We start from the raw sequence: 288,358 nt of genomic DNA on the forward strand, positions 1-288,358 counted from the left end.
CATCCATCTTCCATCAACTCTCACCAGCTTCCCTGTCCCTGCTGAAGAAATGCATCCCCACAAAATCATACTGCTCAGGGTGATGTGCAGTGTTAGTTTTCTGCCACACATAGCGTTTTGTTTCAGTCCAAAAAATTACAACTTCTTCCACATGTTTGCTGTGTCCCCCACATGGCTTCTCGCAATCTGCAGATGGGACTTCTTATTGCTTTCTTTCAACAATGGCTTTCAGAAGAAAGCCACTCTTCCATAAAGGCCAGATTTGTGGAGTGCATGACTAATAGTTGTCCTGTGGACAGATTCTGGCGCTTGATTAGTCGATCTCTGCAGATCCTCCAGAGTTACCATGGGTCTTTTGGCTACTTCTCTGATTAATACCCTCCTTAACAGGCGGTTAGTCATTTAGGTAGACGGCCATGTCCTGGTAGGTTTGCAGTTGTGCCATACTCTTTCCATTTTCCCATGATTGATTGAACAATTCTCTGTGAGATGTTCAAACCTTGGGATTTTTTTTAAAACCTAACCCAGCTTTAAACTTCTCCAACAACTTTATCCCTGACCTGCCTGGTGTGTTCCTTGGCCTTTTTTTATGATGCTGTTTGTTCATTAGGGTTCTCTGACAAACCTCTGAGGTCTTCAAAGAAAAGCTGTGTTTATACTGAGATTAAATTAAACACAGGTAGACTCTATTTACTAATTAGGTGACTTCTGAAAGTAATTGGTTCCATTAGAGTTTAGTTAGAGGTATCAGAGTAAAGGGGGCTGAATACAAGTGCACGCCACACTTTTCACATATTTATTTGTAAAAAAAATGGAAAACCATTTATCATTTTCCTTCCACTTACATAAAATCCCAATAAAATACATTTACGGTTGTAACATGACAAAATGTGGAGAATATGAAGCGATCTGAATACTTTTTCAAGGCACTGTGTGTGTGTGTGTGTGTGTGTATATATATATATATATATATATATATATATATATATATATATATATTATACATACGCACTTTTTTTCTTTTTCATTTTAATTATTTCTCATTTAAAGCATTTTCTGGTATGGTTTATTAAAAGAAAAAAAAATTCTGTGAATTTTTAGTGAATGAAGCCTTTTGTGTTCTTCACAAAGGCCTGTGTAGTAAATATAGGGTAATATTAACACAACAAATAAAATGAATATACAAATACGGACAAGTAATTTGTGTACCATGAATAGCTTTTTATTAATTGTACCCTTTTCAAATAACATTCAGTAGTCCATTGTTTTCTAGCTGTCATGTTTAGCTTAGCAGTCCTTGGCAGAGGCTGGAAGGACAAGTTGGCACATGTACATCCCCGCTGGCTGCTGTTGTAGTGACTTCTTATGATTACCTCTTTGTGTTTCGGCAGACATTTCTAAAGTTCTCATTTTACATGTGCTGTTTAAACTCATTAACAATCGTATTTGTATATTTTACACTCAACGGGTTTAGGAAAAATGATTTTTCCTTAGTTACACATTGAACATACCATTATGATTATTATTCTAATAATGGTATACATATTTTATATATATATATAATTTTTTAGGAAGAGTAATGAAGATGAAATGAAAGCGGTTGTAGAGTAAACATTCTTTTTCTCCTAAGATACTTGTTATACTTCTCTGCTCCGTGCAATGGTTTTTCACAGAGCTCCCCTAAACCTCCTCTTCTCGGGTCCCCCACTCCACGCCACCTTGTCTCCATGGGGAGCACCTTTCTATGGTGGCATATATGCGGGCTTGCTCCGAGCAGGGCTGTATGTGTACACCTCTGCCTCACCCCCCGCTCCCTCCTCACTATATCTAACTGATGGGCAGGAGCCAGCTGCTGAAAGATTTTTTACATGAATGCATGGAGTGCATTAAGGTAAAAAGTGTTATGACTTTAGAACCACTTTAAAGTGTTTGCTACTAAACTCAGTAATCTGAAAATAGTTCACCATCATACAACCTGTCCCATGGCTTACCAACCCACAATGATGTATGTATAGAGTAGTGCTTAAAAGCATTTTGTTATAGTTGCAAATTTAAGCTATCTTGTATACTGAAATAGCAGCGCATATCAAATCATATCACTTGCAATGGTTTGGGCATATTACTACAGGCAATACATGGGTCAAAAAGAAAAAAAGGGCCAGAAAAAAAAGAAGTGGGGAATTGCAGCCATAGTTCAATTCTGGGAGTCCTATAGCTTTGACTATACAACACTTTGTTGGTAGGGTGATGTCTTGGCTTTTTATAATGTTGTCTAGGTTTGCCATTGCTTTCCTCCCAAGAAGCAAGCCTCTCTCTTAATTTCATGGCTACAGGAAGAGTCTGCCGTGATCTTGGAGCCTAGGAAGAGTAAATCTGCCACTGTTTCCATTTCTTCTCCTTCTATTTGGAGTGATGGGACCGGTTGCCATAATCTTAGTTTTCTTAATGTTCAATTTCAGGCCAGCTTTTGCGCTCTCCCTTTTTCACCTTCATTAACCACTTGCTTACTGGGCAATTAACCACTTAAGGACCGCCGCATGGCAATGTACGGACCCCCTCCCGCTGGATGCGGCGGTCCGTTTCGCTGCAGGAGCGATCCGGGATGAGGGGATGGCCGTTGGTTTCTGACCATCCCCTCCCAATCGCTCCTGGCGAATGAGAAGCTTCCCCCGCCTGTGTATAGTAAACACAGGCAGGGAGGAAGTGATGTCATTCTCCTCGGGGCGGTCTTTTTGACCGGACTACGAGGAGAACACTAAAAGTAAGTGTGCACCAACACTACACTGACATGTAGGCACACAAACCCCCCCCCCTCCGATCGCCCCCCGATCCCCCCCCGCTCCCCCTCCCAGTGTCACTGATTGCAGTGATCATTTATTTTCTGATCACTGCATTTAGTGTCAGTTGTGACAGTAAAAACTGTCAGGGCAGTTAGTGTTAGGTCCAGGGTAGCCCCCTACCCCCCCAATAAAGGTTTAACCCCCTGATTGCCCCTAGAGTTAACCCTTTCACCCCCTTTTGCCAGTGTCCCTAAGCGATCGTTTTTCTGATCGCTGCATTAGTGTCACTGGTGCCGCTAAGTAGCTAGTTATTTTTTTAGGTTCACCGCCAGGTTTTTATAGCGCTAGGTACCCCGATATACTACCCAATAACGGTTTTAACCCCCTGATTGCCCCTAGTTAACCCTTTCACCCCCTTTTGCCAGTGTCACTAAGCGATCATTTTTCTGATCGCTGCATTAGTGTCACTGGTGTCGCTAGGTAGCTAGTTCTTTTTTTTAGGTTCACCGCCAGGTTTTTATAGCGCTAGGTACCCCGATATACTACCCAATAACGGTTTTAACCCCCTGATTGCCCCTAGTTAACCCTTTCACCCCCTTTTGCCAGTGTCACTAAGCGATCATTTTTCTGATCGCTGCATTAGTGTCACTGGTGTCGCTAGGTAGCTAGTTCTTTTTTTTAGGTTCACCGCCAGGATTTTATAGCGCTAGGTACCCCCATATACTACCCAATAATGGTTTTAACCCCCTGATTGCCCCTAGTTAACCCTTTCACCAGTGATCACCGTATAAGTGTTACGGGTGACTCTGGTTAGTTAGTTTGCTTTTTATAGCACCAGGGCACCCACCATTTATTACCCAATAAAGGTTTAACCCCCTGATCACCCGGCGGTGATATCAATTAGGTTTTAGGGTCAGGGTCTGCGTCGCCCCAGGCAGCGCTAGGTTAGTACCAGTACTGCTAACACCCACGCGCAAAGCATAAACCTCCCGTAATGGTATAGAAGCGTCCCCAGCAGTTTAGGGTTCCAAAAAACGCATGGTTAGCGGGATCAGCCCAGATACCTGCTAGGACCTGCATTTTGCCCCTCCGCCCAGCCCACCCAAGTGCAGTATCGATCGATCACTATCACTTACAAAACACTAAACACATAACTGCAGCGTTCGCAGAGTCGGGCCTGATGGACTCAACATGCCTCTCAGTAAATAGCTTGGGGTGTCTACTTTCCAAAATGGGGTCATTTGGGGGGGGTTTGTGCTATTTTGGCATTTTATGGCCTTCGAAACTGTGATGGGTAGTGAGGAGTGAAATCAAAAATTTGCACCCTTAGAAATCCTGAAGGCAGTGATTGGTTTTCGGGGTGCCGTACGTGGCTAGACTCCCAAAATGTCCCACATATGTGGTATCCTCATACTCAGGAGAAGCAGCAAAATATATTTTGGGGTGCAATTCCACATATAACTATGGCATGTGTGAGCAATATATCATTTAGTGACAACTTTTTGTAAACTTTTTTTTTTTTGTGTGTCATTATTCAATCACTTGGGACAAAAAAAATAAAAATTCAATGGGCTCAACATGCCCCTCAGCAATTACCTTGGGGTGTCTACTTTCCAAAATGGGGTCATTGGGGGGGGGGGGGGGTTGTTATTTTGGCATTTTATGGCCTTTGAAACTGTGATAGGTAGTGAGGAGTGAAATCAAAAATTTACACCCTTAGAAATCCTGAAGGCAGTGATTGGTTTTTGGGGTGCCGTACGCGGCTAGACTCCCAAAAAGTCCCACATATTTGGTATCCCCGTACTCAGGAGAAGCAGCAGAATATATCTTGGGGTGCAATTCCACATATAACTATGGCATGTGTGAGCAATATATCATTTAGTGACCACCTTTTGTAAACTTTTTTTTTTTTTTGTGTGTCATTATTCAATCACTTGGGACAAAAAAAAAATATTCAATGGGCTCAACATGCCCCTCAGCAATTTCCTTGGGGTGTCTATTTTCCAAAATGGGGTCATTTGGGGGGGGGGGGGGGGTTGTACTGCCCTGCCATTTTAGCACCTCAAGAAATGAGATAGGCAGTCGTAAATTAAAAGCTGTGTAAATTCCAGAAAATGTACTCTAGTTTGTAGACGCTATAACTTTTGCGTAAACCAAAAAATATACGCTTATTGACATTTTTTTTTTACTAAAGACATGTGGCTGAATACATTTTGCCCCAAATGTATGACTAAAATTGAGTTTATTCGATTTTTCTTGTAACAAAAAGTAGAAAATATATATTTTTCTCTAAATTTTCGGTCTTTTTCCATTTATATCGCAAAAAATAAAAATTGCAGAGGCAATCAAATACCATCAAAAGAAAGCTCTATTTGTGGGAAGAAAATGACGCAAATTTCGTTTGGGTACAACATTGCATGGCCGCGCAATTACCAGTTAAAGCAGTGCAGTGCGAAATTGTAAAAAGACCTCTGGTCCTTAGGCTGACAATTGGTCCGGGGCTGAAGTGGTTAAACCCCCTCCTGCCCAGACAAATTTTCAGTGCTGACACACTTCGAATGACAATTGCGCAGTCCTACAATACTGTACACAAATGAAAATTTTCTTTTGGTAGTATTTAATCACAGCTGGGGTTTTTATTTTTTGCTAAACAAACAAAAAAAAATTTGAGGAAAAAAACAGGTTTCATAGTTTGTTATAAACTTTTGCAAACAGGTCATTTTTCTCCTTGCTATGCGCTTATGAGGCAGCACTGGTGGGCATTGATAGGCTGCACTGATGGGCACTGATAGGAACAGATAAGGCGGCACTGATGGCCACTGATAGGTGGCACTGATGGGCACTGGCAGGTGACACTGATGGGCAACGCTGTTGATGAGGCGCTGATAGGTGGCACATTTTGATCTCTAGTTCCTCTGCCTCTTCGAAATCCAGGTTGTACTTGTGGTAGCTCTCGGTTCACATGCTGCTAAAGCCTAGCTTGTAGAATTTTCCGCATAACCTTGCTACCATGTGAGATTAGTGCTATCATACGGTAGTTTGAACATTCTTTGGCGCTGCCTTTCTTTGGTGTCAGAATGTAAACGGACCACTTCCATTCCTGTTGCTATTGTTGAGTTTTCCAAGGGGTCAGCAACCCGGCCCGCCACCGCTAGATGTGAGTGCCGTCAGTACCCATGATTAATTCACGGGCACTCAGCCTATGGAAATTTTTCAGTCAGTATCACAGGGCTGGATGGGGGCGGAAACCGCTGGAGTTAACTTTTTAAATTACACAGCAGGTGATTGGTTGCTGGGCGATCCTAGCAACCAATCACCTGCCTGGTAATGGTAAAAGTTAACCAGCAGTTCCTGTCCCCATCCAGCCTTGTGATATTGATCTCTGCTCTGCTCGCTGTACACATGTGTCAGGTAGGAGAGTTCTACCTACACAGTCTGTGTGTGGGTTTGACGGGGCAGAGAACACTGTGGTGGGGTACAGAGGACACTATGGAAGTGATATGAAGGGGACAGAGGACACTGCTATGAGGTACAGAAAACACTGAAATTGGGGGGAACCCTATTAGGGACCACACCACCCCTGGGGACAAGGACCCCACCACCCCTGGGCACAGGCACTCTTTCTCACCCCTGGGCACAGGCACTCTTTCTCACCCCTGGGCACAGGCACTCTTTCTCACCCCTGGGGACATGAACCCCTTCTCCCCTGGGGACAGGGACCTCATCTCCCCTGGGGACAGGGACCTAATCACCCCTAGGGACAGGAACCCCATCTCCAGACCATGCTGGCTGGCGTCAGCCAACCTTGGGTGCCAGAGGGCAGTAAAATTTAAATCCCCAGCCACATGCTCCCTTCACTTTAAAGTGAAGTAAACCGGTACTGTTATTACTATGTTATGATTATTATTATCTTCATTTGTTAGCAGCTGAATGCGGCCCCCCATGCATTCACATACATTGAATAGATCCTTGTAGTCTCCCCAGCCTGGCCATCGAGCGTGAGCAGGTCCTAGCTATGCGCTGGGTCAGCCACGACATGCCCCGTCTGATCCAGGGGCGGCTGGTGAGCTATATGCTCCGGGGCATACATATGACTGGACTACTGCTGTCTGTGTCACAGTGTTCTGTGGCTGGCATCCACCCCGTACTGCTCAGGTGATGGGTCTGTCTGGAATGTGTCCAGCAGTCCCTGCGGGAGGGGTAAGTATGGTTCCATCTGTCTCGGCAAGATGGAGTAGCTGGGCATTCCCTGGGAGGTCGACTAGGGGGTCTCTTGCTCTCCCTTTCTTCTATCCCTGTCCCTTCCCTTCTCCCCATGCTATGTGCCACTGTGTGACTGTGCAGGTGCAGTGGGGGTGCAGTGCACGTACCTGGCTGGGGGTCCTCCGGGGGGGCTCTGGGTCCTGCCGGGGGGCTGCGCTGGGTGTTGGGGGTCTGCTTGTCCTCTTCCCTGTTTCTGGGCCACGGTGAGATGTGTGTGCTTTATTTGACATGTGGGGAGGCCGCCACGCGCTCCACGGTCATTTTCCTGGGGCCGCGGCCATTTTCTGTAGCCACAACCAGTTTTTTGCCTTTCAGCCATTTTTGGTAGCTCGACAGCCATTTTCTGGTAGTTCAGCAGCCATTTTCTCAGCTCCCTCAGACATTTTTGCTGAGGCGGCCATTTTCTAGTAGCCTCAGGTAGTTTTGCCTCTAGTGCTGAGTGCTCGTTTCCTTCTAGAACAGCACACTTTTCACACAGACACCTCGTGGATGACACAGGGGAGAGTGGACAGCAGCAGCACAGCGCAGTAACTGGGTCAGGGTGGTGAGTCCTGTGGGGGGCCCCTCAGTCTGTGGCAGCTAGGAGGGTGGACATTTTGTGTGACTTGCCTTAGGTCCCTAAGTGGTGACAGGCGAGTGTGGGTCAGCGTGGTGTTGGAACCTGGCACTTCTTACCCAGGAAAGCTCTGATTCAGACTCGGGCTCCGCTGTGACAGTCGGCCCTTGTTCTGACGTATCAGAGGATGCGGACCAGGACCGTTTGGACAGTGAGGATGAATTTGTGTCCGGGTCCGCACAGGAAAAGGCGCTGGTAGGAGCACTTATTACAGTGGTGCGGGATACCCTAAAAATGGTGGATACGGCAAGGGCATCTACAGAGGTGTCGGTCCCTTTCGGATCCCACAAGCCGGCCTGCACGGCTAAGGTGTTTCCTTACCCAACTTATTTTGATACGTTTATTTACAAGGAATGGGGAAAACTGCAGCGGCCTTTTCAGTCCCAAAACTCATGGCGGTGCGTTCCCCCGTTGAGAGTTTCCTGAAGAAATGGACATCTCTGATTGTTGAACCCCTGGTATCCAGGTTAAATAAGGTAACCACGATTCTATGCATAGTTGTATGCAAAAGTTTAGGAACCCCTGACAATTTCCATGATTGTTATTTATAAATATTTGGGTGTTTGGATCAGCAATTTCACTTTGATCTGTCAAATAACTGAAACTAATATTTCAGTAGTGAAATTAGGTTTATTGGATTAAGCGAAAATGCACAATATGCATCAAAACAAAATTAGACAGGTGCATAAATTTGAGCACCCCAACAGAAAAATTGCATAAATATTTAGTAGAGCCTCCTTTAGCAGAAATAACAGTCTCTCTAGATGCTCCCTATAGCCTGTAATGAGTGGATTCTGGATGAATGTATTTTGGACCATTCCTCCTTACAAAACATCTCCAGTTCAGTTAGGTTTGATGGTTGCCGAGCATGGACAGCCCGCTTGAAATCACCCCACAGATGTTCAATGATATTCAAGTCTGACTGGGATGGCTATTCCAAAACATTGTACTTGTTCCTCTGCATAAATGCCCAAGTAGATTTTGAGCAGTGTTTTGGGTCGTTGTTGAAATATTCATCCCCGGCGTAACTTCAACTTTGTGACTGATCCTCAACATTATTCTCAAGAATCTGCTGATATTGAGTAGAATCCATGCGAAACTCAACTTTAACCAGGTTCCCAGTACCGGCACTGGCCACACAGTCCCACAGCATTATGAAACCTCCACCAAATTATACTGTGGGCAGCAAGTGTTTTTCTTGGAATGCTGTGTTCTTTTGCAGCCATGCATAACGCCCCTTGTTATGACCAAATAACTCAATCTTTGTTTCATCAGTCCACAACACCTTATTCCAAAATTAAGCTGGCCTGTCCAAATGTGCGTTTGCATACCTCAAGCAACTCCGTTTGTGTCGTGTGTGCAGAAAGGGCTTCTTTCGCATCACTCTCCCATACAGCTCCTCCCTGTGCAAAGTACTCTGAATTGTCTGCAGTCTCTGACCCTCTCCTGTACTATGTCTGCAGTCTCTGACCCTCTCCTGTACTATGTCTGCAGTCTCTGACCCTCTCCTGTACTATGTCTGCAGTCTCTGACCCTCTCCTGTACTATGTCTGCAGTCTCTGACCCTCTCCTGTACTATGTCTGCAGTCTCTGACCCTCTCCTGTACTATGTCTGCAGTCTCTGACCCTCTCCTGTACTATGTCTGCAGTCTCTGACCCTCTCCTGTACTATGTCTGTAGTCTCTGGCCATCTCCTGTGGTATGTCTGCAGTCTCTGGCCATATCTTGTATCATGTCTTCAGTCTCTGGCCATATCTTGTATCATGTCTGCAGTCTCTGGCCATATCTTGTATCATGTCTGCAGTCTCTGACCATATCTTGTATCATGTCTGCAGTCTCTGACCATATCTTGTATCATGTCTGCAGTCTCTGACCCTCTCCTGTAGTATGTCTGCAACCTCTGGCCATCTCCTGTAGTATGTCTGCCGTCTCTGGCCATCACCTTCTAGTATTTCTGCAGTCTCTGACCATCTCTTGTATAATGTCTGCAGTCTCTGACTCTCTCCTGTAGAATGTCTGCAGTCTCTGGCCATCTCTTCCAGTATGTGTGCAGTCTCTGGCCATCTCTTCCAGTATGTGTGCAGTCTCTGGCCATCTCTTCCAGTATGTGTGCAGTCTCTGGCCATCTCTTCCAGTATGTGTGCAGTCTCTGGCCATCTCTTCCAGTATGTGTGCAGTCTCTGGCCATCTCTTCCAGTATGTGTGCAGTCTCTGGCCATCTCTTCCAGTATGTGTGCAGTCTCTGGCCATCTCTTCCAGTATGTGTGCAGTCTCTGGCCATCTCTTCCAGTATGTGTGCAGTCTCTGGCCATCTCTTCCAGTATGTGTGCAGTCTCTGGCCATCTCTTCCAGTATGTGTGCAGTCTCTGGCCATCTCTTCCAGTATGTGTGCAGTCTCTGGCCATCTCTTCCAGTATGTGTGCAGTCTCTGGCCATCTCTTCCAGTATGTGTGCAGTCTCTGGCCATCTCTTCCAGTATGTGTGCAGTCTCTGGCCATCTCTTCCAGTATGTGTGCAGTCTCTGGCCATCTCTTCCAGTATGTGTGCAGTCTCTGGCCATCTCTTCCAGTATGTGTGCAGTCTCTGGCCATCTCTTCCAGTATGTGTGCAGTCTCTGGCCATCTCTTCCAGTATGTGTGCAGTCTCTGGCCATCTCTTCCAGTATGTGTGCAGTCTCTGGCTGTCATCTGTATCATGACTGCACTCTCTGACCACCTCTTGTATCATGACTGCACTCTCTGACCTTCTCTTGTATCATATCTGCACTTTGACCATCTCTTGTATCATGTCTGCAGTCTCTGACCATCTCTTGTATCATGTCTGCACTCTCTCTGACCCTCTCTTTTATAATGTCTGCAGTCTCTGACCATCTCCTGTAGTAGGTCTGTAGTCTCTGGCCATCTTTTGTATCATGTCTGCAGTCTCTGACCCTCTCCCCTAGTATGTTGGGGGGAGCCTGGAGCTCTTCTAAGTTATCTGCTGTACATGCAGGTAGTGTTGTCTTTTTTTAAAAACCCATAAAATAAAAAAATTAAGTTCTGACTGCTTGAATTTTTTTGATGAAAAGCATGGGCAGTAATAGTAATGCATCACAGCATCAAATTGAATCATTGACACGATAATAGTAATCGAATCGAAAGGCCTGCGAAGATGCGCAGTCTATACAGTATATATAGTTTCACCCTTTTACTGTCACTTTATTCAAGCTCACTTCTGACAGGATATACACTGGAGATCAAAAATGGAGAACAACCTACAATTTTCTAAATTTCAAGGTCACAGTTTTGTCCTATTTGAAATGATCTAAACAGGAGAAAAAGAGCAGTTTTGTTAGGCATATTTAATGAGTTACATATACAGTATTTTGAAACACAGAATAAAAAACGATAATGAGATTTGAAAAAGAACATTGATCAAAATTAGAGAAGACGTTCCGATACCCCCCAGTGATTGGTGTCATAATCTGATACATTGTGCTAATTTCTTTATCTGACAAACCCCATTTAACTGGCAGCCAAACTTTCATGTTTTCACTGACTTTGCAAGATGGTGAGCCGTTCTAAAGTGACTGAAACCCTCCGGCAGCAGGCTGTCCAGATGAAGCCAAAGAGATGACCCTTTCAGCCATAGCAAGAGAAGTTTGCCAAATCTGTGATTTCTAGAATATTGTATCTTTGCAACGTCACAAACTCATTCAAGTCCCCCAAGAAGGCAGGTCGGTAATCCACGAAAGACAAATGCAAGAGAGGACAGGATAACATGGAGAATCTCAATGGGTAATCAGTTCAACAATGCAGCTGCAATTGCTCGCCAGTTCACTGCTGAATTGTTCTCTAATTTTGATCTCCAATGTAGTATACGGACTAAACACGTACTACTGTACCTTGAATGTATGTCTGCAAACTTATCTTTTTACTGTACCTGTTGCATATCCTTTAAAAATAAAATAAAATCTTGTGACCCAGATCAAACCCTGAGCTACCTATACTTTTTTATTTTCATTTTGTGGTTATTTTTTTAGATGCTATTATAGTAATTACGTCATTAGTATGAGATCCAGAGTGCTATCAGCACAAACACAGGTACGCATATATGTGGTCTCACAGAAGAAGACCCACCTCAGTGAGACCACATATATGTGTACAAGCGGCGACAAGGGGTTAAACAGGATGTCTGTGTGTAGAAATAAATAAAATATGTCAAGAGCCTGGCTAAATTCATTTAGTCTAACTTGGAAGTGATAACTTGTTGCATTTTAAGTGTTGGATAATGTTGCCACCTGCAGGTGTCACCTAGTATTGAATTCAGTTTTTTTTTTTTTCTAGAAACCAAAACATCCCACCACTGGAATTATTGCCATATCATTGGCATTCCATATATGCAATGAAGTCCATATAGCAGGATTTAAATACAACTTGACATCTTTAAATAGTTCACTTCACTATTATGGAAATGAAACAATGTCTGTAATGGCTCAGGTAAGAACTGCAGTCTATAAGTCATTAGTTCTGTAAGCTGTTCAGTGCTGTTTTGTTTCTTAATTAATAATTCTTCTGTGGCATTTACATTTCTTTTGACACTCAGAAAATTGTAGGATAGGTACTTGAAGGAACAGCTTTTGTCTATTTAAAAATGTTTAATATTCAGATAACTTTCACTTTAGTGTCTATCATCTTCCTCCTTGACAAGTTATATACACTCCTATGATAGAGCTGTTTATCTCTAAATATAACATAGCTTAGATCTTCTTTGGCACTCAGGATCCTCATTCTGCGGTATTGGGCAGCAACTGATGAGGTGACCCCTGCGCATGCTTTGTTGGAGTTGTTTTATCCTTGTACCCTGCTCTAAAGTGTGCACTATGTGTACGCCACAGGCAGTATGTATAGAAAACAATTTGCTAGTTGAAAGAGAGAAAGAGGAAGATGTACACAAAGTGGCGTGGCTGCCTAAATACAATAGCTGGCAGTGGAGATAGCTCTAACAATAACATTTTAGGTCTGAGGTGTTTTGTCTTCCTCAGACAAATTAATTGCAGATATAACCAGATTAAAGTGAAGTTCCACTCAAAATTGGTTCTTGCACTTACAGTGGTGTGAAAAAGTGTTTGCCCCCTTCCTCATTTCCTGTTCCTTTGCATGTTTGTCACACTTAAGTGTTTCGGGAACATCAAACCAATTTAAACAATAGTCAAGGACAACACAAGTAAACACAAAATGCAATTTGTAAATGAAGGTGTTTATTATTAAAGGTGAAAAAAAATCCAAACCATCATGGCCCTGTGTGAAAAAGTGATTGCCCCCTAAACCTAATAACTGGTTGGGCCACCCTTAGCAGCAACAACTGCAACCAAGCGTTTGCGATAACGTGCAATGAGGCTTTTACAGCGTCCTGGAGGAATTTTGGCCCACTCATCTTTGCAGAATTGTCCTAATTCAGTTACATTAGAGGGTTTTCGAGCATGAACGGCCTTTTTAAGGTCATACCACAACATCTCAATAGGATTCAGGTCAGGACTTTGGCTAGGCCACTCCAAAGTCTTCATTTTGTTTTTCTTCAGCCATTCGGTGGTGGACTTGCTGGTGTGTTTAGGATCATTGTCCTGCTGCAGAACCCAAGTTCGTTTCAGCTTGAGTACACGAACAGATGGTCGGACATTCTCCTTCAGGATCTCTTGGTAGACAGCAGAATTCATAGTTCCTTTTATCACGGCAAGTCTTCCAGGTCCTGAAGCAGCAAAACAGCCCCAGACCATCACACTACCACCACCATATTTTACTGTTGGTATAATGTTCTTTTTATGAAATGCAGTGTTCCTTCTATACCAGATATACTTGGACACACAACTTCCAAAGAGTTCCACTTTTGTCTCATCGGTCCACAGAATGTTGTCCCAAAAGTCTTGGGGATCATCAAGATGTGTTGTGGAGAAATTGAGACGAGCTTTGATGTTCTTTTTGCTCAGCAGTGGTTTTCTCCTTGGAACTCTGCCATGCAGGCCATTTTTGCCCAGTCTTTTCCTGATGGTGGAGGCATGAACGCTGACCTTAACTGAGGCAAGTGAGGCCTGCAGTTCCTTGGACATTGTTGTGGGGTCTTTTGTGACCTCTTGGATGAGTCGTCGCTGCGCTCTTGGGGTAATTTTGGGCGGCCGGCCACTCCTGGGAAGGTTCACCACTGTTCCATGTCTTCGCCATTTGTGGATAATGGCTCTCACTGTGGTTTGCTGGATTCCCAAAGCTTTGGAAATGGCTTTATAACCCTTTCCAGACTGATAGATCTCAATTACTTTCTTTCTCAATTGTTCCTGAATTTCTTTGGGTCTCGGCATGATGTGTAGCTTTTAAGGATCTTCTGGTGGACCTTACTGTGTCAAGCAGCTCCTATTTAAGTGATGCCTTGATTGTGAACAGGTTTGGCAATAATCAGGCCCGGGTGTGGCTAGAGAAATTGAACTCAGGTGTGGACAACCACAGTTATAGTATGTTTTAACAAGGGGGGCAATCACTTTTTCACACAGGGCCATGATGGTTTGGATTTTTTTTCACCTTGAATAATAAACACCTTCATTTACAAATTGCATTTTGTGTTTACTTGTGTTGTCCTTGACTATTTTTTAAATTGGTTTGATGTTCCGAAACACTTAAGTGTGACAAACATGCAAAGGAACAGGAAATGAGGAAGGGGGCAAACACTTTTTCACACCACTGTATCTGATTCCCCCCCCACCTAGTGCCATTTGGCTGGGCTACACTGCCGGGTTCCCTTACCCGCAATGGCAGCGGTAGCACCCAACTGGCTGAGTTCCCGGCATCGCTGGACTTCAGGACAGGTAAGTGTCCTTATGTTAAAAGTCAGCAACTATAGTATGTGTAGCTGCTGACTTTTAATTTTTAAAGGTGTTGGTGGAACTCCGCTTTAAAGCAGTTTCTTGAACAACTCTAAAGCAATTCTTGATTCTTCTTGAGTTTTTCAAAGAACTAGCCCTGTACTGAGTTTAGTGACACAATGATGTGCATTTTAATGCATCCTTGTGCGTTGTGTAAACATGTAGACATTCTGCATTTTTATTCCATGAATAGTAATGCACTTGTGAAGAGGACACATAGAGAACCTTTGTTTTTCCAGTATCTTTCCACTGAGTCTGCATTTAACAACGCAGTTCAATGCACCTGATGTGACTAAGCCCTAAAATGTTTACTTCAAGCTCCATTTAGATTTTGTGACTAGCAAGAGAAATTAGAATTTTGACATGTTTTGCGCGCGCGCGCACACACACACACACACACACACACACACACACACACACAAAAATATGTTAACTTTCTGCCATTTAGAAAACCGAATCGTTGCAGACTAAAACATAACTGAGTAGACATGATACAAAACAAAGCATATAAGAAGAAATTTGTAGGCAGATGTACCTTGAACCTGGGTTCACACTGCTGCAATGTCAAACATCGCATATGATTCGCACCGCACTGCTGTGCAAATCACATGTGATGTCTGTGCGATGCAAATTCAGCCATACAGATTGTATGGCTGAATTTGCATTCGGATCAAAGTCGTGCAGGACCCTTTTTTTGGTCTGTATTAGAATGGGATCTCATAAGTGTTCACACCCAATGCGATACTATTCCTGTCCGAATTGACAGTTCACACTGAAATATGCGAACCGATCTGGGGGTGTCATTAACTATGTATTGACACCCGCAGTGGTTCGTATAGAACAGTGTGAATTGCCTGCGAGTTGTATGAGATGCAGGAACCCACACTGGATTCGCACAGGTTTTCGCATCGCAGCAGTGTGAACCGAGCCTTTGTGAAAACATGGCAAAATAATGAGCAGGTGCAGAACTGCAGTTAGCTGAAGCCTTCACCTATAAAGGATCTGTTGTTTATTTTGTGGTGTAGCCTTCACCTAAAGTAACTTCTGTTTTTTCTCCATTTAAAGGCTTACTTCACCTTTACTGAAAACTAGCTATGCAGATAAAAGACAATTGTAGATGCAAACAGGCTGTACAGTTTTGACCAAAATTGAATAATGTCCTCGCTATAGGTGTAGGTAATTTACGTACCTCAGGAAGCCTGACTTGAAAACTCCCAGGATGTTGCTAAGAGAGTTCCAGTTATTACTGTTTACATTCACAATCACAGGAGTGAGTTCTTTCTCTGATTTAAACCTCCTCAGTCTACTTTCTCTCCCCTGATGCAGTAGCTCTGAACTCAGAGTTTAAGAGCTCATTCCTTAGAACAGTGGTTCTCAACTCCTGTCCTCAGGACCCACTAACAGGCCAGGTTTGTAAGATAACTGAAAATTTGCGCTCAGTGATTGCAGTATTCTAGTCTGCATCTCCCCAAGGTAATATTTAAAATCTGGCCTGTTAGTAAGTCCTGAGGACATGAGTTGAGAACCGCTGCCTTAGATGGTGAAGATGAACAACAATAGCTGGACCTCCCTTAGCAATGTCCAGGGAGTTTTCAGGTCAGGCTTTATGTGGTACATAAATGGCCTACACCTATAGCAAGGGCAATAGTCAACATTAGTCAAAGCTGCAGTTTTATTTATTTATTTCTAATTCAATAAAAGGCTTTATCGTAGCATTGGAAAAATACAAGTGTCTCTGTTTTAATTAGTATTTAACATTTGCTGTCTTTTTTCTTCTCTTGACAGAATGAATATCACAACATCTCAGCAGAACAGATGTTTCTTAGGGACCTTATTGAAAAGAAAACTGTTACAAACTTGACGTAAACCAAGGAGAATTCTGGGAGTTTACAGCTGCCAAAAATAAATTCCTTGTGTACAGTATTCATATATATATATATATATATATATATATATATATATATATATATATATACATGGATTTCTTTTTTAAAACCATGGAAGTATTTTGCCTTTATTGGAAAGTATTGTGTTGACCCTGGAGAACCTCTACCCACTGGATTATTGGCCATCACTTCAAAAGTCCAAAGATTACATGTGTGCCTCTGTTGTAAAGAGAAACCTTGGACTACGTTGGGTGAACCTTAAGTGGATGTGGAGTTCTGTCAATCGGTGTGACAGTTTTTGGGGCCGCTCTGCAAGATGTTTTGGTTGGACTGATAGACTATAAAGCACAAAGAGATGCAGTGTGTTACCATGTATATGTATAAAGTGTCCTTTTTTTGTGCAATGTGATGATTGTTAATTGTTCTGTTTTGATCTAATTGTTTGGAGGCAGTTTTGCTTTATAAAGGTCAGTCTAATATTGACCCTTTGTATTAAATAGGTAAGTTTTCAAGCTCTTATAAGTCATGGAACAAGCCAGGTGGCCAACAGATCTTCAGCCATAGCTACTTAGAGCTCAGCTGTAAGAATTGATAAATTACATGTGAAGAATTGTAGGTTTTCGTGCACTTGTGTGCATAGTTTTTGTTGCCTTTGTTTTATTGCACTTTTTCCCCCTTGTGTTTATACATTTAGTTTAGGTTGAATACCTTAAGTATAACTAAAAGACATTTTTTTTTTGTAGCAGTAGTAGTGAGGGGTTAGAACTATTGCCAGATTTTTTGTGTGTTAGGGGATCTTCACTCTCTCCAACTGTCCTGATCGCTAGTCTCACTGAGAAGATGCAAATCCAACATTTTGAATTGCCTCCAGACCAGTAGAGGGGGAATCTTTCAGTGGAGTTTTCTCCCACATTGGAAAGCTATCCTCTTATTTCCTGTTGAGTTTACAGGATCTTACCCTACTCCAATCCAAATTAACTAAAATGTTTTGCTTTTAGGTATACTTTAAACTACAGTCTAGAGTCCTTTTCACCAGAGTACCTGTCCCAGAACCATTGGATGGCTGTGGATGCATAGTTACAGGGGAATTCCAGGTTCTGTAGGGGAAACTTCCATGTAATAACACTGAGGTGGGTCCCTTCTGCTTTAAGTCCTGGGAGTTTGCACCGCAGTGTCACCTGCTGGATCAGTATGCTTTTGCAGTGCAAACTTGCAAGTGGACCTTGAATCAGAATTTTTTAATGTTTAAGTGTATACAAGTAATATGTTAAATGGGTATTTATTACATTTCAATCTCATAACCAAATCCAAATAAGTAGTGAATATGTGCTATGAAGAAAATTTCTGAGTGGAAAAACGATGAAGCAACTATACATCCTCTAAATCTTTAAAGACCACTTTGTTCCTTAAGCTGAAAGACCCAATACACTTGAGGCTGTTGGTGAAAGCATGTGGTCATTTCTGGTAGCACTGACTGCAGCCTTTGTTCACTTTCCCTGGGCTGCTCCCTGCACAGGAGAACATCGATACCAGAAACCAGAAAATTGCTTGATTCCCACATCAATGCAGTCAGTGTTAATGGGGGAATCCCTCCCGCAGAGCTATTGTGTTCTACTGGCAGAGAGCGTTCCCCACCGGCAGAATACAATGATCACTGCAAGTGGCTATAGCTGCTGCCAGTAATCAGACAAAAAAAAATAACCCAGGCAGATTGGTTGTATTGAATTCAGTCGATGGATCAACTTCAGTATATCTAGCCTGCTCATAGATGTATTGAAATTTGGCCAAATTTCGATCTATCTATAGCTGGCTTTCAGAGGAACATAAATGTATCCTTTTGGTTTTTTTGATTAACTGGACGGATGATTACAAAAATCCGAACAGATCCCCCCCCACACATTCAAGGGGGATAAAGAAATCCTCCTTTCTGCGCTATTGTATTCTGACAGCAAGGCCTTCCCTGCTACCAGAGTACACTGATCAGCACAGATCAAAGCAACATTTTCCAACAAGCCTCATTAACTACTTGCCAACCAGCCGCCGTTGTTGTACAGCAGCAGGTTGGCTCCCCTGAGCGATTCGCCATAGCTGTACGGTGGCGGCTTTAAGGGATATAAGGGACAAGCGCTTGCTGCGTGACGTCGGAGCTGATGCGTGTGGCCGGCAGCCACGATGTCCACCCGCGATTGTTTCTGAGAGAGACAGAATTACAGATCCCCAATGTAAACAGACAGATCTTCGTTCTTTCAGAAAAGTAGAGAGAGATCTGCTGTTCCTAGTAATCAAAAACAGCAATCTCTCTCTATTTGCTGTCAGTACACTCCCCCCACAGTTAGAAACACCTCCCTAGGTAAAACATTTAACCCCTTGATCACCCTCTAGTGTTAACCCCTTCCCTGCCAGTGATATTTATACAGTAATCAGTGGCTATTTTTAGCTCTTATCACTGTATAAATGTCAATGGTGTCAAAAGTGTCCGATCTGTCCGCGGCAATGTCGTAGTCCCACTAAAAATCGCAGATCACCACCATTACTAGTAAAAAAAAAAAAAAATTCTAATAAAAATGCCATAAATCTATTCCCTATTTTGTAGACGCTATAGCTTTTGTGCAAACCATTCAATATACACTTATTGCGATTTTTAGCAAAAATATGTAGAAGAATACATATTGGCCTAAATCAATGAAGAAACTTTTTTTGGGATATTTATTATAGCAAAAAATTTTTTTTCAAAATTGTCAGTCTTTTTTTGTTTATAGCTCTACAAATAAAAACTGCAGAGGTGACCAAATAACCCCAAAAGAAAGCTCTATTTGTAAGAAAGAAAAGGACATCAATTTTGAGTACAACATTACATGACCGTGCAATTGTCAGTTAAATCGACGCAGTGCAGTATCGCAAAAAATGCCCTGATAATTAAGGGGTCAAATCTTCTGGTCCTTAAGTGGTTAAGAGCAGTTGGTCCTTAAAACAGCGTTCCACCCAAAAGTGGAACCACTGCTTCTATACTTCCCCATCCCCCCCCATGCCACATTGGGCACCTTTCAGGGGGGAGGGGGTTGACACAGGTACCCCTCCCCACTTCCAGGAGCCGTGGACCGGCACTGTCCCTCTGAAGTTCCCTTCCTCCTTCCTGTGCCGCCAGGCCAGTTAAAAAGCGAATCGCACATGCGCAGTAGGAAGCCGACTATGAAGCCAAAAGGCTTCACTGCTGGTTTCCCTTACTATGAATGGCAGCGGCAGTACCTGGGAGCCGATCCGAGAATCCTCTTCGTGTGTGAACATCACGGGTACCCTGGACAGATAAGTGTCCTAATATTAAAAGTCATCAGCTACAGTATTTGCAATTGCTGACTTTTAATTTTTTTATTGGTGGGGGGGACGGAACGCCTCTTTAAATCAACTGCTCTCGAAAGGGAATGGCCATAGATGGATAGATATTTGACCGGTTTCTGGCAGAATTTCTATCCATCTTTAGTGTTAATTTCTTTGCAATTACTTGCGTGATTTGGACTTTTACAGTTCAACCGCTTTCTTTCCTCCTGTAGTTGGATGCCTGCAGTTTTTTTTTTTTTGTTTTTTTTTATGGGACCTGCAGCAATAATTTAGATTGGTGACACACAGTCAGAGAATTACACTCTAGAGTGCAGTTTTTCTTTACCAATTGAATTGATTATTATTATTATTCAGGATTTATATAGCGCCAGAAATTTACGCAGAGCTTTACAATATAAAAGGAGACAATACAGTTACAATACAATAAAATACAAGAGGATTAAGAGGGCCCTGCTCAGAAGAGCTTACAATCTAATAGATTAAATATGAAAGGTCAGAAATGGTCGGAAAAATAAATATACATGTTTCCATGAAATGTAATGTTGGTTACATTGCGTGTTTGATCATCTTTGATGAAGTGGAACAGAAGATTATTTAATTGTTTTATGATTATGCAGTCTAGTGTTGTCAAATGTACTTTGATGGAAAAGTACCATGGTAAATAACCCGAGTATGATGAAAAGGTGTTAAGACCAGTTTTTACCATAGGAAAGGCTAGTGTATGCAGGTATTTGAAATGCATTTACCATCTATTAAGTACATGTTTACTTTGCTTTATTATGCATCTGAAATGACATTAATTAAAGAGCAAAGCCAGAGCTAAAACTGACCTTAAGGGATTTCAAATGCCTGTGTAAACTAGAATAAATGCATTAATGAATGCAAATGTCAGACTGAAGCTTTTTGCCTATTTTATTGTATATTAAAATATATATATTATAGGTTTGCAAATCCACTGCATAAAAATGAGTTGGCTGTTTTCTGCTTTATGTGGTGGGACCTCAAAGTTAACTCTGAAGTCCACATCCCAGAGGGAAGTAGTAGCTGGCTGGTGTAAGATCTAGACCACGTTGCATGTCTCTATTTCCACAACGTAAACTACATTTAAAAAAAAAAAAAAAATGTTGTAAATGTTATTGTCTTTGTTTTAGAATATGGTCAGTTATTTCACGGAAAGAAATATTAATGTCCATTAATATATTGCTGAAGTTCTTTCCCATTATGTGATATAAAAAAAAAACATTATCTGCCCCATAAAATTTTTATTATTTATCGATATAAATAAATGAGAATGGTGACTGCCAGTGTGTAAGAAAAGTGGGTTTAGCTTTGTCTGGTGCAATGCTGGCTGTTGAGAGGCCCGTGGGGTGATGAAGATTGTGGGTGTCCTAATGCTGGAGACTCACTGAGTAAGAAGAAACAATGACAGCTACTTCCAATGAGGGAATTCTTATTGGGGAAGAACTGTACTCTGGCCAGATCATCTCTCTGGAGGGCTACCTCCTCCTTGAGATCAAATGCACACTCCCTTCTATAGCACAGGGCGGCCTGGACTGGGCCATGAAAGCTGGCCTGCGAGCTTATCCAGTCAGCTGGTATCCTCTTCAAGCTTATCACAGATATGGACAGTCTGTGTCGGTGGCCTGGGAGGGAAAGGGAAGCCCAGGTGGGGTTTGGGAAAGGATTTGAACCAGACCGAGCTAAGGCCTACACATGGTGAGAGCCTGGCCTGGAGTAACCTTAAAGCAGGGGATTGAAGTTCTTCTCTGTAAGATTAATAGATTATTGCATCATCTTACTGGAGTACATACATTCACATTTTCAATACTTACCTTCACCTACAAACCAAATCCGAGGTAATGGGAGCAGAACGTAACACTGAACTCAACTGGATTGGGTTGAACAGTGTATAGAGATGCTTGTGAACTAGATGCAGTCATTGTCTGCCCATAGTTCTGTTCATAGGCCTATTGTTCTTTATAATAGAATATAATAACATTGAAGTGCTCAGTGCCAGAACATCAAGTTGCCAGGTATAGTCCCTGCCAACTTTGGAGAATGACTAGCGTTATGCAAATACCAGATACAGAATGTGGGCACTTCCACTAAGCTTTTGGGGGCCATAGATTCAGAGCTGAGGAGGGCAGGCTAACTAGTGAAAAAGTGTGGCAATGGAGGGTGCCCCATATTCAGCTAGAAGTTTGTGTTGCATTTCATATTCACTTGAAAGGTGTGCTTAAAGATAAAATTATTTCCTACGGAAAATATTCTGTTTCTTTGGTCAGACTCCAGTCAACATATGCTAGATAACAGTAGGACAGGGGTGCCAAAGGCAAAACAACATATCTTCCAGTCTAGGCTGGTCACATTGGGGGTTATTTACGAAAAAGCAAATCCACTTTGCACTGCAAGTGCACTTGGAAGTGCAGTCGCTGTAAATCTAAGGGGTAGATCTGAAATGAGGGGAATCTCTGCTGATTTTATCATCCAATAATGTGCAAGCTAAAATGCTGTTTTTTATTTTCTTCGCATGTCCCCCTGGGATCGACAGTGACTTTACTTCCAAGTGCACTTGCAGTGCAAAGTGGATTTTCCTTTAGTAAATAACCTCCATTGTGCCGGTTTTGTTTTGTTTTTGAAAGATGCTCTAGGGACAGTTTAGCTCATCAAAATCTGATGGTTCCATGACACAACACAAAATCCATCACCAGTATGGTGCTCAGTATGCACCATCGGTGGGTTTTTCTTAGAAGGTCCTAGTTCTGTGTGTGACAGTTGCTCATAAGTACTGACACTTGCCCAGTGCAGAGTATGAAATCCAATTTACTGCATATATTGCTTAATCTGTCTTCTGTAATTGCTTAAGCTGGCATGGAACTCCCTTCCTATTGTAAAGCCCTGTATTAGCTTAATGGAATAATTATTTTGCTCTTGTTCAGTTTCCTGATTGGTCCTGGCTATTGAATCCAGTTTTAGTGAATATGTTTTATCAGCTGAGCTAGAGGCTTATTTAATTTATTGTTAATAGACAAGTTCACTTTTTTAATTATTATTAATAAATGCACATCTTTTTGCACATAAAAAAAAAATGTACATTTACAATTTTTTTTTCATTTGAGCCTGTAAAGCATCTGTTGATCACTGGTGCCATGCGGGATTTCTCCAGACTTGTCTGTGTATCTGTCAGCTCGTACCTCGTACAGGCAGATTCTCGCTGACAGAAAGAGACCATGAACTACTCAACAGCGCTGTGGTAGTTCATTGAGAACTACAAGCCAACAGCTGCAAAGACTGTGGCCACTTGTAGTTTCCCATTCACAGAGCACTGTGAATGAATGACGTGGCCGGACGGGCTGAGCCCCAAACAGCATCAGTGGGCTCCTAGAGAAAATACCAGCTGGCTGTCACTGGGGAGAGGCTGCAGCTGCTGGAACATGTTCCATATTCCACCCTAAATATGGGTGGAACATGTTTCAAAAGGTGAACATATCCTTACATTTAGAGCCCATTCACACCAAATGCATTGCTGAGCACAGGCCCAATACACTAACAAGCCAAAAGCCATTATTCCCAGTATGTGTTCTGCACCTGGAGGAAATGGGACATGCTGCAATAAATCACAGCACATCATGTTACAATGCAGTGCACTGCAGCTAATGCCAAGGAAAAAGAGATAATGATTTTTGGCTATTGCTTTGAACAACAAAAAAACTCTCATTCAACTCAAGTGCAATGCAACAAAAGCCATGTCACTCTAGTTGCATATTAACATTGAGGAAGAAATGAAATCACAAATGTTTGAGTAGTATGTACTACAGTAACACAAAAGATGTTACATATACTGAAAATAACAGCAGACCCGGAATCGCCATAGGAAAGCACCTTGACATTTCCATTTCCCCATATTTAGAGTGCACCCCTCTTTTACAAACACAATGCAAAGGATTGCAGCAACCTCTATGAGTTCTGCAGAAGCCATATCACATAAGATTGTCCAAAGTGCCTTAAACATTGTATTAGGTCTGGTATCTTCAAATATGTGACTGACTACATGTTAAACATTACTTCATATACTATTGGTGTGATAAATTAATTTTCTGTTAAGTCAAATAATCATGGGACCAATAAAAAAAAATATATAGCATCATTTGTTTGCAAGTAATTGTGAGAGTTGAATTATATGCCTTTTTTGTGCTAATTTTAAAGTAAATCCTGTTACCAAGTTGAAAAATTCATACTGAGAATATGATGGAAAACCACATAAGTAGAGGTTACCTTCAGTGACGAGCCCTTGTAAAACAACCTGAAGATCCAGAGGTATAGGCAGATAAAGTTGGATGTACATCTTAGCTTATGTAAAGCTAGCCATAGAATTTAGAACAAAAAGTCTTGAGAAAATTTGTACAATAATTCTCGAAACAAAAGATTTTGTTTGTTTTTAACATTTGATTTTGGAATTAAAGGACTTTACACTGTTAGAAATTTGTGTATTTGAGAAAACGTTTCCATTCTGCTCCTTAAAATTTTCTTGTCCCTGTTGTCAAAAATGAATTTTGATTTAACCCCGCAAATGATTAGGAAATGAACAAGCACTCTTTTCCTAAGAATTTTCATTCAAAATTCTATCCTACTAGGGCCAGCTTTAAAGTCACATTTGACCACGCCCCCTCCTGCCTACTGAATCTCACTATTGGTCAGTGAGGCCAGCCTTCCTCACTAGGGTGAAGGATAGAACCACACTCAACATTTGCCTACAGCTTCAAGTGCATGTAAACTCCGGCAATGAACTTCTCTTAATTGCCCCTTTGTTCCTATTAATATTCCATTGGAAATGTTTTGCTGTATCTTTTTGATGACTGGACAAAAAAAAGTGTTGATCGTGTATGAAATTCAGAGCGTTGGCATTCTCTGTTATATGAAAGAACATATCTAGTTCTTATTTTGGACTACATAATGATTAGCCGTTATCTTGAAGAGGTCTGAGAGTGGGAATGGTTGAGTAGTATAGCAAAATATAACAGGCAGTCTGACTGGCATAGTCCACAAAACTGCTGTGTTTTGTCAGCCCATTTTAGGCAGATCAGCAGGCATTTTCTATATCTACAAGATCCTTAAAAGGATACAACATTGGGAAGTGTGCATGTACTGCAGAGATATACTGCATATTTTTTTATTCTCACTTTGCCCTGACATGCACTTTAACCACTTAAGCCCCGGACCATTTTGCTGGCCAAAGGCCAGAGCGTTTTTTTTGCGATTCGCAACTGCGTGGCTTTAACTGACAATTGCGCGGTCGTGCGACATGGCTCCCAAACAAAATTGACGTCCTTTTTTTTCCCCCACAAATAGTTTTCTTTTGGTGGTATTTTATCACCTCTGTGGTTTTTATTTTTTGCGCTATAAACAAAAAAATATCGCCAATTTTGAAAAAAAAAATATTTTTTACCTTTTGCTATAATAAATATCCCCAAAAAATATATAAAAAAAAAAATTTTTTCCCCTCAGTTTAGGCCGATATGTATTCTTCTACATATTTTTGGTAAAAAAAACCCGCAATAAATGTTTGATTGCTTTGCGCAAAAGTTATAGCGTCTACAAAATAGGGGATAGTTTTATGGCATTTTTATTAATAACTTTTTTTTTTTAATAGGAATGGCGGCAATCAGCGATTTTTATTGTGACTTCGACATTATGGCAGGCAGATTGGACACTTTATTAAATTATACTATTTTGGGACCATTCACATTTATACAGCAATCAGTGCGATTAAAAATGCATTAATTACTGTGTAAATGTGACCGACAGTGAAGGGGTTAACCACTAGGTGGCGCTGTAGGGGTTAAATGTGTCCTAGGGAGTGATTCTAACTGTGGAGGGGAGGGGCTGTGTGTGACACGACACTGATCACCGCTCCCGATCACAGGGAGCTGTGATCAGTGACAGTGTCACTAGGCAGAATGGGGAGATGCTTGTTTTCATTAGCATTTCCCTGTTCTTCCTCTCTGTGAAACGATCGCGGGTATCCCCGCGGACATCGAGTCCGCGGGACCCACAATCACACTCATGGAGCTTGCGCAGCCAATGGTGCGCACGCAATGACATGGCGGCAGATTTAAAGGGACGTACCTGTACGCCCATTTGCCTGTCCATAGCATTGTGTCCACGTATATATGCGACGGTTGACAAGTGGTTAAAGCTGAACTCTGGGTTAAATAAATATTGCCTTAATACAAGAATCATGTGTATTCTTACTTGAATCTTGGTGTGCTTTGTGTATTTCTTACAGATCTGTTTAGAGTAATTCAGCATTGTGCAGTCACTGCTGCTTTCTCTCACTCTCTGACTGTACAGGGTGACTGGTCTGGTCTCCGCCCCCTCTTCTAGTTTTCTGCAGGCAGACTGTAGTGGGCGGGGCCTGCTGGGTCCCTCCTACAGCTTTGCTCTCTGTACAGCACAGTGATGATGTCACTTTTACTAGATCATAACTGAGTTTGCAAAGGCATTTAGTGCACATTAAGTGCATTTATATCCTTTGTAGCTAATAAGGATTATATTAAAATAAAAGTCTGTATGCGTGTTCTGCTTTGTTTTCTTATCTCTGGATCTACCGATTATTTTGACATTTCATATTCTCAAATTTATATTGTTTTACATATTTGAATTGTGCAGATTTTTGAGATGTTTACTTTAAGTAATGGCTTAACTGAAAGATTGTTTCCACAGAATATGTCTACAAATTGTTTCATGTAAAGTCTAAATAAATCTTGTAAAATAGATTAAAAAAACACTGAAGCACATTGTTTTCTGTATATATGTAAACATGAAAATACCAATAAAGGTACATCTAAAACCTTACCTTCATTTTGTGAATTATTTACAGAGCATTCTGTGAGAGAATGACATTTAGGGCTTTCTTAATCAATCTCAACACCTAGCAGGAAGCCATTTTGTCCATAAAGCCGACAGAAAATGTGCTGGGAAAAAGCCAGGAGCAACCAGTTTATTTTTTCTTGTGTTTTTGATATATGTTGACCCAAACATGTCTCCCAGAAGCCTCCTTTGTTGTATATATAAAGATCAGGGAATTTCTGTTTGTGTTTTGCCACTTGTGATCATCCACCATCTTCTATGAAAAATGTATTTTTGTGAAAGTATTTTTTTTAAAGCGGAAATAAACCCAAAACCAAAAATTTTATATATTGCAGCTTAACAATCAGATGTGGTGGCTGCATTCATTTTCTTTTTTAGACTATTTTCTCCGTTTTCACCTGGTGATCTGACCAATAACACGCCACCTGTATTAGGGCTCTCCCACTCTGGATGGAGGAACACAGGGAGCACCTTTTGGACAGCAGCATGGTCAGTCTGGGGGGAGGGAAGTGTTGGATAGTAGATTTAGATAAACCTAGAAAATGGAAACAGAACTCCAGCTCAAAATGCAGTTACAGCCAGGAGCCTATCTACTGCAAGGCAAACAAGGCATTTGCCTTGGGCGACATTTTGCAGGAGAATGGTGCTGCCCGTAGGCTGAAGGGACCAGTGGTATCGCTACAGGGGGCAATTGCCCCCCCACCGGGGGCAGGCAGTATCAGGTGGGGGGCGGTCTTGTCTGGGCTCGGGCAGAGGGGGCGGGCTGCAGTGATTTAATGGTAACTGGCAAATGTTGTATTATTAGAAAAGACATCATTGGCGAGCAAGAAAAAGAAACCCTTTCATGGTGTAGAACAGGAAAATATGTCTATTGATAAACTGCCAACAAGTCAAGGCTGCTGCATACATGGCTTACCTGATACTACCTGCTCTATTTGTTTCCTGTCTTGTCAGGTAGTCATAGGTGTAGAGGCTCACACATGGCACCATGTGAATTGCGACTGACTCCGGACACCCTGTTGGGTATTTCCACCAAGAAGCTGCTTCCCAAGTCCTGGAACCCGAGACCGATGGATCTGGCTATAGTAACACCAAGAACCAGGCAACGCCAGTTTTGGAGTACACCAGACATAGAACTGTTTATTAGAACAAGAATACAGGCTTCTATACACTCGAGAAAGACCCCCCCCCCCCTTTCTGATCATATTACCCTAACAATACAACTGTAACCAGAAACATAAATGAACATGAGCTAATTAACTAGTTATTTAACCAGCCAGGTTTGGCTTGTCTCCTAGCTCAGAAGACACAATCCACATCAGAAGTATAAACACAGACCACAAGCTAGTAGACAATAGCTGAGTTAATTAGCACAATAACCAATGGGTGGAAGACCCTTATTAGGTTCACTAGACATACTTCTACACGAAATAAACACATTATAGCAGACAACCCCAGACAGGTGCTCGCTGATGACATCAGCATCTGCTATGAATCCCAACAGTATGAAAAAGTCACTATTTTTAATATGACAATTATCCCAGAGTCCATGTGTCTTGGTGAGACATTGACTTGACTCCAAAGTAACATTACTTCAAGGGTCCCCAGGCATACACCTCACAAACGGTATTGTAATCCAGGACCCATAATCAGTAGAGGCATTCAGTCCCCTTCAAAAGCCTCTGTCCCGGGTGAGTCTATCACATATAATATAACTCTCCTTCAATAATGCTATGCTGCATCTCCTTTCTGATTTCCTAGTACATACAGTGTTACGAAATTGACGGTAAGATTGCAATACTGACACTACTTGACTTATGGTAGTAAAAGAGGTTACAGAGGATGCTGTAACTTATCTTAGTTGGTATCAGTTTTTGACCTTAAGCTGTTACCCACTATGATTACAGTGAATGAATGGCTGGAGAATTTTCTATACCCTATGATAACCATTAATGATCATCACTGTGGAGTCCTGTCCACAATCTCTAACCATCTCCTTTATCCTGTCCCCAGTCTCTGACCAATTCCTGTATTGTGTCTGCAGTCTCTGACCATCTGCTGTATCATGTCCGCAGTCTCTGACCATCTGCTGTATCATGTCCGCAGTCTCTGACCATCTGCTGTATCATGTCCGCAGTCTCTGACCATAGTTACATAGTTAGTCAGTTAGAAAAAAGTCCATCCAGTTCAGCCACAAAAAAAAAAAATATATATATATATATATATATATCATACCAGCCCATATACCCAATTCTATACCCACAGTTGATCCAGAGGAAGGCAAATAACCCCAGCAGTGCATGATCCAATTTGCTAAAGCAGGGGAAAAAATTGTTTCCTGATCCCCCGAGAGGCAATCCGATTTTCCCCGGATCAACTTTACCTATAAATGTTAGTACCCAGTTATATTATATACACTTAGGAAATAATCCAGGCCTTCCTTAAAGCAATCCACTGAGCTGGCCATAACCACCTCTGCAGGGAGTCTATTCCACATTTTCACAGCTCTTACTATGAAGAAACCTTTCCGTATTTGGAGATGAAATCTCTCTTCCTCTAGACGTAAAGAGTGCCCCCTTGTCCTCTTTGTTGACTGTAAAGTGAATAACTCGACACCAAGTTCACTATATGGACCCCTTTTTATATTTGTACATGTTGATCATATCCCCCTTAATCTCCTCTTATCAAGAGAGAATAAATTCAGTTCCTCTAATCTTTCCTCATAGCTGAGCTCCTCCATGCCTCTTATCAGTTTGGTTGCCCTTCTCTGCACTTTCTCCAGTTCCCCGATATCCTTTTTGAGAACTGGTGCCCAAAACTGAACTGCATATTCCAGATGAGGTCTTAAAAATGATTTGAACAGGGGCAAAATGGTATCTCTCTCTGGAGTACATACTTCTCTTAATACAGGAAAGGACTTTGATCGCTTTGGAAACCGCAGCTTGGCATTGCATGCTGTTATTGAGCTTATGATCTACCAAAACCCCCAGATCCTTTTCCACTATGGATTCCCCCAGTTGTACTCCCCCTAGCATGTATGATGCATGCATATTCTTAGCCCCCAAGTGCACAACTTTACATTTCTCAACATTAAACCTCATCTGCCACATAGTCGCCCAATTAGACAGAGCATTGAGGTCGGCTTGTAAATTGGAGACATCCTGTAAGGACGTTATTCCACTGCATAGCTTGGTGTCATCTGCAAAGACGGAAATGTTACTTTTGATCCCAGACCCAATATCATTTATAAAGATATTAAAAAGCAAGGGTCCCAACACTGAACCTTGGGGTACACCACTGATAACCTTAGACCATTCAGAGTAAGAATCATTAACCACTACTCTCTGAATTCTGTCCATTTACAAACTGATATTTCCAAACCTGTAGACTTTGCTTTACACATGAGCCGTGTGTGCGGAACTGTATCGAACGCTTTCGCAAAATCCAAGTACAGTGGTGTGAAAAAGTGTTTGCCCCTTCCTCATTTCCTGTTCCTTTGCATGTTTGTCACACTTAAGTGTTTCGGAACATCAAACCAATTTAAACAATAGTCAAGGACAACACAAGTAAACACAAAATGCAATTTGTAAATGAAGGTGTTTATTATTAAAGGTGAAAAAAAAATCCAAACCATCATGGCCCTGTGTGAAAAAGTGATTGCCCCCCTTGTTAAAACATACTATAACTGTGGTTGTCCACACCTGAGTTCAATTTCTCTAGCCACACCCAGGCCTGATTTTTGCCACACCTGTTCACAATCAAGGCATCACTTAAATAGGAGCTGCTTGACACAGTAAGGTCCACCAGAAGATCCTTAAAAGCTACACATCATGCCGAGACCCAAAGAAATTCAGGAACAATTGAGAAAGAAAGTAATTGAGATCTATCAGTCTGGAAAGGGTTATAAAGCCATTTCCAAAGCTTTGGGAATCCAGCGAACCACAGTGAGAGCCATTATCCACAAATGGCAAGGACATGGAACAGTGGTGAACCTTCCCAGGAGTGGCCGGCCGCCCAAAATTACCCCAAGAGCGCAGCGACGACTCATCCAAGAGGTCACAAAAGACCCCACAACAATGTCCAAGGAACTGCAGGCCTCACTTGCCTCAGTTAAGGTCAGCGTTCATGCCTCCACCATCAGGAAAAGACTGGGCAAAAATGGCCTGCATGGCAGAGTTCCAAGGAGAAAACCACTGCTGAGCAAAAAGAACATCAAAGCTCGTCTCAATTTCTCCACAACACATCTTGATGATCCCCAAGACTTTTGGGACAACATTCTGTGGACCGATGAGACAAAAGTGGAACTCTTTGGAAGGTGTGTGTCCAAGTATATCTGGCATAGAAGGAACACTGCATTTCATAAAAAGAACATTATACCAACAGTAAAATATGGTGGTGGTAGTGTGATGGTCTGGGGCTGTTTTGCTGCTTCAGGACCTGGAAGACTTGCCGTGATAAAAGGAACTATGAATTCTGCTGTCTACCAAGAGATCCTGAAGGAGAATGTCCGACCATCTGTTCGTGTACTCAAGCTGAAACGAACTTGGGTTCTGCAGCAGGACAATGATCCTAAACACACCAGCAAGTCCACCACCGAATGGCTGAAGAAAAACAAAATGAAGACTTTGGAGTGGCCTAGCCAAAGTCCTGACCTGAATCCTATTGAGATGTTGTGGTATGACCTTAAAAAGGCCGTTCATGCTCGAAAACCCTCTAATGTAACTGAATTAGGACAATTCTGCAAAGATGAGTGGGCCAAAATTCCTCCAGGACGCTGTAAAAGCCTCATTGCACGTTATCGCAAACGCTTGGTTGCAGTTGTTGCTGCTAAGGGTGGCCCAACCAGTTATTAGGTTTAGGGGGCAATCACTTTTTCACACAGGGCCATGATGGTTTGGATTTTTTTTCACCTTTAATAATAAACACCTTCATTTACAAATTGCATTTTGTGTTTACTTGTGTTGTCCTTGACTATTGTTTAAATTGGTTTGATGTTCCGAAACACTTAAGTGTGACAAACATGCAAAGGAACAGGAAATGAGGAAGGGGGCAAACACTTTTTCACACCACTGTATATCACATCCACCACCACCCCTCTGTCCAAGGTTTTACTTACCACCTCATAAAAAGAAATCAGGTTTGTCTGGCAACTTCTGTCTTTCATGAATCCATGCTGTCTGTTGCTTAAAATATTTTTTTTCCTGCAAGAACTCGTCTATGTGGTTTTTTATTAATCCCTCCAGTATCTTCCCAACTATAGAAGTTAAACTAACAGGTCTATAGTTACTATATCGCACTGCGAACTGACAGTTCGGACATGAATGCGATCCGATTCTGGTCTGAACAGAAAAAAGGGTCCTGTGCGTGTTTGGACTGAATGCGGTGCGATATCAGCCATACTATCTGTATGGCTGACATTGCACCCGCACAGACATCGCATGTAATGTGAACAGCAGTGCGCTGCAAATTACATGCGATGTCTGGCATTGCGCTAGTGTGAACCAGCACTTATTTCTAAACTGTATCTATAGCACAACCACGGTTTTCACACAGGCTGAGCATGGTGGATTGATGGGACTTGTAGTTTACACAAGAAAGAGAAGGGTGTTCTGTGTTTTCATCTTGCAGGACATGACATGGACACTGCATTTCTGGCAGGATTAACATTTATTTTCTATGCTGAAAAGGTTTTTAGTCTGAAAAGTAACATTAATTCTGCCACCACATTTAACCGCTTGCCGACTGCATCACGCCGATATACATCTGCAGAAAGGCTCGTACAGGCAAAATAACGTACCGGCGGTGCGCGTGCACGTGGCAAGCTCTGTGAGTCGGGTCACGGGGATACCCGCAATCGTCTCACGGGGAGGAAGAACGGGGAGATGCTAATGTAAACAAGCATCTCCCCATTCTGCCCAGTGACAGTGTCACTGATCTCTGCTCCGTGTGATCGGGAGCAGAGATCAGTGACGTGTCACACGTAGCCACATCCCCGCCACAGTTAGAATCACTCCCCAAGACCTACTTAACCCCTACACTGCCCCCTAGTGGTTAACCCTTTCACTGCCAGTGTCATTTACACAGGAATCAGTGCAAACTTGTTGGAGGGAGATTTCTGCAGCATATTTGGCAAGTACAGAATCACGGTATATATAAAATAATATGCAAAGTGGTTGGAGGGAAACTTCAAAATGGCAAAGATGTTTTTATTACAAATTGTGTGAGCAGGCTGCAGTTCCTCTTTAAGGACAGGTAAGCTGCAATGTATTAAACTTTTGTTTTTAGATTTAAAGTGTATTTGCACTTTTGCAACCAAATTGGGCCAACACCTGCTTTTTTTTTTCACGTTTCCATTCACATAGCATTGCATAAATACAGTATATTTAAAACCTTCCAATTACCTTTTTATTTGCTCTCATCTAAAAACACAACCTGAAAAATTAGAACTTTGTTTTCCCTATGTAATGTTAAGGGTTTTGAAAATGGTACCATAATTAATCTGTCTGTAATGTGCTGGCAGCTCTTCAATATCAGTTGAAAACTAGATGTGCACACTACCTGTCCTAACAAAGGCTAAAATACAGGCTTGGGTTTTTCATTGCATATTTAGACTCTTTTAAACAAATCTGTCCATAAAGTGTCCCTAAATAAGAACGTTGCAGGCAGTGGTGGCTGGTGCTCAATGTTTTGGGGGGGGGAGGCACGACAAATAAACCCCCCCCACTCGCACTGCTGCCACCACCACCCCCTCACCCCCGCAGGAGGTGGATGAGAGTCCCCCCGCACGCAGGAGACGGACAGAAGGCCACGATACAACAGCTTGACAAGGGATGAGCCGGGGCTTCTCCTCCCCGGCCGAACAGGAAGTGGGTCCTGAGACTCCCTGGCCAATCAGGTCTCAGGACCAGCTTCCTGGTTGGCTAGGAGGAGAATCAGGAAGGCGATAGCAAATATTAATTTGCTATTGTCACACAACTGGGTGGGCTCAGGGCGCAGTGCTCTGTGCCCCGAGCCCACCCTTTTTTGAAGCCATTTAGAGCCTCAGGCTCTAATGAGGTGCTTAAAAAAACCCCATTGAAATCCATGCATCCAGTGGCCTGCATGTAGATCGGGGGCCGGTTTTGTCTGGAAACAGGTGGAAACATACTTTAGCTCCACTTTTGTTGAGATATGGGTAATCAATGCATTGCAGGGATCTTAACACATTTTGTTGGCAAGTCCTACCTTTTTCTGCTATGAAAAAATTGCCGTTTCTACTGTGTGAATCTGAATGGGAGTGACTTTTTCATTATTAGCTGATGCACTTGCAGCGTAATGGTGAGGAAAATTGCAGGGTCTGCAACCTGTTTAGGAGGATCTCACCAAAAATGATTTTTTATTGCAGAGGATGCCTAAAATATGGCTTGAATCTTAGTGCAGACTTCTGGGAAAATCACACAAGCAGAAAATGACAACGCCTCTGGTCACCACGCTGCTAATTGACTTATGTGAACCTTCAAAGTCCTGACTTTGGCAATTGTAAAACTACTAATCGATCTGCGATCTATGACATTTTGACAGAATGTTTACATTTCTATGTACCTTTGGTCTCACGGTATTAAAACCTTGATAATGACTAGCACATTCTAGAAACTTAAAATATATCACTAAATCGCATTAGCATGCATTTTTGTGATATACACCGATCAGCCTTAACATTATGACCACCCACCTAATATTGAGTATGGCCCCCTTTTGCTAAAACAGCCCTGACCCATTAAGGCATGGATACCAAAGCAACATCCACATGAATGGCAGGACCCAAGGTTTCCCAGCAGAACATCGCCCAAAGCATCACACTGCGTCTGCCGACTTGCTTTCTTATACCGCATTTTGGTGCCATTTCTTCCCTAGGTAAGTGACGCACACGAGCCCGGCCATCCACGCAATGTAAAAGAAAACGTGATTCATCAGACCAGGTCACCTTTTTTCATTGCTCCGTAGTCCAGTTATGATTTCCATGTGACCATTGTAGAAACATTTGGCTGTAGACACAGGTCACCATAGGATACACAATAAACTGAGATGGCCATTTTTTTTCTGCTTTCACCACATCAACTTCATGGACAACATGTTCACTTGCTGCCTAATATATCCCACCAATTTTCAAGTGCCATTGTTACAAGATATTCCTTTTACTTGTCAGTGGTCATAATGTTATAACTGATTGGTGTATATCTTTGTTATTTATATTCAAACTCTGGGCTAATACTGACCTTTTGGATCAGATAGAGGTCCATGGCATAGTTTTGTGCTCCTGGAGTTTCATGTTATTGAACCTTGGGACTGATCAATACACTGAATAATAAATGAGTATATATTTTAACCCCTACTGTTTTGTAGCCTTGTGATATCTAGTCTTACCATTTCTAGCTGTACCGTAAGTTGACCTTGATAGAAATCCATAATTAAGACTATTATGTTATTTATATTTTGTAGATTCCTAATATTCAAAGTTTTAGAATTAACCAATATACAGTGGGGCAAAAAAGTATTTAGTCAGTCACCAATGGTGCAAGTTCTCCCACTTAAAAAGATGAGAGAGGCCCGTAATTGTCATCATAGGTATACCTCAACTATGCGAGACAAAATGTGGAAACAAATCCAGACAATCACATTGTCTGATTTTTGAAAGAATTTATTTGCGAATTATGGTGGAAAAAGTATTTTGTCTATATCAAAAGTTCATCTCAATACTTTGTTATATATCCTTTGTTGGCAATGACAGAGGTCAAACGTTTTCTGTAAGTCTTCACAAGGTTGTCACACACTGTTGCTGGTATGTTGGCCCATTCCTCCATGCAGATCTCCTCTTTAATGCTACAAATTTTATCTTTGGAAGTCAATAAACTACCACCAGTGTTCAAGGGGAAAATCTTTATTGCTCACCAACATTCTGTAGAAACAATTTTGTTTTTGCATCTTCTACATTGAAAACATTCTCTCCTTTGCAGGCTAACTCCACACTGAAATAAACAGCAGTATCCATTTGACATTATGCTCACATATATATCAGTGTAGATTTGTATTGCCTCTGATCCCACAAGGAAACATTTCAAGGAAAAAAAAATGATTTTATCTTTACATTAAGTTAAACATAATTCACTTTATAAGTTTAGCACCATTTTCAACGTACAGTATTAAACAGTCTTCTGTGCATTTCTTTAGGAAGTCTGTTGAGGCAAATGTGACTTGATTTTTTTTTCCATTTTTTTTAAAACAAAAATAATTTACTGTAATATTTGCTCAGATATGGTCATACTAGGAAATCAACTGCGGTTATGTAAATATATATTTTGAAAACAATCTAGCCTATTAGATGTAAAATTAGAGCCCCGTATCAATAACTTGAAAACGCATCTGTATTTTTATATATTAAAGTATAAGTAAAAATATCTGCTTTTTTTTTAGGTTTGTATTTCCTTTTACTCTTTTTTTTTTTTTTTTAAGGTTTTGTAATTTAATGTGTTCCAAATAAAGAACAGTTTGATTATTCTATAGATAAGGTGAGTATTAAACAAAGGTTCTCTCTTTCTGTATGTCTATTGCATAGTATATGATGATGGGTGGGGTAGCATAGTGATCGTGTTGAATGCTCATTGTCTATAAGAGGTTAGTGATGTCTTGCTAGCAGCATTTCTATAGCATTTCTCTAAAATCTTACCATGTGAAAAAATATATATTTGCAGCATACACAGTACATACAAAGTAGTACAGAAAATGATCACACACTCCTTACCTTGGCAAATCTCCTGAGCAGTGCACTTTACTTCTAACTTATAATCCTATTAAATATGCTAAAAATGTGAATTTATTCTTTACGTAAAACCAGTACTGTGTTTTATGGACCGGATAACTTTGGCATTGTCTGTGTCTTGTGTCCACGACAAGGCCATACCCAAAAGGACATGACAATCCAGCAACCTGACAAGGCTCAAGGATCATGGTAACCCTTAAAGCAACCCTGGCAAAACACAGGACAGCTTGGCTGTCTTGCTTCACTAACTGAAGTTCAAAAAAGTATGCAGATAAGGACCTTTGACTTCTCTGATTTGCATACTTGCTGCAGCTACCGGCGACTAAAATAGTCTTTTGGGAATATTTTACAATAACAAGAAGGCAACAAGCATCTTAAAGCCTACTACACATGGACCGTATGTCAGGCCAGCATGTACTGGAGTTGGTCCAACAGAAGACGGCCATGCTTCGGTCGAAGGGGCATGACCAAAAATGATCTGCCGATCAACTCCCAATCAGCACTCTCAGACAATGGCTAAGAATACTGACTGGAGCTTTGGAGCTTTCTGGCAGGGGGGACGCCCCCTGTTAAAATACAATGGAAATCGCTGTACTAACATCAAATTGCTAAGATAACTGAAGTATCAATTATTAATATTTATAAATGATTAGACTATTGCAGTTCCATCTCTTAATAATTATATTATAAAATGCAAATATAAAAGAGGAAATTGAGTTAAAATGCCTTAAGCTCACGTCCATGAATGATATTCTTTTAAACACTTAAAGAATTCTACAACTTCTGTTTAATATTTTCTTGCTTGATTAGCAGTTTCCAAGCTCCACTGAGCAGCTGTCAAAAAAAAGTACATCAGGATCTGCCCAATGCTCCCAGTTGCATCTCAAAGGTGTCCATGACAGTCACCAATTCTGATGTTTTGTGTCTGCTCACTTCCTCTGCTTTTCCATTCACAAAGCACAGGCTATGGTGTCTCTGCGGTTATGCTTTAAAAATGGCAAACGGGGAGGGGGCAGAAAAAAACACCGGAACTGGTGTTTGCCACCGACACCTTTGTGGTGAGGCTGGGAGCCAGACATACACGTCCTGATTATTATTATTATAAAGGATTTATATAGCGCTAACAGTTTGCACAGCACTTTGTACATTTGAACAGCTGCTCAGCTTAGGGACAGATGATCAAATAAGAAAACACCAATTAAACAGAAGTTATAAAGATGTTAAAAAGCTTTAAGATTTTAAAAATCAGTGATCCTGGAGTTGGGATTTAGGCTCAGAGTAAAAAAATCAGAAACCAATATATGTATCTATGTGATTGATATATAGTTTTCAAAGGCTGATAGGCAAGTTATTTTTTTCCACATTTGGGTATGTTTGATGGTCCATAAAACACAGTAACATGGGTTTAATAAAAAAAGGCTTCTACTTAACGTACATATACATTCTATATAAACATACATTGTGGATGCCCATGTCACATTAACACTTAGGAAGTGTAAAAAATGGAGCATGAAAAAAACATAGCAATGTGGTCTATAGCAACCAGTAAGATGCCCGCTTTCATTTCCATTCTATCCAAAAAAAAGAAATCTGTGGAATCTGGTTGTTATAGCCCACGCCTCAAAGTTTTCCTAATAATAAGCCACAATAACACAAGTTCACATCTAATACCATGACAGAGTACAGACTTTCTTCCTGCTTATATCATTTTATTTTTGACATGTGCACCTTTCAAGAAACAGAAAGCAAGTAGAAGGAATATCTTTTTTATTTATTTTTTTAATTTTATGTCTAAAAATATATTTAAAAGGAAATCTATTTTTCGCATTCCATTGATCGTATAGGATGTGAGCATTTCACGAGCTATGTGCATTACTAAAGAATTGCAAAGCACAATTTACAGTACTACATTATGACAATATAATGCCAATGACTAGAAGATTATTGGATTGTGATCAGGTCTCCTTTTTTAAATTTAATAATTGGGAAAATTTTGAATATAACAAAAGCTTCTGTTCTTTATAAAAATATCAGTGCATGTTGTATTCACTTTCATGAGTTTGATATGTCATTTGAAGATAAGCGAGTAATGAATTGTTCATTAAGAGAAATACCTTCCTCTAAGTCCCCATTTATAGATATAATAGAGCTGTTCAGCTCATTCTGCTCAAAGCAGACCAATACTCATCAAGATGGAACAATTAAGAGTAACAGAATGGCTGCAATACCCTTCCCGGAGAAGGTGCTGCTCCAGACTTTCTCGGTTGGTCAAATAACCAAAAGCCTAGACATGTGGCCAATCCTGGAGGGGTCTACTTATCAAGATTTACACAACTTTCACACATTCTAATCAGATCTAATGTGAAACTTGGGTGAAAAAATTGATAAATAGATCTGGAAAATCAGCAGCACTAAACTCTGATCTTACCCTTTACCTCAACTTGAATGCTTAGACTTTTCATTATGAGCACAGCACTAGATGAAGCCTGAAGCAGAAACTATTCAAGGAAAGCTAAATAATCGGGATCTGGAGTAATATAATTAATAATTTTTTTACTATATATTTACCATTCCTACATAAGTTTAATTTTGCATTTGAGAATAGGCCTGCTTTAAAACCAGGAAAGTCACTGATGCGGACAAGTACTCAACTCAGGAGTCCCTACTGGCTGCGTGTGTGTTCTAGTTTAGTGACTCTACCAATAGCAAAGTTGTACATTGCACTTACTTGGAAGATATATCTGAACACTAGGGGTCAGAAGCCTGATGGAATTTCTTTAAAAAGTAACTCCAGTCAAAAGACAAAACTTTAATATTAATACCTGGTGGCCTGCGGTTTTTGCATCTATTAGCGGGAAAAAATATATTAACATACCCCATCTAATGTCATTGTCACCAGCTTTTGCCTGTTTGAATTCTAAACGTAGCTTTTAAAAACAGTGTTTAATTCAACAGTTGACATACCCACAATGAAATACTACATAATCTGCTTAGCTGTAGCACTGATATTACTACTGGGACTGTTGAAACTCATATTTTAAATATGGCAAATACATTTAACAAAAATGTGAATACTTTGATGGTATTTGTTCTGATTGGAGTTCTGCTTTAACGACAATGTCTTGGTGTATTTTTGAGCCTAGGAATTGTATCAAAGAAGTCCTGGTTTCACAGTTGCTATTTTTCCCTGTATTCTATGTAGAGTAATTTGAACTGTAGTATTGATGGGATAGCGCTGATGTCAGCTAGGATCCTGATGTGCAATATGTGCCAAGACGCTTTTCTATGAAAGAAGGCAGCACCAGTCCACAATGTCAAAAAATTCTTCACTCTGTATATAATGTGCATAGTAGGATAGAAGACGAAGCCTGTGTAAAGAATGGTACATCTGCCAGTCTGTGTTAGTTATCGCCTCAGAGGCCTGGAACATATTTAGCAACATTTTTGCCACTGGTAGCAGAGAGTTTAAGGCAGTTATTACTGATATAAAAAAGTAAAAAGCCAAATTAATTTAAGAGTTTTTATCATTATTGCCATTCACATTGGATATAATAAATATCCGGAGAATGATGAGTGGACATACTGCCCAGCATAGAGTCCAGATGCTTGATCGGAGGGCATTTGAATGTATACTTTATCTCCAAGCATTAGTGGGACCACTGCACTGCCTGAAGCTTGGTCTAGGTAGCCCTTCTTGTATTCATCATATGTGTACATTAATGGTTCATTGTTCTTATAGAGTGCCACCCAAACGTTGGCTCCTTTGCAATGGACATGGTAGGAGAAGTAGTAGATACCAGGAATTTCACAAGTAAATATGCCAGTGTGTGGATTGTAGCCTTGTCTACCATTATAAAGCAGTCTTTCAAATTTGATAGGTTCTCCTACTGGGGGGAAGGCAGTTGTCAGTTCAGCTGTAAATGCTGGCATTTCATGATTGGGCACCGTGCCTCCCTTCTTTCCTGTGTAACCTTGATAGGATTTTACTCCATCAATTGCAGGCCCCATGTTTGGTAAATACTGTCCCATGCCTGGTGGTGTGGGTGGGATTTCTGCAGGAAGTCCAGGTGCACCTGGTGGCCCAGGAGGACCTGGCAATCCACGCTGTCCTGTAGGCCCTACTGGCCCTGGTTGTCCTGCAGGACCTTGGGGTCCTGGTATACCATTCTTGCCCACGCCAGGTAGACCAGGTGCCCCAGCTGTTCCTGGTTCTCCTTTTGGCCCTGGAAGTCCTGGAGGTCCAATTGGGCCACTTGGTCCTGCAAGACCAGGAATCCCAGTTGGTCCTTGCAGACCTTGCTCACCGGGCATTCCGCCTTCTCCTTTGGGTCCAGGCAATCCAGGTTGGCCAGGCGATCCAGTTAAACCTTTGTGTCCAGGTTCTCCTTTTGGACCTATTGGTCCTGGTAACCCTCTAAGACCTTGAGGCCCAACCTCACCTGGAAATCCTTGTTTACCTGGAAGCCCCTGAATTCCTGGTTCACCCTTTTGTCCTGTTGGTCCATCAGGGCCCCCATTGCCACGATCTCCTTTGGGACCAGGAAAACCAGCAACACCTGGTGGTCCCATAGGCCCAGGTAGACCTGCAGGCCCTGGCTCACCTGGTTGGCCTCCTATACCTGGTTCACCTATATAACCTTTTTCACCTTTTGGTCCCATGGGTCCAGGTGGCCCACCAAATCCACGGTCTCCTTTTATTCCAGGAAAACCTGGTTTACCAATTCCTGGAAGACCAGGAGCTCCAGGTAAACCTGGAAGTCCTTGGTCACCTTTAACACCTGGTAATCCAATTTCACCTGGAAGACCATCTTGGCCTGGTTTCCCAACACCTGGAATTCCTGGTGGACCCTGAAGCCCAGGTGGACCAACTGGTCCTTCCTGCCCTGGTGGACCTTGTAACCCAGGGTTTCCTTGATGTCCCTTTGGTCCGTGGAAGCCATTCATTCCTGGCTTGCCAATGCCAGGAAGGCCAGATTGGCCTGGGGGTCCTTGAAGTCCAGGGGGGCCTTTGAGTCCAGGTAATCCAGGTACCCCAACTCCCTTATCTCCTTTTGGGCCTGCAATTCCGGGAAATCCTGGCGGTCCTTTAAATCCTGGCTCACCTTTTGGTCCTGGAAGCCCTGGTAAACCTGGTTCGCCTGGTTTACCAATGCCTGATAAACCTGAAGGCCCAGGAGCTCCATGTGGTCCTGGCTGTCCTGTTTGTCCACACTCTCCTTTAGGTCCTTGATCTCCCTTTGGACCTGGTATTCCAATGCCCCCTGGTTTTCCTGGCATGCCTGGCATTCCTGGCTTTCCCATACCAGGAAATCCAGGTGGGCCAGGTGGACCTGGGTTTCCTTTTGATCCTGGCATTCCTTGTCCTGGTGGTCCAGAAGGTCCTGGTGGTCCTCTTGGTCCAGGTTCACCAGGTGCACCTGGTTCTCCTCTCCTCCCAGATAATGGAAGTTCTGTTAAAATAAATAAACATTTTACAATCATTAGTGTTTGTAAAAAAAAAAGCAATAGCATGGCCAAAACATTTATAACATATTTGCATCTATGCCTTAACAAAATATACCACCTTTAGTCTTAAGGTAAACCTACTTTGAACAAGTGCCAAAGATGTAGACAGTATTAAAAACGAAAGTGTTCTTTCAATGAATAATAGTAATGAAAACTCAAAAGGAAAACAAATGTATAATTTATTTGTACAGTGTTTTGTTATCTACTGTTCTGTTTATACCCTATCTAACTGTTTTACACTTTAAAATAATTCTGGCACTTTTGGAAAAATCAGGAATTTCTGATTGCAGCAGCACCATCTGCTGGTGAAATCCTGGCTGCTTTATTCGGATATAATGACATTTATTGTAAACCCTTACATATACTGAGTGAAGTGACTGGCCTCAGGTGATACATACAGATGAAAGAAATCCTCCTACAGAAGTGGTTCCTGTTTTATCTGCAGCTCTCTCTATATCTGTTCAAAATGCAGAATTCATAATGCTTGTCTCAGCGTTCAGAAAAAAAGAGGCTGGAGAGCTGAAGTTACATTCTGAAGAACTCAGTGAGGAGAGCACTGAGAGCTGATTGGAGGGGAGCAACACCCCCCCCCCCTTTTACGCAGTACACAGGAACAGAGCTGAGGCTGTCAATCAGCTGGAGATCCCTCCCCCAACGAGGCAGCAGACAGAAATGACACTAAGGCCTCATGCACATTGGATGTTATAAAAACTGCAGGAGCTTCAGTTGTAGAATGCCACATTAAAAACACAAATTTTGCCACCTTTGCAGCGTTTTTGCATTAGCATTTTCAGGTTTTCAGTAAAACTATACTCCTATAGAAGCGTATGGCTCAAAAACGCTCATAAAATGCAGAATAGCCGTGTTTTTCAGAGTTAGAACATTTTTGTGTTTTTATGCGTTATCTTCAAGACTGGAAATGTAAAAAAAAATTTATATATTAATTAATTTTTAATATGCTAATAAGACACACTTCTCCCCCCTCTACTTCCAAGCCAGAAAAGTTTCAATCTAAGGCAGTCAGAAAGTGGGAAGTTGCAGCAGGTCTTTCTAATTGGAAAGCCCAATAAATGTCACATCCAGTCAGGGAAGGAACAAGTGAATTTATGAATACAATTTATTGAACCACTCCCACGTCATTTTTAAAGTGGTCATTCTATTAAATTAAAATGCTAAACATAATATACTATAATCCCATTACAAAATTATAGTCTGAGCTCCAACTATGCAGAATAGCAGTCAAACAGCCACATTTATGGGGCATGGACCACTGATCAGCCACATTTAACAAATACTGACCACTCACATTTAAAGCTCAACCGGACTTTCAGTTTGAAGCGGAAGTCCTGCAAAAAATTTTTTCTTAAAGTCAACAGCTACAAATATTGCAGCTGCTGACTTTTAAAATAAGGCCCATGTGTGTCCCAGCAGACAGCGCGGGAGGACGGGAAGAGGCGTGGGTGCAAATACCTTAAGTGGGTGCAAATACCTGTCTTAGACAGGTATCTGCACCCCCCCCCCCCCCCGAAAGGTGCCAAATGTCACACCGGAGGGGGTTCGGAAAAGCAGAGGTTAAATTTTTGTGTGAACCTCCGCTTTAACTCAGCTGAATATATTTCAAGTGCATCAAAACAAAGAGGTAATCAAAGTATTAACCGTTCATTTTCTTTAACCACTTAAGGACTGCCTCACGCCGATATAGGTTGGCAGAATGGCACAGCTGGGCACAATCACAGACCAGTACGTGATTCTTTAAGTGCCCAGCCGTGGGTCGGGAGTGCGCCGCATCGCTGCTGGTGTCCCGCGATCGCGTCACAGAGCTGAAGAACGAGGAGAGGTCTGTGTAAACAAACCTCTCCCCGTGCTTCCCTGTGTGGCTGTCACCGACCGTCTGTTCCCTTTTATAGGGAAGGACAATCAGTGATGTCACAAGCCAGGCCACGCCCCCTACAATAAAAAAAACACATCACGTCATATATAACACCTACACTGCTCCCTAGTGGTTAACTCCTTCACTGCCAGTGTCATTTACACAGGAATCCGTGCATTTAAATAGCACTGATTGCTGTATAAATGACAATGGTCCCAAAAATGTGTCCGCCATAATGTTGCAGTCAAATATCGCTGCCATTACTAGTAAAAAAATAAATATTAATAAAAATGCTATAAAACTATCCCACATTTTGTAAACGCTATAACTTTTGTGCAAACCAGTCAATAATCTCTAATTGCGATTTTTTTTACCAAAAATATGTAGAAGAATATGCATCGGCCTAAACTGATAAAAAAAAGTTTTTTTATATATTTTTTGGGGATATTTATTATAGCAAAAAGTAAAAAATATAGAATTTTTTCAAAATTGTCGCTCTATTTTTGTTTATAGCGCAAAAAATAAAAACCACAGAGGTGATCAAATACCACCAAAAGAAAGCTCTATTTGTGTGAAAAAAGGCGCCAATTTTGTTTGGAAGCCACGTCGCACGACCGCGCAATTGTCAGTTAAAGCAACGCAGTGCTGAATCGCAAAAATGGGCCTGGTCCTTTGGCTGCAAATTGGTCCGGGGCTTAAGTGGTTAAAAAGCACATATAGCCTTAAAAAAACCTATGTTGCAATGAAGTACCTTGCTCTGTGTGGAAGCAGCGGTCTATCTTTGGAAATCCAGCACCTTGTCTCAACAGTTGCTGGTTTCTGAGTAGTTCCCACCTATTTTGATGAAGTTTTTCTTTAAGTAGAATCACAAAAAGCATTGTAGTTTTTGTGCCATGAGGTGCACTGTATTAACCACCTAGGTACTGCGCCGTAACCAAAAGACGGCCACAGCGTGGCTCTCTTGTTCTGGGAGGGCATCAATGGATGTCCTCTCAGAACACTCTTCCTGCGTGCACCCTGGGATGTGCATTGGGTACGCTTTGTGACCTCTGTGCCCTTTGGACACAGCTGATCACAGATCGAGGTAAAGGACCAATCACAGTGTCTGATCACATGTAAACAGACTTGCCGGTTGTCGGCATTTAATGCCTCACATGTTGTCACTGTGTGAGGTAATGAGAGCCGATAACAGGCAAAGTTGAAAAGCCACATTTACACTGATATTTAGGGCACTGATCATTAGTGCCCTCATTGTCAGTACATCCCCATCAATGTCAAACAGTGCAGGTTATCAGTGCTCATCAGTACCACCTATCACTCAATCAGTTCTGCCTCATCAGTGTCCATCAGCGCCGTCTCATCAGTGCCCATCAGTGAAGAATACAAATTACTTATTTGCAAAATTTTGTAACTGAAACTAGGAAACTTTTTTTTTTTGTTTTTTTGGTCGTTTTTTTTGTTTGTTTAGCAAAAAAAATAAAATAAACCCCAGTGGTAATTAAATACCACCAAATGAAAGCTCTATATGTCTCAATGCATGACCGCTCAAATGTCATTCAAAGTGCAGTGCAACAGCACTGAAAGCTGAAAATTGGTCTAGTAAGAAGGAGGTGAAAGTGCCCAGTATTGAAGAGGTTAAGGTCCCTTTCACACTGGGGCGGTGCGAGCATCGGTGGTAAAGCGGCGCTATTTTTACCGCCCAAGTAAATTGGCAGCTACTGAATGTGTACATTGACACCACAACACAATGCACATGGGGGGTTATTTAGGAAAGGAAAATCCACTTTGCACTGAAAGTGCACTTGGAAGTAAAGTCACTGTAGACAGGGCCGTCTTTAATATTGATTGGACCCTGGGCAAAACTTTTCTTGGGGGCCCCCTCCCCGTGCAGTTTCGCTCTCCACCTGCTCTGAGACATACAAGAAATAGCAGCTAGACTCAAAATCAGTTTACTGAATCAGATCAGGTAGCTATTGCGATTGGTTGTCAGAGGTTTCAGTGTATCATTACCGCTTACTGACTGGTTGCTAGAGGTTACAGAACACATTACAGCTCACTGGTTAGTTGCTAGAGGTTACAGCACATGATTTCTGCTTGTTGATTGGTTGTTAGAGATTACTGTGGATATGATTTCAGGGGGGCATGATATACATATCAATGCTGCCGGCCACCTCTATTTACATATGAATGCCAGTAATTTACATGTAAAGACAGGGTCTCCAGGTGAGTCATCTGGGCACAGCACAGGACTAAAACCTCAAGGGGCAAGGGAATTTAAACCAGCATAGTTGGCAAGTATGAAGCAGCTGCTTTGGGCCCCACAACAATGACAGGGCCCATGGCAGCTGCCCTTTTTGCCCTGCCTTAAAAATGGCCCTGGCTGTAGATCCGAGGGGGACATGCAAGGAAAATAAAAAACAGCATTTTAGTTTGCACATGATTGGATGATAAAATCAGCAGAGCTTCCCCTCATTTCAGATGTACTTCTTAGATTTTGAGCAACTGCACTTTCAAGTGCACTTGCAGTGCAAAGTGGATTTACCTTTCGTAAATAATGTGTTGTGGTGTAGCATGTATTATGGTATCACACAAGTATGAAACCAGCCTAAACAGACAAGTTCAAGTTGGCATAAAACTTCCCATAACTCTAGATCCATTTGACATGAAAATGTCACTGAAATAAAATTAAACAAATTGATGTAGATGATGCAAATAAATACAATCTCTCAACTATAGGCATTCAACAGAAGACCTGGGACCTTTGTGCCAGGGTCTATCAATGGAGAACAGGTTGCTTTTGAAAAGGAGCTGCCACTTTGCTTCTTTTTTTTTTGCGCAATTTTGTGGTGCATTTTTGGAGCCGCACATTCATTTTTAATGGGCCTCCCTCTACTCCAAAAACGACCAAAGAAGCTCATGTATCAAATTAAGGCACTGAGCCAGGTGCGCTTGGCATTGCAATATTTGCAGTGATTTCCGTGCGTTTTGTTGCACAACAATTACGGTAAAAATGCACTTCATTTAGGTTGGCATTAAGAAATAATGGCACAGCATACACGTCCCACGTTTTGCTGCGATTCCAGTATGCTCATGTGTGAACGAGGCCTCATGCCGCGTACACACGATCGGAAGCCAAAAATTGATAGCATGTTGTCAATTTTCCAGACGGAAAAGCTTTCTATCGGTAATTCCGATCGTGTGTATGCAATTCCGACACGCCAAAAATCACGCATGCTCAGATTTAACTACGAGACAGAAGCTACTGGCTATTGAATTTCCTTTTTCTAGTCCTGTCATACGTGTTGTACGTCACCGCGTTATAAACGATCAGAATTAGTTGTGACCGCGACGGCGTGTAGGCAAGACAGCTTGAGCCGAATTACCTCGGAATTCCGTCGAGAAAACCATCAGAGCTTTTTCCGACGAGAATTCAGATCGTGTGTACGCGCCATCACAGTACATGCAGCTACAGAAGTCAGTGAGGGCTTGTTTTAAAGCTAATGTACTGTTTGTAAAGAATATGTAAATAGGTGAATGCCCATATCTAGGTCACAGTTCTACCATAAAGATAACCTGTGCTGAAGCTGCCATTTTTGCTTTTCTTCTGGAAAATGTCAGTAGCCTGTTTGTCATACTGATTCAATAGTTTTGGTACTTTCTAAATCTCAAAGCAGGAACAAGTATACAGATTAGGATCTCTGACGTAACTATGTTTATATGCTGCATGCTTTCTCTGGATCAGTGATTTGGAAAGTACTAAAGCTACTTGAATGCTGAGCCACAGTGAAAGGGCAAAGCAAAGGCACATTCTGCTACTGTTGAAGGTTGCTTGTGCCTTTTCTCCTTCCACCCATGGAAAGTGAGGCAGCCAATCATAGTAATGGGCCAATTGGTAAGTATGTAGGGTGAGCAAGCTTGGACACCATTAGAACATGTAAATATTTTCCTGTTCAGGACTGCCCAGCATTGGGGCACAGCAGGGGACTAAAACCTGCTGCAGGTATGTGCAAGACTCCTTTAGGCTCGATTCACATCTATGCATGTTGCTTTTGAGCGTTTTTGCAGTGATTTTTGAGGTGCTTGCCGCGTTTTTGGACACACGTTTTTCTCACGATTTTGCCGCGCTGTGCGTTTTTTAATTTTTTTTTAAAAACACTGTGGTTGCTTACCAACCAGATATATACAGTGAAAAAAACGCAAATCGCAGTAAAAACGTGGTACTTGCGTTTTTGATGCAGGTCCATTGACTTCTATTACATGCAAAACGCTGCATTTTGCATGAAAAAAGGTCCCCGACCCTTTCCAAAAACGCAGAGGCACAAAAATGCATTGATGTGAACATGTTCCATAGGAACCCATGTTAAAAAATGTCCTTGCATTTCTGCAAAATGCAAAATGCATCAAAACGAGCCTTAATGCGCCTGCACTTTAGTGACAGCAGAACAAGACCAATTGGTCCACCAAGTCTGACATATTTTTTAAAATGTTTTAATCTTATTATTTAACTTAAAAAAGTCATTAACATTTTTATAGATCTATGTATTACCCAGGCATGTTTGAATGCACTTACTGTTGACTGACTTCCTACCTCTGCTGGAAGCCTATTCCAAGTGTCAACTACTCTTTAGGGAAAACAATATTTTAACCACTTCCATACCGCCCACCGCACATATACTGCAGCAGGACAGCCCGGCTGCGCAAACCAATATACAGTACCTGTACGTTGGTCTGAACACAGCTAACCCCTTGATTGCCCCCCTAGTGTTAACCCCTTCTTTGCCAGTGTCATTTATACATTGATCAGTGCATTTTTTTTAGCACGGATCACTGTAATAAAGTTACTGGTCCCCCAAAAGTTTCACTTGGGGTCAGATTTGTCCGCTGCAATGTCACAGTCCTGCTAAAAATCGCAGATCGCCACCATTACAAGTAAAAACAATAAAATAAAAAGTCCATAAATCTATCCCATAGTTTGTGGACATGATAACTTTTGCGCAAACCAATCAATGTACAATTGTTGCGATATTTTTTTTTTTTACCAAAAGTATGTAGCAGAATACATATTGGGCTATAGTGATGAATAAATCATTTTTTTAATATATTTTTTTGGATATGTACTTTTTTTTTTTTTTTTTTATTGTCTTTTTTTGTTTATAGCGCAAAAAAATAAAAACCGCAGAGGTGATTAAATACCACCAAAAGAAAGCTCTATTTGTGGGGAAAAAAAGAACATCAATTTTGTTTTGGTGTAATGTCGCACGACTGTGCAATTGTCAGCTTAGTGCGACGCAGTGCCCTATTGCAAAAAATGGCCTGGTCATTAAGGGGTAATCCTTCTGGGGCTGAAGTGGTTAAGATTAGTTTTGTACTTTACTCTTACTAGTTTCAGGTTATGTCCCCTTGTTGATCTTCTTGATCTTAGCCTCATATTGAAAATTCTTCTCTCTTGAACCTTATTCACACTCTTAGGCTGGGTTCACACCGCTGCGGGGGGAGAACCGGATGTGATTCGCACAGCAAATCACATCCGATCTCCGTAGCGCTGCGAGTTCAGCCATACAGATAGCAGCAAACTCGCACAGGACCCTTTTTTGGGTCTGCAACGGAATCGGATCGCATGGGGGTTCACACCATGCGATCCGATTCCTGTGCGAATCGGCAGATCGCACTGCGATATGCCGACGGATCTGGGGGTGTCATTAACATAACATTGACACCCCCAGCCGTCCGCATAGGGCAGTGTGAACTGCCGGCGGGAGGTATGCGATGCGGGAAAACGCCGCGGATTCGCGGCGTTCCCGCATCGCAGCAATGTGAACCTAGCCTTAATGTAATAAATAATTCAATCATGTCCCCACCCCCTTCCCTTTTCTCAAAACTGTACAATTCTGGAAGTATCTCCGCATGTAATTTATTATTATTAATATTACACAGGATTTATATAGCGCCAACAGTTTACACAGCACTTTACAATATAAAAGGGAGACAGTACATTTACAATGCAATAATATACAAGAGGGTTAAAGGGCCCTGCTCATAGGATTGTATAATCTAATAGGGTGGGACAAGTGGTACAAAAGGTTGTAGCTGTGGGGGATGAGCTGATGGAAGTATTAAAACATTAGTTGGAGGCATGATAGGCTTCCCTCAAGAGGTGCGTGTTCAGGGATCTCCTATAGACAGCCAGAGTGGGAGATAGCCAGACAGATTGAGGTAGAGAGTTCCAGGGGTATGGAGAGGCTTTGGAAAAGTCCTGGAGAAGAATATTAGAGAAGGAGACAAGGGAGCTTGAGAGTAGGAGTTCTTGACAGGAGCGAAAAGGATGGTTTGGGTGATATTTGGAGACAAAATTGATGATCTAACTTGATTTTACCCCTCAGACTTTTCACCATTTTTGTTGTTTGTCTCTGAATTCGTTTCAGCTTATCAATATCTTCTTATATGTGAAGTCTTCAGAACTGGGCACAGTATTCTAAATGAGGTCTTGCTAAAGATCTATATGGGGGAATCAGGACCTCCTCCCTAGTGATGCATCCTAGAATTATATTCACTTTTCCCACTGCCTGGTCACACCATTTGCTCATTTTGCAATTATCTGAAATAAGTACCCCCAAATCTTTTTCCCCTGTAGTTCTGACCAACCAGCATTGTACCCCCAATATTCTATCAAGGGGTTGTTTTTCCCTGGGTGCATTATTTTACATTTAGATACATTGAGCTGCAGTTTCCACTGCTTTAATCAATATTTCAGCAATGCCAAATCGTGTTCCATGTTACAGACAAGGACGGGAATATCAATGCTATTGCCCACCCTAAGGCCGCGTACACACGCGGGGACTGTTCGCTGAAACTGTCCGCTGAAACCAAGTTTCAGCGGACAGTCCGCTCGTGTGTGGGCTTTCAGCGGACAGTTTCAGCGAACAGTCCGCTGAACAAGGTTTTTCGGAAATTCCGAAAAACTGTCCGCTGAAACCTTGTTTCAGCGGACAGTCCCCGCGTGTGTAGGCTTGTTCGTCAAACAAAGTTGCGCGCATGCTCAGAAAGGATTTTCACGCCGAAAGTTATAATGCAGTGTATAGGACGTCGTATTTTTCGTCCCGTCGTACGTGCCGTTCACGTCATCGCGCACGGTTTCAGCAAACTGTTCGTCCGTCGTGTGTGGCCATGTCCGTCCATGCTAATTTTGAGCGGACTGTTTGCCGAAACTGTTTGACGGACAAAGTTGGGCGAACAGTCCCCGCGTGTGTACGCGGCCTAAGCCGGCCACAGATGGTTCAAAATTCAAACCATGTATGGGCAGATTGAAAGTGATTGATCGATTAACTTTGGTACAACCAGCCCTTTGGATTTTACATGCTATTATTAAATTATTATTATGATTTTCTTTCCTGCAATCCATGGTTGCAGCCCAAAAAAAAAAAAAAAAACGGTCCATAAAAGGTTCGGCCTAAGACCCCTATTACACTGGAGCGGTGCGGGCGTAAGCGGTAAAGCGGCACTAGTTTTAGCGGCTTTTCCGCTACTAGCGGGGAGCTTTTAAGCCTCGCTAGGGCTGAGGAAAAGGTTAGTAGTGACCATTTTGTGGCAGCGCTGCCCATTTATTTCAATGGCCAGGGGTGGTGGAGGAGTGTTGTATACACCACTTCCCCACCGCCCCAAAGATGCTGCTTTTTTTCCTGTCCTGCAATCGCACCGCCCCAGTGTGAAAGCATTATGTGGAACTACTGTAGATCAAATGCTTTGCTGAAATCAAGATATGCTACATCCACAGCACCACCCTGGTCCAAAAACGTTGATAAAGTAAAAAATATAAATCAGATTAGCCTGACAGGGTCAATGTTCCGTAAAGCCATGTTGCTTTGGGTCCAACAAATTACATGTTTTTAGGCGACCAACAACAGATGTTAAATTCATTCTGTATATGCCAGCGTCTACCTTGCTACCCTTCTTGTACATAAATATAATATTAGTTGTCTGCCAGTCATAGGGAACTTCTCCTATTAGAAGACATTGATTTAAAAGATATGTTAAAAGTCTATACTCAAAGTTTATACTCTTAAAACTCTGATGTGAATACCATCAGGAACCATTGCTTTATTAAGCTTAAAGCGGAGGTCCACCCTAAAGTGGACCGTCCGCTCATTGGAATCCTCCCCCCCCTCCGGCGCCACAATTGGCACCTTTCAGGGGGGAGGGGGGTGCAGATACCTGTACAGTACAGGTATCTGCACCCACTTCCGGCGTAGATTCTGCAGAAGGTACGCCCCTTTCCGCAGAATCTACACCCCTTTCCGAAAGCCCCCCGCTGCCTGCTGGGAAACACACGGATCCCAGAGACAGCGGGGACCATCCTTATTGCGCAGCACGACTCGCGCATGCGCAGTAGGGAACCGGGAAATGAAGCCGAAAGGCTCCACTTCCTGATTCCCATACCCAAGATGGCGGCGGCAGCACCCGAGAGACGATTGAGAGATCGGCTTTGGGTGCCAACATCGTGGGCGCGCTGGGCGGGTAAGTGTCATTATTTTAAAAGTCAGCAGCTGCAGTATTTGTAGCTGCTGGCTTTTAAAAAAAAAAAAAAACTGCGGATCTCCCGGCGGACTCCCGCTTTAACACCGAATACACACTACAGTTTTTTTTCTGCAACCCCGGTCGGGAGCCGCTGTACTAACCATGCGAGGTTAGTCCAGCGATCTCTCACACTTAGCTGTTATGTTCTAACAAAGGGACAGTCCCTCCGCCAGAACACTCCGATTAGCGTGCTCAGCCATTAGCTGAGAGCACTGATTGGGAGTCGGTCGGCTGCTGGTTCTCCAGCATGCACATTCCGCAGAACCGGCCGAACGTACCCATGGAAAGACCAACATACATATGGGAAGAATGTTGGCCGGTATTTTTTGTACTGGCAAATGTCTCCTGACATTCTACCCGTGTGTATGGGGCTTTAACCAAGCTAGTCCCTCTGCTACCTCTGTCTTTAGAAAACCTGAAAATTAACCTTCATCACAAAAAACGATATTTGTTTGCTCTGACGGGGCACTGAATAATTAGTGGAAGTTGGCAGAAAAGCAACAAAAGATCTCACAGCAGTGTTTCTAGGTCAGAGAGCAGTTATATCAAATGAAATCTTCTTTCTTTTCCTTGGTCACACACCAAGAATGGCCATAAAACTAGTTGGCTATTTGCTTAACAAATTTTTCTAAACAAGCCAAGCCAAAAAGCCTTTCTTATCACATCCGCTCCGCGTTCCTTGTTTGATAGCAGTAAGATTAGGTTTATACACACCTGGATGAAAAGTGCCGACTTTAGCTGTGAGAATCTTTTATATATCAGCAGCTGACCCAACTACTGAGTTGGCATATTAGTTTCTCATTGTCTTTTAGTGGGAGATAACATCTGAATTGATTTAACCTGCAATTAAATAATCATATTTCTACTGATTTGGCCAGATTTTGCAAATACCAGTATGTAATTAAAGGGTTAGTCTACCCAAATCCGATATTTTATTACATGGTAGATGCCAATGGATTGACGGACCATCAACTTCTTGACGTTGGTATCAAGTTCTATATACTGTACTAGACTTTTAAAGTCCCCCCATCCACACTGTTAAGCCAGGTACACTTGTGCCAAATGTCGGGAGACAACAGCCTGTTAAAAAAAAAAAAAACATCTGACATTCTCTTTGTGTATGTTGGTCTGTCCGACAGAAGCTGGCCGTTCGGACCACGGGTTACAACCACTTTAAAAAGTTATTAAAAATATAATCGCTACCTCTGCCCTAAACCCAAACCCTCTTTTGGAAGTTGACACAAAGTTAAAAAAGAAAGTCTATGTTTAAAGGAACATGTGAAAATGTTTTTTTTTTTGTTGAATTTATTATGAAGAATAGCAGTGAACTTCCTTTGTCTAGCCAATCCAATGCATTGAGTCCTAAAACTGAATATCTGCAGTATGAGATCAGGCTTAATACCTCTGACCAGGCGGTTCCCTTAGATCTGAAATGAGTTGCAGTGATGTCACTACTGTGCTGCTCACAGTTTTTCTTGCTGGAGAGGAGTCTGTACCTGAGGACCCACAGTACAAATATCTCCCTGCACTGTTTTATTCATTTTCACCAGTCCTCACAGGGGCATCTTTGACATGAGGAAGCAAATCCCTGCCACTGCTAAGATGGCTGCCCCCACACAGACTTTGGTTGCCACCTGTCCGGGATTTGTCCAGATAGTTCGGATTTTGAAACATGTGTCCGGTTTCAGACTGCCTGATACTCTTACACATTATTCAGACCGGACTATGGCTTTCCAGCAGGGTTTCTGGCTGCAGTTGTCTAAGCAGAGAGCATCTGTTACACTCTCTTTCACACTGCCCAAAGGCATCACTAACAGTCTCCCCCCTCCACCCCACGCACACACGGGAGAGGAGAGAGTGCTTGATCTACTCCTCTTCTTCCCACTCCTACCCCTCTATGACTGCCCACATACCAATCCCCGGGCTGTGCCTCAGACAAGGAAAGTGGGGGTGGGAGATTTGATGCCCAGCAGCCTCAGATACATCTGTATGAGAGGTGCTGACTGCCAAGGGGTGAGTGAGCTCACCATCCACCCTTGTCTGTGACTGAAGTCTCCCCCCTTCTCTCTTTTGCCTCTGAGTGAGTACACTAAGGTAAATCAGGGTTTTCAGAGCACTCCTTACAGTTCCCCTTTACACCAGAGGCATCAGTGTTCCCCCTTACATCAGAGTCCTCTCTGTACATCACAGTTCTCAGTGTTCCCCCTTAAAATAGGCTTCCTAGAGCAACTCTTATGTCAAAGTCCCCAAATTTCTCTCTTACATTAGAGTCTGCAGAGTCCCTCCTTACAGTGTCAGGGAACTCTGCGAGTTCATATGTAAAAGGGGAACTCTATGGATACAGATGTAAAGGACTATTGTGATTGAAAGTTATTTAACCACTTGCCGACCAGCCACCATTGTTATATGGCCGCAGGTCGGCTATCCTGTGCTAATCGCTGTATTTGTATGGCGGGTCATGCAGGTGCAGTTGCGGGCAGGCAACAAAGTGTTTTGTCCCACTGGGGTCCAGTTGAAGTCCAGTGTGACAAAACGCATTGGGTTTTGCTAGTCCAGCTCTTCACATTTGCGCTTGAAAAGTTTTTGAACCTGTGATCACATTTTTATTTGTAAACATCATTCAGATGTTGGTACTGTTCTTTTAATAAATCCATTTTTGACTTACACCATGCAAAGGTATTTTTTATTTTATGACCCCCATGTATGAATATCCATCGGATGGGACCGTTGCATGCTGTGTCAGGACATTTGGTGATCCATACTGGAGTTCCTGTTCCCAACTTCCAAGCCTGATTGACTTGCTGCCACTGGTAAGTGGGTCCACCGCTTCTGGTAAGAGCACCTACCCCTTACCCCAGGTGGAGGATGCACTATCCCGGGTGATCTGACATCCATTTTGTTTTATTGCTTGCCTTTGGTTCCAGACGTGGATTCTACATGTCAGCTCCCTTGGCGTGCATCAGGTGAGATGTCGGGGGCTCGTTCTAAGGTAAGTATTTCATAATGAGCTAGTATGACAGGTCATAATTCCCCCCACAGACACTACTGATGGGATATAATTCCTCTTACTGACACCACCAATAGAACACTATTCCACCCACTGACACTCAACAATGGGTCACTTTATTCCAACGATTGGGCACTATTCATTGGAACACTATTTCTTCTACTGTTACCAACAAACTGTTCCCTCCACTGAAACCAAGGACTGGCCTTGGAAAAAGAATAATGCCCTTGGTCATTTTTTACTCCTACTGACCATCAACCCTGGGGCATTTTCACTTCCATTTATCACTGAGCCACTGATGCCAGGACATTTTCTACTTCCACTGGCCATTCTGCACCCCCTTAAGAACAGTGGATTGACCCTTTACTCTGGGATCATGGGCTGTACCCATGTCCTTGGATGTTGGAGATTAAAAAAAAAAATGGCTTTTAATATAATTTCTACACAAATGACACCCAAATCTATCCCTCTAACCCTCACCTCACTTCATCAGTCTCCTCGCACATCACTAATTTACTAACAGACATATCAGCCTGGATGTCACACACCACTTCCTCAAACTAAATCTATCCAAAACCAAGTTCATAATATTTTCTCCCGCACGTGCCTCTTCCCCTGACTTCTTTGTCAAAATCATTGGCTCAACTATCAACTCATCCTCACATGCCAAGGTTCTATGTATAATCCTGGAATCTGCACTATCCTTTCGGTCTCACATCCAATCAGTGTCCAAACCTTGCTGCCTTAACCTCTGCAACATCTCCTAGCTATGCCCCTTCCTAACCAATGATGCCACAAAGCTTTTAATTCACCCCCTGGTTATCTTTCATCTCGGCTACTGCAACTCCCTCCTCACTGGCTTACCCTTCATAGGCTATCCTCCCTTCAGTCAGTCATGAATGCTACTGCCAGGCTCATCCACCTTACAAACCACAGTCTCTGCTACCCCTCTCTGCCAATCCCTCCACTGGCTTCCGCTCACCCAACCAATTACATTCAACTACTAGCTATGAGTAAGCACCAGTAGTCACAGTGTGAAACATGTTAGCTGTTGATTCCATCTCTTGCTGTATGGTTTTTAACCAATAAAGAAATTGTTGGAGTGCGGCCTCCGGATTGAATTGCTCTCTACATGCTACTTTGCATACTGAGCCAGCACCCATATCTGAGGAGGGGGACATTTTTGTGACCCAGACGCCTGGAGCAGGTTCCTTTATTCAACATCACTAACCTAGTCTCAAAATACCAACCAAATCGTTCTCTTCTACCCTTTAAATCTATCCAACTATCTACTACTCTTTCCACTTTCAGATGATCCCTGAAAACGCATCTCTTCAGAGAAGCCTATCCAGCCACCATCTAACAACTGTACATTTATTTTCTCCATCATCCCTTCCTTTTGTATCTCTTGACCCTCCCTCTTTGCTGGCAAGTTCTAATGAGCAGGGCTCTCTTGATCCCTGCTGTATTAAAATGTTTTTTAATTGTAGTGTCTCCCCTTATGTTGTAAAGCTCTGCATAAACTGTTGGCGCTATATAAATCCTATACAATAATAATATTTGAGGACCTCTTAAGTACAATTTTAAATTTAAAATTGGCAATATAGAAAACAAATGATTTTATTACCTCGTCCGTTACCCTTGCCGTCTTTTCTGGGCATCATGTCTTTGCCAAACATTGGCATCTGAGGAATGTCCTTTCCATAATGTGGCATGTGTGCCTTCTCCTTTCCCATGTGCCCAAGTGGTGTGCCATCTTTTCCTATTGGCATATGATGCATCTGTTGTCCGAGCGGCTGATACTGTGGTATCTGTGGAGGTAATGGCTTCATGCCATAGTAGGCACCTCCACTGCTGAAATTCAGGAGGCCCAACAAGATGACTGAAAGGAAAGGGATCTTCTGTACAGAACCTTGTGGTAGCGCCATTACCTAAAGAAGCAGAGCGATACAAGTGTGAAAAGATAAGAAAAATAAGGAGAAAAATAAGGCATGATTCTCTTGAGACTGCTGTTTAAAGTACAACTCCACCTTTGTGACAAATTTGATACGGTGAAATAGTAGTGAAATAGCAGGATTGAAGAAAATGGCAGCTGCACACAAAGTGATAATCCTGCAATCAACTTTATTGTTCACAGCACAGCCCACACTAACCCATCCCACACTTTTCACTTGAAGAGCTTAATTTTTATTGCTTTGCCATATATTTCTTTTAAGTGAAACATGTCAGAAGGAGGAGGAGTTTGTACAGGCTGTGCTGCAAACAATAGAACTGATTTCTGGCTTGTCACCTGGTGTGCGATGTCCATTTTTTGAACCCTGTGTGCATGTTGCTGGAACGAGCCAAAATAAGTATTGCTGCTAGTAAAATAATAGACTTTGCAAATAATTTTCATTATCTATCTATTTTTTTTTTTTTTTTTGTGTAGTGTATATATACTTTCAATTTAAATTTAAATGTTAAAAAAAAGGATCATTCCATGGGGCTATGCTATACTATCAAAGTACGGATACCTTCAAGAAAATAATTTTTATTCTGATTACAGTAAGTTAAGAATCTTCTCCCATATAATTTAAGATATATAGCTAATTTGAAGGAATTCTCAGACCAAAATCAAACATGATTGTTGTCACTTGACACCTAATTTAACTACGTAGAGACCCCCTCTAAACTGCCATGTTCTTACTAGGACCAGGAGGAGGAATTGCTTCATTGCCATGGGCAGGTAAAATTGAAATATTAAAGTGGAAGTAAACTCCCCTATCGTTTTCAGCCAAGGAAGCTGCCATCTTTGCCTCTGTTTAATCTTCAACTGCTATGGTGCTGCACATGTGATTCGTTATGACACCAGCCATTAGATGGTTTGATAGTGTGGCTAAGAGCACAGCCAATGTGCAGTTAGCATTCCCGGCATTCCTTTTTTTTTTAACTGTTTAAATCCATGGGTTTACTTCCACTTTAAATAATGCTCTATCATCACTGCTATATCTGAGAAGTCCGTATTTAATATGCCAAGTATCCCAAGCAGGACAAGGGACCTGCTGCCACTTGTAGACCTGAGTGAAGACCGGACTGCATCATTTTTATTACTTTAAAGAATCTTTTTTTAAAGAGGAAGAGAAACCTCTATTCCATATCCTGCAACGGCTAGACACATGAGCAAGTGCATAAGCACCTTTTGGGATCTCTGATGAAGGGGAAGGTCAGAGTTAAGATTGGCCAATTATTTCCTTCTTTGGAGATCATGTTATCAAATGCCTAGGCAATCATCGAGTAGAATGTGGTGGTTTATAAACAGGAAGAGGAAAGTGCAACATAGAAAAAAAAGGTATTACATGTGAAAGATGACCAGTCCTGCACTTCTAAAGCTCATCTACACAAGCCAATAAACTGGCAAGTTATGCTTTAGGTCTAGCAGCCACTATATGTTGTTCATGTGCACATCCAAGGAATTCTAGTTTTGTAGTAGAGAGACAAAAAACATTTTTGGAACATGAAGGCTGCTCTTAGCAGGGAGCTAGGGAAGGGCATAATTTACTCCCCTTAAAACAAGAGGAGGCTTTGTGTTACCCTAACTACAAAGAGTCTTGTGAGCCACCCAATACACTTTTAAATGTTCCACTAACAGTGATGTAGTGCAAGTGTCTGCTTGAATATACTGTATAAAGGTTGTGTGGAATGTTTAGGTATACACTCATATTACATAGCTTTTGTAAACCTAACGTTGATCATATACCTTACAATCTGAGTATACTCTGTGAAAGTTCCTTACCATAACTCTTTCTATTCAATTTACATCCAATCAGGCACTATATGGTTTTGGTCGATTTAAACATGATTGTATGCACAGACTGTAAAGTAGGACCATTAATATCATTAATATGTATTAATAATTTTTCTTCTTAATATACTGCTAATATAATACATTTTGAATTATTTTATTAACTGTTTGCTTTATTTAAAGTCCCACCCTCTCTGCCCTCCTTTCAAATTAGATCATCATTTAAAGTCCAAAAAACCCCAACCCTGTTTCTGTAACATGTATAGTCAGCTTTAAAGTGATATTAAACCCTCCTGGCTCCTCCTCCTTGACCAGTGCCCCCCCCAATAGCAAGCTGCTTGCTATGGGGGCACTGGTGCATGCTTGCTCCAGAGCCCTGCACATAGATCTGCGGCTCAGCCTCGCCCCTTGTTCTCTCCTCATTGGCTCAATGGCTATGATTGACAGCAGTGTCAGCCAAGGCCCCTGCTGTTGTCTCAGCCCATGAGGAGAGAGAGACCAGGGACAGCCGAGGCTCCCGTGCACATTGCTGGATCAAGAGGGAGCTCAAGTGAATATTAGGGCTCAGCCTTTCGCTTAAACCTTCAGGCTTTACAACCACTTTAAGGTGATTATACTTAATTTGTTAAAGAGAAAAACCAAGAATAAAGGAAATGATTTGGAAAAGTTCAGTGATGACTCTGTTACACTGCTGCCCAAGAAATAAATGTGCATGGTGTATGTATAGTATAAAGGTGAAGATAAATATGTGCTGACATCATGAAAAGTTCATAGCTCACATAACACCATAGTGCAGAAAGGAAATGTGTACAATTAAATATTGGCTGTTTCCACTCACACATTACAGGCTGCAAAACATAACTCAAGGCCTTTGATTTTTCTGCATTATAGCGGTCTGCCCTTAAAAAAAAAAAAAAAACACACTCCTTTTAGATTGATCTAAAAAGCTAGGAATGCTTCCGTGCTGACCCGATGATAGCTCCCTCCAAAATCCCTTTTCTAAGACAGCTGTAATGAAGGCTATGATTAATGAAAGTGACAAGTGGAATATTTTCCGGGAATGATTCTTACAAAAGCTGTGTCCAGGGAACACTACAGAACAGAAACTATGTGTAAGAATCACAAGTCTGCCATGTGTTCATGAGATTTCACTTCCACTCCCCAAACCTGAATGAGTTTTCATTGGAAGGAAAAAAAGATTTCTGCTTTTCTTTTACAAAGTGGGTTAAATATTATTACAAGTTAATGTTGCAAATCCTTCCTGGACTTAAATTCTGAGCCTAGATCATTAAGAACAACTTACCGAACGTGCTCTTATATTTAAAGTGGACCTGTCATCAGTATAAAAAAGATAATGCAGGGCAGTATTACATTGGCAGATTACAGATTTCCTCCCATTCCTCCCATTTAATACCAGCAAGTTTCTTCAGTACAAAATAAAAGTGGCAAAAATGTAGTGCATCTGAGATATTTTTCTGCTCACCAAGAGTTATCTGAGTTATTAGTCAACTTTTTTTGTCAACCCCACACCAATCTGGCCATTCTGCTCTTAACTATTAACCTATCAGTCCGCAGATAAACAAGCCACTGGGATGGGTTTTTTTTGTTGCAACTGTACGGACTGTGGTCTGTTCACACCAGGTGAGATGGAAATGTGTTGGGCAGCTATTCCAGCACAGTTGCACCACGAGGCAAGGCTGTGGCTGGTTAACACCACCATGTTGAGGTGGTGTGCAGGTGATCTGCACTGAAAAAAAGTATGGCGGGCCTTGCACCACACATCAACCAATAGAACAGAATGAAGGAAGTTCATTAAAAGAAAAGTGAACAGTGTGCTACAATTGGCACACCGGAACTGCAGTAGTTTCACTGCATTGCACCGCACGCCAGCTACTGCCATGTAATGCAGTGGCTGGTGTGAACATATCCTGAGGTATGAAAATCCATCCCAGAGGAGCAGCAATTACAGAAATACTCAAACCAACCCATCCGGCCCCAACAACAATACCACGGTCAACATCACATTGGGGTTGATTTACTAAAACTGAGTGCAACTGTGGATAGAAGCTAATCAGCTTCCAGGTTTCTTTGTCAAAGCTAAACCACCTCAATACAGGGCACTTTTTTTTTTACCCCCTTCCCAGGCCATTTTTCAGCTGTTGCACTTTGAAGGACAATTCTGTGGTCATGCAACGCTGTATCTAAATGAATTATTAATAATTTTATGCACATAAATAGAACTTTCTTTTGGTGGTATTTAATCACTGCTGGGTTTAAAATTTTTTACAAAAAAAAGAAAAAAACACAAGAAAAAACTTTTTTTTTTTCAACATTTCAATTTTTGGTCAGTAAATTTTTCTCTGAGGAAGCTTGGTTACAAGCGAAACATGTAAGCATTTAGATACATCACTACATTTGTGTGATGTGAACACTAGACATGTGCAATTCGTTTCGTATGGGATTAATCCTCTGCATTGTGTATAAAGGCTGTTTGACCCCGTCTTCTCTGATCCTCCCCTTCCCCAGTCCCCAACCTCTCCTGATAGAACAAAGTCTTGGAGTGATCTGCACATGCTCAGTTTGGTGTGTATTGCTAGAGAGTTGTTTCTTTCTTGGAAGAGAACATGTGATCAGCACAGTACAATCAGCACTGTCCAGATAGAGAGACAGGGGTCCTGCAGCTTCATAGAAAAATCAGGGGAGAATAAAAACTCCTCCTACAAGCTTTAACCAGGCACTGATAGAAGTCACAAGATTGCTCTAATTGTTGACGAGAAAGGGTATTTAGCAGTTTATATTTATTAAAACTATTGAATTTCCATGTTCTGTGTACTTTGGGAGACCAGAAATATTTAATGCAGGGCCCTGGGTTTAGTAACACTTTAATTGAACAAGCTGATGTTAGAATCTAACTGGCTACTATGTAGAACTGCGCCAAATTTTTCACTCTGCAGTTTTAGCAAATCAGCCCCAATGTTTCCCATTCCAGTGTGTAATGTGAAAAATATTGGAGCCCCTGACCCTTATCTCTACAGGTTTTTGCATTGCACTGTTGCCGCACGATTGTCCGATTATATAATCGTACGAATAAGCAGTGTACAGGTGTTCCTAATAAACTGTTCCATGAGTGCCTATGATCCTAGTAAAAACATTATATTGTAAGCTGATCTGGGGCAATGATGTACCTGATTCTATGTGCTCTGCAAAGTGTTCTCCAAAATTCTGGTATTATATGAATATATGAATGAAAGAAAACTTCAATTTTGCTGCCATATCACTATGAAAGAGGTCAGCTTATCTTTAACTTTTTAACTCATGGCTCAGGCCAAAGACTTAATATACTTTAGATATTTAGATTAAAACAAAACATTTATATATATTATATGTATATTTATATATATATATATATAAATATATATATATATATATATATATAAAAACATTTATATATATTATATGTATAATATGTATAAATATAATATAATATAATATATGTATAATATATACACACACACACACACACACACATATTTATAGTACTGTGGAAAAGTTTTAGTAGGCACGTGTAAAGAAATGCTGTAAAGTAAGCATGCTTTCAAAATATATATTTCAATTGTTTATTTTTGTCAATTTACAAAATGCAGAGTGAGCGAAAAGAAGAAAAATCTAAATCAAATCAGTATTTGGTGTGACCACTCTTTGGCTTCAAACCAGTATCAATTCTGATGTTGTGGGTGTAGGCTGTCTCAAGTTCTTTTTTTTTTTTCCCCATAAACATTTTATTGAACATATGCCAAAGGTACATAAAGGTACAATCACAGAGAATTCTGTTTACATACAAATATGACAATGGCTACTTGGGCAGCGCCCAAAACTCGCATAAACCAATAAGTAGAACAAAGTTGAATGCACGTACACTTTATCTGTATTCAGCTAAATCTCAGGTTAGCAAACACCTGAACAAGTCCTTCTGTCTCTTCATGTAATCCCAGACAAACTTGATGATGTTGAGATCAAGGCTCTGTGGGGACCAAACCACCACTTCCAAGACTCCTTGTTCTTTTTGCTGAAGATAGTTCTTAATGACATTGGCTGTATGTTTGGGTTCATTGTCCTACTGCAGAATAAATTTGGGGCCAATCGCACACCTCCTTGATGGTATGACATGACAGATGAGTATCTGCCTATATTTCTGAGCATTGAGGACACCATTGATCAGGTAACATTGAGGACTGAAGGCGCAGTGGTCGGCCAAAGAAACTTAATGCAGCAGATGAAAGACACATCATGCTTACTTCCCTTTGATAGCAGACAATATCCAGCAATGCCATCAGCAGAACTAGCAGAAACCAGTGGGACCCTGGTAAACTCATCTACTGTCTGCAGAAGTCAGGTCAGAAGTGGTCTTTATGGCAGAATTGCGCCCAAAAAGCCATACCTCTAACGTGGAAACAAGACTAAGTGACTCAACTATGCATGAAAACATAGGAACTGGGAGCAGAAAAATGGTAGCAGGCGCTCTGGATTGAGGAGTCAAAATTAAAATTATTTTACTATAGTAGGAGGCAGATTTGTTCACCGAAGGGCTGGAGAGCGGTACAATAATGAGTGTCTGCAAGCAATCATGAAGCATGGTGAAGGTTCATTGCATGTTTGGGGCTGCATTTCTGCAAATGGAGTTGAAGATTTGGTAAGGGTCAATGGTGTCCTCAATGCTGAGAAATACAAGTAGATATTGTTTTTGACGCCCATTGACCTCTCTGGAGGCCTATTGCTGAGACAACGGTGCGCTTCCTCATGCACTCCCTAAAATGTATGTGCTCTTATGCTGCGCACACACGATCAGATTGTCCGGCGGACCCGCCCGTCTGTGTGCTAGTACGCCGGACTTTTGAAATTAACGGACTTGCCCACACACGGAGAAAAGTCCGTTCATTTTGAACGTGACTCCAGGTAGATGGAACTAGTGAAAGAAGTCAATGTCGCCACCGCCATCTGCGAGATTGACACCTCGCGAGCCCCGTCACCTGGTATAGCTGAAGAAACGGCGAGGGGGTCCCCCCAAAGTCCATAGCAGACCCTTATATGAGCACGCAGCCCGGCAGGTCAGGAAAGGTGGTGGGGACGAGCTTTCTCCTTCGCCGCCGTCCGGGGGTCTTCTTCGGACTTCGGGGGTCTTGTCCCGCTCTTCGGTTCTTCTTGCCGGTCCTCCGCTTTCTTCTTTCAGCTCTTACTAGCATTGGCCCGGTCTACTATTGCTGTCACTGCCATCACCTTCTGGTTCTTCTCTTCTTCTTTCTTCTCTTCTTCTGATGTTGACACAACGCTCTCTCTGGCCGTAATGCTGGGGACGCGTTGTGCGGCACCTTATATAGGGACAAGGGGCGGGATCACTGGGTAATGTCACATGGTGACCTTATGTCACAGTCCCAGCATCCTCTGGAAGAGCGCCGTGTCAACATCGGAAGAAGAGAAGAAGAAGGAAGAAGAAGAAAGTGGAGGCCCGGCAAGAAGAACCTAAGAGTGGGACAAGACCCCCGAAGATCAGAGCAACACCCCCGAAGAGCAGGACAAGACCCCTGAAGTCGGAAGAAGACCCCCGGACGGCAGCGGCGAAGGAGAAAGCCGGGCTCCTCCGCAAGTAAAAGAGCTAGCAAAAGAGCACAAGATAGCAGAGGAGTCCGACGAGAAGACCCCCAAAGACAGAAGAAGAGAAGACCCCCGGAGCTGTCTAATAAAGTATTTTAAAAACCTGTGTTGTGTTTTTTTTATGTACACTTTTTTACCCAGGTAAATGGGTAGGGGTACAATGTACCCCATACTTATTCACATAGGGTAGGGGGCCGGAATCTGGAGGCCACTGTATTTAGGGGGGCACCCCAGCCCGCAGACCCCGACAACCAATAGCCAGGGTTGTCGGGAAGAGGCCCTTGTCCTCATCAACATGGGGACAAGGTGCTTTGGGGTGGGGGGGCCGCAGGGCCCCCCTTCCCCAAAGCACCCCCCATGTTGAGGGCACGCGGCCTGGTACGGCTCAGGAGGGGGGGGGGCGTTTGCTCGTCCCCACCCCCTTACCTGACCGGCCAGGCTGCGTGCTCGAATAAGGGTTTGCTATGGACTTTGGGGGACCCCCACGCCGTTTTATGCGGCGTAGGGCTTCCCCTTTAAATCCATACCAGGTGACGGGGCTAGCGAGGTGTCAATATCGCCGATGGAGGCGGCGACATTGACTTCCTTCGCTAGTTCCGTCTACCTGGAGCCACGTTCAAAATGAACAGACTTTTCTCTGTTTGTGGGCAAGTCCGGCAGACTCCTGCCATAGTCCGGTCGTGTGTGGGCAGGTCAGCTCGTTCAGAAAGTCCGACGGACCCCTGCTGCAAAGTCCGGCGGGTTGTCCGCCGGACTAAGTCCGCCGGATAGTCTGGTCATGTGTATGGCATTACTTGTGTTCTGGTCATGTCCTAGGCTGGCGCACTTTTGGAAAGAGGGCAGTCTAATTGTACAAAAATTCCCTGATTATCCTGTTCCTGGTGACTCAGCGGTTTTCCCTTTACCTGTTACAGATATGCCAGCCAAAGTTTACAAAATAGTCAGTTTTACATCATCTTTTGAATGTTGCCAAGTTCTGTATTTCTCTGCGGTGGAGAGATTCACAACCCCGTCCATTGGGCTGTGGCTACACAAAGTCGAGGAACTGAACCACATGAAAGACCTTCTGTCCAGGACATGGACGGGTGCTGGTGTAGGTTCCTTATGACATTTTACCCACCTCTCTTTTCTTTTCTTTCCCAGTCTTCCCTTCTTCTTTATCCTTCTTTCTCATTTTTCTGTTTGTTTAAGCTGTACTGTTCCTCTTCCTAGGCTACCTCCTATTACTTCTAGTCTGGCATATGAGTTAAAACGTTCACTAGTGTTCCACAGTGTCTGTTCACTATCGGAGGTACTGCTTGGCCGATTCCTCTTGCCCTTAATAATTACAGTGAGGACTTGGGGTTATCAGAGTCATTGTCTGTGTTCTTTGTCATGTATAGTAATGATTCGAAGAGTATTCCGATACTTTGGTATTTCTGTACTTACCTTGCTGCAATCTTTTTAACTGGAACCTTCTGTTCTATAAAATAACAATTTGAAAAAAAAGAAAAAACAAAAACAAAAACATACACACAGTCAATGCCATTAAGAGCTATCCTTGGCATAAAGAAGAACAAAGTATCCTGGAAGTGATGGTTTGGCCCCCACAGGGCTCTGATCTCAACATCATCAACTCTGGGATTACATGAAGAGACAGAAGAATTGAGGTAGCCTACATCTACAGAATATGTGTGGTTAGTTCTCCAAGTGCAAGTGTACCTAGAAGACGTGATGCTGTTTTAACGGCAAAGAGTTGTCACACCACATATTGATTTTATTTGGATTTCTCTGTTAATTTATTTTACATTTTGTTGATTAATTATTAACACTTCTATTTCTGAAATCATTCCTAATATACACACTTTTTTCACACTTGCCTAAAACCTTTGCACAGTATCATAAATCCTGTCCCAAAGTTTAACCCTTTCTTTTTAAAGCATATATACAGTCAAATCATATATTTATTTGCACACTTTTCAATTATGTCTAGCTTACTGCTATTTATCTGAACAATCTAGTCAATTGTAAACTTTGTGAAGATCTCCACACATTTATATCCTTGAATTCTCTGACACATATTCACTAGGTCTTGTGAATAAGCACCTTATCAGGCAGCAAGGTACCATGGAATATATAGTTCTTAGACACTGAAAGCAAACAGCAGAGGAGAAGCTGTAAGGATGTTGTGGAAAGAGGCAGCCAACAGACAGGCAGAACTCACAACGTGAAAGGAGATTTTTAAAGAAAGCTTATATCGGATTGTCAAAAATAACTATTGGTTGTATTGTTATTTGAATGCTGATGCTAAAAAATGAAAGTGTATGCCTGACCATGGATCTCCGTTAAGCACTGCAGGAAGGGTTAAATTCATGGCCAGGGTTCATGACACCTTATATAAATTAATATAATTAATTGAAAATTGTGTAATTAAAAGGTATCATTTTGATAAAAAAAAAAAATTGCCTTCTCTTCTTTTATATTTATTTTTGCTTACTGTGATGAAATACGCAAGAACTGAACAATATACAATGCAAGTTATTTAACTAACACTAGGTGGCAGCATTACCCTAGCAAAGTGATGTTAAAGAAAAAAATCAGTTTTAGGCTCTATGGAATAATTGACGGTCACATTCATCAAACATATTCACGATATTTTCCATCATTCACTTAATTTACAACCATCATTTTCTACCAATACATTCAGCCCTTTAAAATATTTCATCAATATCTGGATTTATTTTTATTTTAAATGTTGGTTTCTGTAATTATCACTGTATTTATGTAGCTGTAAATGTAACGCTCCTCATTCAGATTCACCCATTAAAGCAGAACTCCAACCTACGCATTTTTCCAGATTTGGCTAGAGCAGGGAAGAATTAGGGTATCTGGCAGTGGTACATAGAAACATCTGTCAAGTTTTTACAGTTTTTTTTAACTCTGCCTTATTCTTTTCAAGATGAATACTTGGTTGGAGGTTCACTTTGTGAAAATATTTCACCTTTCAGGTTTGAAATAGTTTACACCTGGAAACACAGACTTCTGGAAATGCAAAGAATGGGCTCATTTCCTTCCACACACAAAGCAATGCATGTTACCTGATCAGCTAATGGCCGGGCCCAATTATTGTAATATGGAAGTGGGGAGCCTGTTAAACCCCATGCAAATACTGGTAATCGGAAAGGTGGTATTTGTATAGAATATCTTAAGAGTAAGTATATTCTGAGGATTCTTAACATATCTTCTATTCAGCACCATCTACAGTGGCGGCTGGTGGTCAAAAAGGGGGAAACAAGCTGAAAAAATAGTGCCCCCCTATCAATTGCAGCCTCACGATGCCCATCATATGCAGCCACTTGTGCCCCATCATATGCAGCCACTTGCACACCCCCCCTTGGGGCTTGCAGCTGGTACCTGCACCCCCGCGCGGGGCTCACAGCTCTAGACCCCCCCACCCCCACAGGAGGTCCGGCACTTACCTGAAGAGCATCCTCTGTGTCTCCACTCTCCTCCTCTCCTCCACACTTGGTGCCTGCTCCTCTCATGCTTCCTACGCTAGCCGAAACGCCACTAGGCATCCAATACGTTTGCCTGGTGCTTTGGCCAATCGGGAAACAGGTCTCCCCAACCTGTCTCTTGATTGGCAGGGAGGCACTGTAGTGTGAAGATAGCAAATAAATTTTTGGTATGGTCACAAAATTGGGTGGGATCAGGGAGCATTCTCTGCGCCCCGAGCCCACCCTTTTTTTAAGCAGATTAGAGGCTCTGGCTCTAATCACATGCTTAAAAAAAAAAACACCCCCGCCATAGGAATCCATTTGTCCGGCAATCCTGATAGGGGCCAGATGCATGGATAGGGAGGCGGTGGCAGGGAAAGGGAGGGCGGCACCCATGTGCCCTCAATGCACGGGCCGCCACCGACTATGTGTAGTTTTTATTTAAAGGGTTAATTCACCTTTAAAGGAAATCTGTAAAGGTGACCTAACACTGGGCCCACTTCCGACCCCTGTTCCCCTCTGTACTTTCCTCCCGCAAGCCACTCCACCAGTTCAGGAAATTGAAATCCCCACTGCTTTCTCTCCTCTCCATCCAAGCTCCCCTTGCAGTCAGTGCTCTCCTTTCGTCTTGTTCTTGCCCCAAAATGTGGGTGGTTCATCAACATCCTCAATGTGATGACAGCCAAAGGACAAGCAAAGCGGAGTGGAGCTGTGGGACTGGTCAACTGGAGAGGAAGAGACCTGCAGGAGTGAAGAATAAGCTAATTTGGCCTACTCCATGTCCTATAGGTGAACAAATGTTAGAGCCTTAAGTGATTGTAAAGACAGAAAGTTTTTTTTTTTTTTATCTTAATGCATTCTATGCATTAAGCTAAAAGCCTTCTGTGGTGTGCACCAGCCCCCCTCAGCCACCTTAATATTTACCTGAGCCCCATCTAGATCCAGCGATGTTATGGGAGTATCTCAGCTGCCCGGGACTTCCCTCCTCATTGGCTGAGACAACAGCAGGGCACCATTGGCTCCTGCTGTTGTCAAAGTCAGTCAGCCAATGAGGAGAGAAAGGGGGGCAGGGCTGGGATGCGGCTCCATGTCTGTATGGACACACAGAGCTGTGGCTTGGCTCCAGTGCACCCATAGCAAGCTGCTTGCTTTGGGGGCACTCAACTGGAGAGAAGGGCCAGGAGTGCCAACAAGGGACCCGAGAAGAGGAGGATCTGGGTTGCTCTGTGCATATCCACTGCACAGGACAGGTAAGTATGACATGTTTGTTATTTTTAACTAAAAAACATGAGACTTTAATATCACTTTAAGCTTGGTACATACTATATGTTTTTTTTCGTTCAACCCAGCGGTTGATTGCTATACTAACACAAGTGATGTTAGTAGAGCAATCTGCTCGCTGAGCTATTGTGTTCTGACAGGGGTTGCCAGTACTGATCGGATGCCAAATGGATGTTGGTTTTCCAGCATACTTGTTCGACAGGAGCTGGTTGTGAGACTTGTTTCTGTCGGACAGGGAGCTGAACCCATGGCCCAAAAGTCTGCCGGTTCCTGCCGAACTGACCTTTTTTGGATGTTTTTTGGCCCTTGTGTACTCCTATACAGTGGGTGGAGTCTAAAACTAGTGAAGGCGGATGCTTTTAGCTGACTGGAGTTCAGCTTTAGGCCTCTCACATCTCCTTAAATGCTCTGTTATGTGCAGTACAATCGTGAGTTGCAGTACAACCACAAAATACTAAATATTAAGTTATAATTGTGAATGGTTCAAATCAAAGAGTGAACTTAAAGCTTAGCAATCCATTTGTTGAAAGATGAAGTCTAATTGGGTGCTCTGGGTTACTACACTTTGCTTTAACCTGTGCTTAAAAAGGGTGATAGCTAATATAGAAACCACGGTTTTCTCCTTTGTGGCTGCACCGCAAGCTACATAGACATCTCAAATGTTGACCACACGTACATGTTCAACAAAACATGCTTAATACCAGAACAACGTATATCAATTACACCAATAGTGCTTCAGAAAATTCACAACCTATAAATAATTTTCATTAAACAAAAATTTTAGACTGTAATCTAACATAGGTTATTGATTACCTTTTTTTCTTTAGAAACTTTCAGTGGTTTTGGTTAGGTAGCCGGAAGAGGCCAGACAAGGCTGTCTTTGGTGTAACACAATGAGGATATTTGCAGTAACAGAAATTTACTGACGGATGAAGAGAGGAACCGGGAATATGTGACTTGTATCAGCTAGCTGCCATTTCTCTCACATGTCTGCTGTTTGTGTGCTATAAAATACTATTCAGACAAAAATGTCACACATGCACAACCTTATATGCCCTCTCTTAAGCCCCATACACACTATCAGATTTTCTGCTGATTTTTTCCTTCAGATTTACCAAAACCATGTAGTAGAAGGGCCTGCCCGATTGCATACAAACTTAACCTCCTAAGGTTTGACCTCATATTATATGGTTTTGGTAAATCTGAAGGAAAAAAACAGCAGAAAATCTGATAGTGTGTATGGGGCTTTAGAGGAATAGATAGATACGTAGCTAGCTAGATAGACAGCTACTCTAGACCAGCGTTTTTAAACCAGGGTGCCTTCTAGATTCTTCAGGGGTGCCTTGACAAAATGCCTAAACATTGCCCAAAACTGTATACAAGCCAGCAAGTGGATGAAGCCTGCCTTCTAGTTACACAAAGCCAAAGGTTTTCAATATGCACCTTTACAATCTTCCAGCCACTAGCATTCTAACCACCAATAATGTCATCAGTTGATATGGAGGATATCAGGAGCCTGCACATCATCCTTGTTTGCCCCTTCTCCTGCCCCACTCCATCAGCACTGGAGGCACATTAGCTGAGTGAGGGAGAAGAGAAACATCAGAATACAAGTCAATAACAGTGTGCAAAGGTGTATTTTCTTTGGAAGCATAAACGCTGCTACGTGATGTAAAAGTTGAATTTTTCACATTTTAAATTTGGGTGCCTCAAGATTGTGCATCATTTTATAGGGTGCCTTGACTGAAAACAGGTTGAGAAACACTACTTTAACAGACAACTTTTTTTCTACCAAGATTTACAGGTTACCATAAGGATACCAAACTGCTGCCAAATTTACTTGGAGGACAGTGACAAATCAGTACTCAGGGTCAGTTATAACTGCAGCATTCCCGGTTGTTTCTTCAGGTGTCACAGCCTTAGTTGTGTGACCTGAGATGTCATTGCCAGAGTTGCAAGTGACACTTTTGATTTTGCTTAGCTAGACAGGTGTCTTCTCAGTGTTCTGCAATCACACTTTGCAGCAGGTTATGTCATCCTACTATGCCAACTAGAGTCCAGCAGAGGACACCTGCGTATTTTGTCTCCTGGCAGACAGACAGTGAGGCATAGGTGTAATATATATATTTTTTAAAATAGTAATGAAGTTGAAAAAGCTAATATGTCCATAAAATTCATATGACCATCACACTTCAGTTGTGTTAGAAGATATAAATGACTACAGAGGCAGCTGGATATGTGCCAGGAGACAGAGGAGACTCTCCATTAATTGTATCCCTAGATAAGGAAAGTTCTAAAACAACCACACTGCAATAAAAATGAAAGGGAGTAGTTATTATATTTTCATGAAACAATTGTTTTTTTCTTTTGACTTCAGAGTCCCTTATGGCTCTTCACCCTAAACATAACTGAAGCTGTGAACCCATTCCAAGGATTTTTCAGCACATCTTACTATGGCCACCATTCGTGCCAAATTCTGATTTAAGCAAATCATATTAGTCAGGTTCTGTTCCTAAAGATCAAATATGTAAGATTTGAAAAAATAAAATAAAAAATTCAACCTTCTCTAATTATGTTAGGCCTGGAATATGCAGTTCAGTTTTGGGCAACAGTTCACAAAAAAGGATATTGGGAGAACTGGAGAAAGTGCAAGTTATTCACATAATTAGGGGGGATATAATCAACATTTATAAGTACAAAAGTGGTCCATAAAGTGAACTTGGTATTAAGTTATGAACTTTAAGGTCATCACAGAGGACAAGGGGGCACTCTTTATGTCTAGAGGAAAAGAGATTTCACCAAATAAGGAAAGGCTTTTTTACAGTAAGAGCTGTGAAAATTTGGAATTTACTCCATCAAGGGGTGGTTCTGGCCAGCTCAGTAGATTGTTTTAAGAAAGGCCTGGATTCTTTCCTAGATACACATAATATAACTTTCATTCTTTTTTTTTTAAATAAAAGTCAATATTCAGTCACAATTGCTGCAACACAGTCCTGAGTGTTGTCCTGTGTATAAATATATCATTTCTTGTTGGTGAAGGGTTACAAGTTCTGTTAAAGTTTTATTTCTGAGTCCCTATTGGACAGGTACCTCCGCCTTTAAAAATGGGATGTTAGAGGAGAAAATTCCACCAATGTGGACACCTCTGTAGGGTTCCTACTGCTGTCTGTGAATGTGAACATTTTCCATTATTTCCTCTACAGAATAGAGTCCAAATCATCTGTGAGATACATGCAGTAAACATACTAAAAACACGGTTAATGGATCAATATTATTCCTATTAAGTCCAGCACTTTTGCATGTCTACAGGTGCTTCAAACCATGATAAATGGGACAGTGGATGACCAGGAACTTTTGTCCAGGGGGCCAATACAACCAAGTGGCCCTTCAATGATAGATACATTTCTACCTCCTAAGGCCACCACATCTTAGGGCTTTACATCTTGGGTTATGGGAGAGGGATCTGGGTAGGATGATTATGCTGACCCATACTGCCTCCATTCACTCCAACACATAAAAATGTGTGTTATAAGCTATTGTCAAGAGGGTACAGACTCTGATATATCCTTCAGTTGAGGCAGGATGATGGAGGAGTTGTAGTGAACGGGGTACATTTTTACACCTGTGGTGGGTGTGTGCTTATATTAGACCTTTCTGGCAAGGGGAGAGAGTTGATAACTTTATAATACATCCTACCAGATGATCCCCTTTGTAGTCCTGTTTTATGCCACTTTGAAGTTCAAGATACTATGGATACTGAGGAAAGGGCATATAACGTGCAGGACCATTAAAAACAATTCAAAAAGTCTTAGGCCACGTACACACGGGCGGATTGTCTGTCCAACTTAGTGTGTGGGCTTCAGCGGACTTTTTCAGCGGACAATCTGACGAACAAAGTCTTACGGAATTTCCGTAAGACAGTCCGTTCAAACTTGGTTTTGTCCGTCCAAACTTGGTTTCAGCGGACAGTCCGCTCGTGTGTAGGCAAGTTGGACGAACTAAGTATGGCGCATGCTCAGAAAGGATTTACACGGCCGAAGGTCGCATTGCAGTGTATAGGACGTCGTTTTTCTAGTCCCGTCGTACGTGCTGTAGACGTCATCGCGCACGCTTTCAGCGGACTGTCTGCTCATCGTGTGTGGTCAAGTCCGTTCATGCAAATTTTGAACGGACTGTCTTTCGGATTGTCTGACGAACTTAGTTGGCCAGACAATCCGCCCGTGTGTACGCGGCCTTAGCCCTTGTACACACGATCAGAGAATCCGTCGGAATGTGTCCTATCGGACCGTGTCATCAGATAATACGACTGTGTGTGGTATGCATCGGACTGATTCCGTCGGAATATCCGTTGGACCCAATTTTCCAACATGTTGGAAATATTTCCGACCAACTGGGCCGATCGGACATACTCCGATCATGTGTAGAGAATTTTGATCGGACCAAGTGCCACGCATGCTCAGATCAAATTCCTACATCAAAGCTATTGGCTACTAGCCTCAATGTAGTCCCATCGTAACGAAATTACGTCATCACGTTCTGAAAGATCGCATTTATCGCCAACTTTGTCCGACCGTGTGTATGCAACAGAATCCAACAGAATCTGACGGGCAAAATCCGACGGATTTGGTTGTGGAAATCTCCGATCGTGTGTACAGGGGCTTAGGCTGCTTGGATTTAAAACTGTCAAGAACATTTTACGTGGGTCTTAATATATTGCTAATTAAATGGGATGCTCATTTTGATATTTGGTACTAGCTCAAGGATGCATGATGACAGGACGGTGGTTCTAGGTTTTTCTTTTTAATCTTCTATGCAATGGTAATAATGTTTATATTGCCATATAAGAGAGGACTGCTACTTGGCAACACATTTCTTCTATACAATGCTGTAATTGGCAATATGTGGTTGTTTGCCCTGATTTTAGTTATGTGTGCTGGATTACAAGTGCTCTCTGTATGGCACCAATTTATTGTTCTATGTGTAACTCAATAAAATCAGATTTTGGAAAAAAAAAAAAGTCCTAACGATGTCCCTACTCTAGTTCTGCTTCCTCACTTCTACTGTGGAAGAAACAGCGAGGTCAAGAGGCAAAGATTAACTATATGATTATGCTTGTAGTAGCGCATAGTATTGTTGACTGCGGTGGTCAGACATTTAGGACCTAAAGCAAGGGGATCTTTGCATTGAAGCTCAGATGTACTGTAAGTTTAACAAGTTGGATTCCCCCAACAGTGATTTTTCTGTAATAGGTGTTTATACTTTTCAAGGTATTTCTTTTGGTTGCAAGCCAGCCTCCATCTCCAGAGCTGCAGAATATTCATGCCAGCTATAGCAATCTGATCTATATCACAGTAATTAAACGTCTTCATGTATGTTAATGAAATCGGAGCTTACTGTACCAAAACATTCCAGTTCTCTCTGCTGAACACAAACCACCTTCATTATAGAATACTTTAGCAAATGATACTTGTGGTTTCCTGCAAGGGTATAAGCAGACCAAAAGAAGAAGACCAAAACTGTGCATAGAGTTTATAAAAAGTGAAAACGCTGTAAGAGAATAAGGCCTAAAACCACTAGAAAATCTCTGGTTGCTTTCTTTAATAACCCTGTGGAATCAAAGAAATGTTTATAGTCATCTCAGAGGTTCTGGTTAATGAAGTGAAGAGTGATTAAGAAAGGCTATTAAATGTTAAGAAAGTTCATGTGAAGATATTGTGATGGTCTACTCTGGGTAGAGCTTAATGGGTCAAAATTAGTTGAACTAGTATAAGTATGAGCTTACAGTGCCTTGAAAAAGTATTCATACCCCTTGAAATTTTCCAAATTTTGTCACGTCACAACCAAAATTGTAAATGCATTTTATTGGAATTTTATGTGATAGACCAACACAAAGTGACACATAATTGTGAAGTGGAAGGAAAATTATAAATGTTTTTCAAATGTATTTACAAATAAATATCTTAAAGTGTGGCGTGCATTTGTATTCAGCCCCCTCAGTCAGTACTTTGTAGAACCACCGCAATTACAGCTGCAAGTCTTTTTGGGGATGTCTCTATCAGCTTTGCACATCTAGAGTGACATTTTTGCACATTCTTCTTTGCAAAAAAGCTCAAGCTCTATCTGGATGGACAGTGTCTGTGGACAGCAATTTTCAAGTCTTCTCGCAGATTCTCAATTGGATTTAGGTCTGGACTCTGACTTGGCCATTCTAACACACGGATATGCTTTGATCTAAACCAGGGGTCTTCAAAAATTTTAAACAAAGAGCCAGTTTACAGTCCTTCAGAATTCAGGGGGGGTGGATGTTAGTTTTAGTGGGAGGAATAGTGCCCCATCATTGGTGTCAAGGGGAGGAATAGTACCCAAGCAATGGTAGTGGAAAGATGACCATAGCACCTTTTTTCACATGTTTGATGTGTCCTCCACGTGGCTTGTTACAAACTGCAAATGAGACTTCTTATGGCTTTCTTTCAACAATGGCTTTCTTCTTGCCACTCTTCCATAAAGGCCAGATTTGTGGAGTGCATGACTAATAGTTGTTCTGTGGACAGATTCTCCCACCTGAGCTGTGGATCTCTGCAGCTCCTCTAGAGTTACAATGGGCCTCTTGGCTGCTTCTCCGATTAATGCTCCCCTTGCCCAGCTTATCAGTTTAGATGGACGGACATGTCTTGGTAGGTTTGCAGTTGTGCCATACTCTTTCCATTTTCAGATGATGGATTGAACAGTGCTCCATGAGATGTTCATAGCTTGCGATATTTTTTTATAACCTAACCCTGCTTTAAACTTCTCCAGAACTTTATCCCTGACCTGTCTGTTGTGTTCCTTGGCCTCTTGATTTGGTTTGTTCACTAAGGTTGTCTAACAAACTTCTGAGGGCTTCACAGAACAGCTGGGATTAAATTACGCACAGGTGGAATCTATTTACAAATTAGGTGACTTATGAAGACAATTGGTTCCACTAGATTTTAGTTGGGGTATCAGAGTAAAGGGGACTGAATACAAATGCACGCCACACTTTTCAGATATTTGTAAAAAAATCTGAAAACCATTTATCATTTTCCTTCCACTCCACAATTATTTGCCACCTTGTGTTAGTCTATCACATAAAATCCCAACAAAATACATTTTGTAATTTTAGTTGTAACATGACAAAATGTGAAAAATTTTAAGGGGTATGAATACTTTTAAGGCACTGTACTTAAAGTGGATGTAAACCCAATGTCATCCTTTCTAAACTACTGCCATAGGGGTTATCTATAAGGATATACATGCCTCCTGCATGTATCTTTACCTGTCAAATGTCTCCCCTCTGTCTGCTATGAAATCCGAAAAACTGCATATTCTGTGGGTGGGTCTGTTGTCTGGAGCTTGGTGGGTGGAGTCATGATGTCAGTAGACTCCCCGCCCACCTCTACACTCCCCTTGTCAATATGCATATTATTCTCCAGTCCAGTGTATTTCTTACACTGAACTTCTGCTATGATCTAACTTCCGCTCTTCTTCTTCTTCTCCTTCTTCTCCAGGAGATGTTGACTCGACGCTCTCTCCGGCCACAATGCCAGGGCCGTGCTGCGCGGCCACTTATATAGGGACAAGGGGCGGTGTCACATGGCTTTATGTCACATGGGTTGGTGTCACATGGTGACCCCGCCCCTTACGATGTCATAGTCCCCATGTGACATCAACCCATGTGACCAACCCATGTGACATAAAGCCATGTGACACCGCCCCTTGTCCCTATATAAGTGGCCGCGCAGCACGGCCCTGGCATTGTGGCCGGAGAGAGCGTCGAGTCAACATCTCCTGGAGAAGAAGGAGAAGAAGAAGAAGAAGAGCAGAAGGCGGCGGCGGCGGCGACAGAAGACCGGGCCACCACCTGTAAAAGAGCTATAAGAAGGCGCGGTGGCCCGGCAGAAGAACCGAAGAGGGGGACAAGACCCCCGAAGTCGGGAGAAGAGGCCGGCAGCGAGGAAGAAAGCCGGACTCCTCCGCTAGCAAAAGAGCTACAAGAAGATAACGGAGGAGTCCGGCGAGAAGACCCCCGAAGACGGAAGACCCCTGGAGCTGTGCAATAAAGTATTTTATCTCGTGTGTTGTGTTTTTTTTTGTACTTTTATTTTACAGGTGAATGGGTAGGGGTACATTGTACCCCATACTCATTCACATAGGGTGGGGGGCCGGTATCCGGGGGCCCCCTTATTAAAGGGGGCTCCCGGATTCCGATAAGCCCCCCGCCCGCAGACCCCGACAACCAACGGCCAGGGTTGTCGGGAAGAGGGGAAGAGTGAAGAGGCCCTTGTCCTCATCAACATGGGGACAAGGTGCTTCCCCAAGGCACCCCCCATGTTGAGGGCACGCGGCCTGGTACGGCTCAGGGGGGGGGGGGGCGCTCGCTCGCCCCCCTTTCCTGGCCGGCCGGGTAGCGTGCTCGGACAAGGGTCTGTTGTGGACTTGGGGGGACCCCCACGCCGTTTTTTTTCGGCGTTGGGGTTCCCCTTTAAGTCCATACCAGGCGGCGGGGCCAGCGATGTCTCCTTCGGGGGGCCCCGCCTACCTGGAGACGCGCTCGAAATGAGCGGACTTTCCTCCGCGTGTGTGGGCGAGTCCGTTCATTTCAAAAGTAGGGCGGATAGTACGGCGGACTTAGTACGCCGTATTAGTCCGCTCAAAAAGTGCCGTGTGTGGGCAAGTAGCCCGTTCGGAAATTCCGACGGACAGTCTGGCGTACTTTTCCGCCAGACTAAGTACGTCATACAGTTTGACCGTGTGTACGTGGCATAAGGCACACCTGAGCGTTTTGTAGCTTGAAGTCTGAAGCTACAAAACGCTAGAGGGGAAAAAAAATCTATTATTCTCAATGGAGATGGTTCACATCTCCACTCCATGTCGCCTGAAGCCGAAAGCCTGAAGCTCAAACAAGTTCCGGACCCTTTTTTGTCGCTCGAATCGAGCAGATTTGGGCGTTTTTCTTCTTTTTACATTGGTGACCTTTTGCCCTGCACAAAATCATGGCAAAACTCGTAAAAAAACGCAGCGAAATCGCGGTAAAAACGCTGCAAAAACCGCTGCAAAAATCTTGGTAAATTTGCGCGATTTTCTGCTTGAAAACGCTACACTCAGGTGTGAATGCAGCCTTAGGGTACCTACATTCTAGATGAAGAAGCACAGACACCTTTGGACAGCAGCACTGTCAGACTGGGTGGAGGGGAGTTTTAGATGCCCCAGCAGATTTAGTTATTGTTACAGCAACAGTTTTGTTAAGTTTTGGATACAAACTGTTACATATATAAATAACAGCTGATCATTGTAAGCCCCCCTGTCAGTGGTAAATGGTTTGTCTCAACCCCCTAACTGCTACATCTTTAAGAGAGCTTGCTCTGTTGAAAAAAATTAGACTAAAGCTGGCCATACACCATACAATTTTCTTATTCAATTTTCTTTAGATTTACAGTGCCTTGCGAAAGTATTCGGCCCCCTTGAACTTTTCAACCTTTTGCCACATTTCAGGCTTCAAACATAAAGATATAACATTTTTATTTTTTGTGAAGAATCACCAACAAGTGGGACACAATTGTGAAGTGGAATGAAATCTATTGGATTTTTGAAACTTTTTTAACTAATAAAAAAATGAAAAGTGGGGCGTGCAAAATTATTCGGCCCCCTTGTGTTATTATATTGTAGAGCCACCTTTTGCTGCGATTACAGCTGCAAGTCGCTTGGGGTATGTCTCTATCAGTTTTGCACATCGATTTGTGATTTGTGCAGTGTACGACTGATTGTTGTCCTATGGACAGACTCTCCCACCTCAGCTGTAGTTCTCTGCAGTTCATCCAGAGTGATCATGGGCCTCTTGGCTGCATCTCTGATCAGTCTTCTCCTTGTCTGAGCTGAAAGTTTAGAGGGACGGCCAGGTCTTGGTAGATTTGCAGTGGTCTGATACTCCTTCCATTTCAAAATGATCGCTTGCACAGTGCTCCTTGGGATGTTTAAAGCTTGGGAAATCTTTTTGTATCCAAATCCGGCTTTAAACTTCTCCACAACAGTATTACGGACCTGCCTGGTGTGTTCCTTGGTCTTCATGATGCTCTCTGCGCTTTCAACAGAACCTTGAGACTATCACAGAGCAGGTGCATTTATACAGAGACTTGATTACACACAAGTGGATTCTATTTATCACCATCAGTCATTTAGGACAACATTGGATCATTCAGAGATCCTCGCTGAACTTCTGGAGTGAGTTTGCTGCACTGAAAGTAAAGGGGCCGAATAATTTTGCACGCACCACTTTTCAGTTTTTTATTTGCTAAAAAAGTTTAAAATATCCAATAGATTTAGTTACACTTCACAATTGTGTCCCACTTGTTGGTGATTCTTCACAAAAAATTAAAATTTTATATCTTTATGTTTGAAGCCTGAAATGTGGCAAAAGGTTGAAAAGTTCAAGGGGGCCGAATACTTTCGCAAGGCACTGTATATATATATATATATATATATATATATATATATATATGCCCCAATTCCCATACAAATTATCTCATATGAGTTAATTTTGGTGGATATATTCTCTGTCGGTTTACACAATTGGCAGTGATCAGTGTGTTCCTCCTATATATATCTGTATACACAGAAACCCTTGTGCTGCAAGCAGGGCTTTGGCATTCTAGTAGGCAGACATGATATGGCTCATTACTTTTTCTGCCTAACAGTGCTTATAAAGTAAAAATGCAAATCAAGTTTATTTGTTACAGAATTCTGATCTTTACATTAAGGCTTCATGCACACGAGACGCAGATGCAAACGCTGCTGGACACATGTTCAAACTGGCGTTTAGAAACGCGCGTTTTGCCGTGATTTTTACCGCGATTTAGAGGTGTTTTACCGCGTTTTACCGCGTTTGCGTCTAGAAGCGTTTAGTTAAGCTAACATCATAGACCCTCCCCAGCTCAAAAAAACAGTATTATTAACTATTTCAGCAATTTTGTGAGACCAGAGTGAGTAGCAGCAGCTGTGAGAGCTGCAGTGTACTTGTATTTAGCGTGTCACTTGCCACGGCACCTGCCACAAGTTGTGGATTGTCCACTTGCCACGTCACTTGCCACGTCTTCTGCCACAAGTTGTGGATTGTCCAACTGCCACGTCACCTGCCACAAGTTGTGGATTGTCCACTTGCCACGTGACTTGCCACATCACCTGCCACATCACTTGCCACGTCACCTGCCACAAGTTTTGGATTGTCCACTTGCCACGTCACTTGCCACATCACCTGCCATGTCACTTGCCACGAGATGTGGATTGTCCACTTTCCACGTCATCTGCCATGCCACCTGCCACAAGCTGTGGATTGTCCACTTGCCACGTCACCAGCCACATCACCTGCCACAAGTTGTGGATTGTCCACTTGCCACGTCACTTGCCACATCACCTGCCACGTCACTTGCCACATCACCTGCCACAAGTTGTGGATTGTCTACTTGCCACGTCACTTGCCACATCACCTGCCACGTCACCTGCCACGTCACCTGCCACAAGTTGTGGATTGTCCACTTGCCACGTCACTTGCCACGTCACCTGCCACAAGTTGGGGATTGTCCACATCACCTGCCACGTCACTTGCCACATCACCTGCCACAAGTTGTGGATTGTCCACTTGCCACATCACCAGCCACATCACCTGCCACAAGTTGTGGATTGTCCACTTGCCACGTCACTTGCCACATCACCTGCCACGTCACTTGCCACATCACCTGCCACAAGTTGTGGATTGTCTACTTGCCACGTCACTTGCCACATCACCTGCCACGGCACCTGCCACAAGTTGTGGATTGTCCACTTGCCACGTCACCTACCACGTCACCTGCCACAAGTTGTGGATTGTCCACTTGCCACATCACCTGCCACGTCACCTGCCACAAGTTGTGGATTGTCCACTTGCCACGTCACTTGCCACGTCACCTGCCACAAGTTGGGGATTGTCCACATCACCTGCCACGTCACTTGCCACATCACCTGCCACAAGTTGTGGATTGTCCACTTGCCACATCACTTGTCACATCACCTGCCACGTCACTTGCCACAAGATGTGGATTGTCCACTTTCCATGTCACCTGCCATGCCACCTGCCACAAGTTGTGGATTGTCCACTTGCCACGTCACCAGCCACATCACCTGCCACAAGTTGTGGATTTCCACTTGCCGCGTGACTTGCCACATCACCTGCCACGTCACCTGTCACAAGTTGTGGATTGTCCACTTGCCACATCACTTGCCACCTGCCATCTCACTTGCCACAAGCTGTGGATTGTCCACTTGCCACGTCACTTGCCACGTCACCTGCCACGTCACTTGCCACAAGTTTTGGATTGTCCACTTGCCACGTCACTTGCCACGTCACTTGCCACAAGATGTGGATTGTCCACTTGTCACATCACCTGCCACATCACTTGCCACAAGCTGTGGATTGTCCACTTGCCACGTCACTTGCCACATCACCTGCCACGTCACTTGCCACGAGATGTGGATTGTCCACTTACCACGTCATCTGCCATGCCACCTGCCACAAGCTGTGGATTGTCCACTTGCCACGTCACCAGCCACATCACCTGCCACAAGTTGTGGATTGTCCACTTGCCACGTCACTTGCCACATCACCTGCCACGTCACTTGCCACATCACCTGCCACAAGTTGTGGATTGTCTACTTGCCACGTCACTTGCCACATCACCTGCCACGTCACTTGCCACAAGATGTGGATTGTCCACTTTCCACGTCACCTGCCATGCCACCTGCCACAAGTTGTGGATTGTCCACTTGCCACGTCACCAGCCACATCACCTGCCACAAGTTGTGGATTGTCCACTTGCCACGTCACTTGCCACATCACCTGCCACGTCACTTGCCACATCACCTGCCACAAGTTGTGGATTGTCTACTTGCCACGTCACTTGCCACATCACCTGCCACGTCACTTGCCACGTCACCTGCCACAAGTTGTGGATTGTCCACTTGCCACGTCACCTGCCACGTCACCTGCCACAAGTTGTGGATTGTCCACTTGCCACGTCACTTGCCACGTCACCTGCCACAAGTTGGGGATTGTCCACATCACCTGCCACGTCACTTGCCACATCACCTGCCACAAGATGTGGATTGTCCACTTGCCACGTCACCAGCCACATCACCTGCCACAAGTTGTGGATTGTCCACTTGCCACATCACTTTCCACGTCACATGCCAGTCACCTGCCACAAGTTGTTGATTTTCCACTTGCCACGTCACCTGCCAGGTCACTTGCCGCGTCACCTGCCAGGTCACTTGCCGCGTCACCTGCCAGGTCACTTGCCACGTCACCTGCCACAAGTTGTGGATTGTCCACTTGCCACGTCACTTGCCACCTGCCATGTCACTTGCCACAAGTTGTGGATTGTCCACTTGCAATTGCAATTGTTTAAAATATTTTTCTAATGGGGTTTCATCATTTGCAATCATTTTTGAGATTTTTAATGTAAAAAAAAAGGTCACCTTTAAAAACGCATATAAACGCAAACGCGGCTAAACGCGGTAGCGGCGTTTTGCCGCGTTTTACCGCGTTTTGCGTCTGAAATGTGGAAATTTTTGATTCTGAACGCATTTTTTTGCTTCTGGAAAAACAAGATTAAGGCTGGGTTCACACTGCTGCGGGGGGAGATCCGGATGTGATTCGCACCGCAAATCACATCCGATCTCCGTAGCGATGCGAGTACAGCCATACAGATAGTATGGCTGAATTCGCATCGCTCCCGCAGCAAACTCGCACGGGACCCTTTTTTTGGTCCGCAACAGAATCGGATCGCATGGGGGTTCACACCATGCGATCCGATTCCTGTGCGAGTCGGCAGATCGCACTGCGATATGCGGACGGATCTGGGGGTGTCATTAACATATCATTGACACTCCCAGCCGTCCGCATAGGGCAGTGTGAACTGCCGGCGGGAGTAATGCGATGCGGGAAAACGCCGCAGATTCGCGGCGTTCCCGCATCGCAGCGGTGTGAACCCGGCCTAAACGCAACTGCATAAAAACGGAAAAAAACGAGACTGTGTGCATGGACACATAGGATAACATTGAATGAGTTCAGGGGCAGTTGAAAAAACTGTCCAACTGCATCTGAACGCGCGTTTAACTGCGTCTCGTGTGCATGAGGCCTAACTCTTCTCATAAAAAAAGACATCACCAGGAAACACAGAAAATACCTTGTAATCTTCTAACCCCCCCCTACATATTATGCTATGCTATGGATGGAATATGAAAAAAACAACCATATGAATAAAAACATTGATTATTTTTATTTTTTATTCTAATTATATGCCATTACTTGTACAGGTGCTGATGTGACTGCTCCTCCACTCCTTAAGGCCGGGTTCACACCGCTGCGATGCGGGAACGCCGCAAATCCGCGGCGTTTTCCCGCATCGCATTACTCCCGCCGGCAGTTCACACTGCCCTATGCGGACGGCTGGGAGTGTCAATGATATGTTAATGACACCCCCAGATCCGTCCGCATATCGCAGTGCGATCTGCCGACTCGCACAGGAATCGGATCGCATGGTGTGAACCCCCATGCGATCCGATTCTGTTGCGGACCAAAAAAAGGGTCCCGTGCGAGTTTGCTGCGGGAGCGATGCGAATTCAGCCATACTATCTGTATGGCTGTACTCGCATCGCTACGGAGATCGGATGTGATTTGGGGTGCGAATCACATCCGGATCTCCCCCCGCAGCAGTGTGAACCCAGCCTTAGGCTGCATTCACACCTGAGCGTAGCTTTTTCAAGCGTTTTTTGCGGTGTTTTTTACCGCGATTTGCGGCGTTTTTTACCGCGATTCGCGGCGTTTTTTAGCGCGATTGCGGCGTTTTTTACCGCGATTCGCGGCGTTTTTTGCCGCGTTTTGTCGCGAATTTGTGCAGGGCAAAAGGTCACCAATGTTAAGCATTGCAGATACAGCGTCAAAACGCCCATAGAAACGCTCGTTGTCATGCTCAACGCTCGAATCGAGCGTTTCCATTAGTTTCTATAGGAATGAAAACGCCCAAATCAGCCCGATTCGCGCGACAAAAAAGGAGTAAGCTGAAGGAGTGATTTTTCAGAAGGTAAACATCCACAACTGGAAATGCTCACCTTGATAATAGAAACATGGTAACCTGGCTGGATGAAAAACTAGGGTGCAAAGGTTGGGGTGGAATAGATAATGACAGCAGTTATATCTAACCACAACATCTCCAAGATGCGCCCCTTCCTAACCAATAACTTCACAAAACATTGAATTCTCTCCCTGGTCATCTCTCGCCTCGACTACTGCAGCTCTCTCCTCATTGGCTTACATTTACATAGGATATCCCCCTTCAGTCCATCATGAATGCTGATGCCAGACTTATCCACCTTACCAACCGCTCAATGTCTGCCACCCCTCTCTGCTAATCCTTCCACTGGCTTCCACTCACACAACACATTCAATTCAAGATGCTAACAACAACTTTCAAAGCCATCCACAATTCTGTCCTCAGCTACATCACTAACCTAGTCTCAAAATACCAACAATTTTTTTTGTTCCTCCCAAGTCCCCCTGCTTTCTAGTTCCTTTGTCACCCCCCCCCCCCAATGCTCACCTCCAGGACTTCTCCAAAGCCTCTTCCATCCTCTGGAACTCCCTACCCCAATCCGTCCGACTATCTCCTACTCTGTCCACTTTCAGACAATCCCTGAAAACTAGTCTCTTCAGAGAGGCCTATCCGGCCCCCACCTAACAACTGTACATTTATTTTCTCCATGAGCCCATCCCCCACAGCTAAGAGTCCATGATGATCCTGCGCAAACAAATTAGTGTATAAGGCAATATAACAATCATAAAGTGACAAGTGCTGATAAATAAAACGGAATGAAAACACTAATAGTAGTCCAAAATATTGAGGAAAGTATGCACCATTTCATAAATCCATATACGTGAGTCTCTCAGTAGCATAAACCACACAGAGGGCACTGAAACTTATTCCCATAAGCAAAGAAAAACAATGAATTGAATCAAAGTCTGGTCTCTCAGAACTCTCACCTCCACTCCTTAGTTATAACCACATCAAGTATAATTGAATCTTCTGCTCGTCCTATCATCCACCACCAGGGGGTCTTCTACTGTTGTACTCTACAGCTCGATAATGTGGGCACATGGGTTAGACCACCAGGGGCCATCCATCCCTGCAGCAGATGCACTACACACCAGGCAGCTACCCCTGCAAAAGTATGTCACTCAGACCCCTTTCACACCAGAGCGTTTTGCAGGCGCTATAGCGTTAGAAATAGTGCCTGCAATCCGCCTTCAAGAAGCTACACTATTGTCTGTAGTGTGAAAGCCCCAGGGCTTTCACACTACAAGGGTGCGCTGGCAGGACGTCAGGGAAAAGTCCTGTCAGTAGCTTCTTTGGAGTGGTGTGTTTACCGCTCCTCCACCGCTGCTCCCCATTGAAATCAATGGGGTAGTGCTGTAATACCGCCGGCAAAACGCCGCTATTGCGGCGTATTGCCGGCGGTTTTAACCCTTTCTCAGCCACTAGCGGGGGTAAAAGCGCCCGCTAGTGGCCGAAATGCGCCGCAAATCCGGTGGTAAAACGCCGCTAAAAATAGCGGCGTTTTACCACCCACGCTATGGGGGTATTAAAACAGGAACTTTCAATTTATTAAAAAATAACAATTAGACTCTCACATTGATTAAAAAACGGTAACAGCTCAAAAGAAAAATGACTGCCTAGTGTCTTCTGCCAGTCTTATGTCACTTCCGGTATTACGTTCGGATCGCGGCCACTCCCTACGCATTACGTCAATCACGTGACTTCATCAAGGGATCGTCAATCCTCAATATTTTGGACTGCTATTAGTGTTTTCATTCCATTTTTATTTATCAGCACTTGTCACTTTATGATTGTTATATTGCCTTATACACTAGTTTGTTTGCGCAGGATCATCATGGACTCTTATTTTGATTTAGTATTATGTGAATACTAATAGACCCTGCTGCATCGTTTAGCACTTTAATTGCAATTTGCATGTGTATATTTATATTTATTTATTACTGCTGATAGTGCACGCTCACCTTAATATTTTATATAGCACTTTATATTAGCACCTTAATGTAGTTTTATTTATATTTTCATTGTTTTACCACTTATGTGATATTCACTATTGAAGGCTTATTATAGACGTAGGATTTTACATTTATATAGTAGCGCGAAGGCTATTTTGTATCTCTTGACCCTCCCTCTTAGATTGTAATCTCTAACAAGCAGGACCCTCTGATTCCTTCTGTATTGAATTATATTGTAACTGTTATGCCCTGTATACATAGTCGGACTTTCCCATGGAAAATGTGCAATCGGATCGTGTTGTCGGAAAACCCGATCGTGTGTGGGCTCCATCTGACTTTTTTCTGGCGGAATTTGCGACACACAAAGTTTGAGAGCTGGATATAAAATTTTCAGACAACAAAATCCGATCATTTAAATTCCGATCGTGTGTAGACAAAGTGCCACGCATGCTCAGAATAAATTATGAGACGAAAGCTATTGGCCCGTCTATAGTCCCGTCATACGTGTTGTACGTCACCGCCTTCGGAACGATCGGATTTTCCGACAACTTTGTGCGACCGTTTGTATGCAAGACGGATTTTGTCATCAGAAAGTCCCACCATGTGTACAGGGCATTACTGTCTGCCCTCATGTTGTAAAGTGCTGCATGTTTGTGCTATATAAATCCTGTGTAATAATAATAATAATAATAACCTTTGGGGCTTTCACTGAGATTTTTTTAGAAACAGAAGCCTGACATACCTGGTATATAGCTGAAAATCAAATTCTGTCTGCCATATTTTTAGCACAAAACTGACAGTGTTAGAAAGCACCTGTTTGGATGCTGTCAGCAATACCAACACTTTTATTCTTTCATTTTAAAAACATTGAAAATGAAAACAGATGAGATAGCACTATTAGCAATTTTACAAGTTAGGTAAACACACAACATTGGAGCTCTGCAGTCTTGACTGTATATAGTTGGTTGCTAAGGAGCGGGCCGGGAAGCTGGCCGCAGCGTCCTTAGCAACCGTTGAGTCATCAGCTGAAAAAGTTGCAGGGAAAAAAAAATGTGTTTATAGCAGTGTTTCTCAACTCCAGTCCTTAACCACTTCAGATCCGCGCTATTGCCAAATGACGGCATTAGCGCGGACCTACATTTTCAGGACTACGTCTATTGACGTCGTCCTGGTTACGAGCGGCCTGCGCGCCCCCTGAGGGGCGCGCGCGGCGTGCTCTGTGATCGGCGAGTCCGTGAGACTCGCCTGATCACCGATCCGTGTAAGGGGTCGATCCCGACCCCTTATCACGTGATCAGCTGTCAGCCAATGACAGCTGATCATGTGATAGAACGGAGCCGGTAATCGGCTATTATTCCTCCTCGCGCTGACAGCGCGAGGAGAGAAAAAAAAAGCCGATCACCGGCGGCCGTGATCGGGACATCAGTCCCGATCACGGCCATCAATACAAGGGACCACCTGCCACCTGCCTGTGCCCACCTGCCTCCCGCAGTGCCATCCTGAAGTAAAATAAAAGAAAAAGTAAGTGCCCCCCGTCAGTGCCCCCTGTCAGTGCCCATAGTGCCCACAGTGCCACCCACAGTGCCACCCACAGTGCCACCCACAGTGCCACCCACAGTGCCACCCCACAGTGCCACCCACAGTGCCACCCAATCTGCCTCAAAGGTGCTGCACCCCAGTGCCGCCCATCAGTGCCCAGCAGTGCCGCCCATCAGTGCCCAGCAGTGCCACCTATCAGAGCCACCTATCAGTGCCACCTATCAGTGCCCATCAGTCCCATCTATCTGTGGTACCTATCAGTGCCCATCCGTGCCACCCATCCGTGCCACTTATCCGTGCCACCCATCCGTGCCATCTTATCTGTGCCCATCTTTGCCCATCAGTGCCGCCTTATCTGTGCCCATCGGTGCCGCCTTATCTGTGCCTATTAGTGCCGCCTTAACTATGCCTATCAGTGCCCACCAGTGCAGCCCATCAGTGCCCACCAATGCAGCCCATCAGTGCCCACCAATGCAGCCCATCAGTGCCCACCAATGCAGCCTATCAGTGCCGCCTAATCAGCGCACTTCAATGAAGGAGAAAAATGACCCGTTTGCAAAATTTTATAACAAACTATTAAAACATGATTTTTTTTTTTTTTTTTTTGCATCTTTTTTTGTTTGTTTAGCAAAAAATAAAACTCCGAGCTGTAACTAAATACCACCAAAAGAAAGCTCTATTTGTGGGAAAAAAATGATAAAAATTTCATTTGGGTACAGTGTTGTATGCCCGCGCAATTGTCACTCAAAGTGCATCAGCGCTGAAAGCTGAAAATTGGTCTGGGACTGAGGGGGGTTTAAGTGCCCAGTAAGCAAGTGGTTAAGGCGCCCCAACAGGTCACGTCTTCAGGCTTTCCATTATTTTGCACAGGTGATGTGATCAGTTATTAGATTAGTAATTACCACAGCTGTTTCCTCTGAGGGAAATCCTGAAAACATGACCTGTTGGGGCGCCTTGAGGACTGGAGTTGAGACACTGGTTTACAGTGTGTTTAAAAAAATAAAACTTAAAATGCATAAAAACTACATGCAAAAACGCAAAAAAAACAAGGGTTTAACCGGTTCCCGACCAGCGCACGATGATGTACGTCGACAGAATGGCACGGGCAGGCATATTGGCGTACAGGTACGTTCAATATTCAATGCTGCCCTGCCATCGGGTCGGGACCCCCGTGAGTTGCCTAGCAACTAGTGACGCTGATCTCTGCTCCATGTGATTGGAGCAGAGATCAGTGTTCACTAAATGAAACCCCAACCCCCCCACAGTTAGTAACACACCCCTAGGAACACTTAACCCCTACACTGCCACCCACTGGTTAACCCCTTCACTGCCAGTGTCATTTACACAGGAATCACTGCATTTATATAGCAGTGATTACTGTATAAATGACAATGGTCCCAAAAATGTCCGATGGGTCCCCCACAATGTCGCAGTCACAATAAAAATCGCTGATCGCCGCCATTACTAGTAAAAAAAAAATAATAAAAAATGATTAATAAAAATGCTATAAAACTATCCCTATTTTGTAAACGCTATAACTTTTGTGCAAACCAATCAATAATCGCTTATTGCGATTTTTTTTACCAAAAATTTGTAGAAGAATACGTATCGGCCTAAACTGAGGGAAAACAATGTTTTTTTTATATATTTTTGGGGGATATTTATTATAACAAAAAGTAAAAAATAATGTGTTTTTTTCAAAATTGTCGCTCTATTTTTGTTTATAGCGCAAAAAATAAAAACTGCAGGGGTGATCAAATACCACCAAAAGAAAGCTCTATTTGTGGGAAAAAAATGGACGTCAATTTTGTTTGGGAGCCACGTCGCACGACCGCGCAATTGTCAGTTAAAGCGACGCAGTGCCGAATCGCAAAAAGTGGTCTGGTCTTTGACCAGCAAAATGGTCCGGTCTGTAAGTGGTTAAAAACGCACTACAATACGCACCTGAAAAATACATCAAGTGCAGCCACATATATGTGAACCTAGACTAATGCTGGCCATACACTATACGAAAAATAGGCTGAACCCTTATCGAAAAACGAACATTCAGCCTTCATTCAGAAAACGATAGTGCCATCATGTAATGACCGATATATCGTTCAGTGGACATAAATTAATGCATTTTTTGTTTCCATTTTTTACATATACCTAGTGCAGACAGTTCGGGCAGGAAAGTCATTAACCTTTCAATTAATCATTCGTACGGCAGAAAATTTCAAAACTTGTCCTTCGTTTTTTCGGCTCAAAAACGTCCCAACGATTATCGATTCTGTTCCCATTAACTGGCCAAAATACAAACGAATTGTCTAAATAAGCAAATTTCGGACGATTTTTCGTAATAGTGTATGGCCAGCATTAGTCTACTAGAAGGACTTGGTTCTTTTCCTTGGGCCTAGATCAGGAGTAGGCAACCTTGGCCCTCCAGCTTTGGAGCAACTACAAATCCCATCATGCCTCTAGGAGTCATGCCTGTGATTGTTAGGGTCTTGCAATGTCTCGTGGAACTTGTAGTTTCAAAACAGCTGGAGGGCGGAAGTTGCCTACCCCTGGCCTAGATGCTTCACACTAGACCAAAGCAACTGTAATAGAAAGCAGCCTTAGTTATTGGCTAGTTGCAGTAAATAAAGTAAAGTAAAGTCACCTCTGGTGCAAACACATTAAATCGCTTTTCTAGGCCCCAGACTGTGAAGGGTTTCTATTAATATTATTTTATAGAGTTTAGACTATTTCTATCTAATCTGTACCGCATCACCTTAGACACCTCGATGCAATGAGCTGTTCTGGGTTACAGGACCCACACATGAGGATTCTGACCTGTCATTTAGGAATAGTCAGTCACTCTAAAGAAAAAGATAAATACGGTATATATAACTTTCCTCCTAGTTGAGATTTTGTTAAACCAGGTTGAAAATTTCTACATATTACTTCAGATTTGCACGACTGTGCCAATTTGATTTATACTGTAGTTATGGGTAGGATTCGGGTGATCTTTCCTAGGCCAGCTACTAAACAAATTAGGCCCTTGTATGCTGTGATAATGACGCTCATGGCTAACCCACTTCTATCTATATCAAATTACAGGATACAGAAGATGTATCTACAAGCATATGATTGCTAAATATCTGTAAATAGCCAAAACTAAGGGTAAGTCCATGTTGAAGAGCCCTATTTAAATGGATATGTAAGCCCATTCAACCCATTCAGCTTAAAATATAAATTAAAGGCAAAGCATTTGTGCAAGGATATAAAAAAGTAAAAAAAAAAAAAAAAACATTCCAAAGACCACCCCTTTTTTTTTTTTTAAGAGATCACATAATATCTGTGCTCAGCTGCACAGGGAGCTCAGAGGGCTGGAGGAGAAACAGCAGTACACTAGTCATCTTATTGACCTAGCGAATGGCTGGTGGGGGGGTGTCAAGACAAGTATGATCATTGGAGGAGAGCGGGTTGTCTCAGAGTACAACTAGAAAACTGACCACACAAAGGAAGAAATATAAAGAGAACAGGATACTTTTTCATACAAGTACATGGTACAGCAGGCATGTATCAGAAATATGAAATGGTGGGTTTACAAACTCTTTAATCTTTCCAACTTGTGCAGGACATGCACATAATTCAGCTCAGGCTCTTGTGCCCCCATGAATTAGGGAGATAGTGTTTATGCCAGGATAGTCTGTATTGAGTAATGACTGTCCTGTGTAAAGAACTGCTCCTCTACAGTATGTTAAAGCAGATCTGTAGTTTATATACGATATGATCTCCTTACCACTCAGGTTACCTGAGTACATTGATTCTATGTCACCTGCAATTCTCTACTATGGATGACCCCTCTATGTAATATGTACATTTTACTAAAAAAAAACAAAAAAACTATTCATAATTTATTGGAAAAATAAAACTACTCTGGAGTCCATGTGTGCCATCTGTTCCAGTTGTGCATGGTAGCCAGCAGCTACCAGCTTCTAACGTCAACTTGTTCAATTATGCTTTGACAAAAAAAATGTGGTTTCTATACAGAGGTGCACCACATTTTGCACTCTCCAGCTTTAGTAAATCAACCCCAATGGATTTACTGCCCCCCCCTCAACTTATCTGGAAGAGTTATGATTTATTTTATTTTTTTTAAATACTTGAATTTAAGATGAGTAAAGCAATCCCATCATACATTTGATGGGAAACTTCAAAATATCCAAAGGGGAGCATTATCCAATCCTACCTTTCTGTAAAAGACAATTAATAATTATGGTATATCATCTGCCTATTGAGGATGGGGCATGAAAGACTCTTGTCCTGGTTGGTTTTTCCAGCCAAATGCTTTGGAAATCGGGGCATGTGCATGGTCACATGATATGGATGTATATGTAGATATCTCTCTAGTAAAAGAGCATTTGGTGGGTGGATTCTACAGACACATCTAATTTCCATCTATAGCTAACGTTAAGCTCATGACCTGCCACTGGGCATGCTGTGGCCTTCGTATATCTCCAGTATTTCATATAGACCTTCAGGTTCCATTTTTTCCAATTTATTCTTCCCTCTCTCTGTAGGTCACTGCATACTCAGGACCATTGTCCATGGGAAGGGAACCCAAAATAAATACAGCTATAAACGTAGGAATGGGTCCCTGATTTGAGGAATGCAGCATTTACCTTGCCCTAGCAAAGTAAACTTTACAGTGTGTGTTGAAAGACTAGCGGGAATGTGAAAATTCTTCGAGTTCACATGAGTCTGGAGACAAACTATCTCCATCATGTACTCAAGATGTTTATGGTGCCTGTCCTCTTTCTTTCAAAGTCACACATTTACTAATAGGACAAGTATGTGGACGTTGTATTTATATAACATCCTCAGATGTGCAGGAGAGAGAAGATATTCCATGCACATTTATTAAAGACAAAGACAACTTACATGTCTGATATTTGTGTTATGAATCAGTGGCACCACTATAAAGCCCTATTTGTGTAAGTCCACACATGTATACTGTAATTCTTACCAGGAAAAGTTTATATTTATGTTCTTTAAAAATATTGTTGTCAGTGTTATGGCTGAAAGTATTCAGGCACATCAACAGCGGCAGATGAGATGACTTACAGGGGAACAGTTGGGTTGGGAATGTTCAGCTGAGCAAATAGCCATGGAAATCCCTAGAGATCCTTTAACAATCGTATCTCAATATCAGAATCAGGCCTGCTTGTGAAGATCAGGCTTGGTTCATGTAAAGTGGTGTAGTCCTTTTTCCTACATGGGCAATCCCTTTTACCACCAATCAGGATATGTAATATTACTGCAAAAATATAACAGAATTTGATAAAAGAAGCAACAGGCTATGTGCTTTAAGCACAGTGCTAAAACTGGTCCACCAATTAAGAGCCTGCAAGAGAGAGGACATGGTCACATGTTACAAGAACTACAAGAGAGTCTTGTGTGTACCCTCATCTTCAGTTCTACTTCTCAAATAATCTGCCTGTGGTGGCCAGGCTCCAAATTAAGTTAAGCTCCAAAGTGAGAGGACACTATCTTCTCTATTTTTCGTTGTTACACTTCCCACCCAAAACTGAAGGGAATGGCCAGATCAGGTACGCTATGAAAGCTGTTCCCTGTAGCGCTGCCCTGACGCTTACATTCCCACAGCATCAAACATTGGATCTGTAGACAGTCATCTACTCACAAGGCTACAGATGACTGTCTACAGATGGTCCCGGATGATTTCTCTGACAGGATCCTTTGGGGAAAAACCTGGTGGACGACAGCAGCAAACAAAAAATGGCTCCCTTTGGAGCAGCAGCTCCTCAAGCTGGTGGAACTTCCAGAATTAACTGAACCCGCTTTGTCTACCTCTCAAATTATTTATTAGCTCTTCAGACCCCTGGTGGGCACACCTCCCCAGGGATTGGAAGAGTACCATTCAATATTCCAGCTGCCTCAGATTCTTCCCTACCGCTGTTCTAGAATCCTCCAGAATACAGGGGAGAGCAGTCAAACTCTGCAGCCAGCGAATGTCAGAACAGATCAAAGCAATTAAAAAAACATTTCACTTGATAACAGAGACTCAAACAGACTAAATTTACCTACCCCCTAGCAACCTACCTAGGAGGGTGTTACACTAGTAACTGACTCATGAGTGCCTTATGGTATGTACATCCCTGTTCCGAAGACATGCTTTACTGCAATGAAATACACATGCTTTCACTGTTCATCTTCAACACTAAAGAATGTGTAGAAGTGGGAAACGGTATGGGGTCATGTGATCTCTCATCAACTGCCACCTGGAATGGGTCACATAATTGCTCATTAAAGTGGAACTTCACCCAAAATGGGAAGTTCTGCTTTAAGTCCTCTTCCCCCTGCCTTTAGCACGTTTGGCATATAATTTTTTTGGGGGGGGGGGGGGGGGTTAGCAAGTGCTTAGTTTTTACCTAGGTGATCTGAGTGGAACTTCGGCCCCCCTTTTGACCCTCAGCTTTCTGGGACATGTTACAGGTCTTAGAAGGCTTCGGGACCAGCTTGCCTATGCGCAGTAGGAAGCCAGCTGTGAAGCCAAAAGCTGTCACAGCTGGATTCCCACACTAAAGATGCCGGCACCAGGAACCCCGACACTATTAAAGAACAAGCCTGGGTGAGGATGGTGCTAAATCCCTGAACAGGTAAGTGTCCTTATTTTATAAGACAGAAGCTACAGTATTTGTAGCTGTTGATTTTCTTTTTACAGAGTGAAGAACCATTTTTAAATTTTAACTTAGAGTTCTAAGTAGTATTCATTGGATTCCACTCTACAGCCAATAATAGGTTGATACTTATACCTAATTTAAGATATAATTTATATCCAATATTTAAATATCTCTGACATATTAGCAACACTTTATAGAGTACATAGATTAATTCAGATCAGTCATTGTTCTCCAAAAGAGCTCATAATCTAATATCTCCCTATACAATTTAAGAGCGATCATCAATAAACCTACCATTATGTTGCTGGAGTGTAGAACACCCAGAGGACACACATACAAGCATGGGGACAACATAGGCAAAATCCGAGCACAGAACTCAGAGCTGGAAGACAAGCTTGCTAAACCATTCATCAAAATCCACGAAAAATGAATTTCTCTTCCTTGCATTCAAGTAACACTAGTAGTTCTGTGGACTTACTATATCCTGCTCTTGAAATTGCCACACTGCATCAAGCAGACATCTGCACAAAGCTTGAGTCCATATTACAGGCAGTCAGGTTAATGGAATAAGGTTCTCTTTGTATGGTCCTTACAATTAATGCATTGGACATTTTGCATGTCTAAAAGAATGCCATGGATTCTATCTCTCAAAATAACTTCGGAACAATTCATATGACTGCAGAAAACACAGAACCTCCCAACCCTATTTACCATAAACCTTGAAACATATCCTTACATAGCTGGGGACTTAGAGAACCATGATGTTTTCCTCCAACAAAACTGGAGATTCTCTGAAGTATAAGATGTGTGCCTTTCCAGAAAACCAATAATGGCAATACGGATAATAAATTTGTATGTGGAACGTTTTGGCTCGGTTGTGTTTCTCTTCTGCAAATTCTCAAAACACAGAAGGATTACTGACATCATCCTGTCCACTGCACAGCCACATATCTTCAGCCAAGTCACTCTTATACAATATACGGTAATCCCAATATCATCTTCCACTGATCTCCATTGGGAAAATGGATAGAAGCTACCAACTCACATTCATACACATACTAGAGCCAATTTACCTACTAGCATGTCTTTGGAGTGTGGGAGGAAATCTACGCAGGCACAGGGAGAACATGCAAACTCCATGCAGGTCATGCCATGGTTGGGATGTGAACTAACAACCTTGGTGCTGCCGGGCAGGGGTGCTAAACACTTAGCCACTGTGCTGTTCCGTTTTTTTATGAGGATCATTCTAAATGAGATTTAAATTTAAGGTTCCACGTTTGCCACAGTCATAGGATTAGTCAGTGTTTAATAAGAAATGCTGTATCCCTGGTATCACTTTAGACATACAATATCTAAGCTAAAAGACAAAAGCTCCAGTGTATTAAACCTAAGGATGAAAGAGGGATGCTGTGCTCCATGCAACAAGGTTGTGCTGCAATTACAGTATATAAATCAGTTTTTAAAAGGGATTCTAGACAACCATGCAGATTTGAGTTCATTGTACTTAGACTAGTATAATACAATGTTTGAAAGTTTGCAGGTTACTACACTTACTGTTACTACTGCTCTAAGGCTGAATTCACACCTGTGCTTTTTTAGTGCTTTTTGCATTTTGCACAACAGAACGTGCTCCATAGGAAACCATGGTAAATGGACTGTAGTACAAATCTGCAAAATGCAAAAAGCACAAAGCACTAAAAATGCATAGGTGTGAATCCAGCCTTACTGAATAAGTCAGAGTAAGAATCTGCCACTGGTTATAGGTAAAGTGGTATTCAATTCAGTAAGAAATTAAGTAAACCTATATTCTCAGCATACCAACTGATGTGATGGCTGCATTCCTTTTCTTTTTTACACTTTCTTTCTTATATTTTCACCTGGTGATCTGGCCAGCAGGTTGGTTTTCAACAGAACACTGTCCTGTAGATGCAGCAGTTAGAGGGTTAAGATAACATAGGAAGCGTTGACAGGACAGCTCTGAATTTCTGTCAGGATCAACAGGTATTTTCTGTACTCATAGCAGAAATCTAGCAAAAAACTTTCAATGGTATAATTAACAAAGAAAAGAAGAGCAAAAAAAAAGAAGAAGAAGAAATCCATTGTTAGGCTTTCCATACACTTATGAATGTTTTTATAGAAAATATGTATAGCTGTTTGTCTATCATAACTGATTGTAAATTCCTTCTATGAAAATGGGGCCAACTTGAATGTTCTTAGGCTATATTCTCTGCAATTCAAATGTGAGAATGCAGGAAAGATTTCATTATGGTCACTAGATGGCCCTGAGGAGCATAGGTTTTTCTAATAGAGCATCATCTTGTGACCATAATGTGGTAATGTGGAGGGCGTTGACTATCATAAGAAAATAAGCATGCTCCTCTGCGCCCTCTAGTGCCCATATTGCAGTATGTTATGCATTCATACATTTGAATTACAAAGAATATAGTCATGTTTCAATCTTACTTTGTAACTATATAAACTCTGAACACAGCAATCATGCATGGTGAATGTACTGAGTAATCACCTATACATCCTCTACTGTAGCACTAAAAATTGGGACGTATACACTCTAAAGGATAAACATTATAAAACTTGAAGAACTTATGAAGAAAAAAAAAATCTCTATATCTAGGTCTTGTTTAAGTATGGCATGCTTGTAGCCCTTCTGCATTTGGATGGCCAGATATAACATGGGACTTTCAGATCTAGCATCAAGTAGTCAGACATTTTTTTTTTCTATTTTTTGGTTTGCTTATAAGTTCAGTTAGTTGCCAGCATTGTTGAAAAAATCCAGCTGCAGTAGCAGCTGTAAGCATACAGGCTTTTCTCAAAGAGTCAGCAATGCAAGCGTTAAATATTTCAGTAATGTCACAATTTGCTCTTAGATTCTTTGGATCTATCAAGCTCGATATATTTTCTACTGAAGGAGACATCTGTGCAATGAGGACATTGTCTGTCGAAGAGGCATCCAAGCTAACCATTTTCATTTGATTATCCATTTATTTTACGATTGTTAGAGTCATATTGGAATAACGCTGATCAGTATATAAGGTTTATTTTGGGTATACAAAAAAAGGGGGGCTCTGGGGGGAGCTGCAGCACAGAAGGGTTTTCAACTTAATGCTCAGAATGCAAAAGTGAAAAACCATGGGTCTTTACAACCCCTTTAATATTTACTGAAATAGTCACATGACACAAGGCTGTAGATCAGCCCCAGTTCCTTATATAAAACACAAAAACAAGGAAGCTGGCTTTATATACCCCACATTTCAAAGGTCACAACTTTTAGACCGTGTATGGTTCTGGTATGTTCAAAAAAAATTGCAGTAAAATGAAACCGCTTCATTCCCTTGTTTGGCTTGCTCAACCATAAGTCCATGCTTATAGGCACTTTTTGTGAAATCCGTCAAGGTTTCTTTTTTGATGTCTGCTTATCTGCTCAAACTTGTACATCTTCGCTATAAATCTTATGCCATGTACACACGACCGGACTTTCTGACAGACTAGGTCCGGCGGTCTTCCCGACGGAATTTCGGTGGACTTTCCGAATGAACGGACTTGACCACACACAATCACACCAAAGTCCGACGGATTTGACCATGATGACGTACGACCGGTCTAGAATAAGTAAGTTCATAGTCAGTAGCCAATAGCTGCCCTAGTGTTGGTTTTCGGACGTCGGACTAGCATACAGACAAACTGATTTTTCGACGGGACTCGAGTCTGTTGGAAAAAATTGAAACATGATCTAAATCTAAAGTCCGTCTGATTTTTCTACAGCAAAGGTCCAATGAAGCCCACACACGATCAAATTGTCCAACGGATTCGTCTGACCTTTGCTGACGAAAAGTCCATCCGTGTGTACACAGTATTACAGTTGAGAAAGATAAACAAGGCAATGAAGTGGTTTCACTTTACTAAAATTTTGAACAGCCCAATTACTGCACCATTCGAAACACAGGGGATTTACATTTATCTCTGCTGCAGCTAGTGATTCCACCAGGAGAAGAAAGCGTTTAGGTGGGCAGGCGTCTTCATGTAATGACCTACATAGCCGCAGGCAGGTCGGTACTAGAAGGAGGGCCTGCACCTGAATGCCAGTGACAGCAGGCCTTTGTAAAATGTCATAGAGGTAGGTGAGCCACTGGCCATATGGGCAGGTCAAGCTTTGTAATTGACAATCTAGTGAGCTGAAAATGACAATGTGTGCCCACCCCAGGAATTCATGCTTTAGGTTGCCTATTCCTGTTCTAAATGCTTGGAATAGCATTGCATGGGTTTGCAAGATTTATGATCACATGACCGCTGTTTGGCTGTTGCATGATTGGAAATCACGCAGTTACCAGCAGCTATACCGGAAAGCAAGAAGTGATCGGAAGCTCCCCATTAGCAGCCACTAACTGTGCATGCAGGGCACGCGGCCTTGGCACAGCTGTGCCTGCTAATTGGTATGCAAATATGCGGCCTCTCTGCACCAAGGCCCACCCACTGAGAGGTTGCATATTTACGTGCTGTCAGCGAATAGGGGTTAACAGTTCCACTGTTTCAAAACGAATAATTATAAACTTTTAACACACATACTGTATTAAGCAATATAGAAAAGTTAATAATGATTTTGTGACCCTTCAGAGCACATGATGGAGCAAGGACTGCAAATTTTCAAAACCTTACAGGTAGTCACATGACTGGATTGTTCACAATCATGTTATCCAGGGCCACTGCTGACCGAGGTAGATGGAATCCTTAGCGCAGGGGTTCCCAACCAGTGGCCCGGGGGCCAGATGTGGTCTGTGGAGCCTTCTGATGTGGCCCACGACCTCCTGCTTTGGGATAGCAGGTTTTCAAGCCCAGATCGTAGGCTGTTGACCCACCATCCCAGAGCATCAGTGTTTTGAATGAATGAAATTGCTGCTGACTGTACTCACTGTGAAGGCTTGAAAATAAATACGCTTGATGGTATAGAGTTGCTGGCTGCTTTTATTCGATGACTGTTTTAAATTAAGCCAGCGACAGAGGAAGCAAGCGGCTGCGGAAGCCTATGCAGATGCTTCCTGTATAGCGCCGGCTCCTGTCCCAAGCGGAGTGATACCAAATTCATTCTGCCTGGGACAGCAACAGCTGGCGATACCTGATTGGAAGACTTTTATTAAAGGTAAGTTTATTACTAAATGCAGTGTATATATGGGCATATCTGTTCTGCAGTGGTTACTGGGCTGCTTTCAAACTGATCTGCAGGTGCAGCACATTGCACCTTCGGGTTACCTGCACTGAGTCATAGACTTCTGTTATTATCTGCGGGTTTGGTGCGCTTTCAGAAAGTGCACAACACCTGCATGATATCATAGACATCAATGGCAAAGTGCAGCTAACCTGCAGGAAAGCCACAGGTGCATTGTACTGCACCCACAGTGCAGGTAAACTGCCGCACATCAGTGTGAAAGCAGCCTTAGGCCCTTTCACATGATCAGTTCAACTCACACGGACCCTCCATTCACCTCTATGGAGTGGCAGATGTAAACGGACTTGTGTCCATTTACACCTACCTACCTGCAATCCAATCCACTATAAAATAAAAAATAGAATGGGATCCATCCCCTTCCATCTGGTTGGATCGTATAGGGGGGCCCACAGAGTAGAGTGGGCTGTGTCCATGTCTGCTTTGCATATACAGAGCAGACACAGATCTGTCTTCTGTCCGCTCCACTTATTGTGGCCCGCGACCAGTTACCAAGTCTCTTAAGTGGCCCTCGCTCTTCAAAAGGTTGGGCACCCCTGCCTTAGGGCAAGGCTTTGGTTGCAACCAAAAGAGAGAGCAAACTGTGGGCTGAAGAGAAGGTCTCAGACACACCTCTTAGAAGTGCACAGCTAATTACCAAAAAAATGAATTATGGATTAATATGACACAAGAAGCTTCAGTAAATGCTCAGTCCCTAAATGTACTGCATACGTTCAGCCTGGTATATGGTATTGTGGTGACAAGTTCACTTTAAGGACCGGTGTGATATTTGTGAAATGACCACACTGTAACATAGCCCTATATCCACATATAATTGGAAGACTTACGTTAATGTTTCTAGATGTTGATGAAAGTGCTCTTTGCTTTTCATATAAATGTACAAGTGTCTGTTTTGACCGTCAACACCTGAAATGAATGAGATTTGGTTAACCAGATCCTTTATGTTGCACAAGATTATAAATTAGGCAGTTCATGCACTTTAATAGACCTAAAATACCCAAGGGTATTTAATAAAGGAGATCAAAAAGCAATGATGATGTGCAAGACACAGTACACAATGGCATCCAATCAGAGTTCAGCTTGATGCAGATAGATTTGTGAAAAGTGATTTCTGACTGCCTACTGTAAATCATCTCTGCTTTGTATCACAAATAGGCACAATGATGAAACCAGCCTGATAATGTTCTATCCCCTAAATAACAGTGTTATTTCAAATAATCAGATCATATTCAAGGAAAACAGATATATACTTTTCAATGTAATCTGCCAAGTGCTATATGTTTAGTGCTTTCTAATGCGCTCGCTCGTCCCCCCCCCTTTCCTGGCCGGCCGGGTAGCGTGCTCGGACAAGGGTCTGATGTGGACCTGGGGGGGACCCCCACGCCGATTTTTTTCGGCGTTGGGGTTCCCCTTTAAGTCCATACCAGGTGGTGGAGCCAGCGACGTCTCCATCATGGGCCCTGTCTACCTGGAGACCCGCTCGAAATGAGCGGACTTTTCTCCGGGCTGGAAAAGTCCATTCATTTCAAAGGTACGGCGGACTGGCACACACACGGCCGGATTGTCCGCCAAGATGCAAGTCCGGCGGGAAGATTGGAGTGCAAAACTACTTTCTAAGTCCGCCGTACTTTCGGGTCAAAAAGGTATGCCGGAGGCTACACATGGGGGGTTTCTCCGGCGGACTTGAGTTTGCCGGACTTTTCCACCCGATTGTTTGATCGTGTGTACGCGGCATAACACTAAATCTGTGGCCATATTTCTGCATTTTCCTGTGCAAGCTTGGACACCCATTGCATTCAACAGATTTCCTTCCAAAATGCTTCTTTGCTGTTTTTTGGAATCAAGCACTTAATGTAAGATTTTGAGGACAAACTGCTATTTACTATTGAAGTCATTTTAAATGTAGCCTTTCAAAAACACCACGTAAAGCATAAAACATGCATTATATGCACACTGTTATGACTCCTGTGGGATCATCTATCTCATGCTGATCTACTGCTTATAATACAAGTTGCTTGGCTGTCATACGGATCCTCTAGGTTCAATGATTTCAGAGTCACTGACCAGGAACAAGTATGCAGAAAGCAGTTCTAACTTAAAGCTTTTCTAAACCCAGAAGCAAAAATTTATTATATTGCAGTTTACAAATCCTTAAAAAAAACGTTTTCCCCTTTATTTTTGCCTAGTAATCCTCCCAATAAGTCAGTTTTTTTTTCAGATTCCTTTAAGCCCCCGTACACACGGTCGGAGATTCCGACAACCAAATCCGTCGAAGTTATTCCAATGGATTAATTCCGGAAGAGGTCGGACTCAGTTGTCGGAAAATCCGATTGTACATAATGTGATGACGTTATTTCGTTACGACGGGACTACGTTCAGGCTAGCAGCCAATAGCTTTGGTCTAGGAATTTGATCTGAGCATGCGTGGCACTTTGTCCGTCGGAGTAAGCTACACATGATCGGAGTATGTCCGATTGGAGCATTTTGTCTGCAAATTTTACCGCCAAGTTGGAAAAGTTGGTCCGTTGGATATTTTCCAATGGAAACAGTCCGATGCAGACCACACACAGTCGGAATATCCGACAAAACGGTCCGATAGGAAACATTCCGTCTGAATCTCCGGCTGTGTGTACAAGGGTTTACAGACCACGCTGTCTAGCAAAAGTGTCAGTTCATGGGTTGAGACAAACCATTTAACAATTATAGGGGTGTTTACAATGTTCAGGATATATTTGTTTATGTAAAACCTTTTCCCTCCAAAATAGAAAAAAATACTGTTGCTGTTATTGCTTACAAAGTGTTAGCTGAAGTTCAGCTTCACTTTGTTAGTCAAGTCCATGAAAATTTGTTAGTGCGTCTAACACTACCCTTTCTACAAGTTGACAATGCTGTCTAAGGGTGGCTTCCATATAGTGGAGACTCCCTGAGACAGAAAATGTTTTACTGCCTGAAGTACAGTGGTGGCCGCTAATGCAGGCACATGGATGCCACCCTCACTATCTATGTGTCTGGCCGGCTAATCTATATGCAGGGCACCGGACACATGGATTTCAATAGGGGTTATTTTTTTAAGCACATGATTAGAGCCTGAGGCTCTAATTGGCTTCAAAAAAGGGTGGGCTTTGGACGCAGAGCCCATCCACTTGTGTGACAATGGCGAATTAATATTCGCTATTGTCTTCCTGATTCTCCTCCCAGCCAATCAGGAAGCAGTTCCTGTGACCCGATTGGCCAAGGAGTCTTAGGACCCCCTGGCCATTTGTGTCCTGTTCACCCGGGAGGAGAATCAACAGCCCGGCTCTTCATTCCCCTTGACTCCAAAGATAATGCCCTGATCCCTGCCATCCATCTGTTTCCTCCCGGGGAAGAGTACCAGATAAAAATAAAGCTTAAAAAAGCCCCCCCCCCCCAAAAAAAAAGAAAGCAAATGCAGCCACCACATTTAAGTATTGGTAAGCTGCATTATATTGCATTCTTGTTTTGGGGTCCAGATCTATATCTATATATATATATATATATATATATATATACACACACACACACATACATATACACACGCACACACACACAGTATACAGTATGTGTATGTATGTATTACATTTATACTGATAAATATGTAGGTGTGATCATGTGATCAGAAAAATTCAGTATACTACCTTTTTTAGCTATTTCTTGTTCCACCAGTCAGAATTTGTCATTATCATTTGGAACTCCTGAAATTCCCAAGTCCAAATATTTAAAATGCGTCCTCTTATGCAGTTGATACCCTTACAACCGTCTGATGTTGAGTATTCAGATGTGCAGGATCATGTGTATGCTGCAGGAAATTGAACAGATTAGAGGCATTTGATGGATCAGCAAAGTTAAAACAGGTATATGAATACTCAAAGTTCCTATTCCAAATACAAAACAGCACTTTAATAGACATTAGTGAAACATAACATTGGTAAGTCGTTGCTGCAAAGCAGTTCCAGACATATAACAAACCCGTTTCTGGCCTTCTGAAATGTTTGCACAATACCTATGATGTCAGAGTGAAAATGCCAGACATCATCCTGGTTATAGCTGATGAAAGCTAAACCAGGGTGCAGATAAAACAAAAGAATAAAATAAAGTGATTCTAAAGGTGCATTTATTTTAAAATAACAAACATGTTATACCTACCTGCTCTGTGTAAAACTATGGCACAGAGCAGGTAGGTATAACATGTTTGTTATTTTAAAATAAATGCACCTTTAGAATCACTTTATTATGATCCTCCTTATTAAGAAGTGGAAAATTAGGGGCTCTTTTGATACCAAGTCAAGGTCTGGTAGACCAAGAAAGATTGCAGCCACAACTGGAGGAAGAATTGCTCAGGAAACGAAGAAAAACCCACGGATAACCACAGGAGAAATACAGGCTGCTCTACAAAAAGACAGTGTGGTTGTTTTTAAGGAGCAGAATTCAACGATACTTGAAAAAAAAAGAAAAAAGAGCTGCATGCTTGAGCTTCCAGAAAGGAAACCTTTACTGTGCCAATGCCACAAACAAGCCAACGAGGCATGTCAAGGTGTTGTTGGGCATACTGTAACCAGGCTTTTTTTGTGGAACTTGTACAGTAAAGGCTTCTTTCTGGCAATTTGACCATGCAGATCTCTTTTGTTCAAGTATTATTGTATTATAATCCTTACAAAAAAACACACCATCTTTTTCCAGAGCAGCCTGTATCTCTCTTGCGGTTACCTGTGGGTTTTTCTTTGTATCCTGGGCAATATTTCCACCAGTTGTGGCTGCAATCTTTCTTGGTCTACCTGACCTTGGCTTGGTATCAAATGAGTCCCTAATTTTCCACTTCCTAATAAGGAGGATCAGGGCTGCTCTGTGTAAAACTATGGCACAGAGCAGGTAGGTATAACATGTTTATTATTCTAAAATAAATGCACCTATTAGAATCACTTTATTTTTATTTTTTTGTCTTCTGGAGTTCAGCTTTACCTTCCCATCTGACTGAGGTCTAAAAGGTAAGGTAACAGATTTGAAACTACTATACATCAATGGGTTAATCAGCTAAACATTATTACTGTAATTTTCACATTTCATGTTTGTAATATATGAAACACAAAAAAATAAAAAATCACAGTTTCTAACATGTATGTTTCCATGTATGTTTCCTACTCTAGCCATAGATGGGAAGATGTGACACCAAAAATAGCAGCAAGGGTATTCTGTCTACAGCTTCATTACCTGCCGCTGTCTCTTCTGCAGTCCAGCCTACAGAACATAGGGTGACCCATACCTCCTTCTCCCCCTCCTGATTGAGGGAAGGATCAGCTAGGATACAGAGAAATTTTCCAGCCGGCTGTACAATCTCCATGGACAGTATTGTGCATTTACTATGACAGAAACCTTTCTAGAGGCATCCCTAAATATATTATTCCCCTAGTTGGTGTCACACCGAGCCTTGAGATCAGAGCAGGATGTGGCCATTTATCTCAGTCTTGAATATGATTATCAGTAACTGCAGAGCTAGTTTAAAATACACAAATGTTAGTAGAAGATAACTCTACTATAAAACATTGATTATTTTTTGTAATATAGTGTCCCTTTAAGTTTGTGTTCAATTATTGCCTCTACCCCTTTCAAGAAATCTACTTCTGCCTGAATTAATACTCTTAAAATATCTGCAAATCTACCACAGTAGCTGCTTATGAAACAATAACACCTTTTATTTCACAGGGAATTAGGTAACCATTTACTTCAGCAGTCTGGCAGAGCACTTAAATCTGACCATTTGTGCAAAATCTACTGCAAATGCCTAGAACTTCTGGAATTAAAAAGCCTGATCTTTAACTAAAGTGTTCTGTTTGTATGAATAGTGGGAGCCTCTAACTATAATAATGTGTACAGTAATTAATCCAAGCATTGCTGTCAGCACTCTGTGTTTTCTTAAAGTGGCAAGTATGTCTTTGTTTACAAAATTTAGAGGACAAAGTCACATTAAGGCCGCGTACACACGGGTGGACTGTCTGACGGACAATCCGCTTGTGTGTGGGCTTCAGCGGACTTTTTCAGCGGACAGTCTGGCGGACTAAGTCTTTCGGAATTTCCGTAATATTGTCCGTCCAAACTTGGTTTCAGCGGACAGTCCGCTCGTGAGTAGGCAAGTTGGACGGACTAAGTATGGCGCATGCTCAGAAAGGATTTATACGGCCGAAGGTTGCATTGCAGTGTATTGGACGTCGTATTTCTAGTCCCGTCGTACGTGCCGTACACGTCATCGCGCAAGCTTTCAGCGGACTGTCTGTTCGTCGTGTGTGGTCAAGTCCGTTCATTCAAAAGTAGGACGGACTGTCTGTCGGATTGTCTGACGGACTTAGTTGGACGGATAGTCCGCCCGTGTGTACGCGGCCTAAGGTTCGGTTCACACTGCCGCGACTTGGGATCCGACATGTGAGACCCTAAGTTGCATGACATGTGAAATCCTATGTTAGTCAATGAGAGCTGTCCGACTTGTGCCCATAGAAGTTGCCTCTGAGTTGGATCCTCATCTATGTTGAGGTGATTTGGATCCGATATTACAGGAAGATTACCCAGGCATTCCCTGAAATTTGCTTCAAAATCACATCACAATAGTCACGTCAAGTCAAGTCGCCAGCAAACTGCCAGGAAGTTGCCTGGCAAAGTCGCACCAGAATTTGCGTGACTTTTCAGTAGTGAACTGAGCCTAAAGGATAACTGTATACAGTAAGTATTAAAAAAAATAATAACAAGGCAACACACCTGTAATAAAATCAGTTCTGCTAAAGACCTAGTGCACAAGCAGCAGTTGGATGGTGGGATGTGCTGATTGTACAGAGATAAGTAAAAGTGTGCTTGATTAATATATAAAGGTGGATGGTGGGTCTTCCTGAGTGCCTAGATGTTCATGGTGGGGATGTGCCACATATAGGTGTGTGTGATGAGATCTGCTGCATGTATAGATACAGTAGATTGTTTCAAGAGAGGTCTGGATTCTTTCCTAGATACACATAGAATAACATAAATGGATACTAATATTTATAGGTATATTTGATGCAGGGAATATCTGACTGCCTCTTGGGGATCAGGAAATTATTTTTTTCTCCACTGGAGCAAATTGGAAAATGCTTTTTTGTTTTGTTTTTTTTTGCAATCCTCTGGATCAACTGTGGGTATATGATTGTGTATAAAGGATTGTATACATTTTTTTCCCCTTCTATTGGTTGAACTGGATGGATTTGTGTCTTTTCAATCAGACTAACTATAACTATGTAACTATGTACTTTGTGGGGTGTGATAAATGTATAGAGGTGCATGGAGGGGTGTGCTGAATGTATAGTTGAGAACAGTGGTTTTTGTGAGTGCATTTGTATGTATGGTTGGATGTGCTGAGTGTATAGATGTGCATAGTGCGGTGTGGGGAGTGTATAGGGGTGAAAGGTTGGGTGTACTGAGTGTATAGCAGTACATGGTTGGGTGTGCCGTGTGTATGGAGGTACATGGTGGGGTGTGCCGAGTGTATGTAGGTACGTGGGTGGGGTGTGCCGAGTGTATGGAGGTACGTGGGTGGGGTGTGCCGAGTGTATGGAGGTACGTGGGTGGGGTGTGCCGAGTGTATGGAGGTACGTGGGTGGGGTGTGCCGAGTGTATGGAGGTACGTGGGTGGGGTGTGCCGAGTGTATGGAGGTACGTGGGTGGGGTGTGCAGAGTGTATGGAGGTACATGGGTGGGGTGTGCCGAGTGTATGGAGGTACGTGGGTGGGATGTGCCCAGTGTATGGAGGTACGTGGGTGGGGTGTGCCGAGTGTATGGAGGTACGTGGGTGGGGTGTGCCGAGTGTATGGAGGTACGTGGGTGGGGTGTGCCGAGTGTATGGAGGTACGTGGGTGGGGTGTGCAGAGTGTATGGAGGTACATGGGTGGGGTGTGCCGAGTGTATGGAGTTACGTGGGTGGGATGTGCCGAGTGTATGGAGGTACGTGGGTGGGGTGTGCCGAGTGTATGGAGGTACGTGGGTGGGGTGTGATGAGTGTATGGAGGTACGTGGGTGGGGTGTGCCGAGTGTATGGAGGTACATGGGTGGGGTGTGCTGAGTGTATGGAGGTATATGGTAGGGTGTGCTGAGTGCATGGAGGTGTGTGCTGAGTGTATGGTATGGTGTGCTGAATGTATCATGGAGGGGTGTGCTGAGTTTATCAAGGTGCATTTAGGGGTGTGCCGAGTGTATCATGGAGCATTTAGGGGTGTGCTGAGTGTATCATGGAGCATGGAGTTGTATGCTGAGTGTATAGAAGTGCATAGTGAAGTGTGCTGAGTGTATAATAGTGCATAGTGGAGTGTGATGAATGTTTAGAGGTTGCACGATGGGGTATGGTGAGTGTATAGGGGTTAACAGTGGGGTGTGTTGTGTGTATAGGGGTGCATGATGGGGTGTGCTGAGTGTAAAGGGGTGCATAATGCGGTGTTTTGAGTATACAGAGGTGAATGGTAAGGTTTGCCGAGTGTAATGGGAGAATGGTGAGATGTCCTTTTCATGCTCTCCAAGACTTAAGCCTTGTATACACGGTACAATTGTTGGTCAACTGAGCATCTGATTTTTGTCAAAAGGGCGTGTGCCAGGATCTTGTCTTGCATCAATTGTCGTGCCACAAACACAAACGTTGTGACAAGGAATTTCAGCTCTTGAGCGCCACCCTTTGGGGCCCTTCTGCTAATTTCGTGTTTGGTAAGCACTGATTCCAAGCATGCGTGTTTGTACTTTCGACTTTTGTTTGATGGATTTGTGTACTGACCATATGAAAATCTCACGTCAAACCGCTGTGTGATGAAACTTTACTAGCCTGCCATCCAACATTTGTTGTCTGAAAGTTGGGTAATATTTGTCAAAAGGAGTGTACTAACGGTAAGATTTTAGGACATTTTAGGGCAAAATTCTGTCATCAGATAATCCCCTGCCAACAATCATACCGTGTGCATGAGGCTTTAGACTGGGATGGAATATTAGCGACAATGGACACAGAACAGAAATGGGAATTAAAAAAAAAAGGCTGTATGCGAACTCACTGCAAAGTATATTCCCATGGCCAATACGTTTAAAAGACTAAAAATAAAACCTATGTGGCTCACAGCCAAAGTTAAAATGGCTATAAATAATGAGAAAAGAACTTTAAAGAAAATATAAAAATGAAGGAATGCTTTTATTGTTTAACTTCTACAAAGAATATAACAGAATATGTAAAAGGGAAATCAAGGATGCAAAAATTCAAAACTAATCGCAGATTGCAAAAGATAGGACAGACCCCCAAAAATTCTTTAAATATATTAATTGTAAAAAGGTCAGGTTTGAGCATGTAGGCCCTTTACAAAATAATCTAGGAGTAGGTGACTGTGGACAAGGAAGGCTAAATTATTAAATACTTTCATCAGTTCTGTGTATACAAAGGAGCATGGGGGAGCTCATGGCCATAATGGGGTGGTATAGGCACAGCCACAAATGATCCACAATGGCTCAAAAGAGATATGGTCCAGAAATATTTAGGACAGAATAAAGGTGGATAAAGCACCTGGACCAGATGGCATCCACCCATGGATCCTAAAAGAATTGAGCTCTGTAATTTCAAAGCCATTGTTTCTAATTTTTAGATACTCGTGACTGGAATGGTACCACTGAATTGGCGTAGGGCCAATGTGGTGCCCATATTTAAAAGGGATCAAAGTCTTTACCAAGTAACTATAGACCTGTTAGTTTAACTTCTATAGTTGGGAAGATACTGGAGAGTTTTATAAAAGATCACATAGATGAGTTCTTGCTGCAAAAAATATTTTAAACAGACAGCATGGATTCATGAAGGACAGAAGTTGTCAAACAAATCTGATTTCTTTTTATAAAGAGGACCTTTCCCTCACTGCTGGGTGTAGCGAAAGGGAAAGGGAAAGGTAAACTTTTCTCTCACTACACTGTGTTGTACAAGAAATACTGTAGACTGCCTCCTTCTGTATACTGTGCAGTACATTGCATATGCCAGACTGTTCTACTCTGAATGCTGTGCTCTATTTCATATACTTCAACCCACTAATGATCACAGTGCTGTCATATTGATAAGCAGAAATTATTGCATATCACAGGCACATCCAAATTTCCATATTCAGTAAACAGGCACACTTTTGCTAATGTTGTCTATAAAACCATACACAGGAACATAACCTGGAACCTCAATGACTGTCCATTAAATTATAAGGCCTCATGCACACTGGGCTATAAAAATACATGTAAAAGCACCTCTATGTTAGCTTTCGTGTCCATGTACAGATGTATAAGAAAAGAGTGTTTACAATCTGAAAAAAAATAAAATCATATATTTAGGCGCATTTGAGCATTAATGCCTTCCAATTGCCAAAATAAATAAAAATACTGAGAAATGGAATGCATTAACACCTAAATATATCTAAACACTTCTGCAATACACAGCTTTCTGCTTGTTTTTTAGGTAGCTTTTTACCTTCAAGGAGTAAAGGCATTTAGAGGAGATGAGCAAATGTCTAGCGTGCATAAACCCCAGCTTAAGTCCCATGAACCCCAGCAGATGTAGACCTCTGTTTCAGTGCAAGGGGGTGAATAACAAAAAAAATAAAATAAAAAAATGGACAAACACAACAAACTTAAGATTTGACTGCACCGTGCTCCAAATTTAATTTAAAGCACTGGGGCCAATACTTAAATTGGAAATTGAAATAAATAATGTGGCACTTACTCCAATAAATGTGTCACATAAATGTACTGTAGATAAAATTAGGAAATAAAAATAAATACTAAAGACTTCACTGGTGCTTAAATAATAAAACATATGCAATTAATTCATCCATATAAAGTGCAAAGTGCTGCATACAAAAGGTAAAGAGCGCAATAGCTCCTAATGTTACCAACCCTACTGTGGGTTAATATTACACATGTGTATTCGTTTTCGTCCGAATGCATTTTCGTCCGAATTTCAGCTATTTTCGTTTTCGTTTTGACAAACGGTAACGAAAGCACAGAATCCGAAAAACGAAAGATCCGACATAAATAAATGCTTTATTTTCGTTTTCATTGTTACAACAGTTCGATATAGAATAGGAGATTCGACATGACTCTGACAATAATCTGTCTATAGAACCTGTGGTCGAATGTGCCTAACCTTACCTCTATTAGTCCAAGATTATATAGAGAAAATATTCAACAGAGAAAAAAGATTTGACAGAGAGAAAAGATTCTGCAAGTTACTGTCCTAAAAATTGTTTGGGGACCCAGGTCCTGCCCCAAGGGACATGTATCAATGCAAAAAAAAGTTTTAAAAACGGCCGTTTTTTTGGGAGCAGTGATTTTAATAATGATTAAAGTGAAACAATAAAAGTGTAATATTCCTTTAAATTCCGTAGGGGGGGGGGGGGGGGGGGTGTCTATAGTATGCCTGTGAAGGGGCGCATGTTTCCCGTGCTTAGAACTGTCCCTGCACAAAGTGTCATTTATGTAGGAAAAAAAGTCCTTTAAAATCACTCGCAGCTATTATGAATTGTCTGCTCCGTAATACAGAGAACACTCATTGAAAGTCATTGATAAAAAAAAAAAAAAAAAAAAAAGCGTGGGGGTCCCCCAAATTCAATTACCAGGCCCTTCAGGTCTGGTATGGATATTAAGGGGAACCCTGCGTCAAATTAAAAAAAAAAATTGATGCGGGGTTCCCCCTAAATATCCATACCAGACCCTTCAGGTCTGGTATGGATATTAAGGGGAACCCCGCGTCAAATTAAAAAAAAATTGACGTTGGGGTCCCCCTAAAAATCCATACCAGACCCTTTATCCGAGCACGCAACCTGGCAGGCCGCAGGAAAAGAGGGGGGACGAGAGAGCGCCCCCCCTCCCTCCTGAACCGTACCAGGCCACATGCCCTCAACATTGGGAGGATGCTTTGGGGGTCTGTGACCCCTCAAAGCACCTTGTCCCCATGTTGATGAGGACAAGGGCCTCATCCTCACAACCCTGGCCGGTGGTTGTGAGGGTCTGCGGGCAGGGGGCTTATCAGAATCTGGAAGCCCCCTTTAACAAGGGGACCCCCAGATCCTGCCCCCCCTGTTTGAAATGGTAAGGGGGTACAAAAGTACCCCTACCATTTCACAAAGAAAGTGTAAAAAATTGTTAAATAAGACAAACACACTTTTGAAAAATTCCTTTATTAAAAATAAAAAATAAAAATTTTAAAAAAGATTCCAGTGGTGGTAATCCACTCTTGCGATCATCTCTCCGTGTTCCAGCGACGCTGATCTCATCCAGCGCAGCAAATCCATCCACCTTCTGTCTCCACTGAGGAGACATTGCGGGGATTTCGGTGGCCTGACGTTTCTTATATACGGAGGGTGGGGCCACCCGTCACCTGACCCCGCCCCCCTCTGACGCAAGGGGAAACCCGGGCTTCCCCGTGACGTATGGGTGACCCCGCACCCCTCTGATGTAACGGAAACCTGCCTGTGTTACATCAGAGGGGGGCGGAGTCACCCATACGTCATGGGGAAGCCCGGGTTTCCCCTTGCGTCAGAGGGGGGCGGGGTCAGGTGACGGGTGGCCCCGCCCTCCGCATATAACAAACGTCAGGCTGCCGGAATCCCTGCAGTGTCTCCTCAGTGGAGACAGAAGGTGGATGGATTCGCTGCGCTGGATGAGATCAGCGTCGCTGGAACCCGGAGAGATGATCGTCCGTCGCTGGATAGCAAGAGTGGATTACCACCGCTGGAATCTTTTTTGAAATTTTTTTTTATTTTTAATAAAGGAATTTTTCAAAAGTGTGTTTGTCTTATTTAACTATTTTTTACACTTTCTTTGTGAAATGGTAGGGGTACTTTTGTACCCCCTTACCATTTCAAACAGGGGGGGCCTGGATCTGGGGGTCCCCTTGTTAAAGGGGGCTTCCAGATTCTGATAAGCCCCCTGCCCGCAGACCCTCACAACCACCGGCCAGGGTTGTGAGGATGAGGCCCTTGTCCTCATCAACATGGGGACAAGGTGCTTTGAGGGGTCACAGACCCCCAAAGCATCCTCCTAATGTTGAGGGCATGTGGCCTGGTACGGTTCAGGAGGGAGGGGGGGCGCTCTCTCATCCCCCCCTCTTTTCCTGCGGCCTGCCGGGTTGAATGCTCGGATAAAGGGTCTGGTATGGATTTTTAGGGGGACCCCCACATCAATTTTCTTTTTTAATTTGACGCGGGGTTCCCCTTAATATCCATACCAGACCTGAAGGGTCTGGTATGGATATTTAGGGGGAATCCCACGTCAATTTTTTTTAAATTTGACGCAGGGTTCCCCTTAATATCCATACCAGACCTGAAGGGCCTGGTAATTGAATTTGGGGGACCCCCACTCTTTTTTTTTTTTTTTTTTATCAATGACTTTCAATGATTGTTCTCTGTATTACGGAGCCGACAATTCATAATAGCTGCGAGTGATTTTAAAGGACTTTTTTTCCTGCATAAATGACACTTTGTGCAGGGACAGTTCTAAGCACCAGAAACATGCGCCCCTTCACAGGCATACTATAGACACCCCCCCCCTGCGAAATTTAAAGGAATATTACACCTTTTATTGTTTCACTCTATTCATTATTAAAATCACTGCTCCCGAAAAAACGGCAGTTTTTAAAACTTTTTTTTGCATTGATACATGTCCCCTGGGGCAGGACCCGGGTCCCCAAACACTTTAGGACAGTAACTTTCAAATTAGCCTTTAAAATTAGCACTTTAGATTGTGAACGTTGGAGTCCCATAGACTTTAATAGGGTTCTAAAGTTCACACGAAGTATGCTATATACTAGCTCCGTCGAATTTTCTTTATACATTCGACAGACACCATAAGCCTTCAAAGACAGATTCGACCATAATTCATGTGGATTTTCGGACTAATGCAATTTTTGAACGAAAAACTAAATAAATAAAAACGAATTTCGGGAGTAACTAAATAAATTAATTTTTCGGACGAAAACGAAATTCCGAAACGAAATATTTTACTCTGCCCATGTCTAGTTAATATCGCAATGCCAGTGCTGTAAATTCAGTGCAAAATAAATAATATGGCAAAAAGCAGCAATTTCTGATATACCTCATACGGAGATTGATACCACACTCCCAGTGCCGTTAATCCAACCACACAACTGCACTGTATTGATTTTCTAACAAAATGTCCAAAATTCACTTATTTCCTAATCCATGTGATTCAACCTTTCTATGTTTACAATGCCATGCTCCATCCTTGTGCAAAAATGGGCGCTCACCCTCAATATAGACCTATACTTTTATATAGGTCTATTTGCGCTTGATGGCTATTCCCCTTATAGGTTTACGCTCTTGTGTTTATACACCATATACTTCTACTCCCACTGCTCTCCACATTATATCCAGCAATAATAATCAGAGATCCCTGAAAAAGTCACATGAGCATTAATGCAATGCGTCGAATGGAGCCAGGTGACATCACTTCCGGAATATCCATCTTATTTATATATGTGGAGACACAAAGATTCAATGTGAGCAGCTGCTTGATCCTTACATTTAATTATACATTTAATTAACAACTTAAAGTGGTAGGGCATAGGATCCCTCTTCTATAGATACTTAAATTGGCCTTTAATTCTTCCCCGTATCCTGCAAAGCATTGATTAGCATTCTAGGAGCTCCAAATAAACACATGTTAGCAGGACACAGGTTGTCTATGAAAGACCAAGTCTAGTCCAGCAGTCGGTATTTCAAGGCAGGAATGTGCACATGATCCATGTTTGCCTGTTTGGAAAACTTGACTTCCCCTGATGAATTGCACAAAAATGTAGAAAACATGAAAAAGTGAGTCATTTAGATATCTATCCATCAAATAAACTCCCTTGTAATATCTGACCTTAATTTCTTTTGGCGAAGACTGAGACCAGACTGGCTGATCACCAGACTTGGAGTTAAGAATTCTGACATCAGGGTTACAGATGTTCATAAATATCACCAAATGTTTGAAAAACCACAATGCTGAAAATCAATGACAATAATCCGAGACAAGCTAATCAGTTCGATCCTGTCTTTAATTACTGGGCTAGATTTTTCTCTGTCTGTTTGGACTATTAATCCAAATCTGACTTGTTTTGACTGCCCCAGTTGTACGTGTGCATAAACAAGGTTTGAAGTCCTTGTAAGAAAACAGATTAAAGTGTTGGGAAGAGAGAATAGCAATTTTCGGCTTTGAAAAATAAACAGAGATTTCACCAGTAATGATGTCGACGATTTGGCCCGAGGGCTAAACCGGTTCGGAGATGGGAAAAACGTGTCTTAAAACAGGACCATGTCGTGTTCTTAGAAATGTTTTCATAATTGGATCTGCTGCTCCTTGGAGAAATGCACAACATATAACATGGGGCAACACAAGAATATGACACCCTTGTCTAGTTCTATTTATTCAAGCTGTCGGCCAGTAAAATCCAAAAGTCAGGTTATGTCTGGAAACACTCCAGGTGTTTTGTGCCTGGTTCAGTAAATAATAAAGCAATATCACAGAAATTACAGTAATGCTACCCATGGTTGCAGGGTAAATTAAAGCTGGACTCCAGACAGACACATATAAAAGATACATTAATGATGATTTGTAATAATAAATCATTACATGTATTTTTTCATGCAACAAAAGTAAGTAATTGAATTAAACGTATGCTCCTTTCACACATACGGACTGTTCAGATCCGCCTGTCAGTTTATTCAGGCGGACCTGAATGGTCGCTCCATACAGCTTTATGGAGCATCGGATGTCAAGGGTGACATGTCCGCTGACATCCGATCCATCCTGATCCGCTCCGCAAAATCCAGACGGATGGATGTCCTATTTCCATCCGTCTGGCAGATTGTATTGGATGAAAACGGACAGGCGGTCTGTAATCATCCGATGCCCCCAAAGGGGAGAGCGGACTTTCTGATAGGACTCTCATCCGCCGGCTGACAATGGAGCGATCCCCACTGAGCAAGCAGAGTAGAGAAAACGGACAACCTCGTGTGAACAGGGCCTAAGAGAAAAAAAAAACTCTTGCCTGAACTTTAAAATGCTTGTTAAATCCCCCATCCAGTTCCACGCAGTGGTTTTCAAGTAAAAGGACATTTTTTATTAGGCTAGGTTCACACTGGCATTAAAAGCAAGCGTTTAAGAGGTGTTAAAAATGCTCCTCAAATTCCTATGCACAAGATACGATAAACACCACACAGTGCTGTTCACACTATCAAAACATGAAGTGTTAGCAATGTGTCACTTCAAAACTGAAGCCTCATGTTGAGTCAGGAGGCATTTGAAGTCTTTCACCGCCTTCCATTCAAGTCTATCGTAGCACCTCACAAATGCTCTGGCAGGTAGTTGTGGTGCCATTGCAGGTTGTTAAAGTGGTTCTAAACCCTGTTACACCAGTTTTCACTACAGGTAAGCCTATAATAAGGCTTACCTGTAGCTACCGTGAATACCTCCTAAACTTGCACAGTTTAGGAGATATTCACTGTATCTGCATGTGTATGCTCATTGAAGAAACGGCCCGCTCAAGCCGTTTCTTCATACTAGCTCATTATGCCTTTGTCTTGCAGGTTTTTTTTTTTTCTGAGTTTACAATCACTTTAAGATTAGTTAATTTACTGTAATGGAATAGGCATTTGTGGAGCAGTTTTATTGTGCCTTAATGCTCATCAAATGCTTCAAAACTGGCCATAGGGCATTTGGGAATCATTTTTAATTCATCATTAACGCTTGTAAAATGCCAATCTAATGTCCGTACCAAAGCTCATTAACAGGAGTCTAATGCCAATACTAACGCTATAAGAGCATTTGTTAAGCGTTAGAAATTTAGTCAAGTGTGAACAAGCCCTTACTGTCAGTGCTGGCTGTAACTCTACCCCAGGCTGTAGCCCAATTTATGGGTATACCTGTGAGGGAGGTACAGTCATCACTGAAGCCACCTCCTGCCCTTCATTCTGCTACCCTTTGCATCCTCCATCACCTCTTCTGGGCGTGACACACACAAAGCAGTCCACGCAAAACCTGCCTCCTCCTCTGAATGCTGCCAGGAACAAGCTCTGCAGCTCTGTCTGTATGGCAGCCCTATAATTCCTCTACTGTACCCCTATGATGGCTTAAGAGTACTGAACAAACCTCTGTCTTCTAATGAAAAAGACAGAGCTAAGTCTCACCTGCCCACCACCACCAACTATGCAAGGAAAGAGTGCGAGTAGATCTATTCCGAGATCTAATGATGAGGTAGCCGGCTTGTTTTGCTGAAGGCTTGGGTTTTTGGGAAACTCCAGCGGCTGTTCTTCACAGCATAAGTTGACAGTTTCTATTCCACTCTCCCCTCTCATCCTTCATCCCCATCTCTTTCATTCACCATTTTCCGATAGCAATGGGTGGGGAGATATATGACCTCATACCCACTGCACAAGTTTCAACAGGACCAAGTGTGATGCGCTCCTAGTGACACTTTAGTTTCAGACAATTTCAATTCCCTAAAAAGCATCACAGAGAATGAGACAAGCTGAAAAGAGGAGACCGTAGAGTGAAAAGAGAAATAACAAGTCAAGAGACTGACAAGTTTCCCTGACACAAAGAGAAAAAAGGGACAGGGGAGGGATCTGATTGACAGCGGTTTAGACATTAATGGCTGTGTGTTGAGTTATTTTGAGGGGACAGCAACTTTACACTATTATACAAGCTGTACACTCACTACTTTATATTGCACCAAACTGTAATTTCTTCAGTGTTGTCATATGAAAACATATAATAAAATATTTGCAAAAATGTGAGAGGTGTACTCACTTTTGTGAGATACTGTAGTGGTTAGCGCTTTCACCTAGCAGCAAAAAGGGTTGCTGGTTCGAATCCTGACCACAACACCATCTGCCTGGAGTTTGCATGTCCTCCCTATGCCTGTGTGGGTTTCCTCTCACAATCTAAAAACATGCTGGTAGGTTAATCGAATCCTGTCTAAATTGGCCCTAGTATGTATGAATGTGAGTTAGGGACCTTAGGTTGTAAGCTCCTTGAGGGCAGGGACTGATGTGAATGTTCAATGAATATGTAAAGCGCTGCGTAAATTGACGGCACTATACAAGTACCTGAAATAAATAATAATAATTAAAAAAATTATATACACACATACATACATATACATGTACATACAGTGTATATATATATATATATATATATATATATATATATATATAAAATAAATGATCTATCTAGTCATCGAGGTGTTATTATTCAGGCAGGATTTTACAGTGATGTCTAGTGCAGCTTTGTATCCTAGGTGGCAATGATTTCCCAAAATATACTGGCCATAGTCCCAACACTGGACTGGATCAAAGTCCAAGTGAAATGCTCTGATCCAATTTCCACTGGCGTATGGAAATATAGAACATCTTACTAGAGGCTTACAGAAGATTAAGGTCCATGAAATCTCATAATTGGGCTTTTCTAAAATATAAAACAGAAGAAAAATGTGGATGGAAATCCAGTAACAAAACATACTGATATTAATACAGCAATAATTTTTATGGTAAGTCGTGAACCTAAAATGAAGAAATGATTGTCCTAGTTGGCCAACTCATGCACCTGGAAGACACAAAGATCATGAGACAGCGTCCCACCAGCGTAAATAAGATTTTATTATGGCAACTCTGTCTAATGGAGAACAGCACTGAAAGTTGGAACAATGACTTGGTGAGCATCCACATTCCGATACATCAACCAACTGTCAAAAAACACACCCTCAGCCCGAGTAACAATCCTTGATTTAGTATGTGGTAGGCTTAGTTAAGATTTATATTAAAAATAAAAAAGTCAGGCTGCACCATTCACCAACCCCTTAGCTTCAGCTAAAGTAGTTTTATTTTTTTTCCTCTTCCACCCATATAGTTGGATTAGAACATTTTGGACTCCCACTGACATTTTTGATAAACCTGTAGCTGTGTTTAGTACACTGAGACTTAAGCCTAAAAGTGCCAGAACAAAGCACCCAGGACCCATTGTGGTATACTGTGCAAATCTTGTGGTATACTGTGCAAATCTTATATTTAAGGGAATTATTAAGCTGCTTACAGACCTAACAAAGCAGTGGCAGTGCAAGCTTGCCTGATGGCCGATTATCAAAAACAGAGTAGGCCAAAATGCACATGTATGCAAGTCAAATCTGGAGAAGGGAGCAGAACCAAACACATCCAGTGACAATTGTCCTACGTCTGTACTGCGAGTGCAGATCTCCACAGTAATACACCTCCAAGGGATGGGTCCTTGATGCCTTGGACGTTGGTTGAAGAGTGGTGACAGTGGGACTGAAAGTAATGCAGGGCGGGGGACAGAACTGGAGAGGTGGTGAGTATTGTAGCAAAAGCTGCTTTGCTATCACAGGTACTGACCTATACAATTTCAATATCATTTTAAAAAGCTTTTAAATATTTTTTTTTTAAAAAGTCACAAAGTCTTCTTGGTTTACCTTTCAGCAATGTTCTAACCTGGCAATAGGTGAGACGTGACTGACTTCCTGATTTACCGCTCTGAAAGGAGAAAATATACTGTACAGCATAATAGACAACACAGAGATTTCTAGGGCAGAGAATGAAGGGACAACAGCAGAGAGTACAAGTGGATGAGACTTTGTTGTTATAATGCGTCCTGGCCCTCCTGGACTACTGTTGCAAGGGCAAAATGAGAAATACCGCACCCATGAAAAACAATAAAAACTCCAACAGAAATTCCCAGATCTCAAGAATTAGGGTCACAGCTTGGCTAGGCTTGGTCAACTAAAACAACAACTACATGAAACAGGGAAGCACCCACTACAAATATTTGCCATTGACAGCTAACTGTAAAATTGTGGCAACTTTCCTTTTATTAAACTTTGCAGTGCAGATAGTTTGGAGTTCAGCAATCCCCTATACTGGACAATTTATTAACTAGATGCAAGTATTCAGTGTGCATTATAATAAAGGGGATCACCGCCTTCCCGCCTGTCTCTGGCAGGGTCAATTCAGTGTCGCCATATATATAAAAAAAAAAAAAAGACCAGTTTACTATGCTTCTTCTGTAAAAAGAAAGCTGTCCAAGACTGCATGAATGAGACTTGCATAACTATGGCCAATCTGAATCAATCTAAATAAATACATTTATCATAAAGCAAAATATATATATCTGCAAAAAAAATAAAAAATCACGTGTTCAGAAAGTGCTGGTGCAAAATAAAATCTGTAAACAACTCAATCTGCAGGGATTACATGAAAAAAAATGTATAATCAAAAGTTCATATACTTTATAAAGTCCATGAGATCAATCAAAGTACTGTCCAAAACAATAGAGCAAAAAATCCAAATCGCTGACTTTCACCACACAGTGAAAATAAAGAAATAGAATAATGAGTAGTGAAAATTCACCAAGTGTCCTTCAACTCACAAAAGTTTTTGTCTCACACACAGGCTGCCAGTGGCCACGGGCTAGTATAGGGTGATGTCACTCAAGGTTTGGGTGGAGCCTTCAGTGATGTCACCCTGTACTAGATTTTATTTTTCACCAACACTTTCTGAACACTCAGTGTGTTTTTTTTCAGATATATTTATTTTGCACTATGATAGATTTATTTATTTAGATTGATTCATTTATTTTCATATTGCACAGATATTGATTTAGCACTGCACTGAGTGTTTGAGCACAGTTTTATACATCTGCACATTATTTGTGATCACAGTAACCACACATTAATTAATTTAATCAATTTATTTATTTATCACAATTCTGTGGCGTGTATTTATTTTTATCTATGTCCAACCTGACCCTTTATTATTGGTAGTATAAGTAAGGTTTTATTAATTTGTATTAGTACTGCGTGAAGTGCCTACGTCACAATATGAAAGACGTCAATAAAAGATCTTCGCAGTACAATGCATATGCTGTCTGGGCTTTTACCCCTGCCTAGCTGGGTATGAGAGCTTCCTTCTGAGATGATTCTTGGGAAATATGGTCCACTGCAAGAGTGTTTGGCTAGATAAACTGCTCTGTATTCCCCAGGTCCTAGCCAGAAGCAGAGTCACATCACCCTAGCCTGGACGTCACAGCTGGAAGACAGGGTAAGTGAGTATGAATCTACTACAGTATACAGATACAGACCTTGCATTTTACTGCAAGGGCTCCCATAAATGTTCAGGAAGTTCTCCCCTTGTTTGCACAATAAGTGCAGTTTTGTATTTTTGCATCCAGCCAATACAAGAGTTAAATATTTCACATGGTCTTGATTTCTAAATGTTTCAAATTCAGTAAACATTCCTTGGACAAATCATTACTGCATTTAAAAAATCTTCTACAATTAAATTTGTTAATGTTTTAGAATCTCTCATTATCTCTAATCCCTAGATTATCCAAACACATATCAAATACTAACAGACTCTAAACAACTGAGAATGCTAAACATATACTGTATGTCTAATAGGATAAAGGGACCATAAGGGAAAACCAGTGGGGGAGGAGGCCAGATGGTCAATATTTAAGTAGGCCATAGATGGTGCGATTTGCTTTCCTGCAACCACAGATTGCAGGAAAGAAAAGCACTTAACTCCTCTATCAACAAAGTCAGTGTTGATGGGGGAATACCTCCTGTGGAGCTATTGCAATCTCCAGGCGGAGGAAGCCATCCCTGCTGGGAAAACACACAGTAGTTATTGCTAGCGGCTTTAGCCACTGGCAATAATCACATAAAAATCTGACGGACTTCTTGCATCCAAGCTGATCAAGCGATCAATTTGGGTACAACCAACCTGCCCATACATGCTTATAATCTTGTCCGGTTCCAATCTAAACTGTCTGAGATTCGTACCGTTTATGGCCGGCTTTAGCAAAACCAAAAAAACACAGGAGAGAGGTGTCAAGGAGCCTCATAGTGTAGTAAGTGGGGTTTATTAAAGCTGGCCATAGACAGCAAAAAACGTGACCTGTTCAGTAGGGAAAGAATATTGCACCATCTATGACCAGCTTAAGAATGAAGTACAGGCATACCCCACTAAGTGCACAATGGGACCAGAGCATGTATGTAAAAAGAAAATGTACTTAAAGTGAAGCAATATCTTTTTTCACTTCTCAATGCTGACCAAAATTTAACATAGACACCAATGGTAAAAACCGAGAACAGTGCCAAAGCTAACCAAGACTTAACATAGAGGCCAATGTGTCCATACTTGCAATGCCCTTTTGCATACACCCGCGGGTATGTCTGTACTCAAGAGTGTATGTAAAGTGAGTGTATGTAAAGTGGGGTATGCTTGTAATACTGTAAGATCATGTTGTAGCACTACTGAAAAAGTGCCTTGCTGATAGACATTACCTTTTCTGCCTACTGCAATATATGGTATGTAGTGGCATTATTTCTGTGTGATCATTCAAATTCTACAATATAAGCATTTATGTGCATTGCCTATTCCAAATTCATGGCTACACTGGTTAGGCCCTACCTACATGCTCCTGTTTGGGCTGTTAAAATACCATTGAAAGTGTTTGATGCATCTGTTAACTAAGGTCAAGATATGTACACTTACTGTATTATTACAAAGCGCTATCTAGGTTCTGAGCTAAGGATAGAGGGAGTGAGAGATTCAGTAGTTTAGCAAAGGATAACTGGGCAGGGCTGACACAATTTAGTCCACAAAAAACTGCAATGAAAGTCAAAAAAAGTAAACTGTGCTTGTGGTAGTAAATAATATACAAGTATAATATAAAAATATAAAAATAAGCGCTGTGCTATTCCACCAGGTCTCCCACACATAAAGGGACAAAAAGGAGGAAAATGCTCCAAAAAGTGTAAACTGGTAATTAAAGGATTTAATAAATCAAATATGCACATGACTCACATGTATTCTCAATAAATGTGCTGTACAAAATAATACTCAGATCCGATCACTATAGCTTCCTCGTGCATGATATATGTGTGGGAGACCTGGAGGAGATCCTTATATGACAATGACAGAATTCTGTAGCCAAATTGGCATCAAAGCATTGCTGTCAATTATCCGCATCTTGACTACATATTCATTTAGGGGTCATACTACTTCTTAGGCCTCATGCACACTGGACATTTTTGTAAATTTTTACAGCAGCTGTTTTTGGCAGTAGATGTTTTTTTTCTACAGTCATTAAATTCTCCATCATGTTATCCTAGGTGTCCATGCACACATAGGCTGTTATCAGCAGTTTTGGGCAGTAAAGTTTTGGAGCAGTAAAAAACCCCCCAAAATAGTGGATTCTGAGAGAAGTTTTTCAGCTGTAAAAACGCCCCAACGCTGATAAACGCTCAAAAACATCACTCATTAGGGTTTAACGTTTTTGATCCATTGTAAAAAATAAAAATAAAATATATATATATTTTTTCCCCCCAAAAAAAAAAACACAAAAAAAATGCTATTGCAAAAACACTGAAAAAAGTTGAAAAACTCACTGCAAAGCTACTGACGTTTTTATAATGTTATTTTAACGTCCAGTGTGTATGAGGCCTTATATGTATGACACCAGGGTGACATGGAATTTATAAAGAGAAGCTCTGTGGCTGATCACTCTTTTATGTTTTGGCACTGGATGGACTGTTTATCATTACATTACGGACTGTATGCATTCACTAATTGTTATTCACATTTTTATTTATTTAAATATTTTTGCATCATATTTGTTTACACTGATATCAAGATTTATTTTAAATAGCGCAACACTTATTTTTGTTTGATTTAATATCTATATTTGATATTGTACAAAAAGCTGTACTTGCAGGCTAACTAAAGGGATAAAACATGGGAAATGTGCATATATTGCAGAGATGACCATCGCCCTGCCTTTTTTAGTAAAAAAAATAAAAAGGCAGTGCGATGGTCAACTGGTAGTAGCACATCATAAGTAGTAAAATGTGTCAGAAAGAAAAATGGGCAGCTGTGTGTTAAAGTACCCCCGTGGGTTTCTAATAGTCTAGCTGGCCAGGTGGCATTATTGCAAGAGGTCATGCATATAGGTGGGGCAACAACAATGATTGTAAAACTGAACCCAAACCGTGTGCGCATAGCTTCTCTTCAAAACTGTATCTACCAATGCAACTTAGCAATTACTATAATTTTTTTTACAAAGAATTCTAACATTGCTCTTAATGGATACATCTCATACATCTCACACATCTCATAAATGGATACATCTCATACACAATGATGTCATCCAGCGATCAACAACCCAAAAAAATAAATGCATTCCTAAAAATATGTCAACGCTGAAGAATAGAGCACTTTGCATGCCGCCATGTATTGGTATGCAGAGCATGGCTCTCTCTCTACCAGTATGATACAATAAATCAGCACTAAGCTCTCTGCCCGCTCCACTCAGGTCTTTCATTTCCCCTTGTCCTCCCTGCAGTTATAAAGGAACCATATCAAGTGACAAAGCAGTGGGCACAATTCTTCTCATTAATTGGTTTTATAGGAGTCATTAACAACTTATAGAAAAAATAAACTCTTCTATTACAGTCTACACTGCATTTCTGGGGTTCTTAGTTCGGGGGGTCTGATCTGGGCACAGAGAAGCATGGTGCTGTATGGATGCCAGGAAAAACTTGACAAAATCACAAAATCCCTTTAGTATTATTTTTCTCATGAAAACAAATCTAGAAGTGATGAGCTGCCAAAATAAGAAAGTAACATTATTTCTGCAAGCAACTGACATTCCAATGACAATACCAACATTTCTGAAAAATATAAATGATAGAGGAAATAAAGAATGTTTGAAATTTTTCCTGTTATTAGTAAAGGTTTTAGACTGTTCCCATATGAAGGACTGTCCATGCAGACTGTGTAATGCCACTGAAAGTACATCAGGTTCTCAGTTTCTTTCTCCTCTTCTTCTAACATAATAGAATGCTTAACAGAATAGGGTTACTTCTAATCAAACTTCTCAAAGAGGTCCCTGAATGTACATTAAATTAAGCTTTTCAACAACTGGTGTTTCTCAACTTCTGTGAATTCCCTCTAAAACCCATCACTATTGATTTTTTGATGATGGACCTCCAGGGCCAAACTATGCCCTGACAATCAAGACTCAAATTTAAACCAACAGGCTTCCAACCAACCCCCCCCCCCCCCCCCAAAAAAAAATCAAAAATAGATGATCAGGATGTGTTTTGACATAGTAATAAAACAAAAACGACATTCACAACACACATACTGTACATAAATCTGGCAAATCTGTCTATGGACCTGTATTCAAACAGTGGTAAGAAAACAACACTACAGGGTATGGCAAGATTAAAAATACCAGCCAGTTTAAAGATATTGGTTAAACTTTCTGCAGGTAATGTTTTCCATGCTTTCAGTTAATGTGATTAAACTCCCCTTCCCCCTTTCCTGCATGCTGGTGGGCAAGCAGCAAAACAGTGGTACTGTGCTGATTCACAAAAATGCTAGGGATTGTTGGACCTTGGCTTTCATACTGTAGCTTCAAAATGTCTCTTGCAGATGAATGGTAGGGTATGGGTTAATGATGCAGATAACAAAAATAGGTATCCAGTATGCATCTCATCTTAAATACTATAATTACTAATTATATACTATACTATTATATACTATAATTACTTTTTTGTTTAACAGCATATCTATAGTTTTAGTCACTTATATGACAATATGGCCATAAATTTGTTGTTGCATATGTAGAAGCTCTATTTAAGACTCATGTGGTATTGTTTTGATTGCTAATCTGGCATTTTCCAAAAGGGCAAGAGTGTAAGGTCCTGTGAGCTGCTCAGCTTCAGATGACCTAGTTCCTACTAAACAATAACCTTCACTACAGTCTATACACATTGCATCATGTTCCCAGTACTGTAACCTAGTGACTTTTAGTCTCAGAAGTGGCCTTTCGATTGAAGAAATTAAGATGAATAAAATGGAGTCGACACTAGGGCAACCGGAAGGTCTACAGAGAAGGTTAGTGTAGAAGCACCCCCATATATTTAACTGCAATGGAACCTATACTTTTTAAACAAATGGATAGCACACTCATGTATTTGTAATGGCATTTGCAAGCTTATATTTAAAATTGCTTTTCAAAAGACACCTTTTCCTGATGGTTAACATTGCTTGTAATGCATGAACTGTTTAGGTCTCAAGACCAGAATGTAGATGCATAGTTACTGCTTTGGTTATAATTTTTTTTAACTAATTAGGTCATTTGCATCTTAGAGAGTCAAAATGTCTCAGAAGTCAAGATGGGCAGAGGTTCACTAATTTGTAAAACAATGTATCTAAAAACTGAACAATTTCATAATATTGTTCCCCAACGGAAAATTGCAAAGACTTTAAATATATCATCATCTACGGTACATAATATCCTCAAAAGATCCCAAGAATCTGGAGACATTTTTTGGCACAAGGGACAAGGCAAAAACACAATATTGGATGCTCGTGATCTTCAGGTCCTCAGATGGCAGTGCATTAAAAACAGGCATTAATCTGTGATGGACATCACTGCATGAGCTCAGGAATACTTCCAAAAATTACTGTCTTTGAACTCAGTTTGCCGTGCCAGCCAAAAAACACAAGGGAAGAGCAAAGAAGAAGCCACATCTGAACACGATCCAGAAATGCCATCGTCTTCTCTGGGCCAAAGCTCATTTAAAATGGTCTGCTGCAAAGTGGTAAAACTGATTTGTGTTCAGATGAATCAAAATTGTAACCTTTTTTTTGGCAGCCATGGGAAGGGGGGGGGACCTTTTGGATTGTTATCAGTGCTTAGTCCAAAAGCCTGCATATCTGATGGTATGGGGTGCATCATTAGTATGTATGGAATGGGTAACTATCTAAAAAGGCACCATCAATGTTGAAAGATATATCCAGAAGTTAGAGCAGCATATGCTCCCATTAAGATAACATCTTTTTCAGGGAAGGCCTTGCATTTTTTCTACGGGACAATTCTAAATCACATACTGCATCTATGAGGACAGCATGCCTTCATTGAAGAAGAGTTCAGGTGCTTAACTGGCCTGCCTGCAGTCCAGGCTTTCACCGACTGAAAATATTTGGTACATCTTGAAATAAAATATGCAACAAAGACCCAGGACTGTTGAGCAGTTAGAATTTTATATTAGGCAAAAATGGGGCAACATTCCTCTCCCAAATCTACAGCAACTAGTCTCCTCAGCTCCCAGACATTTACAGAGTGTTGTTAACAGAAAAGGGATGCTACAATGTGGTAAACATAGCAGAAAACAAAATGTGGACAGGGCTATCAGTTTCAAAATTACCTTATTTTTTTCTCAAAATTGTAAATTTTCTTATTTTACACATTGGATATGTTTTCTATTTTTTTTTGTGAACCAAATTTTGTCACATACTTTTTAAGTTTTGTAATTACTTTTCACATGGTTATTTTTTTTTCAGTCAACACTGGAGTAGGGTCATTCTCTCTACCTCAACACATATACAGTATGTATATATTGGGATATTGGCAGATTAGCTCAGTGTGGTAAATACACTTGTAGTAGTTCCATGTCACTTAAACTGTGGTTAAGGGCTTTCTGGCCCTTTTATTAAGCAAAACAGAAATAAAAGTTCATAATATTATTATTATTATTATAATACAGAATTTATATAGGGCCAAGTTTACGCAGCTCTTTACAAAATAAAAGAGAGACAATACAGTTACAATTCAATAAAATACAAGAGGGTTAAGAGGGCCCTGCTCAGAAGAGCTTACAACCTAATAGGGTGGGGCAGGTGGTACAAAAGGCTGTCACTGTTGGGAATGAGCTAATGAAAGTGGTAAAAGATTAGTTGGAGGTGTGATAGGCTTCCCCGAAGAGATGAGTTTTTAGGGATTGCCTGAATGTAACTAGAGTAGGGGATAGCCGGTCAGGGTGAGGCAGAGAGTTCTAGAGGATGGGAGAGGCTCTGGAGAAATCCTTAAACACGAGCTTGGGAGGAGGAGACAAAGGAGCTTGAAATTAGGAGGCCTTCAGAGGAGAAGAGAGGGGGCGGTTTGGGTGATATTTGGAGACAAGATTGGGGATGTAGTTCGGGGCAGAGTTGTGAATATCTTTGTATGTTGTGGTTGGTATTTTGAATTTCATTTTGCTGAACGATCGGGAGCCAGTATAGGGATTGGTGGAGAGGGATGGCAGACTCTGACAGGTTGGTAAGGTGAATTAGTCTGGCAGCAGAATTCATGATAGACTGAATAGGGAATAAGAAGGGAGGTGCAATAGTCAAGGCGAGAGATAACAATGAGTAGCTTGGTGGTTTCACTTGTTAAAAAGGGGAGTATTTTAGAGTCGTATTTTAGAGGTGAAGTCTACAAGCTTTTCACAACGATTGGATTTGGGGCTGTAAAGATTCAGTTTCAGGTTCACAAAGCAAACAGTTAAACGAACATGCCGAGACACCAGGCTCTTTCAGCCTCACTGCTGCTGCTCTCGTCTCTGGTCTTCAAGACCACAGGCTCTTCAGGCTCACTCAGCATCTAGTTGTGGCACCTTGCCGCATAGGCCCACTCTTAGCCTTCACATATTTCCTGACACCCCAGGCTCTCTTACTGCTTTAAAGCTTAGGTTTCCTCCACCTGATGGACTCACCTAGTTATCCCAGCCTTCTCAGTCTCCCAGACCCTCACTTGGTCTCCCAGACTCGCACAGGTACCTCAACTCTCTAAGTACCATGGACATAGAACCCCTCCAACATGGAGAGCAGTCTCTTGGATAAAACACTTTGGTTTCCAGACAGGGTCAAACACCTGTTTTCGCTCAAAGCCCCTATATCTGCAAATGGCAACCCTGAGCTACGCTCAGACTTGGCTTATAATAACCCTGCACACCTGTGTACTCACGCAGCCTCAGGCTTCCAGCAAAACCCAGACACAGGATTGAATGCTTTGTCCCTCCCAAAACACGTTGAAGCCTTCAAGCCTCCAAGCTCCAGGCCCCAATCTGTGATTACAAGCCTTGGAAAAAAGCTTAAAACATAGCTTTCTATGCTCACAATAAATGTGCGCGAGCATCTTAAATTGTAACTTTGAGAATACAGTGTCATTTTTATATTAATTCCCTGCACTCACATCATGAGAAGGCCTCACACTGTCAATATATATACACAGTATCTCACAAAAGTAAGTACACTCCACACATTTGTGTAAATACTTTATTCTATATTTTCATATGACAACACTGAAGAATTGACACTTTGCTACAATGTTAATTTGTGAGTGTACAGCTTGTATAACAGTGTAAATTTAAGGTCCCCTCAAAATAACTCTACACACAGCCATTAACGTCTAAACTGCTGGCAAAAAAAGTGATTACACCACTAAGTAAAAATGTTCAAATTAGGCCCAATTACCCATTTCTCCTCCCAGGTGTCATGTGACTCGTTATTGTTACAAGGTCTCAGGTGTGAATGGGAAGCAGGTGTGTTAAATTTGGTGTTCTCACTCTCACACTGGTCATTGGAAGTTCAACCTGGCACTTTATGGCAAAGAACTCTGAGGATCTGAAAAAAAGAATTGTTGCTCTACATAAAGCTGGACTAGGCTAGAAGATTGCCAACACCCTGAAACTGAGCTGCAGCATGGTGGCCAAGACCGTACAGCAGTTTAACGGGACAGGTTCCACTGAGAACAGGCCAACCAAAGAAGTTGAGTGCATGGGCACAGCGTCATATCCAGAGGTTGTCTTTGGGAAATAGACGTATGAGTACTGCCAGCATTGCTGCAGAGGTTGAATGGGGTGGGGGGTCAGCCTGTCAGTGTTCAGACCATACGCCGCACACTGCATCAAATTGGTCTGCATGGCTGTCGTCCAAGAAGTAAGCCTCTTCTAAAGATGATGCACAGAAAGCCTGCAAACAGTTTGCCGAAGACAAGCAGATTACTGGAACCAAGTCCTGTGGTCTGATGAGACCAAGATAAACGTATTTGTTTCAGATGGTGTCAAGTGTGCGTGGTGGCAACCAGGTGAGGAGTGCAAAGACAAGTGTGTCTTACCTACAGTCAACCATGGTGGTGGGAGTGTCATGGTCTGGGGCTGTATGAGTGCTGCCAGCACTGGGGGGCTACAGTTCATTGAGGGAACCATGAATGCCTATATGTACTATGACATACTGAAGCAGAGCATGAGCCCCTCCCTTCGAAGACTAAACCCTATTGAGCATCTGTGGGGCATCCTCAAACCGAAGGTGGATGAGTACAAGGTCTCTAACATCCACCAGCTATGTGATGCCGTCATGGAGGAGTGGAAGAGGACTCCGGTGGCAACCTGTGCCCAAGAGGGTTAAGGCAGTGCTGGAAAATATTGGTGACCACACAAAATATTGAAATTTTGGGCCCAATTTGGACATTTTCACTTAGGAGTGTACTCACTTTTGTTGCCAGTGGTTTAGACATTAATGGCTGTGTGTAGAGTTATTTTGAGGGGACAGCAAATTTACACTGTTATACAAGCTGTACACTCACTACTTTACATTGTAGCAAAGTTTAATTTCTTCAGTGTTGTCACATGAAAAGATATAATAAAATATTTACAAAAATGTGAGGGGCGTGCTCACTTTTGTGAGATATATATATACATACACACACACACACACACAGCATATCTGTATATAAAAAAAATAAAAAATTGGTTGGCCTTGATGGTAAGTTATAAATTTTAGTACAACCACTGAAAAAGTTCAGACCCATTAGATTGTATATTACAGTACAGACAATTTGATTATGTTCTGTATTGGCATATGTCATGATGTAAAACAGAAATCAAGGAAGCCTACATTGTGTCACACCAAGTCAACTACAAAGACTTATTAAACATGGTAATAGAAGCCATATGTCATGGATCAGGAAGAAAGACGTTTGTTCAGTCCAGCACTTACTTCCAACATATCAATTCATTACACAGACTAAAACACTAATATTTTTGCTATGATCAATGAGGAAACATGTGCATAAGTAATGTAATATTAGCTAAATTGTGTAAATAATTCAGCCCATTGCAGCCATTGGCCCTGGAAACGAACTGTTACATTTTAAGATTGACTGCAGGGCTGGAATGCAAAATCATGCCTGAAATATTTCTAACTTTGATGCTGAGCCGAAGCTTATAATGATAAAAATTGGTATCTTTGTGTATAAAGGACAACTGATGTTAAAAATCCTGTATGCAGTTAACACATGCAATGGTAGAATTATTTGAAATGCCATTATTCTCCATCCTTCAATAAAATAAAATGTTCATTACAGCGCTTTAAAAGTTCTAAGACTAGAGCTGGATATGTATATAAAAAGGAGTGTCGTGTTCTAAAGCGTCACAAAAATAAAAAAAACAGAGCTATTATAAATAGGTTTATTAAAGAGTTATAATAAAGCTAAGGACCAACACAATCACTGAAGGTCTATTTTGACCCCCACAAGGATTCATTGGAATATCAAAAGGGGTCAAAAAAAGGTCAGTAAAAGTCTGGAGATCAATAAGTGATAAGTGATAGAAAGTTAATTGGCAGCAATAATTCTTTTGAAGTCTCGGAAGAGCAGGGGTCGGCAACCTACGGCCCGCACGCCGCACCCAGCCCGCCGCTAAGTGTCCGGCCCATCAGTGCACGTGAATTCACATGCACCCAGCCTGTGAACATGAAGTAAGAGCAGAGCAGAGCAGGGAGCACGAAGCTGGAGAGACACAGCAGCGCTGATAAGACAGCAGGGGCTTCCGGAGTTGACTTTCCAGGTGATTGGTTGTTAGGTATTCTATCAACCATTCACCAGCTTGTTAATATGAAAAATGAACTCAGCTCCCGCTGTCTTATCAGCGCTGCTGTGTGTCTCTCCTGTGTTCTCATTCAGCTCCCTGCTTCGCTCGGTCTCCCTCTCTGCATGGGGCAAGGTAGGAAAGGGCAGAGCTGCGAGGGGGGGGGGGGGCAGTGAAATATGCAGGGAGTGTGTGTAATGGCAGCTGTGTAATATGCAGGTGGGTCTGTGTGATGTGCAGGGGGTGTGTGTAGGGGGGCTGTGTAATATGCAGTTGGGTCTGTGTGATGTGCAGGGGGGCTGGGTAATGTAAAGGGGTCCAGAGGTAAGGGGCTGGGTAATGTGAAGGGGGAATTATTATCTTCATTATCAGGTGAATGTGGCCCTCTATGCATCCACATACATTGAATCCGGCCCTAAAGTGGAAAAAGGGTGCTGACCCCTGCTGTAGAGCGTCATCCCAGTCCCTAGTCCTGAAAATTAGGTGGTTAAATGCCAAACAGTGCTACCCAAGGTTCAATGGTCAGACACTAGGGAGAGCAGCCTTGAGTTGTCCCTATCAGCTGTGGGTTGTTACTGGCTTTGTTTACCAGTGTGCTTTGTGTTGTGACCTTCCATCCTCCTGCTTCCTGCAAAGATATACATACTGTACATGTTCCCTGTCTGTACTGAGCATACTCACCCACATTCAAACTTTGTTAGAAAGACAGTAAGTATACCCACCCTAAACATTGTGGCAGAACTAGTGGATACATCCATCTTAAACTCTGTTGAAGAATTATTCATTACACCCATCTCAAACTCCATTGGAGTGCAAGGTTGTGTATTAACATTAGACTGTGTTGGAGCGCTAGCGAGTACACCCAGCTCAAATTCAGTTGGAAAGCCAGTGAGTACTGTATAACCCACCTCAAACTTTGTTAGAGTGCCAGTGAGTACACTCATCTCAGACTCTGTTGGAAAACCAGTGTGTGGATGTACTTCATCGTTGTTGGAGATCAAAGTCTGTTGGGGAGCCAGTGAGTTAATACATAGTTATAGGAGCAGTGCCAAAGAACTGATTATAACAATGCCAATACCAAAAGGAAGTGTCAAAAGTATACACAAGAATATTATTATTTGTATCCAACTTATGAGTTATAGTAGTATTTAATAAATTAATTTCATGTTATAAAGTTAAGGAGGCCGTGAACAATCAGAAACCTCATGGAATGGTTGATAAGCTGAAGAGTTTAGGGACACCTCTTCTATACTATTCTCTTACTGGCTGCCCTTGCATCTACATTACTCTACATTATTACCCTACTCTTACTCTACTACATTACTCTGCCCCAACAGGCATTTAGCTAGTAAGTTGGATACTGTATATCGGGCAAAGAGCTCACCTGCTTGCAGTTGGAAAGAGGTGTTTCTTTTATTAAAATTCAAACAGCTTAATTTATGTATAGACAAAGAAACAACAATGTGATCAGTATATACAATAATGTAGAGCTGCTTCTATTTCTGGAAAAAAAAAACTGTGAAAGAATTTTCTGACTTCCTGTATGTATCCTTGGTTTAAGGTATGTACCTCACACCAACTAATCGGGAATAATTTTGAAACTGTGAAACTGAACCTGTTACAATATTTTGAAGGCAAATTGCCTTTGCACATTATCATTGCTCTGCTTTATTGAATCCCTGGTTTTCTTTGGGAATTGATATATGAAGAATGTACAGAACAAAAAAAGAAATTCATATATTGTGACATTTTACAGCACCGCATCTGTTGACAGCCGACACGAGCTATGTTATAGATCATGCTGAGTATGTTTATATTCTACTATCAAAGGGAACGTCGTAATTCCCGGACACAACGAATTTACTCCATACGGACTTCAATTAAACACTTGCTTTCAATAGATTTATTGACACTAAATTCCATGGACACAGTGAAACATGCGAGGGCAGATGTGTGTTTATGTATGATAATAAATAGCAGATTGCAACACTTCTTGCTCTGCTTATTCTCTGATCTAATAGCATATATTTATCTTTTTTTAATTTTTCCCTCATGACAGCACACAAGCCTCCCCAGTACAATAGTTGGAAACTATGGAAAAAAGTGGAGCTAGAAAAGTAAAAAAATTGACATTGGCAAAGCCCGAGAGGGACCCCACTGCCTCAAACCGAGTATTTCAGAGTTATACATGTGATTTTTTTCCATGGCAGCAGCCATGAAGACTTAAACATAACTTTTTTTTCTATTTGTTGAACTAGATGGGCTTGCTAATTATGCAACTATAATATTTGACTTTATGTCCACCTTAAAGGGAATACAGCCCTTTTCAACCCCTTTGTGGCTGTAATACGACTTTCTAAATACAAAAAGGAAATGTCCTCTGCTGTGAAAACAATAAACCGGCAGAAGAATATCAGTAATGTTCGACTTCGTGTGCTCCTAATTCTCAGGCCGTTGTGAATTAGAGAAATTAGGCTTAGAGTTATCGTCAAGTTAACTGAAGCAACTCTCAGTCCCTGTTTCTAATCTGAAGTTAGGGATGGATAATATGATCACTGTGAAAGCCAATCACAGTGATCACATTATTTGGAGGCCCACCTCTGGCTCCTGGCGTTAACAACCCCTTCAGGGGTAAAATAAATGTACTTAGATATTTATTATAAAAAAAAATACATAACGCCCTAATCGTCCCCTCCGATCCTCCCGAGACATGCTGCTCTCTAACTCCCTTGTTACCTCTTCTCATGCTTGCCTTCAGGACTTCTCCAGAGCCTCTCCCATCCTCTGGAACTCCCTTCCCTGGTAAAGCCCAACTCTAGGCAGACCAGAAAAAAAAAAGGATTCAGGCTCCTGCACTGTTTTCTTCTCTCCAAAGCTCTGAGCTGTGCAAAGTCCCCCAGCATCATCACATGCAATGCAATACAGGGCCATTAGCCCTGCATTGTGTGTGGGTCAGGGGGCAAACTTGTGACCACCACTGAGAGAGCCACTTAGGGAGAAGGCTGTAGATCAAGGGAATCTGCTGAAGTGAGGGTCAGGTAAGTAACACAGTTATACCCTAGACTCACACAGTGAGGGCATTTTTGTTATTTCTGGCTGGCGTTGTACTTCATTACTAATCACACAAAATTTTACTTTAAAGGAACACATGACAGTTTAAAGTATTTAACAGACTACTCAAAATAGTTGAAAAGTGTTACGGCATTTCAATTCATTCCAAAAAACAAATGTGAAAGTTATAAAGAGCCTGGGAAACAAAATTGTTCCACAATTTACTATCCTTTCTTAGTCTGACATATATTTGCAAGATATTTAAGCTTTCATAACTTCATCTCCATCATGAAAACTTCTTGAATAAAAAAAGTATATTATTCAAAATAGGAGACAGATGTTTCTAAATTAAACACTGCCTTTAGAGAAGATTAGACCTGCTTCCCAAAGTGTGGGGTATATACCACTGTGGGTACTAGCCATCACCCTGAGAAGTATTAAGCAGGGCTTGGCATCTAAAGCTGCATTCACACACATGATTTGAGCCCCATTTTGTAGGTGTTTATATAGGCATTTTTTAATGTTTTTGCTTGAGCCTCTCTTATTTTAATTATTTCTAGCCAATGAAAACTTACTATGGCAAAAAATTTGCAATTTGCGATATTATGAGTGTTTTTCTCATGTTATTTCGGGTGTTCCCATTGAAGGCTATGGTGTCCATTTTTAAGAAAATGTTGACCCGCATAGGTAATGTGACAGGCAAACCTAACTACAGTTTATCATTTTGAATAGAGTAGGGAAGGGTTTGATTTTTAAATACCGTTTGTACCCCTGTGGGGGTGATTATATTTCTCTACCGTTCTTTTTGATGTGTGTCAGAGCAGAACATGAAGAAGAAGGCCAGGAAGTGAGGGAACAGCTCCCCAAAGGGGACACAGACAGTATTTTCTTTGTCAAAGTGGCAACCAACGTCACCAAAAAGCTCTAGTGTGAAATAGCAAGTTGCAGAAAGCAATATATATATATATATATATATATATATATATATATATATATACACACATATACACAGTTGTGCACATGAGTTTGGCTGAAGCCATTTAATATCAATCAACAATGTTTACTCTTTAAATCATAATGACAACAGAAACTACCCAAATGACCCCGATCAAAAGTTTACATACCCTGGTGGTTTTGGCCTGATAACATGCCATTAATCGCCATTCAAACCCCTTGACACAAAGGGGTTTGAATGGCTATTAAAAGGTAACCATCCTCACCTGACATCTATTTGCTCTGTAATTAGTGTGTGTATAAAAAAGGTCAATGCGTTTCTGAACTCCTCATAGACCCTTGCATCTTTCATCCAGTGCTGCACTGATGTTTCTGGATTTTGAGTCATGGGAAAAGCAAAAGAATTGTCAAAGGATCTGCAGGAAAAGGTAGTTGAGCTGTATAAAATACGAAAGGGATATAAAAACATATCCAAGGAATTGAGAATGCCAATCAGCCGTGTTCAAACTCTAATCAAGAAATGGAAAAGGAGGGGTTCTGTTGAAGCCAAACCACGGTCATGTAGACCAACTAACATTTCAGCCACAACTGCCAGGAAAATTGTTCGGGATGCAAAGAAAAACCCATAAATAACTTCTTCAGGTGAAATACAGGACTCCCTAAAAACATGTGGTGTGGCTGTTTCAAGATCCACAATAAGGAGGCATGTGAAGAAAGATGGGCTGCATGGTCGAGTCGTTACAATACGCCAAATAGCACAAAGACAAGCCTCAAACCTTCTGGCACAAAAGAATTTGGAGTGATGAGATCAAAATTTAGTTTTTTGGCCACAGCCAAAAACGTTACACAGGAGTCAACAAGGCCTATGATGAAAGGTATACTATTCCTACTGTGAAACATGAAGGTGGGTCACTGATGTTTTGGGAATATGTGAGCTAAAAAGGCACAGGAAATTTGGTCAAAATTGATGGCAAGATGAATGCAGTATGTTATCAAAAAATACTGGAGGAAGATTTGCATTCAAAAGCAGGAAGCTGTGCACGGGACGTACTTGGACATGCCAAAATGACAATCATCCAAAACACAAGGCCAAGTCATTGGCTACAGAAGAATAAATTGAAGGTTCTGGAGTGGCCATCTTAGGCTCCGGACCTCAATATCATTGAGCCACTCTGGGAAGATCTCAAACGTGCAGTTCATGCAAGACAGCCCAAGAATTTACAGGAGGAATGAGCAGCTGAAAAATAAAGAGCCTCATTCACAAACATCACAAAAGACTGCAAGCTGTCATTGATGTTGAAGGGGGCAATACACAGTATTAAGAAATGGCGTATTTACATTTTTTATAATGGTCATTTGGGTATCATGATCATTTATATTCTCTGAAAAATGGCCAAGAAATCATTAATTCTGCCAGGGTAAACTTATGAGCACAACTGTATATATTAGATATATATATATATATATATATATAGATATATATATATATATATATATATATATATATATATATATATACATACATACATACATACATACATACATACACACATACACACACACCCCTCAAATTTTTGTAAATATTTGATTCAATCTTTTCATGTGACAACACTGAAGAAATTAAACTTTGCTACAATGTATTCGGTGTACAACTCATATAACTGCTGCGTACAGACGATCAGACTATCCAGCGGACAAACCGCCGGACTTTGAAGAGGAGGTCTGTCGGACTTTCTGAACAAATGGACCTGCCCACACACGACCGGACTTTTCCGGCGGACTAGGTGCGGCGGACAAACCGCCGGACTATGGCGGGAGTCCGCCAGACTTTTGAAATGAACGGCCTACACATGGAGGAAAGTCCGTTCATTTTGAACGTGACTCCAGGTAGACGGGACTAACGAAGCAAGTCAATGTCGCTGCCGTCGGTGGCGAGATTGACACCTCTCTAGCCCCGTCGCCTGGTATGGACTTAAAGGGGAAGCCCTACGTCGAAAAAAAAACGCTGTGGGGGTCCCCCCCAAAGCCCATATCAGACCCTTATTCGAGCACGCAGCCCGGCCGGTCAGGAAAGGGGGTGGGGACGAGTGAGTGCCCCCCCTCCTCCTGAGCCATACCAGGCCACATGCCCTCAACATGGGGGGGTGCTTTGGACAAGGGGGGCGGCCCCCCCACCCCAAAGCACCTTGTCCCCATGTTGATGAGGACAAGGGCCTCTTCCCAACAACCCTGGCCATTGATTGTCAGGGGGTCTGCGGGTGGGGCTTATCGGAATCCGGGAGCCCCCTTTAATAAGGGGGCCCCCAGATACCGGCCCCCCACCCTATGTGAATGAGTATTGGGGTACCATGTACCCCTACCCATTCACCTGGTGAAAAAAGTGTAAAGAAAAAAAACAACACGTTTTTAAAATAATTTATTGCACAGATCTGGGGGGTCTTCTTCCGTCTTGGGGGGGTCTTCTCGCCGGACTCCTCCGCTATCTTCTGCTAGCTCTTTTACTAGCGGAGGAGCCCGGCTTTCTTCTTCGTCACCGCCACCTTCCGGGGGTCTTCTTCCGACTTCAGGGGTCTTGTCCCTCTCTTGGGGTCTTCTTGCTGGGCCCTCCGCTTTCTTCTTCCAGCCCTTTTACTAGCGGTGGCCCGGTCTTCTTTCGCCACCGCCGCCTTTCCTTTCCATGGGCCCAATGTATTAATATTTTGTGTGGCCACCATTATTTTCCAGCACTACCTTAACCCTCTTGGGCACGGAGTTCACCAGAGCTTCACAAGTTGCCACTGGAGTCCTCTTCCACTCCTCCCTGACGACATTACAGAGCAGATGGATGTTAGAGACCTTGCACTTCTCCACCTTGTATTTGAGTATGTCCCACAGATGCTCAATAGGGTTTTGGTCTGGAGACATGCTTGGCCAGTCCATCACCTTTGCAAATAAATGTGATAAACAGCGCTCATAGGATATAGTGCAACAAAACCCCCTGGGGCAATGGACAAAAAAGTGAAATGAAGTGAAAACTATTTTTCACAGCAGCTATCGCACAGGTACTAGACCCTGAAGTGTAGAAAAACAATATAAACAGTGCTTGCTAATAAGTGAATAAGTACAACTACTTAACCAATGGCGCACCCGGAGCTCCATGCTGATGCCAGTTGTGTTTTGGTTTCTTGTAAGTAGCGCCTAGCCAGAGCAAATTTACCTTATCCATACAGTATTTTACTATTGGTTTCCTCTTTGTTTCCCACATAAATATGATCGCGTGTCTTTGAACATTTATGGAAATCAACACTGTAAGAGGCTCCAGAGAAAACGTTGCATCTCCCAACTGAACTTATTTGATCCAAGCTGACCCCAGACTGCAAAGCTGTTCGATTCGTGCCATTTGGTGAGTAGCAGAAATACTCATGCAGCCCCAGACCATGACACTCCCACTACCTGCTGGGCTGTATGTAAGACACACTTGTCTTTGTACTTCTCACCTGGTTGCTACCACACACGCTTGACACCATCTGAACCAAATAAGTTTATCTTGGTCTCATCAGACCACAGGACATTATACCAGTAATCCATGTCCTTAGTCTGCTTGTCTTCAAACAATTTGCACCCTTTCTTGTGCATAATCTTTAGAAGAGGCTTCCTTCTGGGATGACAGCCATGCAGACCAATTTGATTCAGTGTGTAGCATATGCTCTGAGCACTGACAGGCTGACTCCCCACCCCTTCAACCTCTGCAGCAATGCTGGCAGCACTCATACGTCTATTTCCCAAAGCCTCTGGATATAACACTGAGCACGTGCACTCAACTTTTTTAGTCAACCATGGAGAGGCCTGTTCTCAGTGAAACCTGTCCTGTTAAACCGCCTCTATGCTCCTGGACACCATGTTGCAGCTCAGGTTTCAGTGTCTTGGCAATCTTATAGCCTAGGCCATCTTTATGGAGAGTAAAACATTTTTTTTTTTCAGATCCTCAGAGTTATTTGCCATGAGGTGCCATGTTGAACTTCCAGTGACCAGTATGAGAGAGTGAGAGCGATAACACCAAATTGAACACACCTGCCCACCATTCACGCCTGAGACCTTGTAACATTAACGAGTCACATGACACTGGGGAGGGAAAATGGCTAATTGGGCCCAATTTGGACATTTTTACTTAGGGGTGTACTCACTTTTGTTGCAAGTGGTTTAGACATTAATGGCTGTTTGTTGAGTTATTTTGAGGGAACAACAAATTTACACTGTTATATAAGTGGTACGCTCACTACTTTACATTTTAGCAAAGTGTCATTTCTTCAGTGTTGTCACAGGAAAAGATATAATAAAATATTTACAAAAATGTGAAGGGTGTACTCACTTTTGTGAGATACCGTATATATATATATATATATATATATATATATATATATATATATATATATATATATATATATATATATATATATATCTCATCTCAATTACCTTCCTGGCAGATACAAATGTTAGTAGTAGATCTATTAAATAACCAAACCCTTTAATATTTTTTTTTTTTTTAAAATGAACCAACCCAAATGGCAAGCTGACTTACAATAATTATTATATGATATTTTTGAACTGAAGCTACAATACTTTGATAAGGCTCTTTCTGTACATTAGCTCTTCTCAACCAGGGTTCCCCCAGAAGTTGCCAAGGGTTCCTTGAGCTGAATGACCACCGATAAGATGTTGTCTGTATAATTCTGGGTCCAACGCCACTTGGCAAAGCCACTGTCATGGTTCCAATGATCTTTTTAGCTATCTCTGGGGCTGGCATTCTGAACATGACTGTTAGCCCTTTTACACACGGTCGGACATTCCGACAGAAAATGTCCGATCGGACCGTGTTGTCGGATAATCTGACTATGTGTGGGCTCCATCGGACTGTTTCCGTCGGAATATCCGACGGACAAAGTTTTAGAGCTGGGCTATAAAACTTTCTGACAACATGAGCCGATCGGACTTTGTCCGATTGTGTGTAGAGAATTCTGATCGGACAAAGTGCCACGCATGCTCACATCAAATTCCTAGACCAAAGCTATTGGCTACTAGCCTGAACGCAGTCCCGTCGTAACGAAATAACGTCATCACGTTCTGAACGATCAGATTTTCCGACAACTTTGTCCGACCGCGTGTATGCAACACAAGTTTCAGACAAAATCCGACAGATTTGGTTGTCGGAATGTCCGACCATGTTTACAAGGGCTAAGGGGGACACTCTTCAAACTGGCCAACAATGCAAGGATGGAGAGGCATTCTTCCCACTAAGAGCAAGTCATTATTTTTGGCAATTATTTTCTACCACACAGGTGTCATTCTTTAATTCAATAAAGGATATTATAAAAGGGTATTCATACATGGAGAGATTATCACATAGTAAACCATTCTTGAGTAACCACACAGCAATCTAACCTATCAAGCGGTACACATTATCATACAACAGAGCCTGTTTGGAGGCTTGGCAAAAGGTTGAAAATGTACAACACTTCAGAGCCCATATGATGACAGTTTGATATGGACAGCTACAGCAGGTGTTCATGTCAGGTTAAAAAAAAAAAAAAAATCTTCCAAGAGTCTGATCATTCTTCAGCAAACACTGACAACAGCATCATCGTCAGACCAGGCTTAACTGCAAACAGGTTGCTGCAACATCACCAAACTAATCCAAAGATCATCAAGGGCATCAAGTCAGGTTTTTCAGGTCATGGGAAGTGAAGGAAAAGAATATGAACAGTGCAGCAGCATTAGTGATCAGGTATTCTAATCAAAGTGATTATTGTTCCCCTGACAGTGACCTGCCAGTAGCCACCTGCTACACTCATATCCACCTTCAGATGATTCTACTAGTAAAACATCCCAGTGTTCTTAAAGCAGAACAGTAGGCAAGCAACTAGATTCAAATTTAAAGAGTCCACCAGCGCACAAGTGCTTCCCAGAGTCTCGCAAGCAGCCAAACAGATCACCAACGCCCCCCGGAGCACTCATTGCAAAAATTCTAGAGAAGGTCCAGCTTCAGGAACAATTTTAACCACTTCAGCTCCGGACCAATAAACACCTTAAGGACCAGAGGTCTTTTTGCAATTTCGCACTGCGCTGCTTTAACTGGTAATTGCGCGGTCATGCAATATTGCACCCAAACGAAATTTGCGTCCTTTTCTTCCCACAAATAGAGCTTTCTTTTGATGGTATTTGATTGCCTCTGCGATTTTTTTTTTTTGCGATATAAATGGAAAAAGAGCGAAAATTTTGAAAAAAAAAGATATTTTCTTCTTTTTGTTATAAGAAAAATCGAATAAACTAAATTTTAGTCATACATTGAGGGCAAAATTTATTCAGCCACATGTCTTTAGTAAAAAAAATGTCAATAAGCGTATATTTTTTGGTTTGCGCAAAAGTTATAGCGTCTACAAACTAGAGTACATTTTCTGGAATTTACACAGCTTTTAATTTATGACTGCCTATCTCATTTCTTGAGGTGCTAAAATGGCAGGGCAGTACAAATCCCCCCCAAATGACCCCATTTTGGAAAGTAGACACCCCAAGGAAATTGCTGATGGGTATGTTGAGCCCATTGAATATTTATTTTTTTTGTCCTAAGGGATTGAATAATGACAAAAAAAAAAAAAAAAATTTTTTTACAAAAAGTTGTCACTAAATGATATATTGCTCACACATGCCATGGTTATATGTGGAATTGCACCCCAAAATATATTCCGCTACTTCTCCCGAGTATGGCGATACCACGTGTGTGGGACTTTTTGGGAGTCTAGTCGCACACGGCACCCCGAAAACCAATCACCACCTTCAGGATTTCTAAGGGTGCAAATTTTTGATTTAACTCCTCACTACCTATCACAGTTTCGAAGGCCATAAAATGCCAAAATAGCACAAAACCCCCCAAAATGACCCCATTTTGGAAAGTAGACACCCCAAGCTATTTACTGAGAGGCATGTTGAGTCCATGGAATATTTTATATTTTGCCACAAGTTGCGGGAATATTACAAACTTTTTTTTTTTTGCACCAAGTTGTCACTAAATGATATATTGCTCACACATGCTATGGGCATATGTGAAATGACACCCCAAAATACATTCTGCTGCTTCTCCCGAGTACGGGGATACCACATGTGTGGGACTTTTTGGGAGTCTAGTCGCGCACGGCACCCCGAAAACCAATCACCACCTTCAGGATTTCTAAGGGTGCAAATTTTTGATTTAACTCCTCACTACCTATCACAGTTTCGAAGGCCATAAAATGCCAAAATAGCACAAAACCCCCCCAAATGACCCCATTTTGGAAAGTAGACACCCCAAGCTATTTACTGAGAGGCATGTTGAGTCCATGGAATATTTTATATTTTGCCAAAAGTTGCGGGAATATTACAAACTTTTTTTTTTTTTTGCACAAAGTTGTCACTAAATGATATATTGCTCACACATGCTATGGGCAGAAGTCAAATTACACCCCAAAATAAATTCTGCTGCTTCTCCCGAGTACGGGGATACCACATGTGGGGGACTTTTTGGGAGCCTAGCCACGTACGGGACCCCGAAAACCAAGCACTGCCTTCCGGATTTGAATATAAAATGCTATAAAAAACAAACTAACCAGAGTCACCCGTAACACTTATACAGTGATCAGTGGTGAAAGGGTTAACTAGGGGCAATCAGGGGGTTCAAATTTTTATTAGGTAGTATATGGGGGTCCCTGGCGCTATATAAAAACCTGACGGGGAACCTAAATAACTAACTGGCTAACCAGCGTCACCAGTGACACTTATACTGTGATCGCTGGTGAAAGGGGGTGAAAGGGTTAACTAGCAGCAATCAGGGGGTTAAAACCATTATTGGGTAGTATATCGGGGTACCTAGCGCTATAAAAACCTGGCGGTGAACCTAAAAAAATAACTAGCTACCTAGCGACACTAGCGACACTGATGCAGCGTTCAGAAAAATTATCGCTTAGTGACACTGGCAAAAGGGGGTGAAAGGGTTAACTAGCGGAAATCAGGGGGTTAAAACCATTATTGGGTAGTATATCGGGGTACCTAGCGCTATAAAAACCTGGCGGTGAACCTAAAAAAATAACTAGCTACCTAGCGACTGTAGCGACACTAATGCAGCGATCAGAAAAACGATCGCTTAGTGACACTGGCAAAAGGGGGTGAAAGGGTTAACTAGCGGCAATCAGGGGGTTAAAACCATTATTGGGTAGTATATCGGGGTACCTAGCGATATAAAAACCTGGCGGTGAACCTAAAAAAATAACTAGCTACCTAGCGACACATGCAGCGATCAGAAAAATGATCGCTTAGTGACACTGGCAAAAGGGGGTGAAAGGGTTAACTAGCGGCAATCAGGGGGTTAAAAACATTATTGGGTAGTATATCGGGGTACCTAGCGCTATAAAAACCTGGCGGTGAACCTAAAAAAATAACTAGCTACCTAGCGACTGTAGCGACACTAATGCAGCAATCAGAAAAACGATCGCTTAGTGACACTGGCAAAAGGGGGTGAAAGGGTTAACTAGCGGCAATCAGGGGGTTAAAAACATTATTGGGTAGTATATCGGGGTACCTAGCGATATAAAAACCTGGCGGTGAACCTAAAAAAATAACTAGCTACCTAGCGACACTAGCGACACATGCAGCGATCAGAAAAATGATCGCTTAGTGACACTGGCAAAAGGGGGTGAAAGGGTTAACTCTAGGGGCAATCAGGGGGTTAAATCTTTATTGGGGGGTGATAGGGGGCTACCCTGGACCTAACACTAACTGTCCTGACAGTTTTTACTGTCACAACTGACACTGAATGCATTGATCAGTAAAGAAATGATCAATGCAATCAGTGACACTGTGACTGGGGGGGGAGGGTTTGTGTGCCTGTGTGTACCTACATGTCAGTGTAGTGTTGGTGCACACTTACTTTTACTCTTCTCCTCGTAGTCCGGTCAAAAAGACCGCCCCGAGGAGAATGACATCACTTCCTCCTTCCTGTGTAAACAATACACAGGGGAGGAAGCTTCTCATTGGCCAGGAGCGATCCAGAGGGGGTGGCCGAAAACCAACGGCCATCCCCTCATCACGGAGCGCTCCTGGACCGAATCGGACCGCCGTAACCAGCGGGAGGGGGTCCGATCGGACCCCCCACCCGCTGGAAGGCAATCACGTAGATGTACGTGATTGTGCCTGCCTGTGCCATTGTGCTGACGTACAATGGCAATACGGCGGTCCTCAAGTGGTTAAAAGGTAAGTATTATCCTACAGATGACTTTCCAAGCCTCATACCAGATTAACAATTCACTTGGGTTCAATAAACTGTCAAAATCACCAACTGTGTGTCTTCTCCTTCATTCACCTTTTCTTTCCAAATATCTTCAACTCATCACATGTGAAACCCAAAAGAAACTTATATAGTGTAGTATTTTATAAATAAATGGAGACAAACATATCTATGTTGTGCTTACATGTGAATATACAGTTAGCATTAGTGTACCACCAGTTATAAAGTGCTCCACACGCCGCTTGTGCAGCCTCTTACCAAATTATAAAATTAAAACCACATATCATTCCATTCCAGGTAGGTCAGTGGATCAATATCTCCTAATGTTCCTCTTCTTGGTAAAATTCAAAAGAAAATTACTCAAAATACTGTAATTCTGTAAAGATTAACAATGCAAACCATACGAATACATAAATCATGCTCACATTTATATCAATAATAAAATAAAGACCCGTGATTCCCACACCACATGTCAGCTTAGTGTATTAACCCCTTACCAGGTGATGGTCCTTTAAGGCACAAAATCTGGTAATCTTAGATCTCTCTTCCAATCTTCTCAGTGCTCAACATTAAAACCAGCCATAAAGTGCAAATCCGTGATTCCCACATCACCTGCCACCTTTATATGTGCAAAACATGTGATGAATTGAAGATATTTGGGAGGCAAAGCTGAATAAAGGCGAAGACACACAGTTGCTGATTTTGACATTTTATTGGACCCACTTGGCATAAGTGGATTGGAAATCTGGTAAGAAGCTTGGAATGACATCTGCAGGATAATGGGTGTGAGATATGACTGATGAAGGAGCACTGAACGCAAGCTTGACCACGCCTCCCATCCATCACCGTTGACATGCTTATTGTGTGACCGTCTTCAGCCTCCGGAACCACCGAAGCCGCCGTGAACTGCTTACCACCACCGCTACCCAGCTGGACTACAGGAACCCAAGCTACTCTTGCCATGCACATTATATCTCACTAAAATGTGAGTTGATCTTACTTTTATTAAACATTGAATCTTAACTGACATTCTGCACTCAGAGTGGCGCTGGTCCTCTCTCTCTCCCTCACCCATATCCATAGAGTTGCTTCTGCTCTCTACAACTGGCTGTCCACACTAATACAGACTAGAACCCCTAAACCCTGGTCTGGTCTCAGCAGTGAATGAACTTTGCCTACTGACACACCTGGACCTTGGAATTATTTCAATATTGCACTAGCTGTGTTTCTAGCACTCCATCTTGTTTAATCTTAATATCTGCAGGATAATATTCACGATTAAAATTGTTCCAGAAGCTCTTGAATTTTTGAACTGAGTATGCCAGAGGGCGTTGGTGGTCTGTTCGGCTGCTTGGTAGACTCTGGGAAGCACTTGGACTCTTTAAATTATAATCTAGTTTCCTTTTATAATTGTTTCTGAAGTGCTGGGCATTCTCTTGAAGACCGCAAAACATTTTATATTCTGCAAAAATTTCATAAGGCAGATTAACCTTTATCAAGTGGAGAAGAACTGGGGTCTCATTCAATTCAACACAAAAAAGCTCAAGGGCCACATGCAACAGTTTGGCAAGAGTATATTCATTAAGAGAATATATTTTTATTTATTATGAAAAGATGAACGCTGGGGGGGCTGTTTATAAAACGTTTGCTGTATATATGTCACAGCATACACATTTTAGACACATTACAGGGATTATTTGTTAAAGCTGTGTGAATTCTGTGACATTTGTACCGTATTTTTTTCTTATAAATAGATACCTTGGTGATTGATTATTGAATCCAACTGAAATACTTTACAATACACAAAATGTAATGCAGATTTTGCATTAAATATTGTATAGAATGAACTGGACCCTTGGATTTACAACCTGAATGGAAACCACATAGCATATACAACTGCTACACAAGCCATACTGTAATTTAATTCTATTATAAACAATATTTCCCTTTTAAACTGCAGCGCTGTCATTTTCTATCAAGTCAATGTAATATGGCTCCTTGGAAGTGTTTGGCACACAGTTGGTATATTGAACGTCTTGAGAAATAAAGTTTCCTCCTGCTTGTGTGAAGAACTTTAAGATGCAAGTCAGGTTTTAGGCATCCTCTGTAAGGAAAGTCCCTGCAATGTATATTGATCAACTAGAGGGGAATATTTTTTTTTCTAAACAAAAAAAAGGGAGGTACTCTTTAACTTTGTCCCTTTGATAAATGACATTATTGGTACCAAGAATGTTAGCTTTTGAATAAAAGTTTTCTAAAAATTTAAAGCAGCAAAAAAGCCAAATTATTGGAAATGGGTTGACACACAAACAGATCATTTAACCACTTTAAGACCGGACCATTTTGCTGGTAAATGACCAGAGGTCTTTTTACACTTTGGCACTGCGCTGCTTTAACTGGTAATTGCGCGGTCATGCAATGTTGTACCCAAACAAAATTTGCGTCCTTTTCTTCCCACAAATAGAGCTTTCTTTTGATGGTATTTGATTGCCTCTGCGATTTTTATTTTTTGCGATATAAACGTAAAAAGACCGCAAATTTTGAAAAAAAATGATATTTTCTACTTTTTGTTATTAGAAAAATCCAATAAACTCAATTTTAGTCATACATTTAGGCCAAAATGTATTCAGCCACATGTCTTTGGTAAAAAAAAAGTCAATAATTGTATATTTATTGGTTTGCGCAAAAGTTGTCACATCTACAAACTAAGGTACGTTTTCTGGAATTTACGCAGCTTTTAGTTTACGACTGCCTATCTCATTTCTTGAGGTGCTAAAATGGCAGGGCAGTACAAAACCCCCCCAAATGACCCCATTTTGGAAAGTAGACCCCCTAAGGAAATTGATAAGAGGCATGTTGAGCCCATTGAATATTTTATTTTTTTGCCTCAAGCGATTGAATAATGACAAAAAAAAAATTTTTTTTTTTTTTTTACACAAAGTTGTCACTAAATGATATATTGCTCACACATGCTATGGGCGTATGTGAAATGACACCCCAAAATAAATTCTGCTGCTTCTCCTGAGTACGGGGATACCACATATGTGGGACTTTTTGGGAGCCTAGCCGCGTACGGGGCCCCGAAAACCAAGCACCGCCTTCAGGCTTTCTAAGGGCGTAAATTTTTGAGTTCACTTCTCACTACCTATTACAGTTTTGAAGGCCATAAAATGCCAAGATGGCACAAAACCCCCACAAATGACCCCATTTTAGAAAGTAGACACCCCAAGCTATTTGCTGAGAGGCATGTTGAGTTCATGGAATATTTTATATTTTGCCACAAGTTGCGGGAAAATTACAAACTTTTTTTTTTTTTTTTTTTTTTTCACAAAGTTGTCACTAAATGATATATTGCTCACACATGCCATGGGCATATGTGAAATGACACCCCAAAATAAATTCTGCTGCTTCTCCTGAGTACGGGGATACCACATATGTGGGACTTTTTGGGAGCCTAGCCGCGTACGGGGCCCCGAAAACCAAGCACCGCCTTCAGGCTTTCTAAGGGCGTAAATATTTGACTTCACTCCTCACTACCTATTACAGTTTTGAAGGCCATAAAATGCCAAGATGGCACAAAACCCCCACAAATGACCCCATTTTAGAAAGTAGACACCCCAAGCTATTTGCTGAGAGGCATGTTGAGTCCATGGAATATTTTATATTTTGCCACAAGTTGCGGGAAAATTACAAACTTTTTTTTTTTTTTTTTTTTTTTCACAAAGTTGTCACTAAATGATATATTGCTCACGCATGCCATGGGCATATGTGAAATGACACCCCAAAATAAATTCTGCTGCTTCTCCTGAGTACGGGGATACCACATATGTGGGACTTTTTGGGAGCCTAGCCGCGTACGGGGCCCCGAAAACCAAGCACCGCCTTCAGGCTTTCTAAGGGCGTTACAGTTTTGAAGGCCATAAAATGCCAAGATGGCACAAACCCCCCCCAAATGACCCCATTTTGGAAAGTAGACACCCCTAAATTTAGGGGTACACTAGTGAGACTAGGTAATAAATGGCGGGTGCCCTGAAACTATAAAAAAATAACTAACCAACCAGCGTCACCTGTAACAGTTATATGGTGATCACTGGTGAAAGGGTTAACTAGGGGGCAATCAGGGGGCTTTATGCGGTAGTATATGGGGGTCCCTGGCGCTATAAAAAGCTGCGGCGAACCTAAATACCTACTTGCCTAACTAGCGTCACCTGTGACACTAATACAGCGATCAGAAAAACGATCGCTTATTAGGCTGGGTTCACACTGGAGCGATGCGGGAACGCCACGAATGCGCGGCGGGTTCCCGCATCGCATGCCTCCCGGCGGCAGTTCACACTGCCCTATGCGAACTGCTGGGAGTGTCAGTGAAATGTTACTGACACCCCCAGATCAGTTCGCATATCGCAGTGCGATCTGAAAACTCGGATCGCATGGTGTGAACACCCATGCGATCCGATTCTGCTGCGGGCCAAAAAAAGGGTCCCGTGCGAATTTGCGGTGGGTGCGGCGGGTGTGGCGGGTGCGGCGAATGGCTGAACTCGAATCGCACAGAGATCGGATGTGATTTGCACTGCAGTGCGGTGCGAATCACATCCGTTCTCAAACCGCTGCAATCTGAACCCAGCCTTAGTGACACTGGCGACGGGGGGTGATCACGGGGTTAAACCTTTATTGGGGGGGTTAGGGGGGTACCTTAGAACTAAAGGGGGCTAACCCTAACTGCCCTAACAGTTATTAGTCACAAATGACACCCGCCGGGTGATCAGGGGGTTAAACCTTTATTAGGTAATAAATGGCGGGTGCCCTGAAACTATAAAAAAATAACTAACCAACCAGCGTCACCTGTAACAGTTATATGGTGATCACTGGTGAAAGGGTTAACTAGGGGGCAATCAGGGGGCTTTATGCGGTAGTATATGGGGGTCCCTGGCGCTATAAAAAGCTGCGGCGAACCTAAATACCTACCTGCCTAACTAGCGTCACCTGTGACACTAATACGGCGATCAGAAAAATGATCGCTTATTAGGCTGGGTTCACACTGGAGCGATGCGGAAACGCCGCGAATCCGCGGCGGGTTCCCGCATCGCATGCCTCCCGGCGGCAGTTCACACTGCCCTATGCGAACTGCTGGGAGTGTCAGTGAAATGTTACTGACACCCCCAGATCAGTTCGCATATCGCAGTGCGATCTGCAAACTCGGATCGCATGGTGTGAACACCCATGCGATCCGATTCTGCTGCGGGCCAAAAAAAGGGTCCCGTGCGAATTTGCGGCGGGTGCGGCGGGTGTGGCGGGTGCGGCGGGTGCGGCGAATGGCTGAACTCGAATCGCACAGAGATCGGATGTGATTTGCACTGCAGTGCGGTGCGAATCACATTCGTTCTCATAAACCGCTGCAATGTGAACCCAGCCTTAGTGACACTGGCGACGGGGGGTGATCACGGGGTTAAACCTTTATTGGGGGGGTTAGGGGGGTACATTAGAACTAAAGGGGGCTAACTCTAACTGCCCTAACAGTTATTACAGTCACAAATGACACCAATGCAAAAAAAAAAAAAAAAAAAAAAAAATGACATTGGTGTCACTGTGACTGGGGGGCAGGGGTAATTGGGGGGGTGATCGGGGGGTAAAGGGGGGGTGTGAGTGTGCCTGGCATGTTCTACTGTGTGTGTAGAGTGTTGGTGCAACTCACCGATCCGCTCTCCTCCGTGTCGGAACGGAAAATACCGACACGGAGGAGAGAATACATCACTTCCTCTCCTGTGTTTACATTACAGGAGAGGAAGTGATGTCACGGGGGATTTCCATTCGTCGAGAGCGATCGCGAGGGGGTGGCCATGAATGAATGGCCGTCCCCTCATCCCTGATCTCTCCCGAACGAATGCCGACCGCCGCAGGCACCGGGGGGGGGCCCGATCGGGCCCCCCACCCGCGGGCAGGCATGGACTTATATATACGCCAATATGCCTGCCCGTGCCATTCTGCCGACGTATATCGTCGTGCGGCGGTCGGCAAGTGGTTAAATAAACAATTTGTGAAAAAAAAAATTGCTAAAAAGAAAAAGTGCAAGGAAAAGTTAAAGTGGATCTATAGCCATCAATTTAACCAATTCCCAAAATAGTTACATTCAAGGTAAGCCTTGAATGATAACTGTCACAAGTAAACCAATAACCTTAATAGTACAGTGTTACATACTTGCATCTAATACCTTTTGTACCACCACCCCCTTCCTTTAGAATGTAAGCTCTACGAGCAGGGCCCTCCTGTCCCTTCTGCATTGAACTGTACTGTAATTGTGCTGTCCCCCCTCTACACTGTAAAGCGCTGTGTAAACTGTTGGTGCTATATAAATCATATATAATAATACAACTATAAACTCATGTACTCAACTTTACCATATACCTTTCAAGCTTACACTCCCCAATCCAAGTGAAAATAATCAATTCAAAGTAAATAAACATGTAAAAACAAAGTAATCAGATACAATCAAATAATTCTGGGGTTGCCTGTGCTTTCCCTTGGACTTCTATTAGATCAGGGGTTTTCAGTATGTAGGGAGTTGCAGCATGGTGCGGCGGTAGTAAACACTAATGCCCCGTACACACGATCGGATTTCCTGACAACAAGCTCACATCGAACATTTCCCATCAGAAATTCCGATCGTGTGTATGTGGCATAAGAGTCCGGTTGCATAGAACAGAACTTGTATTAATGTAGAATCCAGTAATTCACAACAAACCTAGTGGGAAGGCACCCAATCATGAACACTCATAGCAGAGCAGGTCTCAGATGTGCCAACAGTGTCTGTCTTGAGGTGCGGAATGCGGCCTGGCCAGTCCGTACCAAAATGGGGAGGTTTCCAGGAAGGATGGTGTATCTCTATCCTTTTCCTACTCATCTGGAAACTCTCTCTGCTGCTAATTACTGTCTTTGTCAGATGGGTGACCTGTCCCTACACTATCCACACATGAAATGCGTGCCAAGCATAGGAGCCAGGGTCTTGAATAGACTCTGCCTGACCTAAGATGGCCACCAGAGTCGCATGGGGCAGCAGTATCCAACTGGATAGCTCCCCCAGTGACCCAGGAAACCACAGAGGAACCATGTTCTTCTTGACTTCCTCTTTCCCTGCAATTCCAATCCAATTGAGCGCCACATGCCGTGGAGAAAGTGGACTGTATCCGCCTACAGGTGTGGTTTCTGAAAGCAAAACATGTAACATGTAGACTTTTGGTGCACTTTCAGAAAATGCAACAAGTGCTCTTAAGCCTAGGTTTACAGTAAATGCGATGCAAAGTCAGCACCAAATGTAAATCACATCCGGTCCACATGGACCAATTGCGGAGTGTATGTTCAGTTGATGACACGCTGCGATCAGTTTGCGAACGCAGCTTGATTTGCAGAACTGGATTGCATGGATGTGAACACAGCAGTGTGATCCCAGGCTAAAGTAGTGTATGGCTGGGCCCAGCTTGGAAAACATCTGCTGTGCTTATACATTAGAGCGTTGGCAATAGAAAAAGAGATAACATTTTAGTACTTTTAGTTTTGAACTTTAACATCTCCACAATGCCTATAGGTACAGAAGTGAATAACAGCTTTTAAGCACTTTTACTGCTATTTCTGAATTTGTAAATAGAGTGCAAAGTCTGAGCACAGGTTCACATCAACTGCATGTTGACAATGTTAGATTTGGCCTGGGCATCTAAGCTTCAATAACCTCTGGTCACAAAAGGATTCATGCAGAAGCAGAGCAGGAAATCTATCACAGCATCCTATTTAGATAGATACTTTATATGACTGAGGCATAGGAGTGGAAGGTATGTTTCCTTTCTTTCTACAAAATGCTTTGATTTTTTTTTCTAAAATTGTAACAGTGTTATGTTAAGTTAATTAGCATTTTTGTATACAAATTAGGCGCAGTGCAGTTCTTTGGACCAAAACTTTAGACAACACTCATAATCTCAGGATTTTAGCTGGTTATCCTAAATATTATTCCTACCTTCCACATAACGGTATCCTCCAAGCATTCAATATATTATATATATCTATATACACACACACACACACACATATAATATATATATATATATATATATATATATATATATATATATATATATATATATATATATATATATATACACACACACATACACACACACACACACACACACACATATATATATATCTATATCTATATCTCTATCTATATATCTATCTATATATCTATCTATATCTATATATATATTTACATTGGTGTAACTTGGGCCAAAGTTAGTATTTGTGTGCCATATCTGTGGGATCCCCATGGAAGTTGGAAATCACTGTAGCAGACACCAGAACTACAGTGATTTTACTAGCTTCCATGTCCTGTGCCGAGTGGCTGCCCTGTTGCATTGTGATCACAGAAGTTTTCTTGCTCAGCACAGGCACCATTGATGGAATACTTTGCACTTTCTTAAAGTGGTTGTAAACCTAGTTACACTACTTGTACCTACAGGTATGCCTATAACAAGGCTTACCTGTAGGTACTGTAAATATTTTCTAAACCTGCACGGTTTAGGAGATGTTTACCATATAGTTACATAGTAGGTGAGGTTGAAAAAAGTCCATCAAGTACAACCTGTGTGTATGATTATATGTCACTACTACATTGTATATACCTGTATGTTGCAGTCTTTCAGGTGCTTATCTAATAGTTTTTTTGAAACTATCAATGGCCCCTGCTGAGATCAGCTCCTGTGGAAGGGAATTGCACATCCTTGCCACTCTTACAGTAAAGAACCCTCTACGTAGTTTTCTCCTCATTTTAATGAGTGTCTTGTTAAACTCCCTTCCGTGAAATTTTATCCCTATTGTGGGGTCACCAGTATGGTATTTGTATATTGAAAAAATATCCCCTCTCAAGCGTCTCTTCTCCAGAGAGAATAAGTTCAGTGCTCGCAGCCTTTCATCATAACTAATGTCCTCCAGACCCTTTATTAGCTTTGTTGCTCTTCTTTGTACTCGCTCCATTTCCAGTACATCCTTCTTGAGGGCTGGTGCCCAGAACTGGACTGCATACTCTAGGTGCAGCCGGACCAGAGTCTTGTAGCGTAGGAGATTTATCGCTTTATCCCTGGCATTAGCTAATCCCTTTTTTAATGCATGCCAATATTTTGTTTGCTTTGTTAGCAGCAGCTTGGCATTGCATGCCATTTCTGATACGATCATCTACTAGGACCCCCAGGTCCTTTTCCATCCTAGATTCCCCCAGAGGTTCTCCCCCCCAGTGTATAGATTGCATTCATATTTTTACCACCCAAATGCATTATTTAAAATTTTTCTACATTAAACCTCATTTACCATATAGTTGCCCACCCCGTTAATTTTTTCAGATCGTCTTGCAAGGTTTTCCACATCCTGCAGAGAAGTTATTGCCCCGCTTAGCTTAGTATCGTCTGCAAATACAGAGATTGAACTGTTTACCCCATCCCCCAGGTAGTTTATGAACAAATTAAATAGGATTGGTCCCAGCACAGAACCCTTTGGGACCCCACTACCCACGCCTGACCATTCCAAGTATTCCCCATTTATCAGTACCCTCTGAATTTGCCCTTGTAGCCAGTTTTCAACCCATGTACTCAACCTATGGTCCATGCCAACGGACCTTATTTTGTACAGTAAACATTTATGGAGAACTGTGTCAAATGCTTTCGCAAAATCCAGATACACCACATCTACAGGCGTTCCTTTATCTAGATGGCAACTCACCTCCTCATAGAAGGTTAATAGATTGGTTTGGCAAGAACAATTCTTCAGGAATCCACGATGATTACTGTTAATGATACAGTTTTCATTACTAAAATATTGTATCTAGTCCCTTATCATCCCCTCTAAGGATCGTTCCATTTCTTCAGGGCTGGTGCCGTGACTGGAGGCTCCTGCACGCATGCGTGGAAGTGACGTCATCGCGGCTCCAGCCAATCACAGTGCTGGAGACCCCAAACAATTCCGGGAGACATGTTGCCAGTCAAAGCGGTGTGCGGGGACCGCTGCAACAGCTTCGATCTAAGGTAAGTATTTCATAATGAGCTAGTATGCGATACATATTAGCTCATTATGCCTTTGTCTTACAGAGTTTGTTTCTTTCGGTTTACAACCACTTTAATGAATGCAAACCATTTTATGATTGGAGGTGGAGAGGTGGGTGGTGATGTCATGATTAGCCGCTTGAGAAAATGCAAAGTATTCTCTGATTGGTGCCCATGCTGAGCGAGCAATCTCTTGTGTTCACTATACAGCCGGGGCACTGACCCCAAGCTAGTGTAAATCAATGTGGTGGGAGTATCTACTATAGTGCTTTGCGGCTTCAAGGGATCCCACAGGTATGGCAGATACTGCATGCACTTACATCGGCCCAAACTAGAACAATGAATCAAATCTTTCTTTTTTTATGCATACCTGGATTAAATATTATATTTGTTTCTAGGATTAGATTAATAGCACTGTGCAAAGGAATAGAGCCCTGACTGGCTTAAAAATCATGACTTCGATCCCCACACCCTACTAGTGCTATGCAGTGGATTACAGAGAGGTAATACAAAGACAGATCAGGTACTTATATTAGCTTTCATTTTTTTTTTTTTTAATACATAATTGTATAAAGTGGGGTATTTGCTTATTTCTCTTGAGGTTTACTTTGACTTAATAAATAGGTTCAATTAAGTTTTTCTAACCCAATATGTTGGTAATACATATTATAGGTGGGCTTTCTAATGGCTACCTATTTTTAGCATTAAACAAATATTATCCTAGACAGTTTCGTAAATCAAATCTTTTCTTAATGTAAGGAAAAGAACAGTTAGTGATCTTGGCATCTGACTTAAGATCTGGGACAATGCTTTCACTTCTCACATAAGAGAAACTACGGACTTGTGGTTGAGGAAGGTTCCAAATTCACACACATGGCAGATGTAGGAGCTTAACTGCAAAATTCCAGAGGAAATTGACTCCCCAGACAGTACATCTGCTGGAAGACCACACCAGAGTTTCAAATTCTGCACCTCTAAAAATGGGGCTTTAACAAGGGCGTTATCTAGGAAGAACGCTTTAAGAGGATGAGCTGCAAGGTTACGTCTGTATTTTGCCTACGTCGGAGGGCCTGAGTAAAATGATTAGAAATACTTTGAGAAATAGAAAATATAGTCAATATTATTGGAGTTATTTAAGAAAGTGGTGCAAGGAGCCATATCTAGATTTCTGATAGCTATATTCAAATAGCCATAATTATGATAAACTGCCTATAAATGGCTGTGCTCTTTTCAATGCTCCTTGCTTTAAGGAGAAAGTAAATACTAACAATGAATTTCTCTTATTGGGTCACCCCTTTCGTCTTTAACTATATAATTGAAAGTGTTTTATTATATCTGTTCAAGCAAGGCTAGCCATAAATGCTTAGATTCCTCCTGTACAGCCCCACCGACTGTAGGAGATAAATCAGTTTTGATTGCCCCATCCACACCAAAGAGTGAAGGAATCTCCCCTGCTTACTATTGTATTCAGACAGCCGGCTGCCTAAATACTAACATGCATTTGATTGAATGCAGTCAGTGGGACAAATGTTTCACCCAGGCTCCTTTGATTTTGAAATCAGCTTGTGTTGAGCTAGGTGGTGCCAACAGGACCACCCAGGGCTTGAATTTTCACAGATTACACAGAAATTAGCTGAGATTTGAAATGTATTGGCAGCTTATGTACCAAAATACCTATTGATTATATTAGTACATTTTGTCAGCTGACAACCTGTGCTCTCCTGATTGATATCAGTTACTATTGCTCCCATCTATCTGAGGACTACAGAATCCCAACCTTCTTCCAACCCCCCTATATTATGTCTGTTTCTAACTAAGTAGAGTGAGCGCTGTCTCCATAGGACAAGATGTATGTTACTAAAAGAATCACCAAGTGGAGCTAAGGAAAAAACAAATAAAAAAAGTTCTGTCTGTAAAGTAGTGCATCTGTACCACATATAGAACCCGGTACAACAAAACTGACATTTATAAAGGAAAGAAAAAGCCATTTAAATTGCCAGCAATACAATATCATTGACGGTAATAGAAAAAAAAAACGTCCTGCCGGTCCACCCACAATCTGAACCAGGCCCTTTGGGTATGTATTTTAATGGTTACCCACACCAAAATTGTTAAAAAAACTTTTGCTGGGCTCGAACTGTTTGCCTAACTCTACTGGAAAGCTGTAAGATATTATGTTTTTGTTTAGGGATTAGATACACATTAAGAGCCGGTTCACACTGGGACGACTTGTCAGGCGACTTAGCTGCCTGAAAAGTCGGGTCCCGCTCTGTACAATAGAACCATTCTAATCGATGCGGCTCAAGTTGCTCTGATTTAGAAAAAGGTTCCTGTATGACTTTGGGGGCGACTTGAGGCGACTTGCATTGACTTCTATAGAAAAGTCGTTTTGCAAGTCGCCGTTGCTGTCGTGTCCAGGTCGCCTGAGGAAGTTGCGCTGCAAGTCGTGCTGCCTCAGTATGAACCGACCCTAATAAAGGTTCTGTTTTTTCTGTACTGTTTTCAACTACTCCTACCTGCACTGTTGGGTGAATCATTATATTTACTGATATACTATTCTTCTTAATGCCCAAATATTAGACGTAAATTTATAAGAAGTGTTCAAATCCAGACACATTTTTACCTGGTTGAGATCACTTTCCATGGCCATCTGCCAGCATTTGGCCCCCTCTTCACTGAGGGTAATAAAACAAAAGCAGGGTCCAGTGCAGGGGATGAAAATTGGCTTATCTTTAGGCTGCACTGAACATTTAAAAGGCAACGTTTCCAGTCAACATAGGAATTATTATAAACACCGTTATCAAAACTCACATTTAGCACAAATGAATGAGAAACCAAGATACTGGTGCACAGCGGTGACTGTGTTTTTACGCTGCTTAACATTGGCAGTGATTATGCATCGTACAGGCAAAACAAATCTTAGAAAAGCGGTAAATCAATAATTCACAATTAATCAATATGACTTTTAGCCAGTGAAAGCATAGTTCTAGCGCTTCCAAGCTCAAGCATAAGATCAATCATGCTTACACATAGTGCAGCATAAGAGGGAGGTTACCTGGCACAGAAAAATTTGATAAAAGATCAGATAAATGAGGCAACAATGTATAAGGCTGGGTTCACACTATTGCGAATTGGATGCAGGTTTCCCCACATCCCATTCGCATGTCAGGAGATTGTGATCGCCACTCGATGGAGCTGGTTCACACATCTCCCGAGCAGCTCCGGAGCGAATTGCACTGGAGTCCTGTGTGTCTTCTGAGCTGTTTCAGGTCCGAATTCAGCCAAAAATTGGGACTGAAATCGGACCTGAGATGGTAAACAGGAATGCACTGGACCCCTGCTGTGAACTACTCCTGACTTTAGGACAGCTAAAAATACATCCTGGCTAGCGTTAGTATTTCATTCATTGATGGCTGGCAGCGCTATCTTGTCCCCTCCTGTGTCTCTCTTCCACCTATCTCTGTTCCAACCAAATGTTGGGTGCTGTAGGTAGGAGGTAGCAGGTCTTTAACCTGCTTGGGGAAAGCACAGGTTCAATTAAACTCCTGGTGGGCATGTGAGATTTACAGACACAACAGGTTTATTTTCCAGACTTAAATAGGAACTGCAATCTGCTCACATAATTTGTAATAAAAACATATTTGCCATTCTGAAGTTTCCCTTCAACCACTTTGCATATTTTATATGTATTGTGATTCGGTACTTGCCATACATGCTGCAGAAATCTCCCACATTAAATCTGGCTGCAGCCATTTTAACTGTGGGCAGCTGAAGCTGCTGCCTGTTCACTTCCTGTATTTACACAGACACACAGAGGCACACCTCCAGCTCTGCAGCTTTAACTAGCCCTCTTATAACTCACCCCCCCTCCCTTTCTGGCAAACCCTCAGGAGAGAGAGAGAGAAAGAGAGAGCTGTGCATGATGTCATAAGCTTAGGCTAATGACCAGACAAGAAAAAGGAAGTGGCCATGTTTTTAATGGCAGTAAAAAAATGTTTTACTATCCAAAGTTAAAACAACAAGGGCAGTAGATTTAATAGATGGAAAGTTGCAAAAATGACTAAAGATCCGCTTTAAAGGAAGAAGGTCATTCTGCAGAGTCTACTCAATCAGAATCCCAACTATCAGTTATTCCTCCTGTGTGAAAAAGCAGTTCAGAGACTATTGATGTAATCTCATCCTTGGCTTTCTTCATCAAGACAAGGCTGCAGCCCTGCAAACCCAGTCTATTTTTCAGGTGCTACGTAAACAAATTATTTTCTGGAACTTTTGACCCAGATCAAGTTTACAGATCAGTTCTAACACCACTCTAATTTGTAGGCAACTCGCTTTTGGCAACAGGTCAGTGGTGGACTGTGTGTCTTAGTTTGAGATGCTGGCAGTACATTGTTCCTTAATCGAACACTGGGACTGATTATTTGATTACAGTAGTTGGACTTGGCAAGGTAATGCACAGAATATCCACAAAAAAGTAGGAAGGAAGAGATCAATAAACGTTGCTCAACTCTTGTAACATACAGTTGACTGAGATAATTTTCCTTTCACAAAACTGGAGGTTAAGCTGGCCATAAACAGTTAAAAAATCGTTTGAAAATGTTTTCGATGTGCTCTATTGTTTGACTTTTGTAACGTTATTCGATTATTGAAATGCTTTTAAAAGTTTTATGGCAAAAAAAAAAAAACGTCATTTTGGATTTGTGGAGCCTAAACTATCAAAAAATGTTCGAAAAAAAAATCTATAGCGCATGCATAAATAACAGTGTAACCCCGGATCATGTAATCGTTTGATGAAAAATTTACCGTATATGTTGTTCTTGATCAATAATATGTTGATAATTAGATGGCGTTATCGTATGTACAATCGACAGACCTATAAAAATCAGACAGTTTTTTTCTAACGATTTTATAACTGTGTATGGCCAGCTTTAGGCTCAACAATCCATTCCCTTAACACCAATGATAGTTAATCCAGGATATATCAGACTGCCCTAGGGGAACAGAAAGCGGAAAATTTCCTATCAAATATTTACTGTAATTTTCCTTTCCTAAAGGAACTCCATGGCAGCATACGTGTGGGTTAACCTCGCTTCCACTCCTCCCCCATAGGACCCCTCTCCCATAAACCTTTTCTCCAGGCCAGCGGCCGGGCTCACTAACTAGCCTACTCCAGACATTTGGGAGGGAACTCCTGCTGCCATGGAGTCTATCAGGAAAGGAAAATGATAATGAGACATAAACATTTCATAGAAGACCAGAAAGCCACCCTGCAAATTAGTATGGGAGCTACATGATACAAAGCTGCCCAAGATGTAGACCCAGGTCGAGTGAGCAGACACTACCTCCAAAAGGAGCCAAGCCCTTGGCTCTGTGAGCCTGTTAGATGACCTAGACAATCCATGTTTGATGTGATGTAAGTAGAGACAGCAGAAACCATTACTGTACAGAGGCCATATTCAGCACAAGCCATTACTGTACAGAAGCCATGTTCATTGGATAATAATAGAAACACAACATCCATGACAATCCCTGCCACAATCGCCCTAGATGAGGCACGTTTCTCTGTCTTTTCTGGCAAAAGAATGAACAGGCATTCTGAAGCCTGAAGGAAGCTGTAGCTTCTAGATATGACTTTAAAATATCTGAGGGATTCCTAAAATTGAAGGAAGGCACTGCTGGAAGTCAAATGGCTGGAGCTGGAGATGGTCTTAACCTACAGTGAACCCAAGGAACTTGCGGAAGTCTTCTACAATGGGCACATGAAGGTAAGCATCTTAAGTCTATTGGAAACAAGCCAGTCACCTGGCTGAACCCCCTATGAAATAGGGACAATGTTTCCACCTTTAACTTCTCCTTTGTTGAAAATTGTCTCAGATGTACAAGGTCTAAAACCGGCCTCCGCAAGCTGTTCCTCTTCAATGTCAGTTGCCCCTCCTCTATGCTGACACCGGTGCTGGGACCTGATAATGTGACCGGACTGGAGTGACTTCAGAATAAATAAGCATTAGCATATTTTCTTTCACGTGGTAGGTAGAATAGTCTTAGAATACACATATTTTGCTACTACTTTTTTCCACTTCCTGGTTTCTTGAGGCACTTGTGATGGAACCATGGCCTCAGAGATGCATCCTGGGAAGTTCCTGTCACAAGTTCCAGGAGGCAAACTCACAGCTCTAAGCAGAGTTTCAGGAAGTAATGTAAGATGGATTAATCTGCCCTTAGTGAAAATGGCCAAATGAATGGGGAGGAAATGGAAAAAAAAAAAAGCATGCAAGGAAAACAAGGGTGTAATTATCTATCTGTTTAAAGATTGTCATTGGTAAACATTTCTAACAGTACCTTTGTTGTATTTTCTGTGAAGTTCCTCATTAGGGTTGGCTATACATGGAGCAAATTTTGACTGGTTCTTGATGTAGCAATCAAAATTCGCTCAGTGGATGGCCCTGTCAGCTGCCTCACACCTGACAGCCTTGAAATGAAAAATAGTTGGGCAGAAATTGTCGATCAAGGCAACGTTCACATATTTAGACAGCTGACAGTGCCGATTGTAAAAATACAATACCTTAAATGGGTGTTATGTCCATCCATGCTGTGTAGCACCATGTAAATCTATATTTGTATGGCCAGCTTTACTTTCTAGGCAATATTTTTATTTATATTTTAAATCCTTATCCTTTTATATCTAGTTCTCAAACCTCATGTCATATTCCTTAATTTTACCATCTCTCTATTTTCTTCCAACTTTTTTTTAGCAATATACAGATTTTCTAGTTAGTTATTTCACAATCTTTTCCCCTCTATTTCTATCTTTCCATTTTTCTTAAGAGTTCCTTCTGCTCTCTATTTCCTTTTTATAACTTTAGTCCATTGCCTACTCTAAATCAAATCTAATGTCTCGTTTTATCTGAAACTCAAAACCCAAACCCTAAAGCTAACAATTTGTGAAAAAATTACAGCGCTCAGGTGCAATTTACAACATAATGGTCACGGGCATGTAAGATGCCAGCCTTTTATGGGCCTTTATTCATCACGTCATTATGCATGTTCCCATGTGTGATATGTCTTATGACGTCATCCGTCATAAGATGTTTGTTGCATGTGCTTGGTCATGAGTAATGCAGCATCATTTTTCCCAACATAGGAGGGCAGGAATGGTCAACTAAACCTTTAGGCCCACAAAATCAGCAGCAAACAGTCTAAAACGTCACAATACAAGAAAAACATGTCTGTAGCATGCTGCCAGTACAAAGAACTAATGCCAATATATGCTGTCCTGCAACCGACTAAGAATTTTTGGCTTGAAATATCTAAAACAGGAGTTGACCTTACAGCAGTATACAGTATCAAAAATCTGCTATTGTTGGCAAGGCAAAAGAGTGTAAATACCATCAGTGGACATATTTTACATACAGTGTAATAGCATAACCTGACAAGCAGAAAGGAGCACTCAAGCAATAGGAAATAATATATAAGGCTTTGGAAAAACATGCTTGTCTGATACCGTTACAGTAAAAACTGAGCTAACAAAGGGGTCACTACGGGTCTAAAAAACCACCAGACTTTAAATCACAGAGTATAATGATATAAAGCAGAGACATGAAGCCCAGAAACGTTATACTGTATTAAACAGCCACAGAAATGAAGTTGGAGCCAAGCACAGCTTTCATTGCCTCTAGGCCTTATCTTCCCGAGTGCAGTGTTAATTTACAGTGTGCTGGAGCAAAGTTAACTTTTATTATCTGACAAGGGTTGTAATCCAAGGGGACATTCACTACTGCTTCTTAAATCTCTGGAAACATATTTAATTATAGCTGCACAGCTGATACCGCTCTAAAAACACAAAATTTTGATTCCCAGAAGGCTGGACATTCTGGGCTCTGTAGGTGAATTCCTTCCCTGACACATTCAGAATTTATTCAGATTAAAGGCATTTCTGTCGTGTAGGGTTGGTGATGTAGATTAGATCAACTCAGCTTCACAGAACACTATAATATTGTATCCAAAACAAAACACCACAAAATAAAAAATACATGGATACGGGGGGGGGGGGGGGTTATTTACTAAAGGCAAATCCACTTTGCACTACAAGCGAACTTGGAAGTGCAGTCGATTTAGATCGGAGTGGAAGATCTGAAAAGAGTGGAAGCTCCGCTAATTTTTATCAATTTCGTTTTTATTTTCCTTGCATGTCCCCCTCAGATCTACAGTGACTGGACTTCCAAGTGCGCTCGTAGTGCAAAGTGGATTTGCCTTTAGTAAATAACACCCCCCCCCCCATCCAGACAATGGAGAGAAATTCTTATTGTGGAATGGAACCAGATGAATGGACAGGACTATGGGGTTGATTTACTAAAGGCAAATCCACAGTGCACTACAAGTGCACTGCAAGTGCACTTGGAAGTGCAGTCATGTAGGAAGCTCTGTTGATTTCTATCATCCAATCATGTGCAAGCAAAAATGCTGTTTTTTTATTTTCCTAGCATGTCCCCCTCAAATCTACAACAACTGCACTTCCAAGTGCACTTGTAGTGCACAGTGGATTTGACTATAGTAAATAACCCCAGATGTCTTGGTTGATGTGAAAGACGGAAACTACACTATTGTGCAAATGTTTTAGGCAAGTGTGAACAAATGCTGTAAATTAAGAACGCTTTAAGAAATAGAAGCATTAAAAGTTTATTTTTGTCAAATCAACAAAATGGGAAATAAACAGAAGAGAAATACAATACAAATCAATATTTGGTGTGACCACCGTTTGACTTTAAAACAGCATACCGTATATACTCGAGTATAAGCCGAGATTTTCAGCCTCTTTTTTGAGGCTGAAAGTGCCCCCCTCGGCTTATACTCGAGTCATCGCTGTCTGTCTGCCCGATCAGCGTGTCGAGCAGACAGACAGCGGCCATTCTAGGATTCAAAGGCCGCGCCTCCGTCTCCGCCTTCGCCTGTGATAGGCGGAACACTGAATTTCCCAGCAGTCTGTGTTCCGCCTATCACGGACGTCCTCTCATCCTCGTCCGTAGTATGAGGATGAGCGGACGTCCATGATAGGCGGACCACTGACTGCTGGGAAATTGAGTGTTCCGCCTATCACGGACATCCGATAGGCGGAACACTCAATTTCCCAGCAGTCAGTGGGAAATTGAGTGTTCCGCCTATCACCGACGGAGGCGCGGCTTTTGAATCCTAGAATGGCCACCGACGAAGAGCTGCGGGACGGGCCGGGACGCAGGCCGGGACGGGACGCAGGCCGGGCCGGGACGCAGGCCGGGACGGGACGCAGGCCGGGACGGGACGCAGGCCGGGACGGACACAGGCTGGACGGACACAGGCAGGCTGGACACAGGTAGGCTGCACGGACACACACACACACACACACACACACACACACACACACACACACACACACGGATGCATGCACACACAGGGATGGATGGACACACACGGATGCATGGACACACACACACACACACACACGGATGCATGCACACACACAGGGATGGATGGACACACACACACACGGATGCATGGACACACACACACACACACGGATGCATGGACACACACACACACGGATGCATGGACACACACAGGGATGGACGACACACAGGGATGGACGACACACAGGGATGGACAGGCATGTCTCACCCTCGGCTTATACACGAGTCAATAATTTTTTCCAGTTTTTTGGGGGTAAATTGGGGACCTCGGCTTATATTCGGGTCGGCCTATACTCGAGTATATACGGTAATTTCTTCCAGGTACACTTGCACATGTCTGGGATGTATGTGGTGGACAAGGTGAGAACATGAAGTCAGGATCTGATCTGCCTTGCTTGCTGCAACAAAGTTTCTGGTTTCTCCCCGATGTTTGATGTATGCATCTGCCATGGTGTTGCCTAAATGAATCCTGATTGGATGACCTACCAACAGAATGGTTCAATACTTCGGTGAGAGCCATATGGCCAGAAGTTTTGTGATTTTTTGGGGAAACAAATGACCAAGACCACTGTAGCAACACAGTGACTACAGCTCCTCCCCGGCATTAACATCTTCCAAAATATGGGAAAAGGAGCTGGCTTCCTGAACCATCATGTCAGAGACAACCTGGCCCTTGGTGCCAAACAAATCAGTCTGAAGTTTCTCCTGTTGAAGAAAAAACTTTGAGCTGAGCTGTGTCCAGAACTATACTTATATACTCCAAACAATGAGTCAGTTCCAGTGCTGATTTCTGAAGGTTCAGGATCCATCTGACTCATTATCATTTCTGGACAGCCAAGGCTACATTGTCCAAAAGAGGGGGCATGAAGTGAAACCCCAGCTTGTATCCCTGGGATAACACTTTCTGTATCCAAGCCTTGGAGATGAAAGCTATCCAAATGTCTGCAAACGTTTACTAACATCTCCCACTCTGAAAAGGGGGGTGCACCTTTATGCAAACTTTGAGCCACAGACCTTGTGGCAGGACTGGGAGCCAGGTGTGTGGGGTCTTGATGTGGAGGGAATGGAAGTAGAGAAATGAAAGATGTTCCTTATGCTTCTTCTAGTGATGAAAATGGATGCTCTTGCTACCAGTGGCATCCTTCATAATAGTATAGCCATAGTTTGTCAAAGTAAAGTCACTGCCTGGATTGGATAAATGGCCAGACCCACCAGTGAAAATAGAATTCTAGAGAGGGCTACCAACCACTTATCGACTGAATCCATAAAGACAGATGCATCCTTTACCAGTATGGCAGTCGCCTTGTTAAGGCAAAATACTGCCCGATCCACAGTGAGAATAGACCATTTTTGTACAAAATTCTCCTCAAAGGGGCACAAGGCTAATCATTGTTTGGGGAGAGCAAACAGTTTGTCAGGGTGTCTCAAGTTTCGGTACAGAAATAGTTGGAAAGGCTGGTACAATGGATGCAAAGTCTTAGCAGCTTTAAAGGACCCAACATTTGAAACAGTACTGGTAGAAGTTACAGGGTGGTGTGCATCGCATTGCTAAGAGCCAAAAGATTCCCTTTTAATTTGGCAGTGATAGCAGTAGACTGTGACTCCTCTGGGGTAAGCTCATCAGTCAAAGGCTGGAGCAATTCAGAATCAGAATCTGTATCCAATGGAGCTGAAGCTGCTTAGGCTGCAAGCAAATCATATAGAGAATATGCAGGGTAGAGTGCGGGAGCATGCTTGTGGTCTCTTGATTTGGGCCATAAAGTAATAAAAACTGTTGTTGAAAGGGCCGGGGAGCCAACCACAACCAATAAATGTAAGACTCAGGGTATGAGACAATTCCTCACGAAACCTAGACAGCTGGCAGAAAATGAGGGTCAGTCAAATGGAGGTGACAAAAGTCAGTGCAGATCAGTAGCAGAAACAGATCAAATATTACTGTTCCACTTAGAGTTCACCTGGGTCTTGCAAGCTGGAGAAGCAGCAGGGAGATACTTCCTCGATGCTCAAGAAAGAGAGTGGAGCATGCACAGGACATCCCCCCATGGGTGATGTGAGTATCAGACCAGCCTACTCATGTAGCGAGTGTTCATAAACAGGGCAAGTACTGAGGAAATGCCAGGGCTCTGCACCTGGAATTTGCTTCACAGCTAAACTTTTACCAGAAGATGTCCTATATAGCACTCAGCGCCCAAAGGTCATTCCCAGGCTATCTTCCCAGCACAATCCAGCCCAGTGGAGTCCAGATGCAGCTCTTAAAAAGCCATGTTAAAGGACAGCCATACAAATAGCTGCAATTGAGGAAAGATCCACATGCTGAAACCCCAATACCAGATTTCATCAGCAGGTGACACTGTAGGCAAACTATGAAATTATAACCTGTTTCTTGAGAAAACATAAAGCCGCATGAGCTGTGATCCCACTATATTGTCAAGAGTCCTTGAATTTCCCTTCAGCTGTCTAAGTATACAATGCAGACTTCCATTCAGAAGAATATAAAAAAAAATAGGTTGTTGTCCATAGTGACCATTCTGATTACTTTTTCATATTCCCAAAATATTAAAGACTTTGATTTGGTTACCATTGTCCTTTTCTTCATTCTTACTTATAAATATCACCCCTTTTGTGTAATTACACTCATTTTCTAGTTTTGCTAGAAACATTTTTATAATTATTTCAATAAGAATATTATACAAAAGATAATTGTTCATAAACACTTTTGTTAGTCTACAATTTGCAAATATGACATTCAGAAATTTGATACTAGAAAAAAACTGCACAACTCATAGCACCAGCATGTTATCTTGCTAGCCTATCTACAAACAATAAGGCTTCATGTACTCTACAGCTTCTAAACTTGAGTTTAGGAGCTTTTGGTTTTTTTTTTCACCAAAGCTCCTAAACTCAACTCCATAAAAGCCTATGTCAATGTACACATAGGTTTTTACAAGAGTTTAGGAGCTGCAGCAGTTAAGGGAACTTCAACCTCCCTCAACCTCCCTCTCAGAGGCAGAAGAATCGTATTCAGGAAGGAACGTTTTGACTGAAGCCTGCAGGATAACGTGAACCACCGCAAAACTGCAGAAAACTAGCAGCTTTTGCCGCGTTTGGCGGTTTCCTGCAGCCGGCGGACAAAGTAGGCGGTGTGTACATGAAGCCTAAAAAAAAGACAGAGTAACAGACATGCTGTTGCATAATAAGTGTTCAATATACATAGTGCTAAACAAACTAAAATAATATGGAGGATATCAGGATAGTAATGATTTTAAGGAAAATTTACAGTAATGCAGACCAAGCAAAAAAAAGGGGGGTGGGGGGGGGTGGGGGAGTGGAGGTTGGAGAACAGGGATCACTGATTGTTCACCAATCTATGAGATAGAATGGTTAAGCCTCAAAATGGGAATCTTGCAGTACACTACTATAGGGGTTCCCAGTCTACACAAAAATTTGGTGTCTCACTTAAGGATACTTGAAAATGTATTTGCCAATTCTGACGGGATTCCATGAGTTTAGAAGGTTAGACCTCCAATAATATATTTGCAGTATACAGGTAACAGGGTTCCTAGTTGACAAAAAATTGTGTCTTAGTCAAAGATACTCGAAAGATCATTTAGTCTGTTTAGTTTATTACACAGGACTCTGCTACTAGGCAAGTTAGGTAAATACTGTACATATCTAGCAAATTTACCTCTAGGACAGGAGGTAAAATACATTGACCCTCAGCCTCCATTGATTGATTCCAGGAAAGGGACATTGGCGCTGGTGTATTTCAGCATACAACATGATTACATTTATGTAAGGCAGGATTAGTGTTAGGTTTGCAGGGAGGTTATGGGAGTAATAGGGAAGTTAGGGTTACAGAGATGGCGGAAGTAAGGAATACAAGTGTTAGGGGCTTTGAGTAGGAAAAAAAGTCTTCTTCACCAGAAGCTCTGAAAACTATCATTTCTGATCTTTTGCCAATCATATACCTGATTGGCTTCATTGGAGCATAGCACCATGACCCCCATTCTTTTTGTACTCATCCTAGTCAAACCAAAGTGAATTAATTTACTGCAGGGACAGTTAGGATCAATGGGTGGATCAACAAGAAGCCACCTGCCACAAAGTTGGATTTCCATTTACTTGTAGCTGAAAGGTTTCCATGTAAATATGGGTAGATGCCGGTAGAGTGATGGAATACCAACAGATGGGTGTACCTACATAACAGTTTCTGGATATTAAGCAACAAAATGGCAAGAGAAATAACAGCATGTGGTAGGAAATCTGGCAGCTCAGGCGTCATGAACTAACCTCTGGTCACACAGATAAAAGACAGCAATGGATCATTCAATCCATAGGCATCTACTGACATAACAGTTTTGGATGAAATTACTACCAAAAAAGAAAACTTTTGCTACCATACAACTAGCTCATATTGTTTTTTACCAAGCACAAGAAAGGACAATCAGACATGTCTGTTTCCCATTGGAGTGGCAATATTTAAAGTTAACAGAACATTAATAACAGATGCGTGGGTGAATGAGGGATATGTTACAGTAGCTGAAATCTCATTTAACATCCATGCAATGCAAGAGCTTCCAGTAGATATTGTAGCAAATTTCCTTTGTATTATTCTTTTGTGGGTGATTTTCAGTGTTGTGGTGCCCTAAAGCAAAATATTGCTACGGTCTTATTTTAATGTCAGCGGCTGGTTATTATAAAAAGAAAGCTCTATAGAAATGTAAATTCTAATAAAAGCCAGAAGTTTGACCAAATATACTGCCAGAAAAAAAATCAGTTTAGAAAAATCACAAGCGTTTATACAAAAAAAATGAAAAGGCAGCCTGATAACATCAAAATGGAAACATTGTTTTTTTTTTGTTTTTGTTTTTTCAGAGATTGCTTTATTTGAGACAGAGCCAGTAAAAACTATAACACACTGCATGCCAGAGGTGCAATTGGGTAAGGCTGCGCAATAAGAGTTACAGTAAATCTGCGTAATAATAATTTGTGGATTGGATGGGATGGCTTTTAGTGTGATTGCTATTTATGCACAGAATAATCACTAACTTTTTCTAGAACAAGGAACAGTGAAGTAGATATATGTTTTTGTTTAGCCCCAGCTACAAAGACGATCAATCTAAAACCATTTCTATGTTCAGTATACAGTTGCTTATAAAGATAGAATCCATATTACCAATAAAAGAACATCAGATTTCACCTATCATTTTGCATCGCAGTTTCAAAAGGACAAATGTATATTGCTGCCTTGGACAAAGATAGTATTAGTGCTTTATCAAAAATCAGAGAAAGACAAGGAGGAGGTCATTATTCAAGCAAAGGAAAAAGGTTGGGAAGAGTTAAAACCTTTATTAAATAATTTTTTTATTTTCCTTTCATTTCCTTTCCAGGAGATGCAACAGGAAATTAGATGAAATCTCACCAAAGTGGATGTTCCATTCATACACCAAGGGGACTTTTCATTTTAAACAGCAGTCACATAACATTTGCCCCCATTGGATAATTTTTCCCTCACGTCATTCCTTGGTGTCAAAGGTCTACAGCAGGGGTCTCCAATCTTTCTAAATAAAGGGCTAGTTTATCATCCCTCGGATTTTAGAGGGGCCGGACTGTGGTCAATAGGAGGAGAAAATGTCCTGGTGTTAGTAACAATGCCCCATTACTGGTATCAGTGAGGGGAAGAGTGCCCCTTCATTGGTGTCAGTGAGGGGAAGAGTGCCCCTTCATTGGTGTCAGTGAGGGGAAGAGTGCCCCTTCATTGGTGTCAGTGAGGGGAAGAGTGCCCCTTCATTGGTGTCAGTGAGGGGAAGAGTGCCCCTTCATTGGTGTCAGTGAGGGGAATAGTGCCCCTTCATTGGTGTCAGTGAGGGGAATAGTGCCCCTTCATTGGTGTTGCTGGGAGGAATAGTGCCACATCATTAGTGTCAGTGGGAGGAATAGTGCTCCATTGTTTATATAAGTGGGAGGAATAGTGCCCCAAGGGTCGGATAAAGGCAAGCAAAGAGCCACATCCGGCCCCAGGACCACAGTTTCAAACCACTGGTCTACAGGACAAATACAGAAGATGAATCTTGACAGAGCTTCTAACTCTTCCTTACTCTATCGAAAACTAAACAAAAAAATCTCTTCAACCAACAAGATTTCAAGCAATAGCAAATGCCCATTGTGTCTGTATGGCCCAACTATGGGAAGTGATTCTTCAAATGATTACAGATATTAGGTTTCATGGCAAGCTTCATTTGTGAAGGAGTTTATTCTGCCGCAGAATAAAATAATAGGATGGCAAGTGTACAATCAAATAAATAAAATGCCTAGGATTATGAATGCTTAGCACAAGACGTATACCACTTCTGGGAACAATCATTGCAAAATAAGAATGTTATATAAGTATTGACCTGGCAAAGCATTCTGGAAGTCTTTTGCAGGGTTCATATTTTACCCTTGTTTTTAGTTCTTTCCCCTGATAATAGTGCTGCTTTTTTTTTTACCACTGATACACCTTGGGTAGAATGAAGAAAATGATGAAATGCCTGGAGTTTGCATGTTCTCCCTGTGCCTGCGTGGGTTTCCTACGGGTACTCCGGTTTCCTCCCACATTCTAAAGACATGCTGGTAAGTTAATTGGCTCCCGTCTAAATTGGCCCTAGTCAAGCACGTCGGGACCCTTCGGGGTAAGACCGCGCTATATCAAGATACCTCTCAACTCAACTCAAATGCTATTTTAGGGGGAAGTGAAAATCTTTTAATAGATGAGTCTTTATAGTACCTCCACATGGCCACTTGTTGATTTTCATTTACCAGTCAATATATTACAGGTGAAAAAAGCCAATGACAGGACAGACAGACAGACAAATTTACTAACTGTGCCAAATTCAACTACACAAGAAGGCTTGGTGATGAACTTTTAGGACCCTGAGAGATTTTCAACTTGAAGCTTGTAGCTCTAAAATGCTCAACAAGCCAAATCCTATTAATTTCAATGGCCCCATTCACATCTGAGCGTTCTGTCGCCTGAAGCAAAATGGCTGTCGCTCAAAAAAGTACATGAGCTTCTTTTTTGTAGATTACAAGCATTTTTGTTCCCTTATAAATGCCTGAAAACGTGTCACTTGAGTGTTTTACAAGCGGTTTGTCATGTGTTTTCTGCTCAAACAGAAGCTCTATGCCTTTCATTTTCTCCTCTCTCCTCTCCCTAGTGCTTTCTATTGGCTAAACAAAAATGCCTGAAGCTGTAAAGAGCTTAGAAAAAAAACACATCACTTCCAGCAGTAAGGGGTCTTCTGAAGTAGAGGGCAACAGGGAAAATGGTACCCCAAGACTGGGTGGATGCTGCCTTCCTCAGATGGGATAATCCGATGGAAACTACAAAAAAAACAAACCTAGTACATTATCAATGATTTAATTTAATGAATACAATTTTTTTTAATAAAAAGTGGGAACTCACATTCCCTAAAAAAAGCACTTGCCTATGGTGGTCCTGATTAGCCTAGCTCTGAAGAAGGGGGTGTGCCTCCGAAACATGTCAGCTATACCCCGTGATATGGTCCTGCACATGTCCATACATTGTGTGTGTTTTTTATGTCTCACTGAGAGTTGTATTTTGTGAGTACCCACTTTTTAGGATTTTTTTTTTATTAATTAAATTATCAATGATAATGCACTAGTTGTGCGCACCTTCCAATTTGTTTTTCTTGTAAAACGCTTATAATACACTTCTAAAAGGCTTGTAATAAACTTCTAAAAATGCTCGAAAACTCTCAAATGAAACGCCTAAAAGTCGGAGGTGTGAACGGATCCTTAGGCCACATGCACACAGGTTTCTTGTAAATGCTGTTTCTCCTGACAGGAGAAAAACAGCATTATAAACTCACCTAAGCTGAAGTTTTTCAAACTAGTTTAGGTGAGTTTAGCAGTGTTTTTTTTTCATTATGAAGATTCCAGCAGAAGAAGTGAGTTCATGCAAACAATAAGCTTGTGGGACAGAACTGGCTCCACTGGAGGCCTGGACAGTTGCTGAGTAATTGCACCTACTGCCATTCCACAGAAGGACTGTCTGGCCATAAACAAGCTGGCCATACACTAGTAGCATTTTGTTAAAAATTTCTAATTTTAAGAACGTCCGTTTGATTCTCTAAACATTAGTGGGGTTAAATCAACGTTAATTTTCGACCGTAGTAACAAGAAAGTACAAAGACCGGATGGAAAACTTTCACAAACTAATGAATTTCTAAGCCCCTGTACACACGGTCGGAGATTTCGACAACCAAATCCAATCCGATTTTGTCCGTCAGATTTTGTCCATCGGATCTTTCAGAACGTGATGACGTAATTTCGTTACGATGGGACTACATTCAGGCTAGTAGCCAATAGCTTTGATGTAGGAATTTGATCTGAGCATGCGTGGCACTTTGGTCCGATCAAAATTCTCTACACATGATCGGAGTATGTCCGATCGGACCAGTTTGTCTGGAAATATTTCCAACAAGTTGGAAAATTGGGTCCGACGGATATTCTGACGGAATCAGTCCGATGCATACCACACGCAGTCGGATTATCCGACAACAAGTTCCGATAGGACACATTCCGACGGATTCTCCGACCGTGTGTACAAGGGCTAATAGTAAATGTAATTTTCTTTGGGAAAGTCCATTTGTTCCAAAATCAAATGTTAAAGGCAAACAAAATTTTGAAGGACTTTTTAAATGACATTTGTCAAGTCACTGAATGTTTTGAGAATCTTTGCGCACTATTTCATATTAATGTTCTTCTAGTTTATGGCCAGCTTAAGTTTTACAAAGAATTTCATTGTGTTCGTCTTTTATCTAAAAAAGACTGTAAGATAATTGTTAGGCTGGATTCACACCACCTTTATATTTTTAGCGCATTTTACAGATTTGCACTACAGTCCATTTAACTGCTTCCCGGACGGCGCACGCCGATGTACGTCGGCAGAATGGCACGGCTGGGCAAATAGGCACACCTGTACGTCCCTTTGAATTTGGCGCCGTGCCATCGCGTCTGCACCGCCGGTGGCACGCGCGCACTGGCAGCTCCATGAGTAGGATGGTGGGTCCCGCAGACTCGATGTCCGCGGGGATACCCACGATCCTCTCACGGAAAGGAAGAATGGGGAGATGCTAATGTAAACAAGCAGCTCCCCGTTCTGCCTAGTGACAGTGTCACTGATCATAGCTCCCTGTGATCAGGAGCTATGATCAGTGATTTGTCACAGCTAGCCCATCCCCCCAACAGTTAGAACACACTTAACCCCTACAGTGCCACCTAGTGTTAACCCCTTCACTGCCATATTTACACAGTAATCAATGCAATTTTAATCGCACTGATCACTATATAAATGTGAATGGTCCCAAAAATGTGTCAAAATTGCCCGATGTGTTTGCCATAATGTCGTAGTCACGATAAAAAAATAAAAAAATAAATCACTGATCGCTGCCATTACTAGTAAAAAGAAAAATATTAATAAAAATGCCATAAAACTATCCCCTATTTTGTAGACGCTATAACTTTTACGCAAACCAATCAATAAACGCTTATTGCAATTTTTTTTTAACAAAAATATATAGAATATGTATCGGCCTAAACTGAGGGAAAAAAAATATTTTTTTATATATTTTTGGGGGATATTTATTATAGCAAAAAATAATGCGTTTTTTTCAAAATTGTCGCTCTTTTTTTGTTCATAGCGCAAAAAATAAAAACTGCAGAGGTGATCAAATACCACCAAAAGAAAGCTCTATTTGTGGGGGAAAAAAAGATGTCAATTTTGTTTGGGAGCCACGTCGCACGACCGCGCAATAGTCAGTTAAAGCAACGCAGTGCTTTGGTCTTTGGCCAGCAACATGGTCCGGGGCTTAAGTGGTTAGTGAACATGTTTTTCTATGGAACACGTTCTGTAGTGCAAATCTGCAAAATGCAAAAAGGACAAAAAAAAATGCATAGATGTGAATCCAGCCTTACATAGAACTCCTTTCAATGCCTTCAAGGAAATAGAAACTTCTGCCAAATAAAATTGCCCTCATCCATTCAATCAGAGAATCATAGGAAATACGCTAAACAGATTTTAATGGCAAAATCTTTGTTCTGTTAGCAAACAACATTTATGAATATAGCACATATCCAGAAAATGAATAACACATTGATGTAAAGACAAGCAGTATTTGAAAATGGAGATCTCTCCAAATGTGCCGCTGAGGATATAATAGTTCCTTTATTTATTTTACATGGTATTTTAATTGCAGTTTTTTGTCTGAGAAAAAAAAAATGAAGAATGTTCAATTCTTCTTAGACAGTGTTTACATTACGTACAGCAGTGTTGTATGCCTGGAATCTAGCTATGTCATTAAACGGGTAGTTCACGGTTTTGCACTTTTGTACTAACTGTGCAACAAGCAGTTGTGTGCACAAACCCATTGCAATCACTGTTTGCTTTTCATTAAATTTGCTAACCCTAAGCTGCTAAAAGCTAATTTTGAATGGTTGCCAGGGATTACTGCACACCATTGCTTTGAGTACATTAATGAAGAAAGAACATTATTACAATGCACTCTTGTACAACACCTGCAGAAGACCTGCAGTCATACAGATGTGCAGGATCAAGTGCGACCAGAAAATCGTTCTACCTAAGCTATACTAGAATGAACGGCAGAAAACCTATATCCTACTGGCTGCTATTGGTTACCGCAAGTCATTTGAATTATGTTACTTAAAAAAGCTAAATTTCAATAAAACTGTTACTCAAAGTTAATCTGGAAGCAGCAACCCTTGTTGATAATTTTACATTGCACATAACAGGTTCTCTTTTCCAGCATCTAAACCCAAGAACAGAAATTGATAGTATTCTAGCTTACCTGTCCTTAGATATAGTGGCTACATTATTTTTATTTTTTCCCTTTTATTTTACCCTGGCAATCCTGCTATTGACACATTTCCTTTCCTAGGGCGACCGCTGTACTGAGCAGCATTGACACCTTAGGACAGGGAGTGTGTTAGGATGACATAAAAATGTGTTAGGGCTATGTAAACCATTCTTCTGTTCTCCATACCAGCGGGAGGTGTTTTGTAGTCCATAGAGATAGCAGGGAATACTTTTACATAACAGTCCAGATAGCATTGGGTTCATATAGACTTGCAGTTGGGGGGGGGGGGGGGGGGGGGTTGTTAAAAACACACACTTACACTGCATTTTTAATGCCACCTAACTGCCACGGTTTTGATCCTTTGCTTGTTGCCTACAGCAAAAATGACCACTCCTCTGCTGTCTTCGGCTGGCATAGTGCAACTGAACATGACCCATTAAAGCAAATGGGGTATGCGCCGCTATGAACATGGAGGCAGCACATTGGTACAGCACTATGGCAAAACAGGTGGTGAGGAGGTGTCATATCATCTCCTCCCTACCCATCAAACACCTCTAAAAAGCATTCTGAACACAGATCAAAGGTGTGACAATTTAGCTGCACGTCTAAACGTAGTATGAGTTATTAGTTCACAAATTTTCTGCCTAGATGAACAGCTATTTTTTTTGCAGTTGTCAAACAGATACAGTAAAATCATTCCAATGGGATATTTAACAGACCAATAGGGAACAAATAAAAGAAATGTAATGCTAGAGTTTTGGATACACTTTAATTTTTATGGGGCAACTCCATACACAATAAGTATTACAGTTATGAGTGGATCTCAGCTGAAAGAATCATGCAGTGGCCTTTTATATCTCTTTCCAAGATTGTGTTCCCATCCCCATCAGGAATCTCACTCCTCTTGTGGCATCAGAAAGTGTCTCCTTAGTGCTGCTACTGCATATTCCCCAAAACCATGGCAGTAGGCAAAAAATTAGGGATGAGAGATCTTAGTCCTTTTTATGCATTCTCCAAATAAAGAATTCCAACCGAGTCAGAAAGGCTCAGGTAGGTGGGCAGTGCTGGGAACTCAGTGATTTTACATATAGAATTGTTAACAGGTATTTAAAGTGTATGTAAACTCTAACAATAGGTTTCTCCTATTTTCTCCCTTTTGGTTGGTTACATATACCATTGTTTTATTATATCTGTTCAACAAGTGCAAAAAATGTAGCAGAAATCTTGTGGGCTGATAACTTGTTGTACGCTTTGTCTCTGGACTGTTATCAGTTAGCATTGTTTCCTGCTATGTCCACAGACTACAAAACACCCCCCTGTTATGGAGTCGATAAGTGTAATGTAGCCCTAACACACTTTTTGTCCTAGGGTGCTGCTCTGTATAGTTGTCACCCTAGGAAAGGAAGTGAGTTGATGGCAGGATTACCAGGTTATAATAAAGTGAAGAAAGTTTGAAAAAAATAAAACAAATGCAGCTACCACATCTAAGGAACAGTAAGCTGCAATAATATACATTTTTGCTCATGGATTTCAATTTGCTTTAATTTAACTCATCCTCAACTGGTTAAAAATTTAGGGTTGGAGAGATGTACAAAAGAGTTTTCACAATGACTTATGCCGCGCATACACAACCGTTTTTTCCCATCGGAATAAACTCCAAAAGGTTTTTCCGACGGAGTTCCGCTGAAACTGTCCTGCGTACACACGATCACACCAAAGTCCGATCGTTAAGAACGCGGTGAAGTACAAGACGTACAACGGGACTAGAAAAAGGAAGTTCAATAGCCAGTAGTCTATAGCTTCCGTCTCCTACTTGCTTCAGAGCATGCGTCGTTTTTGATCTGTCGGAACAGCATACAGACGCGCGGTTTTCCCGATAGGCATAGGTTCCGTCGGAAATATTTAAAACATGTTTTATTTCTAGGTCCCTCAGAATTTTTGTAAAAAAAAAGTCAGATGAGGCATACATACGATCGGAATATATGATGAAAAGCTTCCGTCTGACTTTTTCTGTCGGACATTCCGCTCGTGTGTACGCAGCATAAGTATACGTTTAGTCTTAAAAAAATTTTTTTATTTTTTTTGTTATGTGTGTTGCTTATCTGTCATGACCTGGAACAGACAACTTCTGGATGTTCACATTTTAATGTATACATTAGGGTTTTTGTATCTAAGTATACTTTGTGATTACTTCTACAATAACAGTAATTAACGATTTGAATTTAAAAAAAAAATGTTCTTTTATATATGTTGCCTATCTGTCATGACCTGGAATGGGCAACTTTCAGATGTTCACATTTTAATGTATACATTATGGTTTTTGTATCTAAGTATACTTTGTGATCACTTCTACAATAACAGTAAAAAATTATTGAATATAAAAAAAATAATAATAATGTATGTTCTTTTATATATGTTGCCTATCTGTCATAACCTGTAATGTGCAACTTTTGGATGTTCGCATTTTAATGTATACATTATGGTTTTTGTATCTAAGTATACAATAACAACAATAAAAAAAAAAAAAAAAGATTAAACAGAAATAAAAATGTTTTTGTTTTGATTTTTGGGTGTCAAAATGTGATGGTTCATTACACAAGAAGATCAAAACATAAGAAATGTGTGATCACCTGCCTTCGCTTTGTATTGAGTGCAAGTGAACCCAATGCCCACAGCCTGTAGACATAGGCAGTGCCCAGGGAAGTCTCAGTACACCTGCTGAAGTGTGTGTAGGAATGCAAAGTGCGGAATGTGACATCCCCTCCCTGCACCTTCTTAGCACCTAGGTGTCATTTACAATCCAAAAACAATGCATCTGCCCCCTCTCTCTACCCATGCCATGCTAAAACACACATTTGTAGATCAAACTCTTACCATGATCTGCCTTCACCTCTATCAATCAGAAATGAGAAATAAATGAAATAGACATAGGGGGTTGATTTAACTCTATCAAGGATAAAACAAAACCTTCTTTTAAAGCAGTTGGAATAGGCACTGCAGCAGCACCAGCTGACCTGTCTGGTCTGTATGAACAGGTGGCCAATATTTTGCAGCCTGGTAGAAAATCTAAGAAATAAAGCATGCTAACTTCTTACCTTGGTTATACAAGATCCAAGGGAAAGGTATGATGCCGACATGTGACAGTGAGGGACTGAGAAAGTGCTCTGATCAGCTGCTGTTAACATTCTGTTGGCTTTTATCTGCAGGTGGGAGGGGCTGTCCCTTGGAGTAGGTGGGCTGTCAGGGCAGCAGACAGACAGACAGACAGGCAGCAGGCACTCAGTCCCCCAGCACTTCTGCAAAGTGTGTTTTCCAGGGAGCTAGTCAGGAGGGGAAAGGAAAGTCAATTGTGCCTTAGAGCAGGCTTACATTTTAAAAGAAAAATGCAAATGGAACAAGACGTATGCAAAATTCATCCAAACTCCATGGAACATTTTCATTTTCAGATGTTTAAAACATGAGACTGTACACTATGTACAGATCCCAGAGCAGACGTTTCATTTAATGCCACATATTTAGGTTAATAAGTCCATGGGGTAGTAAAGTAGTAATAAACCCTCCTTTTCACCTTAACACATTAAGCACAATAAAATAAACTTCCCCAATTAACCTATTTGTTAAAATTCTTACCCCAGCACTTGTAGTTTACATCTTCATCTGCTGCTGGCTCCTGCTCTATCAGTGCTCCTCTCCACTTCCAGTGCTCACAGGAAAGAGTTAACAGTGGACAGTGCAGTCTGGAGTCATTGTGTTAGCTTGGAGAAGGGAGGAGGGAAGAGGAGGGAGGAGCAGGGAAGAGTCTTGTCATTCTAGACTACAGTAAAACCTTGGTTTGAGAGTAACTTGGTTTGAGAGTGTTTTGCAAGATAAGCAACATTTTTAAATACATTTTGACTTGATATAGAAGCAATGTCTTGATATACAAGTAGCGTCATGTCACAACTGAGTAGAAGAGAGGCGCCTCTAAGTGTAGCAATATGGTTACAACTTACAATTAATGGAGGTACAACATTTAGCAACTCACATAGTGGATGATTAAAAGTGGCACATCTAAGCCCCTGTACACACGGTCGGACATTCCGACAACAAAATCCGTCTGATTTTTTCAGACGGATTTTGTCCGAAACTGGTGTTGCATACACTCGAAAAACGCTGGTAAAGCACCGCTAGTTTTCGGGCGCCGGCAGTGTGAAAGGGCTCTTAAAGCACTCAGGCTTTCACATTGGGATTGCAGATAGGGCTTCTTTCATGCGCTTTACAGGAGCTTTTTTTAATGCTAAAGCGCCTGAAAAACGCCCCAGTGTGAAAGGGGTCTTAGCCCTTGTACACACGGTCAGACATTCCGACGGAAAATGTCCGATCGGACAAGGTTGTCGGAAAATCCGATCGTAACGTGATGACGTTATTTAGTAATGACGGGACTATGTTCAGGCTAGTAGCCAATAACTTTGGTCTAGGAATTTGATCTGAGCATGCGTGGCACTTTGTCCAATCGGAATTCTCTACACCTGATTGGATCATGTTGTCGGAAAATTTTTATATCCAGCTGTCAAACTTTGTTGGTCGGATATTCCGGAAAAAGTCAGATGAAGCCCACACACGGTCGGATTATCCGACAACACGGTCCGATCGGACATTTTCCGTCGGAATATCTGACCGTGTGTACAAGGGCTAAGACCCCTTTCACACTGGGGCGTTTTTCAGGCGCTTTAGCATTAAAAAAGGCTCCTGTAAAGCGCATGAAAGAAGCCCTATCTGCAATCCCAATGTGAAAGTCTGAGTGCTTTAAGAGCCCTTTCACACTGCCGGCGCCCGAAAACTAGCGGTGCTTTACCAGCGTTTTTCGAGCCCTAGCGGGGCGCTTTTAACCCCCACTAGTGGCCAAATAAAGAGTTAAAAGCGCCCACAAAGCGCTACTGCCAAAAGCGCTTTGCAGATGCTTTTCAGGCGTTTTGCAGGCGCTTCCCATTGATTTCAATGGGAAGGGCCGCTCTAGGAGCGGTGTATTCACTGCTCCAAAAGCGCTGCAAAGAAGCTGCTTGACTTTTTTTGATGCCCTGCCAGCGCAGCGCCTCAGTGTGAAAGCACTCGGCTTTCACATTGGGATTGCAGATGTGGCTTCTTTCAGGCGCTTTACAGGCACTTTTTTTAACGCTAAAGCACCTGAAAAATGCCCCAGTGTGAAAGGGGTCTCAGTGTGAAAGCACTCGGGCTTTCACATTGGGATTGCAGATGAGGCTTCTTTCAGGCGATTTGCAGGTGCCTTTTTTAACGCTAAAGCACCTGGCAAATGTCTGAAAAACGCCCCAGTGTGAAAGGGGTCTAAGTATGCAGGCACAGGGGTAAAGCTGTCATTATAGACAATCCTCCTCACCGCCATCGACATCGTCCCTTCCACTCTGCCCTCCATGTGCGGTTCAAGCCACACTTTCAGATAGCTCTACTGCAGGGAAGTCTTTCCGATCACGATTGCAGACTGACAGTGGTGAGAGCAGGGGGTGCGGAGGATGGTCTATGTAGACAGTTTTACCCCAGATGCCTGCATACTTAGATGAGCCTCTTTTAATCATCAACCATGTGAGTTGCTAAATGTTGTACCTTCATTAAATGTAACCATATTTCTACACTTAGAGGCTCCTCTCTTCTCTTTTATACTCAGTTGTGACATAACGCTACTTGTATATCAAGACATTGCTTGTTTATCAAGTCAAAAATTATTAAAACAGTTTGCTTGTCTTGCGCCTCTCTTCTCTTTTATACTCTGTAGCTCCTGCTGGATTTTGCATGTAATCTCTCCTTGTGGGGGCTGCCATTTGTGGATGGACAATTTATGGTTACACAGCCTATCATATTGCTATAATCTTTTATATGGACTAAAAAAACTGAAGGACCTATAAATAAATGGTCGTGGAACAAATCATTTGAGGTTCCATTATGTCTTATGGGGAAATTCGCTTTTATATACAAGTGCTTTGGATTACAAGCATGTTTCTGGAACGAATTATGCTCTCAATCCAAGGTTTTACTGTATAGTACTATGAGGGAGATTTACTAAAACAGATGTGTGCAAAATCTGGTGCAGCTCTGCAGAGGCGTCAATTAGTTTCCAGGTTTTATTGTCAAACACACGATCAGATTATCGGACACATTTTGTTGCATGTCTTATATCGAAAGTGAAGAAGTTACTCGACATATGAAAATTCTCATATGACTTCAGAAGTGACATAATGTGTTGAATTGTTTTGCATTAGTTCTTTAGTTTCTGAGCATGCGTAGTCTTGCTCTTATGATTTTGTTCCGACGAAAACTGTACTAATGAAATGAAAATCGGATGTTGTGTTCACATGCGGCAAACATTTTATAGCCTGTCTGTCCAGTTTTTGTCTTCCAAAAATGTAGAATCAGCTGTTGAAAGCACCATACTAATGCTCAAAAAATCGTCAGATCGTTCGTCGGACTAAATTTTACTTCAGATTTTCGTATTGTGTGTACGGGCCTTTAACCACTTAAGCGGCAGACCATTTTGCTGGGCAAAGACCAAGACAAAGCACTTTTTGCGATTCGGCACTGTGTCGCTTTAACTGATAATTGCGCGGTTGTGCGGCGTGGCTCCCAAACAAAATTGATGTTCTTTTTTTCCCCACAAATAGCACTTACTTTTGGTGGTATTTGATCACCTCTGTGGTTTTTATTTTTTTGCGTTATAAACAAAAAAAGACTGACAATTTTGAAAAATAAAACATTTTTTACTTTTTGCTATAATAAATATCCCCAAAAAATATATAAAAAAACTATTTTTTTCCTCAGTTTAGACCGATGCATATTCTTTGACATATTTTTGGTAAAAAAAATCGCAATATGCATTTATTGATTGGTTTGCGCAAAAGTTATGGCGTCCACAAAATAGGGGATAGATTTATGGCATTTTTATTAATAATTTTTTTTTTTACTAGTAATGGCAGCGATCAGCAATTTTTATCGTGACTGCGACATTATGGCGGACAATTTTTACACATTTTTGGGACCATTGGCATTAATACAGCGATCAATGCTATAAAATTGCATTGATTACTGTAAAAATGTAATTGGCAGTGAATGGGGTTAACCACTAGGGGGTGGGGTTAAGTGTGTCCTGTCTGGGGGATTGGCTAGCAGTGGCATGACACTGATCGTTGCTCCCGATGACAGGGAGCAGACGATCAGTGTCCTGTTACTAGGCAGAATGGGGAGATCCTGTGTTTACATTGGCATCTCCCCATTCTTCAGCTCTGTGACACGATCGTGGGTACCCCCGCAGACATCGAGTCCACAGGTACCACAGGCACGGTCACGAAGCTCGTGGTAGGCACACGGCACTGTGTCGCTTTACCTGACAATTGCGTGGTCATGCGAAACTGTACCCAAACAAAATGTATGTCCTTTTTTCCCCACAAATAGAACTTCCTTTTGGTGCTATTTGATCACCTCTGTGTTTTTTATGTTTTATGCTATAAACAAAAAATGTGCAACAATTTTGAAAAAAACATACATATTTTTTACTTTTTGCTATAATAAATATTCCCCCCCCCCCAAAAAAAGTCTTCATCAGTTTAGGCCAACATGTATTCTTCTACATATTTTTGGTAAATAAAATCTCAATAAGCGAATATTGATTGGTTGACGCAAAAATTATAGTGTCTACAAAATGGGGGATATATTTATGGCATTTTTATTATTATTATTATTATTTTTTTTTTTTTTTACTAGTAATGGCAGTGATCTGCAATTTTTAGTGGGACTGCGACATTGTGGCGGGCAGATCGGACACTTTTGACATATTTTTTGGGGCCATTGACATTTATACAGCGATCAAAGCAAAAAATTACCACTGATTACTGTATAAATGTCACTGGCAGGGAATGGGTTAACACTAGGGGGCGATCAAGGCGTTAAGTGTGTTCCCTAGGAGTGTTTCTAACTGTATGGGGGCTGGGCTGACTGGAGGAGGAGAAAGATCGCTGTTCCTAATCACTAGGAACAGCAGATCTCTCTCTAACTCCCCTGTGAGAACGGGGATCTGTCTGTTTACATTGACAGATCCCCGTTCTGGCTCTCTTTCCCAAGGGTTGCCGGCGGACATCAGGGCTGCTGACCACGCGCATTGGGTCCCCTGCCATGCAGCAGGTGCGCGCCTGCTACGGCTCCTTGAAGGAGCTGACGCACACCTGCAGTAATATGCGGGAACATGCCGACCTGCCGCCGTATAACGGCGGCTGGTCGGGTAGTGGTTAAGTAAAATCCCCAAAGAATATAAATCTACTTTGTGTGAACCAGACATCTTTACAAACCAAGATATTGCCTGTAAAATGAGTGGTGACAGCATTACTGAGCTGAAATAGCCTATACAGAGAGCAGAGCTCTTGGAGGGACCCATCAAGCCACACTCACTGCAGGCTGCCTGCAGAAAACTACGAGAGGGGTGGAGACAAAACTAGTCACTCAACACAAACGGAGAGAGCAGCGGAGACCTGCCTTTATTACAGGAAACTCCGGCAGGGAGGAAAAGTGCAGGAGCCATTTCATTCTGCATTACTGCTGCTTGCTATGGGGGCACTGAACAGGAGGGAGGGCCAGGAGCAGCAATTACAGGGACCCAAGAAGAGGAGGATCTGGGCTGCTCTATGCAAAACCAACTGCACAGAGCAGGTAAGTATAACATGCTTGTTATTAAAAAAAACAAAAAAAATGACACTTTACAATCACTTTAAATAATGCATTACAATTTAACCGAACCTATTAGATGTTAGTCCACTAAAATGTACTGGAGATTTTACTCGACTAAAAGGTAGAAGATGTAAGTTGACTAAAATACGACTAAAACAAAAAAAATTCAGATAACTAAAATATGACTAAAAAGAAAATGGTATTTTAGTCAAAAGACTAAAATACGACCAAAGCTAAAATGGCATTTTCAGGGCCTTCTTTAACATGGGGCAAAAGGGGAAGCTGGGCCCAATCATTGTTTTGTGGCCCAATTGTCAGGTCACCTTGAGGCCAGGTGACAGATGCACACCGTAGGGATACGGAGTGCACCGCAAGGTTGCGGACCCTATGGCTGACTGCTGCGGATGGGGGTCAAGGTGATAAGGAAGGCAGGGCTGCCAGAAGACCAAGACGGATCCCACCGGGGTTAGAGCGTAAGATTCCCTGGGGCGCGGAGTCTAAGAGCCAGCAGGTGTTCACCAGAGCCTCTAGTAGTGAGGATGGACTTGGCTGCAACTGGCTCCAGGTCGCGACCCCCAAGGTCACACGAACAGTAGGCAACAGGAGGATAGGGATAGTGAGGGAGATAAAGGTGAGGTGATAAAGCCAAGGGCGGGGCCACAAGCAGACAGGAATAGTCAGGGACACGACAAAAGGTCAGGATCACAGGCAAACAGGGATAGTCAAGGACATGCCAAAGTCGGTAACGGAACAACAGAACAGCACACGGCAGGTAACAGGAAGCTAAACACACAAAGGTTGATCAGCAGGGTTGGACTGCAGTGCACAGGTTAATATTGAGTTTTCTGATAGGAGCTAGGGTGGAGCCATGCCAGAGGATGGATACAAAAGCAGTCAGGTGAGGGTCGGCTGGTCTCTAGAGATGAACACATGGAGACAGGTAAGCAGACAAACTCTATTGCATAACCATGACACCAATGCAGCTGCCCGCAAATAGCATACTTACAAACAGTCTCGCTAATTGATCCATTGTCCTGGGATGTCTGTGTCCTGGGGGGCTGAGTGCTGACTTTCAGCAATGTGCAGCATATCTCTTTACTGTTTTCTCTAGTCACCATGGTAACGGGACACTGAGACCATGGCATTAGGATCAGATTCCTTTCATCAGTTTGGAAACAGTGGGCGGGTCTGCAGGCAGGCTCCAAGGAGGTACAGCAGTGACAGAGTTGGTCAAAGGGGGTTGATGATGTCAGATATGTGCAGTGGGAAAGCAGTTTTTAGCAGAGGTGTGTATTTGGTAAAAATAAAAAAGTGATTGCAAAGGTGTGGTAGTAAAGGTGTGAGATGGGGTACAGTGGTGGTAAAAGTGTAGTGATCTACTGTAATCTCTAGAAATCAATCAGTGAGCAAAACATATGAGCAATAACCTCTAACAACCAATCTATTTCAGTGTTAATTTTGACATTAAATTTCAATCAGTGAGCAGTAATAATCTTAAATAACCTCTAGCAACCAATCAGTGAGTGGTAATAATGTGCAGTGACCTCTAGCAACCAATCAGTGAGTGATAATAATGTTTTGTGACTTCTAGCAACTAATCAGTGAGCCGTAATGTGTGCTGTAACCTCTAGCAACAAGTCAGTGAGTGGTAATGATATGCTGTAACCTCTGGAAACCAATCACAATTTCTGTCTGATCTGCTGCAGTAAATGATTTTGAGTCTAGCTGCTATTTATTGTATGTCTCAGAACAGGGGAGTGGGCCTAGGAAAATGTTTATCCAGGGTCCAATCAATAATAAAGATGGCCCTGGGCATTTTAGTCAAAAGACTATGACTAAAACTAAATTGAAATTTAATGTCAAATTTAACGCTGAAATAGAAGCATTGGGGTTGATTTACAAAGGCAAACAGACTGCTGCACCGATACCACTTTTTAAGACTGAGTACAAGTACAGACACTTTCTTTCCAAGTTCTTGCAGATACCGATTACTGATACTTTTTTTTAATGTCATGTAAGAGTGGCACTAATACGTAGCACTGTTGAGCACTGATAGGTGGCACAAATGAGGCGTGCACTGTGTTGTTGTTTTTTATTTTAATTTTTTATTATAATGGGGGGGGGGGGGGAGTGGGCGGTTTTCAGTGTTTATTTTATTATATTTTTTATTCTTTTACAATTTTGCTTTTACATATTTATTTATTAAAATGTTTCCTTTTTTTATCAACCCTGTTGGGGGGGGGGCTTTGGTGAGATATCAGTGGTCTAAACAGAACCCTGACATCCCACCTTTGAGACAGGGAAAGGGACTAAGGACACAGATTGCCCAGTCCCTTTCTCTGCAGGAGCAGCTGGACTGAAGATGAATGGACAAGAGACAGAGGCTCCCTCCAGTTATAAACTGAAGCACAGTTTACGATGCTCAGTTATGAATGGACAGAGCCAGTGTGCATTCAGAAAAGGAAGGAGCCAGTAAATTACAGATTTATCAGCTCCTTCCTCCACTCTCCATGTTGATGATCCAGGATGAGGGGGGCTGGAGGAGGACAGAGGGGGTGAAGGAGCACAGAGGGGGACATGGAGGAGGACACAGGGGACAGTCAGGGGTGATCGGTGTGGCGGTAGGAATTCCAAGAACCAATCTCCCTGTATAGATTTTCATAAAGCAGCTGAAATGAAATCTATACAGGGAGATCGGTGCTTGTAACTGCCCCCAACACTGCATTGATCATCCCCGACTGCCCAGGTATCGGATTAGGCATCGGAGCATTTGCATGAGTACAAGTACTCGTGCAAATGCTTGGTATTGGCACCGATACTGATACTAGTACCAATACTGATACTGTATCGGTATCGGTGCAACCCTAGTAAATATGGTGAAAATTCTAGAAGTCAGCAGATCTTCACCTCATTCCCTAAACTAAGGGAAAATTCACTTGCAAAGTGAACAGCCTGGTTGCCTTTAGTAAATCAACTCTTGGGATATATTGTCTTAGGTATACAATAGGGAATGCAATATTAAAAGTAGATCTATTGGTCATCCTTGAATACTGCCCCTCCAATGCCCTGTGTAAGCAGGGAGGCTAGCCCACGGGGAGAGGTGATGGTTCTATTGTAAAATCTATGTCACAGTTTATGTAAATGATCTTTTAAATGGTTGGCTGACCCCCACCTGTATCGGACTGTTTTTGGATGTTTTGCTACACAGTGCAAAGTGTATGAACAGGACGTGTTCTCATAAAGATGCTTTACACCGCACTTGTTATAACAAATGGGGGTTGGAAGCCCTTAAAGATCTGTTACCTTAAGCTCTAAGGGACCCCTGTATGTGATGTGCTCTCATACATGCTTGGACAAATTAGTTTTGAGTTAATGTCCTGCTTCAGTCAAAACTGAAAATCAAGACATTTGATGTACACAACAAACACAAACTACTTGTTTTTGTGATCTGAATCTGGTGATCCTGGAATGTGATTGGATGCAAAGAGGACGGTACACCGATCATGTTTTCCTTTCTGTTTCCTACACCACATGATGGGTTGGAGTGTACTCCTGGATGCAGAGAAATACCTCAGTCCCTTTCTCTGTCTCAAAAGTGGGACATCAGTAATATATCCCTGATATTTCCCCAAGGTCCCCCAGTGGACTAAAAAAAAAGAAAGAATTATTGTAAAAAAATTGTAAAAAATTATATAAAAAAATATATATACACATACACACACACACATACACACATATGCATTTTAACTTTGGGGTGCACACCCTAATGCAATAGGCTGTGCAGACCTGTGACAGGGTGCCTGCAGGAAACCACAGGGGGGGCTTGAGACAAGACCGGTCATTCTGCTTAAAGTGATTGTAAACGATCACCTTGTAAAGCAACACATTCAGTTTAAAATAGAAATGAAAGGCAAAACATTTGTTTATAGATATAAAAAACATAAATAACCCCCTTTTTTTTTTTTTTTTTTTTTTTTTTTTTTTAGGCGGTCACATTTCCTCTGTTCCCGCTGTTCTCAGCTGCATTAAAGCTGGGGGGAGAAGAAGCAGTAGTACACTGAGCTTCCCAGTGAAAGGCTGTGATTGCTCAGTATGAAGGAAGGTATTCCTGTGACCACAAATCTGTGTCATCCCAGGTGTGGCAACCTCAGCCTGGACTCCGGCCAAGCCACGCCCCCAATGTAATTCGTGGTCATGGGGATAAGCTCCAAGGGGCAGAGTGAAGCACGCCGGTGGCGTGGCCTGGCTGGAGATGTGTGGTCATAGGGATACCTTCCTTCATAGTTTGTTTTTAGGAAAGCAGAGGAACACCAATGATTTCACACAAAGGAAGCAATGTAAAGAGAACACAATATGTTTTCATACAAGTACGTGTTACAGCAGGCATATATCAGGAATATGAAATGCTGGGTTTACATACTCTTTAAGGAGAGAGAGCAGCAGTGACTGGTCTTAATACAGAAAGCTCCTGTACAGAGACAAAGTTTCCCACTTGATGACACACCACGGATCTGGAGCAAATACACAAAGCATACCAAGATTTAAGTTAGAATGCACATGGCTCTTGTATTTAGATAATATTTGTTTATCCCAGAGTTCATTTAAAGGAATTAGGGATTCCTAGCCATGTTCAATGAATGTGGCCGGCAAATTCATGGGTTGTGAGGATTGCGGTGGGCCCACCGGCATTCTTAACAACCACTGACAGTGAGAATTTATAACAGTGGTAGTAATTATACATGATGTTCATCTTTCACCATAGGGGTAAATGTTCAGTCCTTCATCGAATCTTAAGTTCATCCCTAGTTCTGGATAACATCTGTAGCTCAGTTATTGAATTTACTTGGAGATTTTTCCTTAACCAGTATATTGGTTCTTCCTTTTTATGTAAGCCTAATTAAACAAAATAACATTGATGAAGAATGGGAAGGACTTGTTTTTTCTATACAAAATTAAATGTACACAAATTACGGGTAAATGAGGAGGAAGAACAGGCATGTGCCTGAGCTCACGCTTGACACTGCCGTAACACTTATGTAGTTGCACTGTGAACCCCAACTACTGTGCTAGTTTTCCATAACAGGCAAAACAATAACAAACTGCTCAAGATGTTCGCTGAGAAGCTTGTGTGCACTGTAAACTCATCAGCAGCTCTAAAACTGCATTTTTAAATTTGATAGATGAATGTGCCAGTCATTTATGAGAACTCAAATGAAAAAATAGAAAGGTTTACCATCCAAAAAAAAGATTATCATCATGTAAACTAGGCCCTACATCAGCCAATATACACCAACATGCTTCCCAATACACACTGCACTATACAACCCAATACACACTGCACCATGTACCCCAATACAACCATCATATACACCAGGGGTCATCAAACTTGTTTTAAAAAAAGGGCTAGTTTACTGTCTTTCAGAAAAAAAATGTTTACATAGCTCCTGTGAACATCAGAGGAATAGTGGCCCATCACTGGTATTAGTGGGAGGAATAATGCCCCATTGTTGGTGTCATTTGAAAGAATAATGCCCCATTGTTAGCTTTAGTTGAAGGAATAGTGCCCCCTCTTTGATGTTAGTTGAAAGAATAGTGCCCCATCACTGATGTCAATTGAAGGAATTGTGTCCCATCATTGGTGTCAATAGGAGGAATAGTGCCTGATAATTGGTATCATTGGTAGGAATAGTGTCCTATTGTTGGTGTCAGTGGGGGGAATTATGTCTAACTGTTTGTGTCAGTGGAAGAAATGATACCTCATCATTGGGGTGAGCAGAAGGCATAGTGCCTTAAGGGTTGTATGAAGGCAAAAGGTCACAGACCCACAGGCCGCAGTTTGGAGACCACTGTCATACACCCATGTAACACTGACATGTTATGCTCACCTTAGAGCTCCCATGTTTGGCTCAATAGGATTCAGTTGAGCAGTGTTCATTCTTCTCAAGCTCCTCCTAGACCCACTATATTCTATCTTCCTGCATTGTCTGCTCTAAGCACTCAGGCTTCATTTACACGTATATTTTCATTTCTAGACAGTAATGCATCAGCAAGCATTTACAAAATAAATTTAAAGTAAGGTAACATTTTAAGTAAATTTTAAAAAGCTTCTTGCAGCTTTCTTGATGCCTTTATTTGTTGTGGCACCAGAGTGGAACGTCCTGTGGTAGGCGGGCTGCCCCCTCTCTTCTCCCTCCCCCCTTGCTGCATATGGTGGCTGCAGCCCTACAGGAGACAACACGGTGGACAGTATTTTTGAGATGGATTGTCCACTCAAGTAGAGCAGGCTTGTTTACAAGAAGCCTTCAGAGAGATCTTATTACTTATTCAAATGGTTGTATTAACTCACTAGTGGTGGGCCCCTTTCTGTGTGAATATACAATAAGGCTCATTGGCCACCCTAGGTGGGAAGTATTGTTAACCATGAAACTAGCAGACCTCAAAAATACTTAACCTGATTATCAGATAAATATGCCCCCACACCTAACAGTGGGACCATACCTGTGGCTGTATCTGGGCTAATTTTCTAGCTCAGGGGTGAGCGCTTGATCCCCACATCCCATTTCTAATGTATTAAAGAAGCAACTAGGTTGTGAAACATGTAGAGCTTTAAAAGATCCACGGACAAGTGCAGGGGCGGCTGGTGCTCAAAGTTTTTTTTTTGGGGGGGGTGCAAACAAACTGAAAAATTCTGGAAAAAAAATCAATTGCAGCCCCACTGTGCCCATTAAGTGCAGGCCCTATGCCATCAAACGTAGCCACTGTGCCCATCAAACATAGCCACTGTACCCATCAAACACAGCCACTGTGCCATGAAAGGCAGCCACTGTGCCCATCAAACGCAGCCGCTGTGCCCATCAAACACTGCCACTGTGCCCATCAAATGCTGCCACTGTGCCCATCAAATGATGCGACTGTGCCCCATCAAATGCTGCCACTGTGCCCATCAAATACAGCCACTGTGCCTATCAAATACAGCCACTGTACCCATCAAATGCTGCCCTATGTGCCCATAAAATACTGCCACTGTGCCCCATCAAATGAATGTCACCAGTCTGCCCATAAAATTCCACCACTGTGTCCATCAAAAGTTGCCACTGTGACCCCCCCACACGCCATCTCCCCACCACTTACCCTATCTTGGTGGCTGGCCAGGCAGCGGGTGACTGCGGCGAGCTGTGGGACCTTGCAGTGGCTCCGACAGCGGCTCCTGTGTCCTCCATGCATCTCCTCCCCTCCTGATAGGCATCCAATTGCAGTGCCTGTCCTTTCAGCCAATCAAGTAATGGGTATCAGACCTGCGCTACCTGATTGGTGGAGAGGCAGTTCAATGTTCGAAAAGCGAATATTCATTTGCTTTTCTAACACACCTGAGTGGACTCCGAGCTCAATGCTTTGCGCTCCGAGTTCACCTTTTTTGAAGCCGTTTAGAGCCTATGGCTCTAATCAGGTGCTTCAAAATTCATCCCTGTCACTGTAATTTAGGCGCCTGGTGTCCAAAAAGGGGCCGGACGCCTGAATAGGGGGTGGCAGCAGCACCCATTGATATAGCTGGGCTCATACGTTTACATATCCTGGCAGAATTTATGATTTCTCGGCCATTTTTCAGATAATATGAATGATAACACAAAAACTTTTCTTTCACTCATGGTTAGTGTTTGGCTGAAGCCATTTATTATCAATCTACTGTGTTTACAGGGTTTGAATGGCTATTAAAGGTAATCATCCTCACCTGTGATCTGTTTGCTTGTAATTAGTGTGTGTGTGTATAAAAGGTCAATGAGTTTCTGGACTCCTAACAGACCCTTGCATCTTTTATCCAGTGCTGCACTGATGTTTCTGGATTCTGAGTCATGGGGAAAGCAAAATAATTGTCAAAGGATCTGCAAGAAAGGGTAGTTGAACTGTATAAAACAGGAAAGGGATATCAAAAGATATCCAAGGAATTCAGAATGCCAATCAGCAATGTTCAAACTCTAATCAAGAAGTGGAGAATAAAGAGTTATGTTGAAACCAAACCATGGTCAGGTAGACCAACTAAAATTTCAGCCACAACTGGCAGGAAAATTATTGGGGATGCAAAGAAAAACCCACAAATAACCACAGGTGAAATAGAGGACTCTAAAAATATGTGGTGTGGCTGTTTCAAGATGCACAATAGGGAAACACTTGAACAAAGATGGGCTGCATGGTTGAATCGCCAGAAGAAAGCCATTACTAAGCAAATGCCACAAAGTATCCCGCTTACAATACACCAAACAGCACAGAGACAAGCCTCAACCCTTCTGGCACAAAGTAATTTGGAGTGATGAACCCAAAATTGAGATTTTTGGCCACAACCATAAAAGCTTCATTTGGAGAGGAGTCAACATGACCAACAATGAAAGGTACATCATTCCTACTGTGAAACACGGAGGTGGATAGCTGATGTTTTGGGGATGTGTGAGCTACAAAGGCACAGGAAATTTGGTCTAAATTGATGGCAACGTGAATGCTGTACGTTATCAAAAAATGCTGGAGGAACATTTGCATTCATCAGCCAGGAAGCTGCGCATGGGACGTACTTGGACATTCCAACATGACAATGATCCAAAGCACAAGGCCAAGTCGACCTGCCATTGGCTACAGCAGAAATAAATGAAGGTTCTGGAGTGGCCATCTCAGTCTCCGGACCTCAATATCATTGAGCCACTCTGGGAGATCTCAAATGTGCAGTTCATGCAAGACAGTCCAAGAATTTACAGGAACTGGAGGCTTTTTGCCAAGAGGAATGGGCAAGAAGATAAAGAGCCTCGTCCACAAATACCACAAAAGACTTCAAGCTGTCACTGATGTTAAAGGGGGGGAAATACATGGTATTAAGAACTGTAAACTTTTGATCAGGGTTGTTTCGGTAGTGTCTGTTGTGATTATGACTTAAAAAGAGTAAACTCAGCTGATTGATAAAAAAATGGCTTCAGCAAAACACTAACCACGAGTGAAAGAAAAGTTTTTGTATTATCATTCATATTCTCTGAAAAATGGCCAAGAAATCATAAATTCTGACAGGGTATGCAAACTTAAGAGCACAACTGTAGATTCATGCTATGCACAAATCTATCCATCAGTCATAAAGGGGGGTGGCTGGAGAGAGGGGGTGCACCCTTAATGGACCCACTGCCATTGAACAAGTGGAAGCCCAGCACCTGGAGAAAACTTGAACACTTTGGCGTGTGCGGTATACACCTTAAACGGGTTTACACTTTTTCTGTGATTCATCGCATTTATCAATTTTTTAGAAAATAGTTTACATTCAATTGCTGCTTTGCATAAGTTTTTAATGTAGACAAAATAAAATGTGGAATTATATTATCCTATGTATGTGTGCCTTCAAACTCCATAATGTTTGAGCTTTCAACACAGTGTTCCATGATATAGGACGTGGCACACTTTATCATATAGTGTACCCATGGGTCACTCAATGGGTACTACACCTATTTTTATAATAATCTAATATTAGGACACTTACCTGTCCTGGAATCCAGCAATGTCGGCACCCCAGCCAATGTTTCATCGGCTCTCGGGTGCTGCCGCTGCCATTGCCTGTAGGGGAATCTGGCAGTGAAGCCCTGCGACTTCACAGCTGGTGCCCTACTGTGCATGCACAAAGCGTGCTGCGCTTTCTGAATGGCCCAATGGTAGTGGGAAGGAGGTGGGGGGCTGAACTTCTTAGTGATCTCGCCGCGTCAAGATCTCTCGAAAGTGGGGACAGATACCTGTCAAAAACAGGTATTCACTCCCTCCTCCCCACCGAAAGGTGACAAATGTGGAACTCCACTTTAATGTCTGTTGAGCCCAGCATTTACAGCTCATTGTATTGTACACTCTTTAAATTCCTTGCTGCTGGGATGAATAAACTCCAGTGCGTATATGTGGGAGTTAAGTCTTCCTGGCCGAGCCTGTCAAGATGGCTGAAGATGCCGAACTGGAAGAGGTCAGTGCCCTTGAGGAAGCCTGCAAATATTGCATTGTCAGATAGGAGGTGAGTATTGGAGCCTTTAGTTCCACTTTTACGTATTTTTAAAGGTAATCCCTTTTTTTCATGTTGGATAAGAAGGTAGGGAGTCAAACTTCCTACTCCCTGAACCAAATTGAGCCAGGCATTGCTCAGCAATTTACAGGAAGCCTTGTATGTCAATAATGACTACAGGGCTTAATCTAACTGGCCGAGGTGGAGAGGTGGACAAATGATGTCTCAACCTCAGCCAATCAGAGCTACCCTTGTATTCATTTATGAACTACAAAGCTATCTGTAAATGGCAGAGCAGCCCTCAGCCCGACTCGATTTTGTTTCAGGAGAGGGACAGGAAGTCTCCATCTGCTTCCTGGAACACAGTGTAACTGTATGCAACATACAGTTTATACTGTGTTCCCAGCGGCAGTGTCCCCAGCGGCAGCATCTGTTAGTGAAGCAATACATTTGTTTGTACTGATCAACTTGGTCCAAACAAACTATTTAAATTGCAAGAAACCTGGAGATAGGCTTTAACAATTCTATAGTCCATCCAAAACAAATACATAGGGGTTTGGCTATGTATACACTTTAATGAGAATCCTGGAAGTAGCTTTAAACTAACTTTTAACAAACTGAAGCTTGCTGAAGCTAGCTGACAACTTTAATCATTAGACAGCACTCCAAATAAAAAGTGTATAAAACACTCTCAGAATGGGGATCCTTAGGATGTCAGGAAAGCTGCATGAAGCCTGTTAAGTGCTTTGTAAATGCTTGATGAAGTTCATGCTTTGTTTTCAGACTAACATTTATAAGCCAAGATTATACAAAGCAAGTGTATTTAGGGCCTTAATGTGAAATAGCTGCTGGTAATGCAAAAGCACATGTGAAAGTAAGTGTCTATACCTACACAGAAAATAGGACAAAGAATAAAGCTAAAATGACTAATTGAGGTCCCCCTGTACTTCAGTTTTTGCCAAGACTGCTTTGTGAAATGTTAACTTTACCCTAATTGTAATATAATTAAACTAAATCTCCTTTAACAGTTTTATGTTAAAACTGAACTCAAGGTACAAATAAACTTTCATTAAAATATAATTCTTAGTAGTCACAAAGGAAACTAATCTACTTTGTGTGCACCAAATGCCCTTTGAAAAAACAAATCGTGCCTTGTAAAAGTAGTGGTAACATTATCACTGTGCTGCACATAACCTGTATGGAGAGCAGAGCCGCGGGAGGGACCCAACAGGCCTATCTACTACAGTCTGCCTGCAGAAAACTACAGGAGGGGGCGTAGGCAAGACCAGTCAACCTGCACAAGTTTAGAGAGCAGCAGTGGCCAGTGTTTATTACAGGAAGCTCCAGTGCAAAGGTAATGTTTAATATTAGATGACTGCACAGATCTGGAAGAAATACGCAAAGCACTCCAAGATTCAAGGAAGAATACTTTAGACCAGACTTTTCAACAAAGAACCCTTAAAATAACTTTCTGTTCTCGGGGAACCCCTGCTAAAAGTTAGTATATCTACAACTCATAATACATTAGTGTGATGGTCAGTGGGAAGAATGTGCCTTACACTTGAGGTCATTGGGAAAAATCCCCCCCTAATGCCACGTACACACGACCAGACTTTTCGAGGGACAAGGTCCGACAGACTTTCGACAGAGTTCTGACGGAGTTCTGACAGAGTTCTGACGGACTTTCCGAATGAACGGACTTGGCCACACACAATCACACCAAAGTCCGACGGATTTGAATGTGATGACGTACGACTGGACTAGAATAAGGAAGTTCATAGCCAGTAGCCAATAGCTGCCCTCGCATCGGTTTTTGTCCGTCGGATTAGCATACACACGCGCGGATTTCTCGGTAGGAATTGGGTCCGGCGGAGTTCTGGCGAAAAAATTTGAAACATGTTCCATTTCTAAAGTCTGTCAGACTTTTGCAAATCAAAAGTCAGCTGCAGCCCACACACGATCAAATGGTCTGCCGGAATTGTTCCGTCAGACTTTTGATGTTGAAAAGTCTGGTCGTGTGTATGCGGCATTAGAGGTATATAAAAAGATCAATGGTGTCAGTGGGAACTTATCTAAGAGGCAGAATTTGCTCATTGCTCAAGGAAACCCCTGGCAACATCTGGAGCAACCCTAGGGTTGCATGGAACCCTGGTTGAGAAACCCTGCTTTAGACACAATTTACCTATCCCAGAGTTCAGTTTTAAACAAGTTAGCACATATAAATCAGCCAACATCTGACACTATGGGAAGTATAGGGAGAAGTATAGTTATTCTTAAGCTATTTAAGGGGTAGGCAGAGCACAAGAACATGTATATCGCTTTACAAATCTTTTGGCCATTAGATAAGATTATATACAACATACTGTAAATGTTTCAACCAGGGGCACAGGAGCAAGGACAGCAGGGGTCACAAATGAGACTAAGCTCCTGCTTGTAAGGGTCTCTTTATCACCTTATTGTCCATGGGTTTTATGATGTTTTAGGATTACCATTGTATGTGGTGTCTGCAAGGCTGTAAATTGTGCTGTCCAGATACTGAAATCTTGGCACAGAAGGATCCCTCACTCACCAGGCATATTTATTAACACAGTATGTATTATTCATTGCAGCATAGGCCAACTGGCACCCCCTGTATTTTGCATCATGTGATGTGGGTAACACAATGCAAAATGCTTGCGGCTAAAAATCCTGGCAGCCCAATGCAAATGGCTTGTGCAATGCTGACTGATAGTGGTCGAGAAGGGGAGAACTATTGGGAAGCTCTATTCCTATTTATCCCGGAGACTTGCTAAATATACAGTATACAGTGTATTAAGCCCCATACACACTATCAGTTTTTCTGCTGAGTTTTTCCTTCAGGTTTACCAAAACCATGTAGTGCAAGGTCCTGCCTGATTGCATACAAACTGAAACTCCTAAGGTTTGACCTCATATTATATGGTTTTGGTAAATCTGAAGGAAAAAATCAGCAGAAAATCCGATAGTGTGTATGGGGCTTTAGAGCCACTTCCCTGTATATATAGGTCTGCATAACTTTATATCTTTACGTGAGGCCCCACAGTTGGCACGATTTCAAAAGTGTGCTCGGACATTGGTGTCTCATTTTTATTCAGCAAATCATGTACCTGCATCATATGAGAAGATATTTTAGAATATCGGGTATATGAGAAGAAGTTTAACATTTTTAGGCAGGTTGAGTCTCATAAAAGATGTTTAATATAGTATTTTAGACCAGCAACTGCATTTTGCCTGTTGAAAACTACAAATACCTGTGCATTTCTCGGATTGGATAATTGAATGGTTCTGATTATGTAGGTAATGTACAGTAGGAGAGAGTACACTAATGGCTAGTTTTTTGAGACACACACGAGCCCAGCACATGGTATCACACTACAGGGAAACTCTGGAACTGTAAGAATGTGCAATGTATCCCAGAACTGAAATTATATGGACAGCTCATGTCAATAAGCATTTTTTGGAAAGCAGGATTTCATTAAAAGTGCAGCTCGGAACACTTGAAAAGAATACTTAAATAAGGATATTGGAAGATTTTCAATTACATTCATATTGTGATTTCAAATAAACTTGTTTCCAAAAAATAGAAATTCCATTAGTGATGGGCACATTCTAACACAAGACTGAAATACTCTTGATGCTGTGGGAATATAGTACACTTACCGCATATTATATTACATCGATATTTTTAAATTATGTCTTTGCCTGTAAAGCTTTTTAAATATTAGGTGAATTTTAGGCTAAACAAAGTTGGGTGTTATGCTTGTACAGAGTGCATTACCTAACATTGCATGGGATGGCTCTGATCTGGTTTACTGATGACAGCAATGGACTATGGTTGCACAATGTGTGTCAGTATGGCTACTGGTAGCCTCCACCAAGATAGTGTGTGAGAGCGTAATACAGAATCACAATTGGAAGACATTTGCAGCTCAATTTAAGGAAGTGCCTAAACAAGGACCTTGTTCACAAGGTATTTTTTCAATAAAAGCTACATGAAACCTGCCCCTGGACCCTGTTTTTTTTTACTACAACTAGGTCACCTTCTTGCTCTATTCTACCTAACTCACATCTAAATCACTCCCTCTTCATCTTCCACCCTCCTCTATAACTTATACTGGTCACTCCCATACTTAAAAAGCCCTTACTGGACCTCACCAGCTACATCGCCTTAATCCTGTTTACGTCCTAATTTCTTTAACGCCTAGTATACAAACATCTGAGCTGCTACCTCACTAATAACAATCTTCTTGATCCCTTACAGTCTGGCTTCTGCTCGCATTATTCCACTGCAATTGCCCTACTAAAACTCATTAACAACTGACTAACCAGTAAAACCAATTGCCACTACTCCAATAATAAAGATCTTTCTGCAGCCTTTGATACTGTAGGCCTCTCGCTCCACCTCTGACACTCTGCTCTTTCCTTGTTCTCCTCCTTTCTATCTCCTCGCACCATAAGTGTCACCTACAACTCCTTCTCTTCCCTTTTCTGTAGGAGTCATCTAAGCTTTTGTCATCAAACTTTTTCTATTCTCGGCCTACACCTCTTAGCGGGGTCAGGTGATAACTTCTCACAGCTTCCTAAACCATCTATGCCAACGACACCCAAATCTATCTCTCTACAACTAAGCTCAATCCTTTAGTCTCCTCACACATCACTTGTGTAGGTAAATTGTTTGTCGTGGCTGGCAGCCAAGCCTGTGTTAGAATCTACAGAGATCTACAAAGTGATGATGGCGCTGTTCTCTACACTATATACAGGTAAGTGCAAACAAATTACGTTAAAAAAACACCAAAAAAAATGTCTACGTGCATGTGAGCAACCAAATATAACCAAATGTAAACAATACTACAGAAAAGTGCAATGTGTATAAGAATGATAAATTGCAAGAAATCAAAAAAATTTATAAAAGTGCGTAGTGCAATACAAATAAATAAATATAACTACATATATAATTATCCCAAGAACAGCATCAGTAAGAAAAATTGGTGTATCATATGGTGTAAATAATTTAATAAATGAATCAATAATTCATCACGTATCAATTCTCCGTGTACAACCATAAAAGTATTATAAAAAAATTAAAGTGAAAAAAAAATATATATAAAGATTTGCCCAAAAGATTATAAAGTGAATGTCCAAAATATGAATCCAAAAAATGTGTATATATATATATCAAATAGAAAAAATAATTAAAATAAAAATTAAAAATTAAAAACCACTAAGGGGAGTGGAGATGGATCCCTGACCTAGTTAGTCGTTCTCGATGACCACACAGGAAGTTAGGGAAAATCTCCGCTATGATGCAGAACAGCAATATAAAACTGATTATACTGTATAACTGTATTATTGAAGGTCAGTGACTACCGGGAGTCCAGGGTACCCTGACAGGAGGATTACCACCAACACCTGGATAAGGAGGTTATACGCCTGTTACCCCAGCAGGGGTGAGGCGCTCTGGTGAGTGCATTCACAAAAGGGGTCACTGGATGAAGGAGGGGAGCACTGACAAGTCACCTATATTTTCAGAGAAGAGTTACCTTAGTGGTGTTGTTTTGCACGGAAGTGATTTCTTGCACTTTATGGACATAATTAACTTTTAATTCTAATTTTTAATTTTTATTTTAATTATTATTTTTTCTATTTGATATCTATACACATTTTTTGGCTTCATATTTTGGACATTCACTTTATAATATTTTGGACATATCTTTATATATATATATATATTTTTCACTTTAATTTTTTATAATACTTTTTTGGTTGTACATGGAGAATTGATATGTGATGAATTATTGGACCATTTATTTGAATTATTTACACCATATGATACACCAATTTTTTTCTGATGCTGTTCTTGGGATAATTACTTCTACTAAAAAACAGTAATATGCAATTAATCTTATGTAAATAAACCATAAATAAATCTACCATAAAAATGTGTAAAGCCAAAAGTGTACAAACCAACATCAATTAGAAAATTTAAGATAACTAATGGTGATAATCTTCAATCTTAAAGTGAATAGATACCATAGGCAATAATCCTTATATCTATCTGGTGATGTAATAATATCATAAATAGGAATATAAGATGTGCAAGTCTCCTTCTGATACAGTGCTAGATATTTCTACATATATCTCAATGTATATCTCATATATCTGAATGTGAAAAAAAAAAGCTACAGTGTATATATATATATATATATATATATATATATATATATGTATATATATATATATATATACATATATATATCAAACAATCATGTGAAGTAATATTTAATCCATATATATCCACCAATTGATATGGTAATCCAGTGATGCTTATAGTTTGTATTTGGGAAACATTTTCCAGGATGCAGGATCAATACATATATCTACCACTAATCCTCATATGAACCAAAAAATTTAAGATAACTGATGGGGATAATCTTCAATCCTAAAGTGAATAGATGCTATAGGCAATAATCCTTATATCTATCTGGTGATATTAAAGTGCTCCGTGCAAAACAAAGCCGATGTAATAAAATCATAGACAGGAATATAAGATGTGCAAGACTCCTTCTGATACAGTGCTAGATATTGCTACATTTATCTCAAAGTGCTCATGTGCCAAGTATGTGAAAAAAAACCCCCAAAAAAATGCTACAGAATACTATGGAATGTGTCCTATCGGACCGTTTTGACGGATAATCCGACTGTGTGTGGTCTCCATCGGACTGTTTCCGTCGGAGTATCCGACGGACCAAGTTTTCTGACAAAATGCTTCGATCGGACATACTCCGATCATGTGTAGCCTACTCCGACGGACAAAGTGCCACGCATGCTCAGATCAAATTCCTAGACCAAAGCTATAGGCTACTAGCCTGAACATAGTCCCGTCCTAACGAAATAACGTCATCACGTTATGTACAATCGGATTTTCCGACAACTTTGTCCGACCGTGTGTATGCAACAGTTTCGGACAAAATCCAACGGATTTGGTTGTCAGAATGTCCGACCGTGTGTATAAGGGCTTATGCTTTTCCCCCTATCCCACCTCCACACAAAACCTCTTCTACTTTCTCCATCAGTTCATCCCGCACAGTTATTACCTTTTGTATCACCTGGTCCTTCCTTATGGATTGTAAGCTCTCATGACAGGGCCCTCCTCATCTATTTGTATTGAGTTGTATGGTAACTCTACTGTTTCCCTTTACTTTGTAAAGTGTTTTGTAAACTATTGCCACTATAAAAATCCTGTCTAATATTTAAATATATTGAAAACAAGTTTAAAATTGCATTAATATTGGGGGGGGGGCGTGGCTAGCCGCGGAGCGAGATGGCCGCCTGAGATCTGAGCTCCGCTCCACGGCAGGCTTATACAACAACCTCGGATCGACGGACATACTCTCTCTCGCTCATTAGAGAGGGGGAGGTTGTGGGACACACAGCGGCATGCCCGGACGCCGTCATCAGCCACCACAGCCGCGCCGTGTGACTGAATACTTCGGCCGCATGAATCACACAGGCAACCAAGATGGCGCCGAACGGGACGGCCACAACACAGGCTCCACGCCACACAGGCCAGCACAACATACTGTGCCTCTCGCACAATCTTCAACAGACCGGACTGTCAGAGAGGAGGCTGAGGAGATGGACAGTCTACCCCCTCCGCCGCTTAACACAGGAGACATGCCACAGGAGAGAGGTAAGAGACTGGCCTCCTCCCCCTGCAATTCTCCTCACAAGGCTCATATGGCTAAAAAGCATCATGGCACTGACCCTAGTCCTGCTCCTGCTACACCAGCCCCTTTGTCCACCTTGGCTGCCATACCAGTGACTGATAATCCTGTGTCCGAAAGCATGCTAAAATCCATGCTGCTCACCCTGCAGAAAGATCTCCACAGGGAGCTACAGCTTTCTCTATCCCAGGTACATGACAGGCTGGATTGCCTGGAGGATAGAGCAGACATGACAGATGAGCACCTTTCTGATATGAGTAAAGCTCACAATGAACTCCTTGATGCCCACGATCACCACACAGATGAAATTCAGAAAATAAAATTGAAGCTCGCAGACCTCAAGGACAGGTCCAGGCGTAACAACATAAAATTTAGAGGGGTCCCTGAAACCGTGCAACCTACTGACCTCCCAAAATACCTTCAGCAACTTTTTCTCACCCTGATTCCTAATCTCACACCCCAAGATATGGTCATTGATCGAGCGCACAGAATTGCGAAACCAGACCATCTCCCAGCTGACACACCCCGAGATGCCCTAGCCAGGATCCATTTTTATCAGATCAAGGAACAGCTCCTTTGTGCAGCCAGAAATCTGAGGCCCCTGCCAGCTCCATACAGCAAAATTGCTCTTTTTGCGGATTTGTCTCCTGCCACCATGGAGCTCCGTAGAGCATTCTCACCGGTCACATCCCTACTCCCGGAGCACAATATCACGTACCGCTGGGGTTACCCAACCAAACTACTAGTCACCTACCAGCTAAAAATAATCCCGATTTTATCCCCCAAAGACGGATACAAAAAGCTGACTAATTGGGGCCTACTCCCCATCCACACGAAGTCGCACAAACAGGAGAAGCACCCTACTGCATCACCACCTCCTCCTCGACGACCTTCAAACAAAATTGACAAAGCCTGATGTCTTCTACAAAGCACTTTGTCCCTTGCAGCGCAAGCCTGCCAGGGCAACCTTTTCAGACTCACACCCCCACTGAGTTAAAGTGTGCCAAGCACACTGCCGTAAGCTCCTTTCTTTACCTCTGACATTCTACGAGTTTAGTTTATTTTGATTGCTCCTTTTTGTGTGTTTTTTTTCTTTTTTTTTTTATTGTTATTTTTCTCGCTCTGTAATATCGCTGATCCACTGGTGCCCAGCACTCTGTGATTGAACTCCCAGTCCCTGAGGTCTGCTTCATTATTAATACATTTACATACTAGAGGATATCGTGGTCCTCGCCTTGCTCCTGCAAGCCGAGGATCACAACTTGTAACTTGTGTGTGTTAACGTATACAGTTGCCATATCTAAGAAGTGTGATACCTTGTTCTTTACAGCTTGTGGTCGTGTTCGACACCTGTGCATAGTCTTTACTATTTTAACATTATGCCAATCAAGATAGTATCCCTCAATGCCAAGGGGCTTAATTCCCCTTTCAAAAGAAACCTCCTTTGGAAAGAAGCTTGCAGGCAACAAGCTGATATACTATGTGTACAAGAAACACATTTTACAAATTCTAATCCGCCCAAATGTACACATAAAAACTACTCCCACTGTTTCTTCTCCAATCACGGTAAAAAAAAAGTGTGGAGTGATGATTGCCGTTAACTCCAATCTGACTTTTATCCCACACCAAATTGACACGGATAAGGAAGGTAGATTTATAATAATGACAGCCACGATTGACAACCACCACATAACGTTGGTGAATATCTACGCACCCAATACATCTCAGAATTTTTTTTATAAACAACTTAAGACCAAATTACAACTGGTCAAGCACGAATCCCTAATTATCTGTGGGGACTTTAATGCCATTCCAGATCCCTTGCTAGACTCTACCAACCCTGGCAGGAAGGAAACTTCCGCCCTCTCCGCGTTTATGGACTCTGAAAATTTATATGGTCCATGGAGATGTGCACATGATGTTGAGCGCGACTACACTTTTTATTCCTACCCTGGTAACTCTTACTCTCGGATTGACCTTTTTCTCACGAACAAAAAAGCCCTACTAGCCACCTCAGAATCCCACATTGGCACAATCACATGGTCAGACCATGCACCAATTTCCCTGGTCCTGTTCCCCCAATATTGCCCCACTAACCACTCTGTTTGGCGCATGAATTCATCCCTGCTCACCGATCAGAAATATGAACATGTAATAAAATCCGAGATAGAGAGTTTCTTTGAGCACAACTGTGCATCGGTGGCTAATCAAGCTACAGTTTGGTTGGCCCACAAAGCTTCTCTACGAGGGCTTTTTATGAAATTGGGAGCCCAAGAACGCAGAAGACGTACTGCAGAAATAGACAAAATTTTACAACAAATCAAATCCTTGGAAATAGTCCACAAAACCAATCCCACTAAGCTAGTGTTAGACTCCCTTCGTGACCGCAGACGAGACCTTACTGAACTACCGAACCACAAATTTGACTACTACATCAAAAGGCTAAAATTAAAATAATATGCCTTCAGTAATAAATCTGGAGCCTTCCTGGCCAAACAAATTAAACAACAGCAACGCAAATCGAAAATCCCATATCTTCTAAACTCCAAAGGAGCACGCATGACTAGTCCCCTGGACATAGCCAATACGTTTGCATCTTTTTACTCGGATCTCTACAACCTCCAAAAGACAATGTCAGATCCTCCGATAAATACTGACGCTATAGGCTCCTTCCTGTCCTCGGTTCAATTACCTACGTTGACACCGACGCAACTGCAAGATTTGTCCGCCCCATTCTCAGAAGCCGAAATTCAGTCCGCTATCAAATCCCTCCCCTTACACAAAGCACCGGGCCCCGATGGATTCGTCAATGAATACTATAAACACTTTACTGACATTCTCGCCCCGCATCTGTGCAGTGCATTTATTCAGTACGCTTCCTCTGGCACAATGCCAAAGGAGTGTCTAGAAGCCCTCATAGTAACCCTCCCCAAACCAGGTAAACCTTCAGACACCCCAGGGAATTTTAGACCCATTTCGCTCTTGAACACAGACACCAAGATTTATCCTAAGCTATTGGCTCTCCGACTCTCCACGGTGATGACCCAACTGATCCATATAGATCAGGTGGGCTTCATCCCTGGTAGACAAACTTCAGATGGTACCCGACGATTTATTGATATTGTCCAGTGGGCAGAACATACCAAAACGCCTTCTCTGCTCCTCTCTCTGGATGCAGAGAAGGCGTTTGACAGGGTTCACTGGAAATATCTAGAAGCTGTCCTACAGAAATTTGGCATATCTGGCACGCTCCTACACGCCATCCTATGTCTTTACACAAACCCCAGCGCACGAGTATGGACCTCTGGAGTCATATCAGATCCTTTTTATATCACTAACGGCACACGCCAAGGGTGTCCTCTTTTCACCCCTAATTTTTGCCATGATCATGGAACCCTTAGCCCAACGTATCCGTTCTGATCCCAAAATTAAAGGCATCACAATAGGCCCGATGGAACATAAAATAGGCTTATATGCGGATGATGTGATAATATCGCTCTCTGATCCGCAACGGTCACTGACTGCAGTGCAACAAACCCTAGATCAATTTAGTGCGATTTCTTTATATAAAGTGAATCACAGCAAATCCCTGATGCTAGCTTTAGGTCTAGATAACTTAACTATCCAACAAATATCTACATCTTCCCCCTTTTCCTGGTCTAAAAACGCATCTCTGACTTATTTAGGAATCCATCTGACCTCTTCCAGTAAACACCTTCTGCGCACTAATTTTTCAGCCCTCGTAGAGAAGCTTCAAAAACTATCACTTGAGATGAACCACCCATTTGTATCATGGGCTGGTAGGATTGCTCTGGTTAAAATGTTTCTGCTACCACATATTTTATATGTCTTCCACACTTTACCAGTACCATTCCTTCCGGTCCATTTGAGATCTCTTCAATCCCTCCTCCACGCTTTCATTTGGCATCATAAAAAACCTAAGATCAAGAAACAGAATCTGATGGCTCCAACCTGCATGGGAGGTCTGGGTGCCCCAAACTTTACCCTTTACTACAAGGCAGTCCTTCTGGACCAGCTTAAACTTTGGTGGAATACGTCTACCCCATCCAATTGGGCCCAGATAGAGGCAGCATCGCTGCCTGCCAAACCTAAACTACTTCTTGCTGCCTCAATTCTTGCACCTGGAATACAACATTACCCTCTGGACACTATTTCTGCCTCCCTTATAGTTTGGACCTCTCTTCCTCAAATGTCCAAAGGTCTACCACACTCCATGCTACCTTTTATCCCAACTCAGTCGCTCACGCTTGTTCTCCCTGACCTCCCAATACAGCCGTGGATTGACGCAGGCATCTCTGATCTCGGAAAGTTGTTCTCTGGCTCACAATTGAGATCTTTTGCGGAACTCCAAACCTCCTATAACATCTCCCCCAAATCTTTCTATATCTACTTGAAGATCAGATCCTTAATCAACAAACTCGAATGGAAAAACCACCGTGGGATCCTGCACAGTATGATTACATACTTCACCACGAAGAATCCTACCCGCAAGGGCATCTCGTACTTATACAAAGAACTGTCTCGGCCTACAGTAGACCCACTTCAATCGCAAATTCTAAAATGGTCTGCACATATTCCGTCTAGTCCACCTAAAGATGTGTGGTACCATGCTCTCTCGCTACCTGCCAAGCTCTCACACTGTACAGCACACTGGGAAGCATTGCAAAAGCTCTTCCAACACTGGTATTATACACCCCACAGACTTGCTAAGATATTCCCAGATACATCATCTCTCTGCTGGAGGGGATGCGGATCCCTAGGCTCTCTTTTTCACATTTGGTGGGAGTGCCCATCCCTCAGAGACTTCTGGTCCCAAATCCGGGATGTTCTTCATTCACTCACCCATACTACTTTGACCTTCTCACCCTTGGACCTTCTTCTTGGCTTATCAATCCCATCCTGGCCCAAAAATTCCCACACAGTGTCCACCCATGTCTTAATCGCTGCAAGACTGGCAATTGCTCGCAAATGGAAGAATTCACATCCTCCTGATATCTGAGAAGTATTAACCATCTTAAATTCCAACTTTACAATGGAACACAATTTTTCCAAGGCTCACCTTACCACCAAAAATTCCTCAGGGACTGGGACCCGTGGATCAAGGATCCACGAAGTGCGCAACTCACATAATATCTGGCACCAGATCCATATAGTGAAAAGTTCTGTTCTGTACCATACTCTTGTCATTTTACCCTATAGATTAATGATAGGCACAATCATTACTCAATATTGTGCAAATAGCGTAAGTAACCCATAGGGCGTTCCGCTAATATAGCTGCCTATCCTCTTCATTGAGTTACTGCATTTGTTGATGTTCTATGTTCGATCTTTCTGACAGTGATCTTGTTAATACTCATACTTTAAATTGTCGTTGACACTCATACTTATGTAACAAAGCTCTTATTTTCTCTTACTGTAACAGACTGTAATTGCTTTTTCGCTTCTGTAAAGCGTGTACACATCTGTATACCATGAAAATTTATCAATAAACATTTAAGTTTAAAAAAAAATTGCATTAATATTTCAAAGCTTAAATGAGATTTTAGTGGTTGGATTTAGATCTACTAGACACAAATACAGGTATATATTGAAAAATATCACTGCCACTGTAACTAAGTAGCTAAAGATGTCCCCCCGGTTTTCCTTGCTTCTGCATCAGTAAATATCTTATAATGACATAAGTCAGATTAAACAAAAAGTCAGTTTTCACAACCAAGGTAGTTAATATTGCATTGAACCTTAGCAGGTGAAAATGGGAAAACCAACTTTTTTGCCTGATCTGTGGAATGCCATTATATGTCCATTACTGGAGCAGAGGTTGAGAAGTTTGGGTCTTGCTGGTTTATTTATCCATCAAATATATTCACTTCGAATGGAACAGATTTTCATTGAATATTATTACAAGCTCTTTGACTTAAAATAACTTGTAATGTATGGTTAGTAAGCCTTTTCCAGAACACAGAAAATGTATTTAATTAAATGGAACACAGTGGATCTACATGTGAATGAATTTGCACACATTCCAATAAACTGGCAGCCATGTCAAGAGCTAAACTTTGCAGGTCCGAGGTTATCGTCTCCTGTCAATAGCGCTATTGAATTATAAACTAACAGGCTATTCTTGTGATGAGGGCATTTACATTTACACTCACTGTGATGGATGCCATCCGTTTAGTTTTCAGGATAGATTGACTGCAATCTGCAGTAGTTTGTGACTTTGCTGTTGTTTTCTCATCTGGTTTTGCTTATTTTCATTGGACTGCTAGTTTACCGGTAAAATAAATGTGCTTTCTTAGAGGTTTACTGAGAAAACATACAAACAATTCAATTAGCAAAAGGAGTAGGGGACACTTGACGTGAACCACATGCTTGAATAAAACACACTCCTATACATAGGTACATAAGCCACACACACATGTATGATACCTGAAATGGAAAGGCTTTTAGGTTTTTCCCCAGAAGTTATAAGAGTCATTCATAGTAGGTGACCCGATTCCTGTTATATTCTAGTTGATATTCCAGTAAATTGAAAAAAAAAACAGACAACATTCTGTTCATCGTGGCCTAGTTTACTAAAGCGTTTAAAGTTGTATTAAACCCATAATACCAATCCTTAGATGTGGGGGCTGCATTCGTTTTCAATTTCCAGGCTTTTTTTCATTTATTCTCTTCTATTGATTTGGCCAGTAACAGACTTCCTGTCTTAGGTTGTCTCCACTCTGGAAGAAGGAGCAACAGAGACACCCTTGGACAAAAGCATTGTCGGCTAGTGAAGAGGGTAGTGTTAGATGTAGACATGTGCAATTTATTTTGGTCCAAATATAAATTCAGACACATTTTTGGTGATTCGGAGATTTTAATGTATCCGAATCTTTGAATGAAATAATAACAAATTTAGTTGCAATTGTCCCCCCTGCACCAAAGCACCCTCCCATGTTAAAGGCATGTGGCCTGGTATAGTTCAGGAGATGGGGGGGGCTTTTGCCCATCCCCCCTTTCCCGGGATTTTGGGGGGGGGCTCATGTATTTTTTTTTTCACATTTTGGGGGAGGGGAATCTACGCTATTGTTTTTAGAATTTTCTATTGTCAGCATTCTTCTACATACATTTCAGCTCTCACTGAGTAAGCCCGCTGACAGCTGATGAGTCATCAGTTCTTAGTGACACGGAGGCTGGCTTCCCGGCCTGGTCCTTAACAACAAGCTATTCTTCACACAGAATTCTAATAGTTGATTTTTCAACCGATCCAAATATGAATCGTTCCCGAAAATGTGGAATTAGTTTGAAAATTTATAAACTAAACGAAATTTAACACATTTTTTATCTGAAACAAAACAAATGTTTCCATTCTGCACATGTCTAGTTAGACACACTAGCAGATTTAGATGGACTTAAAGTGGCTGTAAAAGCAGAAGTTTTTTTTCATCTTAATGCATGTAACAAGCCTTTTGTGTGTAGCAGCCCCTCTCATCCACCCTAACACCTACCTGAGGTCTGTCTGTCCAGCGATGTCCACGAGTGTCTCAGTCGTCCGACATTCTCCCTTCTGATTGGTTGAGACACAGCAGTGTCTCACTGGCTGCCGCTGCTATCATTCAAAGTCAGATAGCCAAGCAGGGGGAGAGAGGGAGCGGGGGTGGGTAGAGGCCCCATGTCTGACTAGACTGCTGTGGGGGCACTGAACAGGAGGGAGAGGCCAGGATCACAGAAGAGGGACCTGAGAAGAGGAGGATCAAGGCTGCTCTGTGCAAATCCACAACAACAGAGCAGGTAAGTATAAATTGTATTTTTATAGGGGAAAAAAACAAGACTTTACAATTACTTTAAATAACAAATGAAAGCTGACCTCGAGCCAGCACTAGATTGTAAAGGGTAATTTTATTTCTTACATGTTATATTTACCTGCTCTGTGCAATGCTCTGTGCAGTGTCTGCACCAGAACTTTCAAACACAGTGAAAGTTCGGATCCGAATAATGAACCCCATTAAAGTCAATGGGACCTGAACGTCAAAAGTGCCCATTTTGATGGCTTATTTGCAAGTAATTGGGGATACAATAGTTATAAGGGTCCGGGTCCTGCCCTGGGGACATGTATCAATAAAAAAAAAAGTTTGTGAAAAATGTCATTTTTAAATGAGCAGTGATTTTTTTGATTTTTAAAGTGACAGCATAAAAATGACATATTCCTCCAATATAGTGCCTGGGCGGTCCCCTTAGTCTGCCTGTAAAGTGGCAGATCTGTACCATGTCTAGAATCTGCTGCAGCAATAATTGCAGTTGTAAATCAAAACATTTTTTCCCTGCAAGTTGCCTTTATTTTGCTCAGCAATTGCTGGGGAACCAGTGTTTATGATGAGACCACAAGTAGTGCACTGGGAACAAGATTAGAGATTTTTTGGATACATTCTGGTGTCACTTTGATTTTGGATAGAAGTAACAGGTGCGTAAAAATTGTTCTTTAAGTGTCGCTTCCTACTGTAAGCCTATAGAGGTAATCTTGATGAAAGCAAGAATTGGCCTTGCTGTAAAAAACTGCAATGATATGCACCTGTCAAACAGGTGCAGACAAATTACTCTTTGTGGACAAGGAGGCAGGTTTATCTATTCTTGCCACTGCAGGGGACTGCACACTTGTCTCTGCCTCCATGACATAGAATGAGGAATATGAGGTTTAGTAAGTCAGTCCACCACGTTCTCTGCATGCTGTGGCTGGATAGCATGGGCAAACTCAATAAAAAGAGGAAATTATGCCCTGCCTGAGGACTGATGACCACTAGGGATGAGCCGAACACCCCCCGGTTCGGTTCGCACCAGAACTTGCGAACGACCCCCGCGTTCGGTACGAACGTTAGAACCCCATTGAAGTCTATGGGACTCGAACGTTCGAATTGGAAAGTGCTAATTTTAACGGCTAATATGCAAGATAGTGTCCTAAAAAGGGTTTGGCGACCTGCCTCCTGCCTCAGGGGACATGGGTCACTGCAAAAAAAAGTTTTAAAAACTACCGTTTTGGCGGGAGCACTGATTTTAATGACGATTAAAGTGAAAAAAAAAAAGTGAAATATTCCTTTAAATATGGTGCCTGGGGGGTGTCTATAGTATGCCTGTGAAGTGCCACGTGTTTCCCGTGTTTAGAACAGTCCCTGCACAAAATGACATTAAACGGAAATAACACCATTTAAAACTGCTTGCGGTTTTAATGTTATATCTGGTTCCTGCAATATGGTTGAAAATCATTCAGAAAAATGGCATGGGTAGCCCTCCCTGCCCATTACCAGCCTATTTGGGTCTTGTACACATATTAAGGGGAACCCCGTACCCATATTAAAAAAAGGAAATGCGTGTGGCCCCCAGGCCCTATATACTCAGAACAGCAGTATACAGGCGGTGCAAACAAGACAGGGACTGTGTAGGTTTGTTGTGTTAAGTTGAATCTGTTTGTCATTTTCAACCGGTACATTTTTAAAGTGTAGCTCCAGTCAAAAAAAATATCTTTAAGCTTTTTGGAAAACATAGGGAAGGGTTATCACCCCTGTATAATTTGTTTTGTCGTCCATCTTTTTTCATCTCACTTGCTGCTGTCTCCTTGCGTTTGCAAGTAGGAGATGTTTGTAAGTTGGATGTTTGAAAGTAGGGGCCTGCCCTATATTATAGCGGTATGTACTGGGTACAGAGCACGCAGACAGCACGCACTATCTCCTAACACTACTGACTGCAAGCTCTATTATTAACCACTTGTTAGCCCAATGTTTGCATAAAGTGAAAGATGAAGTTATGCTGAGTAAATAGATATCAAACATGTCACTCTTCAAAATTGCACATGCCCGTGGAATGGCGCCAAACGTCGCTACTTAAAAAATCCCCATAGGCGACGCTTTAATTTTTTTTTTACTGGTTACATGTTTTGAGTTGCAGAGGAGGTCTAGGACTAGAATTATTGCTCTCGCTCTAACATTCTCGGGGGGATACCTCACATGTGTGGCACATGCGAGCACATGGGGACATGGGCGCTTTAATTTTTATTTTATTTTTTTATTGTTCATTTTACTTTATTTATTTTAGTTTGACATTTTTTTTCCCAAAAATATATTTTTGATCACTTTTATTCCTATTACAAGAAATGTAAACATCCCTTGTAATAGGAATATGGGGTGACAGGTCCTCTTTACAGTGAAATCTGGGGGGTCAATATGACCCCACATCTCACCTCTAGGCTGGGAAGCCTGAAATAAAAAATAAAAAAAAGATTCTGGCTTTGATTGTACTGGCGAGTTGGTAGAAGCACCGGAGGGCGGTGAGGGGTGGGGGGCGTCTATGGCTGGGTATTTCAGGGTATCACCGAGTATGGCTGGGTATCTCTGAGTATGGCTGGGTATGGCAATTTATGGCAGGGTATTACAGAGTATTGGCCGGGTATTGGCGGGGTACTACAGAGTAATAGCAGGGTACTGCAGAGTATTGGGGGTACTGCAGAGTAATGGCGGGTACTGCAGAGTATTGGGGGGTACTGCAGAGTAATGGGGGTTACTGCAGAGTAATGGGGGGTACTGCAGAGTAATGGCGGGGTACTGCAGAGTAATGGCAGGGTACTGCAGAGTAATGGCAGGGTACTGCACTGCAGAGTAATGGCAGGGTACTGCACTGCAGAGTAATGGCGGGGTACTGCAGAGTAATGGCAGGGTACTGCACTGCAGAGTAATGGCGGGGTACTGCACTGCAGAGTAATGGCGGGGTACTGCACTGCAGAGTAATGGCGGGGTACTGCAGAGTAATGGCGGGGTACTGCAGAGTAATGGCAGGGTACTGCACTGCAGAGTAATGGCGGGGTACTGCACTGCAGAGTAATGGCGGGGTACTGCAGAGTAATGGCGGGGTACTGCAGAGTAATGGCAGGGTACTGCAGAGTATGCACTGGTATTGCAGAGTATTGGCAGGGAATTGAGGGGTTAAATTCGGTGAGCAGCGATGTGGGCACTGCAGATGCAGCCCACATCGCTGCTGACACCGATCTCTTTCCCCTCCGCTGTACCGATCGGTACAGAAAGGGGAGGGAGGAACAGGCGTCATAACATAACGCCGGTTTGTTTCCAAGTGATCACTCCGTCATTTGACGGAGCAATCACGTGGTAAACGGCCGCTATGGACCCGGCGGTCACGGATGCTCTCGAGTGCGCACACCTCGGGGCACGCGAGAGCAGAATTCTGGGAGGCCGTTAATTAACGGCCTCTCTGAGTTAAACAACCGCCCTGAAGCCGTTAATCGGCAATGGGCATTTGTTAAGTGGTTAAAGCTAGATCACTAGCTATATAGGTGAGGTGAATATAGTGGTGTATACTGCAGTCAGGGCACAGACAACAACCACTACACAGCAGCAAGATAGGAAATCAGCCAAAAACGATTGGTGTGTACTCTGTTGAAGGTACACAGAACACCCACTGCTTCAGATGCAAAGTAACACACTACAGGAGGCCGCCTTAAAGGCGGCCTTATATAGTGTGGGGCGTGCACTACACAGCCTAAGCTATGATTGGCCACAGGCAGGATGCCTGTGGCCAATCATGGCTCTCCTCGCTGCCGGCGCTGCGATTGGCCAAGCATGCGGGGTCACAGTGCATGCTTGGCCAATCATCGGGCAGCAATGCACTGCGCCAACGCAGTGCATTGTGGTCCGCGCGCGCGTCACTCGAATTTTGACGCGAACGGCCAAAACGTTCGGAATTCGCCGAACGCACGAACAGCCAATGTTCGAGTCGAACGTACGTTCGACTCGAACACGAAGCTCATCCCTAATGACCACCACGTCCACCTTTGCCTGTGGACACCTTTGTCGCTGGTCCCCTTACAACGCCAAGGGAACGTCTGCCTCATCTTGTTATCCCAGACATTATTGGGTGGGAGGGTGGGGCTTAAAGGCAAATGTAAAGAAGAAGTGGAAATATGTACGTAAATGCACTTTAATCTATGTAAAGTGGTGTTTGGTGCACTTTAATTTGAGTACTCACACTACACAGACAAACTCCACAAATACACTATAATATACTGCAATATAATGCACCAAACGTACAGTGATGTACAGAATTATATGGCGTTATTAAACTGGCAGTAACGCACACAACACTATATGGCCTTAAACTGTTAGTAATGCACAAGTAAATGGAGTTAAAATGGCAGTAACGCACAAAACTATATGGTGTTAAAATAGCAGTAACGCAGACACAAAACAATATGGTGTTAAACTGGCAGTAACGCATGCAGAAGTAAATGGCATTAAACTGCCAGTAACGTACACAGAACTAAATGGTGTTAAACTGGTAGTAACGTGCACAGAACTATATGCCGCTAAACTGGCAGTAACGCACACAGAACTATATGGTGTTAAACAGGTAGTAACACACACAGAACTATATGTCGTTAAACTGGCAGCAATGCATGCAAAACTATATGGCGTTAAGCTGGCAATAACACACGCAAAACTATACGGCGTTAAACTGGCAGTAACGCACACAAAATTATATGGTGTTAAACTGGCAGTAGCACGCACAGAAGTAAATGCCGTTAAACTGACAGTAACGTACACAGAACTATATGGCATTAAACTGGCAGTGTTAAGGAATCTAATGTACATAATGATAATCAGAAAATGTCCATTTGCTTATGTGTATACATGTTCCCATGCTCCTTACTTATTATGTAGTATACAGATTGACGCTTAAAGATGGCGGGTACCCCCTACATCCCCCGCGTTAGAAGAATGCATTTGAGATAATAGAACCAGCTTCAACCAAGCTTCAAGCATTAAGTTTCTTCATTTCTCTTGTATTGTAACCAATAAGATGTGCCAGTTGGACTGACATAGCAATGACGTATCTTTCTGTATAAAATGTTAACACCGCCCACCAATAAATCAGAATTTAAAAGTAGCCGAGCTGAACGTATCTCAGAGAGTGTTTACTTCTAATGTGCATGCACATTTATACTTTTTAATTAGAAATAGCAGCAGATAACCAAGAACTAATTTATAGTTCTTATCCATTTCAGCAGTAATGCACACAGAAATATATGGCGTTAAACTGGCAGTAACACTCGCAAAACTATATGTTGTTAAACTGGCAGTAACACACACAGAAGTAAATAGCGGTAAACTGCCAGTAACACAATCAAATAGACGATGTTCAACCGCCACTACACTGATGCTATCTGAACCGTCCCTACTCTATCTATACACTAAAATAAAGATTACTGACATAGTCTCACTACACTACACTGAAAATATATGAGCTGTCCCTACTCTACACTAAAGTATGTATGAATGACACAGTCTCACTACACTACAGTGAAATTATCTGAGCTATCCCTACTCTAGCTGCATACAATGCAAAGTCGAATGATGGTCCTCCTCACTACACTCACACTACCCCTAGACTGACACTATACTAATATTCTACACTGACAATTGAAGCAAAATAGCACAGTATAGCACACTAACTAATAGGACTGAACAGAGCCCTGTTCTATCTCTATCCACGCCAAAATAACACTGAAAATGGCTGCCATTGAAAGAATACTTTTATATTGTGGGGCGGGAATGAGCCATGATTGAATAAAGTCATGATGACAGTGTCCAATCATGACTCTGACAGTGCTCTTTCTCCTGATTGGCTGAAGCTTTCACTGCCTCCTGCTGTCCTGTCCTTGCTCCCGAGCCTCCTGGTCAGAATCCTTATGTGTGTCATGAAGAGGGGTCCCTTCTGCACCCAAGCCCAGGTGTAAGTTCACCCCCTCAGAATGGGGAGCTACTCTCAAAGGCCCCAACAGCCTAACAACCCTTTTGTTGGGGATTAGTCGGGGCCCTCAGAACACACCAGCTAGCTCCTCCTGGACTCCTCCCAACTGCTTCTGGAATCTTCTCCCAGTTTCCAGTTAGCAGGAGCCAACAGAAAAGCTGCTGATGAGTCATCCAGCCTACCTGATTCACTCACCCGAACCAGAAAAACACACAGGTTTGGCTGCCAGCCAAACCTGACAATTTCACTACGTTAACACAACAAAATTTTTTTCTCTAGCAGCACTAGGGGGTGCTACACATATTTCCCCCTTACCTTGTGAAGCCAGATATACTCACCTAAGTCTCCCAGCCAGGTCCCTGCCACTGCTGCTTCGGGTGCAGGGGACCACAAATCCAGCAGTGCAAATTTAACCTAACATCGCCAGTCCCCTTCCAACCCTCCTGTGATGACATCATCCTCTTCTGGATCCTGAGAGAACCTCACTGCAGGACATCCAATTAGAAGTGGTTAAAGGGCCACCCTAAAAAAATAAAAATTGCATTCATATTCTTAAAAAAAAATTAAAAATCAAAAATATTTGAAAAAAAAAATTTTTTTTTAACTTACCTGAAATCGCTGTTGCTAGGCAATCTTCCTAATCTGCCACTTCCTCCTCTTTGACGAGCAGCCCAGTTGCCTTCTGGTACGTGTGTGTCCCAGAAAACAACCGGCCATTCACAAAGCACCGTGCGACTCGCGCATGAGTAGGAAATGGCCAGTGACGCCGCAAGGCTCCACTGCCTGTTTCCCTTCGTCAAGATGGAGGCACCGGCAGCCAATCCGATGGATGGATCGGCCCCAGGGGGTCGACATCGTGGACTTGCTGGACAGGTAAGTGTCCTTACTAAAAGTCAGCAGCTACAGTGTTTGTAGCTGCTGACTTTAAAAAAATGTTTTTTTCAGCTGGCCAAGTAAAAAATAGACACTTACAGTAGATAGCCCTTTTTTTTTTTAACAGTGATAGAGGAGGTGGGCGAGGGGTCACATTGAACCCAGAGTGGGGCTTTAAGCTTTCCTTTAGGCCCTGTTCACAACTCGTAATTTGGGATCGCAGGCAGATTTGGCACAATTCTGGCCATGATCCCAAATTACGGCAGAGAGCGACAAAAAATCAGTCTAGACTAAAATAATACATTTACTGTACATAAATATAATGAATCAATATGCAACCAGACAGAAGGCTGAGATTAGCCCCAGCATAGAAGGACCTTTGTAAAAATAGTTATCCTAAATAAACAGAAAGTCTTAAACAATCTTTAACATGGAGAAAAGTCACCACTTTGGAAAATATAAGATCTCTTTATGGCTCTGCAAGGGCCCCATATTTCAGAAAATCACAGAAGCCCATGAAAAATATGTTTGTTTATACAGCTGTATATTATTACGGTACAAAGTAATACGGCTAATCATGGCACACTTGTTACATGGTGAAACATACTATCCTGACATTAATACTTTATATTAATTTAAAATTACCAAGCACCATGTGCTGACTTCTTCAAGTAAAAATATGGCAATCAGTCTTGCATCTTTCCTGAAGGAATTCCTGTTTATGGCAATTTTGCAAGCTAACCTATGCAGAATGAATATATTTGATTCTACAACATACCAGTCTGGGTTTATTGTAATTAAAGCGCATGTAAAGTGATACTAAAGTCTTCTTTTTTTTCTTTAAAAATAACGAACATGTTATACTTACCTGCTCTGTGCAGGGGTTTTGTACAGAGCAGCCCCGATCCTCCACTTCTCAGGTCGGCTCTCTTGGCTTGCTATGGGGGCACCTGAGCCGGGCCGCAGCTCTGTGTGTCTATTCACACATGAAGCCGTGGTTTGGCCCTGCCCCCTCCCTCTCCTGATTGGCTGACTGAATTTGATTAACAAGAGTGGGAGCCAATGGCGCCACTGCTGTGTCTCAGCCAATCAGGAGGTAGAGTCCCAGACGGCTTAGGCATTCATGCATGTTGCTAGACAGAGATGGGGCTTAGGTAAGTAATAGAGGGCTGGGGGGGGCTGCTGCACAAACAATGTTTTTTTATCCTAAGGCATAGAATGCATTAGAATGCATTCTGCTCGTGGATTCAGACAGGTGAGCAGTTTACACTGGTGAATGCTTCATCCCAAATTTCTATGCGGACTGCAAAACTCGAGGTGTCGTTTATCGAATGCTTTGTAAATGCTCTGCCTTTTATGTGGGCAAAACTATTAGACAGTTTTGTGCCCACATAAAAGATCACGTTTATTATTCCTCAGGTGGAAAAATGATTATGTCAGTAAGTAGACATTTAGATTTATATCACAAATTCGACGCCACTGTTATCTTCTTTATCGCTATCGCCATGGTCCCTTCTGACCCACGAGGAGGTAACTGGGACAAAAAAATCCTTAGAAAAAGACCACATGGATTGATGAACTTAATGTGTCTTTTGCACCTGCCATTAATGAGGCTCAATCTTATAGACCCTTTCTGTCGTTTTTATACACACTTCTTTCAATGCTGATTTCTCCATATTATGTGGCACAAACTTTCTTTGTTTCCTATTTAGTTTATTAGTTACATTTTGGGCTTTTCTGATATTTATTCGCTTTTCCTGTCTAAATTGCCATTTCCTCCTTTTTTTAGGTCTTTTGCTAATGTATATAATGTATCATTATGTAATATGTGCAATATTATTATTATATTTTTTATATGATACGATTTTTTTACATTAATTGGTAATTAAAAATATTTTTTTTGTTGTTTAGGGGTATAAAAAAATAGGTATTCTGCAAAAAATTTTTTTATTTTTTTGCTATTATATAACACATTTTAAGTATAGTTGTTTGTTGTTCTTTGTGCAGATCTGGCGGTTTTGGGACATCAGTATATATGGGCAGTGTGGAGAACTATGTGGCCACCCAGCATCATGGGCTTCTCTGCCCAGTTGAAGCAGGGATTATTTGGATGTGGGATATCTCTTCTGGGGGTCCCCTCTGACCAGCCCCGTGTGACCTGCTTGGCCCAGCCATCCATTGCACACTGTTCATACTTTCCATCGTACGGCGCAGGCGCATGGGATACTGGCGGGCGCATGCGCAGTGACACTTTTGGCCGGCCCGGATGACGTCACATTGCCTGGATGCCGATTGGTTGACTGCGGACAGGACGTGTGTACTTAAGACACGCCCCTCGGTGTGTCTTACTGGATACTTTGTATTTGTGATTGTAACACATGCTGTGCAGGGCTTTCCCGGGATCAGCATGTAGTATCAGGTATGATCTTCTCTTTCCATTTTTTGGACACTTTGGCTACATTGTTCATGGCATCTTGTTTAACCACTTCAGCCCCGGACCAATTAACAGCCTAAGGACCAGAGGTCTTTTTACAATTTCGCACTGCACTGCTTTAACTGGTAATTGCGCGGTCATGCAATGTTGTACCCAAATGAAATTTGCATCCTTTTCTTCCCACAAATAGAGCTTTCTTTTGATGGTATTTGATTGCCTCTGCGATTTTTATTTTTTGCGATATAAATGGAAAAAGACCGAAAATTTTGAGAAAAAATGATATTTTCTACTTTTTTTTATAAGAAAAATCGAATAAACTCAATTTTAGTCATACATTTAGGGCAAAATTTATTCAGCCACATGTCTTTAGTATAAAAAATGTCAATAAGCGTATATTTATTGGTTTGCGCAAAAGTTATAGCATCTACAAACTAGAGTACATTTTCTGGAATTTACACAGCTTTTAATTTACGACTGCCTATCTCATTTCTTGAGGTGCTAAAATGGCAGGGCAGTTCAAACCCCCCCCCCCCAAATGACCCCATTTTGGAAAGTAGACACCCCAAGGAAGTTGTGGAGAGGCATGTTGAGCCCATTGAATATTTTTTTTTTTGTCCCAAGTGATTGAATAATTACACACAAAAAAAAAGTTTACAAAAAGTTGACACTACAGTGGTGTGAAAAAGTGTTTGCCCCCTTCCTCATTTCCTGTTCCTTTGCATGTTTGTCACACTTAAGTGTTTCGGAACATCAAACCAATTTAAACAATAGTCAAGGACAACACAAGTAAACACAAAATGCAATTTGTAAATGAAGGTGTTTATTATTAAAGGTGAAAAAAAATCCAAATCATCATGGCCCTGTGTGAAAAAGTGATTTCCCCCTAAACCTAATAACTGGTTGGGCCACCCTTAGCAGCAACAACTGCAACCAAGCGTTTGCGATAACATGCAATGAGGCTTTTACAGCGTCCTGGAGGAATTTTGGCCCACTCATCTTTGCAGAATTGTCCTAATTCAGTTACATTAGAGGGTTTTCGAGCATGAACGGCCTTTTTAAGGTCATACCACAACATCTCAATAGGATTCAGGTCAGGACTTTGGCTAGGCCACTCCAAAGTCTTCATTTTGTTTTTCTTCAGCCATTCGGTGGTGGACTTGCTGGTGTGTTTAGGATCATTGTCCTGCTGCAGAACCCAAGTTTGTTTCAGCTTGAGTACACGAACAGATGGTCGGACATTCTCCTTCAGGATCTCTTGGTAGACAGCAGAATTCATAGTTCCTTTTATCACGGCAAGTCTTCCAGGTCCTGAAGCAGCAAAACAGCCCCAGACCATCACACTACCACCACCATATTTTACTGTTGGTATAATGTTCTTTTTATGAAATGCAGTGTTCCTTCTACGCCAGATATACTTGGACACACACCTTCCAAAGAGTTCCACTTTTGTCTCATCGGTCCACAGAATGTTGTCCCAAAAGTCTTGGGGATCATCAAGATGTGTTGTGGAGAAATTGAGAGGAGCTTTGATGTTCTTTTTGCTCAGCAGTGGTTTTCTCCTTGGAACTCTGCCATGCAGGCCATTTTTGCCCAGTCTTTTCCTGATGGTGGGGGCATGAACGCTGACCTTAACTGAGGCAAGTGAGGCCTGCAGTTCCTTGGACGTTGTTATGGGGTCTTTTGTGACCTCTTGGATGAGTCGTCGCTGCGCTCTTGGGGTAATTTTGGCCGCCGGCCACTCCTGGGAAGGTTCACCACTGTTCCATGTCTTCGCCATTTGTGGATAATGGCTCTCACTGTGGTTCGCTGGATTCCCAAAGCTTTGGAAATGGCTTTATAACCCTTTTCAGACTGATAGATCTAAATTACTTTCTTTCTCAATTGTTCCTGAATTTCTTTGGGTCTCGGCATGATGTGTAGCTTTTAAGGATCTTCTGGTGGACCTTACTGTGTCAAGCAGCTCCTATTTAAGTGATGCCTTGATTGTGAACAGGTGTGGCAATAATCAGGCCTGGGTGTGGCTAGAGAAATTGAACTCAGGTGTGGACAACCACAGTTATAGTATGTTTTAACAAGGGGGGCAATCACTTTTTCACACAGGGCCATGATGGTTTGGATTTTTTTTCACCTTTAATAATAAACACCTTCATTTACAAATTGCATTTTGTGTTTACTTGTGTTATCCTTGACTATTGTTTAAATTGATTTGATGTTCCGAAACACTTAAGTGTGACAAACATGCAAAGGAACAGGAAATGAGGAAGGGGGCAAACACTTTTTCACACCACTGTAAATGATATATTGCTCACACATGCCATAGTTATATGTGGAATTGCACCCCAAAATATATTCTGCTGCTTCTCCTGAGTACGAGGATACCACATATGTGGGACTTTTTGGGAGTCTAGCTGCGTACGGCACCCCGAAAACCAATCACTGCCTTCAGGGTTTCTAAGGGTGCAAATTTTTAATTTCACTCCTCACTACCTATCACAGTTTCGAAGGCCATAAAATGCCAAAATAGCACAAAAACCCTCCAAATAACCCCATTTTGGAAAGTAGACACCCCAAGCTATTTACTGAGAGGCATGTTGAGTCCATGAAATATTTTATATTTTGCCACAAGTTGCAGGAATTTAAAACATTTTTTTTTTTTTGCACAAAGTTGTCACTAAATGATATATTGCTCACACATGCTATGGGCATAAGTCAAATTACACCCCAAAATAAATTCTGCTGCTTCTCCTGAGTACGGGGATACCACATGTGGGGGACTTTTTGGGAGCCTAGCCACGTACGGGACCCCGAAAACCAAGCACTGCCTTCCGGATTTAAATATAAAATGCTGCCAAAAAAAACTGTTATGCCGCGTACACACGACCGGACTTAGGTCTGACAGAGTTCTGACAGAGTTCTGACAGAATTCTGACAGAGTTCTGACAGAGTTCTGACGGACTTTCCGAATGAACGGACTTGGCCACACACAATCACACCAAAGTCCGACGGATTCGAACGTGATGACGTACGACTGGACTAGAATAAGGAAGTTCATAGCCAGTAGCCAATAGCTGCCCTAGCGTCGGTTTTAGTCCATCAGACTAGCACACACACGAGCGGATTTCTCAGTAGGAACTGGGTCCGGCAGAGTTCTGGCGGAAAAATTTGAAACATGTTCCATTTCTAAAGTCTGTCAGACTTTTGCAAATCAAAAGTCCGCTGCAGCCCACACACGATCGAATAGTCTGCCGGAATCATTCCGTCAGACTTTTGATGTTGAAAAGTCTGGTCATGTGTACGGGGCATTAGCGATCGCAGGGATCAGGCCTGACTCTGCGATCGCTGCAGTTATTTGTTTAGTGTTTTGTAAGTGACAGTGATCGATCGATACTGCACTTGGCTGGGCTGGACAGAGGGGCAAAACGCAGGTGCCAGCAGGTATCTGGGCTGATCCCGCTAACAATGCGTTTTTTTGGAACCCTAAACTGCTGGGGATGCTAGTATAGATCTGATGAGATTAGATATTGATCTGTTCAGATTCTATACCACTACGGGAGGTTTATGCTTTGCGTGTGGGTGTTAGCGGTACTGGCACTAACCTAGTGCTACCTGGGGCTACGCAGACCCTGACCCTAAAACCTAATTGATATCACCCGCCGGGTGATCAGGGGGTTAAACCTTTATTGGGTAATAAATGGTGGGTGCCCTGATGCTATAAAAAGCAAACTAACCAGAGTCACCCGTAATACTTATACAGTGATCACTGGTGAAAGGGTTAACTAGGGGCAATCAGGGGGTTCAAATTTTTATTAGGTAGTATATAGGGGTCCCTGGCGCTATATAAAGACCTGACGGGGAACCTAAATAACTAACTGGCTAACCAGCGTCACCAGTGACACTTACACTGTGATCGCTGGTGAAAGGGTTAACTAGGGGCAATCAGGGGGTTAAAACCATTATTGGGTAGTATATCGGGGTATCTAGCGCTATAAAAACCTGGCGGTGAACCTAAAAAAATAACTAGCTACCTAGCGGCACTAGTGACACTAATGCAGCGATCAGAAAAACGATTGCTTAGTGACACTGGCAAAAGGGGGTGAAAGGGTTAACTAGGGGCAATCAGGGGGTTAAAACCATTATTGGGTAGTATATAGGGGTACCTAGCGCTATAAAAACCTGGCGGTGAGCCTAAAAAAAAAACTAGCTACCTAGCGACACTAGCGACACTAATGCAGCGATCAGAAAAATTATCGCTTAGTGACACTGGCAAAAGGGGGTGAAATGGTTAACTAGGGGCAATCAGGGGGTTAAAACCATTATTGGGTAGTATATCGGGGTACCTAGCGCTATAAAAACCTGGCGGTGAACCTAAAAAAATAACTAGCTACCTAGCGACACTAGCGACACTAATGCAGCGATCAGAAAAATGATCGCTTAGTGACACTGGCAAAAGGGGGTGAAAGGGTTAACTCTAGGGGCAATCAGGGGGTTAAACCTTTATTGGGGGGTGGTAGGGGGCTACTCTGGACCTAACACTAACTGCCCTGACAGTTTTTACTTTTACAACTGACACTGAATGCAGTGATCAGTAAATAAATGATCACTGCAATCAGTGACACTGTGACTGGGGGGGGGGGCGATCGGGGGGGAGATGGGGGGGGGGGGGGTTTGTGTACCTATGTGTACCTATGTGTTAGTGTAGTGTTTGGTGCACTTACTTTTAGTCTTTTCCTCGTAGTCCGGTCTAAAAGACCGCCCCGAGGAGAATGACATCACTTCCTCCCTGCCTGTGTATACAATACACAGTGGGAGGAAGCTTCTCATTCGCCAGGAGCGATCGAGAGGGGGTGGCCAGAAACCAACGGCCATCCCCTTATCCCGGATCGCTCCTGCAGCGAAACAGACCGCCGTATCCAGCGGGAGGGGGTCCGATCGGACCCCCCACCCGCTGGAAGGCAGGCACGTACGTGTACGTGCTTGTGCCTGCCGGTGCCATTGTAATGACGTACATTGGCAATACGGCGGTCCTTAAGTGGTTAAGCTTCCTTCTTCTCTCTTAATGCTACTATCCTATTTTGATATATTGCTCTAGGCTCTTTGGTCTGACGGCAGCGTTTTTTTTTCCTGGAAACTCCGGCTGCTCTATTCTAGTGTTTGGCTAATGACTGTACTTGGTAGCTTGAATCCCATTACTGCCGTGGCTTTGTGGTTCCTCCTTTTTTATACTATTGTGGTGAGTCATATGCCTACTTATAGTTTGGATTTAACCCATTTTGCTTTTTTATAAATTTTTAAAATATTAAAATCCTTATTTTTTTGCTTTTTATGTCTTAGTCCTTGTACACACGGTCAGACATTCCGACAACCAAATCCGTCAGATTTTGTCTGACGGATTTTGTCCGAAGCTGTTGCATACACACAGTCGGACAAAGTTGTCAGAAAGTCCGATCGTACTTAACGTGATGACGTTATTTCGTTAGGACGGGACTACGTTCAGGCTAGTAGACAATAGCTTTGGTTTAGGAATTTGATCTGAGCATGCGTGGCACTTTGTCCGATCAGAATTCTCTACACATGATCGGACAAAGTCCGATCGGATCATGTTGTCAGAAAACTTTATAGACAAGTTGGAAAACTTGGTCCGTCGGACACTCCGACGGAAACAGTCCGATGGAGGCCACACACAGTCGGATTATCCGACAACATGGTCTGATCGGACACCTTCCGTCTGAATGTCCGACCGTGTGCACAAGGGCTTAGAGTACTATCCATTCTGACTCCAATTTTAGTATAACTAATCAGCCCATCATATTAGTCCTTTGTCGGGCTTACTGGCAAAATTACATTTTATCATATTTAGTAAGTTATTATTTTTTATTTTTTTTTCATTAATTCTAGAGATTAATTATAACATATTATATAGTCCCTTTCCTTTCCTTTCCCTACCCATTCTTTTTCCCCCAACCCCTTCCTCTCCTCCCTCCCCCTGTCTCCCCCCCCCCATTTTTTCTACTATGTTACGCATGTTCCCTTGGGGCTCCCATTAGCTGTCCTTTGTGCACCGGTGCTCCACTCTAGACCAGACTGCACAGATTACACTTTGTCTGTTTAATAATATATATTATTTAATTTTGTTTGTCTTTACCATTATAATTTTTTCTATAAATTATTATTCTATAATTTATTTTGTTAGTCAGTCTTGATAAGCTCTGGAAGAAGCGTGAAGACACGCGAAACATGTCGAGCATAGCATCATCTTTCAAACTATTTTGATGTTCCACGATTTTGCGTTATATACTGTGTCTTGGAGTGTCATATTTTCAAGAGTTATCTCAGTTTTTTACTACCAAGCATATTATGAGTATAGTATAACAGTGGTAACACAATTTGGGATGAATTCCTGACTGTGGATGATTGTCTTTTGAATTTATTGTTTCCTTGTTTATATAAATAACATTTATATTTTTAACTAAAAGTTGTTGTAACTGTGCCTAGAAAGTCCATAGCCCATTTCTTTTCTTTTTTTTCTTGAGCCATAGAATGCATTAAGATATAAAACCTTCTGCCTTTACAACCACTTTAAGCCCAAACACTGAAATATGTGGTTACAAATGTTCCTGTCATTTAAAAAAAAGTAATGATTTTTTTATGTCCTGCTTTCAGTTAACTGATACCTGTCATGCGTATTCACCAACATGTCAAAAAGTTCATACCTTTTTTTTTCGTCCTTTTTTGGTTTTATCATACTAGTAAGGGTATATTGACCAGCGCTTACTTTTTCAGGGTGACAACACTTACACTGCTGCAGAGTCACCCTTTCCTGAGCACTCCTAATTTAGATACGATTAGCACAGTGCACTGGTACATTCTGCTTAGATACCACAGTGAGGCTGGATCCACACTATTGCCGCATCCAATTCGCATGTCAGGAGCCTGTGACCAGCTCTCAATGGAGCCGGTTTACACAGCTCCGGGACGGCTGCGGAGCGAATTCTACAGGAGTCCTGTGTGTCTTCTGGTCCATTTCAGGTCTGAATTCGTCAAAAAATCGGACCAAAATCTACTTGAAGCGGTGAACTGGGACGCACTGGACACCTGCTGTGAACCACTCCATACGAAGATGTGAACCCAGCTAGAAAATGTGATGTTCGGCATATTCACAGAGGGGTCTTTCAACTAGTCAATAGGATAGGTTTGGCTCCACTTTACAATAGGAGTACACCAGAACTTGCTTAATGCTGAAGTTTAGGTTTGATTTATATTGCATTGTTACACTGGTCCAGCTTGAAACAATGGAAGCATGCATATCTAATATGTGAGCGATCACTGTGGAAGCTGCAAATCACTGTAATGGCACCCCAATGCACTAACAAATTAAATGTCTCTCATACTCTTCCATAAAGAGACCACAAACCAAAGAGCATAAAAAGATACCTCCTATCCAGGACCTCTGCCTAACACCCTATACATAGCTGCCCCCCCTGCCCCCCTCCCCCCCCAACCTCAACATGGAGTTGTCAGAGGCACTGTGGGTCACTTCACAGTGTATCCTATAGAAGACATCTGCATTCTGGTTTTGCTTTCCTGCTCTTTGTTATACCACAAATTTGAATTCTTGTAATGCCAGGAAGAATCGGATTACCCTGGCATTCATGTGTTTTGTTTTGATTTATCCATGTCGTCGGGGCATGCTTTGACACCAGACAAACGTTCTTGGCAAGGAGAAAAAAACATAGTAAGTTTAGAGCCCACTTAATAGCCAGTTACTCTTGCTCCACTATGACATAATTTTTCCCGCTGGCCGTCAACATCTTACCAAGAGAAACTATGGGGCATTTCTCCCTATTGACCTCTTGAGACAGAAAGACTATTATTATTATTATACATGATTTATATAGCTTGAACAGTTTGCTCAGCGCTTTACAAAATGAAGGCAAACATTACAGTTACAATACAATTTGGTAGATGAGGAATCAGAGAGTCCTGCTCATTAGAGCTTACAATCTGAGAGGGAGGGTCAAGTGATACAATAGGTAATAACTGTGGAGGATGAATTGCTGGAGAAAGTAAAAACACAGTGTATTAGTTAGAAGAAGGATAGGCTTCTTTAAAGAGAAGGGTTTTCAGGGATCGTCTAAAAATGTATAGATTAAGGGACAGTCAGACAAATTGGAGTAGGGAATTCCAAAGGATGGGAGAAGCTGAGGAGACGTCCTGGGGGAGAGTGCAGGAGGAGGTGACAAGGGAGCTAGAGAGCAGGAGATCTTGGGAGGACCAAAGAGAATGGTTTGGATGATATTTTGATACTAGGTTAGTGATGTAGCTGGGGTACAGAGTTGTGGATGGCTTCATAATCGGTTGTTAGTTCTTTGAATTTTGTTTGTCGGGCGAGTGGAAGCCAGTGGAGGGATTGGCAGAGAAGGGTACTAGACACTGAACAGTTGGTAAGGTGGATGAGTCTGGCAGCAGCATTCATGATGGAATGAAGGGGGGATAGCCTATGTAATCCAATGAGGAGGAAGTTACAGTAGGCTATTAAACCTTTGCTGGAGGCATCCGCTTGAACAACAAATTCCTTGGAGAAGTTTGGTGCAGACAGCAATTGACACTGGCACAAAGCTGTTTTAAACGTGAGAAAAGCTTCTTCACCCCTATCATTCCACTTAACCATGACTTCTTCTTTCTTAGGTCAGTCAGTGGCACAGAAATGACCATTCGCTCTGAGATTACTCAATGACATTGAGTTCCAACATTTTCCAAACATCATCCAACACTGTTCCTCAGGAATGCGATAGGGTTTTACGCAGACCTTTACATTAGTTTCCATAACAATGTTAATGTCCCTGTTCAATCACCCTAGTAAGACCTGGAGGTACTGAATTTTTTTTTCTATTCTTTGTAAAAACTCTTATGCCGGCTACGTTTGTGGCTTGGGCAGGTTGGTGGAAACTAGGACTAAGTCCACCCCTGCAGGGGGCCTATAGCTAACCTCAGCCAGGGTAGCTACCTGCTCTCTGTCCTTCAAGGGTTTTAAAAGATTAATGTGCTAGATTTGGTACGACTTTCGCTTCGCAGGTTGATGTACTTTATAATTTACCCTCCCAACCTTTACTATCACCTTACATAACCTCTGCACCTGGCCAGGAACTTACTCTCAACTGTGGGTATTAGCACCACCACCTGGTTTGTCCATTTTCTAAGCATGACAAACCATTTGTTATCAGGCACGTAAACTGCGCTTAGGTGTACAAAAATGTTGTTGGAAAAAGCTGCAAACACACTATGAGATATTATCATAGTCATACAAAATATAAAGAGCACATGTTGCACTCCGACACTGTGAACAAATAAATTATGATCAAAATTCAAATATATCCACAGAAATAAGTGTAATATACAAATAAATAATCATGTGCAAAGTCCAGACATGAAATAAATATAAATATCCAGTAAAAGTGTAATGAAAGTGACCACATCCACCCACATAAACAGTTATGTCACGTACACACGACCGGATTTTCCGGCAGACTAGGTCTGACGGTCTTCCCGACTGACTTTTCAGCGGAGTTCCAATGGACTTCCGAACTAACGGACTTGGCCACACATGAACGGACTAAGTCCGTTCGAAAGTCTGTTAGTTTTGAACGTGATGATGTAAGATGGGAAAAAAAAAGGAAGTTCAATGCCACTAGCCAGATTTGAAACATGTTCTATTTCTAGGTCCGTCAGATTTTTAAAATGAAAAACAATCGGATGAGCCAACACACGATCGGATTGTCCGATGGACTGATTCCGTCGGACCTAGTCTACCGGAAAGTCTGGTCTTGTGTACGCGGAATCAGAAGATGAAGGTGTCCTGAAATAAAGTTGATCGGTTCTCCACCAGGTAATACCCCATAGGCTTACCAGATAGTCATGACCTTCTAGTTACAGAACACACATCAACCCCAAAGGGCTCACAGGAATCTTCTCAAACGGAATCCTTAGAACGTTAGATATACTCCACTCCACTATGAAGGATACTGTCATGGTCGTCCCCGGAATCCAGTGGCATATGGGAGGCCTGCTCATGGAATCCCCACGTTGAGAACTAATCAGTATCCATGGGCGCCCGTTGGCGCGAATGGACGCACATGGGTGCGTGTTGGTACGAACGGGCGCATGCGGGTGCGCAATGGTACGAACGTCTACAGCGTGTCCGGTTATTCTGCCTTCTGCTACCTGATTGTCTCTGATTCCTGTTACCCGGCTTGTTCCTGGCGACGTCTGCTTGCTGCCAGCCACCGACCTTTGGCCTGTCTGACTACGCTTCTGCCTCTTCCTGTGTACCGTTGTTGCCCGCCTGTTACCGACCCGGCTAGTACCTTTGACCTTGCTTCTGCCACCTGCTGTTCCAGCCTGACCGCCTGTGCCTGCTGCTGTCTGCTGTCTGCCACCTGCTGTTCCAGCCTGACCGCCTGTGCCTGCTGCTGTCTGCTGTCTGCCACCTGCTGTTCCAGCCTGACCGCCTGTGCCTGCTGCTGTCTGCTGTCTGCCACCTGCTGTTCCAGCCTGACCGTCTGTGCCTGCTTCCGTCTGCTGTTCCGACCCGTCTGCCGGGTGTCTACATTCCAGCTCTCCTGCGGATCCTCCACTCCTCAAGGTCCGGACCAGTCCTGCACCAGTTCGGCACTTCTGCCCTCTGAACTCCTGAATTCCTGTTCCCACTCCCAGGGATTCTCGAGCCAGAGGCTTACGAGAGGCCGCTCCCTGCATTCTGGGCTCCTATACCAGGCACGTGACAGGTACCTCCAGAGAAATGCCTTGATCATATATCCACGTGTTTTCATGTCAAGATATAATTGGAGAACTCCACATAGTGTATACCTGTAAAACTTTCCCTTTATTAAAAATTGATTAAAACTCACATTTAGAAAGTATCAAAGTACTTTGTAAACAATCTCCGAGCAATATACAAAATGGCTTCCCCCGACTTCCGGTAACACAATGACGTCACAGCAGGTTCACTAGTTTGGTTCTCAGCATCGATACTCCACTCCCTATAGTGTGGAATAGGCATGCTTCCACACCCCAAGCCTACAACGAAATGTCTATCCATTACCCAGTTTGTTAGCATACCTATGCATTGTAATGTAAGAGAGATGTGTAAGGATAGATAAATAGATATAGATAGATAGATAGATAGATAGATAGATAGATAGATAGATAGATAGATAGATAGATAGATAGATAGATAGATAGATAGATCATGTAATATGTAAACTGTCTTCTAATAACAAATGCATTGCACTCCCAAAGCTTTTTTTGTGATGTCATGTGTTTCATTATCTGATTGCTACTGTCATTATAATAAATGCTGTTCACAATTTATATTGTTAGCAATAATGATTTTGTAGACAGTTTACTTTTTTTACCACTGGAAATAACGATTAATACTACAAGCTTTCTATTTCATTTGGCATTGGCTGTTGTCAGGTGTGGGACAACAGTGTATTCCAACATAATGCCATCCCATCATTTGTATAGTGTGTGCCAGTCTGTGGTCTACCACCATGATTACCACTGTGTCTCACAACCTCTTCCCTGTTTAAACAAATCATTTCATGTTCCCCTGGCAAAGTGCTATGTTTTTTCAGAGGCCTGCTTTTCACATAAGGTTCATTGTAAAAAATTATTCCTGAAAACGTTTTTGACTTTTCGGTATTTTTAGACATCCTAAAATGTGTCCAAATGTTCCAGACTCTCCTGTTTTATAAATGGCATCGTTAAGTGCCACCCATGATATACCATCTTGTGGTATATCATATTTAAATAAGGAAGGCTCTGTAAAATATTTTATACACAATGGCCTGGTTTTGGAAGCCTTTAAGTGGTGGTTGCAATGCAATGTCTAAGTCTGCAAACCAAAAGCTAATGTTTATGGTTCAGCCTCGGTCATATTAGAGATGTTTTTGGCATGTTACTTGTTTGCAGTTTCCATGACTCACTGTGCCCAGTAGTATAATACCAATATTGCCACACACTGTTGGTACTGTCCCATTGCAAAATCTTCAAGGTGACACTAAACTCTGGTTTAAAAAAATATCTATTCAAGTAAGTATTCTTAAAGTGTAACCCAAGGCAAACATGTTTTTTTTTATTTGGATAGAGTGAGGAGGGATTAGTGCATTTGTTTTTATTGCCGACTATGCCTCTCTTGGTGAGATTCACCCTTTTTTATTTGCCCTGTTTTCTGTTATCATCAAAAGTGAAAGAAAATCACAGATATTGGGTTAACAGAACAAGAAAATCAGGAATCTACCAAACTGGGCACTTGTTCTGGTGACCATGACAGCGGGTGACAGATGACGCAGGCGGGTGACCCATGAGGCGTGTTTGAGGTGAGATCCTGGGAAGATATCATATGATATCCACCCAGGATAATAGGGCTCCCCCGGCCTTCATTTTACAATAGGCCAGGCGGGAAGGGTCATCATCAAGTCTGTCTAAAGCCCCGTACACACGAGAGGACTTATGTCCGACAGACTTCCGAAGGAGTTCCATCGGAGTTCTGCTGGAATTCCGACGGAGTTCTGACAGACTTTTCGGCTGAGCGGACTTGGCCACACACGATCACACTAAACTCCGACGGATTCGAACGTGATGACGTACGACTCGGCTCGAATAAGGAAGTTCATAGCCAGTAGCCAATAGCTGCCCTAGCGTCGGTTTTAGTCCGTCGGAGTAGCATACACACGAGCGGATTTTTCGAAGGGGACCGGGTCCGGCGGAGTTCCTTCGGAAAAATTTGAAGCATGTTCCATATTCTAAAGTCCTTCGGACTTTGGCGAGTCAAAAGTCCGTTGCAGCCCACACACGATCGGATAGTCTGACGGACTCAGTCCTTCGGACTTTGGATGTTGAAAAGTCCGCTCGTGTGTACGCGGCATAAGATTACATGAAGAGACAGAAGGATTTGAGGCTGCCTACATTCACAAAAAATCGTTAGTTCTCTAAGATATTTGAAACAATCTTTCAGTAGAGCTCCTGCAAAAACTGAGTACACGTGTACCTAGAAGAACTGATGTGCTTTTGAGGGCAAAGGGTGGTCACACCAAATATCGAATTGATTTGGATTTCTCTTCTGTTCATTTGCTTTCCAATTTGTTAATTGATAATAAATGAATAACACTTCTATTTTTTAAAGCATTCCTAATTTAGAAAATGTTTTTAAACCTGCCTAAAAGTTTTGCACATTTCTGTATATACGCCACAAAGGTGAAATGGTTGAGAAACCCTGGTTTAGAAACATCTGCTGTTTGTTTACCTTAGAGAGCTGTCTGGCTGTTGAGATCTGTTCTCATAGGAAAAAAATCTGTTATGAACTTTGAAAATGCATTTCTCCACAATGACTGTAAATACAGAGATGAATGAGGGCTTGCTTTACAGTGCTTGTATTGTTGGCGTGGAATATCTAAATACTTTAGTGTTCTTTTTTTAGGCACAATTTCACTTAAAATGACATGTAAATACCTAAAGGAACATTATCTGAAGGCCCATTTATTTACATTGCTTTCTCTCATTCTATTATATCTTAGTTCTGTCTATTTGAAGTGTACCTGAACTCAAAAAGTGAAGATTTGCTATGGTATAGAGAACATTTAGAAATGTTAACTGCGCCTAAGTGACCTGAAATATAGACTGTTTGCTTTGAATTACAACCAAATTTCTGCAAATCTCCAGTACTGTTGCTTAAGGCTGCTAGTCCCAGGTGATTTAGAATGAGATTTGGTGATGTTAGAAGTGTGCTGCTTATTATTATGCCTCTAGCAAGATGTCCACCTCCACACAGAGATGCAGTGCAGAAAAAGGCACGTTAAAGAAATTGTAAAGGCAGAAGATTTTTTTTATCTTAATGCATTAAGATAAAAAACCTTCTGTGTGCAGCAGCCCTCCTCAGCTCCCCCCCCCCCCCCCCATACTTACCTGAGGTTTTTCTAGATCCAGTAATATTGCAGGAGTGTCTCAGCTGCCTGGGACTCCCCTCCTCATTGGCTAAGACAGCAGCATAGCGCCACTGGCTCCCGCTGCTGTCAATCAAAGTCAGTCAGACACAGGGATCTGTGGCTCGGCTAGGGTTCCCCCATGATGTGGAGGCACTCAATAGGTGGGAGCGTCCAGGAGCTCCAGCCAGGCACCCGAGAAGAGTAGGATCTGGGCTGCTCTGTGCAAAACCACTGTACAGAGCAGGTAAGTATAACATGTTTGTTATTTTTAACTAAAAAAAACAAGACTTTACAATCACTTTAGGTCATGTGGAAAGATCAGTTGCAGGGTGACCACAGGCAATAGTGGTGTAGCCAAGTCCCGAGGGCTCCTGAAGCCCAATGGTGAGTTAAGGACAGCTGAGAGCCTTTAGTGTAGAGTGGGTTACAAGGCATGGTGGGTGTAATGCAAGAGGAACAGATGAGCGCCAGACACTTTTTGAATGCAAAGAGATTTATTGTCTCTTAAACAGAACTGTGGGAGAGAGGATTAACGCTAATTGGTCATATGTAATGTTAATTGGCAGACTCCAAGACTTTTATAGGTAGACAGCTATACAGGTGAAGGCCTCCAACCGGACACCACTTCTGTATAGGTAGGACTGCTGTCTCTTATGACAACAATATTGTAGGTGTTTCGGTAAAGGTATTCAACTTCTGTAATACGAACAGTTCTCTTTAGCCCACACTCACTCACTGTGGGTCTTCACTCAATGAGCTCCTAGTCTCTCTCACTAAACTTCAGATCCACTAGCCACTGGATCCCCTGAGCTCTTCCACTGTAGCAATCAGTATTTTCCTCAAGTGTCACTGCTGGGTCCCTGGCTTGGTACTCACAGATAGTCCTCAAGCTTCACCCCTGCTGACAAGTTAGGTCCCTGGTTTGTAGTGGTGCAACGGATTGTCACCGATCCGTGATCCGAACGGGTCACCCCGTTCGGATTGGCACACGCCACGATCCGCGGTCTCGGCCTTAGGAAAGGCCGCGGCTTCAGCCTAGTTCCGAAGCGGCGGCCATCTTGGTGCACCATGGAGCAATCACTTGTAAACAAACCGGCATCATGATGACACCGGTTCCTCTCTCCCCTCTGTGTACTGATCTGTACAGTGGAGGGGAGAGATCGGATGGAAGCAGTGCTGTGGGCTGCATCTGTAGAGCCCACAGTGCTGCTCTGTGACAAGTGCAGTCACAGCCATCCCTCCATACTCTTCCAATACCCTGCCAATACCCTGCCAATACTCTGCAATACTCTGCAATACCCTGGCAATACTCTGCAATACCCTGGCAATACCCTGACAATATTCTGTGATACTCTGCGACATCCTGCCAATACTCTGCGATACCCTGCCAATACTCTGCGATACCCTGCCAATACTTGCCAATACTCTGCAATACCCAGCCAATACTCTGCAATACCCTGCCAATACTCTGCCAATACTCTGCCATACCCTGCCAATACTCTGCCAATACTCTGGCCATACCCAGCCATACCCTGCAATACTTGGTAATACCCAGCCATACTCGTGATACCCAGCCGTACCCAGCCATACTCAGCGATACCCAGCTGTACCCAGCCATGCTCAGCCAATATTACAATGGGGGAGATGTATATTACAGTGGGGGAGATGTATATTACAGTGGGGACTATATGGTGGTGGATTTTTCACAGGTTTTTGCAAATTCAATTATCTGCTGATCTGAAAAATTATCCAATCCGTGACTCTGATCCGAGAAACAACTCGATCTGTGAGTTTTTTGATCCGTTACATCCATACTAGCTTGGTACTCCACAAGCATGACCTCTGCTGTCCTGCTGGGTCCCTGACTTGACACTTGCTGATGCTTTCCCACTTCTTCATCATCCCCGGTTGGCGAGAAGTCTGCTCTGGTACTGGCCTCAACTCACTCACTGTGGTGGATGGTCCCTTTGTGGCCACAGCTTCCCCTCTACCTCGGACCATGACAGGTTCCCCCGCTGGAACCGTTACTTCTTGTTGGACTACAAACCTGCAGTCCCAACCCCGCTTTACTTCTGGATAGGCTCTCAGCCTAGCAGCCAGATGTCCCTGGGATAGGCCTTAGGTTTCTGGCCTAGAAGCCCGGGGCAATATGACACACGTCCACCCAGACAGCCGTCCAGGTGGCACAGAACCCTGATCATCTGACTCCACCCAAATAAATAGGCTCTCTCAGCAGGCCAAGGGAACCAAGAACCCTGCCCATTGGCTGAGACACCCCATTCATTCCTAATCTGTCCTTGCAATGCCCTTGTCTTGTCTAGTGTTGCCAGATACCCGACGATCTAGGCCCCTGTTTGCTCAGTTCTCAGTCTTCAGTGAGCAGGGGGGTCAGTGACTGTCCCTCTAGCCCTCACAGGATTGCTGGGCTGTGAAGGGGGCAGCTGCAGGTCCAGGCATTTGGGTGGATCCCAACATAAAAGTCTGTGTCTCTCCAGAGTCTGGACTGGCTGAGTGCTGTCAGCCGACCAGTGGCGGCCCGTTCATAGAGGGCATGCGAGCACCACCTCCCCTATCCATACATCCGGTGCCATGATCTACATATCAGTGGTGCTGGACCATGGATTCAAATGTGGCAGGGTGCTTTTTTGAAGCACCTGATTAGAGCCAGATTCTCTAACAGGCTTCAAAAAAGGGTTGGCTCAGTGTGCAGAGCATTGCACTCCGAGCCCACCCAGTTGTGTGACCATAAGCGAATTAATTTTTGCTATTGTCATACCAAAGTCCCTACCTTTCAATCAGGAGGCAGGTCTGCAAGACCTGTTTTCCGATTGGCCAAAGCGCCAGGTGATCCTATTGGATGCCCAGTGCTTTGGTAGAACAGGAGACACAGCGGAGGAAGCTGGAGGAGCGGACACCAGAGCTGCCCCGGCCACTGACAACACTCCAGGAGAGGAGACCCCAGCCCCTCCACGTGAGCAGGTAAGTGCTGGACCGCTCGCGGGGGTGCTTCTGTTTCATTGCTGCTGTGCTGCCGGGGGGTGTTGTTTGTTTGCCACCCCCCTAAAGAAGAACCCACCAGCCACCACTGCAGCCGAAAGAGGAATTTAGCTCACTGTTAGATGAATATGGGTCACAGGAGTCCGGAACAAAGTCTACTTCTGGGAGCCCCAGGAAAAGTAGGGCCAAAAGAACTAAAGAATGTACCATAGTGTAGTATTTTATTGCACCAGGTTTTAAGATGATAAAAAATATTGCATTCACTTGTAACTGTGCTCTGACTAGGCACAAATGTATAATCCTTATAGGTCTTAGCACCGCTGCATCTCCCTCCGGGGATAGGTGAGTGTTCCACCAAAGGAAAGTTCGGCCCGGACATGACGCCACAGCAAAGCTGGAAGTGACGAAGCCCTATTTTGGTTTAATGATTACATATATTGTATATAAGTATGGCCCCTTGATGATGCCAACAAATGAGAACTTTTATACAGCACCTGAAAAGCTGACCACCACATCTGTATAAAGTAGGATTGCTTCATAGCTATTTAAAAGTCATTAGGGTTGATTTGCTAAAACTGAGTGCAAAATCTTGTTCAGCTCTACAGAGAAACAAATTGGCTTTCAGGTTTAATTTACGAAAACTGTAGAGTGCAAAATGTGGCGCAATTCTGCAGAAAAACAAATCAGCTTCCAGGTTTTATTGTCAGAGCTTAGTTAGAAGCTGTAGTTAGAAGCTGATTGGCTATCATGCACAAATGCACCAGATTTTGCACTCTCCAATTATAGCAAAGCAACCCCATTGCATTGTTCAACAGCCTCTGCTTATGTATGTAAAGCTGAGCTCCTGGCAAGGACAGGAGTAGTTAAGATGTAGGGCATCACTCACTCTACCATTATCTCTAATTGAAATAACAAAATTGGAAATGGTATTTAATTTATTCCACAGTTGCCATTACATTATGCTTTTGGAGCGCAATGCGTTATATGCAGAGCACAGGGATTATTGGCAGTGGTGCTGTGATGTACCTAGCACCTGGTGTCTCTGCGGGTGTGGTGTCTTTGAGAATTGATAGGGTTGTGTTTGGGCAGAAAAACAGTTCCTGCTTTACATTATAGTGCAGAATTCCTAATATTCCAATGTTAGTCATATCTCTTCTACCTCCTTGACCTCTGTAAACTATTATGTGTAATGTATTTTGGACGTTACAACCTGCTGATGTGTTAGAAACAGATGGAAGACACTTTTTTTTATTTTTTAGCTTTTTTTTTGTTTGTTTCTGGAACACAATTGCCAAATTTGAATTTAATTTCAGCAAATTTCAGTGGTTTAAAAGCACACAGTGGAAATGCATGTAGTCCAAATGGTGAAATCACTGCTCTGTAAATAAGAATTAATTTATTTATAGAAAGGGAAGTTCTAAAAAACATAACAATCTGGTTGAAGACTGTGATTTATGAGTGGTGTTTACACAAGTTTTGCCAAGTAACCAAAGCTACCAATACATCTCTGAAAAAAATGGAAACATGCAGAGCATACTGTACTGAGGTTGAACCCCATAAATACAAAAACCCCTTCAACTTAGTCGTGTGGTCCTCCACCACCCCTTTCCTGCCACAAAACCATTACTATATTCGTAAGCAGGGGTTAGTGCCTCTCTTAGTGAGGTTCCTCCCCTGGGTGGATTTGGTAGCTGGGCTAGCCAGTCATATATAATCTAGACTCTGCACTTCAGTGAATGCACAAAGTGAATGAACACAAGAAAATGTTTTGGAAAACACCACACAGACATCAGGTGACCTTGTTTACTCTTTCAGCTCTTTCTCCTCATAACATGTACTCTCTACCACTCCTTTTGACACCTCTGACCCCTATCCTTAAACTATCTCTTATTCACCCCCCTTTTCCACCCAACAGCATATATATATCACCCTCACTTCTGTCTTCTCCTTATCTTTGCACTCACCAACTCCTGCTAATTCTAAATCCACACACACACAAAATATCTCCAGAACACTGGGGCATGTCCCTTCATATAAATCCCACTCCCATATTACTTCCCTCACCCTTCTGCTTCTCATAACCTCTGGAGATATATCCCCAAATCCTGGGCCTCCATAATTTAACTCTACTCAACGCACCCATTACCCCGCACCCTCTGGCTACAGCCACAATCCACACAATCTAGTACCCATTTCTCTTCTCCCGAAGACCAGACTCCCTTTCTCTTGCGCCCTTTGCGCTCTGTCTATAACAAACTCACCTCTCTCCAGGTCCTTTTTATCACTAACTAATTTAATCTACTCGCCATTACCGAAACCTGGCTTCATGAATCCGACACTGTGTCTTCTGCTGCCCTATCCCATGGTGGCCTTCTCTGGACTCACTCCAACAGATCCAGTGGACGTAAGGGAGGAGGTGATGGAATCCTTCTAGCCCCACATACACATAGCGCCTTTCTGATACTTCACCCATCTCTCTCTCATTCACTCATTTCTTTCGAAGCACATTGCATTCTTATTTTCTCTCCAGTTTCTCTAAGGTTAGCTGTGATCTACAGGCCCCCTGGATTGGTATCAACCTTTCTTGATGACTTCTCTTCCTGGCTTCCCCACTTTCTTTCTTCTGAAATCCCCACAATCATTCTAGGTGTCTTCAACATCCTTATTAAAACTAACACTGCTGCCACTTCCAAGCTTCTCAGTCTAACCTCCTCCTTTGATCTGAAGCAATGGATACATGCTCCTACTCACTCTGAAGGCAATACCCTTGACCTCGTATTCTCGTCACCTATGCACTCCATGCCACCTCTCCAACTATCCATTCCCTCTCTCTGATCACTACCTTATTTGTTTAACTCTCTCCCTCTTCTCCACCTCCTCTCCCTCCAACCACCTAAAAGTTACCCGCAGAAACCTACGTCATCTTAACCCTTCTCTTCTCTACTCTGCTACCAACGACTTCAATGACAAAATCTCACCCCTTTCCTGCATTGACCTAGCAACTTCTGACTACAATGCTTAATTTCTAGCCTCACTGGACTCACTGGCCCCCCTCACTACACACAGAATCAGGCCCGACCCCCTCAAACTTGGAAAACAGATGATACTAGAAGTCTGAAAAAATATAGTCATGCTCATGAGCGCCTGTGGCGTAAGAATAAATCTCAGAAAGATTTCAACCAATATAAATCCGCCCTCCAAAAATACAGTTCCACCCTCTCATTAACAACTTATCATCCCATCCCCATCAACTCTTCTCTACCTTCAACTCTCTACTTCGTCCTCCACTGCCTCCACCCACCTACTCACTCAATCTCCAGGGGATCGCCAATCACTTCAAACAGTAGATTGATACAATTTGCGAGGAGAACTCCACTGTTCAGATACCCTCCACGCTTTACACTTCAGGCCCACAGGTACAATCATTGCTTCCCTCTTTCAACCCCACCACTATAGACGAGGTTGCTAAACTACTTGCTAACGTCCATCTTACCACCTGCCCTATGGATCCTGTTCCCTCGCAAATGCTACGTTCACCCTCTGGCTCTATTCTACACTCTCTAACCCACATCTTCAATCTCTCACTCTCTTCTGGCATTTTCCCCAACTCTCTAAAACATGCACTTGTCAGCCCCATACTTAAAAAGCCCTGACTGGACCCATCAAATCTTAACAACCTACGCCCTATCTTCTTACTCCCCTTTTTATCCAAACTCCTTGAATGTCTGGTCTACAACTGACTGAGCAACCACCTTTCTGGTAATCGCCTTCTTGATCCCCATTCAGTATGCATTTTTAATACCTCATGTGCCCCTTCCCCTGATTTCTCTGTCAAAATCGATGGCACAACTATAAGCCCATCCCTTGGTGTAGTCCTGGACTCTGAACTCCCCACGTCTAATTACTGTCCAAATATTTCCGCCTCAACCTCCGCAACATTTCCAATATACTCCCCTTTCTAACCAATGACACAACAAAGCTCTTCATTCACTCCCTGGTCATCTCTCGTCTCGACTACTGCAATTCCCTACTCATTGGCTTACCTATACATAGTCTATCCCCCCTTCAAACCACCATGAATTGAATGCAAAATCAGTCAGCGCAAAACAAAAACTTTCTGTTTAAAGTATAAGTAATGGAGCAGCTGAACACTAAAGGTAAATATAACAAAAACCTCAAAGAAACATCATAAACAGAGCAGTGCAGCGCTGAAACAAACCCCCCTATTAGTACTATATAAAGTCTCTCGAGATAAACAACAACATAAAAAGGAAAATTATACAAAGTGGTTGCAGTGACATTCCAGGGTCCTCCCGCACGCGTATAGTCCTAAACGGGACTTCATCAGCCTGGTAGGACGATACACGTGCGGGAGGACCCTGGAATGTCACTGCAACCACCTTACTGCATTGTTTAAGTGAACTTCGTTCATCCATGCTTATAATCCAGCACTAGTTGTAGTGCTCTGCATGTGAGTACCTGTCTTTTGGCAATAAGATTTGTTTTTTTATCTATACGGTCTGCACTATATATATTTTTCTATTTTATAATGTCCATATGGGGAGTTTGAGCCATCATTGATGACAACGCTGTGATATCCAAGGAGCTGAGTTACACCTTTTTGATCCACCTGAATCCTGGTGTATGACCACTGGCAGTGGTGAATGCTCCATTTGACCTATCTGTTTAGTCAGGGGTCAATTCTTTAAGGTGAGCGGTTTGGCTGTCTGGCGGTGGGAGCACCTGTTTTCTGGTGATTAAGGATATCAGTATGCATTCTATCCACTGAGAAGAATGAAGGATTGTCGATCAGTACCATCATAGACTATTCATTCACTTTGTATCATTTTCCTTTTTATGTTGTTGTTTATCTCGAGAGACTTTATATAGTACAAATCCACCAGGAATGCTGCTGCCAAACTCGTCCACCTTACCAATCTCTCTGTGTCGGCTACTCCTCTCTATCCCTTCAATGGGTTCTGCTCACCCACCAAATTAAATTCAAAATACTAACAACTACTTACAAAGCCATCCACAGCCCCCAGCTACATCACTAGCCTAGTCTCTAGATACCAACCTAGTCATTCTCTACATTCATCTCAAGACCTAGTGCTCACTAGCTCCCTCGTCATCTCCTCCCATGCTTGCCTCCAAGACTTTTCCAGAGCCTCTCCAATCATATGGAATGCCTTACTCCAATCTGTCTGATTATCTCCTACTGTATGAGCTGTATATCTCCTACTGTATGGAAAACCCATATTTTCAGAGAAGCCAATCCTACACACACCTAACAATTGTATTTTCATTTTCTCCATCAGCTCATCCCCCACAGTTATTACCTTTTGTTCTACTTGACCTTCCCTTCTAGACTGTAAGCTCTAATGAGCAGGGCCCTCTGATCCCTCCTGTATTGATTTGTATTGTAACTGTACTGTCTGCCCCCGTGTTGTAAAGCACTGCACAAACCGTTGGTGCTATATAAATCCTGTATAATAATAATAATAATAATAATAAAAGAGCCATAAGAGCATGGGGAAGAGGATGATGGGAAGTGGCTACCCCTGGTATGCTGAAATGTAAGCTGTAGCCTCAGCAAGTTAATCTTTTAGTATAGACCTAGAGCAGACTCAGTTGAGGAACTCACCTTTGGGGGATCTGCAGTGGAAGAGTTTGGAGGTCATCTTAAGTATGTGTTGGACATGCATTGTGCAAAATATGAATATGAGTCTGGCAGAGTGAAGCTGGAGGTCAGGATATAAAAAAACTGGACATTATGCCTCTATCACAGTAAAATTGTTATAAAGCTGAATGTGTGGACACTCCTTCTTTCTGGAGGAAGACCTCAAGCCAGGAGAATGTGAGTGACCCAAGATGGTGGAGTTTCTCCTTGTTACAGGTGTGTACGAGGTAAGAGGTGTACTTAGCTAACACGGCCATTGCTAGCGACAAATCAGTGTCGCTTTCATGTTAGCAAAAGCTAAAATAAGAGTCATACCAAATAAATCCTTGGTTACATGATGCACTGGGTTCTGGTTTTCGCGTTTCTTCACTACAGAAGAGAAGGTTCCCTCTCCAGGTGTCTATGTCCCTTCCTTGATGATGTGGACACCTCCTATTGGCTATTCGGCTGCATGAAGAAGAGGCAATATAAGTAAGGAAAATTAAGCTTAAGAAGATATTTTATTTAAAAGTAGGATAGCACATGCTTGGAGAAGGGATTTAAACCTATTTTAAAATACTTTAGGTCAGTGGCGCTGATGGTATATTTTTGGGGGGTGGGAGGCAATCCCTCCACCGCCACCCTGGTTGCTCAGGCAGTGGGTTGGGTATCCGCATTCCCCTCCCTCGGTCACCAGCCCCGCACTTACCCCATGTAGGTTGTGGGCTTCCTTCGGGCGGCTGCTTCGCCCTGTGTGTCCTACTTCCTTGGCTTCACAGCAGCGTGGCTTCCCCTGTGTTTCATCCCTCCTCCTCCTGGGCGGCCAATAGGATCGCTTCTCCTCTCACCCAATCGGGTCTAAGAACCCGCTTCCTGAGCCTCTGACTCTAATCATGTGCTTCTAAAAAAAAAACTATTGGAATCCATGCTTCCGGCACCCCACATGTAGATTAGTGGTCAGGCGCATGGATTAGGGGGGCGGCACCCATATGGATGGGCCGCTGCTGCTTTAGGAATAAAATTATTACTTTATAATAAATTCTCACAATCACTATAGCTGAACTTAGAGTGGGAGGTTATGCTCAGTGATCAAGCATTATTACATTGCAGAGTGCTATGTTTTAGGCTCTAGGAGATTGCTTTGAGAAGAAGGAGGAAAAGTAGTTTGTCTTTCATTGTTTTTGTCTTGAAAAAAAATCCTCTAAATCTTTCTTTCAGTCATAGGGCATATTGTTCTGTAAACTGAGCACTAGTTATGTCAATGCATATGTCCACATTGCCACCATCTATTGACTTTTGAATAAGATTTCTGCAAACCTTAACTTTTTTAGGGCAAAAATATTTACTTTTAAGAGGCTGGTTGTAGCAAGACATCTCATGTGTTTCTTTGGGTGGACCTAGAGCTATTTCTTCCAGCAATTGCTTCAACTTGTTCTTTAGTGGTACCTGTGTTTCCGCAGACAGACATAGCATGTAACATCAGTGTCGGCAAAGAGCTCTTACAGTTATCAATTCTGGACAGAATTTTATATTTAAGCATAGCTGAGGTCTGTACATGTTTTTTTTTATTGCACTAACAGTTAATTTTTCAGTATACACTTTTAAAAGATCCACTTCCTTATCTGGTACAAGCAGTACTAACAGAAAAAGGAAGCACATCTCCCAAAAGCATGTACAAAAGCCTGAGAGTGAAATTTTAGAACAAATGAAAAAGCATTACACGCACAGTACTGAACTGGAACAGCTAAAATGATCTTACGCAGCTTTAACCATGTGATTCTTAGCATCACTAAAATCAAAGTTTTTACCTTTTAGCTTCAGCTCAGTATGAAATTTACAGTATATATGCTGTGTACTATGTAAAGTATATCTTCTTAAGTTACTTACATTTACCTTGTAAGTAGGTTGCCAGATATGTGACTGCAGGTTTAAGAAGGTTTATAAGGGGTTAAGTCCAATAAGGCATATTCCAACTAATGGACACTCTGAAAGGGGAGATGTGCTCTTTTACATAGCAGCTTTCCTACCCCTCCCCTTCACTGCACATTTATAAAATACTTTGAATTTTGTGAATCGCTTCACATAATAGAAAGGTCTTCTATGATTGGGTAGGAGGAGATAAGGAGTGGGCAAAGTGTCTGCAAGATTGGTGACCCGAAAGTCCAAAGCTGGAGCTATACTCCTGGCACTTAAACCCTTATAATCCAGCACATTTAAAAAAAATGCTGCAATTCTGGGAGTTCTTCTTTAATGGAGAAATATAATGGGTTTGGTTTATTTTATTTTACATTCTTTTTTTTTTTTTAGGTTTGTACATTTTAAACACATTTCTTCTTTATAAACTATTTAAAAATATTTGCCTTACAAATAAATATTTAATACAGGAAGCCCTCAAGGCACTGGTGTCACAGAACATGATGGAGTTTTTAAACAGAACAGCAGAAGCTGTTTTCTTTTAGACTCTCTAAAGCTCAGACTCTAGCACACCAGTACTTGTTGGCTTTGATAAGTATGTGTGTACATCTCCTACCTTAGTCTGGTGACACCCTGAAAATCCCATGACATGGAGAGCTAGACAATTATTAATATTAGGCAACTTTATTCAGCAGCATCTGCGTGTAGTAAATAAGAGAAATTATTAAAGCAAACAGTTCAATAATTACAAGTTGAGTCATAGTTTTGACGTTACAATATCAGTAAGTGTAACATAACATATCAGTTCACTTTCCCCTTTCTAACTAAAATAACTGTAATGTAGGTCCTAAACGTGTCCGTTGGTAATCTCGTCTGCAGTGGGACCTTGAACATATACACAGTAATAGGTTCCTTTTTTTTTAATGCAAGTAGGAAATGGGGTACTGGCCCTGTAAGATACTGCACACTGGAGAAATAACAGGTGCGCAGTCCCTTATGGATAATTCACCTTAACCACTTAAGCCCCGGAAGGATTAACCCCCTTCCTGACCAGAGGACTTTTTGAAATTCAGCACTGCTTTAACTGACAATTGCACGGTCATACGACGTTGCACCCAAACAAAATTGACGTCTTTCTTTGGTGGTATTTGATTGCCTCTGCGGTTTTTATTTTTTGCGCTATAAACAAAAAGAGCGGCAATTTTGAAAAATGAACAATATTTTTTACTTTTTGCTATACTAAATATCCCCCAAAAATATACAAAACATTTTTTTTCCTTAGTTTAGGCCAATATGTATTCTTCTACATATTTTTGGTAAAAAAATCGCAATAAGCATGATTGGTTTGCACAAAAGTTATAGCGTCTACAAAATAGGTGTCATGGCTATGCAATAGAGTTCGTCTGCTTACATGTCTCCATGTGTTCATTTCTAGAGACCAGCCGACCCTCACCTGACTGCTTTTATAATCCATCCTCTGGCATGGCTCCGCCCTAGCTCCTATCAGAGAACTCTATATTAACCTGTGCACTGCAGGCCAATCCTGCTGATCAACCTTTGTGTGTTAGCTTCCTGTTACCTGCCATGTGCTCTGCTGTTATTCCGTCACCGACTTTGGCGTGTCCTTGACCATCCCTGTTTGCCTGTGATCCTGACCTTTTGGCGTGTCCCTGACTATTTCTGTCTGCTTGTGGCCCCGACCTTGGCTTTGTCCTTGACCATCCCTATCCTCCTGTTGCCTACTGTGGGTGTGAGCTGGGGGACCCTGGGGGTCGCGACCTGGAGCCAGTTGCAGCCAAGTCCATCCTCACCACTCGAGGCTCTGGTGAACACCTGCTGGCTCTTAGACTCCGCGCCCCAGGGAATCTTACGCTCTAACCCTGGTGGGAGCCATCTTGGTGTTCTGGCGGCCCTGCCCTCCTATCACCTTGACCCCCATCCGCAGCAGTCAGCCATAGGGTCCACAACCTTGCGATGCACTCCTAATCCCTACGGTGTGCATCTGTCACCTGGCCTCAAGGTGACCTGACAATAGGAGATAGTTTTATGGCTTTTTTATTATTATTTTTACTAGTAAAGGGGACGATCTGCAAATTTTATTGGGACTGCGACATTATTACAGACATGTCGGACGATTTTGACACATTTTTGGAACCATTGGCATTTTTACAGCGATCAATGCTATAAAATTCATTGATTACTGTAAAAATGTCACTGGCAGTGAAGGGGTTAACCACTAAGGGCAGTGAAGGGGTTAAGTGTGTCCTAGTGTGTGTTCTAACTGAAGGGGGGGGTGGGACTGTGCAGGGAAGATGACAGATCGCTGTTCATACTCTGTATGAACAGACGATCTGTCTGATTTCCCCTAAGAGAACCGGAAACTGTGTGTTTACACACACGGGTCCCGGTTCTCCGTGTGCCCCGAGCAATTGCGGGAGCCCAGCGGGGATTTCAACCACTGGGCACTCGCATCGGCTCGGTGGGTGAGAGCCCCCTAGTGGCCGTCTACTTTACCAATGTAACATGACGGTGATTCGCGCAAGCCGAGCCATATTGCCGCAGTACAACTGTGGCAGCCGGTCGGCAAGCGGTTAAAGAAAGTCTCTTCCCAGATCGGTTATTTTATTAAGCAGGCACTACTGTATAGAATTGCCAAAATGTAAGCCCCGTATACACGGGCTGGATGTCAGGAGATATTCGGCCCGTGTGTATGGGAGCCAGTTTGACTGGTTTCTGTCGGACGAGCATGCTGGAAAACCTGCAGCTGACTGGCTCTTGACCAACGTTCTCAGCCAAAAAAAACCTGTTAGCTTGTACCAGACTTTAACCTTTGTATATAATTGAAAAGTCTTTCCTTGACCTTGTAATTCAGTCAGTTACACTAGCTTCTCATAAGCTGAATAATCAGCTACATGCATAACAGTACTATATGATAGCAAAATAATGTAATTCTAGAAATCTGAGAGACCGGCACTATAACAAAGGGAATGTGCATGTGAAGACCATGTGGTACGTGCAATCCAGCAGTCAGCTTTCCTCAGTCCTCATAGCCAGACAAAAAAACACAACTGGAATCCACTCCAGCTTCTCTGCTCTATCCTCTAGGGCAGTAGTCTCCAAACTGTGCCAGATGTGGTCCTTTGCCTAAATGTACTATTCCTTCCACTGACACCAATAATGAGGCATAATTACTGTCACTGATACCAGCAATAAGGCACTATTCCTCCCACTGACACCAATGGCCGGACATTATTCTTCCCAATGATACCAATGATGGGGCACTATTCCTCCCCCTGATACCAACAATGGGGCAATATTCCTCCCTCGAAAAACCAATAATGAGGCATTGTTTACTCCCATTGATGACAGGGCATTTTCTACTTTCACTGGCCACAGTCCGACCCCCTCAAAGTCTGAAGGACAATAAACTGGCCCCTTGTATATAAAGTTTGGAGACCCCTGCTCTAGGAAACTGAATAAACAAGACTCTGACTGTAGGCAAAGGGATTCAGCAGTAGGTTTTCTCTTCTGCCCTCTTTCAGATTGTTCTCTCACCAATCTCCTTCCTCCCTGAGTGTACTGCAGAACATTCTCCCCAATAGTGTTACATCCACTCTCTAATATGGCACTTGTGTTTCTCCTTTCTGTGGCGGTCCCATAGAGGTAAATTGCAGTGCCCATTTTGAGATATTCTGAAGTTCAGGGAGCTACATTGCTGGCACACTGTTAGAGTAACATTTAGCAACACACAACAGTCTGTGTGACACAGTAAACAATTTCTGCCATGAAGAACATTTTTGCAATACATGTACACAAAAGACAGTATAGCAAGTGTTCTTGACGTGGCTACAAGCTTCTCTGACTTTTATGTGCAAATTCCATATTGAGTTACCGAGTTCTGTAAACAGATGGCATTTTTCAGGAGAACAGCTAAAACTGGTCTGGTAAACACAGATATTGTATAAAAAATGATACAGTCCCTTTGAGACAAATTCTGATCACAATACTATTTTTTATATCATGCACTAAACTATAATTCTGCGTACACACGATAGTTTTTTCCATTGGAATAAACTCTGATGGTTTTTCCGGCGGATTTCCGATGGAATTCTGCTCAAGCGGTCTCGATGGACGTGTTTTGGGGGTGCAACCACTTCCTCTCTCCTGCTTGAGTTTCGAGGAAGGGGTTGCAGCCACTAAAACGCATACATTGGGTGGCAGAGGGCATGGTTGAGGTGTATTGCATGGGGGAGGTGGAGCACACTGGGGGGGGTGGCAGAGGGCATGGGGGAGGTGGATTGCACTGGGGTGGTGGCAGAGGGCATGGGGAGGTGGAGCACACTGGGGGGGTTGGCAGAGGGCATGGGTGAGGTGGATTGCACGGTGGGGGGTGACAGAGGGCATGGGTGAGGTGGATCGCACTGGGTGGTGGCAGAGGGCATGATTGAGGTTTACTGTTTTCCGTTGTTCTGTCAGGACTCAGCAGCAGGTGTCTGCTCTGGCTCCTCCCCCTTCACAGTCAGGCCCCCTGTTAGGCTGGCTCCAATGGCCGACCTATACGGCCAAAGGCTTCACATCTAGCTCTGCCCCCTCTATGTTTACATCCTCCCGACGCCGATGGGCTGAGTTTAGCTGGCACCTCGGCGGCCGCGGAGAGGCTGCATGGGCGGCACGGGCTTAAAGAGCCTTATCCCCGATTTGTACTTGCAGCATGGCGGCCCCGGCGGCCGCGGCCCACCGGGCAGCGGTCGGTTTGCCCTATGGCCAATTCAGGCCAGGTTCACGTGGATCTCTTTATTATTCATCCACATTGTTCACGTGGATTTCTGTATTGTTTATCTATACATATTATATTTGTGTTATTTTTATTATGCTTGGCTTATGCTATGCCACTGTGTAAACATTTTTCACCTTTTTCACAAGTAGGTGATTTTTTCACTTTTAGCGCCACATTTTTTGTTTTTTGATGTGAAATATATGTTAGTTTTTTATCACAAATTTCTGATTTCCGAAAGTGTTTTTACATATCAATAGACAGTAGTGGCCACAAATGATTGTGACAAGAATGAAAAATTCTGGGGTCAGAGTGATAGTCTTTTCTATTTATTAACTGTCACGTAGCTTGGAGGAGACAGAATTGACGAGGTCGGCCTCTCTTGTATCTTTGTCAGAAACCATAAATCAGACTGAGACAGAAGTACAATTAAATCACACTTGTTTATTAATAAAAATAAAAATGTAAATAGAAAAAGCGTAGTCAAACATAGCCAGAGTCCAGTAACCAGATCGGGTAGTCAGCCAGGCCAGAAGTCAGGGGTCCAAGTAGAGCAACAGTAAGCAGGATAAGGAGCCAGAAGGGATGTCAGCTAGCCAGTCTTTAAACAAACAGCAGGAGATGGTTTCTAGTGATGTGACCAAGGCGAAGGCAGAGGTGAAGTGAGCTGGAAGGCTTTAAGTAGGCAGGTCAGACGAGCACCATCAGGAACAGCTGGTAACTGTGGAGAGAGAAGAGAGCTGGCAATTAGCCGACAGCTGAGCGGCCAGCCCAGAGAAGGAAGGGCTAAGCCAACCCTGACAATCTTCTGCCCTGGCCCCACTGGAAGTGGTACAGAGGGAACCGAGGGCCAGAAGGAACACGAGTGCCTGCAACTGTGGACCTGGAGCTTTGCAGCAGAGGAAGTGAACATGTATAGGCAGGTGAGCTGTCAGGGCTGGATGGATCGTCTGGTACCCAGGATTTAAAGGGGAACTTCCCAGGAACTGTGGAACTGGAACATGCGGTGAGGTTAAGTCCTTGATAGGCTTATAGCAGAAGATCACAGAAGGTGGCTGGATCAAGGTAGTAGGCGTCGGCAGGATATGCAACAATGAAAGCAGGGTCTTGTAGGAAGCCAGGTTCGGCAACAACGTGGTACAGGTCAGCAGGCAGAGGCGAGGTCACAAGAATAGCCAGGATCAGGAGCCGGAAATCAGAGCCAGAACGGGATCCAGAAGCAGGATCAGAGCAAGCCGGGTTCATCAGGAGGTTTCAGGCAGAGAATAGCGGGTGCAGGATAACAGGAACAGCTAAAGATCAGTCAGCAACCATCTGGGGTCAGAGCACTCCTTTAAATAGGCCTTCTGGTGCCGATTTGCGACATGGGTGCATGCACACAACCCGTCACGCACACATGTGCGCATTAGTGCGCGTAGGCATGTGCGAACGCCCGTGCACGCACGAGTGCGCGCTGGACGGGAGCAACTGGTTCTCTTACATTGCTCCCCCCTTACGGGCAGCCTCCGGATGCCCACTAGAGAACTCTTCTCAGGATGAAGCTGGAGATAGGCCAGAATTAAGGTTCCCACGAGTTATCTTCTGGGGCATAACCCCTCCATTTGACCAAGAACTGGGTTTGACCCCTTCTCTTCCTGCAATCCCTAACGGCCTCTACTTCAAATTCCTCATTCCCTTCGACAAGCAATAGAGGAGGAACTTCAGGTTCACGATCAGGGAAAGGGTTAGCCATGGCTTGTTTTAAAAGAGAAACGTGAAATACTTGCCGGCAGGTTAAGCTCGAAGGCAACAGCATTAATTTTCTTCTTTACTGAAAATGGGCCAATCTACTTTGGTCCCCGTTTCTTAGAGGGACAGGCCAACTTGAGATTTGTAGTGCAAAGCCAAACCTTATCCCCAGGCCTAAGGTCTAGATTACCCCTTCTCCTCCTGTCATAGAATCTCTTATTATTTTCCTGAGACTTCATGATGGTTTCTTGCAGGAGTTGGTTGTTAGATCTCCAGAATTCCAGACGATCCTGTACTGCTGGGACTGAAGATTCCCGGGGAACATCGGGTAAGAAGTATGGATGAAACTCATAGTTAGAAAATAAAGGGGTCTGTTTGATCGTGGAATGTATCGAGTTGTTATAAGCGAATTCCGCTAAAGGCAACAGAGAGGCCCAGTCATCTTGTGCAAACAAGGAAAAACAGCGTAGATACTGCTCCAGGGTCTGGTTCGTCCTCTCAGTTTCACCGTTAGTCTGTGGATGGTATGCAAACGACAAACAGTGTTTAATGCCCAGGACTTCGCATAAGAATTTCCAAAATCGAGGGGTGAATTGCACCCCACGGCAGAGGTGATACTGGCAGGAATACCGTGAAGGCGTACAACTTCCTTGATAAAAGAAGAGGCAGTCTCTGCAGCGGAAGGGGTGCCCTTTAAGGGCACAAAGTGGGCCATCTTAGACAGCTGATCCACAATGACAAAGATGGTGGTGAAGCCTTCGGATGGTGGTAACTCAACAATGAAGTCCATGATGATCATGGTCCATAGTTTATCAGGGACAGGAAGGGGTTCCAATACCCCCAATTCTTAGCTCTGTCAGTCTTGTTCTGGAGACACATTGTGCATGATTTAATGTAGTTCCTGCAGTCCTGTATCTGGTCTGGCCATCAGAAGGAGCGCAGGACCAGATTAGAAGTCTTTTGAACTCCAAAATGCCCTGCCAAGGGGTGGTCGTGGCACATGTAAAGAACCGCGGTTCGTAACTGCTCAGGAACAAAGATCTGTTCGTCATGAAAATAGAGACCCTCTTTCAGCTGTAAGTGAAGTTCTGGAGGTGGGGAATGGTTCTGAACTGGTTCTTGATCTGAGAGATGAGATTGATCTGTAAGAAAAAAACATTTAGCAGGCAAAATGGTATCAGGTTTCGGGGGAACCTCAGTATCATGAAACATACGGGAAAGGGCATCAGGCTTCGCTCCCCAACATCGGGAACAGCTGGTAACTGTGGAAAGAGAAGAGAGCTGGCAATTAGCCGACAGCTGAGCGGCCAGCCCAGAGGAGGAAGGGCTAAGCCAGCCCTGACAGGTAGTTCATGAGTCCACAATGGCTGAAACGGTGAGAGTCTTTTCAGCAAACTGAAGAGAGATTGGCAGAAAATTGTGGTTCTGTCCAGGATTCAGCGAGGCTATTTTGGGTGGAGGAGAGGATCTCCTAGGACATCTCAATTGTTGAGGAAAATATCCTCCATCGCCACAATAAAAGCAAAGGCGGTGGTGACGGGATCGTTCCTGTTGAGACAAAGGAGATCTCAAATAACTGCCATGTAAAATCTTTTTGACCCTAACAATGTCTTTAGGCAAACTGCAGGAGAAGGAGATAACTGGACCAAGGACTGAGTAGGAAGTGGTGGTTCCTGGTTCTCTCAACTTGTCTTTCACGCAGACGTCGATCAATCAGGATGCAAAGGTGGATCAAGTCCTTCAAAGAGGTGGGGGCCTCAATCCTGGCCAGTTCATCCTTGATGGCTTCTGATAGACCGAGATAGAATTGGAAGCGTAGTGCAAAACTATTCCACTTGGTATCAGAGCTCCATAGTCGGATGTCCGAGACATAATCCTCCACAGGTCAGAGACCCTGTTGCAAGTGAGTCAGAGTGGCCTCGGCAGTTTGTTGACAAAACGGGTCGGCATACAATTGAGCCATGGTGGCGAAAAAGGAATCTGCAGAAGCCAAAGCAAGATCATGTTGTTCCCGAAGCCGGTGGGCCCAGGCCTGGGGGTCTCCCAACAGCAGAGAGATTAGGAAGCCCACCTTGGTTCTTTGGCAGAAAAAGTGTGAGGTAGCAAAGAAAAATACAGCTCACAGGCATGCTGGAAAGTCCTGAATATTTTACGGTCACCAGAGAAACGTTCGGGCAGGGGAACTCTAGGCTCAGGAACATGAAAAAGTCCAGGGCAGCAACAGATCATGGTTTGTGTGGCAGAGTCCTTGATTACTGAAGATTCAGAGGTGATAGCTGGTCTGGGCACCGATTGTAGTTGATCATGTAGTTGAGCAAAGTCCATGTGCAACCCTTGGCCCTTGTACCATTTGAGAGAGTAGGGTAACAGTACAACAGAGGGTTGACAAAAGAGAGACCTCCCTTTCAGACTCCATTGGTGGCTGACTGATAGTGTCACTTACCTTGTAGGAGACTGAATTGACGAGGTTGGCCTCTCTTGTATCTTCTGCCCTGGCCCCACTGGAAGTGGTACAGAGGGAACCGAGGGCCAGAAGGAACACAAGTGCCTGCAACTGTGGACCCTGAGCTTTGCAGCAGAGGAAGTGAACTTGGACAGGCAGGTGAGCCGTCAGGGCTGGATAGATTGTCTGGTACCCAGGATCAGCTGGACTTAAAGGGGAACTCCGCAGGAACCGTGGAACTGGAACATGCAGTGAGGTTAAGTCCTTGATAGGCTTATAGCAGAAGATCACAGAAGGTGGCTGGATGAAGGTAGCAGGCACCAGCAGGACATGCAGCAATGAAAGCAGGGTCTTGTAGGAAGCCAGGTTCGGCAGCAAGCGGGCAACGTGGTACAGGTCAGCAGGCAGAGGCGAGGACACAAAAATAGCCAAGGTCAGGAGCTGGAAGTCAGAGCCAGAACGGGATCCAGAAGCAGGGTCAGAGCAAGCCGGGTTCATCAGGAGGTTTCAGGCAGAGAATAGCGGGTGCAGGATAACAGGAACAGCTGAAGATCAGTCAGCAACCATATGGGGTCAGAGCACTCCTTTAAATAGGCCTTCTGGCGCCAATTTGCGCCATGGGCTCACACCCAAGTGTGCATGCAACCCGTCACGTCACGTCACGTCACGAACGCCCGTGCGCACGTTAGCACGTGCGCACATGAGTGCGCAGTGGACGGGAGCAACTGGTTCTCTTACATTAACATTCAATTTGCAACAGTCATGAGCTGAAAATTGTGTATGCTTGATGACCAAAAACTAAAACGATGTCCCTTTTTCATACACAGGAAAGCCTCGACCAGGACGAGGAAAGTGGCAGCCAGGAGGTGCCTAGGCCCAGTAGCCTGCCAGAATCGCATTTCCCTCCCCTCCGCCTTTCACAAAAAAGTGCCAGGAAGAGGAGTCATGTGAAGGAAGCAGCAATTGGCCTATTTATGAAGGCTATTGCGGCCCTCACAACCCCCTACAGTGTTCAAGAGGACTTTGCCTACATTACAGCCTGCAAAATGCTGGAAATGGAGGAGGGCCAACGCCTCTTATGTGAGGAAGTCATCTTGCAAGCCCTAAATAAGGGGTTGAGGGGCCAACTCACAAGACAAACCCACATTTGTGAGTTGAACCATGATCCTCCTCCTCCTCCTCCAGGTCCTACTCCTCCTCCTCCCCCTCCTGCCGCACCTCCAACACCAGAGCCACAGCCTGGAAGGAAGACCAGAGAGTGATGGCCTTGGTTCAGTCTGGTCTGACAAAAGATGCAGGCTGTTGTAGTACCACAGACTTTGGACAGATATGTCATCTGCTGCTGTTCCTGATCTCTTGGAGTCCTGGACAGGATTGAGCTCACTATTATAAGGGCTCAGCAGGCCACCAATTTTGACTGTAAAATAATTGATGTGTTCCCTGGGGTACAAAGGCTTCACAAATTTCACCAGTTTATCCAGCGATGCCTTCCTCTTTATTTTGTTATGACCTAGAATAAATGGCTATTTTGTTTATTGAAATACTTGCCTACGTGTTTTTCTTTAAAAAGGACAGTTTGTTTGTGAGTAGGCAGGTACATTTGAAAAATACAATGTCAAATTAACAAGGGACACCAACACCAAACAACCTCCTTGAGATTTACAAATACAAGATTACAAATACAAGATAATAATGGTGTTATGGAAACATGACATACAAAAAAAAATTGAGATCATTATAAAATAATTTGCCAAAAAAAACAACAGGAGATCTTAATTAAAAAAATAACAAAAAAAATGTTTTTTTATTCTAAACATTATTATGGAGATCTGGCTTTAAAAAAAAAATATTATTCATGAGATCAGGAGAAATAATAAAGAAAGAAGTTTGTGTGAATATGAGCAGCAAAACAACTTCATTCTTTTAACATTATAAATAAGAGAATGCGCTGCATTGAAAGATTTAAAAATGATCTGTGTGACGATCTATGTGCGATCTCTATTAAGAATGCTAGTTTTACAAGACCAAGCGGTTCCGTCTCGTACTTGATTCTGAGCATGCGTGTTTTTTTGCACTTCGGAATTGCATACTCGTGATCAGAATTTCCGATAGAAACGTTTTCCATCTGAAAATTGTGAACCTGCTCTCAATCTTTTGCTGGTGGAAATTCAGCCAGCCAAATTCCGATGGAGCATACACATGGTTGCATTTTCTGTCAAAAAGCTCTCATCAGTCTTTTGCTGGCCAGAATTCTGACTGTGTGTATGCAGTATAACAAACACTGCTGTTTCACCTCACTTTAGGCTTGTCAGACCTGCCAGGGAACCTTGTACCTTGTGCTTGTAGCACATGTCCCCATTAAAGTCAGTGCTGTGGTTCCGAAGCAGCATTGTTGGATAATTAGCCCCGTCCACTGCTATCTGACAATGCCATACAAAAGAGACAAATGGTTTGTAACTGACTGCACAGAGGAGAGGGGAGGTACAGACACAAGGCAGACATAACCCACAAAGCCTCTGCCTTCCCTGAACACTGCAGACAAAACATCTTCATCCCACCTTGCCATGCGTTCCTTTCTGCAGTGTTCAGGGGCAGCAGGGGCTGTGCGGGCTCTAGGTGCATGGGAACCACAGTACCAATTGTAATGTTATTAGGGAATGTTATATCCTCTAGGGGACCTTGTGCACATAGAACTTGTCCCCATTAAAATCACTTTTTAGCATACCTCCCCACTTTCTGAGATAACAAAGTGGGACATGTTTTAGCACAGTTTATGTAGGAAAAGGACACATTATTGCTACCCACCCCCCATCTATGTAGACTATGAAAATTTGATCCACAAAAAAAATATTGGTTAAAGCCTTAAGTGTTTTTTCCCCACACTTATTTTAAAACAGTGGGTTTTTAAATAAGATACACATTAATTAAGATGTTAGAATAGGCTTAGCATAGTATAACACTTTTGGTAGTTAGGTGCTACATTTTGTTACAGTGACCTATACTGTACACCACACCAAAATAAAAAGAGAAACAAATGAGGAGGAAAGAGGAACAGAGGGATTTGGTCCCAAAAGAGGCATAGTCCCTCCAAAACAGGGACAATTGGGAGTTATGTCCTAGCTGAGCCCTACAATACAATATAGACATACACATAGCAATATGTGAAATGTGGGGGTGCTGAAATCTGAATTAGAGAGCCAAAATGTGCATACTAAAATGCAGTAAAAATGTGATTGAGCTTTGTTTTTTTACCACGCCCAACTGCTCTCTCTTAAAGTGATTGTAAATAATTACAGTGTAAAACAACCCATTCAGTTTTAAGGCTGAGTTCACATATGAGCAACAACATATTCACTCCTTGGTTATTTCCTTCTTCAAGTACTGCAACTCTCTCCTCAATGGCCTACCCTTACACAGGCTATCCCCCTTCAGTCTATTATGAATGCTGCTGCTAGACTCAAACACCTCACTAACAAATCCATGACTGCTGCTCCTTTCTGCCAATCCCTTCACTGGCTTCCACTACCCCACTGTATAAAATTCAAAATACTAACCGCAACATAGAAGGCCATCTACAACATCACCCACAGCTACATCACCAACTCCATCTGCAGATATCACCCAAATAATCCTCTCTGCTCCTCCCAAGATCTCCTGCTCTCTAACTCCCTTGTTACCTCCTCCCATGCTCGCCTCCAGGAATTCTCTAGAGCCTCTCCTATCCTCTGGAACTCCCTGCCCTGGTATGTCGGGTCAGCCCCCACACTGTCCACCTTTAGGAGATCCCTGAAAACTCATTTATTCAGGGAAGCCTATCCCACACCCACCTAAGAACTGTACCCAAGCCACCCTCATCAGACCAGTCCCCACAGCTATTACCTTTTGTACCACCTTTCCCCTTCCTTTAGAATGTTAGCTACATGAGCAGGGCTCTCCTGTCCCTTCTGTATGTAATTGTAATTGTGCTGTCCCCCTTCTTCATTGTAAAGTGCTGCACAAACTGTTGGCACTATAAAAATCCTATATAATCAGGGCTTTTTTTCAGCGGGAGCGTGGGGAACGCAGTTCCGACACCTCCTGGACTGAATGTAATGTAATGGAAAATGGTGCTGGGGTGTGCTGGGAGCTGGGAGATCTATTGTTGATGGGAGGAATCTACTGTTGAGGGAGGGGCCTATTGTTGTTGGCTGCTGGAGGGTCTATTGATGCTGGCTGCTGGGGGATCTATCATTGTTGGGGGCCAATTGTTGCTGGGAGGGATCTACTGATGAGAGAGGGGTCTATTGTTGCTGGCTGCTGGAGGGTCTATTGATGCTGACAGGGGTCTATTGTTTCTGGGGTGGATCTGTTGTTACTAGGGTGGATCTTTTGTTACTGGAGGGTCATTTTGTTGTGGGGGGGGGGGGGGGTATACTGTTGAAAGGGAGGATCTATTGTTGAAAAAAGGGTGTATATCTTAATGTTTATTAATAAAATCTATACATATTACTTAGCACCACAAAATGATACTTGGTTATGTATCCTCTAAAAAGGGCCGTACAGGAAGATGGGTAGAGGATGGAACCAAGGGACGGTGCTCAGAGGTGGATAGGGGGCAAAGACAAGGGGTGACTTGAAAAGGGGACTTCCTGAACCTATTCTCTGAGAAAAAAAGCCCTGTGTATAAAAATTTGGCAGGCACTAGTTCAGTGGTTTCTTGCAACTTAGATCAGCTTTGAGAAGACACAGAACTCTCCTTTTGCATGGTGTTAGGCACAATTGTTAGACTGCTATGACTAGAGAACCATTGTATAGCATTACCCTTATTGCATAAAAAGATAATGGATGCAAACTTATGTTTTATAATTTGCATGGTCGACTGTTTCGACTGTGGGAAGCTTTGATAAATTAGCTCACAGTTTTACATTGCCAGGCAAATACTTCCTACATTAATAAATTGGTCTCATGAATATCTGGCACCCAACAAAAATGCCAGACATATTTTACAGAAACACTATTTGTTATCCACTGCCAAAGGATTGGCTTCCATTAAAGTCGTGCATTCTTTTTGACTTTAAGAATGAAATCTCTACAGTATCAAATTAAAACCATGCCAAGCTGCACCGACTTGGCTTTATAATTCAAATTAATCTCTTTTTGCAAATCACAATGTGGGTAATTTACCGTGGTAAATAATCAGGGCTGTTAGATTTCAATGTATACCAGATTGTATTTCTGTTCTCAGTCTGAAAATATAGCAGTGCTAAGAATCCATGTAGATAAAGCCCAACTCCAACCTTTAGCCAAGTTCAATAATGTACACAAGGCAGTGAAATAACTCTCTAGTATCTAAACAAAACTGAAATATCAGCATTGTGTTAACTATTAATTTAGGCTTTACATTATCAATTGCACATCAGAAAAGGAAAACATGCATCTGGTTGCCATGTTCAACAATGTAATTGTAATTTCGTAACCTGCCAACTCCTGGTTCTAACCTGGGCTGTAGCCTAAAATCACCTCACTTTTTTTTTGTTACTGCTTCACAAAAATTATTAAACTGAAGTTTTGAAATGCCTTTCTTGAAGGCAATGGTACTCCAGGCTTCCTTTGGATGCTAGTCACATGAACAGTGTTGAAAAGCTGGTCAATGGGGAGAGCTAATCCAAAACTGAGATAAGGCTTGCGATGGAGCTCTCTACTCAGTGTGCAAATATGTCCTAGGACAGGGCAGTGCAACTGGAGGTCTGCGGACAGTATGTAGAGTAGCAGTGGGATACAATGACATACTGGCATCAGACTTTACTAAAATATTAACATAACACAGGGGGTGGAGTTCGTTCAAAATGGTTGTCAACATTTAGGTCTGCCTAGCAATTAAATATGGCTCTATTTATTGTTTTCAGAATAAAATAGAGCCTTGATATTGTCAGCTGATATTGTTTATACTGTCTATTGTCCATACTGAGATTTTGTTCATTGAGCCACTGCATATCTGTCGTTTCTTTATACTATGTTTTTGCTCATTGAAGAGCAATTTGTTGGTGAATAATAGCATCATTGGTATATTATTATCACTTAATTATCCTTGCTTTTTGGAGGAATATCTGTGTGATATATCCCTTACTGCCATACAACGTATATGCAATCTAAGATCTGACTGCAAAAATGTATAAAAATTTATTTCTGCAGCCGAGGCTACATGAGCACAGCGTGAACCTATGGAACTAGTGTGCATATGCACTCTAGGTTTGTCTTCACTGTGGTGTCCTAAAGCTTTCTATTGTCTATCAGTTTTACTGCCCCCCCCCCCCCCCAAAGTCCAAGTGTGAAAATGCTGAGGGGAACACTGTATGTTCAGTCACCAGCAGGAACATAGGCAGGATGGAGTTCTTACTTCTGAAAACATGCTTTTGTAGCACGCTCTAGTGTGCTAGAAGGATGGTGCATGTTTTTGTGAGAGTAGGTAAATTTCCAAGGTTGGCTGTCAGCCAAGCCTGGGTGTGTTTTGATATGGGTTGGGAGTGACTCAGAGAATGGCTGGGGGACTCACAGGCAGCATCACCTAGACCTCCTATTTCTTTCTAGAATGTTCTGTTGTTTTCTGGAAAGAAAGGTGGAGAGGGGAGGTGGAGCTGCTTGGGGTGTTCTGAGGAGCCCTGACCAATTCTCAATTTGGATTGGCAGGCCTCCTTAAATACCCAGGGTAAGCTCAGCTGGGGAGGAGTTGTTCAGGAGGAAGCTGGAGATTGAGTGCTAGGCTGTCGTGGTCTTTGAGGGAGCTTCCTAGTCTGGGGAAGGTGACCTTGAGATGGGGCTCAGGTGTGGACAGGACCCTTCTCATGACACATGGATGTGTCCTGGACAAGTGGCACGGGAGCAAGAAAGGACAGCAGGAGGGACCTGCCAGGCAAAGTCTCCAGGAGAGGAACAACAAGTAGCAGCCAAGAGGGCTGGTGAGTGAAGCACAGTCAGGAGAGGACTGGGAGAGTGCAGTCTGAGATGGGTGCAGAGTCAGTGGAGTGGGCTGTGGTGGCAAGGGCAGTGGAGAGAGGCAGCTGAAGCCAAGAGGGCTGGCAGGACCTGAAGAGGTGGCACTGGGAGCAGTAGCCACATGGACATCTAGCATCCGGACTACCTATAATTTTGCTACACTAAAGGGGCCTGCGGTCCCTGCCTGCAAAGGGCATTCACTTTAGGCCTGGCTGAGCCAGTGTCAGGCCTACAAATCAGTGCTAGCTGATCCGGGAAGTACAAGTAAGTGATGTGCTGGAGGTGTTAAAGAGTGATAGTCTGCAAGCAAGTGATGTGGCAGAGAGTATAGAGGAGGTGTATATATTGGAGTTATATATAATCTCAAGGCCCTGAATTGTTTTCTTAATTAACTGGGCATCTCATGATATCCCACCACTGTCCAAGTTTATTCCCCTCAATAAAAATACAAAAGAAAGTTCAAGGACTAGTTTTCTGCCTGAGGGTGAATGAGAACTGTGTGCCTGGCTGGGCAGGGTGACAGATGGACCACAACACTCAGCAGCCCCTACAGGGTTACCGCTACACTTTGTTCACAGATTGTACTCATGGTTCGATTACAGCAGGTTGCGTTATGATTTTTTTTGGCAGTAAATTAGTATCTGTAATGTATGTAAACAGTCAATGCAAAAAATGGTGCTTTCTGTGCTTCTTACAGATCCCAGTTTAGGCTGCTTGTGGCAGCAGCAATTTCTTACCCACCATTTTTACGTCTTATACTGTATATACTGTATATAGCCCTTCCTATCTCCTAGCAGAGGTATTCTCTATTCTTCTATTATGTAGAAATTATGTGTTATTGCTGTCCTGATCACAGCAGCTTAGAGCCCTTAGAGCCCAACACCTCTTTTAACCAGTAAAATCTTCTCCAGGGATGCCTAATACATACAGTACATATATATTTCTGTCAGGGATCATCCAGAAGCTTCTTGTCAGATGCAAAGTCCTTCCCTTCCATAAAGGGAATTTTGATCAGTTGTTAGTTTCACCTTAATGGCAATAAGTTGGAAGTCATTTCACAATCATTTTATTCATTGTAAGATCTGCCCTTCAGCCGATATCAACGTTGGACTTTCTTTTTTTTAGCCATTCAAGGATTGTTGAACCAGGAAGTTAGCATCCCATTTTTTGGCCTATTGAAAATCAAACTTGCTTACAGTTCTAAAACCCAAAGGTGCCCTGCATCCTATGCTGGATTTAAAAGCTCTCAATACTTTTGTTTGTCTTCAAAACTTTCTGATCGAATGTTTTTGGTCAGTTATGGCCTCTTTATCGATTCTTAGTATCCATTGAAATGTAGGATGTATGAGGATATTTACACATTTTTTCAGATTACCATTTCTTTGCTTTGCCATGGGTGACAGCTGCTATCAGTTTATGACCCTTCCCTTCAGTTTTGCCTTGGTCCCTAGAGTGTTCACTATGTTCCATACAGTAGTTCTTATGTGGGTATTATTTGTCTCAGAGGTATTTTAGTCATTGGATTTCTGAAAAAGCTGCTGCATGAATAAACCTTTTTTTACTTTGCATTCCAATCAGTCTACAAACCTTAGAGGACCCATAACTTGAAGTACTTGGGACTTCTCCTAGATAATTTTCAGGCCAAGGTCTTCTTACCCCAGAAAAAGTTGATGTATCCGCAGAGTCAGTTTCAGCAATTTCAATCCAGATGCTGGTCATTGCTGCAGTGCTGCATTTAAGTGCTGGGACTGATGGCACCCACCTTTGAAGCCATTTGACCAATTCTACTCCAGAACATCCCCACAGTATGGGACAAGTCCAGTCTTTCTCTGTTATTATTGTTTTAGTATACAGATTTATATGGTGCCAACAGTTTCCACAGCACTTTAAAAAATAGAGGACACAGTCCAGCTACAATACAATTCAATACATAAGGCTTAGTAGAGCTCTGCTCATGAGCATTCCAGAGGATGGGAGAGCACACATGCGTGGGAGGAGAAGACAAGGGAGCTTGAGAGCAGGAGGTCATGAGAGGAGTAGAGGGGACAGCTTGGATGATATTTTGAGACAAGATTGGTGACGTAACTCAGGGCAGAGTTGTGAATGGCTTTGCATGTTGCATATTGAATTTAATTCGCTGGGCAATTGGGAGCCAGTTTAGGGATTGGCAGAGAGGGGTAGCATACACTGAGCGGTTGGTAAGGTAGATGAGTCTGGCAGCAGCATTCATGATAGACTGAAGAGGGGATACCCTATGGAGAGGTAGACCTATGAGAAGGGAGTTGCAATAGTCAAGGCAAGAGATAACAAGGGAGTGAATGAGTAGCTTGGTGGTTTCACCTCTGTAACATTTTAGAGATGTTACAGAGGTGAAGTCTAAAAACTTTTGACAACAATTGTATTTCAAACTTTCCCAGCTATATCCAAAACAATTTGTGCTGCAGTTTGACTTTAAAGTGTGTGTAGTCCCTAACAAAGAACCCTTTCTATTTGCCCCATTTTGGTCTGCTAAATATACCATTAAAAGTGTTGTGTTATATCTGTTTTGTAAGTACAAAACAAACCTGTTGATTTTGACAGAAATATTGTGAGCTGATACATTTCTGTTCTCTCTGCCTGTGCACAGGGAGGGATATATAGGTGATGAAGTGGAGAAGAGGAAGATGAAAGGTCCGGGTTTTTTATAATGCATCAGAGATGAAGTAGACGTGTCCTCGATGATGTCACCAATAGCCACCATCAAACAAATGGACCTTTCACTAAAGGTTAGACCTGAATATCACAAGAGGTCTCATAGTACTTGAAATGAACTCCCACACAGAAGTAAGATATAAAACTCATCCATAAGTTTGCAGTGGAGTTCAGAATGTACAGTGCTGCATTGCTAAGCTTAAAATATTTTGTTTCTCAAGTGTTGAAAACAAATGTACATGCCCCATTTAAGTATTACAGACATTCTTTATAGAGACATTCTTTTTTATTTCAGTCATATTAATTAATTATTACTACTTACTAGGCTTTACTACAAATCCTTCTGTTACTCCCAACGTGCACATTTGTTTAGAACTCTTGGCAATATTATGTGTTGAGGGTGTCTCTGTTTGGTCCTGAGATCTTCTTTTTCTAGGAAGAACATTCTTATCGTATATACAGTTGTTGCAACACTCATCCAAAAGCCATTCTAAATGTTTATGGAAATCATTATGTAATGGGGTGATAAACTTAACAAATATATTTATTGCTGATTATTTAATCTAAATGTCTGTTTCAGCACTCTAGTGTCACTTGATATGCCTCGTATTTTCACCATTACCTCTTTAACTTTGCGCCCTTAAAGAGAAAATGTGGTGTATGTTCAGCCAGTACACATTTATTTAACATTTGTTGCTCTAAATTTCCATAATTGCTTTTAATGTACCAATATGTAGATGCTTTTTTTTAGTGGCTTGATTGTCCATGTCTGAGTAATAGGTAGTATAATCCAGACAGCTACCTGAGTCCAAAGTGGGAGCCAGAAATAGCCCTTTGTGGTTTAAGCAACCATCTTGTGGGAAGAGCTGGCAGGGCTTGGAGAGAAGCTTTATTGTTTTTGTTTGAGTTGAGCCCCATGGGACTGGGCTGGAGTGGCTACCAGCACTGTCACATGGGAGGATGGATATGTGTCATATGCTCCTCCAACCCTGGAAGTACCAAGAATGCCACTTCACTTTCCGAAAGGTAAAGAGTGAAGGGAAAGCAGTTGCAGGGGTTGGCATTAAAATTAAACCGAGGCTTTTACTCTGCATGGGCAAAGTAATGCAGAGCAGACATGGACACAGCCCACTCTCCTCTATATGTGGTTGGATGTAAACTGCCCCTAGAGGGCAATTGCCATAGAGGACAATGAATGGTACGATCAGGTCTGCCTAAAAAACTGACAGATGGACCCTATCAGGCCCACCCCCCATGTGAAAGGAGCCTTAACTGCTTCCCGACCGCTTCACACATATACTTCACACATATACTGCGGCAGAAGGGCACGTACAGGCAGAATCACGTACCTGTACATTGCCCTTTAACAAGTGACTTGTAGGCGTGTGCACTCTGCTGCAAGCTTCGTGAATGTGATCGCGGGTCCCGTGGACTTGATGTCCATGGGGATACCCGAGATCGTCTCATGGAGAGGAAGAACGGGGAAATGCTAATGTAAACAAGCATTTCCCCATTCTGCCTACTGACACTGACGCTGACACTGACACTGATCACAGCTCTCTGTAATTGGGAATGGTGATCAGTGTCATGTCAAACACAGCCCCTCCCCCCCCCACAGTTAGAATCACTCCCTAGACACACTTAACCTCTACAGCGCCACCTAGGGGTTAACCCCTTCCCTGCCAGTCACATTTACTCAGTAATCAGTGCATTTTTAATTGCACTGATCGCTGCATAAATGTGAATAGTCCCAAATTCACGCTAAAAGTGTCTGATCTGTCCGCCATAATGTTGCAGTCCCGATAAAAATCGTTGATCGCCATCATTACTAGTATAGCACTGTCCCCCGAAGGAGCAGCTGGTTTTGCTGGGCTTACCGTTTAACTTCTCCACCTCGTTGTTCTTGTCTAGGGGTTGATGGCCCAATAACTGCAGAGACCAACACTTGAATCCCTTTTTAGGAATTTTTATTTGCATAAAACTTTGAACAAAACACAGTCTCTCAGTTGGGAATAGAGGGTATGTGTAGGAAAGCTCAAGTACTTGTTTGAAAACTGCTGACACTTAAAGATGTCTCTCTCTAGGTGATCCAGGGAATAGCCACTCACAACTGGATACCTCAGCTGTCTGATAAATCCTGGTTTATGGATTTAGCAGCCGACAAGTGATTCAAACTTAGCAAAGTCTCTGCCACAGACTTGGTTGTAAAACTTTAGACACACAGAAAGTCTCTCACAGGAACTTAGTTGTAACCGAAGGATGGAATTAGGAACTTTCTTACAGTACCAGAATCTTGCAGCCGGTCCGGTGATACCGTAAGAATGCGGATTTACTTGGTGTCCTTTCAGCTCAGCTTCCAGGCTCTTACCGAGTAGCCAACCTCGTGCATGGCCCTCTTCTGAAGAGTCCTCCCCGGTTGCGTTTTGAGTTGCTTGGCCTTTTCAAACCCGAGGCGGCACCGGACCACCTTGAAATCCTCCTTCCAGTTACTGCGCCTCGGACTAGCCAGTCTCGAGACTCGGAAATGGATGGATCCGCACCCCAGGCCATGAGGGCCTCTTGGGGCTGGTCAGGGGGACCAAGACCATGGAGTCAGAACATACTTCTGGACTGGAACCCAGAACCAGATGACCTCAGCACCTAAAGTACCCTCTCCCGGCATACACATCAAGACAACGCACCCACTGAGATTGGTCCCCAATGCGTCCAACCAGACTGCGTTCCAATGCCTGTCAGAGATGATACATGCACCTATGACCAGGCAGAACATAGTACAGTCCAGCCAAACTGATGCCAGAATCACAATTTACATAATTTAAACCTAAGACCCAACTACGGTGTTAGAAAAAAATAAATTTACAAACAGTAAAAAGAAAAACAGGAGTACCGGCGCTACACTAGTAAAAAAAAAAAAAGATTAATAAAAATGCCATAAAACTATCCCCATTTTGTAGACACTATAACTTTTGCACAAAACAATCAATAAACGCTTATTGCAATTTTTTTTACCAAAAATATGTAAAAGAATAAGTATTGGCCTAAACTGAGGAAAAAATGTTTTTTTATATTTTTTGGGGAAAAAAATAATGTTTTTTTTTTCAAAATTGTCGCTATATTTTTGTTTATAGTGGAAAAAATAAAAACCGCAGAAGTGACCAAATGCCACCAAAAGAAAGCTCTATTTGTGGGAAAAAAAGAACGTCAATTTTGTTTGGAAGCCACGTCGCATGACCACGCAATTGTCAGTTAAATCAACGCAGTGCCGAATCGCAAAAAAGTGCTCTGGTCTTTGGCCAGCCAAATGGTCTGGGGCTTAAGTGGTTAAAGTGATTGTAAAGGCTTGTTTTTTTTTGTTTTTTTTTTAAATAGAAAACATGTTATACTTACCTGTTCTGTGCAGTTGGTTTCACACAGAGCAGCCTGGATCGTCCTCTTCTTTGGTCCCTTTTTGCTGCTCCTGGCCCCTCCCTCCTATTGAGTGCCCCCTCAGCCAGCAGCTCTCTATGGGGGCACACGAGCCAAGTCAGGGCTCTGTGTATCCATTCAAACCACGAAGCCCAGACCTGCTCCCCCAATTGGCTGTCTGAATTTGATTGACAGTTGCGGGAGCCAATGGCGCAGCTGCTGTGTCTCAGCCAATCAGGAGGAGTGTCCGGGTGGCTTAGACACTCATGGACATCGCTGGAGAGAGAAGGGGCTCAGAAAAGTAATTAGGGGGTGCTGGGGCAGCTGCTACACACACAAGGTTTTTTATCTTAAAGCATAGAATGCATTAAGTTAATAAAAACCTTCTGCCTTTACAACCCCTTTAACTGCTTTAGCCCCTGGAAGACGTCATCTGTGACGAAACGGCGCAAGGAGGAGCAGCGTGCTGACGTCACCATTTACTATGCTTGTCCCGGAAGCATGGGCAGGGATCGAGAGCCGGCTGGCTTGAAATTATCTGAGACGCTTTTTTAACATATGACATTCTGTAAGTGCATTACTTTTAATTCAATAAACGTTTTTAAAGGATACACTATGGAGGTTTTTCTTCTTTTTATATGGGAATGAGCGATTGTTAATCACGCTGAGGTTAACCTGAACGGACCATCAGGGCATTTTCTGCCATTCTTATATAGAGACCCGGGGCTGGGGAAGGAGCCACAGGCTTTTGTGATCTCCATAATAAGAGATCTATCAATCTGGTAAGCGGCAGCATTTTCGTGGTGGAGGACCTTTTCTGTCATACCCTGCCACTACTTCTTGGGTGATATAGTATTATGTCACTAATGAATAGGACCCTTCATTTGAATACGGTTTGATATTGAACCATCTTGTGGAACATTCAATTATTGGTACCTTGGAACTAATTGGACATTTTCATTATTAATTCTATATTATTAATTTCATGTTTTATTTATCACTATTATTTATTTTATTTTTCACTGTCTTATCATTATCAGCTTTGCTATTGAGCCACTTTTCTCAGTTTAAATCACTTATTTGTTATCATATAAGTTTCCAGTTACATCTACATTTTCTTTTTTCCAAGTAAAGTGAGTGCCCAGTGGCATGGTAAATAAGGTATTTTCCACAATAAAGTTACACAAGGAGACACATTGTACATTATATCATCTTTTTACAGAACGGATTACATAACTTTACAGGGCCTTTAACCACATCAATACTGGACACTTTCGCCCCCTTCCTTCCCAGACCAATTTTCAGCCTTCAGCGCTCTCGCAATTTCAATGACAATTGCGTGGTCATACAATGCTGTACCCAAATTAAATTTTTATCATTTTGTTCACACAAATAGAGCTTTCTTTTGGTGGTATTTATTCACGACTCAGTTTTTTATTTTTTTTGCGAAATAATTGAAAAAAGAGCGGAAATTTGAAAAAAAAACAATATTTTCTTCTTTCTATTTTAAAAGAAATCCAATAAAATCTAATTTTGTCAGAAATTTAAGCCAAAATGTATTACATTGTTTGCTGCTACATGTTTTTGGTAAAAAAAATCAGTTAAGTGTATAATAATTGGTTTGTGTGATCACGGACATATGTACGCAAATGATCATGTACAGATGTGTGCAGGTGATCACGGACATCGCAGATGATCATTGGGACATGTGATTTTAGTGGGACATATGTGGGAGACATGTGTTTTTATTATTTGGGGACATGTGTGTTTTCGGGACATTGTGTGGGGACATGTGTGTTTACACTGTGTGTTTACACTAGACTGGTGATCAGTGAATAAAAAGCTGTAAAAAACAGCTCATACTCACTGATCACCAGCCGGCTGCAGCGATCTGCTCTCCTCTCCTCAGCAACAACTTCTGTGTGAGGAGAGCCGATTGCCTAGCAACCGGCTGTTTATTTACATCACATGACGGCTGTGATTGGATATGGCCGTCGGCTCGACAAGGCCACATGCACTCAACATAGCTGGCTGCCTTTGGGGCATGTTGGGCTCAGCCCAATACCAAACACAAAGCACCTTGTACCCACTAGTTTAAAGGGGCTTTATACATTCCGTAAAGCCCCCTGTCTGCAGCCCCCCCAACCCCAGTCTGGGGTGGAAGAGGCCCTTGTCCTCCTGAATATGGGAACAAGGTGGTTGACTTTTGGGGTGCCAGAACTCCTCCTGCCCCCAAGCATCCACCCCTCTTTCATGGGCTGGCTTGCTGTGTATTTTTTTAGTTTGGGGTGGTATTTTAACGTGGGGGTACTCATTTTAAGCCTTAAAGCAGAGGTTCACACAGAAAAGGAACCTCCTCTTTTTGGAACCCCCCTCTGGTGTCAAATTTGCCACCTTTCAGGGGGGAGGGGGGGGCAGATACCTGTATAATACAGGTATTTGCACTTACATCTGGGCATAGATATCCACAGAATCTGCGGGTATCTACGTCACTTCTTGTCCCCCCCACTGTCTGCTGGGAAACACACGGATTCCAGAGACAGCAGGGACTATGCGTATTGCGCAGTGTGACTCGTGTATGCACAGTAGGGAACCAGGAAGTGAAGCCAGAAGATGGTGGTGACAGCACCCAGGAGCCGAGCGACCGATTGGTTTCGGGTGCAGACTTCACCGGCGCGCTGGACAGGTAAGTGTCCATATTTTAAAAGTAAGCAGCTGCAGTATTTGTAGCTGCTGACTTAAAAAAAAAATTTCAGTGGAACTCCCGCAGACCCCAGTGGCCTTGTATGAATTGGGGGGGGGGGGGGGGTCAGGCTATTTTTTGTTTTGGGTTAAAATCTTGCATCTGCAATGTAGATTTTTAAGGTTTCTCTAAAGCCGTACATCTTTGAAGCAGCATTTTGTATACATGTTACATATGCACCACTTTACTGGCAGAGTAAGCCCCCCCCCCCCAAGTTACTAGCTTTTAAGCAATTTTGCATTTTTTAAAGGCCCTTGTTTTGCTTTTGGGGTTGTCCAAATTGGTGACATTGATATATGTCCCTCAGGGTTCGGACCTAGGCCCCCATAACCACCATTTTAAGGCCAATAACGAGAATATAAGCCAGCCAAGTGGGGACTAGCAAAATGAACAACTCCCATAGACTGCAATGGTATTTGTTGTATAATAGTGTTTGTCCCATCTGTAATTTTGTAGCATGCTGGATGATGTGCTTAATTTTAGATAGGGGGTGGCTTAACTTGTGCTTAACTTGGTCAGTTTGGGCATGCTCATGGACTTTTTTTTTTTTTGTGCTTTTTGTGTGCGAACAGCACTTGGATTTTTCAGGGCATGCTCAGAGAGTATGTTTTTTGGGTTAGTAATTTAAGGACATCCTTAACAGGTGTACCCACTGTAATGTCTCTACACTGAGTGAACTTGCATTTTGTGTGTTTCATGGACTGTGCATGTGTTTTCAATTGCCTCATTTGCACACAACCTATGTTACATGTCCTTTTAACTAACATTAACATATTCTGTTAGTGTCTCAAATTAACATACATGTTTTTTTTGCTTTCCTTGCTCTTCTCGAAGTCCTGTTTTGTTGCAACTTTTTATGTTTTATGTGTTTTGTCAATAATTTGTTTTGCAGATGCATGCTCAATCCAAGTAATGCATTTTACACCCCCCCCCCCCCCCCCCAAACAATTTTAATACAACAGATTTCCCAGCTGCAGTTTAACTAATCTGATTGGCATGGCAAAGCAAAAAAAGGTATAATTTGTTTAAAAGCTACTTTCCTGGTGCCTTCATGGCATCATACGCATGGATTGTGCATGTGCTGCCAAGAAAAGGCACAAGGAAAGGAAAATTACAGAGAGGTAAGTATTGCATTTTAGCACAGTGGTTCTCAAATAGCTGTCCAAAATAACAAGCCATTGACTCTGATTGAAAGCATCTGTGCAAGATGAAAGAAAACTTGGGTTCCTGCAACTAGATGCGCCAAATGCATCCAGATGCACGACCGCTGTGTATGTGAGATGCGCAACTTCTTTGTGCGCGGAGGAATGCACCTGTGGCACATATCTGGTTCCCGGAAGAGGTAGCCAGCACACAGGAATGACATCACGGCCCCTCCAGGAAGTTGCTTGCACTGCTGCTAATTTCTTCTCACCACCATGCCCTGCTCACTGTTCTCTGAGGAAGAGATGATCCTTATTTGTAAATTAAGATATTTTTTATTTATTTTTACATGGGGTGTTGTTTGTGTGGGTCATATGTGTATGTCTAAATGATCTGGCCTCAAAACACACACCTGTGTACAGATTCACTTCCGGACCAATGTATATTGCTTCCTGCTTCAGTGTGTGTGTGTACATATACAGGGCTCAAGTCCTGCGGGAACGCAGTTCCCATTAGCAGCCGTGTCCTGCAAGACTTTGAAGTATGTGAGCTGTGTGGCAGGTGCTACACCAGGAGCTACCGACACAGCTCGCAATAGTAAGTGCCGCACACCAGGGGTGGACTGACCATTCAGGCATTGCCAGTAGGGGGCTTCATGACAGCTTCCGCTTCGATCTACCTGTCAATCACAGATAGCTGACAGGTAGATCAGGTCCCTGCTGCTAAGAGATTGTATTCAGTCAGACCTCTCATGATGCGCTCCTCCCCGCCGGCCCCTCCTGATTTTCTGTCTCCTCATCATCCCCCCAGTCTCCTGCTTACTTGCTTTGTGTGTCCCGCTGACTCCCCCCTCCTCTATCTTCAGTGCCATATGATGAGAGAACACAGAGGAGGAGCACAGCTATTCTGCTCACAGGACATGCAGGGAGAGAGGTGAGCTCAGGGAGGAACATCAGTTTGGGGTGGTAAGCTGAGCACAATACCTGGCAAAGTTTAATGCCAAGAGGGAGGTTTATGTGAAAATATATGAAGGGTTGGAATAGCAGTGAGTGTGTGTTGGAGCCCTGCAGAGTCTGCAGCCCCCCAAGCTAAGATACATCACCTAAGCAGAAACATCACTCCCCAAGCATTCTGTCCAGATAATGTGCAGTTAATTTATGACCTTTCCGTTTAATCCTGTGTTATCCAAACTCTGTTCAATGAAAAGTGTAAACTCACCACATAAACACTCTATATACAAAATAACATTCCCCAATAAAGATCAGAACATGATGTTCACATTTGCATGGAAGAAATTGAATGAATGCTGATTATTCAGAGAATTACCATATTTATGTTTATTGAGGATTGTTTTTTTTTTTTTTATGTACTAACAGTTAAGCTTCATACACACAATATGAAAATTGGATGAAAAATACCACTTTTGAAGTGTTCGTGCATATGAGCGTATCATTTTTATTTATTTTTTGGTGGGGGAGTGGATCTTGGGTGGGAGTTCCCACACTTTGTTCCCTAGGACTTGACCCCTGTATATATAGATACATCTATCTATCTATCTATCTATCTATCTATCTATCTATCTATCTATCTATCTATCTATCTATCTATCTATCTATCTATCTATCTATCTATCTATCTATCTATCTATCTATCTATCTATATGGATGTAGGTTCTTATGTCTTATGTCCACCAGCAGATTGAAGTTGGGTAGATGCCACACTCCCAATTCTGGAGGTAAAATAATGGTCTAGCACAGGGGTCTTCAAACTACGGCCCTCCAGTTGTTCAGGAACTACAGTTCCCATCATGCCTAGGCATGTCTGTGAACGTCAGAGTTTTACAAGGCCTCGTGGGATGTGTAGTTCCGCAACAGCTGGAGAACCATAGTTTGAAGATTCCTAATCACTCTAGCATGTCTTGAAAAAAAAGTGGTTTCTCGTGTGCCTTGTATAATGCCCAAGAAATATCATTTGGAAAATACAAGTGGGCAATGGCACATCTACATTCCATATTTGGCACTTAAGATGGTCATGCACTATGCAATCTGATTGGTCAATCTCTGTACAACTCAATATTTAGGCAAAATAAGTAATAGGAAGACGCACTTGAAGAATTTATTCTAATTATAGGAACTCAAACAGGCTCTTGCACTGAATCTAATTTATTTAAGATCTAACTGATTGCGGTGTATGGTCACCTTTAAAGATCAAGATCTGAAAATATTAATTTATTGGGTTTAGAAACACTTCTCTGTTCTTTGTAATGTATTGAAAAATTTGGGTAAAAAACAAACAAACACATTTCAAAGATATATTAGAAGTGATGGGAACGAGATTAGCATCAAAAGGGTAAATTAACTGAGTACACCTACTAATTGCCTAACAAGACGCATCAAATTAGATTAAATTAACCAATTGTATTGGGTGTGCGTTATTATCAATGAGAAAACCGCAGTTACCCTAGCACCAGTTTACATATGCAGGTATTTATTATCGCTATTTGCGCTTCAATGTGTGCCTACCAATTAATGTATAAACTGGTGCAGTGCCTTCTTCTTAGTAAATCACCCCCTTTGGGTTGATTTTCCATTTCTACTGTGACTATCCAGCAGACAGATGAAAGCCATAAATTTATCCTGTAGGGTCTCTGATAGTACTATATACACAGAAAAGGAAACCCTGTCAGCCAGCAGGCAGCATTGAATAGAGAGGATCATGGGAAAACCTAGACACCCTGGAGATTTATTTCAGCTGAACTTTTAAGGTTAGATACATATTTGCACATTGTTTGATGGATTGCACTACTGTGGTCTTGGTAAGTGGTCACATTCTTTCTTTTCTGAAATGTTTTGTGGATTTTAGGTTTATAAAAAGATAAATGTGCAGATATAGTATTACATCATGTCCCGCCAGTACTAATCTTTCACTCTGTACTTGCAGTGTCATATGTTTTTGTATGCATTTACATCATGAGGGTGCCATAGGCAGTATAACTATATATTGTACATGTACAGTATGTGTTTGTTATGTGTTTATGTGGAATGCAGAATTTATGTGGGTATGTAGTACAGTGCTGGTTTGATGACTTACTTCTCAGGAGCCTGTGACACAGCAACATGTACCATCTGAGCTATAAGAATTTTACAATTCCAGGTGCATTGTAATTCTCTCTGGTGCGCCATGCCATTTTGGTGAAAGAATTAAATTATGTTGTTAATACATTTTAAATGCGAATGACAGACTGATCAAAGCGCAGCATTCAACGTCGAAGGATGAGAAATGTCGGCATTAAGTGCTGGTTCACACCAGATGCAGATAAAAAATACTATAAATAGCGACCCTAAGGTTTTAAACTTGGTTGCTGCTGCCCTACAAATCTACAGGATATAGGGCCCAAGGCGTTACCCCAAAATTATATACACTCAGTCACTAATAAAAAGGGTTTCCAAAGTCCTCTCTACCTTCAGAGGAAAAGACCTTCTAAAAAAAGGAGATAAGATTACTCTATGTCTTCTCTAATACTGAGAACACGCTACATATGTTATATTAAGCTATAATATCCAGTAAGACCACCAGATCATACACACAGGGTACCAGCCTATGATGCATGCATTTGCACAACATACACTCAAAGCAAGCAGATCGGGCACACCAACCTCTACATCCACACTCCCAAGGCTATTGTATGAAGCAGTACATAATATCGAGATAGATTAAACAAATAAAATAATTATAAAAAATAGTTATGAATATAGATATCAAAAATAAAAGTCTATATATATATATATATATATATATATATATATATATATATATGTGAAATACTAAATCATGATGCTTCTCTATCACTCAACTATTTCACACTATATATCTCCATGTGGGAGAAAAGAGGAGCCTTATCCATCAATAGTCCATATAACATTAAAGTCCGAATTGTGTGCAAAAAATAGTTCTCCAAAGTACATAAAGTGCAAAGTGTGCAAAAGTGCAAAAACGTCTGTAAAAAAATATACAACCACCAGATATTTTTGTATATGCACCCCAAAAAAGCTTTCCAAAAATTATATATAGCTAAAGTGCACAGTCACTGTGTATCTGGTCTCAGGAGCTATGAAGTGAATCACAAATAAAAATAACGCATCAGGTTAAAGGTGACTTTGGTGCTTGATCAAAATAATCCAGTGATTTCCGTGCTCGCTCACTCGGGTCCCCACTCACCAGATCCTTGTCCCTCTAGGGGGTAAAGTGCATGTAGTCCCTACCATCCCATGTATTCTTTATACCTGGGATGGTCCCTATTTATTTTGTTAAAGGCTTGTGGCAATATGATGGATCTTCAGAGAGAACAAAAGGCAGTTCCCATAGTGCAGTATTTTAATGAACAAAATTCATTTATTAAAAAACTCTTACAGTTCAAAAATGTACAAAATTTAAAAATAATAGTAAAAAATATCATAAAAATTATATAGTGGCCAGCAGTCACAAAAAACAAAACAAACAGTGAGGACAGAGTTAGAAAAACACCTCTTGGGTCCAAAATGGCTTGCCCTGGTGCCACCAATACCCAGCGTAATGCACCCACTATGGCCCATGTACTAACTACACAAATGCTCACGTAATTGATAAAAAACTAAGCAAAATCCGATCGCATAATGTCCCAGTAAACCCGCTAGATCTGTGGAGGAGTGGAGTGTGTTCCAACTGCATTCCACATGATCTGCAGTCCGGAAGTGATGTAGTGTGTGTGGCGTCGTCATATGCGTTTCGTCATTGATGTCTTCAATTTCAGTTTAATTTTCAGTGGAAAATGTAACGACTATAAGATAGAGTATTTAGACTTGGAAATTTTCAAAAATGAAGATGTTGCTAACACAAAGACCTACTTCAAAGAAACAGACAGAAACGGGTATATACCAACTTCTAGCTGCCATCTCCCCAAGTGGAAGGGGAACATCCCAAAAGGACAGCTATTAAGGCTTCGAAGAAACTGTCACTCACTGTAAGATTTTTCTATACAATCTGACAGATTGATAAAGCAATTTGTGGAGAAAGGCTATAAACAGGAATCATTAGTAAAACTTAAGAAGGATATCGGAAACACAGACAGAAAAACCCTGTTTAACAAATAAAAAAAGGAAGTATGAAAAATGTATCTGACCTTCATTACAGGGTATAGTACACAATATCAATATATTGAGAAAATTGTGAAGAAGTATTGGCCCATCCTACAGGAAGATAAAGTTCTATCTAACATTCTCCCAAAAAAGCCTTGCTTTGTATATAGAAGAGCTCCTACCCTCCGTAACCATCTGGTGCACAACGCGATTGATCCACCTAAGCCAGTGTCAAAGATGTCTACCTTGTAGGGTTAGTAAACGTCAACCCCGTAAAAAAGACATTTTTCAATCAAGGACAGACCATAAGGAGTATAAGATATGAGAATTAATTAATTGCCGAAGTACACACGTAACATACGTAATTGAATGTCCATGCAATTTACAGTACGTGGGCAGAACCACAAGGCCCTTATATGTACGCATACAAGAGCATATTAATTACATCAAGAAAGGATTCCCGAAACACAACCTATCCCGTCATTTTGACTAATTTCACCATAGAGACCCGTCAGGTTTGGTCTTTTACGGGATAGACTGTATAAAACATAACTGGAGAGGAGGAAACATGACCACCCTTATATCCCAAAATGAAACAGCCTGGATGTACTGACTTGGGTCCCTTGCCCCCAGAGGCCTGAATCTTGATATAGATTTAAATAGTTTTATAGCCAACCCCAAGTGACATCTTAGAAACGAGGGCTATATACACATACATATGTACATCATGTGACCCATGAAGAAGAGACTGCATTGATAACAAACAATTTCTTATTGGTGTAAAAATAACACCAGGCGAATAAACTAATATATAATATTGGCTCAATGACGTATGTATGTATATACTGTGCATATACATACCTATTATTTCTCATTATACGATCTTCTTCTTAATCCCCCTTAAATTAGTGAGATGGGACACTACCACTGCATGTATTTTATTGGGCTTCCTTTGGATCAGCGGGAGTCCTATAGCGGCCCAAGGTGCCATTCACTATGATTGGGTATCATTATATCAGTTTCTGGATGGCACCTGGGTCAATGGCTAAATATCAACAAAAAGGTGTATTGACTTTATCTAAATGATTGAGGTGTAGGTCTAGTAGAGGGGTAAAATAGATACTCCAGCTAGGGTATACGTAAAAAAAATGTTGGAAAATTAGAAGTAGGAGGTGACTTGTCCATCCTTTTAGACTGTAGTGTGTAGTGGCGTGGCACCGCCGCTGAAGACGTCAATGACGAAACACGTATGACAGAGCCACGCACACTACGTCACTTCCCGACTGCAGATCGTGTAGAATGCAGCTGGAACGCACGCCGCTCCTCCACAGATCTAGCGTGTTTACCGGGACATTAAGCGATCTGATTTTGCTTCGTTTTTTATCAATTACGTGAGGATTTGTGTAATTAGTACATGGGCCATAGTGGGTGCATCACGCTGGGTATTGGTGGCACCAGGGCAAGCCATTTTGAACCCAAGAGGTGTTTTTCTAACTCTGTCCTCACTGTTTTGTTTTAGTTTTTTGTGACTGCTGGCCACTATATCATTCTTTATGATATTTTTTACTATTATTTTTAGATTTTGTAAATTTTTGAACTGTAAGAGTTTTTTAATAAATTAATTTTGTTCATTAAAATACTGCACTATGGGAACTGCCTTTTGTTCTCTCTGAGGATCCATCATATTGCCACAAGCCTTTAACAAAATAAAGGGGGACCATCCCAGGTACAAAGAATACATGGGATGGTAGCGACTACATGCACTTTACCCCCTAGGGGGACAAGGATCTGGTGAGTGGGGACCCGAGTGGGCGAGCATGGAAGTCACTGGATTATTTTGATCAAGCACCAAAGTCACCTTCAACCTGATGCGTTATTTTTATTTGTGATTCGCTTCATAGCTCCTGTGACCAGATACACATTGACTGTGCACTTTAGCTATATATAATTTTTGGAAAGCTTTTTTTGGGGTACATATACAAAAATATCTGGTGGTTGTATATTTTTTACAGACGTTTTTGCACTTTTGCACACTTTGCATTTTATGTACTTTGGAGAACTATTTTTTGCACAAAATTCAGACTTTAATGTTATATGGACTATTGGTGGATAATGCTCCTCTTTTCTCCCACATGGAGATATATAGTGTGAAATAGTTGAGTGATAGAGAAGCATCGTGATTTAGTATTTCACATATATATAAACTTTTCTTTTTGATATCTATATTCATAACTATTTTTTATAATTATTTTATTTGTTTAATCTATCTCGATATTATGTACTGCCTCATACAATAGCCTTGGGAGTGTGGATGTAGAGGTTGGTGTGCCCGATCTGCTTGCTTTGAGTGTATGTTGTCTACATGCACTCATCATAGGCTGGTACCCTGTGTGTATGATCTGGTGGTCTTACTGGATATTATAGCTTAATATAACATATGTAGCGTGTTTTCAGTATTAGAGAAGACATAGAGTAATCTTGTCTCCTTTTTTTAGAAGGTCTTTTCCTCTGAAGGTAGAGAGGACTTTGGAAACCCTTTTATTACTGACTGAGTGTATATAATTTTGGGGTAGCGCTTTGGGCCCTATTTCCTCTCTATAAAACTTTTCACACCAGATGCAGTCTGCAAGCATGGTTTTCCATGTATTTCAATGACTTTAGTCACACCAATGCAGTCAGTTCCAGTGCAATTAAAAAAGTAGAACCTGCTGCATTTTTTCTATAACTCATCTGGAACACAGCAAACACATGTAAATGCACAAAAAAATGACCAGATTGCACTTTGTCCAGAGATTTTTCAAGTGTCAAAATATAAAAAAATGCACTGGAACGCATTAAAAACACACCAAAAACATGTAAACGCATATGCAAAAACACATTCGGAATGCAGAAATGGTGTTGTGAACCAGCCCATACAGCGCAGTCCAGCACTAAGAACTACTCTAAGGCCTGATTCACACCTGTGCAGTTTTAGTGCTTTTTGCATTTTGCAGATTTGCACTACAGTCCATTTAACATGGTTACCTATGGAAAAATACATAAGTGTGAATCCAGCCTAAAGCCTCGTACACACGATGCAATTGTTGGCAGGGGATTGTCTGTTGACAGACTGTTGTCCTAAAATCTTTTTGACAATTGTTGTCCAACTTTCGGCCAACAAATGTTGTATTGTAGGCTAGTAAATTTTTGGCAGACAACAGTCTGTTGTCTGATTTTTGTATGGTCAGTACAAAAGTCTGTCACACAAAAGTCTAAATTACAAACACGCATGATCGGAAGCAAGGAACTAGCCGGAAGCGGTCGGTCTTGTAAACTAGCATTCGTAATGGAGAATTAATATTAGTGACATGGCAAAATATTAACTGTTTAAATGCAGTGCACATTCTCTTCTTCTTTAACCACTTCAGCCCTGGAAGGATTTACCTCCTTCCTGACCAGAGCATTTTTTGCGATTCTGTACTGCGTTGATTTACCTGACAATTGCGTGGTCGTGCGACATTGAATTCAAACAAAATTGACGTCCCTTTTTTTCCAAACATAGAGTTTTCTTTTAGTGGTATTTGATCACCTCTGCGGTTTTTATTTTTTGCGCTATAAACAAAAAAAGAGCGACAATTTTGATTAAAAAAAAGCAATATTTTTTACTTTTTGCTATAATAAATATCCCCAAAAAACACATTTCTTCCAGTTTAGGCCAGTATGTATTCTTCTACATATTTTTGGTAAAAAAATCACAATAAGTGTACATTGATTGGTTTGCGCAAAAGTTATAGCGTCTACAAAATAGGAGACAGATTTCTGTCAATTTTATTATTTTAATTTTTTTTTTTACTAGTAATGGCGGTGATCTGTGATTTTTATCAGGACTACGACATTATGGTGGACACATTGGACCCTTTTGACACTATTTTGGGACCATTGTCATTTATACAGCGATCAGAGCTACAAATAACCACTGATTACTGTATAAGTGACACTGACAGGGAAGGGGTTGAACACTAGGGGGCAATCAAGGGGTTAAGTGTGTCCTAGGGAGTGATTCTAGCTGTGGGGGGATGGGCTCACTACAACATGACAGAGATCACTGTTCCCGATGGCAGGGAGCAGTAGATCCCTGTCATGTTGCTAGGCAGAACAGTGAAATGCCTTGTTTACACAGGCATTTCCCCAATCTACCTCTCCTTGCCGCAATCGCGGGCCACCGGCGAACATCGAGTTTGTGGGACCCGCCGGCATGCTCCCACAGCGCACGGCAGCATGTGCCAAATAGGTGCCAAATTGAAAGGCACGCCCAGGTATGCCTATTTGCCTGCCTGTGCCATTCTGCCGACATATATGCGTGTGCAGTGGTCAGCAAGTGGTTAATGGGATAATAATGAAGCTACTTTGCTGTGATACTAAAAGGCTTTTGTTTTCTAGTGATATCAAGAATTTTCATTTAATGTTTTTTTTTTTTTGGTCAAGTTATCACAACACCATTATGGCTTCATGTACACGAGATGTCTTTACAACCTCTCCTGAACGATTTAACTTGACAGATTAAGTAACCCACGTTTAATGCCACGTTTACATGCCACGTTTAGCTGCATTTACGCTTAGAAGCTTTTGGAAAAAAAATAAATAAATATATATATATATATATATATATATATATATATATATATATATATATATATTCCACTTGCTTACTGGGGACTTAAACCCCCCTCCTGCCCAGACCAAGTTTCAGCTTCCAGCGCTGATGCATTTTGAATGACAATTGTGCAGCCATACAACACTGTACCCAAATGAAATTTTTATCATTTTTTCCCACAAATAGAGCTTTCTTTTGGTGGTATTTAATTACAGCTGGGAGTTTTATTTTTTGCTAAACAAACAAAAAAGATGCAAAATAAAAAAAATTTAAAAATCATGTTTAATAGTTTGTTATAAAATTTTGCAAACAGGTCATTTTTCTCCTTCATTGAAACACGCTGATGAGGCGGCACTGGTGGGCACTGATAGGCTGCACTGGTGGGCACTGATAGGCACAGATAAGGCGGCACTAATAGGCACAGATAAGGCAGTACTGATGGGCACAGATAAGGCGGCACCGATGGGCAAAGATGGGCACAGATAAGATGGCACTGGTGGGTGGCACAGATGGGTGGCACGGATGGGTGACACTAAGGGGCACTAATAGGTACCACTGATAGATGGAACTGATGGGCACTGATAGGTTGCACTGATAAGTGGCTCTGATAGGTGGCACTGCTGGGCACTGATGGGTGGCACTGATGGGCACTGGTAGATGACACTGATGTGCACGGATATGTGGCACTGGGGTGCAGCACTGTTGTTGAGGCAGATTGTGGGCACTGATAGGTGGCACTGTGGGTACTGATGGGTGGCACTGTGGGCACTGATGGGTGGCACTGATGGGGGGCACTTTTTTATTATTCTGGTGGCACTGGCAGGGGGAAGGTGGGCACTGATAAGCTGGCCGTGATCGGGACTGATGTCCCGATCACGGCTGCCGGTGCTCGGCTTTTTTTTTCTGACAGCACGAGGAGGAAAAATAGCCGATTACCGGCTCTGTTGTGTCACATGATCAGCTGTGATTGGCTGACAGCTGATCACGTGGTAAGGGGTCGGGATCGACCCTTGCTCCGATCCATGATCAGGCGAGTCTCATAGACTCGCTGATCACAGAGCGCGCCGCGTGCACCCCTCAGGGGGCACGCAGGCCGCTCGTGCACGGGACAACGTCACTAGACGTAATCCCGGCAAAGCAGGTCCGCGCTGTAGCCATCATTCAGCTATAGCGCGAATCTCAAGCGGTTAAATAGCCAAAAATGAAAAACGCCTGTAAACTATACGTGAGTTGCCACGATTAGCCACGTCTGGTGTTTGAAATCCCTCTAAACTTCTGAACGCATTTTTTTGGGTTCCAAAAAAGCCTCTAAACCCAACTGCCTAGAAACGACTATGAAAGACCCTGTGTACATTTACTGATAGGATATCATAGAGGAGAGTTCAGGAGCAGTTGAAAAAAATGCCCAACTGCTCCTAAACGTCCATTTACCAGCAGCAGTGTACTTGAGGCCTATCCCATAGTTTTTAAGATCAAAGAAACAGCTATGTTGGTGTCCCTTGTTAATTTTAAATTGTATTTTTTAAAATGTAACTACCTACTCCCAAACTGTCATTTAAAGTAAAACACATAGCCAAGTATTATTCTACACATTTTTTTGTGCAGAAAAAAAAATGCAATTAAAGATGATATCTGCCATCCAAATACAAAGAACTTAACCAAAAAATGCATTCCATGCATTCAAAAATATAGAAAATATAACAAATAAAATCATTATATAAAAAAAATAGAAATTAATAAGTGGTGAAGGGGCGAAAATCTCCAGTCCAGAAGCCTTGTTGGGGGTCTTGCCACTGACCGCCATGCAGCTGTGGTGGGTGGGGTGGCTGTGGTGTGTAGGTTGGCTGTGGTGTGTGGATTGACTGTGAAGGTGGTGGCGATGGGGCCACAAAATCAGAAATATGGCTTGTTTCTGAAATGTGGCCCCTCACCCCCTTGTTGAGGAGCTGCAGGATGAGTTCCTCACACCTGCTCCTTTGCTCACCGGGCATCGGCCTTAATTTATTGGCAGCAGTGCCGGACTGGCCTACCGGGATACCAGGAGATTTCCCGGTAGGTCGGCTGCACTGGGGCTGCTTCGCGGGTGCACTACTCCTCTCTCCTGCTCCTGTGTATCATAGTGCTGGCTGGCTATGTGTTCGGCGGCCGCGCTGTAACATAGTCCTGCCCTCCTAGACTGGCTCATGTGATAGTAGAGACAATCCGTGTTCCGCCTATCACACAAGCCGGTCTAGGGGGGTGGGACCGTGTTACAACGCGGCCGCCAAACACAGAGCCAGCCAGCACTATGATACACAGTAAGAGATGCCGCCCTGTGTGCCTGGATAGGAGGAGAAGCAGGGCATATAGAAGAGACGAGCCGTCTATATTCCTCTATGCAGCCACTGAATGCTTGCAGGAGGGAGTGGAGGAGAATCAAGCATTCAACGGCTGCATGGAGAAATATAGAAAACTCAACTCCTCTATATGCCCTGCTTCTCCTTCTATCCAATCCAACTTCTTTTACTGCCCCAGTTATCCTTGTGCTCCCTGCCCCCCCTGCTCTCCTCCCCCACCACACTATCCATTCTCCATCCCCCCACAGTTTTCTCAACCCCTGTTCTTTCTGCCCACCCCCTCTCTCCAGCTCTCGCCATCCTTCTCTAGCCACCATCCCAATGCTCTCCCCCTGTTCTCCCCCACCAGTGCTCTCCAGCTCTCCCCATCATTCTCCACCCCCCACCCCAGTACTTTACACCCCCCACAGTGGTCTCCAGCCCCCCCACAGTGCTCTCCAGACCCCCGTGGTCTCCAGCCCCCCAAAGTGGTCTCCAGCCCCCCACAGTGGTCTCCAGCTCCCCACAGTGCTCTCCAGATCCTCACAGTGTTCTCCAGCTCCCCATGCTCCCCACCCCTGTTCTTTCTGCCCCCCGGCGCTCTCAAGCTCCACCCATTGCTCTCCAGCCCCCCCCAGTGCTCTCTGGCCCCCTTCCTCTCCACCCTGTTCTTTTGGGCTCCCCATCCAGTGCTCTTTCAAGCTCCCCCAGCACTCTCCGCTCCCCACCCCTGTACTCTCCACTCCCCCCTGCATTTTTCCCCCACCCATGTGCTCTCCAACCCTGCCAGTGTTCTCCGCCCCCCATAGTGCTCTCCAGTCCCCCGTGCTTTCCACCCCTGTTCTTGTCCCCACTGGTGCTCTCAAGCTCCCCCCATTGCTCTCCACTTCCCCCTGCTCTTTGTACCCCCCAGTGCTCTCCAGCCCTGTTTTTATGTCCCCCAGTACTATCAAGCTCCCCCCAGTGCTTTTCGCCACCCCACACTCTTAGCCCCTCCCCTCCAGTGCTCTAAGCCTCCCATGCTCTCCACCCCTGTTCTTTTTGGCCCCCCTATTGCTTTCAAGTTCCCCCCAGCACTCCCCAACCCTGTGATCTCCACTCCCCCCTGCTCTTTGCCCCCACCCAAGTGCTCGCCAACCCCACCAGTACTCTCTGCTCCCCCTTCTCTCCAGCTCCCACCCAGTGCTTGCCGCTTTACCAGGACCAGAGGACAGGCTGACTGGGGCCGGAAAATGAGGACGGCCGAAGGTGCAGGTGGCCAGGGGCCACTTCATGTCACAGCAAACAGATCCTCTGGAAGGAGCACCGTCCCCATCCAAAACAAGAACAGACCCTGCTTGCTGCTGGCTGTCATGGATATCCTGCTGGCATGCAAGGTACCGTACCGAGCATCGACAACACACCTTCCTACAGACAGGGACTGCAGACTGGGAGATGGGGTACAGGAGAGGCTGAAATGATGGGCACAGTGAGTCTGCATTCATAGGCACAGTGAGACTGCATTCATGGCACAGTAAAGCTGTATTTAATGGGCACAGCGAGGCTGCATTCATGGGCACAGTGAGGCTGCAATGATGGGCACAGTGAGGCTGCAATGGTGGGCACAGTGAGGCTGCAATGGTGGGCACAGTGAGGCCGCATTTGGTGGGCACAGTGAGGCCGCATTTGATGGGCACAGTAAGGCTGCATTTGATGGGCACAGGGAGGCTGCAATGGTGGGCACGGTGAGGCTGCAATGGATGGTGGGCACAGTGAGACTGCATTTGATCAGCACAGTGAGACTGCATTTGATGAGCACAGTGAGGCTGCATTGATGGGCACAGTGAGGCTGCATTTGATGGGCACTGATGAGGCTGAATTGAGCTCTTGTATTATGTCTGCAGTCTCTAACCATCTCTGGTATCATATCTGTAGTCTCTGAGGGAGACTGGAGAGGAGTCAAGAGTGGGAGCACCGCCAGGATGGGGTTCATGGGAGAAGCCAGACTTGTGTGGACTGTGGAGAGGAGACTATAGGATAAAACCTGAGCCAACCAAGCTGGAGCCAACTGACTGAGCCCTGCACGGTGCGCCTGAGAGGTCGTCAGTGACAGCACCACCAGGCCAGTCTGAAGGGGGGTCACTGATGTAAGGGGGGGAGTGAATACGATAATGGCACTGATATAAAGGGTTTCCCCCTTACATCAGTAACCCACCCCCCCCTACCTTTAGTGTATTCTTTCTGCAGAAGGTGTCCCCCCCCCACGTTCTGAGTTCCTGGGGTCCCCCTTGATGATTGACCACTTTTAACTGGAATTTGCTTATATATATATATATATATATATATATATATATATATATAATGTGATTTCATATATGTCTTATCTATATATAATGCACTCTTCAAATGTGCTTTAAAATGAATGGTTTTCCCTTTTATAAACAAGAAAATACTGATGTTATGCTGTTCCGCTGGTATAATAATGCTGTGGGGCTGGAATGACATTTTTTCCAGGGCTGGATTTTATTCCCAGTCCGGCCCTGATTGGCAGTCACACACTCAAATGCCTCATCCTGGGTCTGTATGGAGCGCAGTAGTGACCCTTTTAGCAGCAGAAGGGCGTAGGGGAGGGATCTGCGACTCTGTCTGGCTGCTGACTCCTCCAGACTGACACTTTCCTGTGTATGAAGATGGGACATAATTAGAAACTTTTTTAGGGTTTGGTCATCAATCGCACACAATTTTGATCTCCTCACTGTTGCAAATTGAATGTGGAGAAATATAAAAGACTATCATTCTGACACCAGCATTTTTCATTCTTCTTCAAATAATTTTTGGTCACTACTGTCTATTGATATGGAAACCACTTTGTTAAGGCAGAAATATTTTACCAATAACATCTAGTTATCATCATTGTATTTTTGGATACAAATATGTTCAACAATGCTATACCTGGGTCAAGCTGGGTTCATCCACACCTTCATCCTGTGCATCAGGACCTATGCGACCCTCAGGAGCTGTGGCCTCAGCAGATGTCGAAGGGAGTGTAGACAACGATGGCCTGTGTTTTGTCTGATCAGTCAAAAACCACAGGCTGTAGTAATACCACAGCCTGGGGACATATAGGCCATCCACTGCTGCTCCTGACCTCCTTAGATTCCAGGACCTTGTTCAGCTACCTTTTAAATGTACTCCTCAGGTTAGCAATTTTTTGCTTTACATAGTTTATGTCTGCCCTGGGGTACACTGGTTTGACCAACTCCACCAATTTCTCCAAAGCTGTCTTCCTCAAGATTTTATTGGAGAAGTCTCTACTCCTTCTGGAGACAGGGGAGCTCATGGTACAGGTCAATGAATTGGGATAGAAAATCAGGGGAAGTAAATTTATCCATCATGATTAGGGATGAGCCGAACACCCCATCCCCCCCCCCCGGTTCGGTTCACACCAGAACTTTCGAACGGACCGAAAATTCGTAAGAACTTTAGAACCCCATTGAAGTTTATGGGACTCGAACGTTTGAAAAAAAAGTGCTAATTTTAATGGCTAATGCTGCGTACACACGATCAAATTGTCCGGCGTACTTAGTCCGCCGAAAGGCATTTCACCGGATCAATTAGATCATGTGTGGGCTTCAGCTGACTTTTCCAGCGTAAAGTCCGGCGGACTTAGAAAGTATTTTTGCAGTCCAATCTTTCCGCCGGACTTGGGTTTCAGCGGACAATACGTTCGTCAGTATGCTAGTCCGGCGGACTAAGAATGACGCATGCTCAGAAGCAAGTATGAAAAGGAAGCTATTGGCTACTGGCTATTGAGCTTCCTTTTTCTAGTCCCATCGTACGTGCTGTACGTCATCGTGCTAGCAAACGCCGGACTTTCTGTGTGTCTGGGTAGCCCCCCCGCCCATTACCAGCCCCTTTGGGTCTTGTTCAGATATTAAGGGGAACCCCATACTCAAATAAAAAAAAAGGAAAGGTGTGAGGCGCTATATACTCAGAACAGCAGTATACAGGCGGTGCAAACAAGACAGGGACTGTGTAGGTTTGTTGTGTTAAGTAGAATCTGTTTGTAATTTTGAACTGGTACATTTTTAAAGTGTAGCTCCAGTCAAAAAATCTATTTTTAAGCTTTTTGGAAAACATAGGGAAGGGTTATCACCCCTGTATAATATTTTGGGCCGTCCGTTCTTTTTCACCTCACTTCCTGTTGTCTCCTTCCGTTTGCAAGTAGGAGACGTTGTTAGTTGGATGTTTGAAAGTAGGGGTCTGCCCTATATGCTCTGCAGAAATGTGGGCCTAAGGTGTTGGTGTTGCCACAACACTGTAAGCCCTCAAAGTGACTCTTGGTGGGTGCTGGAGCACCCTGCTGTGAACGATTATATCAAGAATTGTAATTACATGCCATTGTTGAGAGTGGTAGAAAAATTGGGCCTTTGGTGGTTGTGGTGGTGGTGCTGGTGCCACAACACTGTAAGTCCTCACAGTTACTCTCGGTGGGCGCAGGCCCTGCTGTGAAATATTATATCAAGAATTGTAATTACAGGCTCCTTTTAAACAGGGGCTGAAAAATTGGGCCTTAGGCACGGGTGCCGGGTGCTGGTGCCACGACACTGCAACCTCTCCCAGATACTCTAGTTGGAGTGCAGGGATGAGCCCTGCTGCAAAGCATTGCATCAAAAATTGTAATTAAATGCCCCTGTTAAACAGGGGCTGAAAAATTGGGCCTTAGGCACTGATGCTGGTGCCATGACATCGCAACCTCTCCCAGATACTCTAGTTCAAGTGCAGGAATAAGCCCTGCTGCAAATCATTGCATCAAAAATTGTAATTACATGCCCCTGTTAAACAGGGGCTGAAAAATTGGGCCTTAGGCACTGATGCTGGTGCCATGACATCGCAACCTCTCCCAGATACTCTAGTTGGAGTGCAGGGATGAGCCCTGCTGCAAAGCATTGCAACAAAAATTGTAATTACATGCCCCTGTTAAACAGGGGCTGAAAAATTGGGCCTTAGCCACTGGCGGCATCACCCAGAACCAAAAATGTTCTTCCAAGCTATCAGCAGGATCATTGAGGAGGAAGAGGATAGTCATTCAACATAAAAGGACAGTCACTCAGCATCAGCATAGGCAGTCTTGAAGGGATGTGACATTTCCAAAAAAAATATTCGTTTACATCAGCTTCAGGGGCTTGATAGCTGGTGGTGATCCAAGACTGATTCATCTTTATGAAGGTCAGTCAATCAACCGAGTCGGTGGACAGGCGCACCCTGTGATCGGTTACAAAGACTCCAGCAGCACTGAAGGTGCGTTCCGAAAGAATGCTGGATGCAGAACAGGCCAGTAGCTCAATTGCATACTGTGCAAGCTCTGGCCAGTGATCCATCCTCAAGACCCAGTAAGCCAGAGGATTTTCGGTGGGAAAGGTGTCCAAGTCTGACCTTGCCCCTAGGTATTCCTGCACCATGTAAAGCAGACGCTGGCGATGGTTACTGGAACCGATTATACCTTGGGGCTGTGGACTAAAAAATTGTCTGAACGCATCGGTCAGACGGCCACCTTCTCCTTCTGTGACTGATCAAAGCCTCAGCAACACGTTGTGCAGGACCAGGAGTTTGTAACCTCCCAGTCTCTGGGAATGCATTGCACAGACCTTTCTGCAAGGCCTCCCGGAGATGTCTCATCCTCTGCTCCCTCTGAGATGGCAAGATAAGGTCCGCAACCTTACCCTTGTACCGTGGATCAAGGAGAGTGGCCAGCCAGTAATGGTCCCTCTCCTTGATCCAAAGAATACGAGGATACTTCCGCAGGCTTTGCAGGATCAGGGAGGCCATGCAGTGCAGGTTAGCTGAGGCATTTGGTCCGGAGTTCTCTGGGTCACTAGGGAGAGCATGATCCGTAGCCACCTCCTCCCAGCCACGGGTCTCCTCCCAGTCCACGGATTTCTTGGGACTGTAAATCATCCCTAAAAGACTGCTGCTGCTGATGCTGAGTGCCAGGCTCCACCTCCATGCTGACACAAGCCTGCTCCTCCTTCTCCTCTTCCTGTGTGATGGGTGGGACAGCAGGAACACTGTCTGGATAAAGGGGGCCTTGAAAGGCAAGGAAGTCCTCCTCTTCCTGCCTCTGTTCTGTCTCAAGTGCCCTGTCCATTATTCCACGCAACGTATGCTCCAACAGGTGGACAAGAAGTACAGTGTCGCTGATGCATGCACTGTCACTGCTCACCATCCTCGTGGCCTCCCCAAATGGTGATAGGACAGTGCATACATCCCTGATCATGCCCCACTGGCATGGTGAAAAAAAAACGAGCTCCCCTGAACCTGTCCAGGTGCCATAGTCGCACAGGTACTCATTGATGGCCCTCTGCTGCATGTGCAGCCGCTGCAGCATGGCCAACGTTGAGTTCCGTGAAAAAAGGGGGAAAACACTGCGCTACCTTAGGCCGCGTACACACGGGCGGACTGTCTGACGGACTTGGTCCGCTGAAACGTGTTTCAGCGGACAATCCGCTCGTGTGTGGGCTTCAGCGGACTTTTTCAGCGGACAGTCTGGCGGACTAAGTCTTTCGGAATTTCCGTAATATTGTCCGTCCAAACTTGGTTTCAGCGGACAGTCCGCTCGTGAGTAGGCTAGTTCGACGGACTAAGTATGGCGCATGCTCAGAAAGGATTTACACGGCCGAAGGTTGCATTG

The 288,358-nt window shown here is 42.5% G+C and overlaps 2 protein-coding genes across 3 annotated transcripts in view; one reads left to right on the forward strand and one right to left on the reverse strand.

Annotated features, from left to right (window-relative positions):
• The window catches only part of ST3GAL6 (ST3 beta-galactoside alpha-2,3-sialyltransferase 6), a 253,034-nt gene extending 231,960 nt beyond the window's left edge, over positions 1–21,074 (forward strand). Inside the window, exons 11-12 of the mRNA XM_077480185.1 lie at positions 11,985–12,137; positions 16,334–21,074. Of these exons, the coding sequence (XP_077336311.1) occupies positions 11,985–12,137; positions 16,334–16,414 (234 nt within the window). The 3' untranslated portion in view covers positions 16,415–21,074. The remainder of the gene's footprint in view (positions 1–11,984; positions 12,138–16,333) is intronic.
• Positions 21,075–35,541: 14,467 nt separating this feature from the next.
• Positions 35,542–179,341, reverse strand: COL8A1 (collagen type VIII alpha 1 chain). 2 transcript variants are annotated; one of them, XM_077480187.1, is made up of 5 exons: positions 179,242–179,341; positions 103,786–103,946; positions 100,957–101,035; positions 57,017–57,320; positions 35,542–41,886 (listed from the first exon to the last, which is right to left on the reverse strand). In XM_077480187.1, the coding sequence occupies exons 4-5, from the start codon at positions 57,315–57,317 to the stop codon at positions 39,974–39,976; spliced, it is 2,214 nt and encodes a 737-aa protein (XP_077336313.1). In that variant the 5' UTR covers positions 57,318–57,320; positions 100,957–101,035; positions 103,786–103,946; positions 179,242–179,341; the 3' UTR covers positions 35,542–39,973. The 2 variants fall into 2 exon arrangements, with proteins under 2 accessions (XP_077336313.1, XP_077336312.1); XM_077480186.1 differs by lacking the exon at positions 179,242–179,341 and adding an exon at positions 178,707–178,841.
• Positions 179,342–288,358: the final 109,017 nt, after the last annotated feature.

This window comes from Lithobates pipiens, unplaced genomic scaffold (genome assembly GCF_037356315.1).
Source record: "Lithobates pipiens isolate NorthernLeopardFrog02 unplaced genomic scaffold, aLitPip1_a1.2 Scaffold_16, whole genome shotgun sequence".
In the NCBI taxonomy this organism is placed as follows: Eukaryota; Metazoa; Chordata; class Amphibia; order Anura; family Ranidae; genus Lithobates; species Lithobates pipiens.

What these genes read in the sequence shown, in the direction of transcription:
- COL8A1 (XM_077480187.1), bottom strand. Translation starts at nt 57,317, where the DNA reads ATGGCGCTACCACAAGGTTCTGTACAGAAGATCCCTTTCCTTTCAGTC. An exon ending in CGGCAAGGGTAACGGACGAG is followed by an intron (nt 41,887 to 57,016) that starts GTAATAAAATCA and finishes TTATTTTAACAG; the next exon opens with AACTTCCATTATCTGGGAGG.